Here is a 275,501-nt window from a genome sequence, read left to right as displayed (position 1 = left end):
TTACTAGGTATAAACCCAATAGAACTTTCAGTCAAATCAATTGTCTACTTTTTATAATATGAAATTTACACAATTTTTGAAGAAAAATATTGAAAGAATAATGGAATAAAATCCTCTCTCAGGATTCGATGATCAATTCCGGACACTCCATGTAAATATAATTCTGTTTTTAATCAGCTCATGTATATGTGTTCGAATGTCTCATTATACCTGTTTAATACTTATGTTAATTCTATGCATAATTTGATTATTGACATTTGTAACTGTAAATATGTTATTTTATTTGATTTATTACGTACACTACAACCCCGACCTCATTATAATTATTTTGGATTAAAGCCCGTAACCTATTCTGAATATTTTGTATTATTGCCCCTAACATGTCATATTATACCATATACTTTAGCCAGTGCCCTTACTTATATACTAATAATACTTGCAGGTGATGTAGAACCTCATCCTTTAACTGTAAATAATTCACTGTTTTTGTCTGTATGCTTTATTTGTTTACTAGTTATTTACATCATGTTCTCATGTCTCTATCTCCACCAAAACTAACCACTAAATATTTAAGATCTAACTGTTTGATGATTTCTCAGTCCCCTCGTGCAATACTGGCGGAAGTGCAACACTCATTATATTTTCATCGCTACTGTAATAGTTGACATTTACTACACAGTAAAGCATCTGAGAAATGGCAATGTCGATTAATATCTCTAATAGTTTTATGTGAACTTGATAATTTATGTCTGCTAAGTACTGTTTTAGCCTTATTAGTTCTAAGATCAGGAGACGTTCATAAAAATCCTGGACCCTCAAATCACGATTCAAATGAAAAGCTATCAGTCTATCACTTAAATGCACGTAGTATAAGACACAAACTTGAAACAATATACAACGATGTCAATGATTACCATATTTGTAGTTTCACTGAGACTCATCTGGATAACTATGTGTTAGATTCATCTTTACAATGGGACGGTTACCATTCTCCATACCGGAAGGATCGGACGTCGCATGGTGGCGGATTATTAATATATGTTAAAACCATTTATTGCAAACGGCGAGATGATCTTGAGGTTACAGGTATAGAGAGTATTTGGGTGGAATGCAAATTTCCAAACACCGTATTACTTGTTGCCTTATTTTACCGCCCGCCAAACAGCACAATTGAATTCTGGTCATTGTTCGAAAGATCCATTGAACTAGCCTATCAAACCACGCTTAAGGTTGTAATTTTAGGCGATCTAAATGATGACTTGCTAGCACCACGCTGCAAGCTACGGGATGTTTTATCTTTAAATAATCTCAGAAATGTTATTGATGAACCTACACGCGTTACTCTGACATCATCAACCTTATTAGATGTAATTTTAGTAAATGATGAAATTCAGATTAGTTCCAGTGAAACGATTAATGTCACTCCTGACATATCCGATCATAAGGGTGTTTATGCATTATTAGATTTTCCAGTTTCAAGTCCCAGGAATTTTAAACGGGAGATATTTGTATATAAGAAGGTAATTATAATAGGTTAAATACTCTTATCAAAGAACACGATTGGGAGAGTACCTTTGCAAATTCTGATATTAACTTAGTATGTTCAAAATTTTATGAAATTCTAAATAGCTATATTACATTGTGCATACCAAGGACATCAATAACTATAAGACTAACTGACAAACCGTGGTTCAATACAGAAATACGTAGAGCGATAAGAATCAGAAACAGATTACACAAAAAAGCTTTGAAAACACAACATGAAAGCGATCTAAGAAAATACAAAGTTCAAAGAAATAAAGTAAATAATTTTAAAAAAGCGCTAAAAACAAAATATAAAGAAGAAATCACAAATTTCTTGAATTCTAACGATACAAATAGCCAGAATTACTGGAATAATTTAAGGAAAGTATTAGGCCAAAATGTATCAAATGATATTCCCCCACTTTTAGACCCCAATGGAAGAATTGCTCATTCAAATTTTTATAAAGCTGAATTACTTAACAACTATTTCGGATCAATTTCAAATAACACTCAGCAAGGAGAACTACCAAAATTCAATAAGCGAACAAATTGTCTACTTGATATTCCTTTAGTCGAAGAAAAGGAAATCGCAGATCTTATAAGTACACTGAAATTGAAAAAAGCGAATGGATTTGATAATATTAGTAACAAGTTACTAAAATATACCAAAACCTCAATACGTGTACCATTAAAATATATCTTTAATAAATCACTAGAATCAGGCGTTTTTCCAACAATTAGGAAAAAAGCAAATGTCCTACCTTTCTATAAAACAGGAGACAGCTCTGCAGTTTCAAACTACCGACCTATAAGCCTATTAAGTACTTAGTAAATTATTAGAAAAGGTAGTTTTCAAACACCTGTTTAACTACTTTCATGAGAGAGAGAGAGAGAGAGAGAGAGAGAGAAGGGGTTTAACGTCCACTCGACACAAACTAGGTCATTTCGGGACTAACATATGGTTTAATTTTATTTCAATAATTCGCTTGCGCGTAGGGGTCTTTAGCAGTGGGAGGAAACCGGAGGACCCGGAGAAAACCCACGAGGTTGGACAGGCGACCCTACTCCTTGCCACGTACAACCGGGGATTCGAAACCACGCCAGTTGACTCAATGACAGACTTTATGATACAGCGCGCGCACGCTAACCATTCAGCCATCCACCCCCCCCCCCCTACTTTCATGAAAACAATCTCTTGTACAAATACCAATCAGGGTTTCGACCGAACTACTCTACTGTACATCAACTTTTAGAAGTGTATCATGATATCTCATCTGCAATAGATAAGCAACTATATTCCTGCTATGTTTTTTGCGATATATCTAAAGCGTTTGACCGCGTATATTTACCTGGTTTGATACACAAATTAAGTCAATATGGGGTTTCAGGCATGCTAATTACGTGGTTGTCTAGTTATGTCCAAGACCGGACTCAACGGGTATTCGTAAATGGCTCTGTGTCATCAGAAATTACTCTTCGATCATGAGTTCCCCAGGGATCAGTTTTGGGCCCCTTTTTGTTTTTGACGTACATCAATGATGTACAAGATGTACTCCATAATGTGGCTAGATTATTTGCAGACGACACGGCACTTGGGTGTAGCAAACAGTCAGTTTCAGAGATAGAACAGTCCCTAAACTACGATATCACAAATCTCAACATTTGGGCGAATAATTGGCTTATAAACTTTAATCCAAACAAAACAAAAGCTATTTTATTTAGCTCCAAAAAAACAGAAAATTATCCGAGTCTAATATTCGATAATCAAGCACTTGAAGTGGTTAAATGTCACAAACACTTGGGCATTACCCTTTCAAATGACGCCAAATGGACCATCCATATAGAAACTATTATCTCGTCCACCTCAAAATTATTAAATATTTTGCGTAAACTAAAATTCACCTTTAATAGACAAACTCTAAATAACGTATATTTGATATTCAAAAGGCCAAAATTGGAATACGCACGTGAAGTGTGGGACGGGTGTAACGTTTCCAATACCGAAAAACTTGATAAGGTACAGCTAGAAGCTGCCAGGATTGTCACTGGACTAACTAAAACTTGTTCTCGTGAAGCGCTTTATTTTGAAACCAGATGGAATAAATTGTCAGACAGACGTACACAAAAGCGACTAACTACATTTTTTCAAATTAAAAATCAGAGAAACCCAGCATACTTATATGACATTCTTGAATATTATCAACAAACACCACAAAAATACAATTTAAGAAACATTAGCGAATATAGATATCCTTATTGTAGAACAACATTGCACCAAACTTCGTACTTCCCCACAACAATTCGAGATTGGGAATTATTAGAGGACCCCATAAAGCAATCAACCAACATTAAATCCTTCAAATATCTATACAAACAAAAATTACGTTCCTTAATACATAAAGCGCCAATCTACTACTGTAAAGGTAATAGACATGAAAATATTATTCACACTAGAATATTTCATGGGTGTAGTTCGTTGCAAAATGATTTGTATAAAATAAACGTTGTGAATGATCCCACATGTTCTTGTGGCAAATTTATAGAAAATGCCGAACACTATTTCCTGCAATGTCACTTATATGATGTAATTCGTGCCGAACTATTAAATACATTGTCAAATTATTCTGTGATAAATATAGATATCCTATTGTGCGGCAATTCAGAATTGTCAATTGAGATGAATACAAATTTATTCCTTGAAGTTCACAAATATATCAAACTTTCAAAACGATTTAAATAAAGTTATTGTTAGTAGTTACATCTTCGAATAAATTATTAGCTATAGCTTTTTTGGTGGATAACATCAACCATCACCCCAAAGATGTGTTATGCTTCCAGGAGACGAGACTACTACCAAAGAAGAACGACATCTACCTATCCGGATACACTTGTCAGCAAAGGGACAGACCGGGCACTATAACGTCAGTGACAAAATAAATTATATTTCTGTTCCACTGAATGTAGCCAGCCCCTTGGAAACAATGGGCATAGCCATCACATTGAGCAATAATATAAAATTGACAATAGTGAATGTCTATGCAACCCCAGAGGTCACAATAGAACCAGATGACTTCCAGTTACTTCTCGATCAGCTTCCACGCGGCGAATCTGTGCTTTGCGGGGATTTTAACGCAAAGCACGCTTATTGTGGATCACCGAGGAATAACTGCAGGGGGACTGGGACCATGTTTATACGGATGGTTCATGAAACCCTAAAGGGGCACCAGCTCAATTGGAATATACCTGCCAAACGGGGAACAGGGAATAAGCAGGAAACCGCCCCAAAACTGTTCGGTGTGCACTTCAGAGATTGTGGCCATCCGTGATGCTATATCACGGATCTCCCATCAAAAGACTAGTAAGTTCGTCATTCCAAGCGACTCTCTAAGCAGTCTGATTCAATCCAAAATGACAACTCGGACTCAAGAGTGAAGAATGTACCACCAACCATGTCTTGGCAGACTGAGAAGTATACAAGGAGGAGAGAAAGGGACTAGTGGGGATGATGGAGACCAAAACATACCGCTCAACACTAAGAACCTACTCTTTCCGAGACCAGATCTGAACTAATCCACTTCGAACTAATCCACGATCTAATGACCACGGTTGGATTAAGTAGAATAGTGAAGTAAGAGTCACGGTTAGACGGGCTCGGCATCTAAACACTAAACTACATAAGGAATATATACCAAATTAGCAGGATAATGGAGTAAGGGAGGGTCACGTTCAGACGGACTCGACATCGAAACACTAATCCGCTAAAAAAAAAAAAAGACGCCAAACCTGCAGAGCAGGATAGTGGAGTAAGGTGTGTGTGTGGGGGGGGGGGGGCACGATAAGATGGACCTGGCACCTAAACACTAAACCCACAAAGATGACATCTACCAATCCAGAGAAGAGACGCATATATGTCCGCATAAATGCTGTCTCTACAGATCAACTACCAAACAACACGTTTTTTATTAAACATACATTATGCAAGAGCTAAATCTGTCTATTGCAGGTCTTTCTTTAGGCCTGAAATGTTATCTAAATTATTAATTAGACATTAATTAACCTATCCAGACCATAATCAACTCTAGCTGACATCGCTAGCCTGCGATCTTTAGTGGATTATAAGTCGATTTACTGCATAACTTTCCTCCACGATTTAACGATTAAATGGATAATCGAGACTATGCTGTTTATCGTACTGACTTTAGTAATGATGATCAAGGCTAGCCGGAAATTTCAACCGCTTAGTTCTCGTTTCATAGTGGACCAATTTGAATGAAATTTTCAGCAAATTGCCTTTACATTATCTAGTTTTTAACTATTAGTCTCCCATAATATATCTTTAATGAACTTGAAAATAAAATCTTTAACACTTTTAGGTTTTTTGTAGTAGATATTTACACAGTATATATATATGATCTATTAACAATATTTTAAATAGTGGCTTAACGTCTATAATATGCCCATCTTTTAAGTTAAAAGAAGGCTTTCATATTTCTGCTGTTCGGACCATATAACATCTTGGATTATTGTCCGGCTGATTGCACGGAAAATCACGTTTTTATCTTTTGGACGCTCTCGATGTCGTAATTCTTTTTTATTTTGAAAAACTGTTTAAATATATATTAATTGTCTAACCAGAATCGTGATAATCGGAATCAAAATGGCAGTTCCTCTTTACGAAAACGTGGCAGAGCATGTAATACATATACCAAGATTATATACCCAATCGATAATCAGATTTTCGCGACCTTTTGTGCCGAAAACTTTGTTAATGATATAGAGGTTACGGCTTTTAACAGGTCTTTTTCAAATTTGAATATTATGATTACATTTGGTACCACACTGCTACTTGTGCTATTACTACTGCTATTACTATTGCCATCAGTCATGTCTGTTCATCATCTCAAATCTTCATCTGATCTTTTCATGCGTCCACATTTGAGAGTATACTGCTGATGACGTCACCATCGCCCGTCTACAATTCTCGTAGAAAGTATATAGGTCAGAGATTTGAGTTTTAAATTTTCAAACATTGTTCAAAGCAGGAACTCGGTCCAAATTCAGAATCGTGCAGCAATTTTTCACAGTGTTACTTATACCCTGATACGGATACCTTGTAAACGCTCTACGGGTGACAGTTTTTTTAGAAAAACTAGCAATTCTTTGGCTAATCATAAGGACAAACCTATCGAAATTCAGACCCGTCCTTCAATTTCTATGCGTAGTGTTTGCACTTGAAAACTTGAAAGCAACCCCTCAAAATACTGCTGGCGGGATATCATAATTGCCTGCATTTTTAATGGATTTTATGTGGTGGGCCCAGTGCGAAAAGTAGACCCCGATGGACGATAATTTTTTTAAAAATCAATCGTGTATTGGTGCGTTCTGTAGCATCTCCTGGATCAAAAAGCCACTTTCTCGTCCTTAATAAAAGAATAGAGGACCAACGCCTTAAAAAAATAACATTTTTGACAAATTCATCCTTGATTTCGCAAAAATTGTTATAATAAACAATCAACGAACAATAGATAACTTGTTTTCTCGACTGAAATTTAATGTTCCAAGGTTTTTGTCTCGTTTTCTGGCAATATTGCCTGTCAATATATGTTTACCGAATTTCATCATCCTTGACATTTGGTTGTTATAAATATTTGTACAAGCTATCTGTCCCATTGTGATTTTTATTCAGAATCATGCTACAAAGTCAAAGGCAATAATTTTAATGGAAATTGTATTCGGATCCAACATCTTACTTATACATTCTTGAGAAACATTAGCACATTACTTGTGCTTAGTATGTACAGTTATAGGTGCTTATCCTGTTTAATCCTATCTACACAGAATGCCAGTTAATTAATTACTTCCTGAAATAGGATTATATTGGCTGTCTATAAGGTTATCGCCATGTTGGAAGTAAAACGCAATAAGAAAGTAGTTATTTTAGTTTTTAATTAAAGTGTGCAAGGATAAAGGTACTAAGTTGATTAAGATTAGTATCTTGAAATTGTATTTGAAGCATTATCATTTGATGAAAGCGCCTTATAATGTAATCCGAAATAAGTTTTGGCCTGACAGCTCAAGATAAATATGGAATGTCACTTGCGATAAGATAAATTAATTAAATTTTCGTAGAAAGGTTGTTAAATGTCACACTTAGTCAAGCAGCTAAGCCATATAATTATGAATTATGACTCATTTATTTGCAGGATAAAAATTATATCTCCTTACTCCACAAAATTACCCGGACATCCTTCCAAGTACAAGGATAAATTTAACTTCAACCAGGGCTCCAATATTAAAGGGGCCCCAAATAAATTTATGCAATCTGATTAAAATACAGATCTATATTTCGTTTCGTTTTTTCTATACTTCGATGGCCTACACTACATGAAGTTCTGACCGGTTGTATAGCGATAGGACACGTCTGAGGTCATGCGAGCGGCTTTTGACCCTATGACCGTGTCATTGGCTAATTCCTCACACCAATCAGAACACGTCAATGATAACAACTTTTCCAGATTCTAGTGTAGTAAAGACAAGTAAAATGAAATTTTGAACTATAAAAACGAAACGAAATAGGATCTGTGTTTTAATCAGATTGTAATTTATGTAATATGTTACGGCAAAGATTAGGGAACATAAAATTTTCGCATCTACCGTAAGCCAACCAGGCAGCATGTGTCGGAATATGGCCCCTTTTCACTGTTGATGTAAGGGTCCTGCTTTCATTCACATTTTTGGGGAGGTGTTGAACCATTGGTCAATAAGCACATAGGACATCCTATCCTCTGGCTCTGCTATGCCGTTTCGTCTCTCGGGGATTGGTTCAGGAAAATGGACCATCGGTCCCATCTATTTTAATGATAAGCTCTTCGGCCATTTCTAATATAAGACAACTTTGGACAGTGTCGCATTTATGGATAACCTGTGATCAATTGGGTACAAGAGTAGCTATGAAGACATTAAATATTGATTTAGAGACAGGTAACCTTCCATCCAGTATATCATGGACATAATCTTAGTCTTGGATTAAGAAATATACTAAACATACTAAACATAGACTGTCTGTCTACAGTTAGCTCCGCTTGAGAACAGATACTAAGCCAGTTGACCGACATTTTAAGTCCTAATTTGAAGATTTTAATCGAAAACACAAAGTATTCTTCGAGAATTTTGTTAAGTTTGAATTCTGCTTCCATTTAATGAAATTGAAAAAGTTTATTTAGTATTTGTGTGTATGACAGATGTGAAACGGAGTAGTACCGTATTATAAAACAGTATAATAATTTTTTGATATGGCTGCCATTTGGTGCAGAGGTCTATTCTCGAAATATTAAGTAGATGTGTGCAGAATGTATCTCCAATAATGTAGCTGACCATGATCATCGCCCACCACCAAAAAATAGTGCCATATTTTCCATTGAACCTTCCCACTACTTTGAAATGACATGAAGGTTTACAGCCTACTTTTTCTGCACCAACTGGACTAATGATCACGGATATGCGCCATGCAGGGACGATTTCGCCCATACTCTTCATCGAAATATAATTGTCCGGGGTTCTTTTGTGTACACGGGTGGATTTTTCGTCATATCCATACAAGACACATTCCTTGCCAAGCGCCATGCGTGGGAATCGGGTTTGTAAAACCCCAAGGTTCTTTTCCACACACTCTGAGATTCAACCACTGTGACTGCTCGACTACTACTGTCTCAAATCGAGTAAAATGTTCTTTAGAAATCCTGACTATGTCGGATCTTGGTGTTATCGGTCTTTGCAACAGCTTGCATAATATATTCGTCTTTGACAGCATTCCTCTTGCAAAATCCAATTTGTCTAACTTTGGTTCTAACGTTCATTGGATTCCACGAGTATCTTTCGTTGTTTTCATCATTATCAATGTTTTAATTAAGACGTGACAGGAGAATCCTCTTTCTGGTCCACTGTCTACGATTGAAGACCGACATGGATCTGCGTCGTAGATCACGTCTATATAGTATGGAGATCTTCTTCCTGACAAATGTCTAGCTACGGCAATGCCACACGCATCTATACCCGTGCCTCTGTTGCTTGCATGTACGAACTATACGTTTGCCTTTTCTAGCACTGTTTCCTATCAGCCTTGTCATTTGCTTGTATCCTGTTCAAAACTGTTACCAGGTCTTTTCCGGACCCATGTGAAACATGGCAAACCTTCTGTCTTCATTTTGGTCAATAATCGCTTGACAAGCTAACACTTTAACTTTCTTCTGCATTCCAACTTCTCCTCAAATATAGAAGTGCATATCTTACCCTGGTCTAATTCTTGTCTGCTACGGATCTGAAAGAGATTATGTTGGAGTTAGCCATACTTGACTCCTTATACTGACCAATTCTTAACTTTGTGTTAATGAATCGAAAAGATGACTGCAAACTGCAAATTTCATTCAAGCCTAGTATCTCCAATCAGGACTGTCCGAACCGGGCGTATTCTACGTGTCTATACCTACCCGTTTCTTTAGTATTGTCTAAAACAATCTCAAATTATTAAACAAATTTTGTAGAAAAAAAAAGGTTTGTTGCTGTGCACGCGACTCATAGTAAAGTTAGAGATTTTAAGAACCAGGACGAATGGCTTAAAATAACCATGACTTCTGGAAATTACGTCATAATTCCCTGCATGTACAATTAAAGATACATTATGGGAGATTCGATAACGAGTTGGCAAAACCAGATAATGTAAGGGCAATTTGCTGAAAATTTCATTCAAATTGATCCACTATGAACCCAGAACTAAGCGATTGAAATTTCTGCCTAGCCTCGATCATCATTACTGAAGTCAGTACGATAAACAGCTTAGTCTCGATTATCCATTTAATCGTTAAATCGTGAAGGAAAATTATGCAGTAAATCGGCTCATAATCCACTAACGATCACAGGCTTGCTAAAAATTTCATTCAAATTGATCCACTATGAACCGAGAACTAAGCGAATGGAATTTCTGCCTAGCCTCGGTCATCATTACTAAAGTCAGTACGATAAACAGTATAGTCTCGATTATCCATTTAATCGTTTAATCGTAAAGGAAAGTTATGCAGTAAATCGGCTCACAATCCACTTAAGATCGTGGGCTAGCGATGCCATCTAGAGTTGATTAAGGTCTGGATAGGTTAATTAATGACTAATTAATCATTTAGAAAACATTTCAGGCCTAAAGAAAGACCTGCACTAGACAGATTTAGCTCTTGCATATTATAATGTATGTTTAAATGAATTCTAATTGGCGATTATAAAATAATATGCAACCAAAAATAAACGACGAAAGACTGACATAATGATCATAAAAGACTTAATTTAATACATTTTGTAATGCAACCATGTCTTTTTATTCCCATGTCTGAAATGTAACTCTGAAAATCGATACGCAATTTGCAAGAACTCAATACCACGACATCATTATGTGTATACACACATAGCATATAGATACGTTTATATAAACTATTTATCCCAATTGTGTCTTCCATCGTTGTCTTGCGTTGTCATGGCGACATCTTTACAGTTCGTTAATGTATTGGATGGTTTACGTCACGTGATTTGGCTATTCGTGCAATGGGGAATTTATATACTGTACGTCGATACTTGGTAAGACTATATATAACATAAACACGATTTGACTGAAACTGTGGAAAACTGGAATTGAATTGAAGTGAAGAAATTCTAATAACTGATCTGCCTACATGTTTTAATTATTTAGGTGAGTTGATCATTTTATATTCTTTGATGTATAGATTACTCCACAGTATTTAGCTAGCCACTAATTGTCAACGAGTATGGCGCTGGCTCTCTAACAGAAGTTCCTGGGATTTTCCTATCTGGTTTGCCGTGGTATCACGTTAAAGACCCCCTGACATTCCCGTTTTCTTTAACCGGCACATTTCTGTTGACAGGTATCTAATCTATTGATAGCAATGATATGACACTTCCTTTGTTTTGTGAGTGGGTGTTTTTGTTTTTGTTCTCCATAAATTTCACAAGTAAACCGGAATGTATAGTTTGTATCATTTTTAATGAGACCGACATCAACATTTTTAATTAGACCGACGCTATCTACCTACAACTGTCATGTATTTGCTAGTTTATAACACCTGTAAGAAACGCCATAATTACCTTTGGGATAGAATTGATACAGCTGCGACAACATTTTCATTTCGTATAATCTGCTTTTAAAGGCATTTAGGCTACGGTGCATTGGTTTAAACAGTATTTATTTCGAGAATATTATGTAAAACGCATAAATAATAGGATACAAAAACAAGCCAAGTAGGCTTATATTAATTTGCTTCCTTCTGGTTTGGGTGTATAATTCGTCGCTTGTCTGGCGAACCGACAAATCTGAAATATTTACGTATTGAGAATTATGCGTTTGAAATTTGCGTACTGTTGTTATCTCTGTAGCCATCACATAATAACATTTATTTATGATTTAATATTTCATACATATAAATCAGGACACCGAACGCCATTTACATAAACGTTATTATTTGATGGACATAGAGATAACAACAGAGCGAAAATTTCAAACGCATAATATTTTTGTTTATTTCTAGACTAAACATGATATGTTAATTTCCATGGTTATGAGTACAATAAAAGGTATATGATTTTACCCGGGCAGTGGCATGAACTTCCAAATAGTAATGGTTCTTTTACTTGCACGCCAGTAAGGGGCACTGTACTTGACATAACTGCAAGTTCCACCATGCCTGGCTTGAAAAATCTCAGAGATTCCTCAAGGCCCAGACTGGGATTCTAGTAAAGTCCAGTCCACTGATTGCTCGACTACGGACCCACAGATATATAAGGCGTATATTGTTGTGAGTCACGTTTTTACGTTGTTGTTAACAATTAAAGGGATTGGAGGAGTGGGAACCATGAAGATAACACATTCAACATATTTTATCTAGAATCTGACAAAACAAATACAGTGTTTACAAATATCTTACTGCAGTCTGATCAGCTACTCTATCTATGGAATAAACACTTTATGTTGAAATGTTTTGAAAACACGAAACTTCTCACTTTTCCATTTACTTACATTGGATAGAATTGGGCCATTTCGTCCTTTAGTACCTATCTTCATGCACATATTTTTATGTCGTTCTCGAGATTGCGGAACACATGAAACGTTTGGATTTCGATGAGTCTGTGTCAATTATATATTTTAACATTTGAACGGATCTAGATCGAATATCTCCGTAAAAATAAACAAATATAACTAATGAAAGTAAGAGGTCAACAGTTCAGTAATTCTGTCATTTTGAGACTAACATATCGTTAAATTTACTCTCTATGGTCAAAAGGATAGGAAGAAAATGTTTGCACGTACAGCGTCGATTTCCAACTTTAGAGGTCTCATTTACGTGCGTGCCACGGATAGACCTCAATTTTTCTTCCCACCCAAACGAAATCTTAGGTAACACTAAATAGCACTGTAGGCTATGTCTGTTAGAATCGTTTGTATATTGCAACGATCTATACAACACCCCAGGACCCGATCCCCTCTCAACCCCAGCCTCCTATTAATTCTCAGATAATCAACCCATTGTCCATTGCTGTGAACTGTCTCTTCCCAGGTGCGACTAAAACCCTTCCTGTAAATGCACGCAATTCGTGTAGGAAGTAAAATGCGCCATCGTATAATTAATTAGACCGCTCGATGATGGGAAATTCTATAGAGTTGATAACGCCGAGATCCACCGGGAATATATACATAGAATAGCCTCAATTTATTAATCCATATGTTTAATACATGTTGGCAGCCATTGTTGATGGCTGTTGGACTATTCAGACAATTAACAACAATAGAAGCAATATTGCGCGAAGCCGTATTTTACATAATAACGTATTATCGGAATATTGATAAATTAATATCATTTGGTGCGTCATGAATACAATGTTTCCCTTTTCTGCTGTTGATTTAATGGACGTTTATAATTTTATAAGCTATCACTTTGATGGGCAGTAATAGGCGAGGATGTGCAATATGATTCCATAGATATGTGCCTTATTATCGATGTATATTACATCCTGTTATAGAGTTTGTTGTTTCCAACCAGAGATTTTTTCTTATACTGAAGTCTCAAGGGCGCAAGGACCGGAGTATGTAATAATTGATAGTCATATTGATTAAAAGATACGGTCGATGAAGTAGTTCATCATTTGTTGTAGTTTTATAAGTCCTGGGCTGTCATCAATCACGATAATTAACTCAACGAGGATGGCAGACTTGTCCCAACAAGAAATTAATTCTTTCTTTCTTATTTATGTTTGTTTAATTCCAGATGCGGGATTGAATAACAATTTCTTGGATTATGCGGAACCCAAACACGGATAAAGAGAACGGGATCGTCAATGAAATGGCAGTGAATGGAGCAAGTTCTCTCGATGTCAGTCATGTACAATGTAATGTACATAGCAGTGGACTCAAGGGGGAGAAAATCAAACGTCTGATGAGAGCTGATTCGGATCTTTCTGATAAAAATGTGGCTAAAGCCCTGCCACCAAGGCCTTTCCTCAAGGAGCTAAAAAGACAGAATAGTGTTGGAGACGTGTTAAGCGTGATATTGAATAAAAGCAGAGCTCAGATCAATAGTTTATTTACCAGAAAGTTAATGAGTTCAGAAAGGCGACAAAGTCAAAGCACACATTTTGACTCGCTTAATAACTTTCCTGATTTTCACGAGACCAAGATTGTCGCGGAACAGAATATGGATACCAATACGAGCGATTCACCTATAAAACACTGTCATCATTTCTCGTCGGTGTTAAGCGAAACCGGAAGTCAAGAACAGACGACGTCCCGTGCAAAAGTGCCAGTCATTAAACCGTCGCTCAGTCCAACCTTTAAAAACATTCAATCTGGGCAATTAAAACCACATATCCGAACTGGTATGGACGCGTCTCCGAATCGTGGACCGAGAAAGATACTTACTAAAAACCATAGCATTGATTTTCCGATATCTTCGAACGCTTCATCATGCTCCAATCAACACGCTATCTATCAATGCGGCCAAACGGATTCAAAAAGTCACCTGTATCGAATTTTAAGCTACCTTTATTTGGGAAGCATCGAAAGTGCCTACAATGAACCGGCCTTGTGTAAAGCCAACATAAACGCCCTTGTTGACATTGCCAATGTTCCTCCTAACTTTTCAGTGCCAGGACGCAAGTTGGAATGTCCTTGCTTCTGTATAGACAAATTACATTTCCGTTCCAAGCTCTACATTGCAGTGGATGATATTGAATGGGAGAGCATGGAACAATACTTTGAGGAAATAAACAATTTTATTGAAGGTGCAAGGAAATGTCATAAATCCGTTCTGATCTATAGTTACCATGGTAAATCTCGATCGGCGGCAGCCATTATACAATATTTAATGAGCCATTACAAAATATCTTTAGATTTAGCTTTCAAAACGGTGAAACGTAGAAAACCGGATATCGTTATCAATCAAGGCTTGTGGAAAGCTCTAGAACGGTTGGACAGGAAAATCATTGAAAATGAAAAGATGGGTCTTGAATCATTTAAATTACTTACTTCTACACCACCGTCGGTTCGGAATGCATGGTTGGACTGTTGACTTGAATTCACAATGGCAGGACTATCTTCAGTTAAGATTTCTGTGGCATTTAGGTATCCTGTCGCCATATCGTACGGCGTACATCGTGTTTTCAGTTTCTGAAGGTCGGGTGGAACTGCCTATTAATTGTTCACAATGGTCATGTAATGGGTTTATGCAACGTAAAATAAAACGTGAAAAAGTAAATGGAAAAGATGGAGTGCAATTAAAAGGAAAACAAACACCCTACGTGGAAAATATAATCTCGTGCATTTGAAAGTTTAACAAACCAATTAAATATAGTCCCGTTTTGTGTGTTTTAATTATGTGCCTTCAAATAGATTTTCGTACTATTGATATAAATAATTGCTTCAACCTATGAATATTTTGCATCGACTTGCACGCCTCAATATAGTCTATTGAACGAAACTATTATAGCAGCTTCCCCTGTGATTTATCTATATCTAGCCTATGATAATTACATGTTCGTATACCAGTGCCTACATATTATTTCGATGACGCTCGTTCAGTGAATTAAATCCAGCATGACTTCAACGTAAGCCTTTAGTACGTTATTGCCGTTCGAACTTGTAATGTATTTTAGTTCAAACAGGACATGCCATAATGTGATTTTATATAATTTAGTTCATTTCATCAATAATTTGGATGGATTAATGTATATTCGTCAATCCCAGACTTACAGTCTAGAAAATATCAATAATAAATATATCACAACGGAAAACGGGGCTAAAATTAAAATTTGTATTCGTGTGTCGAATTTTAGCTTGGAATTGTTTCATGTTCTTATTTTTACAAGTCATTTTAATACGTTGAAGGTATATTGTCGTTACTCATATCTTGTAAACTCGCCACAGGTTTGAGATTTTGACTACCCACCCTGTCATTGTCAAGTCAATTTAATACGGAGTCACTGCGCCTTTTACAGAAAGCTTATAGGCTTTGGCTTTTATTTTACATCACAGCATAATTTAGACTTTGGTACAGTGATGTAGGAATATCAAATATATGCCTGATACAAAATACGAGTCTGGATGACGGTTAATGAATCGAACTTAGAAAGCCCCACTGGAATAATCCTCGGGCTTTAAGCGACCAACTCAAAATTTATGTCGGGTTTCGACCCAAATTAATTCTTCCGATTGCACTGGATGTATGCATAATTCCGTATTGTATCATAATTTTCGTATGGTTTTCCTCAAAAGCACCCTTGGTGGATATGTAGCGCTTATTCGGTGTATGTTGAATTCACAGTCTTGTGGCATCAAGTAAAGGTTTCGTGAGAAGTGCCTCATTATTCGTCGGAAAGGGAACCCTTTAAAGAACAAATTTTCTATAACCTCAAAGATAAGAGAAAAATAGAGGTTCTTTTGTTTCCTAACTGAAATTACGTTCTAGAAGATATATTTAGTTATTTATGTTTTTCGGGAAATTCGGTGAGATGCTTTCCTTTCTGTATTTTCATAATGTCAGCATAGCTATATGTGATTTTATACGACTGATACATAAGCTGCTTTGGGCAATATCTATGGGCAAATTAAGCTTGGCACAGCATAAGAACGAATATAACTACATCGAAAGGAACCTGGCAGCAATATACAATATATCTGATTATCGTTTATGCGGCTACGTGGTCCCGTGTACACGATGGCGTGTATACACATAAAAGAACCCTCGAAAGTTGGAATTCGTTGAAGAGTGGTGGATGTTTGGTGCCTGGTTGGTGCAGAAAAGCAGGATATTAAACTACATTTCATTTCCATGCAAACTCTGGATTCAAAGGGTGCTCACACTACTGATGTTGTATGTATGTCGCCTGTATATCAAAATAAAAAAGGAGCACAGTTTTATAACAATACATATAAAATAACACGATATTTCATTATTTTAACGCCATCTTAAGCACCGGGTCGGGTTCCCCTCTTTCTGTCTTAATCCCCAATATTATACATGTAAAACCGGTGAGGACTATAGGTTTTCTTCGGTCCGTTTGTCCCTTTGTCGGTGTGTCGTTTCTGGGATTTGTTTTTAAAATTAAGCTTTGAATGACATTTGGTATATACTACTGAGTATGACAGAGCTAAAGATTAGGTTCGCGTTTCGTGGGTCTCGTTAATATTTGACTGAATTTCTTTGTTGACTCAAAATCAATGGAAATTCTGTTTTCTGGAATTTTCTTTTAGATTAAAGTCCTGTTGTGCCATTTGGATTTTTCGGAAAATATCAAATTTTCCACGGCGTAACCCATAGTAAATGTAATCAAATTGATTGTTTAACATTTAATTATTAAAACAAAAATCAACGGTAGAAAATCTCCCGACTTGGGAGACCCGTCAAGAGATTGGCCTTTGACCATATCCCATTTATATAGCTTGTAGAGGAATTGCATTTTACACATATTCAATACGTCATAACTTGGTTACTACTGAACGGGGTTGAACCATTTTCGACTGATATTCCCTTTGGGGATTCCCCAATCTCATTTTCTTTTGGTGTTTAGGAAAAATGAGACGGCAGGTACGAGTATTTCTAGGGGGGGGGGGGGGGTCCTGGACTTTGGGGGAGGATTTTGCAGAAATCTGAACCATTGATTGAACCATTTTCGACTGATATTCTTCTTGGCGGTTCCCCAATCCATCAGACGGTGGCGTTCATATCGATTTTCTTTTGGTGTTTAGGAAAAATGAAACCGACTGATGCACTGCAGGTACGAGTATTTCAACGGGGGGGGGGGGGGTCTGAGAAATATTTGAATCTACCGTCCCTAAAATGCCATTTCCTGGACTTTGGGGGAAGATTTTGCTGAATTCTGATGGTCAGCAAACACTTACAACATGAGTAAAATTGAGTACTACGCATGGGAATTTATGTTATTTATTAAGGAATTTGATAATCAATGAAAATTCTGTTTTCCGGAATTGATTTAAGTTAAACTCTGAAGTATTTGTTTGAAATTCAATACACTGTTTTACTTAATTTAGGGTTACATCCCAATTCAATGAAAATTCAGTTTTACAGAAATATTCCATATAATATACACACATGTATTAGGATTACACAGAAAGAAATGTATTTGCAGTGCCAGATGTGGACATTGGTCACTTTAGAGAACATGCATTGCTTCAGCCACACTCTCAAAATATGTGCTGTTATAGATGATGTGACACAAATGGTCCGAAAGTCTTTATTATAAGTTACAAGTAGAATAAACAAGAATGTAGACAATTGGTCAGAAATCTGCCCCTTCTTAACATGATGTTGGCGGGGATCCAACGGTGGTCTATCCAGTTCTGACATCTTTGGTATAGTACAAATTGTAGAGACTAAAGCTTTATTTTTTGTCTTGACTGAATGGACTTAAACAGATTTCATTTTTCACCGGAAAGTTCCATATTTCCACCACACCACAGACATTTCCAAGGGTGGTAGGGGACACTTGATAATTCTTATAGCCTTGTATGTTTCAACATTAATAAAATTCCCAATCGATTTCCAAGATAAAACCGGTTTGATCACTCGTATGTTCAAAGACAACTCTTACATAATACAGCCTGTCTATTGTAATGGTGAACGTTTTGGAGTATAAATATGCACATCAAAAACTGAGAGGTCGTTTACACATATAAATTCTTACATCTGAATACTCATGGTGGTAGATTTTATTTTAATTATGAGATGTCGCTTTACATGAATTTGATTGGTCAGTTGAAAAGGAGCTACTTTTTTTTTATTTTCAAAGAACAGTTCATTTTTTTTTTATTAAAGGTAACTTCTTTTTTTATTAAAAATGAACCATTTTTTTTTTATTAAAAATGAACGAACCATTTTTTTTTTATTAAAAATGAACCATTTTTTTTTATTAAAAATGAACCATTTTTTTTTTATTTAATTGACCTTTATGGAAACACTGGGTCAATATAAAGGACTTTGCGATGGTTGAATTGCTGTCAAAAAATGATGTATCACTACGCTGTAATGTAATCAGGTTCAGTAAAATTGAAATCTATAGCAAAGAATTATATTTATTTATTTGTGCATGTAAGAAAAGATTGTGTGATAAATAAAACCTCCTACTCGTCTTTTTTGATATCAAAGATTCTCATGTAAGATAACGGTGAATGTAGATAAGTTTTACAAACAATATGTAATCGGTATACGTTAAAGTCATTTATTATTCTGCATTTAGCCTGTAGACGTCAGCTAAAATGAGATACAAGAGAATAACTAATTATAGAGCTCTATATCAGGAATCAATATAATTACCGGGTATAATTATAGACAAATAACACTAATAATACCTTAAACAACCATAGAAACTCTCACTACCAGGTTATTTATATAATATTATATATGCTCGTGTTTAATAAACATTAAATCTCTGCCAACTATACCATATACTTATATAAATGAAACGTGACTGGACACGATAGTACAAGATTAGAGACTAGTGGGTGTGATTAGTTTCTTTATATTGTGGTTTAACGACTGCCATATATCCAAAGAATAATCGAACATGGATATAGATAGGTCTTTAAAAAGGTTAAGTATATCTAAATTAAATCATTAGTTGACATCTTGTAAGGGACATCCGGGTTGACCATCTACGAGTGGAATCGGTTTAAGTTAGGGTTGTATTTGTAATGGCTACTTGGATTTGAAAGTCAACTGAAATCCATTGCAACTCACTTGAAAACATCGGTGAGGTCATAAACTACATTATCGATCACATACATTATAGATTTATTTATTATTACTGCCCCTGGTACAAATCTTAGACAAAATATATAGATTGAAATAATCAGGACGGTTGTTGACCATAACACAGGCTTTTTTTTTCAAACACAATTCTCTGCATCACCTTAACCACAAGGATGATCCTAATCACACTGACCAGCAGTGAATATTCGCTAGGCCGCTAACATCACTGAGAGGGGTGACATCAGTGCGGGTTAACGAGCTCGCAGTATTAACTTTTTCCTTTTGCAAATTAAATTTAGAACATTTTTTAAGTAATAGAAAAATAAATAAAGGTGTTTGAAGTATATCTGGATAAAAAAAATTCCTATTTTGTGTAAATGAGGAGTATAAAATGAGCAAAAAGCACCATTTTGTCCGGACCGTTAACGTTATGTAAATGTTGCATGGGCTATCTAACCAAGAATCGACACCAATGTGATGTGATGTCACACGTAGAATGCATATGAACTTTATAAACAGGGTTATAAGGAGAAATCCTTCGCAATACCTCTATGAAACAGATTGGAAACTAATCAGTATAAATACTGTGAAAGAGATTGGATCCTCATCACTATAAAATTTTTTACGGATTTCCTACTTTCCCTCGGCTGAAGCGGACGTAAAATACAACCAACTAACAACATCCTACTGAAGATATCAACCCAGGCTCTATATCTACCCCTTGCTGAAAATATCTACATGTAACAATTAGATATAAATAGTTGACCGTTCTTGCTATAATAGCTCATAATAGATAAGTAAACCGACTGAAAATATCCGGTGGTACTTTTTACCGCCGACCACCGCCGACCACCGCCGACCAAATGCTTTTTACCGCCGATCGTCGTGTAATTACCGCCGACCAAATACTTTTTACCGCCGACCGCATTGTAATGACTTTCGACCGTAATATAATTACAGCCTGGGGGGGGGGGGGGTCTCCCCCCGGGAATTTTTCAGAAATTGGAGGCCGGAAACGTGATTTCCTTGCATTTCAGGCACTTGTGTAGAGCCATTTAGAAGTACCTACCCCAGAAAAAATAAAATTCTGCCACAAAATTAGCGCATTCTGGCGTTATTTCAGTGGACCAATCAATGCGAGTGCTATGAAATGATGGCATTTCTAGAGGAGGGGGCTGGACGCAACTGAGATTTTTGTGGGGGGCCCTCTGCGGTTGGTGATGCCCCATGGTTAATCCGGCGTTGGCCACAAGATCGATGGGTGGAACAAAAACTCATAAAATCTGGCCCTGCATCTGCTGGCCTATAACTAAGATCACTAGAACAAACGTCGATGTTTACTTCAACACATACAATCAAATTTTAATGTATCATGCGTCGGGGTGGCTCTAGCAAAGGGATCGATCGTGTAAAACGCTGAATAACGTTATCAGTGCGCAGCGGGGTAACACGATTCTGTTACAAGAATCGTGGACAGAACTATGCATCATACCCGATTGATCCGCGTTATTCTATTTTTCTTGTCAAAGGTTGAACTCCTCTTTCATAATCATTAATTTACTGTCCTCAATACGCAGTCGTTTTAAAAGGGTAAAAAAATATCGTCATTCTCTTCCCTATGGACTGTTGCTGAAAAGTAGTGATGGGAATTTGAAATGGGTCGCTCTCGCCATGTAGGGCATCCGGATACATTTATCATACATTGTCATCACCCCCTGTAAATATCAAAGGCTCTTTATATCTGGCCTTTCTCTTCGATCGGTCCTTAATTTTTTTGCATTCTTCATAAATCTTTCAATATTGAGTACTATTGTACATTTCCAATTTAGGAAATCATCTTCCTATTAACATGATTTTGTTTTTCGTTTTATTGACTGTTTGTCTATGAATGACTATTAAAACAAGAGCATCGGTACCACTGCAATATACGTCCACATTCCTGAGGGTTGGGGCATGCACCAAAATAAATAATTGCTGTCTTTACGGTATAAGGAATAAATAAGCAAAGTTCCAAGATGATCCATTCAGAATTGCAGTCTGTAGACGGTTAACACAAAAATTGGCCGTGGCTCAAAATCAATAGTTGCCATCCTTAGGCTATAAAGAATACATATGCCAAGTTCCAAGATGATCCATTAAGAATTATAGGCAACACACAGACACCCAAAGACAAAATGGGTGTGACTCTGCCCCTGGGGGGGGGGGGTCAGGCATTCACCAAAAACAATAGGGATTATCCTTAAATAGGGTATAAAGAATGCTTTAGTTAGTATCTGTAGGTATAGTTGTATAACTTGGCTAAATGGGATACTGGCAGTAGGGTCTCCAGTATTATTATTATTTTGAAACTAATACAAAGAAAACATTTCAAATTCAGGTTTTTATTATCTTCTAAAATTTCAAATATTTTCATTTACATATTTTCAACATGAAGAACCAAATATTGGGGTCAAAATACACAAAAAATAATATTGTATAATCTATTTTTTATTTTTTTGTGGGAATTCCTTATAAAGCTTTTGATTAAAGCTACATACATACCTGTTTCAATTATTTGACACTAAAACAATCCTTACAACATATGTATATTTTTCTCATGCTTATTTATTTCACTCAAAAAAAAACAACCTATCATTATAAAACCCTAAACATTGGTCTCTTAACAGTTTCTACCATGTTTTTTTGTTGCTATATCTAAAAGTGAATAATACAATGAGTAACAATAAATTAAAATATTTATGTACACACATCTAATAAACAAAATATAAAAAAGCAACAGAGGAATGTGACTATGAAAAATAAACAATGAATATTAATACGTAATATTATATAGTAGAATCATACGAGTATGAATATATTTTTTTTTTTATTCAAAAAAATTATAGAGGCTCAAATCACCCTGAACATAATTTCATTACATTTTCATTAGAAGATTAAATTTTGAACTGGCATAAAAATTATCAATAGTTTCTATATATTGTTGGGGGTACCAAACTGACCAATGAAATAAAATGCTGTTGAGGGTGACAAAAGGCCTGAGATACTGAGATAATGATTTTTTGTATGTATTGAAATTATTACAATATTACAATAAATCAGGTTTCATATATACCAAATTATGATAATCCTAAGGAACAAACATATCCTTTATCCTTTAAAAATATTCCTAGTTATAAACCCTGATCAGTTTTATAACAATATACCTTTGCTTCTAAGTAAAATCATTGCATTCAGTGAAATATTTCAGTTTGAAATATCTTTCTTGAAACTGGTAACAACTACTTTAATGCATAATTTACATAACCTGAGTTTATCTTTAATGCATAATATGTATGGACCAAATGGCAAGATCTTCTTTATCACTTTTAAGTAAATATATTATTGATGGTGTGCCCTATAACAGATAAAGAGATTAAGCACATTAATGATTATTAGAAAACAAACATCAATACTTTACTGTTAGGTACATGAATCTATAATTAATATATCTTGTATATCCATCATCGATCAATAAAACGATATATTAAAAACCTCTGCAGCAGGTTTCCTTCCAGTTAATCTCGTAAGTGTGATTATGAGACTAAAAGGAGTGCTGGAGAATTTGTAGTTTTAGCTGAATTTGATTTATTAAGGATTCAGACCACAAAGACAAAGCATCTTCATAAGTCATTTTTTTTTTATCGAGTCAGCAAAATCAGTATAATGCTTCCCACAAGACAGTAGTAAGCTTGATTTATTTAGTTTTGATAGTACATGTATATCAAACTACATCATGGCTGAAAATGACAAACATAACCTGAAGCAGACTTCTAGAACATGTATGCCATTTCTTAATAATTGAAAACAATGGCCTGTGAAGATGTATTGTCTTGAGATATAATTCTTCAAAAGATTACATTTAATATATATTTAGATGTATTTGAAATAATGCAACTACGAAAATTATGTACACAGATGTGCATTTTGTCTATAGTCTACTTTCTTAGATGTTTTACATTTAAATAAAACCAATAAAAAACCTTTTATAAATGTCTTTGGTATAATAAACATCTTTAAATAAATAACTCTAAAATTCAAGAGTATAATAATAATATTAAAGGTGTGCAACTTTCATTATTTCCTCCTTTCGACAGTTCCTGTAGCCATGATGACTCATTAACCAGGATGTCTCCCCGTGTTGGATGGCATATGGATGTCGTTATTAGACCAGTTGGTACAGAAAAGTAGGTTGTTAAATCCCAGTTCATTTCAAATTGATAGTTTCTTGCACTTCCGTAACTTCTGTCATAAGGACAACGTGTTATGCAACTTAACACATATTTCTACCAAATATAATATCAGGACCTTTCAGTTTGCACACCCCTGAGACAACTTACAAATATATGTTTGCCTTAAGAACAGTATTAAGTAATATCCATTATTAAAAGACTAATGATATAAAATAATAATAATGATAATAATACTAAACAAAATATAATAGTGATACATGTTATTTAGAAAATAAATAAATCATTCCAGGACACAGAAAATATGTCCAAAAAATCTGATCAATGGAAATGCTTAATATACAGACATGAACATGTATATATAATGTAATAATAATAACCAATAAACAAATAATAAAGAAAAAAAATCTAATATACAAAATAATAATTTATATGCACATAATAACCTCATATTATATAGCCATTATAAACTATATCACCTTGTCACAAGGTCATCTGTGACCAAGTCAGAAGTTACTGGAGACATTGCTGAGAAAGGATAAATTAAATTTTTTACCATCTGAGAGATATCTTGGTAAAAATGTTATTACCATCTGAGAGGTATCTTGGGAAAAATTTATTACCATGTGAGAGATATCTTTGTAAAAATGTATTACCATCTGAGAGATAACAGTACTTGGTAAAAATTTATTACCATGTGCGAGATATCTTGGTAAAAATTTATTATGAGTATATAAACATTATGTGCCAAAATATAATACTCTAATAACTTACAAACCTTATCATGGCTGCTTTGTAACCCATGAAGAAAGGGGCAAACAATATCTTGACAATTAATAAAAATAAAGAAATAGTACCAAACTGACAACAGTTCTCCAGTAACTCTTTACGAAACAATAAGACAAGATGATGTATGATGGCATATATTATTTAATTTTACATACAAGTAATGACTAGACAAGAACAACATGTCAAATGTTGACGTATGTCATATCACATTTACATAGTCCGAGATTGAACTTAATCTGGAAACTAATGAAATCCTCACAACCATTTCAAAACTTGCACAGGTGCTTTAAGGGATTGAATTAGGAAATTTTCATAATGAATTCTTGTCACAAGATTTATTTTTTGTAATGAAAGTTACTTCAAAACGTTTATGTGTTTTAAAATTTTATGCTTGTCTTCACAATACACTCCTGAATCCAACACCATAAAAATATATAGACTACAAGATGTTCTTAATTCTTGTATTTGGTTTACCTATATCTTAAATCCCCTTACAAACTTGATTCATTATGTTGAAGAATGCACAATGTATCTTAATCTATTCATAAAATACAGGTTCTTAAATTTATTTTCATCATGCCTAATACCTGTAATTATTGTAGACAATGTTTATTCCCCCCGAAAAATTTATAAATATCTGAATGAGATCATTTCAAGTATACAACAGAAACATTTTTAGATTTATGAAGACAATAGATATACATTCTAACAATACATATAACAAATTAGATTATAAAACAAATAGTTTAAACAGGAAGATATATCAATCAGTAGTCTGTCCCGGTCTTATTATAGACAAAGGAGAATAGATCAAGGATTCTTCATCCAGTGGATATTTTCTCTCTCCCAATTCACAAACATGTATATATTTATACATGTAAATAAACTTCTATATAAATATATTCTCCATTTTATTTTCTCTCTTACAATTCACAAACATGTTATATGTTTATTATGGTAGTATTTTTTTATAATTAAATTGGTAATTTTCTAAATTATCCTGTTTTGGGACATGTAAATAAACTTCTATATAAATATATTCTCCAGCTAATTTCGGTATTAGCTCTGGTATCCAATCAGAAAAGATACGATAAGAATAATAAATTCTAATAAAATAAAATCACAAAATATAAGCCAAATCTAATTCATATCAGCAAATTAACAAGTAATATTCTCTCGTTAATCATATTAATTAATTTTCATCATATTGTAGTATTTACCCACGTTAAAAAAAATAATAATTTCATGGGTACTGATTATTTTAACAACTTTTGTGCTCAATATATGATTTCCCCTAATTAATGTAAAATAAACCTGAAGTCTATTTATAAGCTTGCTGCTTTAAAGTTTGTTCAATGAAGCACAGACCACTGATTGATTTCTCTTTTATTACTTTGATAATTTATTATTTGATCACCATTCATATATTATACATATTAATAACCATATCTAGTCATAGTATTATAGGAACTAGAACCTCCATATCTAGGACTAGTACCACCATTGGTACTAGAATTAATAAAGCCCAGTCTATGGGCAGTACTGGAGGTGTCGTATCTGGGGGATACATTATTCTTTGTGACGTCATACCTAGGCGAGGTCAAACTGGTCAAAGAATTCAAAATATCGTATCTTGGAGAAGATGAGCTTCCATACGTCGAATAGTTGTGACGAGAGGTATAATCGTAGCGAGGAGATGTAGAGCTTGAATAATTACTGTACCGCGGAGAGGTTGTACTGTTAGAGTAATTTGAATATCGTGAAGAAGATGATTTATTTGTGGTTGGAAATGTAACCAAGTTACGATATTGCTCTATGTAGACATCTGGTATAAGTCCAGCATTAGACTGAACCATTTTAACCGAACTGCTACCCAAAGTGGTTCTTTCATAATCCACCATCTGCTTCCAAAATCCTAAATTAGGATGAATAACAGACCGCCGTTTCTTGACATGCAAATAGGCTTCCCGCAAGCTGACTCGGTAATATTTCATTAAATACACCATGCATATAGTAGCTGAACGACTGACTCCAGCTACACAATGTACTAATGTTTTACCTCCCGAACATGCTACCTGGTGAATTTTATCAGCACAACAATCAAAATAGACATTAAGACGAGCAGATGGTACGTCATCTATATGTATTTGATATGTTTCTATACCATGGTGATCAAGATTTGGTACATCCTGGGTACAGTTGATAATGTGGGTGATACCAAGGCTGCGGATCTTTTCTCCTCGCACCGCTGCAGCACTAGACAGGAAGAGGTGCTCGTTTATTTCAGCTATTTGGTTAAACATTGCTAATTCCATTGTTGACAAGCCTGAAAAATATAAAAATATACATAATTTTAGTTGGTTTATTAAGTGAAATGATAATAATATAGTTTGCCAGGTAACTTAAAGGAGCATTGTGGAAGATTAGATAAAGAGCTGACAGTCCTCACTATAATAGTTACAAACTAAATAATGTAAAGGGAATATGCTAAAATTTTTAGTCAAATTGCTCTACTCTGAACCGAGATATAATTGATTGAATTTTAAGCCCAGCAGGCCCAGCCTCGATCATCATCAAGTCGGTACTATAAAAAGCATAGTCTCAATTAACCATTTTTTAATTTAATCATCAATGAGCATTGATCAGCAGATCGGATTCAAATCCAGTAAAAATCTGACACATAAGATGGCACTGAGAGTTGATTAAGATCTTTTCATGTTAATAAATGTCTAATTAATAGTTTATATAACATTTCAGGACTAAAGAAAGACCTGCAATAGACAGAATTAGCTCTTGCATAATGAATGTTTAATGCCAAATTACCACTTCTTCTTCACACTTAATTAGAAACATGTAAATTCCCAATTAACATTTTGTATTATATAGAACCAAATTCTTTCCTAATCATCAAGTTTATTGACTGATGTTAAACAATCTAAAATAAATTTGTGCTCTACTAGTGCAGATGATAATGAAATAGTTGTAAAAATGTGCAGGTATGAAAATGCATTAATTTACCAGTAGATATTGTAATATTTCACCTTTCAATAAAATTTAGAATTAAACTATATAAAGTGTGATAAGTTTTCATGTACGAATATAAGTAAATTCCAGTATATGGTAATAAACCAATGGTAAGCACAACATGGCAAATAATTTTAGGGTATTTCTCTTTCCACTTAAATTTGATGTTTTTTTGTTGAAAATGTTAATGACTCATATCACAATTTTTGTATATTATTGAAATTTTGTATTGATGTACATGACCTGTAAAAGGTTGTTGTTTTTTTTTAAATACATTATTGGATCTTCATTGAGAGTTTCATTATTTCCATGCATATTAATGATCCTCCCTATCCTATAACACAAATAACATAATGTAAAAAAAAACCCATTAAAATATTCCATAAACCAGTTATTTATAATGGATTAAATAAATGATTTTTATAGAGAACAACAACTCAATAAATTTAGCAACAGACAAATGCCATTTATAAAATATCTTTGTGCTGTCTTACAGCTGACATGACATTGTAGTCTCTATCATCCAGAAAAATATTCTACGTATATTAGTCTGGATGTGTTGTCAACATTTGAGAATAATGGGTCATTGGCTAGATTATTCGGTCTTTTACATTATCATAAACAATGTCTAAGGAAGGTAACTAGTCCTAAAACAAAATGTCGGCGCCCACGAAATTAATTTAAGCATGCCATTTCAGAAAATCCATTTGATTGCATTGCCAGTTCAATATCCAACATTAATTTATTTCATACTATAGTAAAATATCTCACTTCATGGGTCATATCTATGTTTTTTTAATTAATCCTAATTCGTCGCCACTATTCACGTTTATTAATAATAATGAAAGAATTATGGGATTTATTGCGGGGAAGGGGCGCAACTTTTACTTAACTTTAGCTTCTAGAACGTCCCCAAGATATTTCAAAATGATCAAGGACCATAACTCTGAGAGTAATTATTGAAAATCATTGAAAATCAATAGGTTTCTTTATCTCAAGACCTTATAAATTTAAAGTCAATTGGTCATTAACTTTAGCCTCTAGAGTGTCCACAACCAATTGTGGACGTCAGACCAACCGACCGACGGACGGAAGTGAGCGACGACAATATGTGACCACATTTCAATGTGGGTGCACAAAAACATAGAACTCTGACCTAGTGACATGTAAAGAAATTGTGGACAGGCCGACATACATCCGCGTTAAATGTTGGTTATATAAAAAGATCAGTCACAGTACTCAGTACAGTGTATTTTACAACAAAGACATTCAATGTCTAAATGAAAACATCTGAAAATGGATTATATTGTAGAATTCCAATTAATCTAGTAAGAATTTTTCTTTGAAATGAAATGAACTAATAATATTGCAACATAGATCAAACAGAGAAGAAAATGATCAGCGGTGTATCAATAAAAAATCTAATGAAATTCACCTGAAGAATAACGATTACATGAGCATTATAATGAGTTCTGTAAAAGCCGTTGATCATGCAAAAATAATCTGTAAAATTAGGATGACAAGATGAAGACACCAGTTATAAAACACATGATCCATCCAACCAATCAAAATACGTCTTTCAGTTTCATCTTTATATACATCTGCTACCATACCAGTTATATATGGTAATAACTCAACAGACGTAGACTGGCAGACATTTTCTTCAAAGCAAATTAAACTTCTCCAAAAGGAATTGTTTGGATGAATGATGCTTCTCTGTTTTAAGACATGACGATAGGCTTCGCGTAAAGTCATATCGTGGAATTTAATCATAAAGGCTATACAAATAGTTGCAGATCTGCTCACACCTCCAACACAGTGTACCACAATATTATCTCCCTTTGAAATAATATCATGTATATAATGTATTAGTTCATTAAGATATGGAAGAATATTCTCTTGACTATTGTCTTGTAGGTGAACATATCGGACATTAACACTTCTATCCCCACACTTATATTTCAAAGACATAAGTTCCACAGCAACATTGAGGACATGGGTAATGTTCAAACTCTCCAGACTTCCTTCTCTTGTGACACCTCCCAATCCACTTAGGTACAAACCATTGGTAATATAAGACATCAAATGTGATTCCTTCTTGGAAATAAAAACACTTTTCCGTGGAAACATTTTAAGGATAGTCTGCTAGTTGTTTAGCTGTTGTGTCTTTACTACAATTAATCAACTTTACAACATTGTAATTCAGCATTCACTACCACTTCACATCTAAAGACAAATACAATTTATGAAACTAGGTCTATAAAACAGTGATATTTTAAAGAATAGTGCCACATGTTGGTTAAAATAGAATGATTTATGGTATTAATCTCAACTGTGCATTTTTCGGACAATGTTTAATAATTCACAGCTAAATCGATACTAAAATGTACTAAAACTGATTATTCAACTTTAATGTTTAATTAAGAAAAAAAAAATATCAACAGTAGATTCAATTGGATTAAAAATAGGTCAATGAAAAGATTTTACCCAACATTTTATAAAATGTCACTGAATGGTTTATACCCTCTGCACAGGATCACAAATTTTCAATCCATCATATTCCATTTAGAGATTCAACATACACAATATTATAATTTGCTAAGATATTAAAATCCCTCAAATGATGATGGAATACTGATCAGCAGCTACGTCATTATAAGCATGTTCTTTGATGTGAACACATTAAAATCATTTCAAATGATTTGATCCACGATAATTTGGGAAATTCTGATAAAATAATCATAATTACTACTTTGGATGTAATTTTTCAGTCACCATGACCTATTTGTCATTTATTTTATGGAAATAAAGATATATTTTTTTAGGGGCTGTTATCCTCAGTTCTATAAGCTTAAGTTTATTAATGTATTTTAAAAAATCAGCCATTCCTCCACTATTTTCAAACACCCTCTAGCCTTTTTTGCTATTGATGTACATTGTATATATGTGTTTTCAAATTTATGGCTAACAAATAAGAGCACGTTGTTAAGTTTTATTAATTAAGCCTATCAAACTGAAAAAAAATGTAAAAAATTCATTAACAGTTTTAATTTCTCCCATCCTTTAGAATAATTTTATTGTCTGGTAAAAACAGGTTTTAAGGGTGGTCTAATTGAAAAGGACGGAAAAAAATATAATACTGTTTAAAATAAATAAAGCTGGGGTCATTCTGATATTATATATGTGTTCCCTATAAATCAATTGTACCATACACTGGTTTCCTTTGAATTTACTTTATAGCCATGTAACTACCTTTTCACTATTTTATTATATGTACTTTACTTAATATACTTATTGACATTTATTATACATGAGATAATAACTATACGTTACTTACATAAAATATGTATTGAATAGCTTTACTGTACTTAAATAAATCAAGCAAATTGACTTAGATCCTCTCAATATCAAGGGACAAATAGATCATTGTGCTGAATAAGAAATTATTTAGCCGAATTTATGGAATACAATGAATGTTTAGGTTATTGACATTAATAAATGGACGTCACTCCTTATCACACCTGGACATTATTGCCCTCTACATTTCCATAAAATAGATTAACAAATTAAAACTTTTACAATATTAATATATGTGAACATATAGCTAGCCCTACATGTATATGGTAGACAAATATTGACACAGATGCAGCAGGCACACAATTTAAAATTACTATCGAGAAAAACATTATCATTATGAGCCCAAAAGTACCGAAAAGTTAAAAAAAATTTCCACGATATAATTTTCGTTAACGATGACCAAATCACCAAAATAGTACTAATTAATTGAAGATGGTGGAATCCATGGCATCTAATTTGAGAACTTCTGTCTCAGTAACTGATTTCCCAATGGATCTACGGTAGTAAACGTTTTTAAAGCCTAATTCAAATATTTCACCGTTGATTTGTATACTTTCTAAGTTTCTACTTGAAACAACTGTTTTCAGACAAAATACACACCATGCTTTCTCAAGACAACAGGATACTTCTCTCGAAAAAAGGCAATGCCCTGTGTTTCAAATGTTGAACGCTTAAGCAATACACGGAAAAGACAATAAAAAAAATAATTGCAGGAATCACTGATTTTCAATATGATTTTAATCCTCACGATTATACTGTGATTAAATTCATTTTAAAAATATCATGATTAACTTTCTCAGAACTTATTTACAAGAAACTGTGAATGAATCCCAGTTGACAGACATTTCAGCAATATGACCAAATTAAATGTGGATTCAGATGATAAGATTGTTTACAAGTGATTGTGATCAAATCGTGGAGTTTAAATTTTTTTTTAATGAACTTTCCTTTAAAACTAAACTTGTGTACAAATACAAACACCAGATAGCTGAAAGCAATCCAGTCACAGTACATATAGTGGATATGAAACCTGTTTAAAAAGAAAGTTACTGTTTGTCTTGGCAATCACAATATGAGTCAGAAGTGATACCATCACCTCAACATTCTTGTAAGTTTTATTACATAGAATATTACATTGTGTATGGTACATGTATAAACAGTTTCATTCTTTACATGCATGTACATAATGTACATATGTAGGACAAAAGAATATTAGAATTGGAATCCGTTTTTACAATAAAATGATATGGATTGTTTACATATATTCTTCAAAACTTTATTGGTCTTAAACATGAGTAAGGCAATGTTTAGTTTGATCACATACATCACATTATAGTATAGCCGGCCTTGAGGAGCACATATCTGGGATGTTCATAACTGGCTCTTTTTAACAAATATAAACACAATATTGCTCTAATGTGGAATAAAATTACAGACAGAAAATGACCAGTGTCTTGAAATAGAATAATTTGCATTTACTAGTGCACAAAAAATATTATAATGTTCAAATAGTTTTACAATAACTGATTTTATTGTATTCATTACCCGATTATCAATTAAAACTAGATGTAAATGTAATGAAATTTTTCAATGGTATCAACCTATATTTTTAAAACAATCACTAGATAAAGAAAACATTATTGATTGGAAAGGTTAACAATTTCTGAAATGTACCAAAAGTTATTTATATCCGAATTTGCTGTAACAGCATTCGAATAATGACTTAGAATATTCAAATAATGAAATCAGCATTTGATGTAACCTTTATAGCATTTAGTGAGACCATTTTGAGGCTAACATGTTGTGGGTATATCTTATTATACATAAGATTGAAACGGATCATCTCAACTGAATCCATAAGATAGAAATGGATCATCCCAAATGAACCTATAAGATTGAAATGGATCATCCCAATTCAACCAAGAAGATTGGAATGGATCAACTCAAATCAACCAATAAGATTGGAGTGGATCAACTCAACAACTCAACTCAGTCTATAACTTATAAGATCGTATTAGATCATCTCAACCCAACCTATAAGATTGGGTTGGATCAACTCTAACCAAAAGATTAGAATGGATAAAATCAACCCATAATAACCAACCAACATTAAACACAATCAATCTATACTACCGGTAATTGAGCAAACCAAATAACAATCGACTAATCTCAAGAGAAAATCTCAAAGGAGAAGTGGTACCAGATGTTTTTGAAAGGGTATGTAAGTATGGTAAAACTGATACATAAGGTTGGACAGAACAGATCTAGTAGACACACAAATGTTATATATATACATGTATAGAGAGAAATGGGGTTTAACATCCACTCAACACAACTAGGTCATTTCGGGACTAACACATGGTTCAATTTTATTTCAATGATTCACTTGTGCGTAGGGGCATTTAGCAGAGGGAGGAAACCAGAGGACCCGAAGAAAACCCATGAGGCTGGACAGACGACCCTACTCCTTGTCACGTACAACCAGGGAATTGAAACCACGCCAGTTGACTCAATGACAGACCTTATGATACAGCGTGCACATACTAACCATTCGGCCATCCAACCCCCTAAATGTTATATAAATCAATGATATTTTAAAATCACTACATAACTTTTAAAATGCAGATGATATATATGAAATGAAATGAAATGAAATGGGGTTTAACGTCCTACTGTTCTGCTCCTAACCTGGGCTAATGAAGACGGTGATATATATGAAGTCTAATTGTTAAATTAATCATTGTTTTAGCAAGCTGGTTAGCAAGCTGGTGATTGGGGTACTACATGTTGATGTATAAATACATGATGCTAAATATAATATAATGGATTATTATGAAAGGTTTTCTGATACTAAAACTAGTAAAAGAAAGACTAGTAATAAACTAACACTAAATATTTTTTATCCCTTTTTCCATTATTTACTAAAGAAACTTATTCAGATAATTGGAATTATTTGAAATACATTTTGGCACATTCATATCAACTGATTACTTATCTGATCAAGAAATTTACTTAAATCTAATTGATTTTGAGAAAGAGAATGTAAAAAACAAACAGCAGACAATTTTATATTAGGAAGTTAAAAGCTTACATAATTATTATTCAGTGGCTTAGCCAAATGTTTATATATAGTACAGAAAGTAAATCATATAATATTAATGATAATGTCAGGAATTTCTTTTTACATTTTTGACAAAAGGAAAGTCAAATGGAATGGGGTTTAATTTTTTTAATTTGTTTGCAGGATAGCAATCTAAGTGGGTAAGACGCTAGCTCGCTAGCCTGGAGGTCGGGTGTTCGATCCCTGCATTGGCCGAGAAAGTTCATCCAGATTTTCCGGCGTGGTTCTCCCTTGTCAGTGATGCAGGACGGAGGGGCTGACAAGGAAAGCTGTCTAGTCGTTCGGATGGGACGAAAAACCGAGGTCCCGTGTACACATTGGCGTGCACGTAAAAGATCCCTTGGCAGTTGGAATTCGATATAAGAGTAGGCCGTAGTGCCGCTGTCAGGGCAAAATTTCCCTCATAGCACACTGTATGGCGTATGCCCGTCTTCATTAGCCCAGGTTAGGAGCAGAACAGTAGGACGTTAAACTCCATTTCATTTCATTTCATTTCGCAATCTGTTGACACCTACAAATAAAGCCAGAGTTCCATAGTCGACACAGTAAAATTAGTAAAAAAGCCTATTTGGTAGTTTAATCACTCATAAAAAGGCATAGCCAACTTCCAAATATTATGATTTATGTTTATATGCCCTTAAGATCACACTAGCCCCCACCCTCCCCACTATTATGAACAAAGCTTAATAACAATAATTAATTTTTACATGTTCAAGGGTCCCTTCTCTTTGCTTGAGGTGTGGAAATTCTTCATATTAACTAAATCCTCACCACCTCTAGTAGCTGAATATGAAATTTGGTTAACTAACGTTATTGATTTTCGAGAAGTTGAAAATGTAAAGAAAATCTCTTTATTTGTTACATAAATTACCCCTGGGCAAACTCCCTTGACTAATAATTAAAAAAAAATATTGGCAATATGAACATGAATTATTTACATCAATGGCCATTATAATCTTTTAAAACTATATTATTGTAACCACTTGACACAAGCAACCATTTGTAGAAAATATATATAAATGACACACAAGTTTTAATCCTATTAGGCAAACACACTTTAATTCTACAAATAATCCAGATTATACTTATATAAGCTTATAGAGATATATATATACTTACCAAAAGACATTATATTGCAGGAGATTAGTTATTGCAACCAAATTATCTAAAAAAAGTGAGATTCTATATTAATAAAACAAGGGAGAGGTACAGTTCACTTCTTAATACCAACTTATGACATAGACCAATTCAATAAATTCGAAACCAAACAAAACACTCCAATGACAACATGTTGGCTAATGGCCAATAGAAGTTATATAGACCTATATATCTATAATGATAATAGTAGCCTAGATTATAATATCCTTGTTAGCTCTTTTATACCACAATATACATGTTGTTAACCTTATAACAGTAGTTTACAAAGCAAACTTGTCAAGTATTTATATGCATATCACCTTGCCTACATCATTAACACAGAAACAATCTCTTACAAAAACCTCACAACTATCAATGAAAACATTTTCTTAATAGTAAATTACAAACGAGTCTAAATACTCTATCATCAAAAGTTTGGCCATTATATTTATATTAATGAAATAAGAATGATTGGAAATTGTTTTATACAGAGATTTGTGACCTATTTTGATTTGACTGACAATTGTTGAACAATGTTATTAAAGGACAATATTGGTGTCAGTCATTATAAAATATGTGATAGAACTGGTTAAATACATCCCAAATATAACTTTAACACAGAGATCATTGCTACGCGAGATGTGTAACAAGCACATGAAAAAACGGGAAGTGACGACAAACATGACAAACACGAGTTATCCTTCTATGTATCTGACTGATGTAACGAGCTATAACAGACCATTGATCTAATTTCATTTCACTGATAATTCCGTTGAAGTTGAAAAGTTATTATATGGGACGGTGAGAGGATATCTGACAATTCAAAAAAAGAATTGGCTGTCATTAGATAAAAGATAACGAACAAATTAGAAAAAGTCTGTGCATTGCCATGTTTTTATTAAGAACAGAATGAATAAAGATAGGTTGCCAGGCAACGAAACATACGCCTACAGCAGCTAAATTGTCCGGGCAGTCAACAAGAGTTGTCGCATATTTTTACTTTTTTCGGTAATGAAACATTTATAATACACTAAAATCTGATTAAGAGCAACAACTCAGAAAACCATTAGAATTTGTTTGGTTTTTATAAAGTTCTGCCCCATGCTAACGTTTTGTATACAAAACTTTTAATACTGTATCATGGATTTAGCTGTTCCAAGTCATAAAAATTCATTGAAAATCAATATGCTTGTTCGTCTCAAGATCTTAAACTCTGTGTATCAATCTGAAGTCAATCGGATATTAACTTTGGCCTCTAGAGCGTCCACAAGATTTTTCAAAGTGATCAAGGGCCATAACTTTGGCAGTAATTATCAGAAATCTTTGAAAATCAATAGGATTCTTCGTCTCGTGACCTCAAACACTGTGTATAAATTTAAAGTCAATCAGATATTAACTTTAGCCTTTAGAGCATCCACAAGGTTTTTTGAAGTGATCAAGGGCCATAACTCTGGCAGTAATTATCGAAAATCACTGAAAATGAATAGACTTCTTCGTCTCATGACCTTAAACACTGTGTATAAAATTTAAAGTCAATCGGATATTAACTTTAGACTCTAGAGCGTCCACAAGATTTTTCAAAGTGATCAAGGGCCATAACTCTGGCAGTGATTATCGTAAATTGCTGAAAATCAATAGGATTCTTCGTCTCATGACCTTAAGCACTGTGTATAAATTTAAAGTCAATAGGATATAATAACTTTGGCCTCTAGAGAGTCCACAAGATTTTTTGAAGTGATCAAGAGCCATAACTCTGGCAGTAATTATCAGAAATTGCTGAAAATCAGTAGGCTTCTTCATCTCATGACCTTAAGCACTGTGTATAAATTTAAAGTCAATCGGATATTAACTTTGGCCTCTAGAGTGTCCACAAGATTTTTTGAAGTGATCAAGGGCCATAACTCTGGCAGTAATTATCGGAAATCGCTGAAAATCAATAGGCTTCTTCGTCTCATGGCCTTAAACACTGTATATAAATTTAAAGTCAATCGGATATTAACTTTAGCCTCTAGAGCGTCCACGGACGGACGGACGGACGGACGGGGGGGACAACAATATACGACCACATTTCAATGTGGGCGTATAAAAAGAGGGGAATGCACGGGATTTTTTTATTTTTCTCGTTTATCTTTATCTAATAATAATGTAATATGAATATATAAACCGATTTTCATTCAATCTTTTCTGTTTTTACTCCAATTTTAAATCAGTTATGTTCGTTGAAATACACCAGAAGTCTCAATCGAATGGTAATCTCTAGCGTCTGGTTATTCCAGTATACACTTATAGTATTTATTGTGCATGTTCTCCAGATAAGAATATGGCGTCACCGTTTGACATGGCTTATGGAATATGTCTAGCCTTGTTCTTCTAGTCCCTTGTAACAAATGGCGCTGAAATGTATTATGGTACACGAATCGTGTACCAATGGTAAAATGTTTATTTTGTCTTCAATATTGGATATCAGAAGCCCGTCTGTTCCAGGTAAGATCACAACATGAAGTTCATAATGCTTGCTGTAGACCAAACTATATTTTTGTTATATTTTTCTTTAATTAAAGTAAATGAAGTGTATTTCTACATTATCAATTTTCCACTTAACATTTATTTTCTGATGGTATTATGTGGATAAAATGAGCTAAACCCTTTTGATTTATGTTAAAAAAAAAGTGTTCAGTTTACAATCAAATTTTAGTTTCAGAATATTAAGAAGTGAAAGCCTGTTTGCTAACTACTTCTAGTTTCATTTTTGGCTGAAACTGTCAACAGCTAGGGGAAGGCAAGATCGGCTCATCTTATCCTTGATTGTTATCTGTGAAGCTACAAATACAAATCTCATAAAGAAACTCAGACTTAATTAAATTAACACTTTTATCATATTCCTTTTTTTTTTTTTTTTTTTTTACCAAACTCAAAGAATTCTAGACATTTAAATATAATATACCCTTAGCCCACTCATATTTGGAAAATGCCTACTAATAGTAGTAGTAACACAGCTAAACATTTCATAAAGTAAAGGTTATTACCAGATGAGTTTCTTACAGATGATTCATTTTATAGCTATCTAATAGAATTTATAAATACACAATGTAGATTTTAGATTTATTGAAGCGCCGCTACCCGGGCAAAATTTCCCTCATAGCACACTGTATGGCGTATGCCCGTATTCATTAGCCCAGTTTAGGAGCAGAACAGTAGGACGTTAAACCCCATTTCATTTCATTTCAGATTTATTGAAGTTAGGTACCCTAATACTGTCCATCATAATGGCAAATCTAATAGAATCAGTAAATTATATATGTAATGTTACTATCTTTTCAGATTCCAGATCATTATCTCTTTCTTTCATTAGCAAGGCTTGTAATACTTGTATAAACATACATTACATTTCAGAAATTGATTACCGAAGAAAATAAAAGTTATATTGTTAAATTCCTTTAATATTTTAATAATACATGAGAATGAAATTTCAGTCAAATTGCTCCACTCTGAACCAAGATATTAGCTTTTGAATTTTAGACTAGCCTCGATCATCATTACTAAAGTCGGTATGATAAAAAACAAAGTCTCGATTATCCATTTTTATGTTTAATTATTTTTTAAAAAATAATATATTCCAATTCGCTAAATATTACAGGCTAGCAATGGCAACGAGAGTTGAATATGGTCTGGATAAGTTAATTAATGTCTAATTAATAATTTAGATAAATGAAAGACCTGCAATAGGCAGATTTAGTTCTTGCATAAGGTATGTTTAATAATACATGTACATAAACAAAATAATAAATCGGTGAGTAATTTTCATTTAATGGAAATATTACCAGGTGCTGGCTCGCTAACCTGGAGGGACCGTGTTCGATTCTGGTGTGGACCGAGAAAGTTCAAATCTCAATTTTCTGATAAGTCTTCCCTTGTTCAGAACAGCCTGTAGTAGTTTGGATGGGATAAAAAAAAACAAGGTTCCATGTACACGTTGGCATGCACGTAAAAGAAATCTTGACAGTTGGAATATTTCCCTCATATTTTCATATCATCTTTAAGCCCAAACATGCCAGAATAAAGGTTAAATATAATGTTTAAAACATTACATAACCAAAAATAGTTTTATTCTTAAAAATAATCTGGTGGAAAAATTATTCAAATCGACCATTTTCATCTGATGTTGATTTAAATAGTTTCTATTGATTGCCATCTATTAATTGGGTCTTAAATAAATAAAGTTATAATTCTCCTATCTTTTTCGTACAATCTACATAAAGGTTTTTTTATACTCAGATGTGCTTAAAATTACACAATAACAAAAGTTATTATATTAATATAGTACACATGTTTTAACTTTTAAAATGTATGTGAACAATCTGGCTAGCTGTGTCTTTAATATTCACTTCACCTCAAAAACTAAAGAGATTTTTCACTGTTAAGTACATGTACTAGGTTAGGTACATGTATTACCTTGACCTTATGTAAGCTTGTACTAGATACATGTATTGCAATTAACATTGATTTTCTTGTACAAATAAAAACAAACCAACCCTACAACCTTCAGAACTTTTAAAACCAAAAAGTAATATAAAATCTTCAAAAAATTAATCTCCAATTTCCTTGATTCAAAAATTTCATTAGTTGCTACACCTACCTTTATGACCTAATTAAAACCCACCAGTGCTCATAACCAGCTACCTGTCTAATTTTGACACCTACATCTTGTAAAACTGTTTACATCTGAGTTTGTTTTTATCTCCAAGAACCAGTTCTATCTGGTTAACACCTACACAATTTGTTCTACAAACTGTCAGTTAACTTTAGCCCAATTCCTAAAATGTTATTCTAATTTCATATCTCCAATCTCTATATTTATTTAACATTAATCTCTTCTGACTGAAAATTGTTTTCAGAACTGAACTGCCAGTTAAATTTTGCATATGTAGAATCAAACCACAAATATATCTGGTAGAAGAAAGTGTAGTTTTTATATAAAAAAAGCCCAAGGGTTTAGCTTAAACTTTTCAGGTTAAAAAAGGCATCAGCACTTTATAGGGCTTTAAGCTTGACAAAATAATTATTCTTTGATTTATGTTGATGGACTATACATTTACATGTATATCGGGATATTGAAATCTGTCATAACTTTCTAAGCACATTTTAAAAAATTAGTCAATCTATAAGATATATACAGGATTAGAAAGAACAATATTATTAAAACGAGTATAGCTACAAACATCTAGATAGAGAACAAATTTGACATGGATTTTTAAAAATCAAGAGAAAGAGGTTAATTATGCATTGCTGCACTTCCTCCCTGTGTAACAATCAAGTTTTCAGTAGTGAAGAGTGACTGTACTTTATACTCATTGGTACAAATATTAATGACACATGTGCAAGTACCAAAAATAAATTTTCCTGAGATTGTTTATTTTGAGATTGAATAAAACAGTATGTACAATAGATACTTTCCAAAATAATGTAACAAGTTAGAATAGTATTTATTTCATCATGTTAAAAATCAATATAATCTTTATCATTATTATCTAAAATCATGTTTTATTCATGTCTTCTACATTTATTTGATTAAATATACTGGTAGGTTATCTCTTCATTCAATATATCTCTATTTTCAAATAATAAACTTATTACTATGTATTATGTATACAGCTATACTAAAATACCCTACAACTTTTGACCGACATTTTAAATGTATTCAGTATTTTGATAAATTTTATATTAATTTCTGTTCAAACATCATTTTAGGTTAACATTGTAATTACTAAAACCCTTTTCTTATTTTCATTGTAATGTTATTCTTATTTTCAATAAATGTTTAATAACTTGATAACTTACTTTTATTAAGATCTTACTAGGGAAAAAAAAATTGAATTCCTCTCACACCAATTCCTGTCTATTTCCAACCACAACAAACTTCTTATCACAATCTCACCTAGCCAATGATTCAACTAAGTTTAGCAACTTGTTGGCGATACCAAATATATATACACTTCAGGTATGTAGAAGAAATGTTCTCATTTACTGACGTCTGCTCAATCATATCGGGTAGCACTTAGTACCAAAATAGACATTACAGTGTAGAACTCTTAAACACACATCTTCCTTGTATGCGAGTAGTGCAATCAAATTACATAATCATTTGCTTCACTTTCTTGAGAAAGGAATGGGGTTTAATGTCTGCTCAACACAACTGGGTTCTTTTGGTACTAACATACATAATGAATGGTTCATGTATCTCTATATCTTGATTAAATTGTAACTGGGTCTTCAGTAATTGAACGAAACATACAGTGGTGTGAGCCATCAGCCAAGGCATAAATATATGCCCCCCACCCCTGACCCTCAACTGCATTTTGATTTGTGGTTGTTAAGTTTTCAGGTCAGGGGAAATAGCTACATGTATGTATAAAACTGACTGCCGACTGTGCCTTTTAAACAGAATCCGTTTTATGACTAACTAATGTTTTCAAAGAAATCTTTAAAAAAGTCTATCCTGTACAGTGTTTACAAGGTTTCAATGACAGGGGCAGTAACTCTTCAAACATTTTGTACCACACTGTAAATAAGGAAATATTTTAGAGTCTTAAGGTAAGAGAAAGATGAAGTAGAGTAAACAGTCAAAAAAAGGTGGAACAAAATATTGAGACTTGTGATTCATAGATAAAAATGCCTCAGACCAACCAGCCACAACTCTAACTCAGGTGAACATTCATAATATGGAATACAATGATTTACACTGAAGATGTTTAAAATAACCAGCGGTTGCCATGCAAGATACGCCCACATTTTTCAAGAGATAGACAAAGAACAAGTTCAAAGAAAGAATCAATTTTACATACAATCAGGGGTTATAATCCAGGAAGTTACATCCCAATATGCATGAATATCTATAGGAACCGAGATCTTCAGGATTATTTTAAGTTCAATCAAAATTGTGACTTCTAGAGGGTCAACAACCTTGGTATTTCATATACTTTTTCATTACATATCTTAAGTTTCATCATAATCGGATGAAAATTGTGACCTCTAGAGGGTCCATAACCTTGATATTAGTAATTACATACTTTAACACTATTTGCGTATAAGGATCGAGCCATTTTGTCTGTCATTTTCCGAATTTCACGTGATTCGAACTCCACCATGATTATGGTGTAGCAGTGATATATATGAACATTTTTTTTTAATGGGATAAAAATTGTGACCTCTAGAGGGACCACAACCTAAAAACATGATTTTTCGTAAAATCAGGGGCCATATAATCTAGGAAGATGCGGTCCGATATTAGCAAACATCGAAAGGAACCAAGATCTTTGGGTTATAAAAATACATTTCAAGTTTCATCCAAATCGGATGATACAATGTAATTGTGACCTCTAGAGTGTCCACAAGCTAAAAACACGATTTTTCGTACAATCAGGGGCCAAAATCCATGAAGTTTCAATCCGATACTGATACATGCCAATATCGAAAGGAATCAAGATCTTTTGGAGATAAACCTATATATTAATTCAAGTTTCATCAAAACAGAATAAGAATTGTGACCTGTAGAGTGTTGTGGACAGACGTCAGGATGGACAGGGGCAACCACAATATACGTCCACGTGAAAATGTGGGCAAAGAGATGTAAAATGAATACAGTGAAAATTCCATTAAATTACTGAGCAAAGTTATCACCGTTTAAAGTTTTGACAAGATGTGGCATAGAGCACAAACAATACGCACTACATAATTATACCCTTCCGTTCACTATATCGGTAGATCACAAGTACTTGTAGTAGGGCAATTCAGTGAAGATATCAACCTCTCATGTGATTTTGAAAATCTAAACCTAACTTATAAATTTGGTTTTATTGGAAAACATAAATATTGTAGATTTAAGATTATGAACAAATATATGGTTTACAAAGTATTTAACAAACCATGTTTACTAAGCATTCGATTGAATATACCAGAAATTTCAACTAATTGATTGATTATTGGTCACCAGAAACTTTTGGGACAAAATTTTTTCTGAACTACATGACTTGTTTTCATAAGATATCGATTTACTGATTTAGATCAATTCTAATATTTAAAAAATGTGCCAGTCTGTATACCTTTTTTTTCACCATTCTTTATTCTATTTCTTCATATAAGCTTAGCACTAACAGTACACTACAATGACTACATGTACATATGGCATAATCTAACTATATATACATGTAGCACCATCTCTTATCACAATAATTGATTATTGGCTCAAACACAGCGTTTTATTTTTTTAAAACCTCACTAAGAATATAAGATGGTCGACCATTTCAGGATCCAGATTTGATCTTTTGGTTGTAACTATATTTCCCATGGTGGAAAATACACGCTCCGATTGTCCCAAGGTGGCTGGAATACTAAGATAAGATTCAGCCAGTTTGGCCAGTCGTGGCTATCTAAACTTAGCAGATGAAATAAACAAAGACCATACACACATGTGTATACCATGTGACTTTGCGTGAACATGCTGAATAGCTACAGCTCTAATCATCGGCAAAGTGTGCGACTAGGTGCTCGCCATGGGTCATGGCATTCATCTAATATTTGAACTGTGCTTACGACTATATAAAAGTAATAAAACAGTTGTATGGGGTAGAAAGACTAAAATCTTCAGATCTGTTGATAAGTTTCCAGCCTTGTTTGCAGGAAATTATTGCTCATTAAATATTATGAGATAGCAGCGAGGAGAGGGGCTGTTTCAAAACAGCACAAAGCATTGGATAGCATGAATAGTTAAAGTATCTGAATATCCGTGAGATTATATCTGTGAACGAATATTCGGATACAAGTTTCAACACTGTCACTAGGCTATTCGGTTACAAATCTCTAAGGGGTATTTTTTTACTAGACCGAGGGTTATTTACCAAAGGAAAATAAAAATGAGGAAGAAAATGAATTGGAAGGTGGTACGTACATGTAGACACAATCTGTTTCACAGAGAATTAAGAGTCTAATAATATTTCTGTCAAAGATGACTGCCTGAACACGTGCCGTAACAGCACGCGGCGTCAATGACTCAATCATTGGCTAAATGGCACTTGCATTGTTTACATAAGACGTTACTGCTTCGGGTGGTGGAATGCTGCCTTTTACTGTGTGAACCATCGTAAATTTTAAACGGATTTCTTCGATTATGAACAAACTACTTAACTTTGTTTATTATAAACTTACCTGTGTGTTTGTAATGAACTCCCGTTCGATAAAATCCATTGCACAACTAATTATCACAACGATGAGAACAAGTTCTCTCTTGAAAAATTTGAAAATTTACTTGTAATTTCGACAGAGTCGATGTCAACAATGTCTTCGTGACGTATTGGTCGAATCCAATATACCTGTTGCGGGGGTTGGTTAACATTGAAAGATAGTTTGACAGCGCGATCATTTTGATCGTATATGGGTTTGGGCGACGAAAAATATCAATTGAAGGCAATTACATAGGAGATTTATATGGAAACCATTGATCGCCAGTCTATCAAATTTTCTTCACAATTAAAATATCACTGATTGCACGGATACTCGTAAAAATAAAGTCATGTATAAACTATAAATATCCTATCTTCTTTATGTTATAAATAATTTAACAAGGATCATGAAGCTTACCTCCGAATTCTCTGAGTGTATTTTTAACTTTATACGCATTCTTTCGATCGAATAATAACCGCTTCAGTAACATCTTTAAGCGTGTTGCGGCAGCCCTCAGCGTGTCTATTGGGTGCCCGGGTGGGTATATAATGCTACTAAGCCCGTATGACCCCGTAAGAAGCGGAACATTAATTCTCGATTCAACAGTTTTGACCGAAGTGTGATAAAGCCCGTAAAACGAATGTATAGTTGTGTTTGTGCGGCATGCGTGTTCAAAAGTAAATAATCCCATCCGAGTCGCTAATCAAATAATTAGAACAAAATATTTCAAAAAGTAAAGCTATAAAATTTGCAGAGATTTTACTAGAATGTAAAAGACGGTAACTAAATACAGGAATGCGGGTAGTTATGTGTGTGAACGCTCAAACTCAATGCCAATTGTCGTAGGTATCCAGACCACTCGGACCAAAGACTACTCGGACTAAGACCAGTCGGACCAAAACAAGACCAGTCGGACCAATTAAATTATATTATAAGGCTAGACAATATGCTATTTATTTATTATTAAATCACAATACAAAGAAGCAAATAATTCTTATACGGAATTATTATATTTAGAGTTGTTTGGTTCAATTTTGAGTACGGAAAAAAAATCAACGATTTGTTTTAAAATTAATTAATAATGGTGCCAAAAAAAAATATCAACCTAATTTTTCTTTACTCTTGCAATGAGACTCGGTATGTACATATACGGGTATACTGTTCCTGTCTGATAGCCTAATTTTACTTTTTCCACATTCGCGGTATCCCCAGTGGTTTCATTCCGTTCTACCCCACTAACCCCTGGGTTACTATATATGGGGGGGGGGGGGAGACACGTTTTCAAGTTATCCGCCCTTGATGCGTTAATATAAACAGCACATAATAATACGAAGACCGGACGTTTATATGCCCCTTTTTAAACGTGACTACAAGTGTGGTTCTCGATATTTTGCGATTTGGAATACAATTATCAATTTATTCAAACAACACGTTATTATTAGTTCGAGTAGTCATATTAAAACACACACAATTAGCAATTTATTCAAATAACACTTTATTATTGGTTCGAGTAGTCATATTAAAATAAACACAATTATCAATTTATTAAAATAACACTTTATTATTGGTTCGAGTAATCATATTAAAACAAACGCAATTATCAATTTATTAAAACAACACTTTATTATTGGTCTGAGTCGTCTTTCTGTTGGGTCCGAATAGTCTTTTTGTATGGTCCGAGTAGTCTATTTGTTTGGGCTTAGTGGTCTATCAGTTGGTCCGACTGGTCTTGAACCGAGTGGTCTTTGGTCCGAGTGGTCATGGATTCTTGTCGTAATTGTACTTGAATTTCTGTCACCCCTAATACGAAATGATATCTTCCGCAGAGTGACGTAACCATCTTCCATATTGGTATTTTTCTCTGGGAAAAGTTTGTGATATTTCAATTTTTCAAGAGAGAACTTGTTTTCATCGTTGTGATAATTAGTTGTGCAATGGATTTTATCGAACGGGAGTTCATTACAAACACACAGGTAAGTTTATAATAACCAAAGTTAAGTAGTTCATAATCGAAGAAATCAGTTTAAAATTTACCAAAACTCAGACAGTAGTCATTTTAATACCCATTTACACTAGGAAATAATTTTTACCTGCAAATACGTCAAACGCCTTTATTTATTTTTCCAATACATAAAAAAAATGTTTTAGAATTTAATTTGTCGCAGGAAAAAGGTTAATATTTCTGGCTCATTAAGTCGCATCGATGTCATCCTTATCAGTGATTGTAGCGGCCTAGCGAAAATTCACTGCTGATCAGTGCGACGTAGCCCTACTAGTAGTATGGCTTATTATTAGATCTGTGCCAAGAATTTAGAATTTTTATGTCATTCACATATATATATATATATTGCATTCACATTGATTGAGTTGACATTGATTATAATGATTGATACGCCAAGATCTACTATCTAGTCTAACACAATTTTCAGACGCCAGAACACTGCAAGGTCAAAAACACAGAGTTGATAATGATCACGAAAGTATATCGGTAAATTACAAATCACTCTAAAAGTACCTACCATAGTTAAAATGAAATTATTCGTTACAAACCACCCAGATCAGCTTGGGGAGAAAAATTCACAACATCCGCCACAGGTATTGATTTCTGATGCACCGGAGTTTGAATGACCCATTTTCTGAATCAAGAAAAAGTATGAATACTACGATACTACTACTGTATACTGCCACTGAAATTGAGAAAAGTAAATAGGGTCTATGAATTTTATTAGTGTCATCATTAAATATTTAAAGATCTTGGGAATGTAGTTGTGCATCAGGGCATGATTTCTAAAAATAGTAATCAAATTGATCAATGGGAAGCAACTCCAATTTAAGTATTGGGATGCAGACCACCATTAAATTCCACCACCTCGGTTCGTCTATCTTTTCTCCCCTTTTGCATGTCCATTTTTGTTGATTTTTTGGTCTAGAATGGACGAAGAGGGTTTGAATTAACATTTTCTGCCAGGTTTTGGTAAATATTTATGATTTTGAGGCGGAGGGATAACAGAGTTATCAGGTTGGTTACGGTGATAATAATGTACGGCAACTGCTTATAGTTACATGTTTTTAGTATGCTTCTTCAAGTTTGTGTGTCTCAAAATTTTGGTGGTCAACCTCATACAAATTTTAGTGCAAAGACATGACCATTTGTTCCTCGGTCTGTAGTGAAAAGCATTCATCCCAACGAAAATTTGGGGAAAAGTTGGAGATGGGCAAAGAGGCCAGAATTAACTTTGAAGTCAATGGGGAAATTAATGAATTCGGGAACTTTGCAAAGTTGGCTAAATTTATTTGTTAAGGCCAGCTCAATTTTTGTCAAGGTCAAGGAAATGTAAATAAGGTTAGGGCATGTGATTGTTGGCAAGATGAGGATAAGGGTTGGGATTAGTGCTAGCCCTGCTTACATACATCTCCTGACCTATGCCGAAAAATTGAGCTGGCCTTATTATTTAGCACTTACCTTTGCAAGTTTGTCCCAAACGACTATTCCATAATATGCAATCTAACAAATTTTATTTCTTTTAAAATACCGATACTTCCCTGACACAAATGATGCATTTGGCTACATTGTTATTAAACACTTATTTAGCAGACATTTAGGTTAGGACTATAGTGGTACATTCAAATTCCTCATTTTATCCTCTATCTTCCAGCAGTCAAGGTTTCTTTAACATGGATGCTAATGCGTATATAGCTGGCACAAGTAATTAATTTGTCCCAATCAAACACGACTAGTTACACTTAACATGTCGCTAGTAACTACGAAGATAAAATCCTTAAAGGGGTTGAAGTGGACTTTTAAAGCTATTTCATATGGCCTACACACAATTTTTTCTATGCGAGTTCAGAGGACCCTTTGATAAAAGGCCGAGTTATCTGGGCTGTATAGTCAAACCTCTCTAAACAGATAGAATACACTTTATACTAGGCCTACAATCAATAATTCTTTGCAAGGACAGGTTTTACCATATTCATGTAGCAGCCAGATTGGTAAGCAGACTTTAGATATTGCAGATATTTTGTTGGCAATGTTTTATGGGGAAAAATATTGCGATTTGGAATTATTAAAATACTAGTACATGTAGTTCGAAATTGGAACTGAAAACTAATGAACAACTGATTAAATATTTATTCAAATAAATAAATGTTCCACAGAAGGACATTTGAAGACGAGAATATAAAACAAATGGTACTGTAAGAAAATCACACTAATAGTCTTCAAGAAAAATGTATACAAAGAAAATTAAGCTATATAATAAATTCAATATATCACATGACAAATATAAAGCACATGTATTTTGATCTTAAAATGTAGTTCTGAAATACATACCATCATTGCACTAAATTATAAGTACATCAATAAAATCATAAATTTCTGATACAGAAAATATACAATATCAGAATATGCACCGAATAGTTTACAACGTAAAGGCACTACATGTATTATAGAAAATGAAATTCAATGAAAAGATGAATTTTGACTGAAAATTGGCAACTGAACTTATATGTTCCGTCTCACAGACACTTTTAACAAACTAATTAAATATATCGTAAAAACATCAAAAAGAAATCAATTGAATAACATTCAGAATTTCAACAAAATGAGACCATGTACACACTTTTTAAGTTCTTATTTCACAACCTGGGAATGATGAAATAACAAAATATGTATACCGGTAATGATATAGGTATTTATAATATAAAATAATATGGTTTATTGTTTATTTTGACACTAGCACTCTAATGATGTTATTATGATATATACATAAAGAACAATTTATAATTGTCCTAAGATCGAGCTATATAAAGATATGTTTGATATAAATTACACAATTAAGTAAACATATCAATAATAAACCATTCTAAAAACAAATATACAAAAATTAATATATATTTACTATTACAAAATACCTCAGTCAGTTCTTTCTTGAAAACAAATACTGTACATGAATAAAAAATTATCAAGTTTTTCTTAGTATAACAAATACATAAAACATGAACAATGAAAATGATGAACACAATTCTATATTATGTGGATAACTAACGACTACTAAAAGAGGTACATGCATACCTCTAAATTCGTTTTAGCGATTTTTAATTTCTCAAATTAAATGCGTAAATTTTCTTTACTTTCAAAAAAAGCGATTGGCTTTTTGATATTTAAATTTAGCTTTTAATATTTCAAATAAGTAGCACTAGGAGAAGTAAGTTTGGTTTATGGGGACCCACTTAATATCTTATGAAATTATATACTTTAATTTTAATATAACACAATAAATATCACAAAACACAGATACACATTTATTTTATCATAAAAAAAACAATAAGAAAACTAGATCAATATTTCATAACATATTATTACCTCAAAATAACTAGATTACCAATATAATATTAGATTACTTGGTATGGATATAATCATTATGTTTGAACAATCACTATGCTACCTTTGAAAAACTTTGAAAACTACTTGTAAAATCTTGTTGAACCATTGCAGTGTAATAAACATAGTGATTGTATCCATACCCAGTATTCTAGTATTATATTATATGTCAATTGCTAAATGCCTGATAAGGATTACCAATATTCTAGATCAGAATCTCCTTCATCAGGACTTTCAGAACTATCGGTATCATCTGAATGAATAGACTCGTCACTGAGATCTGATAATATACCATCGGGACGAAGGACTTTATACTTGGAGAATTTAACAGCCATCTGGTGTAGAAGTAATTCAACTTGGAAATTAATCAGTGAGTCTTGCGGTAAATGTAACATACTGATTAACGTTTTAAGAACAGTTCGATTCAAGACCATACTAACATATTCATCATATGTATCGAAATGCTTCAAGTCTTCAACAAGAAACTTTTGTTTAAAAGTTGAGACAGGTAGAATTCTTTGTAAACAAGCAGTACTCTTTATCAAACTATGCTGAAAAATGTTTCTTGTTGCTAACTGACTCAGTGTAGATGTTGTCCGTCCAAACAGTAAGTGGATTAATGCCCCTGCTATTGGTCGAAGTTCCATAAACTCAGGAAAATCTGTTTCAATATATTCCTGCAATTCTTGTGCAATTTCTTTCTTTGTGAATAAGCCTGACAACCATGAAAATAAAACATTCAGAAAAATAGAAGTAATAATGAGTTCTGTTTGTAAATTTGTGGATGTCAACGAAATCAAAATTGGTGTCAAATGTTAAGATTGATATTAAGTAGGTCGAAAAGAAATCAACAAGTTATTATTTTTAATACATAGGAGGACACCGATCAGCAGTGAATATTCACTAGGCCGCTACCATCATTGATAAGGATCACATTGATGCGACAGTTGCATCGATGTCATCCTTATCAGTAATGGTAGTGACTTTATGAGTCTTAATGAGCCATAAATATTAACTTTTTTCCTCTGACAAATTAAATTCAAAACATTTTTTTTTATGTATTAGAAAATTAAAAAAAGACCTTTGAAGTATTTGTAGGTAAAAATTATTTCCAATTTAGTGTAAATGGGTATTAAAATGAGTAAAAGGCACCATTCTGACTGAACCAGTAATGTCTTATGTAAACAATGCACGTGCCATTGAGCCAAACGTGCCATTGAGCCAATGATTGACGCCCGTGTGATGTAACGTCACGTGTTGAAGGCAGTCATCTTTTACAGAAATATAAGAAGACTTTCGTAATCCTCTGTGAAACAAAATGGCATAGAAGATCAAAGAAACTAGTTATAAAACTGATCATATAATTTTCTGCTCAATGAATAATTCAGTTGTCAGTTGCTGCTACTACAGTAAGTGCATAACCATATTATTATTTATGCCTGTTCTGATGGATAAGATGTTTTACACATGCATGTCTTAAAAATTATTAATTGAAACTATCTGAGACAGTTGACCATGACTTTTAACCAAGAATTTATACTAATTTTAATTAAAAAAAGACAATTATAATAACTCATACATTGACACAGAACAAAATATGAATAATTTTCAGTAGCAAAGTCAGAAGGAGAAGTCAGGTGATCAGATATTATTTTAATTAGGTAAATCAGTTTTAATCAATTCAGTTTCAAATATAATTTCTAATATCTCACATAATTCAATGTAAGTTAAGATGTACAATACCTGCATCTACAAGATGTGCGAATCTCTGCGGAGCAAGAATTAATTTATGGTGCATGTTCTGCCAACCTAGAGTTCGCTGGATAGGTATCGACAAAAATGAGGCAAATAAAGGAGACAGTTTCCTGAAATGAAAAATTAAGATTTAATTTTAAAATACTAGATAAAGAACTTAATAGATAATTATTAATTCTATCTTGTTGATTCATAGATCAATAATAAATGAAAGCATCAATAAATAACTTTATAATTCCAAACTTCCTGGTGAAATGAAGTAAAAAATGCAAATAATCCAGGTCACATTACAAGCTAATAAATTATTTTAATTGTCTCCTGATTTAATAACTCATGAAATAATCTACTTTGGGGTTTCTCTATAACGCTGTTGTTAGGGTCCACTGATATAACTAAGCATTGTAGGAACTCCCCCAATTTTGTTGACTGATAGGTTTCACTATTAATCTGTTGAGAACCATATTGAACCAAATATTAAAGCTAACAGCTTTAGTGAGGTGGTAAATATAGTAATCATTATTATAATACACTTATTATAGTTAAGATAAGATAACTTACTTTTTGCGTTTTCTACTTTCCCAAACAACACCCCTGAGAGATGGATCAGCACCTTGTAATAACAATTTTGAACAACTATCAACATCACCTCTTAATACACAGTGAAATAAAGCTGTCTGACCAAGATGATTCTGAACATTGATCTGCAAAAAATACAAAATATGAAGGATTACCTTATTGAATTATGCATATTAATATTAAAGATAGGTTGCCAGGCAACGAAACATACGCCCACAGCAGCTAAATCGTCCGGGCAGTCAACAAGAATTGTCACATATTTTTACTTTTTCGGTAATGAAACATTTATAATACATTAAAATCTGATTAAGAGTAACAACTCATTAAGTAATTATCAGAAAACCATTAGAATTGGTTTGGTTTTTATAAAGTTTTGCCCCATGCTAACGTTTAGTATAGGAAACTTTTAACATCATGGATTTAGCTGTTCAAGTCATAAAAATTCATTTCAAATCAATATACTTGTTTGTCTCAAGACCTTAAACTCTGTGTATGAATCTGAAGTCAATCGGATGATAACTTTAGCTTCTAGAGGGTCACAATGTTTTCAAAAGTGATCAAGGGCCATAACTTTGGCAGTAATTATCGTAAATCGTTGAAAATCAATATGATTCTTCGTCTAATGACCTCAAACACTCGGTATCAATTTAAAGATTTTTAGAAGAATTTTTGAAGTGATCAAGGGCCATAACTCTGGCAGTAATTATCGAAAATCTTCGTCTCATGACCTTTAACACTGTGTATAAATTTAAACTCAATCGGATATTAACTTTAGCCTCTAGAGCCTTTACAAGATTTTTTCAAAGTGATCAAGGGCCATAACTCTGGCAGTAATTATCGAAAATTCCTGAAAATGAATAAACTTCTTCGTCTCATGACCTTAAACACTGTGTATAAATTTAAACTCAATCAGATATTAACTTTAGCCTCTAGAGCGTCCACAAGATTTTTCAAAGTGATCAAGGGCCATAACTCTGGCAGTAATTATCGAAAATCGCTGAAAATGAATAAACTTCTTCGTCTCATGGCCTTAAACACTGTGTATAAATTTAAACTCAATCGGATATTAACTTTAGCCTCTAGAGCGTCCACAAGATTTTTCAAAGTGATCAAGGGCCATAACTCTGGCAGTAATTATCGGAAATTGCTGAAAATCAATAGGCTTCTTCGTCTCATGACCTTAAACACTGTGTATAAATTTAAAGTCAATCAGATATTAACTCTGACCTCTAGAGCGTCCACAAGATTTTTTGAAGAGATCAAGGGCCATAACTCTGGCAGTAATTATCGGAAATCGCTGAAAATCAATAGGCTTCTTCGTCTCATGACCTTAAACACTGTGTATAAATTTGAAGTCAATCGGATATTAACTTGAGCCTCTAGAGCGTCCACAAGCAATTGTGGACGCCGGACCGATGGACAGAGTGACAGACGGGGGCGACGACAATATACGACCACATTTCAATGTGGGCGTATAAAAAAAGGTATTTAATCATAGAAATATAAATCACATTTTTGTAGTAGTATGTGCATCAAAGCACACGTCATCCCAAAGTTAATGAGTTTTCTTCAATTTCATAATGGTATTGAACCATCTTAAAGGTAATATATTTACATATTCTTAAAATCTTCAGTTGAGTGTTAGTTATTGATTCTGTACATCACAACATTTTAAAGAAGTACTAAATAAATCATTATTCAAGCACTATTCAATAAACTAACATTATATCATCACAATGTTATTTCAATCTCTTTTAACATTATATCAATCTGCCTCATATCAATAGTTAATTTACGTTACACATTCAGTTAAATGTTATGCCTTACTGTTTTTCTTTATTATAGAGTTATTTTTTGCTGTTATAACAAATGTTAAATCTGCACAAATGCTGACATTTGACTGGTTTTCAAACTAGTATCAGACAAGTTTAATTGTATTTGTCAAATGAAATATCATTTTAAAATCATACAGAACACAAGCATTTTGCTTTGTTACTCTTTTTTTCCCTGGCATACCGTTTAAACTTACCTTGACATCATTTTTAGAAAGTAGAAAACTGAGCATGTCAGGTTTAACAGCTATATGATCACATGCTTCATCTATGGTACTATCACTAGTTGGTGATACATCGGTTAGATAATCAAAAACATCTGACATAGATACATCACATAATGACAACATTGGTGTGTTACCATGACAATCTAAACCATTTATATCGGCGCCATTGTCATACAATAAACTTAACAAACGTTCATTATGACTAATCATAGTCGTTCGATGTAAAGGCATCATTCGATTGTCATCTCTAACATTAGGATCAGCACCATTACCTTTATACAAAAAATAATAAAAGATGATTGAGCAATTTCAGAACAAAAAACTTAGAGATATTCTCTTGATGTGCTGATTGTGGAACAATCAAAGTTAGATTGAATATCTGTTACATTAAAAATTGTCACTCAGTAACATTCCATTCCACCAAAGTTGAGCTTTGTATCCATTTTGCAACTACACAAACTCAGCGAGGGTGGAACTTTTACTATGAACAGTGATTAAGCTCCTAAATTGAGGTAGATTTTATTCTACTGCAGTCAAGACATTATTTCTTCATTAGAGACAAGTAAAGAATTATCAATGGTGTTCCAAACACTGTTAAACCCATTTCATTTCCAAACACTGATTGGTGTGGGCAATATGGGGAAAATTTGTTTACACAAGAAAATGTTAATTACACGGATTATAACCATTGTAGCAAATCTTTTCAAAGTGCTTAAGGAATTTAAGAATAATTGTTCTGTATAATATCCAACTTACCAAGCATGATGAAGAGTAATTGTTCAATATTATCTAAAACATCTGTTAATGTGGTTAAATATTGTCTATTTAATCCTATCACACGCTCAAGAGATGGATCCCATGCACTGTTAACATTCGGCCTGCAAAATATAGATTTCAAACTCAATTTAATGAACAAAACACAGCAAATAAATGAACTGGATTGGCTGTTCATAATTATGGTGAATATTTTAAGCTATGTGTATATAAGATAAACATACATAGATAAAATCTTTAAATGACATCTAGAAGCACGGTTAACTATTCATAACAAAACACAACACAAGGTATATATGGATGTAACTACTTCTCTATTATGGCAGTTAGTTTCATTATTACTGTTTGTATTATGTATTGTTAGTTTAGGTACTGCTAATGATGTTAATGGTTTCTTTTGGTTTTTGTAATTAAGCTGGTGTAAGCTTTAATATGTATAAATAGGCTGACTAGATGGATATTTATCATTAACTTGAAAACGTGACCTGTATGTGTTACGAAACGTCGTTATTAAATAATAGAGAAGTAGTTATATCCATATATACCTTGTGTTGTGTTTTGTTATGAATACATAGACATAGGCGTAGGAGCTCAAAGTAATTCAGGGGGGCATAAGAGAAAATTGCCCCAAATCAATATAATATAATCAATAGAGTATATATATCGAAATCAATATGATAGTATATATATAGTATATTATATTGATTATATATAATCAATATAATATAATATAAATCAATATAATTCTAACACTAGGTATTAGGTTAATTAAACAATATTTTGATATTCAGAGATAATCGTCTCACCAGTACCAGATTGATTGTACAAATCAGGACTCAGGAACAAAAGTAAAACATTTTAAAAATATGAGAGGGACGTCCATACTGCTTCCAGCAGAATGTTCACAATTTCGTACAGTTTCTCAAGTAGTCCAATAGTCTTTTTAGAAAAAGTGAGAGGCACGGCCATGACGTCCAGCAAAAATGTCCACAATTTCGTCCAGTTTCCCAAGTAGTCAGGCAAGGTCACTATATCAGTTGATATAGTGTTTTGGTCACTGCCGCACCACCGAAAACGGGCGAATCCACCCTGGCAACTGGCTGTTTCCTAGCAGTTTTCCATTTGGGTCATTTCCTCTGCCGTTTTCCGGCCCGATGCCCGTTTTTCGGGCAATACCTATTTTCGGGCAATACCGTTTTGTCGGGCATACCTATCATAAGAGAGCTTCGGGCATATTTTCAGGCATGCAGTGGACAAGAAAAAGACGAGAAAATACTTTTCGGGCAGTGTGGATTTCATAGAAATAAGTTAGTTATATTTTTTCTCTAAATGTTAATAGAAAAAAAAGGTCGTCAAATTTTTCATTGCCCGAAAATTAATTTTTGGCTGCGGCTGCTACGCCTATGTACATAGATAAATCAACAAAATTCACAAAGGTGAAATCCACAAATATGGAAGGGAGATAACTCTTCTCAATACCACTATTGTCTCCCCTTAGACCACAAACTCCAATATTGCAATCTGTTCACAATAAAGAACTGGAAGTAGTTGTATATCTATGTAAATAAGTGCAATATCATTTGATTTTTACTCTATTTTAAAAATACATCCTTTGAATGAGCTATCCATAAGCACTTGTTTTTGTTTCTTAATTAAATAGAAATGTATATTTAGGCAATTTATGAAAATTATTCATTTTTTTTTTACCAAATTGGGGGGAAACAATGACATCACAAGGTATTTAACATCAAAGATTTAGTATCTTGTTCATATTTTATTACTTTAAAATGTCAACCTACCATATATCTGTTGAATCTTGCTCATCACTTCTTGTTATTTCATTGTAAAAATCAACCAACAACTCTAAACAGGTTTTACCAGGTCCTAAAAATTCACAACCATAAAAAGTCTGAAAACAAAGATAACAGTTTCATAATTACAATTAATCCTGCACTTAAAACATCCAACGATTCAAAGACAAATATGAGCTCTTTCAGAACTGTTACCAGTGGTAAACTATAGGTCAGAGGGTGAGTTGGTTGGGTGATCAGTGCACCATCGAGTATTGAAGGAGAACTTCAACTAGAGATTTTGTATTATTATTATTGTTCGATTTATATAGCGCTTCATTACACGTGAAGTGTTTCTAAGCGCATATCACAAACATATACTTCAAACACACAGAAACAATCAAAATCAGGAGAACATAATTAAACACAATTAAACACAGCTGCCTGTTAGGCGCTATTATTCAAAGGTTTATATCCAACAAATCAACCGGCTAATCTCTATATTGAACTAAGTCGAGGTATTACCTGATGAACACCTACACCAAGTAGAGTTCAAAAATAAAAAACAAAGTTTAAAAGAATCAACTTCATTAACAAAAATTAAACAATCAAAAACTAAACAGATAAATCAAATTCAAACGAAACAAATAAAACAAAGAAAATGAAAAGAGCAGTTCATTACCATTCTACATTAACAAAATAAAGGAAAACAACTTGTGAAAATTTTTTCAAAAAATAAGAGCAAAGTAACACTAATGTTAATACTTTTTTAACGAACATATCATAAATATAATTAATTTTACCTATAATATCTATTTCAGAAATCAGACTTTATTTTGCAAATAAAATAATCCAAAGAGTTGTGTACGACCATTATCAATCACTTCATCAAAAAAATGGCAAATACCTTAGAAGAAGCACCCCAAAGACATGGTCAATATCATAAAGGAAATTCTAAACTCATAGGAAAATGTGAGTATACTGTATGAAAGACTAACACAATGAATCTACAATGAATAGGCACCATGACCTTTGTGAAATTTATTGGGTCTCATATCATTTATTCACTTAAATTTATCCTACATACATTGTACACAAGTTTAACCCGTTAAGTGTGACGTTTTTAAAACGTTAACTACCCCCTATTGTGTAATTAATTTGACGAATTGACGAAGAACTATGTACTATGTTCTAAGAATAGGTTAGGGAAAATACCTTCAAGGCGTTATATTACGACCTACACACAGTGAGTGGCAGTTGTCCAGGACGTTATATAGCGACCTACGCACTGTATCCATTATCTAGTAAAAATATAGTTTAAAGAATGCAAAATTTAAGTTAAGTTTGGAAAGGGATTTTGTTTTCTGTGATAATTTATTATTAAGAAATGTGGAACGAACTCGTATAAAACTGACTTACAACAGGCACTCTATAATTGACATCAGCTCCTCTTTCTATCATTAGTTTAGCCAGGTATAAATTACGACATGTCACTCTTTCAGCATCCTCATCTACACCACATAAACAAATATAAAGAGGTGTTCTCTGATAACATCCTATAACATACAATAAAATAACATTTATAAAATATAACCAAATATAGAGAAGAGAGGTTCTCTGATAACATCCTATTATACTATTCAAAAAAAGTAGGGGATATTTGATTTTTAAGTGTTATTAAAGTCACCTAATGAAACTGACGAAGAAACAAATGACAAAATGAAATGAAGTTCACATTCATCGATTTATTCCAAATGATCGTTAGACTAAGTAAGGCACAGACTGACCATTATAAGGGTAAAATGATACCCGGGGTCAAACAGCAAAGTTACCACAGCATCACAACCAAGTCAGTAACGGGTAAATCCTCCTCTGTTTGCCAAACAAGCATTGATCCGACGTGGCATACTCCTAATGAGACGTCTAAGGTCATTTTGGTCCAGATTGTCCCATTCCTGTTGCAACGCAGCAGCAAGTTCTTGGACATTGGCAGGACGTTGTTGACGTTGACGTAACCTCTGTCCAAGCATGTCCCAGACATGCTCGATGGGGGAGAGGTCGGGACTCAGTCCTGGCCAAGGTAATGTGGTGATGTTCTGTTGTTGGAGGTAACCTGTAACGATCCTGGCCCTGTGACATCTTGCGTTGTCATCCTGGAAGATGAAACGGCGGCCATGACGTCGTGCGAACGGCACAACATGGACTGCCAAGATGTTGTCCCGGTAGTACTGGCCTGTAACACGCCCTGCAACAACATGTAAAGCCGTTCTTCCAGCAACAGTGATGCCTCCCCACACCATAACAGAACCACCCCCAAATCGATCATGTCTGATGACGTTAACGTCTTGGAAGCGCTCGTTTCGACGACGCCACACCCTCCTACGTCTGTCCAAAAAATCAACAGTGAACCTTGACTCATCTGAAAACATCACATTGCTCCAGCGTCGATTATCCCAGTGTTGACGATCCCTACACCAACGACGTCTTGCCTGAATGTGATGATCTCTCAAACAAGGGATCACGCGAGGACGTCGGGCGCGAATGTGACCCCTATGCAGTCGATTCCGAATCGTCTGGCCACTCACTCTCACACCAGTGTCTGTTTGAAGACTAGCGCTGATCTGATTTGCTGTGATGACACGATTTCTCAAGGCCAAGGTACGGATAAATCGATCCTGGGCTTGAGTTGTCGCCCTTGGTCGACCTGAGCGTGGTCTGTCCTGTACAGATTGTGTATCACGGTATCTGGACCATAGCCTGCTTATGACAGACTGAGAAACATTCATCGTCCGCGCCACAACCGCCTGTGTTGTGCCGATCTGTAGCATGCCAAGGGCACGTAACCTTTCAGTTTGGGTAAGCCGACGCATATCAAAATTTGTTTTCTGGTCACTAAAATAATTAAACTGATGTTTCCACCCTGGAATTCAATGCCACAATGACTGTAACATTCAAAGTCAGAGTCGTGCAAATCTTGGGTTGGACCCCCATGATGATCCCAAGCATCACCTGCATTCCATGCGGTAGCTATTGGTGCGTTTGGGCGTCACATGTAACTGGAAATGTTTCTTCTGTTAGGTTCTATAGTGACTTTTTTCGTAGTCATTTGCATATTTTAGTATTATGCCCCCAAAATCAAATATCCCCTACTTTTTTTGAATAGTATATATAAAATAACTATATTTAGAACAAAAACAAAGATAAAGGTGTTCTAATTTCTATAGTGTAGGGCAACAATAAAAAAAATAGATCTACATACCTTCATCAAGGTACGATGGTTGAGAATTATCTAATATAAATCTTTCAGCACTGGCATAATTGCCCTGTTCTAAAGCTCTTGTTAACTGTGTATCATTGATACCAAACTCCACATGGAATACACCCGCTGCCATAGTCACAGTTCATACTAACTCATTGTACATCTAGAAAACAGATAAAATAGAATGCATCTTTTTTTAACAAAATTAATATTTTATTTTTATCTGTATGTTCTACATTTAAAGGGACATTGTTATGTTGAAATTGGATTGAATGTCTGTCAACACAATACAAATCAATTATACCAAAAGGAAGATATAAGCTAATCAAGCTAAGTAAGCTGCTTTCATTACATTAATTTTTTACTTGCAATATAATAAAAACAAAACCACTTTGTGCGTTAATTGGTGGTAAGCCCTTACATGTAGGTCTACTCTTTACGGCACACATATCAAACGCGCCAATTGTAGTTTGGGAACTACATAAGTTTTCAGCTGTAACATATCGTTACAAGAATCAAAGTTCTCTGTCAGTTCTTGGCAAATCGATACAAATAAGCCTCATGCAGAATATTAGTCTTTTACACACTCCCATGAGACCCATTTTCTCATGAAAAGGTAACGTTTTTGACAATTTTTCTTTAATCACTGACATAATCTCATCATATGGAAATTGATTGTCTGGAATGCGTCTGATGCATTTTAGAGCATCAGGGAATGTTTGGAGCTTGGATTTCTTTTTGTCTATAGTGATCACTACTATGACTCAGGATTAGGATGTTTTGGTTGACTTTTCCAAGGATTTATGGATAAATTCATGTTTTTATTAAATGGGACTATATATATCAGCAATGAGAGCTCAATGGTCAATGGTGAGCTTTTCAGAAATGTTTATTGCTCAGTTTATATTACGATTTGCAACTCCTTTGATATGAACAGTCTAGGAGTAGGCCTATTACTTTCGTATAGCATGAGTCAGCGGGTAAGTAGGTCTATTTATATAAATTGTCATTTCTATTGTCATTTCAAATTGGAATTTCAAATCGTCTTTTCACCACAATTACCATCTAATAAAAATATAGAATAGAAAGACTGTGGGTAGACATAATAATTTCACAACAAAAATGACAAAAGAATTAAAATATGATTTAATTTAGCACGATTAATTCTGTTTGTGTGTGTGTTTACGTTTACCTTTCCATTTTAGCCCCAGGTGACGATTCCGGTAGGAGTTATATCCCTTGATATATAAAATCAGCATACTGGCCACATTCGGGCGTTTAACATTGTAATAAGAAATACAACAGTCTTATCCATATTATCGTCAAGAAAATCAATATTTTTACATTTCGATATAATATATCACGAAATAAATATTCCCATTTTCATGTTGCCTTGCCAATATAGTTTCATAATATCTAGTTGTTTGAAGACCAAATGTTTGATTAGGGGGTGGCAATAGGGAGGGAGAGCACGTGGGGATATTGGGGGGGGGGGGGCTCCCCCATAGCAAAATTGCTGGTGTCAATGGTAATTTCTGGGGGGTATTTGGAGCTGAATAGAAAAACAATGTTCCTCAGAATTAAGGCACACACCATTTTGACTAGCACTATATTCCAGAGCATACAACCTTATGCATAAAACATAGACTTTCTCAGGAGGCACACACATTTTAGGGGGCACCATATTCCACAGAGGTGCACGGGTGCCTAAGCACCATAGACACACCCTCTCCCTCATTCTGAAAATCAGAGACACACAGCCTGCGGAGAAGGAAAAAAAAGCTAGTTGCCATTTACTGATTTAGTTTTTGAACGTTAGTTACGTACGCCTCTCCCTCTCGTGTCGACAGGCCTTTCAAAATAAAATTTTTGTTTCCTAAGGGACAGGTGAATTGTCACTGCCAGAAGGCAATACACAACAACTAACAAAACAGAATTCTCGTTCCACTCTTTTCGCACAAAAAAAGCTTATAAATCAGTATCCTCGATGAGTTGAGAAAATTCATGCCAGAAAAGAATTGTCTGCGACGTTCTGTTCTTGTGTTAACTCCTTTATCGAAAACCTTGTGAACTTGAAAGAGGCTATCCTGTACAGTTTTTATACGCCCACATTTTCACGTGGATGTCTTATTGTCGTCACAATTCTTATCCGATTTTGACGAAACTTGAAATATAGGTTTATCTCCAAAATATCTCGGTTGCTTTCGATATTGGCATGTATCAGATCGAAACTTCATGGATTATGGGTTCAGATTGTACGAAAAATCACGTTTTTAGCTTGTGGACCCTATAGAGGTCACAATTTTAAACCGATTTTGATGAAACTTGAAAGGCATGTTTATAACCAAATCTTGGTTCCTTTCGATATTTGCGCATATCGGATCGTAACTTCCTGAATTATGACCCCTGATTGTACGGAAAATCGCCTTTTTTAGTCTGTGGTCCCTCTGGAGGTCACAATTATTATCCAATTTAAAAAAAAACCCGTTTGATTATATCACTGTTACACCGTAATGAAGGTTGAGTTCGAATTTCGGGAAAATAGGACCAAAATTGCCGGACAAAATGGCCACCGCTTGTACACGATTAATGTAAAAATATGGTATATCAAGGTTGTGGACCCTGTCGAGGTCACAATTTTAATCCTATTTTATGAAACTTGAAATTCATGTTTTTAACCCAAAGATCTTGAATCCTTTCGATATTTGCGCATATCGGATTATATCACTGTTACACCGTAATGAAGGTTGAGTTCGAATTTCGGGAAAATAGGACCAAAATTGCCGGACAAAATGGCCACCGCTTGTACACGATTAATGTAAAAATATGGTATATCAAGGTTGTGGACCCTGTCGAGGTCACAATTTTAATCCTATTTTGATGAAACTTGAAATTCATGTTTATAACCCAAAGATCTTGAATCCTTTCGATATTTGCGCATATCGGATTATATCACTGTTACACCGTAATGAAGGTTGAGTTCGAATTTCGGGAAAATAGAACCAAAATTGCCGGACAAAATGGCCACCGCTTGTACACGATTAATGTAAAAATATGGTATATCAAGGTTGTGGACCCTGTCGAGGTCACAATTTTAATCCTATTTTGATGAAACTTGAAATTCATGTTTATAACCCAAAGATCTTGAATCCTTTCGATATTTGCGCATATCGGATCGTAACTTCCTGAATTATGGCCCCTGATGATACGAAAAAACGCCTTTTTATACGCCCATATTTTCAGGTGGACATATATTTGTCGTCGCCCCTGTCCGTCCACAATTGTTTGTGGACACTCTACAGGTCACAATTCTTATCCGATTTCAACGAAACTTGAAATATAGGTTTATCTACCTAAGATCTCGGTTCCTTTCGATATTGGTATGTATCGGACTGTAACTTCATGGATTATGACCCCTGATTGTATGAAAAATCGCGTTTTTAGCTTGTGGGCCCTATAGAGGTCACAATTTTCTTCTGATTTTGATGAAACTTGAAATGTAAGTTTAAAACCCAAAGATCCGAGCACATCGGACCGTAACTTCCCGAATTTTGGCCCCTGATTGTACGGAAAATCGTCTTTTTAGCTTGTGGACCCCATAGATGTTATAATTTTTATCCGATTTCAAGAACCGTTTGAATATATCACCGTTACACCCTAAAGATGGTTGAATTCGAATTTCATAAAAATCGGACCGAAACTGACAGACAAAATGGCCACCCCTCGTACTCAAATAGCGTAAAAATATGGTATACGGAAGTTGTGGTCCCTCTAGAGGTCACAATTTTCTTCTGATTTTGATGAAACTTGAAATATAAGTTTATAACTTAAAGATCTTGGTCCCTTTCTATATTCGCTCATATCGGATCATAACTTCCTAAATTATGACCCCAGATTGTACGAAAAATCGCGTTTTTAGCTTGAGGTCACAATTATTGTTCGATTTAAAAAACGTTTTAATATATCACCTTTACACCCTAAGGGTGGTTGAGTTCGAATTTCGCCCCTCGTACTCAAATAGCGTAAAAATATGGTATATCAAGGTTGTGGACCCGCTATATAGAGGTGACAATTTTCTTCTGATTTTGATGAAACTTGAAGTGTAAGTTTATAACCCAAAGATCTTGGTTTCTTTCGATATTCGCGCATATCGGATCGTAACTTCCTGAATTATGTCCAATTTACAAGTGTTTAATTTCTCTTGTGTCCAGTTTAAAGCTGACTGATTAATTTTGATAATGAGTGTTCAATTTACAAGTATTTATAGGGTTATTTTAGGTCTAAGAAAAGTGTTCTGTTTAATATAGAAATCTTTACCTACATGTGTGACGAAAACTAGGGTAATGAAGTAGCTTGCATTATCCTACTACTAACTTAGTCTAGACTTAGACTAACTCACCCCCAGTTATGTCAGTATCCATTTCTGGAAAGTAGGGTACTGTAGTCCAGTCCTCTCGTGCACGGATTAGTACAATTAACTAGAATAATGTTGACGTTAAAGGTGCCTATATGAAACACTTACCCAAAAATGGTAATTGTCCCGCCCTAATAGCTGCTGCATTATACTTCTATATATTATAGAGCGGGTTTGATTTATTTCAGACAATCATTCGGAGATCAAGGGGAACATACCTATAGCCTCCTCGGCTTAGAGGCTAGGGTGAACACATCATCCTAGCACGAACGTTATGTAGAGCTATCAAGAAGTATGTAGCTCTTGCCACGTTTAAGCCGTTAGGTCTGAGTTAGAAAGGATATTAAACTCAGACCGTGGATAATTTAATAACTCAAAAAGTAACTATCATAGATATTGTAGTTTCATGTATGTAACCTTTGTAGTTTGCTGTATTCGTTAGATAAACTTAGTAACAACATAAACGGTGTTCCAGAGTCAATTAATTGATGATTGAAAAAATTGATCCAACAACGTGAAGTACAAGCAGGTCCTAGACGATCATCTCTTCCCATAGTGTCACAGCTAATTCCTTTTTGGTACAGCGACACAGGATAGTGTCACAACCACTGTTCAAAAATTAATCATTATACATCATTAATCAATTGGGTTGTTTATTTTTTTAACAGTGATTGAGAAATTAAACACTTGTAAATTGGACACTCATTATCAAAATTGAATGGTCAGCTTTAAACTGGACAAAAGTACAAATTAAACGATTTATGGTGATTTTAAACAGTTTTTACAAATTTTTAAACAAAGATTGGATATTAAACGAATGTGAAAGAAATTAGTGCTAGATACACAAGATTAAATGATACGTGGGTTACAGTGTATAGAGGCTCCAGTTTTTAATGGATTTGTTTTCCGATTTGGTCGACATCCAAGTTTTCATTTCAGATAAGCTGCTGTATATGGGTATATAGATAAAGCTGCTACGTGGCGTATTTCCATGCTTTGCATGGCTATCTTTATTTCAATAATTAGCTTGTGTGTTGGAGTCTTCAGAAGTGTGAGGAAACTAGAGAAAACACACAAGGTTAGGCATTCCTAGACATGTGCAAACCTATGATCAAATCCATGACTTGCATAGATAACAGGCCTTATAATCTACAGCACATACATTATAGAGAGAGGGAGAGAAATGGGGTTTAATGCCGACTCCACAGTGGGAGGAAACCGGAGGACCTGGAGAAAACCCAGGCGACCCTAATCCTTGTCACGTACAACCGGGAAATTGAAACCACACTAGTTGACTAAATGACAGACCTTATGATACAGCATGCAAGCGCTAACCATTCGGCCATTCCCCCCCTCCCCCACATACATTAGACAACTCTGCCCCAGCCAGCTCTACTCAGGCTACCATCTAAATTTCCATAATCAATGAGATTTCCTTTGTTAAAAAATGTAATTTTATACAACATATTAAATGTTACGTTATTTTTACAAAGTTTTGATCCACTTTCTTCAACCACGACAGCACGATATAGAAATAAACTAATTGTCGTTTTATATTATCAATTACATATGATTTATAACAAAGACCATCTGTTTAAGCATTCCTGTTTGATCACCAATCCACAAAATTTATAAGTAGTTACTATTTCTTCAGATTAAGTTGTCTTTTAAAAACCATGGTCAACTTTTATGAAAACCCTGAAATCCAATCTAAACAAATAATTCAAACATTACATATATGTGTGAATTATCTAATCCACCAGAAACACACATGAATAATAATCATGATTTTAAATTCTTCTTACTACATTATTGATAATGTTTGAAGTTACTATCCCGGGGGAACAGCACAGAAAGAAAGCGTTGATTTTGTTGAATAGATAGATGTATATAAGCTATAGATATCAAAATATGTAATATATTTTCTTATATTCTTTGAATGGCATTTAGTAATTGGAACATAATCAAAAACACACTTTTATGGATAACAATTACTATGGTTTATTTCACTGCGACATTTCAACAAGGTTTCACAAGTCGTTATCAAGCTTATACACAAATAGATAAAAAATGAGAAAGATATGAATATATATATATACAAACATCAGTGCGAACTATCCAATGGAATGCAAGGTGAGTGAGCATGATTGGCTATAACAAGCTATTGATGTAACAAAGGTGCATAATCGTATATATTAGAATTGACTTATTGTACAATTGAAAGATGAAACAGAAGATTAACCAAGATTAACAAATATTGAAACCATGCACAGTGTACCATAACGACTTGTGAAACCTTGTTGAAACGTCGCAGTGAAATAAACCATAGTAATTGTTATCCATAAAAGTGTGTTTTTGAATATATTTTCTTGTTGGTACCCTGACTATAAGGTCATAGTAAGGCCAATTCTATTGAATTCTTACATAAACAAAACCTGATTAATCACATCAGTCGCAGACCAAATTATATAGGAGTCGAAAATGATGAGATTAATTCCATATCATATTCCAATGACCCCATCTAGTACATGTATATTCAAAAGTTTAGATTCACTAACATTTGACACCAGGTTTTGTTCTGACATTGTAGACCATGATAAAGTTGACATAGGATTTATTGCTTATTTTATTGAACATTAGGTAATGGTAGGTATAAACAGTTTCACTATTAGTCCCACATAATAATGTATAGTTCTGATGTTGCAGGCCTCAGCAAAGCTGAGCTGGGCTTTTACTAATATACATGTAATGTTCATTTTATCGTAGATTAGGTAATGGTACAGTATAAATCGTTTCACTATCAGTCCCACATAATAGTGTATAGTTTTGTATGTCTAGGGAATTCACTGGGAGAGATTTATTAGGTAATAATGAGTTGATCTCTAACTTATGACGAGATGATTCTATAGAAATCCACGGACTCGATTCACTAGATATTTTATCTGTTTGATGATGAGTTGATGAAAACTGAGAACCTCCTAATCCTGAAATATAACGTATAATTAATAAATAATTGGAGAATATAATGATAGTAGATTTCAATGAGTATATCTAAAAGCCTAAATGTGTATTATGGCCAATAATCATTTTCCTAATTTTAAATGTAACAAATTAAAGAGGTGAAAAATATTCTTTAGATAATGCCTTAGATTAAAAACAAGGAAAATACCACCAAGCTTAGATACCATTAGGAGCACAATATTCACATCAGGAGTTTCATTAACAATAATGATAGTGATAGTCTTTTTGGGACTAACATGGTTCAAGCACAATATTCACATCAGGAGTTTCATTAACAATAATGATAGTGATAGTCTTTTTGGGACTAACATGGTTCAATTTTATTTCAATAATTCGCTTGCTCATAGGGGTCTTTAAGAGTGGATGGAAACCGGAGGAAACCTACAAGGTTGGACAGACGACCCTACTCCTGGTCACCTACAAGCGGTGAATCAAAACCACACCACTGGACTCAATAATAGACCTTCTGATTCAACATGCATGCATTAAACCACCCAAGCACCCTGAAAGCAATAGAAGAAAGTGGCTTGAAATGGCCATTGTTGCTTGATGTTAATACAAATTTTGGACCAGTATGATTTTTTGGGTAAGGAAAGTCAACATTTATTGAAAGTCAATATTTGCCTTTTGGTCTTGGATGTAGTTCACTTACCATGACCTGTTAATAAAGAACCTTGAGTAATACCCATAGCAGAACCATCCCAGTGCCATAATGATCCGTCTTCAGAACAGGTAAATAAATGATCCGGATTAGATGGGTGAAACTTTACCTCCCACACTGTCAGGATTAAAAAAGACCCATATAACTCAATATAATTCAGAAAAAAATAATAATATATGACCAAGTATTCATTGCTAAAACATTTCTTTATTATCTGAATTTCAAAGGGGTTCCTCCTTAGGACTAGCCAGATCATTTCAGAAAATTTGAAATTTCTTTGTCTGAAAAAACTCTGACGAGCAGAGCATTTACAAGGGATTTGTGACAAGGGCAGTATATATATATGTGGGTGCATAAAAATCACTATGGCTTCAGTGTAATGCATCATTAACTAACTGCTGCTTCAGCCAACAACATAATTTTGTCAGTTTATTAGGACTACTGACATACATGTAGAATATAGGCATATTAGATTGAAACAGTAAACTTACTGGCAGCACTATGAGCTTCTAATAAAGTCATCGGAAATCTGTCTTTACGAACATCCCATATAGTTAACATACCATCCTGTCCCCCTGTAGCTACTATATGTGGTTGACCAGGATGTTTATCAACACAGTGTAATGGTGTGTTATCTTCATTACTGTAACATAAACACAAGTTGTTGTTATTTAAATGATGAAGAATATTCTATATCTACCTACACACACTTACAATCTCTAGCTTCCATTCTTAATCTTATTAGATACCTAAAGATTCATCTATTAGTGCTGGGTATTGCCACTGCAGTCACAATATGATAAGTATTGCAATTCAGGTGCTACAATAGAATTCAGTCAATATTTACCAAGAAAACAACAGGATAAATGAATAATTAATATTTTTAGTCCTGCCGATGTCGTAGAAATAAAACTGTTCTATATCACAATATTGATGTGGATCAAAATAAGAACCAAAACAATTTAAGAGTGTTTGTCTAACTATGGATAATGTGTGACATGGATAATTAAAACATCGATTCAGTGTCTCACGATTTAATACGCGAATCGTGAGAACGTGTATCGCACTACATCGATTCAACGATATATCGTGCCATTGAAAAGAATATGGCTAAGGTAGCCATCTGAAAAGACTCTCAAATAATAATTGATTTATATAGCACTGGAATTTCAACCAAATGGCTGCTCAATGGCAAAAATTACAAATGTCTGAGTCATTAACAGAGTGATTGTCAGAATAGTTCTGTTTTTAATTTTCTTTAAAAATGATTATACATTGCCAGTTTTTCACACTTTGTGGTAAAGAGTTACAAATAATGGGAGCAACGGCGAAGGTAGGATCAGCATTATTTGATTTTGTTGAAGGTACCATTAGTAGATTCTTATCACTTAATCTTAAATTACGAGAAGGACAATAAGCCTAATTGGTTAGACGTTCTAGTAGCCTTTAGCAAAGTCACAGTAGAAATACATGTAGTTATAAGTTAAAATAATTAACACAAACCATGTACACTGCCAATATGTCTACAGGTATATGCCTTTAAGCAGGATTTAATAGTTTTCAATACAAATACACCAGAAGGAAATGTAATGGCTAAATGTATAACTTACACTGACAATATTTTGGTAGGTTCCTCTGTATCTACACGTATGTCAAATATCTTCAGTTGACCAAAAGAATTAACAGTAAGTATTTCTGACTGGGTTAGGAATGTAACACTGTTTACCGTACAACTGTCTGCTTTTTCTAGAACAAACAATACAATTTACTAGATAACCCATTTCTTATAAATTTAGTTTTCAAAGTGAGCAGAGGCCAAAAGATTTTTATTTAAAAAATCCAATATAAATTAAATGTCATCCAACAAAACACAGACTCATTGCATGGTAATATCATTACAATTGAAAATCAATAGGTTTCATGAATATAGATGATGTGTATAAATATCAAGCTAGCCTCTAGTCATGGACATTTCAATGTGAAAAGAAAATGATATGAAATGAAATGGGATTGAACGTCCTAATGTTCTGCTCCGAATTGGACTAATGAAGATGGGCGTACGCCATACAGTGTGCTATGAGGGAAACATTGTCTGGACAGCAGCACTATGGCCTACTCTTCTATCGAATTCCAACTGTCATGGGATCTTTTACATGCACACAAATGTGTACATGAGACCTTCTTTGTTTTTGTCCCATCCGAACGACTAGACAGCTGTCCTTTCAGGCTTTCCATCCTGCATCACTGACAAGGGGAAACCATGCCACCGTTACCCCCACATTTCAATGTAAGCATAAATGAATATTTTTGGATGACGACTGAACTGATATAATTTATTTAAATCTTAAAATTCCTTGGAGAGTGAGTATAATTTTTTTAGCACAATAACAAAGACATAAATACCATTTAGTATCTTACCTATTATTCTAACAGGTTTTGTTTGTGTTATGTTTAATATAGCTAATCTACCATCTTCACCACCTGTAACTATCATATCATCACCTCTACTACTAACACATGTACAAGGTGTTGACTGACCATTAAACTCATGTAATCTATCCCAACTATTAATCATATCTATACCCTAAAATACAAAACATTTAATATATCTTTATTATTACAGCAACACACATAAAGATTGGGAATAAGTTTTATACTTATAAAAAAATATCATATTTCTTTTGGCTTAATAATACACTCTAAATCTGACTCGGTTCGATTATTTAACATTTTATTAAGAAAGTAAAATACCAATGCTAGATAAGCTCCCTGCTTTGATTCAATTGGATTAAAACTAGGCAAATCAGATTATCATAGCTCTGTAAATACTGAACAGAATTGAACCATTTTTGGAGATTAAACTTTCACAATATTGTATTTTGCAATGGATTTCTATGGTGCTAGATGACGCATCAAGCATTTAATTGTTATAAATGAAAATAAACAAAGAAGGTGGTGAATGGTGACCCTTCTAGATTAAAGTCTGAAGCCATGTGGATTAAAATGCTTTCCCAGTGGCATCATTGGGAACTAGTAGCATACTGTTTTGATTTATACTGATTAAAGGGGGAGAGAGAGAAATGGGGTTCAACGTCCACTCGACACAAACTAGGTCACTTTGGGACTAACATATGGTTTACTGATTAAAGGAATTTACCTATTAAATGTTATAAATGAAGTAAGGTATAACATACTACTTTTTACGCCAACTAGGCTAATGAAAACAATGTACAGGGAACTGAACCAATTTGCGTACAGAATCAAATATATTAAAAGGTTTAAGTAACATGTTATAATATTATGCAGACTGGATGTAAAAGGCAATCTCACCTGACTATTTTGTCTATATAAATATACGGAGCCTGTTGACGATGTAGATACCAAATTTTCCATAGACACATACTAAAATATAAATATTATACATGTATGCCCATCAGCAAAATCGTCTAATCTAATTAAAATATAAAATCACTGGCACCAAATCAAAAAAGCAAATGGAATGAGTGAAGTTTTGTCCGGGCAGCAGCGCTACAGTCTACTCTTATTTCGAATTCCAACTGTCAAGGGTTCTTTTATGTGCACACCAATGTCTACATGGGACCTCGGTTTTTTGTTCAGCCAGAATGACTATATGTTTCCCTTGTAGGGCCTTCTGTCCTGCACCACTGGCAATGGGGAACAACACCGAAAACTCCTGATGAACTTTCTCAGCCAACAAGATGTTCACAAGATAAAGTGAACAGACTGACAGACAATAGACGCAAGTGACATCAATGTATATCTACATTCTACAATCAACGTAGGCGAAAAATAATTAATTACACAGTCAGCTAAACAATTAACAATTGCTAATATATAACAATATAAACATTACTGGATAGTATTCACACATTATTCGTAAATCTTTACACATTCGTTTTTTATTTCTCCTCAATGCAAATTTTTCATTTTGCGGTATGTATTGTAAGTAAAATAAACTCATACACATAAATCTGTCACGTCACCATCTTGATCTATCTCACAAACTTTCTGTGGTTCTAATTCACCATATTGATTATCTGCCAGAGCTATTTCTTCTTTTACAGGTGACTGATCTAATCTCCAAAAACAAACTTTATTTTTCTGTAAATCAAAAAATCTTTAATGAACAACAATAAACAATCATTAAAATCATCTGACAGAAAAAAAAGTTTTAAATTATTAACTTTGTCTCAACTATATTAATATAAATTTATTAAGAGATATTCATTCAGCCATGGCATAGAATTATGGTATTTTAGTGCATTATTATTCCTGAACATACATTGTACCATTCGTCTTGGATCAGTCGGTAAGCAGTGACTGACGAGAATGACCAAAGTCAAATTTCCGATTTCATGTCATTTGGGACTCGCGTCATTTGGGACTCAAAAAAATATGACCACGACATTTGGGACTCGGGTATACGACGTTTGGGACTTTGGTATACGTCGCTTGGGACTCGGGTATACGACGTTTGCAACTCGGGATAATTTATTAGAAAAAGGCCAATTCAAAACACAAAAGAAAATATTTATTAACATGAAACACGTGGTTAGTAAAAGGCTGAACCAAACGATAAAACATTAGTTGCACTTACGGTTCTTTGATAATCATCGTTTCTCATAAAAGTTATATATTTATTTAAAACGAATAATATGCTGATGAATTTATTTGAAAATGACCTACACAAAAAACAAAATAAATATTTACACGATATGCAATCTTTTTTACAAGCCCCTAGAAATTGTTAACGATAATCCGTGAGCTGCACGTTGACATGCTTGTCGTAGATGGCAATACCAATCGATAAATTAGTGCGTACACGGCAAAGTTTTTTTGTGGAAAATATAAGAAATGGAAACGATCAAAGCGCAATAATTAAAGTTGATTAAATGATAATTCCAATGTTATTGCAGTATGTTCAAAGAAACCTAACGGTTCTTTGGTGGATGAGGAAAAACGTGAGTTGTCAATCATCGAGAATGGCAGCCGTGTGTTGATTGTTGTTTATACCGTTTCACGAAAATACATTAGTAGTGGTCGGTCAATCAAGCTCGTTTACTATTTGATAAAAGAAAAACAACGAAGTATTACTAAATATACACAAATTTTCTACAATATATTATAGTCAAGTTTTATACTCGCAGATAAAACAAAACAAAGGAGAAGTTTTATACTCGCAGATAAAACAAAACAAAGGAGAACTAGCAATGTTAATCGCGGTCTCAACAATCGCCGATCAACTAAATAAAACGAAAGACAACTAAGACAGCTGTTACTGGATGTCAGCTGTTTCGTAACCTGGTTGTTTCGTACTTAGTTCATTCGTACCTCACATGAGCCGTTTCGTACTTCACTTCGTACCTCAAATTGATTCATACCTTTTCCTATGTTGTTGAAATCAGTTAAAAGAAATTGAAATAAAGGTGAAACGATTTGATCAAATCCAACGGCTACTCTAAATTTATATTACACAGCCTGCCCAATAGTAGTAATTCACACACAATTAAAGGATACATTTATACTAAAATTGCTTCAGCATTTCACTAAATTTACATCGGTTACGATCGAAAGCCATTTTCATGCAGTTGGGTTTCAATAACAGAATTACTCTGTGATATGACCGTATATACAGTCCATGATATAAAAGAATGGGTTCAATAATCAACCCCGGATTAAATACTTTTTCATTCGTTTTTTAAACTGCTTTAACAATCACCAATCAACTGTCGTCAATAATCACAACTCACTGAGCAGAATGGGTTCGATAATCAACATCAGATTTAAAGGAAGGCAGGTATAGTCGTTTATTTCAATTTTTTTCAACAACATATAGATTTATTTTAATTTCGTTCAATTCATTTCAACAACAATTTGAGGTACAAATCACGTGTTTATTCTAATTCTCGTTCGGCAGCCATTTTTATAAATTTAGCGCAGCCTTTGGATTTAGGAGAAGGAACTAATAAATTTGAGGTACAAATCTCGTGCATATTCTAATTCTGGTTCGGCATATTCAATTTCTTTCAACTGATTTCAACAACATAGGAATAGGTAAGAATCAATTTGAGGTACGAAGTGAGGTACGAATGAACTAAGTACGAAACAGCCAGGTTACGAAACAGCCTGCACCCGCTGTTACTATATATCTCATAAATAAATAGTCCCAACTGTCGTTTATATTGAGTCCCAAATGTCGTTTGTGTTGAGTCCCAATTGACGCCAATCAAGTCCCAAACGTCGTCAACTGAGTCCCAAATGTTGTTTATGTTGAGTCCCAAATGACGTGAGTCCCAAATGACGTGATACCAAATTTCCAACAACAGAATATTACATTCAGAGTTCCGAAAGGAGAAGTGCTTATTGCCTGAATAAAAAAATACTTTTAAAATGTCATTATTGATGATTTGTTATTTAGATTTTGTATTAATCTTTTATGGGTGTGTACATAATTAGGGATACCATACAGTTTGTATGAATGTATTACTTCTGTGTTTATGTAGAATTTATGTGATGTATAAGATTATGTCTATAAAGTATAATGTATTTCCAATCTATTTATTGCATATTCATAGATTGTCAGGTTAAGCCCACAATACATAACGACGATTAACGACATAAAATCCAAAATGAAGAATTTTATTTTCGACCCAACTCATACAATTTCAATCAATACTCATGAAACCATGGCACCTCTGGTGTATAATTATTGTGAACCTACATCATCATCCCAACTGCCTGTAACGAAATATTCTGCTGCCTTTAAAGATTGTTTCTGTACTGGCCTCCATCTAATTTTACTTATTTTCTGTGATACAAATTTGGGACTTAACTCTGCCATTCTTGTTTACTTTTTTCTCACATGGCGCCATTTAAGAACATCCGGTTACTTGTAATGGAGTTATTCCCCTTTACCTTGTCGTGGAACACTAATAATTTACTGAACATATTTAGGCCCTATTGGGCTTCTATAATTTCCCATTCATTTGTCTTTAAAAAAAATTAAAAAAAAATCTAAATAAAATCAAACATATTCCAGTGATCTTTAGTGATAAGCTAGACCTCAGTCTAGTCCCTACTTTAGATAAATAGCAGAATTTTCAAAAACATATTTAATAATTCAAATGTCCGTTCTATCAAAAGACCTTTATTGCATTTGATGAAATATATATTATAAAGAAAAACGTTTAATTAAAGGCCTTGATCGGGTAGGCATAATCTCTACTTCATATGGGAGCGTCGTTTAGTTTTTAATAACATTTTATCATTTTATAAATAAATCGAAAGAATTGGCTTTTATTATCCTATACTTACACGGAACCTATTAAAAACTGATATAAATACCAATCAACGGATAAATCAGATTTAAAAACTGTTTGCGTATTATACAACGTATGGTGTAATAACAGGGTAGGCACATTTGAAAATAAGAGGTATTAGATTCACAATAGTTAGAAACCAAAACTGGTCATGAAAGTTTAAAGTAACAATTTCAAGTATGATAAATATAATGTCAGTCGAAGTCCTTTACTGTATAATTACACGGAAGGTAATAAGTTTGATGTAAGCTTGGTGATGACAACTGGCGCCAGCTAATGTTTCATAAGAATGATTGCACCAAGGCATTTCAATTCGACATGTAAAACTTTTCATTTACAACTAAACAAAGCAAACTCTGATAGAAAGGATGAAAATTACTCATCAAATCGTAAAAATGGAAGTGTAGATTACATTCAGAGCGACGGCTATGTGTATATAGCAAAACATTACAAAATAAAATTCAAAATTGCCACAAAATTTGATCAGCTAGATCTTATAACCTATAGCACGGCTCTGCTACGATTTTTCTATCGTTAAATCTCACACACAATGTAATACCAGCTTCAGACATCTGTGTAGCCGTAGCTAAATCTTTTACAAATCGTATTTTTATATCTACCCTCATTAAATTTTATTATAAACTTTAAGAATGAGTTCGCGAGAGAACCATGCAAAATTTTTAAAAAAAACCGACACAAGCTGTTTTGGGCGATTTTGACCATTGGGTACCCCGTATACCCCACATGAAATATGAGGGTCATCAACCTTGTAGTTACGGAGAACCAGCTATAGCCATTTTAGAGTTAAAAAAAAACCCGTCATTTTTAAGAAAATAATGCCTAAATTCAAATATTTCCCATAAATTGCCTATTGATTATTTATTTTTTTAAATTATTTTTTATGAATGATCTGTCTACTACTTCAATATATATGACTATTAAATTTTTCGGAAACCATTTGCGGCTATGAGGAATTTATTTTGAGACGTAGTTTTTTCTATATGCTATATTTATCTCACCCACTGCGGGGCTGATGGCAATTCAATTAATAATGGAAGTTGAGGACTACTAATACTAATATTTGGTTTTGACAAAATGACTGGCACGGATTTCTTTCATATTAAATTTGATGGTCGAACTTGTAGAAAATGACTTCATTTCTGACATCATTTTTCCAATAAAATCATTCATTGCCTGGATTATTAGGCCTGATAATGCTCCATGGAACCGCCTTCCAGCAGCCCTGTGTAGGGCCGGTACAGATGATCCAAGAGTTCCACAAGGATCAGTCCTTGGACCTGTCGTTTCTGTAATGTATACTAAGAATTTAGGACGAACTAATCGATAATCATGGTTTCTAGGACGACATTCTTATACAGGTGATATACAGCTGATTGCAAATTACTCCCTTTCAAAAACTGTTCCATCCCCTAATTATTCTAACATCAAATTGTGTACACATGACATTAAAGATAGGATGACAAGAAATGTCTTGAAATTAAATGTAATTGAATTAAGTAAATCTGAATGTATTTTATTTGGTCCAAATACACATCTGAAAACTACAAGTTCAAATGATGTGGTTGTACGAGATGCAATACTTAGGTGTCCCCTTAGGGTCCAATTTAAGCATGAACAGTCACATTAGAAATTTGTCGAAAGTGTTATCTTCAGTCCAGGAACATTGGCCATACATATATAAGACACTTAATTGAACAGGAAGCAGCTGCTACACTTGTATGTTCTCTGGTATTCTCAGGGATTGACTACTGTAACAGCTTGTTAGTAGAAACATCTAGTGCCATTATTAAAAAAAATGTACAAAATACCGCAGCTCGAATTGTTACCAGATCATCAAAATTACCGCATATTACTCCTATTCTTAAAACACTCCATTGGCTGCCAATAAATGAAAGAATTATCTTCAAAAGTCTGTCTTTGACGCATCAGTGTGTGAATGGCTAACCTCAAATATACTTATGTACTCTTATGCAAGTACAAGTTCCCTAACCTCCGGCCGAACACACCTCCATCAGCTGTGTTGCTCAAGGTGGAAATTAAAATCATTTGGATACGGATCGTTCTCAGTGAATGCACTTAATCTGTGGAACCATCTTCCAGAGATCATTAAATCATCTCAAATTCTTTCTTGTTTTAAATCAAGAATTAAAACCCATCTTGTTATCAGGATTAATTAGATTAATTTAACTGTATGCGCAGCGAACATACCTCTGTGCATGGAGTACGTCCGCTATATAAATGTACATATTATTATTATTCGTCAAACCGAAGTTTGTACTCCAGCATCCAAGATGGCGGTTGAAACAAGCTGTTCATTTTCGCACAAATAAAATGCGGTTAACTAGCCAGTTTATCCGAAAGAAAACTACAATAGCATATTCCTGAAACAATGGCCCGAAAAATACCTCTGTGGCCATTGCTGGATTGACTTCTGATACTTGAGTTTTTGAGGGAGTGTGTCTATTTTTCCAGTTCAATCAAATATCTCTCCTAAGTACAGCAACTTGACAGTCCTTCGTTTAATCTGCAATCTTCCCTAAAACTTTAATCAGAGATTTAAGGTATCAAAAAAGGATGAAAGTATTGTTCGTCTCGAAACAGTATTGTTTACATTGTATCTGTGCTGATAGACGCGTTTGTCACGCAATTAGTTTTTATGAAATATTCTGCTATGCACTGGTTAATTGGGCGTAATAAATTTCGTGAATCATGACGTAACGTTATGTAAACATATTCGGAGCTCGGTTTAAACCCGAATGATATTGTTACGCAGTTAGGTATTGGTTGTTAATCGGACTATTGACCAGTCATAATTTCGAACATAAATTTGCTTTCATTACGGCAGTGTTGAGTGTGATTAGGTCTAATCAAACGAAACACTGCGAGGAGTATGCTACAATAGTGACCTTACACGCATATACTATTTGTTTTTGTCTTTTTGAAATACCACTTGATTCGTTCGTCAAGTATAGACAGGTGTATATGACTACTATAGTATAAAATACACTATTTAGTTTTTTACGATTTGCTGTTCAAAAATTCATCATCCTTCTACTAGACCATGAGATTATATTGCCGAATTAATAAAATGTTGAAAATTAGCCTAGATAGATTAATTATATTTACCAAGAACAGCTCTTTTGGCATTTACAGTACATTAAGCTTTTCAAACTTCATCGTTTAAAAATTTTAATGGTGTAATTGTGAGCACAGTATTCATGATTAGATACTTTTTTAGATAGATAGATAGTAGATAGCAAAGTAGGGCTTTATTTCTTATAATTTGAAATACTTATTGGTAATAAGCATTTGTAGTTTCGATAATGAAACATTTTTTAAAACGTGAATTATTTGATGAAAGTATATAATGCGTTTATATTTATTTGTTTATTTCTATTGTTATTATGGCTTGTTCTTAATGGAACTGGAACCCACGTTAAGTTGGTTCCCAGTGCCCTGTTACACTTTTCAGTGTGTAAATAAAGCGGGTTTTTTTCGTCATTTTTTGATGAAAATCGTTATTTTTGGACAAAAATGGAGATTATTTACTATTAAACGGGTCGAGTGCCACACATTCATTTTCTAGATCTTAATACTATAGATCATTGCCTTTTCAGTCAGCTTTTCAAAAAAATTCTTTTACCCGCAGTGGGTGAGATATTATAGATAGAATAAAATGACATACCTAAATTGAGCTATTTTGGTACCTTGCAGCACTAAGTCACTATATCAAAAACACCTCAATGAAAGTCCAATAAACTTTCGGAATGTATACTTACTAGTCATATCTCTCTGCTACCCTATATAATTTCACTAATCTACTCACCGTAGTTTAGTTGCACCCCATAATTGAAAAATGGTCTGAAAATGATAATTCTTTTGGCTTTTTTCGGTCTTAAAATTTAAATTTTTGTCTACACTCTAAAAATGGTTCGATTGATCTAGAATTGTGGCAGTGGTGTTTGGAGGGGTTACCCATCATGCATAAAAAAAATGGTGAAAATCGGTCACCCACTATGTGCCGATCCCTGCATGGTTCTCTCGCAAACGCATTCTTAACTCTTATTCAAAATAAATACTTTGTACTCTTTCTATAGGTATATTCGAATGGCATAAATGATCGTTTTATCTTTTACATTTTAAAGCTTTGTGAAATTTGACCGGGCGGCGGTATTTCCACCCACACGGTTTCCTTGTAGGTAGGTTCCTCTGTTGTTCACACTAAGCTTTTTGCTTGGCATTCAGTTTGGTTACTAATCCAAAATTTTAACATAAATTATTGGGTGGCGGACATTCCTTTTGTTTATTTTGACTAATAATCATTGAAAGATGATAGGTCAAAAATAGTTACTTGAACCAGTTTAATTCAAAATGTCCAATGTTGACAAACTGGATATAACTCTGTAGATAAAATTATTATTCTTCAGATCCACAGCAGGGCTTGTTTATTTCTCGTCCGTAATACTTACCATAAAGCTTCCCATATTTCCAACTTTAAACCACACTTTCCTTAATATTTCCGTGAATTTTTAAAATATCAAAAATTACTCCAGCAAGTCTTTAGATAAACCCACGATTTAATGTTCATTCTCAATTTCAGACAAATCTATGCTTTCAAAACCATTGTATTTTTGAAAATAGCTAAATAGCCTATAAAATAATCACATATTATTCAGACGTACGAGCAACCATCTTTAGAACGTCGGATGACTAAAACCATGGACCTTAAACCAGGTTTAGATATTGATGTAACCAAAAATGAAAAAGCGCCCACTTTGTCCATTGGGTTTCAATTTTAAGGAAATATTGTCCACCATAAAATATAGAGGAATCTTCCGTTAGAATTTATCCTTGTCATTTTAAAGATGCATTATTCAAGAGCTAAATCTGCCTATATTGCAGGTCTTACTTTAGGCCTTAAATGATATATAAATCATTAATTAGACATTTATTAACATGACCATAATCAACTTCAGTATCATCGGATGAGCTCGATTTTAAGTAGATTAGTAAATGATTTAATTTTAAAATGGAGAAGCGAGGTTAAGACTCGAATAACCAGCACCGTGATTACGCTCATAAACAACCAATGTACACATCTTGTCAAAACTATAAAAATCGATTACTTCGCTCAGAATAAAGTAATTTGAATGATATTTTCATATTCATTTTACATTATCTATTTTTGAATTATTATGACAAGAATGGCCAGTTTATAATCTTACATAATGTATTTTCAAGAGGGTTTTTTTTTGCGCTATCTATTCCTGGTTTATTGTCCAAACTTCAGTTACCCGACAGATACTGTAACAAATTTATATAAATGTATACCCTATATCATCTTGTTCAATCAGTTGTTTGTACAACAATGGGATCAGACCACTAAAATATCTGGCGAAATCCGCCATCCGGAGTATTTACCATTGACCTAAAGGTGATATTTGATATACAAGTGCACTGTCCCTAACATGTATTTCTTATTTTTATATGTTAGTCCCACCAAGCCGCAAGAACTGGCCATTCGAAACAAGTGTCACGGTTTGACTTGGAACCAGATTTGGCTCTGTTTCTTGTACATGCGATTCGAATGAAACCCCATTGGTTATGTATCTGTTTGGTCACCACTTTTCACACGAAGCCTTTTGTATATACATCCCCTTGCTTCAGCTTTTCCATTGTCTTTACGCAACTCTCTGAATGCTTTTCAACAATTCCAACTTGTTCTTATTAGTGCAAACTATTGATTTGGTGTTGTATTTATTTGATTATTGGTGTGTGTGTGTGTGTGTGTGAGTGTGTGTGTGTGGGGGGGGGTGATAATACGTATTTGCGTTGGATCAGAAATGAAAGGAATAAAATGGGGGTTTAACGTCCTACTGTTCTGCTCCGACTGGGCTAATGAAGACGAGACGTTGGATCAGAAGGTCTGTTATTAAGTCAAGTGGCATGGTTTCGATTCGACGCGTGTACGTGACAAGGAGTAGGATCGCCTGTCCAACCTCGTTGATTTTTCTCCTGATCTTCTTGTTTCCTCCCATTGCAGAGGACCCCTATGTGCAATCGAATTATTGAAATAAAATTGAACCATATGTTAGTCCCGAAATGACCTAGTTTGTGTCGAGTGGATTTAAAACCCCATTTCTCCCTCCCTCTCTCCATTTGAATACTCTATTAAATACTTTTATACTGTTTTTCTTTACTTATGATTATATGACAGGTCTAACAGGTTACTTGCAAAAATTTCAAAGTTAAAGTCGCAAAGTTTGTAACTAAACAGAAGTAAGTTAACGAGCAAAATGTGTATTGTGTCAAACCGCGACATGGGAATGCGAACCTAAACCATCGAAGTCGTGAGCCCAATTCTCAAACCACACAACTTCTACGGGACTCTTCACAATATCCAATTTTGGTCCCTATCCTGACTGATTGTCTTGAAAAGTAACAAATCTAACCAAGTCATGTAATTTATACACTCTTTAGTTTTCATTAATACATACGATGAATAAGCTTTTATCCGGATACAAATAAAAACCATCTAGTATTAACTAAAATTAATGACATCTATACGTTAAGCACATGCAATATTCATTCTAACTGACTCCCATGCTTGAATTTTCCCCGACAATAAGTTTATATAACCGTGTCCAAACCCATAACCACCTCACCACTTTATTCTTTAAATATTTTGAAAGCAGTCAAAAGTAACAGAAGATTTTCAACGGTTCGTAAAATAACAGATACTGTAGCAACATAAAGGCCGCCATGAATAAGGACGCTTTGCTGGTTAGTTTTAATGAGTTGTGAAGGAGAAAATTATCAATGTACTTTTCACTGTAGAATCTGTTCAAGATCAATGACCACTTTCGTCTGATAAGAGTTTCTTTAGAAACTACTGCTTGCCTTTAAATATATTCTACTGAAATATGGTATAATATATTGATAACAATCTTAAAAGATGAATTTTTACGATAACTTTCTTTATTTCTCTTCGGGTTCAAAGTAAAAAGAATTGGAGACAATAACTAAAAGTGACCTTTGTTTGCTATGTACAAGCATCTGTGAGTTGTTGTCTGCTCACAACAATACACCGTTTTGGACATTAATTTTAATGTCCATTAAAATTTTGACCAAGCACGCTGGGGATAAAGTAGGCAACCCTACGTCAAGAAATCACACGACACGTCTATCGTTTTTTAATGAGTAATAATATTAATATTTTTATCCACAATTTATTTCATATTTATTTAAATAATCTATGATTTTTTTTGCTTTCTCAGCGACCGTGTTTCTCTGTCCATTTTCAGAATTTAGGGTATATAATACGAATTACGAATGCCTTGAAATATACAAAAGTATAACTTTCTGCAGGACAGGGCTGTTTTATGGCTTTTTAAACTGCATCTTTAAGGTTTAAGGTAAATCTAGAATATTGACATATTGCCCGTGTCATGTTTCTAAATACAGGATCTATACCACTTGACGTAATATATATTAATACTTTGGTTTTACTTTACAAAACAATCTAAGAGATCAGTCACACATTAAGAACAGATTATAAACTACCCATAAAAATTGACTGAGAATAAATCTGACAGATTAGCTCCTTATTAGCAAGGCAAAGACAACAATATGTACTAAAATTATGGTTGTCCGGATTCATCATTGGATTTCCATATTCTGGGTGCTATCTTCTTTCTGAAAAAAAAAACACCGACAAAATGGCGATCATACAATATATAAAAAAATACGCATATGTCTTTTCATCAACAGCCATTTCGAAGTCAATTTTATTTACTGTTGAAACACAAAAGTTATTCAACGGGGAAATTTTTTTATTAGCATAAGGCACAATTATAGGTTGATGTGTGTACACAAAACCAGGACAGATACCGTGCAAGAGACACGGGCTCGTTACTTCTTTACTCTAGAACATCTGACACCACGTCTGCTTTAGTAGGTAACCTATTTAGCAACTTAAGGGGTATGAAAGGATTCCATTATTTTTACCGACAGTATAGGACAAGCGGTCCCGCCCTGTTATCTTAATATCAATTCTAGAAATAGATTAAACTGACTCAAACCATGACACTGAATCTTATGGAAAGTAATACCAATATAATACAATGCTTAAAAAAAATCATTCCGGTGAAATTAAGTTAATAAAAAAAAAGGTTACAAAAGAAAATAATTAAAATGGATACGTATATATGGTCGGCCGGATGTTTCAATTTCGATAAGATCGGAACATAGATTAAATTAGTTTCTAACTTGTCATTTTACGGTGAAAGGTACGCTTTTTTCCATAAGAACTTCCCTTGCTAGATAATAGAAGAGTAATTTCGACCAGCTTCACGAGAATCTGTTACCTCAAGAGTAGTAATTAGGGAAAGACATAGAAGATAGCGTGTTGTCTGTAGGATTATAGTGAGAAATGTAGATTTGTGACAGGAGTAAAGTTTCCACGATTTCATTGGGAATTAATCTTTAATTTCTCGGTCATTTTTGGAGGATTTGTATGAAAGGTATTCTTGGAGCTTATATGAATGAGGATAGGAAATCGTTAGGTTATGTGTCACTACCAGAGATTTCACACGAGGCTGATAATCGTAGACTATGGGCCTATAGATACAATAGCACAAATTATACTAGCATATTATTTAATATATATTACACCAACATAACCGATAATAAAGGTTTAAAATTACAAGAAGGAGAAAGGTTGTGACGAATACGACATCTTCACAGTGATACAAACACTGATATAATGTCAGACAATGATTTTATTGTGTCAACAGAGACAAGTAATTATATAATTGTAAGGAAGAAGCTCTGGAGAGAAATGTTTATGCGCGGGGTGTTAATCTACCCCCGTACAGCGAATAATCTTCCAGTTCAGTCAGTACCTTTAAAGGCTCTTAAGTACACACATATATATATATATATATATATGTACTGATTGTCTATCTCTATAACACTAATCATTGTATTTAAAGTAGCAATGTCGTTATTAATTTTAATTTTTTTCAAAAAAAACCACGACTAGTCTCTGCATGGAGTTAAAACATATATATTATGGTCATCTACAAACTTTTCGAATCTTACAAACCTCTACATTTATCAAATACAATGTTTGGAGACTCCAGTTTCTAAATTGGTTGGTTACAAAGAGAATGTTTGTTTAAATTAAGTGACGTTAGAAATGAGCAATGGAATTATTCAAGAACATGACATTAACATTACACTGTCGTTGGAATATCGATTAATATTGGAGAAATCTTCCTAATGATATAAGTAATTGTGTTAATAATAACTTGAATTAACTTATGATAAAATAATTGCCTTAATAATTATTCATTTAATTATTTAAATTCAAAGAAAAAAAATAACAATAAAAATTTACAAAGGAGATATATTAATGATCTCAATAACTATATATATAATGCCTGAATATTTTAAAGATGTTTAAGAATTTGACTAAACTGCAGTATAATCAAAATTCAGAATGTAATATAATATGACAGCGAGCATTTATCTTAAATAAACATAATATGATTTATCATAAAATGTTGAAATTTATCATAAGATGTAGGCATTTATCATAAAATGTAGGAATTTATCATAAAATGTAGAAATTTAATTTATCATAAAATGTAGGAATTTAATTTATCATAAAATGTAGGAATTTATATATATTTATATATATATTTATTATACGATTTAGAGATTTATCATAGAATTTATCTTAAAATGTAGGAATTTATCACAAAATGTAGGAATTTATCATACGATATATATATTTAGAATACGATTTAGAGATTTATCATAGAATTTATCTTAAATGTCTACAAACTAATTTGAAACTTGAGGATTTATCTTATATCATAAAACTAAAGAAGTTATCTTATATCTTAAAACTAGAGAATATATCTTAAAACTAGAGAAGATATCTTAAAACTAGAGAATTTATCTTAAAAAGAATTTATCTTACAACTAGAGAATTTATCTTAAAACTAGAGAATTTATCTTAAAACTAGAAATAAAATGAAATGAAATGAGGTTTAACATAGACTGTTCTACTCCGACTGGGCTATTGAAGACGGGCATACGCCATACAGTGTGTTATGGGGAAAACTTTGTCGGGACAGCGGCGCAATGGCCTACTCTTATATCGAGTTCCAAAAGGGATCTTTTACGTGCACGCCAATCTGGACACGAGACCTCGACTGTACGTCCCATCCGAGCGACTGTACGTTGTCCCTTGCCAAGGGACAAAGGGGAACCACGCCGAAGAATCCCGATGAACTTTTTCGGCCAACGCAGCGATAGAACACGGTGCCTCTAGGCTATTCATTTAGATTCTTTTAAAACTAGAGAATTTATCTTTAAACTAGAGAATTTATCTTTAAACTAGAGAATTTATCTTTAAACTAGAGAACTAGAATTTATCTTTAAACTAGAGAATTTATCTTTAAACTAGAGAATTTATCTTAAAACTAGAGAATTCATCTGAAAACTAGAAAAAACTAGAGAATTCATCTGTAAACAAGAGAATTTATATTGATACTTAGAAATTTATCTCAGGAATATTTATCTAGGTATTTATTTTGAAACTTAGGATTTATCTTAGTAATTTATCTTTAAACTTAAGAATTGGACTTTCGTTTGATCTCATATCATACATTTAGAAAAAATTCGACAAGAAATTGAGTGGGTTTTTTTAATGTGTGGTTTTATATTCAAATTTGAAAATCAAGAAATGATATTGGAATTCAAATATTTAAGGACTTAGACCTTAAAACTAGTGAATTTATCTTAAAACTAGTGAATTTATCTCAAAACTAGAGAATTTTTCTTAAAACTAGAGCAATTTAGCAAATTTATCTTTAAACTTAAGAATTGGGCCTATATTTGATCTCATATCTATTGATATAAAAAAATAAACAAGATCTAGGAATTATTTTACTTGTAGTTTTAGCTTAAAATTTGGATGACAGTGTAACACAAAATCAGTTATAACTCTTTGTTAGATATAAAAATTACAACAAAAACTAATTTTCAATCCACTGAACAAATCAACACATAAATTCATGTGAAGTCGGCATTTTATTTTTAACACAAATCAAAGAATAATTGACATCTAAAGAATAAACTGAAAAATTAACCTCTTTTTTTGTATTCATATTCTTTTCGGGCTGAATTCCCAAGAATTGGAGTTTCCACGTAATTTGAGATAGACAAGATCTTGATAAAGTTAACCATGGAGTTAAATTGAATTATATGATTTTACAATAGTGAGTCTATTAACTTGTATGATCATGCTGTCAAGTGATAGATATACTTTATGCTACTATAGTAGTATTAGTTAGTATATTGTTCATAAGTATGTTATCATTCAATCTACTCGGTGAGTGGTGGTTAACCGTTATACCGTTTCACCTATGACCACCTTTAATTCTGTATAATATTCTATTAACGGATTTACAAGACGTTTCATTGCTGTCGTTTAAGAGACACTATCGATAAGAGGGTGACAGCCGAATTACACTTGAAAGCCACCTGGAATTAACTATATAATTCGATAAGTTTTTTTTAATTACTTCGCTTAATCTCCCCATCCAGAAGATTCGATACTTTATCACCGGTTTTAAAAAACATTACTGAAAGATGATTCCCTACTTAAAATGTAATTGAATGTGTGGGTCAGCTCTTTGATAGTGTAGACGTGTCATAAAATAACCCTATTGAATCGATGTTAAATCTACATACAATAGAAACGATAAGTAATCTATTATCATAGTCTATACACTAGTAACAACATGATATAACTTGTAGCCACATAAGTAAAATGCGTTTGGTATACTTCAGTTCTTTATACAATATATTTATTTTACCTATATACCTGTATTCAACATTCTTTTGAGAGAAATTAAGACGATAATTTGATACATGTTTATTTCAAGATCTCCAAGCCTCTCCTCAAGATCTTTGTTAAAAAAAATTGACCCCGCTAACTTTTCGAAGGTTTATTCATCTTCATCATATGATTAATCCGTCTTTTAAAATATACAAAAAGGCGAGGAAAGGGGAACTAATATTTAGTTACAAAAAAGAGAAAAATATTCAAGCTCCACATTTTACCCCCGCAGTTTCCTCGGTGTTAACAAAAGTGACAAAAGTGCATTCAACCGTCATTAAAATCCTCTGAATTCCGTTTTAATCCTACTTAATCCCACTTTTTGTTGATTATGTTTACGTGAGAAAATGGATTTGACAGCTTGTGATGCTTCAGTGTTCTGTTAATGCACCCTAGCGCATCTAAAACATGGCCATGACCGTTTAAAAAAAGAGTTCACTTAAAAAAAAAAAGAAAAAAAAAATGTATATTCTTATATAAATTTTATATTTATCATATATATTTGGTATATTATCTTCTTCTGACAAAGCAGGATGTTTATGGTCTCTGAAAAATAACTATATTAAATATACTAAAAATGGTCTACAAAAATGCTGATTTCCGTTGGTGACCTGCAGACACTATGGCAGAGCAGCTTGCGTTCATTTGATAAACCCGATTTCACGGCTTCTCCCACTCGACTTGTCTTCTTCTCAATTCTCACATTAATTATCATCACATTTCATTATTTTGAACTGTTTTGGTGACAATTATATTTATGTCATTTTTCTTAAACATTATAGCTTTTATCAACAAGCCACCCCCCCCCCCCACACACACACACACCCCTTCAACTTTAGTGTGTTCATTACGAAAGGGGCATTGTATATAGTCTTGAATCTAGTTTTGAAACTAGTCTTATTACATGGAGTACGTTCATGTACAATTGTTGATTTTCTATATAACCAAAATCGACAGGACAAGAATATCAGTTTCAGCAGCCGAACTATTCTGATGAGAAAATAGTGGTTTAAAAACAGTTGGGCAATGTTTTGTCACTGCGTTTTCATATTAAAACAGATTAAATCAGTTCTAAATCGAAAAACAGACGATTATCCCAATTGGGAAACAGCCACCATAAAAATATATTTTTGCTGATGTTAGTGAGAGTTAAAATTGGGATGTGAACAAGAAATATAAATTCTTAATTGAAGACGCATATTATATGGATACAGTAGCTCAACTCAATCTGTTTAATTCATTTTATGTGTTGCCAGCGAAAGATAAATGTAAAATATCCACGTTTGCTGAAACGTTTTGAATGACAAACAAACGGTATCTGCGTAAACTAAAAAAACATATTTTCTACGAAAACTCATTTAAAAGTTTCAAGGTTTCGTACCGTAAAAAGTCAAACAGAGAGACAGAAAGCATAATTTAAAAAACTTTCACTTTTTGATGTTGTCTTTCATATATATCTGTTCATGCTCACAAAGCGATCAATATTATCATAGGATGTATAGATTACCATTTAAAAACAATCTCCTTCTGTCAGTGGTGCAGGACGTAATGCCTGACAGGAAACAGATGTCTAGTCGATCGGGTAGGACAGACACCGAGGTCCCGTGTGTACGTTGGCGTACGCGTACAGTTGGAATTCGAAATACAAATGCTGTCCGGACAAAGTTACCCTCGTAGCCCACTGCACCGCGTATGCCACATTTATTTATATTTATACTCCGAAAAAGTCGAAAAGTCAATACACAATGGAGCTAGGCGCCCAGCGCAAGATTTTCGACTCCTCGCCCCGATTCCTCGACTTCTCACTCATAGACCTTTCGACGTGTCGCCTTCTAACGAGATTACAAAATGGCCACACAAGGCTTCCATAAGAAACATTTGCATTTTGTTCGACGAATATAATTATGAGTGTGGATGCTCAGATAAATAATGCATGTAAGTGTTACTATCATACAAGAAAAATTAGCCAGGTTAAAAGATTGATCATGATATGCAACAAATTATATGTCACGTCAAGACTATATTACTTCAATTCTTTTCTCTTTGTTGGTCCTCGAGCATTTATTTATAAACTACAAAATCTGCGAAAATTCTGCAGCTAGGTTAATAGCCCAAACCAAACTGTCATCTCATGTTATTTCCATATTGTATAATCTACATTAGCTACCCTTTTAGGGGGGTTGGATGGCTGAATGGTTAGCACGCGTGCGCTGTATCATATGGTCTGTCATTGAGTCAACTGGCGGGGTTTCGATTCCCCGGTTGTACGTGATAAGGAGTAGGGTCGCCTGTCCAACCCCGTGGGTTTTCTCCGGGTCCTCGGGTTTCCTCCCACTGCTAAAGACCCCTACGCGCAAGCGAATTATTGAAATAAAAAATTATACCATATGTTAGTCCCGAAATGACCTAGTTTGTGTCGAGTGGACGTTAAACCCCATTTCCCTCTCTCTCTCTCGCTACCCTTTTAAAGTAGCTAAGTCTCTAATTCAATATCACCCAAAGTCATCGACATTGAAAACACGAATTATTTGTCAATGTAAATCAACATTTATGTTGTGATCTTAACGGGAAAAGATGGGCTTCTGATATCCAATATTTAAGACAAAATAAACATTATACCATTGGTACACGAATCGTGTACCATAATTCGTTTCAGCGCCATTTGTGGCAAGGGACTTGAAGAACGTGGCTAGACATATTCCGTGAGTCATGTGCAGTAAATACTATCGGTGTAGACTGGAATAACCAGACGCTAGAGATTGCCATTCGATTGAGACTTCTGGCGTGGGCACTTACTCGTGGAAATTATGTATGAAAATGTACTATCAATCACAATATTAATTCTGACGTCACTGGAGAGAGCGAATGACAAAACGCTGGAGTAGGCAGGGACGGTTCCACAAGGTAGAGGTTCATTTACGCGTATATGTCCGCACTGATGTACAGAAAATAACTACAACTATTAAACTAAAAAATTATCAATGATAGTCTCGCTAAGCTTAGTTACAAGTGGTGTGAAAGGTGGAAACTCATTCCGTCTAAAAAAAAAACTAAAAAAAATCCTGGGTTCGAGCTTGATATTGCGTGGCTCTATGGAATGGATTGTGATTTCCCTAGCTCTATTTTGGCATTCGAAATATTCGAATATAGGCCCACTTGGATATCGATCAACGGACATAGAAAATAACCACTAACAGGTTGATATACAGACATGGGACAATTGCAAAAAACGTATCCATTAAATTCATAGCATTCGAAGCAGCACTTGCACATTTAAGTATTTAGAAAATGACCTTATTTGTATAAAAATAAATTCCTTGCAATAAAATCATGGGCGTATTTTTTAAACTTCTAATCACCCTACATGTATTCATCTATCCCACATCTACTCATTCAAACAAAATAATTACACAATTAATGACCGTTTTATATAAGATTTTACGTGCCACATTCCATTAAAGACATTTCTTACGTATCCATTTCACAGTTTATAGTGTTTTTATTTGTTTTGAAATATAAATTTTTATCAGATTTACGAAAACAAAATGGTCATGTGATATTCAGCGATACGCACGTGTGCGGGGTGAAATACCATGGAATGCACCTTTTCTTTTTCATGTCAATTTGTTTTGAAAAGCTACTTCATCAACATAAAAATGTAATAACGGTGCGGCTGAATTCATTTCTAGAATTGATTACACTTTAAACCCAAGGTGATAATAGAGAGCACAACGGTAACATCCTGAAAAGATATTATATTGTTAATAAAAATCATAAAAAATATATCCTCATCGCACGTATTACCCGTTCGTTTAAATCAAAATACATTAATGTACAAAATAATCAACATTTTCGTTCAACCCGCTTTTAATTCTAAGAATTCATTTGTCAGACCACGTAAACCATATTTACAGTAAACAATGGTTTTTACAGAAAGAAAAGCTTTTGTTTAAATAACTGTTGCATAGAACCCAAATAAACATTTTCAATGCAAGACGGATTCTGTATAAGTCAAAATTTAACTAACAATGTTCTGTCACGATTCCTTATCTATTTCTCGATTGTTTAAGCTCCTGGGAAATATCCCTATACCCTTCGAGAATGATTTCTAAAGAATTAAGATGAACAGCAAATACTATTGCTGTATAGATGATTCCAGGAGTGTGGGGTACAAAATTGCAGAAAAGGATATAAAAGGGGTAGCCCTACCCAACAAAGTCAGTCACTGTGATCGAGGCGTATTTTTGCTTATATTTTTGTAAATTCATGTTATTGGTGCTATCGATGTTATCGATTACATATTGATACTTTACTATATGGTGATGGGCATGCAAAAAATAGAGAAATCAATCTGAACAACAGAACCACTTTTCCTGCAGCTGTCAAATAGTTTTCGGGCTACAGTTTCCTACAACTCTTCACATGATAAATCAATCAAATGTGAAATAAGCCTGGAAAACTGCAATCTGGTTAAAACACAGATCCTATTTCGTTTCGTTTTTATAGTTCAAAATTTCGTTTTACTTGTCTTTACTACACTTGGATCTGTTACGGCGAGCTTTAGGCGTGTTTTTTTTACGGAACTGTGGGTAATTCACTAGTAACATCAATGCTGATTAGTTAATCAAATGTCTGACGTCATAGGGTAATAAGTCGGTCTTTTGACCACTGACGTGAACTATCGCTATAACTTGTCAGATCTTCATGTAGTGTAGGCCATCTAAAGTATAAAAAAACGAAACGAAATATAGATCTGTATTTTAATCAGACTGGGAAAACTGTAATCTAAAAGAACCAGATTGAAACCATAAGATAAGCAATATGCCTATCCAGTAAGCAGTTCAATATTTATTTCACATTATTAATAAGTCTGATATGACTTATTATTAATCAGTGTTTTAGTCAGCCAGATCATCGTCCTTAACGTTCATTTCAACCCGGGGTATTTCACAGCAGGACTGTTGTTTGTGGACTGGGGTAGTTAATCTGAAGCATGTGATATATAATCTGTTAAGTAATGACGAATTAATCTGTAACACGAGTTTATCATTTCTATCACAATGTAAAACATCCAGCTAATTTAACATTTACCGTTACAGTTGAATCAATCAAATCCTGACGAGGAAAATATAAACGAGGAAAAAACAACATAGAATCTTTTTCAAAATACAATCACACTTTTCACACTCTGTCAACTGATTTCAATGGGGATATAGCTACATCATCATTGTTGGAGGCTGTTTTATAAAATGTAAGAAAATATAATACACTCAAGTCAAGGGTTACAAAAAGATTTCATATTTCATAAATTAATTGGTTTCCGTAACCTTAATACATGTATATCAAGTATCTTGAAAACAACCGTTACCCATTCACTAACAAAAGGAAAGGATTAAACATTACAGTACAACTTAATTAGCTTTTACCGGTTTTAGAACTATTTTTTTCAATAGGGAATTGTATGTTAGCCTCTTCCCGTTGGAATAATAATACTCGTTTCTTTTAATACCCCCCAACTTCCATTCTGTTGTTTATCAGTATATGGTTCTTTATAATTATGATAGGTGTCAGAATTAACAATCAACATTTCCTTATACAGTTCAATATGACAAACAATTTCTACTCTTTCTAGACATCTGATATCAATATTCATATATGTGCAACCTTCGCGCCGATAAAGCTTTTCGTTGTACATTCGTTCTTTGGGAAAAGAAGTAGGGAGCGACGGGAGATAAATGTAAATTCACAGGACACGTGTTAAATACATATACTATAACCAGATAACTGTCACATTCGACCACCGATGACATAACATAAAGACATTTACCGAGAAGAGCATACAACGTGTAACGGAGTCAGTGACCATGACTCCGTTACTGAATTTCGCTATACCTTATGGATTACAGAACAATCATAATAGACTTTTCAAAAATCTTTTAAAACGATAAACATTTGTTTTTCCTTTAAAAGCATCCATCTTCAGAAACGTGCAACATTAAAACCCATTCCAGTTCAGTTTCTTTTAAAAAAAGCCAAACAATCTTCGAACATTCTTCACAAAATCTTTAAAACCGTACAAGTATATGTGAACTGGCCGATATGGATGAGAAACTAAAATGATTTGTATCTAGCTCGCAGTTGTGAAACCAGACTGACTAAGCTAGACTGACTTGTGTCATATCATTTTAAAATTAATCACCGGATTATAAAAATGAAAAGAGAAACAAAACAAAAGCCGTTTTGCTTAGAGTAACGTAATCTGTCCCTGTATCTCTTTACAGGTTCCTTACGCATCGACATTTGAATATGAACACCACCTGTGGTTGAATATTAAAAACGTACAGCCATTACGACAAATCGAAATACAAAAGTGCAACGAAGATTTATTAATCAATTATCTGAGTAAACCAATAGGCCACACGCATTGTCACTCACTCTGTGGTTATATACAAAAGTTGAATCTGGTGTTCTAGAAAGAGTAAGCATAATAATGCACGTGTCCTGCTTTGTGAAAGACGCCAGTTACTATACTAGCAATGGTTTGGACCTGGATTTCAGAAACTCGATCTACTGGGTTTAACATATTCTCGGGTCCATAGATCACTATCAGTGCCACTATACAGTGGTTTAAATACAAAGTACAACACATTATAGTCCAGGAGGTAATGACAAAATAATATGGTCATCAGTTACAAATAGTTTGACCCCTAAATTTGTAGTGGGTGTCCATACGAGTAAAAATTAATTGGTCAGATCGGGCACTGCTGAGGCATATAGCCAAAGCAGCACTTTAAAGTAACCCTCGGGGGGGGGGGGGCAAAAATTAGGTCATAAGATACATGGCTGAAACATTCTAGAAGCGAAGGTATCCATAGCTGGAGTAAATATTTCCCAAATCTAACTAAAATTTCCAGAGCTTTCCCAAGTCAGACCACACCCAATATATCCTCGGGGGACTAATAATATGGTCATCAGTTGAAACTTAACAGAAACAAAGATCCATACTTGGAATATATAATTTTCAAAAATGCCCAAAATGCCCTTTCCGAAATTGTATAGTGCATTAAATGAATAGTTTTCCTAAATGCAATAATTCATCTGTCACTAATATTTTCTAGAATCCATTAGGAAGTTATTCAGAAAAGCAAAAACCATTCAAGCAAAGTTCCATATTACACCATTCTAATAAAAAATTATTTTGAAATATTTTTTTTTCACTATGTTGTATGATGTTGAATAACATTCTGAATGATTGTTGAAGACATAAATTTAATACTAGTCCTAACTATCTATTCGTGAATAGGGAACGGTACATGCATGCTTTCTTTTTCTTACAATACCTGATACCATGTCGCATTTGAGGATTTCACATAGCTAACAAATATTTGTTCTACTTTTGTGTTAGCATTTTGAATTCTGCTGTGGGTCAAACAGGTATCATTGATATTACATTATTATAAGCTATATATAGAGGGAATGGGGTGGGGCTAAGTTGTAAAGGTCACCTTGACTTGAGGAAAGACCCAACGTTTATGGTTAGATTTTCGAAAATGACTTTGTCCATGCACTGATCCATATTTATGTTAAGTTTTAGCCATGTAACTGATAACCTCACAAAAATCCCCATTTTTAGGGCGTGGTCAGACAGACTTTAGAACAATCTGACTTGGGGAAAGCCCCTAAAGTTTTGAAAATTATATATTCCATGTATGGATCTTTCTTTCTGTTAAGTTTCGGCCATGTAACTGATGACCATATTATTAGCCCCGCTTTGGATACCTTTGCTTCTAGAAAGTTTCAGCCATGTAGCTTATGACCTACATTTTGGCTCCATGAGAGGTATTTCAAGGTGCGGCTGTGGCTATATGCCCTAGCATTGTCCGATCTGACCAATTGATTTTTTACTCGTATGGACACCCACTACAAATGGGGGGGGGGGCGGGGTCAAGCATTTTATATCTGATGACAATATTATTTTGTCATTAGCTACTGGACTATTATAGCTGTCCAATGAGCGGCAATCGCCAAAGAGTTCCCATTAAAGACGACAGTTTCGCAATAGTAATAAGTAAAACTTGTGACTTTATAAGTAAACAGATTAAAGCGCGCCTTCCCGCCTTTCTAACTAATATAAACCGTATTTACAGTATCATTGAAGATAAAAGTGAATACAATAGGCGATAATTGATAGCCTTGTCTCACTCCACAGTTTAATACCGCATATACCATTTATCTCATCAACTCATAAACAATTTTAAACTTTGGCCCTCTACTATAGGTAAAAATACATAAGGTTCTATTTCATCTATTTATTTGAGTAAAACTTGAACCTCCTGGGAAAGTGTTTACATCGTATTTTTTAAGTGATAGTGTTATGGGTTGTTTACAATGTATGATATTAAAAGATTGGCTTACTGGGGCGACTTCCTCCGTATTTTAAGTCTGCAATTATAAGTATTTTCACGGAATTTCGAGTGGCTTAAATCCCTGGATATGGATACATTGAACAATTTGCAAACCTTTGATATCTCATACTGTGAAATGAATATTGGTAACCAAAATGTTGACTATATCTATTGTTTGTCGATTATTACTGGTTATCATATTAAGCCACACGTGTTCGGTCATTGCAAACTTTTAGTTGATTTGTCTTGATGGGCAAGGGAAATTACAGTTTTTAATTGGTTTATTTTTGTGGGTTTGTTTAGTTTTGTAATGACAACTAGACAAGCTCACAGGCTGAAATGGTTAAACGACTGCAGCTTAGATTGCCCTCTGCAAAATAACTTGGATTTTTCACGATATTCAAATTAATTTGACATATGACTTTGACCTTTAACTCGAACGTTCTTTTCGACTTGCATTTTGGCTTGTGTACCGTCTTGTCAACTTTCGACTTAGTCATATTTTTGTTTTTATTGATGTCAGTAAGAAGGCGACAACACGCATACCAAGCCATAATGCAACTCGAAAAGTAGAAATTAGGAAATAAACACAAGGCGCTATTCGCGACTTATCATTTTGGGTTGCTGTCGTACTGTCGACTTTTCGATTTTCGCGTCGGAAGTTGTTGTAGTCACAATTTACCAGGTCACATTTGAATACGTGCAATCAGGGCTCACACTGGCTTTCATTTTTTTCCGCCAAAATTGATAATAATTTTTATTTAAAAAAATTATTCATATTTTATCTTCGCCAACTGGAATATTTTATCTGTCAATGTCTGATAAAAAAATAAACTTACAACAATTTAATTTATTATGTAGGCCTATTATAAAACAATTATCCCATGTCGGTATATTTACAACTTATAAAATGCGTTTTACATGGGGGTTGGATGATCTAGTGGTTTAACGCGTGCGCGTGATATCACAAGATCTGTCATTAAATCAAATGGCGTGGTTTAGATTCCCCGCATAAACAGGGAGTAGGGTCGCCTGTCCAACCTTGTGGGTTTTCGCCTGGTACCCCAGTTTCTTCCCACTGCTAAAGCCCCCCCCCCACACACACACATGCAAGGGAATTATTAAAATAGTTATTGAATCACATGTTAGTCTCGAAATGATTTAGTGGGTGTCGAATGGACGTTTAACACACACAACACAGACACATGATATAATTTGAAATAAAATAGTAATATCCAATCGGGAAAATAAAATTCAATTATCAATGCGCGTATTCAAATGTGACCTAGAAAGTAGAGACTACATCAACTTCCGGGGCGATAAGTCGATAACACGACAGCAAGCCAAAATCATAGGTCGCTAATATCGCCATCAATACTAGACTTTATCATACAGACTATTTTGTTAACGCGTATTGCATGTATTCAAATGTGACCTGGAATTTAGAGACTACAACAACTTCTGAGGCGAAACTCGAAAAGTCGACAGTTCGACAGCAAGCCAAAATGATAGGTCGCGAATAGCGCGTTGTGTTTATTTCCTAATTTCTACTTTTCGAGTTTCATTATGGCTTGGTATGCGTGTTGAGGCTTCTTACTGACATCAATAAAAACAAAAATATGACTAAGTCGAAAGTCGACAAGACGGTACACAAGCCAAAATGCAAGTCGAAAATAAGAAATTAGAAAAAAAACGAGAGGCGCTATTTTCACAGTGTATTATTTCTTAATTTCTTATTTTCGAGTCCATTTTCAATTGTATAGCGTGCTGTCGCCTCACATTTTGTCGTAACTTCTACTTTTCGACTTTCGTGTTTTGAAGGGGCGAAAAGTAGAAATTATGAATGGTAGTTATAGGCTTCCATACATTTCAACTGCACAATGTCTCGTTAGCACTCCCATTCCATCCATATCACTGGTATCATTGCGTTTCATTGATTTATTATAGTGTCACACACAGTGCAGGGTTTAGAAGATGAACGTGTGTTTAAAACACAAATGAGCAAAACCGATAATGGTGAAGAATGTTTAAGACTACAGTGTGTGTAAGTAAGACTTATAACAGTTCTAAAAATACTATACGCCTGCAAAGCCTGGGCACACCTAGTTACAGTATCCATTTAACACAAATCAAATTATTCACATTAAAAGTATATCGATAAAGAATTACGAAACACCGTAAAATAATGCTCATCAGTAAAAAAGTAAAATCCAAGATTAACTAAATAGTAAAAGAATATAAATAAATATAAAGATTCTCAAATTCAAAGTTTGATATTATCAATTAGTTCCTAGGATCAAGGAAGTTAAGCGGTATTTTGCGCCCTTCTTAAAAACATTTTGTTGATCGTTTACATTACATAATGACGATGCACGATTACCCTCTTCAGATTCACTCATTTATTTCATTATCATGCACAAATACAACACAAATTTGTTCGCTCATTTCATTTATATGAAAAAACACGCTTATATTACCACCTAGACCGAAATGAAATTTAAGATATGAAATTCAATATGGTTTTAAAAAATGCCTAGAAAGTTTCATCCAGCGCCGCTTATGCCATAAATTAAATTTTTTTATTGAAAAATGTCAAGATTGAGACTACTGATATTCTAACATTTTTAACAAATTCAACCTTTAATAAGACCTGTGAAAGTCGCACAGATCAAATTATGATACAAAAAGTATTTTTGCAAGACCTCACAAGTTGATACTTTGAAAAATAGCAATTATCATTTGTGTAGACTGCAGTGTAGTTAATTTCAGACGCTTTTTTGATTCTATCAAACAGTGGTTTCGTGTTGCTTAATATATATGTAAAACGGACAGTTAACTCGCCAATGGACAACATCTATATGAGCCAGTTCATTGTTCAAGTAAGCCTACCCTGTCTCGTACATGACCCATGTTACTACAATATAAAAACTTCACTACAACTGTGGGCAAATCTATGCATTTATTATCAGTTGATAGTAGAAACAGAAGCTGATAATTCAAAGGGGCAGTAGGCGTCTGTAAGGAGCATCGGGCCGTTTCTCAATGTCAGACGGTAATAAAGATAGTGCGAAAAGTTTAATATGGAATAAGTCTAGCCTGTCCGTCCTAATACCTGCTCGGAAAGGCCACGTTGATGTGATAGTTGGCAACATTTTGCTCTAATCATAATTTAACGGGAGAGAAGGAAATGTCCCACAGAGTCCTGATAAACAGGTGATTAGCTGGCGATAGCCTGTAACCATAACGACAGCATGATGTCCGACCTTTCTTGATTGGTAAACCTTTTCATTTTTGATAAATCATTATTACAACATATCAATTGCTAATAATATGAATAGAGAGAAAATGGTATGTTTTTGTGTTTATTTATATGATTTTCAAAATATTAATTACACTTTCTTTTTTGCTTTAAAGATTGATATTATTTTAATCAAAATTGCCCCCCCCCCCCCCAACACAACAACGCACACCAACGTACACACACAAAAACCCTAAAACAAACAAACAAACAGCACCAACAAGAACAACGGATAAACAGACAATCTAAAGAACAATCCGGAAATGCGTGTTTTTTGCTCATTATCTGAGAACTAAACTGAAAACTGAATGAAACTGCCTCCTTCTGATTTCTCAAATCTCATTTAACATATTTTAGGTTATCTTTCACCTGATATCATAAAACATACATGTTGAAAAACACTAACTGTCTCTCGTATGATTTACATGACGTATTTAAGACATTAAGAGATTTAAATAGTCAGATGAGTTTTTGGTAGTAAAAGAACCTGGGAAGCATCCTACTGCCCGACGCCACTCTAAGAGCCACAGACTGATCCTTAGTGGACATTATTATACAGATACGAGATTAAAGAATACTGCTGATAGAAGTTCTTTTAACTTTCGGCAAACCGATACTTTCCATGAGATAGTTTTTTCTTCTAAGATTTGTAGGATGTATAAAATGTATGTTCAGATGAATCTGCTTGATAGCACTGATAGTTAGTGAACTAGTAATTAACATATTATCAGTATAACTACTTGCTTTATACACATGGTTCTATTTGATAAATGTCTTCACAAAGATTTCACATTTTACAAATTGGTGGAAGGGATTCCTTAGAAAAAGTTCATCGAGGCAAAGTACTGACACCTGCGCTTCTCCCACTTACGAAGTCAAGGATGCATATATAAAACGGCTGAATCACCATTAAAAAAAATTAAAAAGAAAATAACGGTTGTATTCATTAAACATTTTCGCCGTTTTCGTCTAATATAAAGACATACTTGCATTTTTGTATTAATAATGATGTTGTAATCGATTGCATCCCCATCTTTTCACCGTCAGTTAAAACACGTGCTAGATAGATAATTATAATATACATTTGCATCAGTAACATTACCTATACATTACACATCACGTGGTTGGGATTTAGTTTAGCTGTAAAAAATATTTGGAGCCCATGTGGGGCCTATATAAGAGAGAGCCTGGGAGAGAGCTTTTTTATTAAAAAGAGTAAATTTCCTTCCGATATGGCCTCAGATGCAAGGAAATTGACTTCAAAATTCAAACTTTCAAAATTTTCTGGGCGGAGAACCCCATACCCCCTCGAGGTTCCGCGGCATCCGTCTTTTCCTCGTTGAAAACGTTTCATATTTCTGAATGCAAAGGAATACATTGCCCAATCTGGTGGGATGCACGTAAACCAACTGTCCGGGGAAAGTTATGTATCTTGTATTGCACATGTAACCGTAACAATTTTTTGGCTCAAAATGACCGAAGACTTGTGTTGACGAACATTAAATCCTGTAACATTCTTTGCTTAGCGAGTTCACTATATTTTTAACTTTAGAGTTTGAAAGCAGAATTTTGGAACGTAGAAGAGAGATCCTGTATCTATTTGCATTAACCCCAGATATACGATTAAAATTCGGATTAGTCCTTAGTAGGTTTCTCGTCTGAAATTGGGGATTTTACACAGAGCACACAAGCAATTTCACTAAAATCGTTCATATATTTTATATAATAATTTCAATTCCAGTTGCTTGTTTGTTGAAGACATCGATATATTACATTTTGCGAAGCATTTGATAATTACGACTTAGATACTTGTCTGTACGCTTAATTAGGCGCGTAATAGCTGGTGAACAAAATATGACACCATCTACTGAATAACTGGGTTCAGTTATTGTAAAGCTTTTCTCAAAGATATACGATTCTTAATATTCTGATAATCGCAAATTTATTGTCCAACACCCCGCTGTGAAATCACTTCTTGACGACCATATGACATGCTGAAATGTAATTTGTTCATTTTTTAAAAAAGAAATTGGTTGTACAAGTGTCAAAAAATGAAATATTATCGTGTCTTTTCACTTGTATTAGAATTCTATTGACACAAAGCCATAAAAACATTTTGTAACAAAGATGGATGATGTGGCGGGAACCTGCCGCGATTTCACTTCTGGGTATTGTATAGAGGCGTGGCGGGTTATCAGGAACCCTGGGATTACCGGGATCGTTATGGATCGGGTGTAGTATTGAACAGAACCGCAGTGGTTGATGGACTGTGCTTCCACCTGTAACAGTTAATGGGGCAGGGCGGTAGGTCAGTGACGTTGATGATAGATGATCTATGGTCAGTATATTACTCAGTGATTAGATTAAAGACGTGAATTAGTTGTTATTGAGAAAGAGAGAGTAGAGATTATTATCTTGTTGACAGGATGTTTGTTAGATTAAGACGATTATTAATGTTATCTCGACATGCGGTCAACACTACGTCATCATTGCTTTGACAACTGTTAAATGTGGTGGCGCGTTAATTTTCTGCCCAGGCACACGAACCGCGAGTAATGGTCGTTCAATATTGGCCCCCAATGGAGAGATTGTCGCTCTCTATAAACTTTTATAGGTTTTTCTTGTGGCTTTCATTTGAAATAAATCATAAAAAATAGTTCGTGATATGTTATGTCAGTGGTGGACAAATTTTGGCATTCAGCTTCAAAATCAATAGAGTAGGCTACTCAGATAATTATTAGGCGAATATATACCTTTAAAAAGTTATACATTTTCTGAGGTTGAGGTACACTATAAACAAAGGAGCAAAGAAGGGTGTATTGTATAATAGCATCAAAAAATATTAAATGACCGATATATTATTTTGATGAGACATTAAAGTCACATTTCATTCTGTGTTCAGTGCCACCCCGTCCACCCACAATGGATCTGCGACATGACATTTGTCACTCATATTGAATGCCATGAACCTGTCAACCTGTCATAATAGCAGCTGAGCGTGGACAAAGGATTCAAAACTAAACAGCAAAAACCAGAAATCTTATCTAGGAATAGTGTATATGTTCCACAAAATCAGTACTTATAGTATATAATAATGCAAGTCTTTTGTCCTTTCCGATACGTGAATACATAAAGCAAATTTGAGAGATCTTCACGCATATTAATTTAGAAAGAAGAAGTTTTCCTGGATATAGCTAGGAGAAATGTATCTATATTTCAACAAAAAACATAGCTTTTCAATATGAAAGGGTATGATTTAACGCTGAACGACAAATCAGTGAGCCATAACTTCCACTTCTATTGTTAATACGATGTTATTTACAGATTTCTAAATTACCTACAAACTTTTCCACTCGAGCAATGAAATTACCATGATACAAAATGGCCAAATAATGGTAAAAAACTTTCATCTTTCTCTGAAACTAAAAACCACAAAATTATTGTATGTGTCTAATAGAATGGGTCTCGTCAAGCGAATCCAGCCCTCTAGCAAAATACTTTTACATACATGCCACATTGAAGGCAGAAAAAAGATTCCTATCTTTTTATAAGAAGGGCGGGAATCTTTGAAGTGTGTATAAATATTTATATCAAATTGTTTAATTTGATAGCCCAATTCTATACTAATCTCTCTTTGTAGAATTAAATTTGAAAATATTGACCTTGCATTTGATTTACTCCGTGGTTCATTCTCGACCGAAAATTAATTAAATTGCTTATGATATAAAATAGATTTTTAAAACTATACTGTATTTATTTAGTCCACAATTATTGGTCGTTTAGGTGCCGATATTTCCTTTGACTCGGTAATATGGTTAAATATTATACATTATAATTCAGTATCGGTCTTGAATACATCATCAGCGAATTATATTCCCTCGAATATGGAACATTAGTAATTTTAGTTTTATATGGTAACGTCTGCAGTCCAAATTTAGCCCAGACAGCTTTGGTCGTCGAAATAAAATTGGCATTTACAGACACAACGAAGTTGTGCAAGGGACCATCGTCACATCCAAATGATAAGATGCGTGTTTCTTGTCCATCCCATAATGTGGGAATCGAGCTTGAAACATTTCGCACTTGTTCTCTAGCCCGACATATCTTCTACGGCAACCCGTGAAGTACATTGCACTGGGGAACATTTTGCCTCAATCTTGGAATAGAGTTAACAAATGATCTTTTTCTAAGACTAAAAATATGCTGACGACACCAGCTTACCACCTAAAACGATTAGACGTATCCGTCTTGACCACCAGAGAGGCAGATAACTTCATCTCAGACCACGCTGACGCAGTTTGACTTTGTACCCCTCTTGGCACGGTTTCTTTTTTGTTTTAAAAGGTGATTTCTGTGCAGTTAACATTATGTAAAAGGCATAATAATATACAATGCAGTACTTAATATATTTGATAATGATTAGGTTAAAATGGATAAGTAATATTAGCTAAAATGAAAGATTTGCTAATAAATTGTTGGGTTGTAGAAAAGCTGTCAAGTGTGGTGTTTGATAAAGACAATGACAGTACAAGTGAAGCAAAAACGAGATTAATCAATTCCCGGTCGTATGAAATATGTTTTAGATGTAAGCTGAGAAGCAAATAGATACGCCACTGAAATGGTTTCCCTCGAATTCTTTGCAAACGGGACCTAGCCAAACCGGCTACTTAGTCAAACCGCAACCGGATTCGTGTCTTGTATACAGAACACGCCAACTAATTCCACGATGTCCATCCTCTACTACGAGTAAAGCAACTTATTTTGTGAAATTTTATTGTGCGTGATAATTGACGTGCACGAAAGGAGAAATGAAACAACTCTAGGGTCTATTCTCGACCAAAGGGTAAAACCCAAACGAAGAACATGTAATTTACAATTACGAAATTCGAATGCCAAACTCAGCTAAAAATATTCCCATTAAATACCTTCTACTTTTATTTGTCTATTTTTGATCCTGTAGACCCCTCAAAGTAAGCTTTGGGTTGTCTGTAGCCGAGATTGCGTGTTAAAACCAATAAAATATGACCCTTAAATTGCAGAAAGAACAGAGTCATTACTTAAATTATAGTGATCCAGTCGGACTAAGGTTCAAACCCGAGATTCTTTATTAAACCACCTTAATCCTGACAGAACAATCCTGTGTGAACAAAAGATAAGGGGACGATCCGTGTAATCTTGTTTAATTATGACATTGTTTATCTATAAATACCCCTTTTTGCTAGAGTTTCTATCACTACTTGTCATTGATGTTATTATTTATGGTAAATGTCTATATATTTTAAACAAAGGCAACACGGTACCAATGAATAGTTTCATGTTATACAGATCAAGGCGGGTGTCATTTTTGTTTAAAATTGACATTAACACACCATGACACACCTGTCCAAATCATTAATTCGTAAAAAGTAACGAAACAAAAAATAATGGAAAGACACAAACACAAGAAATCAACAACCCTCGATCCTCCTGCTGCTGAAGGTTCAGGTTTATGTGCAGCTTGGGTGCCACTCGCGGTCGTGCTTTGATTCCACAGAAATTCCAGGAACAAGTGGCGGGAAGATGTCACACATTAAAATATCAGTGCAGAATTATGTAAATTTTATTTTATATTGGTGATGATGCCTGGGCAAGGACATGATTTTATCAACTTTTTTCAGCGACTATCAGGGCGGTTAACAGTCGTGGTTTCATACTGAATTCAACCCTGTGTCGGCTTTAAAATTAAATACATCATCGGCTGTTTCAATGAAAAACGCGTGCATTAGTGGTAAAATGTACAAATGCAGTATATTCGTATCATTTTCTACAAAAAGACATACTGTTTTTCTTAAAATTTAGGTCAATAAGAATAACTGTTGTAATGTATATATGTGAAATCTTTATAAACATAATATTTATGGGAAGACTGAAAAAAGTGGGATTACACGTTTAATAAAAGGAAGGTAAAAATAGTAAGTGAAATTTGATGATGGAGCTTTCATTACATGTCATCTAAACTCCATATTAACGCCTTTTTTGACAAAGATAAATGTTTTCGGGGAGGCAAATTCTGGTGTAAAACTGCGACTTTTTGTTATCAAAAGACTGTTTACCGCGAGAAAGTTTCAGCTCAGTGAACCTTGTAAAGGGTGAAATTATGATCAGTAAATCTCCCCACAAGGGGTATGTGAATATCATGTCTTACACCCAACCTTTCTATCCTATTTAAAATACGATGTATTCGTTAACAACCTTTTTTAATGCTTTGAGTCTAAGCAGTAATACTCATATTTCCTTTGTACGGTTTAAGAGAATTTTCACTGCTTTTTGAAGCACAATAGAGACCCCGACGTTTCTTTGTTTCTGTGCGAAATTTGAGTATGTGTCCTAAAAGCAGCGGGTTTTAAAACCGGTTGTGGTGTAACCCCTGATGAAAAACAACACTCAGTATCCACACAACACTTTCTACCAATTGATAGGTGACAAAGACATTATACTATTGTGGCCCTGGTCATCTTTCTCACTCAATTTCAGACCCTTGACAGAATTTATCTCCCAAACTTGTTATAAGGCAGTGTCCAATTTCAGAATTACTAACAGGGTTGGGCTTTATCTCCAGTGAATAATAACCATTATATATCAACATTAAATAAAGGTGTGAAATCCTTCACAAAAAATGTTTTTAACCATAAGGCATCTTTTCAAAAATGAATACAAAATGTTCCCAAAACTTTCCCCTATTTTATGTAGGTTCACAAATTTTGGTGGTGGATAACATTTAAAAGAGACTTTATGAACACAGCCATAAATCACAGTTATCAGTCTTTCTCTGACCAGGATGACCGAGAATGGTGGAGGGTGTAACTTGCATTTCACACCAAGACACAATTATTCAAATAGTAATATTCCTTCAATTCATCCCAAGGGATAGTACATACTGCTATATAAAGCTCTGGTGGCTCTTGACTGCAGCTCTTGAAATCAGATTAATCTGCCCCTGTTCCATGTAACATTCTGCTAGAACTATTTCTGAAGAATACCATATTTTCAATATGTATGACATATTTTTATCCTCCAGTAATTTTCTTAAATGGCATATTAAAAATAAACAAACAAGATATATTTTCAAATTTTATAATTTCATTCAAAAACAAAACAAGTAAACAATTGGTATACACAATTATAATAATATGAGCAAACAAATTTTCTTTTTACAAGAACAACACTTTATAGTGTTCAAAAGCTATTAATTCCAAATAAATCCATTGCACACAATATTACCATTAATTTAAAACATTGAGCAAACTCATTAAATGTGGTCCCTAGTTTATATAAGTTAATGCTGAACATTATATACTGGATTACAAAATACAATACACAAATTATATTTAATAAATAAAAATAAATTGTATATTATAATATATATATATATGGGTTATTATAATATTCATGGTTACAGGTCTTTGGTTAGAGGGTTGAATCTTAAATACTATATCAGAGTATCAGACCCTTAGTCTTAACTACAATTGTATAATAAAATATGGATAATGGATTTCACAAACTGATTGAAATAATAATAATAAAAATATTGATTATGAACTGAAGGACGGAATCAAGTCACATAATACACAATGAACTTATTGCAATACTATAACAATTAACACAGACAACTTCACTATAACACAAAAATAATTAACCGTGTTAGCTAATAACAGGCACTATTATTTTCCTTTTCATTAATCATATTTAAAGTTTTCCTTTTAAAGTTTTTTAAAAATTAGTGACCCATTTAATATTTTTTCTTAAATCTCTAACAATTGAGATTGTACATTAAAAATAATCAAAAAATGAATTCTGACATGTCATGGAATAAAATAATTGTTATTTTGTAAAAAATACCAAAATATAACAAAACGAATTAGTGTAAAAAGGCACACGGCAGTCAATCTAAACATGTACTGAAAATATAATATGGCACAAAAAAGCAAAAAGTAGAATAAATGCACTAAAAAGCTATCTAAAAATTATGGCTACATCTCTAAAAGCTAAATTTCTATCAAATATATACAAAAATGTCTTAAATATATTTAACAATATACAATATTCTTTGATATACTTACAATATCAGTAAAGTATACAAGTTTCATTCTTCAATATTATGTACAGTTATTTGTTATCTCCCACGGAAATTAATAAATCATTGTGTTCAAATCATATCAGTCAATGTGATTAAGTATTTATTTGTAATATAACTGCATTAAAACAATATTTTAAAAGTATTTCAAATAAAAAATATATTATTAACTACATTGTACAGTTTTGCTGAGCTAAAATTTAAATTACAATAATTATATTGCAAGACACAAATCTCCCAGAAGGAATAAATTATTGCTAATCATATGTAAAACATTGTCTTAGTTACTATATTGTTGTGAATATCACAAATGTAAATCTATGCTATTAATGTTCCTATATTTTGAAATCCTGATGTTTGAACTTTATATTCTCTTTGGCAATTATCTTTAGTTTGAGATCTGGTATCTTGAGGATCATTTGATTCACAAACACCAGAATCTTCCTCAGAATCAGCTGGAGAAAGATGTTTTCTGCATTCAAAATTATGATCAGGACTGTATGGTGATTGAGAATTGTTATCTGGAGAATTTTGTAATCTTGATTCTAGCTGGTTTTCAGGAAACACATTCATTCTGGATTCAAGAGAGCGAGTTGGTGATTGCTGTGATCTGGATTCAAGTGTTGGTGATTGCTGTGATCTGGGTTCAGAATAATGAGTTGGTGATTGTGATCTAGAATCAAGATTTTGAGTAGGTGATCTGGATTCAAGGTGGTGATCTGGTGACTTCTGTAATCTGGATTCTGGTGAAAAATGCACTCTAGAGTTAACATCTTCTGTGATCATGGAATCTTCGTCATCATCATTATTAATGACATCAAGTGGTGAAAGGTCTTTCATGTCCTCATCCTCATCCTCGTCAACATCATCATCACTATGGTTACTGTTGGTGCCGTTGCTTGTATTAACGCTACTACCAGTACTACCATGCTTATCTGTTAAACTCTCTTCTGTGCTATTATCACCAGTCGAAGGGTTTGTCATATCAAAGTCTTTCAAGGTATTTTCCAACAACATATTGAAATCAGTTACAGAACCAGCTGGTACACAGTTACCAGTTTTCCAATGTGTTTTAAGTCCTGAAGCACTAATATATTTACGGTTACACTGTGGACACTCATAAGGTCTTTCATTTGTATGTAGGCGGCGATGAAGTTTTAGATGAACAAACTGGGTGAATTTAGCTGGACACAATTTGCAATGAAATGGTTTTTCACCACTATGAAGTCTCATATGTGTTTTAAGATTACTTGTACTACTAAAACGTTTGCCACAGACAATGCATTCATGAGGTTTTTCTCCAGTATGTACCAGGTTGTGTTTCTGTAGATGGGCTAGCTGTGTAAAACCTTTACCACATGTCTGAAAGATAAAAAGTAGTATTTCATATTAATATTATTACTCAAATGTTCAAAACTATAAAAAAAAACCTTCTGATTTCGATACTCATTTATCTACTCCCCCACCCCCTCTGTATAATTATAAAATACCTACCGGTATAGAAAATATTTAAGAATTTAAAAACAAAATTTCTAAAATGCATACAAAATTCCTAAAATGTAAACAAAATCTAAAATAAATCTAATTACCTGACATATAAATGGTCTTTCACCCGTATGAGTTCTAAGATGTACTTTCAGGTTCGACAACTGACCAAATGTCTTGTAGCATACATTACATTCATAATGCATTTTACCATCTTTTTTTCTTAAAGGGAATGGTAAAGCCCGGAATCCTCGCATGAAACTATTCTGTTCATGTTTTGATTTACTGCTGAGATTTAAAACCTGTTCTGGTTGTAGAGTATGTTTGAAATTGTTAGGCAATTGCTGACTGGTTGGTGAAGGTGGAAAAGATGGTGTTGGATACATTGGCCATGATGGTAATCCAGGTATCTGAGGAAATGGATACATTTGACCAAACGGATAAAATCCTGGTAAGGATGGTGAAGGATAAAACAAAGGATTTGATAAACTCTGGTTATTTTGGCTAGGCAGTTTCCTGGATGGATCTTCAGATTTTAAAAATGGGTTAAATAATGGTCTTTCCATCATCAAGTTATTTGGCATGAAAGGATTGTAATTAAATGGTATTGGTGGTAGCACTGGAAGTTGATCTTTCTCTAAAAGTTTTCCGTCTTGAGTTTTAAATGGGATTTCTTCATGTGGCGATGGTATTCTGGATATGGTACCTCCTTTGAGCATTTTTTCACTGATTTCTTGACCATTTTCCATCATTTTCTTCAGCAATAAGTTTTCAATGATTCCAGTATTCTTCTTAGGTGTACTATGAATAGGTTTTGAGTCAATCTGTTGATGTGCTTTGGGTGGACTTGGTATACTAACAGGACTTTGGCTTCGGTTATGTTTGGTAAGAACAGGTGAATGGTTCACAAAAGAAGCTGAGAAAGGTTTGATATCCGAAGATTTTGATTTGTCAAATTGACTTTCATCACTGGAAGGACTGGCATCTCTTCTATGTAAACTGTAATCAATAACATGGCCATCTTCTAAACGTTTCTCTTGTTTAAGTGGTAGGGAAGGTAAAGGTAGTCTAGGTAATCCTAGAGGATTTCTGTAATAGGAACTACTGTTATTCTGTAGGTTTAGAACTGAATGAGGAATTGGCCCACCAAATAACTGGCGCTCTGAAATTAGATGAAAATATAATTAGTTTAAATTGAAGTCAAAGTCATGCACACATGTCAAATTTTTATAATTTAAATATGATAAAAGTAATTGAAGAAATATAATACCTTTTAAAAACATGTTACTTAAAATTGTATGAAACATTTTAATATTGTTTGTACTATGTGTAGATATTGACAGGCTAAACACCTCTCCCTGGTGAAAGCCCTTCAACTGTAACATGAAGTGCCAGTGACTATATTCAGTCTATTTAGACAGTGTTGATAGGCAGAGAGAATATAAACAACTTTTTAATAGCACAGATACACCATCATTTGTGAACTCTGTCCTGCTGTGTGAAGCTAAAGTCTCCCTACAAAAGAGTATCATTATGGGACTTTCTGGGGCAAAAGTTTGAAAGAAAGCCCCCCAAGAGGGAGAAGTTATCATCATTATTGTTCACAAGTTTTCTACAAAAGAAATGTCATTAAGAGGTTGTAAGAACATCAAATGAAAAGCGAGAAATGTTCCGCATGGTGTGATCAAGGTAGAAACAGCCAATAACTGACCACTGCCCAACAAAGACAGCTGGCCAATCGGGTTAGATTTACACCCATATGACTGCAAGTACTTGAAGAATAGTCAAACAATATAATTGATTATAACCGGACCATTTTCCTCTTCACTTAACGATAGTCACACCGTATAAACTGTCAAATAGCCGCTTTATGTTGCCTTGATTGTTTTCCTGTATTGTTAGGGGGCAGAGTTTCAAGGGTCGTGAGCTTTAAGATGATTATTGTAGGCTTTTAGATATGTGTAAGCATGATTAGAAACAATTTCCTGCTTAAACACTTTTAATTACTCTCAACACATTACACTCTTCTTAAATCCTCATAAACATCGTCAATATGGTCGTTTAGTATTGGTCATTTTGAGTGGGGGTGAACACCTTTTTTCATTGCATGTTTCCATTTGCATTTTACAACTGTGTCAAGTCAGAGGAAAAAGTACTTTAGAATGGTAATCATGACCATAATGCTCATTACTGTCATCATAAGTTACATTAATAGAACAATTAATATTTTACTCAATACCCAGTCCCACAAAATACCACATGTTCAAAAAACATAATGGCACATTTAATTTGAAAAGCTTCAGATTTTTTCCATTTATAAATTTCTTGAATATCAATGCCAAGAAAATCTTACCTTATCACAAAAGTATGTTAAAAGTCAAAGAGAAATAGAAATATTTGGTTCTTTTTCAGGTTGATTCTAATTAACTTCTCTGATATGATAAGGGGAATTAATTTGGTTCAAACCGAAAAAAAAACTCTGGATACACCTAATCTTTGAAACACCACATGGGAGGAAACAGTTTGTCAAAAAGTGGTCCCAGGGTAGTTGTAAAATGGTAAGGGGTAGATTTCTTCAAGTTTTCATCAGAGGAAATGAATGTTTTCTATTAGATTACATTTGATAACTTTTGCTCCACATTTATCTATGATGTACAGTTATAAAGATAACAGTAACCATACCTTAAAATGATTTATACCATAGTAAGTAAATTGATGTAATGGCTGATATTTTAAGATATTATATATTAGCTAATATAAGGTGATATCACTTTCTACATCGATTAAAATCACTTCTGAGTATAAACATATGCCAAAATAATATTTTTAAAACTTTAAATAATTTGTTTAACTTCCGCAGTAGTGTGATAATAAAACATTTTATATAAACATCAGTTTTAAAGAAACTTCTTATTTCTGCACATGCTAAACTCTGTAATTAAAACTCTGTGATAATTCAGAATATAACTAAATAAAACATACTGGAAGAGTTTTAAATTTTAATAAAATTAATTTTCTGTGTATGACTATTACATACAAAAGTAGTCTTTACTTGTCAGTTTGTTTTAAAGACTATACCTTCAGAGCACAAAAATTGAGCATGTGTTGGGTGTAAAACTGAACTCGTGAAATAAATAGGACTTACTCCAACTGTTTAAAACATCATCATGTAATGGTTGACTGTTAACACGTTCAGCATACTCTTTACTGTACCATACCAGTAATTCTGTATTAGGGGATATTGGTTTATTGGTGTAAAAATAAATATTATAGTCTATTTGACAAGCTATCAAATTCTGATGTTGGTTATTGAAGGCCATGTTAACATAACTCATCCAATTACTACATGATGTGTCCATCTGATTTACATACTGGTAAATTTTGTTATTTTCAAAAACCTGAAATGAAAAGAAAATGAATTATTTAACAGAATAATTTACTATGACCTGAACAAGGATTCATATGTTTAAGAAATGAAGGTGAATGATAATCAACCTTTCTGGAAAGATTTTCAAATAAATTGAGGCAGTGGACTGTCAATCTGTCATATAGTATGTTATATGAAACTCATTTTGATTTTCAACAATATTGTGCTCAATTGAAGCGATAAAAATACAAACTAAATGCAAATATTTATGGTGACCAAATGTACAAATCTGAGATAACAGTAGGGTATGCCGTTTTCTGAACTACATGTAGGAACCGACTGCAGGAAATGATCCCAGGAATTCCTGTGTCTCCCTGAAAGAGAAACCTTACTCAGCAGATAGAAGAAACCGACATAGGGTGATAACCCTATTTTTTCTTTAAAATGCAGGGTTGGGTAAAGGTGGTAAATATACTCTTAATCAGAATGTCATCATAAAATGTAAATTTCTAGCAATTAAAATACATGACTGTGTCATTTATGGATCCTATTTTGTTATGGTCTTTTTATTAAAAAATATCAAGATTTTTATTTTATTTTTAAAACATGTATACGGCCTGGGTATAGTCTGAATATAGGTTTATTACGATTGAGATTATATTTTCTATACAAAATACCACATAAAAAGTAATAAAGCTTATTTTATGAGCCTGCTATTTCAAAAGATATAAGGCACATGAATGGAAAGTGGGAGAAAAAAAGAACAAGTCTATGTTATTAAACTCAGCTAGCTTCAGAATAAATTAATACTAATTGCTGAATAAATCCTTGGAATATGATACATGGACAATCATAAAATTTTGGGGGGATTTTAGTTAGGATTAAATTGTCATAAAAGTTTCCTTATTTCAAAGATTTCACCTGATTTGATGTTCATTGAAGAGATTAATAAGTCATAAAATAAATTCCAAGAAACTGTGAAAGAAAGAAGCAGTGCTCAGGCACAGAAAATCTTGATCAACATAGCTTACATGCATGTTTTTTTTTTAAAAAAAACATTTCATTATTAATTATTCTCTACTTGTTAGCAAAAGGTTGTGTCATTTCATGCGTGGCATTGTTAGTGATTACAGGTGAAAAGAGAAAATTGTCAGCATTGCACATTAAAACATGGAAAATAAAGCAAAAAAGAAATGCAAATGAGTCTAAATACCCCACATTAAGTGTATAAAATGATGTTAATTTTGATCAGTTAGTGTTAAATTTATGGATGTGATGGTCAAAGATCAAAGGTACAGTGATGGGGTGAGTGATTAAGGCTGTGTAAAATGGACAAGTATTATGAATGAAGTCAGATAATACTTTATATCCCCCGTTCACTTTATTATAAGTTTAACAGGTGGCGTAAGGTGGTTTAACCTTCTACTGACGATTGCTCTTTGTTTGTATTTTCAAATTTGCTGTCTGAAATAGTCTAATCTCTACTATTGAAACCTTAATCCTCTTACTTCATTTTAAAAAAAACCCACAACAACCTTGGACTATCTTCTGGTGTCAAATTAATCATCTAACTTTTTCGTGATAAAATATTTGATGATCAAGTAAGCTGGAACAATATGTTGCTGATTTGTTTTAAACATGGTCAAATTTTTTTTAAAAAGATGAATTGATTGTCTTGTTACTCTGTTTAAAATGTAATATATTAGTTCTGGTTTTATAGGATCAAAATAATCTGGCATCCTTTTTTAAGTATGTCTTTAAGATAGATTCTATTACAGTTTCACATGACTGAATTAAAATTGTTCAGAATGATGGTTGGAGTAGGTCTTTCACTTTTATCTTTCTAAAAACTTAATAAACCTGAAAACCAGACACTGTAGGCTGTATGTGACATGATATTAAGTTACTGCAATGTATTTCACCTTTTGTTCTTTCTGGTAGTGAAATTAATACAAGCTTTAGTTTTTTTTTCAATAGGATTAGATTTAATTACAAGCGATCAGTCTAAAAAGCAGATTTTGAAATAGTTTTACTTTTTATAGAGTGTTATCAGATCTGTTATCTCAAAACTCGGATAAATGTTTTCTGTCAGTAGTCTCAAGGATATTTTTCACCAGATTGAAGGCTGATATCGTCTTATATTCAGTCAAAATAAAGTCATTAAAATTTTATGGATCTTTTAACACAAAAGTTACATGTCGCGGTATCTAAAACTCAATTGTATGCCATGCAATATTAATCTTTTCGCCTGTCATTTATTTCAAAAGGCGTCACAATCTACATCACTTCCAAATAACTTTGTTTATTTAATGTTCACTTAAAGAGGAACACATCTTTCAGCAACAAATAAAATATCCATTTACAGTACTGTTATTACATACTGTACATGTATTTAATCTTCATCAACAATTTTTTATAGAATTTGGTAGAATGATCCAAATTTGATTATTTACTAAAACTTTCATACTTTTAACAGCATCATAGGATAGATATTCGGTCAGTTGCATTTTTTTTGCTTAAATACATATTCAGGTCTTTTAAGAATGTGGAGAAGATATTTTCTTTTTCTGAAAATTGGCAAAAGATATAAAAAAAACCCAATTCTTTTAATGAAGCTGACCATTTTTAAAGTAAAAACTTCTAAGAGTTATCATGTACTTTATCTATCATATCTAGTTGTTTATCACCTTCAACACTCATACTAACATCTGAAAGTGCAAATTGATTCGCTCTCTAGTAATAATTAGATATAGATGAAAAAAATATGTTAATTTGATCACATGCTGTAAAAACAGCTGTTCTCATTTTCTACTATCATAAAATCTCTAACACTTTCTCTCCTCTGGACAAAACTATCACTTCATCTTTAAATGCCTTGCCACCATTTATAGGATAACCTGCATGAAATTATCTCGCAATTTATGATACAGAAGTGTAGGTGTCTAGTTAAAAATTCATCACTGAAAGTATTGTTGTTGGTATTTCCAAATAAATTAGTCTATAAGCGTGAATAGGCCACCATCGGTAAAGATAAAAGTATTGTCCGTCTTTTGTCAGATGGAGAGCGTCCAACACACCACGTTGGTTGTAAATGACCATTTAAAATTGAAGATATTGTTTATTAATGCAAAAAGAATCCAAAATATATCATCTTTGAAAATAAAAATAGCCTTTTAAGATTTTTATCAACATTAATGAGTTGGCTTTCTTCCGTTGTAGATCAATGAATAGCGAAATTTAAAGTTTTGAATGTAGATATGAAAGTTGATATTATTTGGCTTGGACAATATGAATAAAACATGTTTTAAAACAATCAATAGCCAATAAATCACTTATGGCCATACCATATGTTAAACAGCATATTTTACCTGAATCAAATAATTAAATTAATAATGATAGAAGACATATCAAGGTAATTTTGTATCTGGCAAAGGTTTCTTTTTTCTTAAATAATAAGTCTGATGTGAGGATGTTAGGCAGTATTAATTCCTGACAACAATTACCGGTAAACAAGGGAAGCAAGGGTTGGGCTATTCAAAGAGAATTAGAAATATTTTGGATTACTGGTAACGTGGATGCCATTGAAATGTAAATTTGATATCCCTTCTAATTTCATTGGCAAGCTAATACATGTAACAATTTTTGTTGTGTACAACAATGAGCATTTTATCAATTACATATACCTGCATTTTAAAAGTTTCAACAATTCCATATACCCTAATTTCAACAATTGCATTATACCTGCATTTTAACACCAGATTCTACTTCAGAAAGGGTTTTTGTACACCTAAGGGGATGAATGTAACCTGAAAGATGTAGGTCTATCCAATTATAACAGAATTATATTTTTGATGGGTTTATTTTTCTGAAACCGGTTATAAATACACAGGAGTGTGGCATGAAAAAAACTTATTTAATTATAAAATATAACTTGGGACATTCGAGGAAGTTCAATCTGGTTAAAGTATGACTGACAATTGAAATTATTCTAGACCCTGTACAGTGTAAGTTTGTTAGTATCATATACAGACTTATATAGAAAGCATCATTTCTAATGAAACCCAACAAGAAAGAGTTAGATGAACATAAAAAATATATATCTCTATCTCCTTTAAATTTAAAAGTAAAAAATAAGTCATTTAACTACACTCTAGCTGGATCCCATAGAAATGAAAGGAAATAAAATGGTGCTTAATGTCCTATTTGTCTGCACCAGAAGGGCTAATGAAGAAAGGGGACCCTGCAGAATATAGATTCATAAATTATCTTACCTTCCATAATCGTCTATGTTGTAGTTCTTCAGTAGTTGGTTCTCTAGAAAACACTTCACCTTTTAAAGGACCAAATCTTGTACCTCGTGGTATATAATCTACACTCCATACACCCAAGACCTTCAATTATATAAATCATTTCAAATAAAAACACTTTTCAAATTAATAAAAGGAAAATAAATATAAACATTGATTTGTTTAAGGAATTATTTAATTGACTATTCATTGATTTATTTATAATTACATAAAACATTTATCAAAAGTAAAGCATCTGTTTGCTTCAGTGAAAATATGGATACATTAAATCTCTGCCTAGCAGTTTATTAAATACAATACTAGTCTGGTTAGTAATTCAATAGTATAATAACAATTGGTGATAAAAAAATCATTATTTATAAAGCCCAAAATATTAGATTTGTTGCTTGCACTGGCACTTCTATACAAGCACTTACACACAAATCTAATATTCTATTATCAATAGGGTGAGAAATGGCCAAAGGGCAGGTTCCCTTTTCTTCAGAAATAAATTGAAGATTAAATAGCCAGTCCTACCCCCATCATTTACTCTGCAGTACATATAAACATACAATCAAAATCTATTGTCTTCATTCTTTTTCACCAATCATGAAAATTCCCTACATACAAATTCCCTACCAATTATCAACTAATCTCTTCTCATAAAAAAATGCCATTTCAATTTTAAATCTCGATACTAAAGAATAAACCATTCTCAGTTTTGTTGATAGTTTTGTTAAAAGCTCAATACCCCCTATACACCACGGCCAGTAAAGTTTACTTGTTAAGGTAGACAGTCGATCACTAAGTCAATAACAATTCTTCTCGCACGAATGGAGTCACTCGAGTGTTAAAAGTGTTCAAATATTGCCGTTATCTGTTGCGAGACTTGTTCAATAACGATAAACTCACTAACCCATTATGCCTTTCACTTCTTCTCAATATGTATACACATATAGTCGTCAACTTTACAACAATCAATTGACCAAACAAAATTATCTCAATGTAGAGATTTGTATAAAGTATTTAACTAGCTTTGATAGTGTACAGATACCTTATTACAATGGAAAAAGCATATAAAAGAAAAATAAATCCTAGAGTAATTTGAAGTAATAGAAAGAAATGGATTTTTACCATTGACTATCATGTTATAAGTAAATGGAGCGGTAAATTTAGATAAAATATTTGTTTACATAAAAGATGGATTCATCATCAGTGATAAAATGAAGAAGTAGAAATTAATGTCCATCATGATAAATGTCATCATGAACACATTTCTCTTCCCATTGTAGGAGTCTTATTGCCCATATTCTCTACCCCACACCCCCTCCCTAAAACATTCTTAGTTAAAAAAAAGAGTAAAGAGTTACAGATGCAAAAGCTTCAAGATTAATGAGATGAACAGAGTGGATTAATTTTAAAAATGATCAAATTATTCTAAATGAACAACAAAAGAATTCTGAGAAATAAATATGTTCAAATACTCTTCAGAGTAATTACTATACCTTATACAACATTCCTGGCATTTAGATTCAAATTATATTAATATGAAATTGAAAGAACAAAGAAAAAATTTTGAATAAAGAGTGTTTCAAGAAACCTGGGGAGTATGATTTATGAACAAATGTAAAATTCATTAATCAATCTATCAAGATATGAAAGCATTCTCAAAACATAATGTCACACTTAACAATAAAGATTTCAGTTTGTTATAAAATTGCCACACTGAGTCATAAAACAATCAATTAGGGTTTTTAGTTAGTTTTAAATTAGTACACTTACATTTCAACATTTTCTTAACGATGTAATGTCACTTTTTTATTACCGATCAATTAGTATTAATTGTTCTTTAATTAGAATTAAGGCGTTTTATTTCTTAATAAACATTTACTTTTGTTATTTTTATATTAACAATATCTTTTATGAAAACTTTTAAGAAAATATAACTTTGGAAGAAAAGAACCATTTTTGGATGTTTACTTTAGAAGATTAATTAAAACTGGGGTTAAATGGGGGAATATGAGAATTTAATTGAAGGTGGAGTTATGTTTTGAGTGACAGGTTTGTTTGTGATGTCAAGGGATTAATCCTATGATACAAGTAAATATTATGGGTTACGGGGATGGTGTATTATACTATCTTCTGATAATACAAGAGATAAAAGTTACAAAAACAACTAGAGGACATGTACAGGTATAAAAACTCTACAAAGACTCAAATACATGTAGAAATTATTTCTTAACAGTACATCTGTGAAATATTGAATATATTTATTTGTTAGCATTTTTTTCAGGACCAAGTTTTTCTAATTTCATAGAGCAATAGATGAAAATTTCTGTTGAGGGCAAAAAAAATAATCTGTTAATTAAAGAAGCATTATGTTAGATTAAGATAAATAGTTCAAAAATAGATAATTCAAAATTAATATATTACAAATTTAATTCAAATTACTGTATTCTGAGCAAAGATATTAGCCTTTCAAGGTTTGACACGATGTGGGCAATAATTGTAACCACCATGCTGGTTGTTCGAGGATTAGACTTGCTTCACCATTTTTAAATTAAATCATTAAATGGTTGAAAAGTTCTAATCTACTTAAAATCGGACCAATCTGATGGCATCGAGAGTTGATTATGGTCTTGTCAAGTTAATAAATTCTAATTAATAGTTTATATAACATTTAAGGCCTAAAGAAAGACCTGCAATAAGCAGATTTAGCTCTTGCATAATGCCTGTTTAATCTTATCAAGTTCCACTAAATGAAAAATTCACTATGTATTCCAAGAAAGAAAACATTCAAAGGATACAGAAAAATTGTATTATTCAAACAATCAAAACCAAGTTCATTTTCAGCTCATTTAATCATATAAAACATTCACAAAACACTCATCTTATTAAGAAAATGTTGAAATAAACTTACATTAGAATTGATTTGAGATGGTTTTAAGGTGAGATTCCGTGGTAAGGAGGCTTGAGCCCTATTAGGACAAACTCTTTCACATGGCCGATCATGAACAACATACACACAAAAATCTTCTAATTCGTCTTCTTTTAAACTGTTTACTTCCCATCCCTCCTCCATCATTTCTAAAAAGAAAAAAAATCAACAAATACAAATTTAAGACAAATTGCTATTATGTAATAAAAACAATGTAAATATACAACAAATATTTGCAGAGTAAAATTATAACATTTATCAATATGAAAATAAAACTTTTTCATACAACAAGATAAATAGTTAAGAAATCTATACCAAATATCTGAAAAAGTAGATTTATTGTAGAGTAAAATTATTAATATGAAAATAAAATTAATTTATACCAGATAAATAGTTTAAGAACATTTGTTTTTCCAAAAATTCAATATTTTTACCTGAAATTTTGTACTATTAACTGAATGTCACTAATTATTATCAGACTGTTAATATAAGCTTACCATTCAGTCTTTACTAAAATTGTAATAGACAATCTACTCAAATCCCATGACTTTATGAATTAAAAAAAAAAAAAATTCTTTCACTGCTTTCATAAGAGAGAAACCAAACATCAAAGTTGGCAAAGACTTTTGAGCAAGTGAGAAGGTATCAGAGCATAGAATGGCAAGCAATATCAAAGTTTCCTGTGATTCCAGAACCTGTTAACTTCAAGTTACGATAAAGAACATAAGATCAATAAAAACAGCAAATGTTGAGATGAGAGGATAACCTTGTCAAGTTTGTAGATATTTCATATTTTATCTATCTTTTTACCTATATATTAAAGCCACACTTCAAGTCCTGTAATCACATACCGTGGCGAAGGCACCAGACCTGTGTCTTGGAGATGGCTAATTTTCTAGTTATCCCACTGGCACTGGCCACTTTATACCTTACATTTAATATATCAAGTCAAGAACTGATACATCTATCATGATAAAATCTACTTACATTACTAAAAGAGAGGTACTATCACAAAAAATACATTTAAAAGAAAAATCATGAGTGTTTTGTGGGTGCTTTTTAAATGCTTTTCATCTCACATAATCAGTTTCATTTTCAGTGAAGTAAGCTCCCTAACAGCAGGGGCTAGTCTGATCATTCATAGAGATGAAACTATTTCATTATCAAGTGTTGATGAAGCACTCTAGTAATAAGACATTTTAATAAATATTTCTGTAGGTTGTATATCATGTGATATATTACAACTATAAGGTGCTAGTTTAAGTATACACTCAGTCCCCACATCTCTAAAATGAGTTACAGAGTACTTGATTCAACTCTACCGTACCCCCCTAGAGACTTTTTTTTTGATGAAAGATAAATATATCAAGTCAGATATTTTAGTACTTTTGTTCATATTTTACTCAGATTTTTGCCCTACTACCCTGTCCATGATATACATTTTTTTTTAAAAAAAAAAGAATTTTTTTTGTATGATATATTGATTCCTGGATTTCTATTTTAACAACAATGAAAGCATTTTAGTTTTGTTATTATAAATCATCGATGTATAAACTTAAAGTAGATTACTATATTAAGTGATGAATGACCATTTAACAACAGGACAATCTTAAGTAGAAAGCACATGTTTCTCCTATTTTTTCTCTGAGAATGTGTTCCAAACACTACTCAAATAAACTTATAGTTTGTGATATGTATTATAAACAGCAAATGAACAAATCTTATCTATGGTTAAATTAAAATATCATTTATGAAATGAAAATTTAGGCATATCATCAACATAAATCCTAAATGCACATCACTTAATAATTAATCCTAGTAACTCCAATGTAATTATTCTGTTTATCAATTTTAATTTAGCATTTAGAGATTAATGAACCTGTGGGTGTATATATATCATTTCAAGGACCATAAAATATCATGAAGATGTCTGTTGGCAGAGCTAATAAGACAGCCATGATTTATATACTTCTCTAACAAACATTATGAATGAAATCTTGTCAATGGTTTATCTTTATGCTTTCTACATCCATTTTATGAGGATCCAGTCGCCCCTCTGCTATCAATATCTGATTATTTATTTAAATAGAGTGTAGAACATGATGGTTTTATGTTTACCTTTCATGTCTTACTACAAGATAACAAGCAAATCATTCATAAAACGTAGAATATAAAACAATTGAAAAACACTTTTGGTACATGATGTAGTTCTGTTTCGTAATTCCATATTTTACTATAAATAAGACAGATATTGAAGTAGGTAAATTGGAATAAAAAAGGTTATTATTAAAGCTTTCTTAAGCTGAAAACTAGTTTCTAAATTATTAATAAAGTAGAGCATAAAGAGGATTCATAATTGGAATAATCAAAATTCTAAATAAATCATTTCCTTTCCAAACCTTGTTCAAATCTTATGAAATTTCTTCAAGAGACGTTTAATTCTTTTCTGTTCTAAAATTATCGTATTTTCCCTATGTCATAAATACATTTATAAGAGCTTAAATGATAAGATTCTATTATGAATTTTTTGGAAGTGAAATTATTTTTGTAGCAATAAAGGAAGCTTTCGTCAACAATTGTAAAAACTAGCCATTAGATGAAAAAGGACAAACACTTGTCAGGATCACAAGCCGGGACAAAAATCCACTTGAATTACAGAAAGTATAAAGAAAATCTCATTTTGTAGGTTTGTTCAAATTTTCAACTATATAACCATCTTAGCACTTTTCCGATCAATATTGTAAATATTAATTAACACTGTTTAAAACTCTTCATGTTTATCGCTTTTTACTGGATTAAAAACAGATCCCATAGAAATGGTATGGAAGTTTATATCTTTTTGAATAGTGACATCTCAAAAAAGAAAACTCTCGTCCAATATTTCTTTAATCACACAATACAAGACAAGACTAATTCAACTCGCTATATAGAAGAGGGTTTGTATTTTACCACTACAGCAAACCAAACAAACTTCATACACAGCACATTTTTCAATGATATAATAAATGTAAATCGGTTTCTTTTCGTTTCTTCGATTCAAATCTTTTTTGCCCTTGGCTACAAAATGCAATTGACATTGCTTTTGCTGAAGTAGAGGGGAGTGGTCTACCTTTACAAGTCCTCAAACTGCTCTTTCTTTATGTGAAGAAAAGATGATAATTGTAAAATATGAACAAAATATGACATTTGCGAAAAGAAAAAAGTCAATTTAGAATTTAATATAAAAATTTATTTGTGTTCCTTGACACAAGTAATACGGTTTCACTTGAAGTAAGTATATGTGTATAAATAAGGTGACTGATATTGAAATAAACTTGTTCCACCTTTACCACTTGTTAAAATATTCTGTGATATTAATAACTTCAATAAAACTAATAGTCTGCGATTCGCTGATGAATACACCATTCATTTAATTGAAATTATATTATTCATTAGTCAGTGTTACCCCATCTGCCATTTATAAATTGTAATTATTGAACTTGATTGTACTTCCAGAAATTGCTAAGTATTTTTCATTAAATTACAAATAGAAACAATAATCAGGTTCAAAGAATGTATGCAGAAAATATTCCTTAGAAATTAATTGTTTATTGAAAGATTTAAAAGAAGATGAAATTTGGGAAGGAAAACAGATTGTGTTGCACTTTACCTAATTCAAAGATTAATTTCAAACTCTGGAACTAAACAATTATTTTCCTATTATAGAATTTAATGTACAATTACCCTTCCAAATTTGAGATTGCCTTATTGTTACAACCCACGCTCTTCTAATTACTAAATGACAAAGTTACAATATATGCATTAATATAGATTGTAATATCATTTTTAAAAATCATTAAAAAATTAAAATCATTACGAAAAAACACCAAATTCTACATAAATATTTTAAATAGATATAACTTAATGGTATTACCTGAATAAATAATTATCCTATGGCTGTGTACTTATGATGAACGAAATGATGTTGATGATGGTGATGTGTCATCTACTACATGTATAAGTCCTACATGCAGTTTGAACTAAGACTGATAGAAAGACCTCATCAACTCTTGAAACAATTGATAATAGCTTTATTATCAACTTCCCTTACTCCAAATCTGTATGGTTACCTCTACCTTATCATTGAATAATTGAACTTTGAAACACTTGTGCATCAACAAACTGTTAATATTCTTATTCTCTCAATTGTTTTCACTATTATCCCAGGTAAATGATAAGATGCATTATGTTCTACTATCAGATAGATAAGATGGGGGTTTATGAGTGGTCAACTGACCAGGTGGGAGGATGGACAACCCCCTACTGACATCCCCCCCATCATACTGTTGTGACAGCAGGAGATTAATTGCTGATTGTTTTATTGTCCTCGCTATTAAAGATTACTTAACACCAATAAAATTCTCCATTCTTAAAACAATAAAGATAACACCAATACCAATAGACTTTTACATACTAATTAATAAGAATTAACACTGATAAGTAGTATTTATTTATGCTTTGTTGAATTTCTTGAAATCCTTATTGCTTAATATTTTAATCGCCCAGATAATAATTAGTTTATCAGAAGAATGTTCATATTTACTTCTATAAAAAAAAATCAAAATAAAATGCAGATGAAAGATATTTTTAAAAAAAAAAGAAACAAAATTCAATTTAAAAAAAGGGTAAAGAAAAAGCAGGCAGAATAAACTATAACAAGTGAAATAACATGAATCAATTTCAAAACAAAAGAAATCTCCTATTTGATCAGAATTCTGAAGAAATGAAATCAAAGAAAATGAAGTACTAAAAAATGCCACTGTAATAATTAGAGAAAGATATATGACAGATATAGAAAACAAAGCCAGTGTTTACTTTTTATGAATTTCTTTTTCTTAAAATTACAAAAAATACTTTTGACATCTCCTGTGATCATTCTTCTGATCAATTTGTATATCAAGTGTATACATATCATGATGTTTTTTTTATTATCTATCATAAATACACATGTACAATACCTGTTTATAAACATAAATCACCAGTTATAAACCTCAATAAACATGGTCTATATACCTTTAGTAGTCAATATACACTGTGTGTAAGTAAATCAGTATATCTTCACACCTCAAGGCCTCAAGCCAATATGCACTTCATAGTAATCATTATCAATAAACCCACTTCTATTGAAAAAAGGCAATTTTTCTCTAGCTGTGTTTTATAGATTTTCAATACTAGTTTCCCACCAAACAGCATGTGAACAATGCAATGCACCAATCTTTATAATTCATCATGTTTGAAAATCTTTTAAACATAGACTACTACCATTACAGAATACAAGAATTGAGTATTAGAGAACAAAGGTTCAAAGCCAGTACAAAACATACTGAACTTGTCAAAATTCATCAAATTATGATTTATGATCAAAAATGTTATTTTTCATCATTTCATTGAGTGTATGAATAGCATTAAATCTATGTTTTGTGTGAGAAGGAGAGATTAAGGTGTTAAGGGGGGAGAAATATTCTAAATCAATTAGAGATTCTCACATCATTAGACAGTTGAAGAAATCTTATCACTCTGATTTACCGACCAAACACATAGTTCACTTTATAACAAGAATAAAAACATTAAGAACACTTCTAATGCTGTCTTAATCCCTTATTGTCCCTCTGCGCCATTTAGACTGCCCCAGGAGCGACGGTTTTCTTGTTAAATGAAAAGGCAAATCATTAAAGTAACAAGTGATTGAAGGTTTCAGGTTAAAATTTAAGCTGTCGACATACACCTAATACCCTTAAAATTACTTCTTTTAAAACCTGATTTGACTGCCATATCTTATCTTTTAGTACAGGAGTTTAAATATGGTTTCTTGTCATCTTTTAATTATTTTTTATTCATAGAATATAAACAATATTTCAAGTTAATATGATCTATTTGAGAAAATAATCATCTTGACAGTCTTTCAAATTTTGTCAAGAGAAAGATTTATTTGTATCATTTGTGGTTATATTAAAGACCTCACACATTTTAGTTATATTGTGAAGAGATGTACAAATTTCCTAGAACTGTATTCAGAGAAACAACTCCAATTATGTTAAAACTATTGGTGCAAATATATTATGTCTTTTTTCATGAATGTAAGTCTCTGCTCTTTGTACTGTATAAATTATAAGTTAATTATTTACATTACATACATTTAAATTTTGAAAAGTTAATAAATATTCAGATGTATATGGTGTAAATAATAATTATTCTTCATAGTTCCATAAACACATTGGATAATAATTTGTATGGATGTAAAAACTAAATTATGTGTTACGCTATTTGGAAATACATTTTTAGTTGAACATGCAGATTCACTTTCAAATACAATATATAAATTGATATAAAAGTAGAACGTAATTGTACGTCATAGTATATTTACTAATAAGGAGACAAATTAATATATAAACTTTGGCTTGTTTGTGGATCCTTACTTTTTGACAATGTGTATTTAACATGAATTGTATTTGAATAAATATTGTTTAAATCAAGGCAATGAATTAAGAATACACTGTGACATCCATGGGTAATGTTAAAGTCAAATTCAATTAAGAAGCGGGGGGGGGGGGGGGGGGGGGGGGGGGGACAGAGTAACATCTTAAAATACATAGATGAGAAATTAGAGTTGTAATTGGTACAAGACATGACTGGGCGTATTTCACAATGAAACTGGGAGTGGATATATTTTTCACTGGTTATCATTATTTCAAATTAATCAACAACTCGATTACATTGATTCTTTACTTTAAAATCTGAATTTCCATTACCACATCATTGATTAAATTAATGAAGAAATAACAGCCAAGCTCCCTTACTTTCCCACATTTCAAAAATTAATTAAAAATAACCCCACATCTTTTATGAACACTTTGTGTTAATATACAGGTGTGAAAATAATGGTTCATATTTCACCTACAAGTTTTAGAAAATTTATTATTTTTCCTTGCTGAAATATTCCTGATAACGATTTTGTAAATTATTGGGTTTCATTTCCCATGTCTGTTGGCTTTATCATGAAAGACAAAAGACCAGATTATAAGTTTCACCATGACATTTGTTAGTGAAGGCAACAAAGTACTTGAAATCGTTATCAGTTGATAGTACAGGCATATTCAAATAACTACCATGACAACTCACACCACGCTCAAAATTTCACATCACATGGGCTGACTGATAATTGTCCCCAACTGCTTCAGCTACTGGGCCAAGTGATAACTTTTTCCGGTGATTTCGATTAGCTACAATGGACAATAGCTAAAACGTTACTCTCTCAGTTTATTCAAGATAAGATAATAACAGAAACTAAACTTCTCCAAGCTACTTCAAGTGACATATAAAAGATAGAGAAAATTGAAATTTATTTCCTATTAATGATGGCAGACGACAGAGGGATGATAGGAAAAATAGTGAAAATAATGAAAAATGGGAAAATTTCATCAAATATATTACTTTCCGATTAATTTCTGATGTGTCCTGTGGAGATTACAATTGATTAGTCAGATACAGTCTTTATCCAACTTTCTTCCTTATTATTTGAATAATTTATTTTTCCTTACTGATAACTGCACATAATCAGGACAAAAATAATTCCTTTTCAAATTGAGGTTCAATATTTTAAATTGGAATGCATATTTTAAAAAATACATTTCATTTCATATTACCCGGTACTCACATCCTATATACATATATATATTTTATGGCTATTATAATATTGTACCATAGAGTCCAACATAGAGTACACATTTATTATCCTCCTGGTGTCAACATAATTGAAAAAAATAATTAGATAGTTTTATAATTCATTGAGGTTGAAATTAAAGTATATTTTACCTACAAATATTCACAGCACATAAAGCAGTGACTGAAAATATGTATATTTTCTTGTAATAAACCACAATCTAATAAGAGGGAGAAAAAGTAGTCAAATTTGATTATGAATTTTAAAAAAAAATAAATCTGCATGCAAACTAAAACAAGAACAAACCTATAATAAAGAATAAGGGAGAATTTAAAGAAAAATTAAAAAATTCTACTAAACTTTTTAAATGATTAGGAAATCATAAGAATCATTAATAATTCTTACCTCGACATGTCCATGTGCAACGGTAAGGCATCATGATGTTAGATATCATGCGCCGTTAGCTGATGTGAATGATTTTGGGGCAAGTGACTAGAAGCGAGTTAGATATTTACTTGGGATCTGATCAATATAAAAATAGCCATATCAATTATATATTTTGTTACTATCATTGGTAAGGTCCATATTAAGTGGCAGGGAAGATCTCATAGGATAAATAAAAGCATGATAAAACTTGTAAACCAATGATAACATATCCAATTTTCCATCCCCCTTACCGGGAGACCTATTGCTGCGGTCCTCAGATTTATTGTGACTGATATAAACAAGTATCCACAGATAGTATATACATTTATAACACTTTGATCAGCCTCACTCTTGCAAGAAATTGCTTTTATTTCTTCAATAGGTTTATGGGAGAGGGGGGGTAATTTTCTTGAAACTGTTATTAAACAATTGACTATTATATCAGAAGCTACATTTCAAAATTCATGGTGGATGAGTCCATTCATCTAGAACGAACGAGGATACTTAAAATCTAGACAATATAATTAAACACGACCATATTTCACAAACTATGCGATAAGTTTTTACTGAAACAAAAAACAAATTCAAGCTGAAACATGAACAAGATTAAAATTAATTACTTGTTTATAAATTTATTATATTTCCTAATTATGAAAAGCAATTGAATTAGACAAGAATTTGACGAGAATCCCCCCCTACTTTGTTACAATATTGACAAGCCCCTGGTGTCGGTGACAATATTAGCATATAGTGATATATTACGCTGTTAAGTGTGTATACTGTCAAATTATGACAATACCAATACTTTAATCATTTAATGTAATAAAACAGACAATATATATTATCTTTTTAAATTGTAGATCAAATTCAGATATATATTTCAATTAAATATTTATTTACTAAAAAAAAGTTATTTAAAATTACCACATTTTACGATAACAATATCTATTACAGATGATTTTTTTTCTTTTTTAAAATATGGTTGTAATTATTAATTGAAAAATAGAAATAGTTCTAAAGTTTTTATTTGAAAATGCATAATGATACGAAAGAAAAGAAATGAAATGAAATGGGGATTTTAAGGTCCTACTTTTCTATGCCAACTAGGCTAATAAAGATGAAATGAAAGATTTTGTGAAAATAATTTAATGATTGAATATTGATCTCCAAACTATAAGAATTCACAACAAAGTTTTCTGAAATCAAGGAAACTAATCTCAAGTTTCCATTAAATTTTCCTCAACCAATCCTCATAATATTGAATAAATCCTTTTATCAAATTATTCTTAAATGATCATTAAAGTAACCCAAGTCAGGCATGCCTGCATTACCCCCTTGTGTGAAATTCCCCACAATTGTCCTTTTTCCCTGTCTAGGAAGTGATGGTTCAAACTATTAAGAGCTTTAAAAACTTAATGCAATATGATCACCTTAAGACTGCTTAAAATTTGTAAATGAAACCATATCTGTAGGATTACTTGAGGCTGAATTAACTCTTTCCCATAACCTTTCTTACTTTAATCTCAGATGATATCTACTAATCTTCTCCAATATAAAAGTTGTAGCAAACATTGCTTCCAGTTTCAGATTTTATTTTACTCACCTCACTTGATCTACAATATTGTGACTAATATTTAACAAATACATGAGAGTGAATATTCAGTTATGGAAACTGATATATCCTAACCATTTTTTTTTAAAAAGCCCAGCGCTCCCAGGGTGATTATTGTCTTTGTAATACAAAAGTATGCTGCATAATAACATTTTTAAAAATCTGATTTTGGTAGACAGCTTTCATGGCACTGAAGGTTTTATAGGATAGATTATAAACAGGTGTACATGAATAAATGCAACTAGACTTACAAATAATCCATCCAAATAAAATTGTATGGAGTATTTGCTGGAACAGTTAAAAGCTACATTTTCTTGTAATTAAAAGAAATCCAGGAAAGAAAGAAGGGGAGGAATATATGAAAGAGAAATGAGGACTGTTTTATTTCCCATGCTCTTTATCTGTGGTTGATATGCGATTAACTGTATTTAATACACTAGTACTTGACCTATTGGTTTATACTGTATGTATATCTTTATAACTGTTTTTATTACACTAAATATTGTAACATTATTATCATTTTAATACAAACTCTCAATATTTCAAATAAAACTCACTCTATTGATATTTGTTCAATATACCACACACAGCATTTTGTGCCTGACATCTCCATTTTAAGATTATCATACATATTACATGTATTAATAAATACTTTGTTTCTTTATTCTAATGTTGTTGTACACTCTGCATATTGATTCGTATGAAATCAATACAAATTGAATATACAGCTCTTAATCATGTCTTTTAATAAAATGATGTATTGTTCTTGTTTGCATATTATTAAGTACTGCTAGCAAAGATTTTTTGAAGATTTGTTTTTCTTCATATGGTTAAATATTGCTGCATAAGCTTATGATTAGTTCCATAATAAAATTAATATTGTATATTGCCTTATTAGCTATGTGTATAATTATTAATCATGTATGTGTTTATCAAACTGATGATGATGTGTATATTTATATCACTGTTTATATCAATGTATAAACTATAATGAAATAATACATATTATATACAACTATGTGCATAATTATTAATGTATATTAATAAATTTATGTATTATTTTATTGTTTGTCTATCATTAATCTTTGTTAATATTATAAGCAATGTCTATAGGTAAGGATATTTGTTTTTTAAATCATTGAATATAAAAGTTTATCAAATAAAAAACTTTTAACAATAATAGTGTATACGCAATGATTAAAGAACTTACCTAGTGGTGATTCAGCTGTATTTCCTACTGGTTGTTTAGCTTTATCAAACGTAACGTGCATCCTAATGATTTGTCCACGCACAATCCACTGATCAGCTTTAGACACTGATAGCTCACTAACCCAATCTTACAATTCGTATAGAATAAAAGGGCCAGAAAATTGAGATCTGTCCCCTTAGGGGCGGTTGTCTCGCTTTATTTCACGGCCCTGCTACAAGAGGCACAATGTGAAGTGGAAAGAGAAAGTTGGTGAAGTGGAACGTAAAACTACCCCCATATACTCTCAATAGACTCCCTTAGTTTGTCTTCATCCGTGTTTTCATGGCGTTTAATGCACAAAGAATTAATCTCACTATACTTTAATACAGTAATATAATCGTAGTTGAGTTGGATTTTCCATTGGAAATGCCTGACAGCTATGAGTTCATGTTACAAGCCTGGTAAAAGACGTTTAAAAGTAGTAAAACCAATTTATATCAAATTTACATGTGAATAATTATAGATTTGAATGGGGAGCCAGTATTTCCCTACGGTGGTTCGTTGGCGCCTCATGATATTTATGTTTCATTTTCTCCTCAATGACTCCACAACATCAATATAAATTTCCTATTTAACATTACAAATTGTTTATTGAACATATGCAAGAAAACTGGAACTAAATGTTAACTGTCGCTTAAAATCACAAGACACATTGAATTTAAAAAAAATACTTGTAATTATATATTATTCATGATCGTTATTCAGTTAGAAAAAGAATTTGTGTAAAAAATATTTTAGTATGATTCAGTGATTTATTATTGAAGAAAGTTAATGTAACATGAACTCCCATTGACATTTAATGTTTGCAAAATGAAAGATGTAACAAAGAAATGTTAAATATGTTTTACATATACAGCTTTTATACCATATTGCTTATACATGCATATCACTTTTACTTTAGGATAGTGATGCAGACACTCCCATCTTGGTCTTAGTTTTAACAAAACAAAATATACAACCATTGCTTATTCATCAATCATTTGTCATATTTTTTCAAAAGAAATAATGATTTTTCAATTCTCCAGATAAACTCATAATCCATTCAAAAGTCATTTTTTGAACCATTACGGTAGTTCAGTTTTTTTCAAATAAAAGTTTTTTGAATTATAAATAAACAAAATAAAGCTAACAATATAAAAATTAAGAAAGTGTTATGAAAAAATTAAATGGAAAGCATAAAAAAGAAAAATCTTTTTCCCAAGGAGTTGGTGTGTAAAAAGAAAGAGTGTGCTAAAACTAAAATTAGAGGGAAATAACTATCACCTGCTAAGTACAATATGGGTGTATGTCAAACGGTCTTACACTCCCCCAGGGGCCAGTCATCATCCAAATGATGTGGAAATGTGATTGGAGTGATGAGAGATAATGAGATGTAAACAATGACAAACAACAAGTAGCATGATACCACCAGAGAATGTTCAATCTGCCGTCAAACAAACTACAAGGCACCTCACTTGTTTACTCAAACAACATTATTGACACCTTGCTCAAATTTAAGAGTTAAACTGGTTTTATTTGTCACAGTAAATTAAGACTGATTTGATTAAAATTTGGGACAATGGTGACCAGTGTTGGTTTCACTCATAAGATGGAGACCAAAAGAAGATCAACTCAATCTTGAAAAGAGTTGCTTCACAAATCTTGGGAATTTTTCAATTTCAGTACAAATGGCATTTGTACAATTTCTAATAATGGGTTCAGTTACAGTAATAACAAAATGAGAAGTGAAATAAATTGGTCACTTCAGCATTAAAATATTTATAAAACATAAGGGAAATACTTAAAAATGTTCATATTATTTAATAAGTTAATACCTAGAGTAAAGTAACTAATTAAATTTAAAAAATTTAAGATATTATGATTAATATTTCTTAATTAAAAAGTCTAAAAAAATGCCCAAGATCAAAACTTACTTGGACTTTCCGGATTTTCCAAACAGAGGACTTCACCTTTTCCCGGATAGCAATATATTTTCATATGTATAAACGTTTCTTATGAAGTACTGCCAATGAAAAATTATTGCTGGCGTGAAACAAGGGTTTTATATCTACATTTTTTTTGCTTGTAAAGCCAGGTAAAGCAGATGACCCTTTACAAGGTAGCCAGGCATGAAGACACATGAAAGAAGAACTTGTAACACTATATTAAATCATTGTTCTCAGTTCATGCTCTTCAATACGTTGGCTAAACTGCTTATAAATTGTAACGTTTCTAGTCAAAGGGGAAAACAACCTATGGGACATTTCTTTATACATGTTGAGACAACCCAAGGAGGAGATATCGCATGGAATGGAAACTGACACTATGAAAATTATGTATTTGTTCTCCGTGGGGGACTTCAACTTTTGAAATGTAGATCCCCACCCTCTTATTATAATCATACACAAGAAAATTAGCCGTAAATTATTAGTTTGACTCACTTCATTAATTCTTGAAAATATTGAACCTCTGGTTTCTTATCTAAAGATTAGTCAAGAGTATTAACTAGCATTTGACCACTAGGTGCAAATTTCAGCTAATCATATACTATTGAAAGCTTAAGGATGGATCTAAGAAATCTAACTGATCACAAGTTTACAATCACTAGTGTAAAGTATTCAATGTCTACAAACTAAGTCTATAATCAGTATGTTATCGGGCTGGCATCAACTAATTATATTTTACCGAACTTATTTGTTTTCTTCTTAAAACTATTTTTCACAAGAATTAAACATTAGAATTAGAAAATACCAGTTACTACAAATCACCATATCCAAATTTCTTTCAATGGGCAATATTTGTAGAAAAGGCATTATTAAACAAATGTCCTATGCAATTATTGACAGGTCGTGAAGTTCACCTATATGGAATAGCTTTTTAATATTTGAAGTGGCTTTTTTCAAACTAAGAACCATAATCTTTACTTCAACAACTATCAAGGTAAAAGATGATTATTTTAAAGATAAACGAATCCTTTAATTGGCCTACCTAAATCTATTTAATATCTATGATTTAACTTTTTGAAATCCTTGATGCTAAAGGAGATCTCATGTTTGCCAATAAATTTATTGTACAAACTAAATTGAGAAGTTCAGATTATGAATATGAAATCAAACATAAATAGCTATCATGTATGAAATATTCAAATTATTGCATGTGCATTGCATTAACATTTTCAAAAATTAAAGGAATGGCAGTTGCACCAACACGGTTTTGGAAATGGCAGCAGTTAAACCAGAACTAGTTTGTGAAAGCAAAGATTTCAATATCATGTCAGAAGAGTAAACTTGAAGATTTTGAGTTACAGTGCACTCTGTCACATCCGACATCGTACGGGATCGTTACAATATGTCGGATTAAGCAGAGTGTCGGAATACCCAGTTTTTTCAAAACTGGAAATATTGTAACTTCGAAAACCGGAAGTATTATTATAATGTAGCTCCAAACATAGAACTTCAAATCACCAGAATGTTATTCCCTTTAAAAATGATAAACCTTTCTGTACATTAAAAATTTTGTTACATTAATTTTTATTTCATTTAACATGCGTAGGCATTTTGAATAGGTCAAGTCAGTCGTTAAATTTATCTTCTTCGCCGTCTTCAGTTGATCGCACTCTTGTCTTTGCTATCACGTGTTCATTTATAATGGGTGTACTCGATTAAACGTTCCAGAATTGAATTCTCCGGGCTACAACGCAAGCGTCGACTGGATATATAAATATCTCATCCAACCATGCAGCCGAAACCTGTTCGTTGTGTTTAATTACGTCACAATTCTACTCACACCACCTCCGTCGTCGGGACTGACAGAACTGTGACAGGACTGAATTCCGCGTCACTCGATTGCAATTCTGTCAATTCGGGAAATTTCGGACTGTGACTCGAGCATCCCAGGTCTTCGTCACACGGTTCGAAGAGATCCGTAGGGTGACCAAACTTATAGGTTATTCTGGTTCAATTGGCATGCGCAACGAATGTTCCCAATAGGTCCTAGGAATATTTTTACGACTGTGAATTTGGGTGAAAATTTGTGGATATTCTTGAGTATTTGTCACAACTGTCGTACAAGAGATTAAAATTTATCGAAGTAATCAACAAAGACCCACGGTCGCAAGTTTTAATCTCACAGATAATTGATTGGTGATTGCTTGTTAATCTTTTGTGGCTTCACATTCATCCAGTTTTAATCTCACGGATAATTGATCCGTAAGTGTTTGCTTCACACCACCGATTGAAGGCCGGATTATACGGTGTTGATTCAATGGAAATCGTATGACGGGACGGCTGATTGATGTTGTAATCCGGAACGTACAGAGGTCGAATTACCCAGAGATTTTTTGGCTGAAGTAATGAGGAAATAAATCGGGACATGAAAATGGCGTCGGATGTAATAGAGTGCCGGAGTGATCAGAGGTCGGATGTGACAGAGTGCACTGTAGTAACAAAGCCAAATTTTCGTTAGTAACAAAGCCAAATTTGCATAAGAAACAAAGCCAAATTTCAAACAGAAACTCATCCGAGATTTCACCAAAATATAATGCTGCATACCAAGTTCAATTAAACCCTATTCACATTCTACATTTGACTATTTTGGCTAAAGACAACTTAGCAAAAAATTGATGACTATAATCCTAATTCAAATCATCTGATATCTTGTGTATATAAGGTCATATACCAAGTTTCATTAAATATGGACAAAAGTGTTGAATCCTTGTGGATTCAGAAGCAATATTTGACATGTTTGGGCTAAGCCAAGGGCAATAACTCATAAATTAAGTGATGAATCAAGTATGGATGGATAGACTGTGTGTGTATAAGTAATGGAATATTTTGTAATGAATGAAATTGGATTTAATCTCTTACTTTTCTGAAATGACCTGGCTAATGAAGACGGGCATACGCCACGCAATGTGGTAAGAGGGAAGTTTTGCCTGGAGAGAAACTGAATTCCTTCTGTCTTGGGTTCTTTTACAAGCAAGCCAAGGTATGCACTGGACCTTGTTTTTTCCATCCCATCCAAATGAAAAGGAGAAATGACACTGGAAAATTTCCAGGGAACTTTCTTTGCTAACACCGTCCTCCTGGTTAGTGAGCCAGAATCTTAATCAATGAGCCACTGCAGCTCCCCCTTCAAGATGGCCAACATCTTCCTTTTAGGAAACTCATTAGGACAATGAAATGAGATGGTCATATTTAAATCCAGGGTTTTCTGCTTTAGATATTTTTAGTGAGATTACTTCACTGTAACAGTTATATTTTTGCAAATATTTTGTAGGTATTCAGTTCAGTGACATATACAGCCGGACAACATGATTCTCCATGAAAACTTTGTTATTTAGTCAGTATTACTAAACTCATTAATCGTCATTTACTTTTATCAGACAATATCTTATTTTTTCCATGGCCTAATCCACACTAACATAAACGAAAATGTCAACAATGGATAATCTCCCAGCATGGATACAATCTACAGGGGTGGATCCAGGAATTAAAGCAGGAAGAGGTTTGCCAGATTCCTGTTAAGGAAATTTGACAGTTGACAATGCATGATGCCTTCATCATCTCCAAATTACGTAGGCAGACACCCCATTTGATGTCAATTTTTATTGTGAATTAATAGGATCACATTGTGATATTATCTTGCTCTTTGAATGCCCATCCCACCATCTGAAAGCACATGACTATGACACTTTTCTCATAGAAGTCTTGTTTTACAATATTTTGTATGTATCTGAGTGCAGGCTGGGGGGGGGGGGGGGGAGGGTGTATGTGTTTGACTCCCTCCATCCCCTTCTGGATTCGCCCCTGATCTAGTAAGTCTGCTTCTCCTGTATATGCCAACCATGTTCGCTTCTCCTGTATATGCTGGACATGTTCGCGATGTCAAATGTCCTTTTGCAAATATGTATGCCAAAATGGAAGTCAACTATTACTGATTTCAATTAACTTTTAATAATCACTATGATTTATAAAGCAATTTAGAGCGTGTCCGCAAGGACACCATGCAGAAGGTGCTAAGGCTTCAATCACCGATTTTGACCAAATTTGGTTTATAAGTTGAAATAGTCCCAAAACACTTAAATGTGCAATATCAGATAAATCTTTCAATTCCTGGCTGAGAAAATTGAAAAAACATTTTTCATATGGTGAAATTGCCAAAATCTGTCTTTTCTCAAATACCAACTTTGTCAAGTCCTCACACCTTTACTATACGTAGCAAAAAGACCAAACTCACACAGTTTGTAGATGACCTAGTGCTGTTACGACAAAATTAATTTCAGACGATTCTGGCGAAAGAGGTCTGTATACGGACTGGATATCAAAGCCTATCTAAATTCCCCATTTTTCGTCATCCAAAGTTTGACGCCCTATAGCTACTTCTTTCATGGGGTGGGTTTAAAAAATTTATGCTCACATGAACAAGCAACCTCCCAACATTTGATACAAAAAATAAAAATGACCGGAATCGACTTGACAAAAACTAGGTAAAGGAAACAATAACACATGAAATTAACCTGTAATTTCCCTATTTTGGAAGTAATAAACCGTAGTAGATAAATAAACACCTAACATTTTTTTTTCTTTTCATTCATATGGTGTTTACTACCAGCCCTAAAAAACATTACTATTTGTTTTATAAAAATGTCTTGAAAAAGTACTTTTAAAGGCCTGTAATCATTCATGATCCATCGGGCGCTGACAGGAATTGGCTTCCGCAGTTGTCCATGAGCTTCCATTGGAGTATCGACGTGCTCAGTAAAATGATCTTAACAAAACATATCCATTACTCTCAAATAGACATTTTTTTAAATAAAATAATCCAAACAAAAATTAAAAATTCACCTAAAAGTGAGATTCGAACCACCAACCGCATGATTGCCCCCGACCCACCCACTCACTGAGTTGCTTGTCCCAGAGTCCCAAGGTCAATGTCGCGGGCCCTGTTCAGGAGGATTGCCTAGGGCCTCTCTTATTCTAAATCTGGCCCTGAAGGTGTAGCTGCCGCCGCTCGAGAACCGTAGCTACCATGCTACACTGTTCAATGTCGCCCACTTCGACGCAGGCTGCGTTGCCGTTAAAATTTAAGCTTCCACATTTCTGTATAGTAGAAATCAGTGGATGTGTCCCAAAATGAATAATGGAAACATGCTCTGAAATTGAACATTTTGTAGCCATTTTCGGTGACCTGTTGGAAAATGAAACCTTAAAGAGACAATACAACAAATATGTTAAAGGGACAATACGACAATACAAAATATACAATAAATGCAAATATACACTTATATACAGTACCACATGGCACACATGATGGCTATGAATATGATGAAAACATATAATAGTCAAAAAATTCTATTTCTCTAATTAAATTTGCAAAAAAATATATCACAAAAGCTTATTATAGCACTTTTCAATAAGTTCTATATTTTAAGTATGTTGAATTCCGGTCATTTTTTTAACACCTATTGATACTATGTGCTTAGCACTTCAAAACCATCCGAAGAAATTCTACTTGCGACCATGAAAGAAAAAGTTACAGTGTATTTTTTTCTGTACTATAGTGACCATGTGAATATGGTACCCTAAAACAAATTCACAAAAAATTAGTATGGACTGATTTTTTTTTTTCAAATTAGTGCTGGGGTGGAAGTTGACCACCCGCTTTATCAGACAGGGTCAAAATTAGAAGGTTGCTATTGCACCATAGAATGCAATCTGTGCTTGAAAAGGGTGATAAATACACATGTGAAAACCAAAATTTTACCCATAAAATGACTATTTCCAGTACAGCCCTTTATAGAGACATCAGGTTGTAACCACTTCAGCATGTCACCTCTCCTCTTGCCCCTAGGGGGTGTCATACCATAAGTTTGATCAAAAAATTCCGCCCCCCCCCCATCTTAGCACATTTTGAGACTTTTGCCTGGTCTTCACGCGGATACACTCTTACAATGTTATACACATGCCTTGATAGACAACTTTATTGGCAAGATTTCCTTTTTATTTTAATCCTGAAAACAGTTCATGGTTTTTCCTTTGTCAGATATTCGAATTGCAATGATGTCAGCCAACAACATGTAAAAAATAGTCAGACATCCTAATAACATATAACACACCAAGTCCAGTATTAATAACTAGTGGATTAATCAGATTAAAAAGATTTTATCCAACACTCATAGGGAGAGAGAGAGAGAAATGAGGTTTAACACTCATAGGGAGAGAGAGAGAAAAATAAGGTTTAAAATCCACTCAACACAAACTAGGTCATTTCTGGACTAACATATGGTTCAATTTTATTTCAATAATTCCCTTGCGCATAGGAAGGAGTCTTTAGCAGTGGGAGGAAACAGGAGGACCCTGGAGAATAGCCACAAGGTTGGACGGGTGACCCTACTCCTTGTCACATACAACCGAAGAATCGAAACCACGCCATTTGACTCAATGACAGACCTTATGATACAATGTGCACATGCACGTGCTAACCATTCCACTATCCAACGTCCCCACACTCATAGATGGTGCTAGCTTGTTTATATCGTCTACAAAGGATGCCAAATGAAATTTATCACGTCTTTGTACATACCGAATGGAACTGAACCATTTTTGGACTGACATCCATTTTAGAGATTCAACTTTCACAATATTTTAGTTTGAAAAGGATTCAAAATCGATCAAATTAAGATCAATGACTGTAACAATCCAAAAGGTTATCATTATTAACATTTAATATAACCAAATTTTTTTTTGTAATATATGAAAATTTACTATATTATTTTACCAAAAACTAATTCCCAGAAAGATATGTTATAACTCAATTTTCTCTTATTGTACATTAAGCCTTATGCTGCTAACATAACAGTTGAGAGAATGTGGAGGTAAATTTAATGGAATGCTACATTTTTTTTTAACATAATCTTCTAATAAAGAAACAATAACTAAATCTTGAATTGGTGTGATACAATAACCAGTCTAAACAGCTATGTAATACCAGTAAATAGGTTTGGTCTCTGTCTCAACTTGAAAAATTTGCACAATATTACAAAATATATCATCCAGAACATAAAGATGTTATTCTTTGGAATTTAGGGGTTAGAGGTGATAAAACCGTTATTCGTAAACTACCGTAAGCCATTGTTCCCAAAATAAATCGCTCTCCACAAGGTCTATTTCTTCTACCGAACAAGGAGTAAAGTTGTAAAAAGGAACTATCTTGATCTATTAAGTGAAATATAATCGCTGTTTTCAGAGAGATAAGTCTTCTTTTTCATATTTATGAGATACAATTTTATTACTTATATCTATACATAATGATAGGATTACTTTTAATACCAGTTGTTTTTTTCAACGTGGATGAAAAAATGTAGGACTATATCATACATTAATAGGGAAATTTCTATTGAATGAGGAAAATATGATGTCATGGTGTGTGACCATCTTCTTCACTGACTAATGTTATGAATCTTACATATTTTATATTATATTGTAACTGCTGTAGACATTAAAAAAACAAGAAGGGCCAATGACTCCAAAAGAAAAGAACAACCTTTAGAAAAGGACCATAAACAAATAAAATTTAAAAAAGAGATTTATCATCTGATCTTTATTATAGTCCATGAAATTATGTCCTAAAAATGACAGTTTGTAATATCTATTTTACGAAAAATTTACGATAATGGTTTATTTTGTTTGTATACACTAAGAGATGTATAACAGTTAAAACATAAAGCCTAACATTAAAATAAAGATTTATAATTCTATTGTAAATCAGAAAGACCAACTCATTTATTGTCGTTTTCAAAGAAATAAGAAAACAAGTAAAAAAAAAAACCCCAGTGTACCATACTCCTGATGGAACGGATATAATCAGCAGTGATCATACCATTAATATGTAAATTTTTACACATATCTTTTATGAAATGGCTTTCTATACAATTCCTGCCATTTTTTAACCCGATACGAAAAAAATGACAACAACGAGGATATTTTTTACACCTTTTTCTTTCATTCTTGTCAGATAAAATTTAAAAGTTTAACGTATTAAATGTCACTTGTCTATCTTTTTGATCAGTGTCTTGTGTAAAATTCCACCATATTATGCTCTTGTGTCATCAACTGTTATTTTATGTCATGTATATCAGCTTGCTTCTTCTGGATGATAAGTGATATAACAATATAGATATATATATATATATACCTATTTATCTATCTATTTTACATACATGGCAGGTACTACGTGCAAATTCTTTATTTCTGTTTATTGCTGAGCAATATATTAACCTTCAAGTGTGACAATATAGAATATTTCTTCACAAACATTTATGATCATAATAATACTGTTTTGATCAAGTAATATAATTTTGTTTACAAAACTATGCAACTAGAAACTTTAAGATAAAAAACATGTGTCCGCTAAATGAACTCCTCAAATAGGAAATAGCATTGGTTAATTTTGAAAGAGTATCAACTACAATAAATCTGTTTACAAAACTATGTAACTAGAAACTTAAAGATAACAATTAAACATTATTTTTTCACTACTATAACTTTGTCTATCTATGCAACTGAAAATTTCTAGATAAAAACATTTGCCCGCTAAATGAACTCCTCAAATAGGAAGTGGTATTGGTTGATTTTTGAAAGAGTAAACATCAATTACCAAAATTCTGTTTACAAAACTATGCAACTACAAAATTTCTAGATCAAAATGTTTGTCCACTAATTATGAACTCCTCAAATAGGAAAGGGTATTGGTTGATTTGAAAGAATAGGAATCAACTACAATAATTTTGTTTATCTAACTGAAAATTTCTAGAAGTGGTATTAGTTGATAAGGATCAACTACAATAATTAGAAACATTTTGATAAAAAAATGATCATCTGCTAAATGAACTCCTCAAATAGGCAGTGGATAAAAGAGTAAGGATAAAACATCAGTTACTACTTATTGCTAAATGCAGCAATAGTTTTGACTTGGATTTCAGAACCCAATGGTTGATATCAAAAGCCACTAAATATTAATTAAAACTGTTGTTGTCATTATGTTTACACAGATTCTGAGCAAAAGGTAAATAACTCCATCAAACTAATCTAAGATAGAGAGCAAGAAATAAGATTTAAAACCAACTTAATACCGACCAATTCAGTATAGAACTAACATGGCACATTTTTCAATAATTCACTTGTGGGCTGGGGTCTTTGGAAGTGGGAAGAAACTGGAGTACCTTGAAAAAAACCAGTCAGGTATGCAAATGGCCTACTGTCTGTCAAACACAAACCTGGGATCAAAACCATGAATTGCATAGATCACAGATGTTATGATCAACAAGATCGCCAACTCCACTATGGCAATGGAAATGTTTTCTTTTTACCTATTCTAGCCTAACTGGAGATGTGATCACTTGAACCATTCTGTACACAGAGAACTGTCTACTCTACTTCGAGAAGACATCTCTGCCCTAAACGGTCCCCATATCCAGCAACTAGTATACTGTTTTGTAATGTGATGCTACTCTAGTTCACATCTGTTATACACAAAAAGATTAATTAAACCTTTTCAATTTTATTAAATGAAAGCAGAATATATACTTCTAAAAATTCTCAAAATATACTTCGTGTTTTCGACTAAAATTGTTAATTTAGGACTTAAAATGTTGGTCAACAAGCTTAGTGTCTGTTCTCAAGTAGAGCTAATTGTAGACAGACAGCGTAAGTTTAGTATGCACTTCGACAGCATATCTGCCATATGACATTTTCTGACTTCATATGGCTATTTAGAAACAGAGTAATGCATGATGGTCATCAGTCTAAGGCATTCTTGAGGTACTTTTCTTGTTTAACAGTATCAAAAAGGCTAGAACAAGTCCATTACCCTATAGTGAATTAAACCAGTTGTAGCCAGTGGTGGCCGGGAGCTAGGGGCCAAAATATAACTGAAATATCAAAACTTTCTATCATGGGGTAGGGGGAGAGCAGGAAAGTCACACAATTCACCCCATGTAGAATGCTTAATCATGGGATTTCTTTGTCTAAATGAACACACATTGGATAGAAGCCCAGCTTTGGTCATTCCAAACCTGAGCAAATTCCTTACTACTATGCTGAATCTAGCCTACACCCTGGGGAGAAAATAAATGAAATGATGTGGCGTATAACAAACTACTTTTCTGCACCAACCGTGCTAATTAAGATGTCCATACACCATACAGTGTGCAGTGATGGAAACTTTGCCCGGATAGCAACATTTTTGCTTACACTTCATCAAATTCCAACTGCCAAGGGTTCTTTTACGTGCAAACCAATGTGTTACCATCACTTTTGTTTTTTGTACCATCCAAATCACTAGACAACATTTCTTTGCATGCTCTCCATCTTGCACCACTGACAAAGGGGGAAACCAGGTTAGTAAGCTAGTGCCTTATTCAATAAACCAAACGGGAAAATTAAGCAAGGCCTATCTCAATGTCTTGTTAAGGACACTCGAATATCTGAAAGCCTATCTTTGATGCCTTCTACGCACTGAAAATCATTAAATTCATGCCAAACAAAATGTTTCTTAAATATTTTTTACATCGCTTTTAATGTTTTATTAACAAATTTCATATATACAAGTTAATTCAAAATGATGAAAAAATTACTATTAGTGAATATAATCACCACTCTATAATTCACACCTAATTATTATCATTTCTTTATTTTGTTTTTAAAAAAGAAAACAGACAAAATAATATTTCTGTTTGTATAAAATGTACCACTGATTATATCTGATTGCATTTTTGTGTTTGACTGTTAAATAAAAATACAAATAACTGTTATAAAATAACAGTGAATGAATGATATATTACACTGGATATAAGATACAGTATATGCATTAGAAAAAATATGAAATAAAATAACTTTTGCATAGATATTTATATATGCTGTCAAATTACACTAGAAGTTAAGACTTCATTTTTCAAAAAATGTGCATCTTATTTCAGTTTCTTTTTTACAAAGTAAATAATTATTGTGAAAAGTGTACAGCCTTGGATTTTAAAATAAATCTATCTTCCATTATAAAAGCTTTTACAGTAAATCAAAGCTTACAAAACAAACATGGAAAACAGGTAATCCTCTGGGATACCTAACCGTTTAAATTAAAGACAGCTAATTGTTCAGCTATCATCTAATGTATTCTGTCACTTAGCAAGACCGGTGTTAACTGTTTCTGAAGATAAATTTAAACGCTATTAAAGTCACAATATAATCAGTTATTCATAATATATGATTGAAATTTGTTGACATGAAAACTTATATTCCTGGCTCAAACGATAAAACATAATTTTCTAACACATTAATGTACATTAAAATTGTTGGACTGACAAGTCATAAAATCTTTAAAATATTTTGCTATGGGAGATAATTGATGCACATAAAGTTAAGATTAATTATATATGAGCAAGGTGTATGCTTTATATATATATCTAATTTATTTGTTACGGGTAAATTATTTTATTACTATTAAGCTCGTAGTTGAATTTCCTTTTAGTAATAAAATAATTTACTTGTTAAAAAACTAAATTTCATATTATAATTCTGGAATGAAATTTAACAAAATCCACACAAGGTAAAAGTTAAAAAAAGAAAGAAAGAAAGGAAAAAAAAAAAGAATATTTCAATAGCTTTTATGTTTCACTTTTTATATACCATTAATTTAAATCATGAATAATAATCAAACTATAATCCTTCCTGTAAATAATGGCAACAATATATGTATTGACAGTCTCACAGCTACTAAAAAATACCCATAAATAATTTCTTTGAAATTGCCATAAATCGTGCTGATTTTTAATTTGTAATTATTTCCACGAACAACTGAAGCAAAATGATAAGTTAAAAACTAACTAAATCACCATTTACTAGATCAATAATAAAAGAAAAAAAAAATCTTTTCCAAACATCAGAATCGTGCTTTCAGCCAGTGTTTTTGTCAGATATGACAATAAACGCATAAACTTGTATTGGGTGTAACCTTAATGGTCTGTGGTAATGAAAAGGGAGGTTCATACCATTCCATATTAGTGAACAGATTCATATAGAATTTGAAAAGAGGATCGAAATATCATGGGACGTTTTATTCCAATTGACAGGTGTGGCGAAGTTGAACTCTTCGATCGAGGGAGATACAAACACAAGTCTCATTTAAACTTTCATCATAGAGTAAAAGTTTGATTTGATTAGTTGAAGTGTTTTCATGACTTAGGACAAATCAGTTAGCATCATGTTTCCTCTCATTTCCTCCACGCATGCCGATTACAACAGCCGTGTGTTCAAATTTTGACACTATTCATTTATTGGCTATTGGTAAGGTGTTTGTGAATGAGACGATTCCTTTCAGCATTGCATGAACTGTCAATACAATTTGCAGATATTTACAGAAAACAACTTCTCTCCTTTCACTCGAGTTATGTTGGCTGAATAGACTGGCGTTCTAATTAGATAAAGTCATACGACAGATTTGAAAGAAGACCGCCATTTGACTTTTCTGTTACTAACTGATTGGGCGTTTACTGAATGTGTTGTGAAAGAAAGGTGTAAACTTGTGATAACCGAGTACAGCCTAATGGCACTTTCGCCTATATTCAATCCACCATGATTCTCCCCTCTATACTAACAATATAACAAATAAACTGTACTCAATGCTTGAAATATGATAGTTAATAATTAGTTTGTTGAAGAAAAAACTGAACTAAAAAGTTCGCAAGTCAACTAGTTCATTGGGGACATTGTAATTGTTAGGGAGAAATGATCTGAAATAGAGAATAAAGAGTATCTGTCTTAAGTCAACTAAAATGTTAAGTATGAAATTTGGAGGATCACTTTATGTGTTATGTAAACAGCTGAACACATTTGTGTTATCAGAAAGTAAAAACACTTTCTGATAAATTAACCCACATTATATTTTACAAAAAAATTGAAGAGCAAGAAATTAAAATAAGTTTTGGTCCTATAGCTAAATAAAAATATCTTACTTATATTATGCAAGAGCTAAAACTGCCTATATCCAGACTTTCTTTAGGCCTGAAATATTATCTACATTATTAATTAGAAATTAATTAACTTATCCAGACCATAATCAACTCCCGATGCCATTTCTAACCTGCAATATTTAGTGGATTGGAATACATTTTTTGAAAAATAATTAAAAGTAAAAATGGATAATCGAGACTTTACCGACTTTAGTAATGATGATTGAGGCTAGCCTAAAATTCAAAAGCTAATAGAGCAATACGACTAAAATTTTCAGCATATTCTATTTGCATTATCTATTTTTTTAAAACTATTATCAAATCTCCCATAATGCCCCTTCAAGTGTGAATTTAACAGACAGATTAATGTCACTATCCCTCCTCACCTTTTCTTACTTTTACTTACTCTAATGCAGAATTTTGAAAGGAAATGTAACTTTGTATAGGTCTTTTCATGAATCAATTTATGGCATCAAATGCTCAAGAATTGTATCTTTAGATTAGATTAACATAAATATCATGTCACTCTTACATTCTAACCAATGCCAAAGATTCCCCCATTCTATACACTGAGAATTAACAACTTTTTTTCTCAAAAGGAGCTGATTGTAGACTGACCGTGCAAGTGTCGTAGGAGTTGACACCCTGAAATTTGTAAAGCGGAGGATTTATAGTAAGGCTGCAACGATACAGAAAAAAAATATCATGATATCTCACGATATTGGTAAAATAAATTATCGCGATATCATGGATTATCGTCTGGAGTAAATTATCGCGATAATTAGAATTATAGTGCTTCAAAAATTCAATATTGTGATAATTACTGATATAAAATTGATATAACTTGTGGTGTATAAATGGATTAATGTATCAAGTGTATCCATTTGGTATTTAGCAATGCAGAGGCGGATTCAATGGGGGGCGTGAGGGGCGTGCGCGCCCCCTAATTATCTACAGTGCCCTTTTTTACTGCTGAAGTGCCTTTTCTCAGACTCAATATGTCCGTTCCCAACCCGTTGTAGGGATCCCAAATGACTCAAACCATTGACTCAAACACACCAGTCTGGGAAATAGCTCTTGGAATGGCTACAGATGCAACGAAATGACGGATAACTTTCTTGGGGACACTGATGAAGTGAGACGTATATACATGTATATATGCTGGGGTAAGATTATTCCTGTAGGTATCGTCACCTCAGATCATTCTATTCTGATCAGCTGGAATGCCCGGCATACTGAATAAATATTCATTAACTCAGTATCTGGTTAACAGACTTGTCGTATGTTCTTTTTAAACTAAAATATATTCCCATATGAGTGACAGAAGAAATGCTCTTTTTCGTGTCAGCAGCAATGTGTTTTCGCAGTCTGCCGAACTGTCATCAGAAATATTCCAATTGACAGATTTAAGGTCGGAAACCATTTTATTCAAAGAATAAAAGAAATATTATCCAGACCATTTTTCAATGTAATTTTCAACGGACTGGGTAATCAACGATAAACCACCTCTTCATTACTATGGCGATATATATTGTGTCGCGCGCAGTCTAACTGTATCATTCCAAGTAGGGGTATCCTTACCGTTATAATATCAATCATATTTATAAATACTGTGGATGCTTTCTTCGTGGGGGTATGGGACAAGATTATATCAAAGCGCAGCCAACACGTGTATGATTATGATTAATATTATTCAATGAAATTTACTTAATTACATGAGACTAATGTCGGTCAGTTAATCCTTTGATTTCTTCTTCATTTTTGGAAATGAAAAGAAATGGGGTTTAAAGTCCTACTGTTTTGCTCCGAACTGGGCTAATGAAGACGGGTTCTTCATTTTTGGGGTATTTTGAACAGATTTAACGTGAATTGTGATTAAAACTGAAAATATCTTGATATTTTTTAGAATTATCGCGATATATTGTGATAAAGCAATATTTGAGATTTCAGACGATAATTTTATCGCCTGACCTAATTATCGCGATAAATCGCCATCCCCGGGGTATCGCGGCAACCTTAATTCATAGCCTTTCTAACCCAATTCACCCCACTCATAACTGCTTTAAATAAGCGCTGCAAAACCTAAGTTTTGGTTATCAAGGTATTGCAACATAATAGTTCATCATCAGAGTCGTTCAAATTTATGCACCTTTTTTTTCACAGAAAGGAAAATCACAAAAATAGCACAGTGCAATAACTGAGATGAATTTTGTTGGTCTTTTATCTGTATTCGACTCAATGGATAAACCTTCAAAAAGTCTTTGTGATATCTATCTATTAATACTTGGCAGGGCATCTTTCTGTTTTTTTATATTGAGAATATAGAGCATTCAGCAAACGCATCAATGGTAACAGAACTCCAAATAATAGATGAATGCTAACAAGATCCTTTTTTTCTAACTTTTATAATTATTTTTCTTTCTTCAGATATTACGTTGTATATGTTAATATTTATTTGTATTTGTATACAAATTCAGTAAGATGTACTTCTTTTTAATACATGTCTCATGCATCTACTAGTTTCTTGAAATTTCCAAGCATGGCTTTGCTATATATTTTACTTCTCGATCAAGATAAATTACACAGTAAAACAACAAACAAAAAAAAAAAAAAAAAAAAAAAAATAGGCATTGAAAATAATATGTTTCTATTTGATACTGGCATGGACGTCTATATACAGTCCATGATACCAGTAATCATTATTTCTTGGCTGTATTTTTTTAATCACAACCATAGCAGGGTAGTCTAGTGTTTGGCAAAGTCATGTAAATTCAAGCAAACAGTGGTATATTACAAAGGAAAATTTCAAATTGCTCTCAGCCAAGCAGCCATTTTACTTTGTGCAGTATTCACATCTGACTATGCCCTTCTTGCACTAATACTGACTCTGCTATTATCCAACTTGCTATGAAATCTGTAATATTAATAATATTAATATGTCTCTGGGAATCTACAAAACAAGACTCAATCATCAACATCCTTCGCTCTTGGTCATATTTTGGAAGATACAGGCATAGCCAATCTCTGGGTTATTGGTAACCAACAACCAAATACTTATCGTGGTGTACATAGAAGTAAGTGCCAACACACAAATACCTATAAGACAAACCAGCGGACAAAAGGCACAATACAGATATTGCAAGTAATAAACCCAACTTAAAACAAAATTCCATAAAGTTTAATAAAAAATTGCTTAAATTCTATTCTCATTGACAACTCACATTTTGTGCCTATAGTGTCCTAAGAAACCAAATATTAATAAATTTATAACCCAAGAACTTTTGATGCCTTCGAGTACTTGCTAAAAAAATAAAATTTCCGGTCTCAGGCGCCGTACCTTTCTGAAACCCTTGCCAGTTTCCACTGCTAAAAACTAAGTCATATTAATCTCAATGGAAATACAAAAAATAATACATATTAATTATACTTTGTCTCCTGAATATTCAATTTTCTCTTCATTTAAATCTTAAAATTCATTTAGATTTTAAAATGCATTAAGATTTTAAAATTCATTTAAATTTTAAAATTCATTTAAATTTTAAAATTCATTTAAATTTTAAAATTCATTTAAATTTTAAAATTCATTTAAATTTTGAAATTCATTTAGATTTCAAAATCCATTTAAGTTTTAAATTTCATTAGAAATTAAGTATAACTATATTTTAAAGAACCAGTTGTCAAAATAATGAGTACCACCTGTGAACTCATCCACAAAAGGACAGTCCCATGTAACGGAAAGCATTCATGAAAGGGTAAGCAACCAACACTAATTACTGAACATGAAGAGCTTTAAACTTGTATTATAATCGCTATACAGTAAAAAATGTTTGACATTAAGGTGTAAATTTTTTCCATATTCAACAGATGGAAATTGTATCTCTTTATAATTATTGATCATGAAATCTGTAATACATGGAGCATGTACACAGATCTGAATCAAAGGGCCTGTCATTTGATTATGTATTGAATGTTTTTGTGCCTCATGTCTCAAATTTCTGTAAAACACAGTTTGATTAAGTCTGAAACCGGTTACTTCTATTTTCTCACAATTCCTTTTAGTCATGTTTTTCTCCAAATAATAATAATTGACTGACTTACTTTTTAACATAAAAACATTGACTATATCATGAATTATACTACTCAAATAAAATTATATAGTAACCACACCTATTTTGTCAAGTAATTAATGTAATTATATTAAAGTCATCTCAATAAAATATCAATTGATGTGTGGAAACTCAAAATAAGATAAAAAAAACCCCCCAAAACATCCAAGTTATTTGAGTCAATAACTAACTGACAATTACAAAATAAAATTTGACCATTCAATAACAAATTTTCTAAATCTCTTTAGAATATAACAAAAGATTCCCTTGTGGCAAAATTTTATCCTTAAGTAGATTAGGGAACAATATGAAGAGCCCCATTGAAAACATCAAGTAGCCTTTAGACGGTCAGTTAATCTTTCTTAATAAACAACACTATCATCTCTTGCTTCATTTGTTCACATTTCAAGTGGCACCAAAAGATGATCCATGTTAAAAAGTCTCCATTAAAGACATCAAAAATATTCACTACAATTCAAATCTGCTTTGAACTTTTTAACATTGAAATAAGCCATTTAATATTAGAGACAGTTGAAATGTTACAGTAACACAATGTAAAAGAAAACAAGTTTTAATATCATTCAAATGAAACATATTTGAAATTTCACCAATTTCAAGAGGAGATTAAATCAAATATCAAAGAGATAATGTTGGAAGTGTTGTGCACATCTAATCCACGTGGGTCCAAAGATGGTTTGCTGAGAAAACTAAAGGGTGTGGGGTGTTAATCTCCCAAGTGATACAATGTGACAACTTCAAAAGATACATTTTCCAGCACTCTAGATTTATAACTATTAAAATATTTCTTTCTATTTTGTCAATTGAGAATTAAGGTTGTGATTTTTTTATTCTGGTGTGGTGGTGTGTTACTTATGTGTTACTAAATGTTACATAGGTATATTGTTTTTCTGGATAACTTGATTCTTACAGTTGCATTTATCTAGGGATAGATTCAATGACCTGTAAACTTCATTCCCAGTATATTAATAACCGTATATTATTAAAAGAATCTTAGTTTAAGGTCCCGGTTACAAAAATGAAATAAAATGAAATTGGGTTTAACGTCCTACTCCGACTGGGCTAATGAAGATGGACATACATCATAAAGTGTGCTATGAGGGAAATATTGGCCGGGCAGCGGCACCATGGCCTACTCTTATATCAAATTCCAACTGCCAAGGGATCTTTAACATGCATGCCAATGTATACACGGGACCTCAGTTTTTTATCCCGTCTGAATGACTAGACAGCTTTCCTTGTCAGGCCCTCCATCCTGCACCACTGACAAGGGGAAACCATGTTGGAAAATTTCTTGGTCAAAGCAAGGATCGAACCTCCAATTAGCCACCGTGGCTCCTCACGGATACAAGTAAAAGGAATGAAAAAGAACATGTTCTACCATCTCAGACGTAGATGTGGCGATATTTTCATAAAGCTTGATTTGTATTAATCCATTTCAAACTTTAATTCTATTATAATCTAAAAGACAGATTTCTTTTCATTGAAAGGTAAGAACATATGTAAAAAATTCCCATTACCAACCAATTGATGTCATTGTTATGAAAACCTACATCTGGGTACAATTTGCAAAATTTCTCAAAAAGTGACACAGTCTAAAATGAAAACTAATGATACTGAAAACAATGATCATTTGACAAAATAATGGTGGGAAAATATCAGATTTGTAACTAAACCGTAATAACCCGTAATAAAATATTATTTCTATTATATTTTTGTGTTTGCTTTTCAGATTCTATAACTTGTGCAACAAATAATCTATATTTTCTTTCAATTTACCTACATGTATGTTGTTTTTTCATAGAATACATTTTTATACTTTCTGTGGGAATAAGCAATTTCTACAATACAATCAAACATATTTTTCATATGTGAAAGCTTTTACAGGAATAAATTTGCATATATTGATGATTTGATATGATAAAGATATAATTTAATTTAAAAAAAAATTAAGAAATCTGTTGGTAAAGAAATGGAGGGGTAAAAATGACTATATTGAAAATATCTGACATAAAAAACTAAGGCATTTCTGCCTTGCATTTTACAGGCATGGTTAAATAATATCTATAGATTCACTCTTCCATAAAAAAAAGAAATTTTGTTTAATTTAAATATCAATACTGTATCTGCTTAGGTGTATTCAGAAAAAAAATGTGTAAAACTTTTGATAAAGACTAGGTTGTTACGACTGTATATCAAAAGATTTCAAAGCAAAACATTTAAGATTTTTCTATTGGGAAGTAATGTAAGATAAAACTTTCCCTCATAATTTAAAATTGAAGATGTGGTTATGCTTCAATTAAATAATTAAATGGCTATAGAAAATAAGAATAGACAGATAATGTACATACAAAAACATGCTTTCACAGTCAATAAATAGCTGATACTCAGATGATAGCATTCATTTGTATCTCTACAGGATATTTCAATATTGGTTTTTCAAGATATAAGTTAATTTTATTGAAAATAAACTCACATTATTTTTTATCTTTTATTTTTTTAGGGAAAGCAATGAGTTTATTTATTCATATCAATTTATATTTATATATATGCAGGAAAAGAATGTTCCAAGGTAACTGATGTAAATACAATTAATGCAAACTATCTATGATGCATAAATGTATACCAAAAAAATTTAAATGCACAAAAACATTATTTGCATTTTCAACAAGCAGCATATAAAGGGTACCATTGTTTAAACTTGTCTAAATATTCAGCCAGTTTTCCTATCCTCTGACATCTACAAGTTGGCATATGGACGTACAGGATAAAGTTTTTATTTTTGATCCTGCAAAGGGGATCTAAATTACCTTTCACAACTCCAAAACTAGAAAAATTGAATGCTTGAGTAATCAAAGTAAATCATTGTTACATCCTTCCAAAACAATACCTATTTTTTTCTGAATGATGAAATAGTCAGTAGATTCAGACTTGTCATCTGTAGGTGATCCAATGAGAAAACCCATGAGGTTGGACGGGCAATCCTTCTCCTTGTCACGTAATAACTGGGGAATCAAAACAACACCAGATAACTCACCTTATGATGCAACGTGCACACACTAACCATTTGGCCATCCCCCCTCCCCCCCAAACCCTCTTCAGATACAATAAATGTGAACAGGTTTTTTAGATAAAAATTGTGATCTATTTTAGGGAACAAAAATTAGAGAGAGAGAGAAATGAAATGAAATGGGGTTTAACATCCTACTGTTCTGCTGAAGAGAGAGAGAGAGAGAGGGAGGGTTTAACGTCCACTCGACACAAACTAGGTCATTTCGGGACTAACATATGGTTTATCTTTTTTATTTCAATAATTTGCTTGCACGTAGGGGTCTTTAGCAGTGGGAGGAAACCGGAGGACCCGGAGAAAACCCACGAGTTTGGACAGGCGACCCTAATCCTTGTCACGTACAACCGGGGATTCGAAACCACACTCGTTGACTCAATGACAGGCCTTATGATACAGCGCGCACACGCTAACCATTCGGCCATCCAACCCCGCACAAAAATTGAAAGCCAGGGTGATCTTTGCATTATGGCATGCCCCTTTCAACTTTATCTTATATAAATTTAACAGCTTGTATAAGAAAATTCAGAATAACTGCATACGAATGAAGGAATCACTATTATTTGTGAACATCTGAAAGAGATAGATCTTTGGTTAAGACTTTTCCATTAATGATTTTACTCTTGGTATAGAGACTACTACAGATAACAAGATATACTTATCATATCAAGGAAAATCAGTGAACTAACAGGACACATTATAATCTTTCATTTCAGTTGGTATATGATAAGTAGTATGGATATACACAAATTATTATATAAACCTGCCTTATAAATTTGCTCTTTGTACATTTATTATGTAAATAATTATCAAAATAAGATAAAAGCCTTATTACCATTTACAGACCCATTTCAGTTATCATGTTATTATTGTATTACTTTGGTCAGTATTCTTGTCTTGTCCAATACAAACAAACCATTTAAACTTTAATAGGACTTGTGGCAACCAAAACAATTAATAACAGCAATAAAAACTTTTAAAGGAAGGTTCTGGTGAGAGCCTGCACCCACTTCATTCAAGGGAACAAATTAGATAAAAAATGTAATGCTAACTAGGTTGGCAGGCAACAAAACATCCCCTGGGGTAGCTTAGTCTTCCACGCAGTTTATAAAAGTTGTCACCATGTGAAAATGTTTTGAAGTTTTCAGAAAATTTCTCCAGCATCCAAGCAAAGTTTTAAAAAAAAAAATTCCAAAAGACCTTGATGGCAAGGGCACTACCTCCAACAGTAATCAGAATTTTGATAGGATCCACCTTCATAACTTGTCACTCTGCTCAGAAATCAATTATAATGAATAGATGGCAAGGACACCAAAACAATAATTCATGCCTTTGAATTCAAAAGTGTTTATTCATCTGAGTAAATAACAACAATCAGTATGTTTGAAATAAAAATCTTAAAACAAGCCTTTAGAGCAATTCCAAGGTTTCAATGACAAGGACAATAACTCAAGAAATGTCTGCCATAATTTAAAGGATTCATCCTATTTACCAGTCAAACGATCTTAGCATATAAAGAAAAAAAAAATCTGTTCTATATAGCTATTACACTTCTTAATTTTGATACGGTTATGTCGAATAGTTCAAGAAATCTGCCAAGTTTGAAAAAAGAAAAGTGATCATGATTACAACAAGTTGGACAAATGGAAGGACTGACAATAATATACGACCACATTAACATGATCTCATCAATTAATTTTAAATCTTCAGATATTTATCTCTTTTGCTTCTCTTAATAAAATCTCACTCTACTATATTTTTGCACAATCATTTGACCAAACAAACTATATCCAAATTGACACATACATCTCTTCCCCCGATAAAGATATCCTCATCAGCGGCATAAGCATTTATTATTGTAAACCAACAGAACTTTAAAAACATAATTACTGAAGAATAAATAAATTACATACCCAATCAAGTAGTGACTGGTCTTGATATTGATGTACTGTCTGTAATCCATTTTCTGCTTATCTTTAAATAAGATGACAACATTTTAAATATTTTAACCAAACACTTCAAAAATAGATTTTTAGAAATTTAGTCATGTTAGTCAATTGGTTGGAGGTTACAGAATTTGGGATTATGGAACTGGGTTTTTTCTATGACTCCTGAAATGCAATTCAAATCAAAATAATAATATTTTCAATTTAGGCAGTACTTTTTGTAGCAAATGAATGGATCTTCTAAACATACTACAAACTACAAAGCAAAGGAGTTAACTGTCAACATGATACTTCAGTCATTTTGAGATTAACATATTGTAAATCTAATTTATAATGGTCATGTACAATGCTAGGCAAGATACTTTTCCTAGACAGCAGTGGTTTTACATACTGCATACTGTACACCAATGATTGTGTTCATGGGTAGATCTTTGTTTTTCATTGACTGACGTTGAGGCATATTTTTTATGTGATCAAGCTGGAATTGAGCTTGAAAAATAATCCTGATGGTTAGTACAACAGTTACAGTACTGGAGCCTGTTTCACGAAATTTTAACTAAGATAAAATCCAAATTTTAGTAATTTGATTGGATAATATTAAATTGATTTTAGTGCTTAGCCAATCAAAATTGAAGTATCTGCTAAAAGTTTGATTTTATCTTTAGTTAAGATTTCATGAAACCAGGGGCGTACTGGCAGGGAATTTAGGAGGACGGTGTCCTCCCAGGCCCCCATTAAACAAGAAGTCCATCCGTATAAGCGGGCCTCCCTGAGAGCTCTAATTTTCACGCGGAATCCCCTCAAAAAATTGAGAGTGCGCAAGCGAAAAATCATACATACACAACGATTAGTAAAATATATTATGCTGACGTGCAAATGTCTGTCACCTTAAGGTGAAATGGTCTTTGATACATGTATTCATGCCTCGATATGTATAAGATGCAATTTATTATTTGGATAGAAATACATTGTAATAGCATTATATTAAGCAGACCTATCATGAGTGTCTTGTGTAGTACAGTAGTATGTCTTATAGTCAAAATAGCAGCATAAATTTGGAAAATATGATACCTAGATTTCTCCCAGAAGTGCTTGCAAAACGCGTTTCCCGTTGCCAAATTTCAACGGGCCCCATAGACCCATAGGGGCCAGTCCTCCCGGGCCCCATAGGGACCAGCATGCCCCTGCATGATACAGGCTCCAGAGCAATAGGGAACTGGTGTGAAATTCACATTTCCAAAGATTGAGGGGAATGCTTCCACATACACCAAACCACTTCTGTTTCAAAGCACTTTGTGTCACTCACCACCACCCACATTACAGAAAGAAAATGAAATGAAATTAGGTTTAACATTCTACTTTTCTGATCCATTCAGCTTAAAGAAGATGGGCATACGTGCTATGGCCTACTCTTATTTCCAAATTCAACTCCCCCCCCCCCCCCACACTACACTGATTATCATCAGTAAGGTCCCATACCAAACAACAGATTATATTTTCAAAACGTTCCCTAGCGATCTGTCACACTGTTTTATAGTTTTAAAATATTAATTGCTGAGGTATTTTTATGATTTTAAGAAAAACGGTTGTATTTCTATAATAATATTTACATTTTAGTCACAGCTTCCAAGACTGATTCAGACGTTGCAGAACTAACGTTTTCTTCAATTTCCGGGTCTTATCAGACATTATTGGAAAACACACGCACGCCTTGCTAAGAGCACCTGCAAATATGAAATAGTACAGAAACTAATATGATTATCTTGTAGTGGTTAAAAAGGAAGGAAAAACAAATGGATCAAACACGACCTTTACGTTAAAATTTGACTTTCTTTTCAATAAAGATATTATTTGATCAACAACAACGTTGATAATATTCCATAAGAAGTATGCACCATATGGTAGGGAGATTAAAGGATATGGGTATGGAAAGTGTTACCAAGCCCAGGTTCATGTTATTAAAGACCAACTGTGTGATTTGAGCCAAGAAATGATCCAATGTGTGGTAATAGCCTGACTAATCACAGTAACAGGGTCATGTTCTAAGAATGTACAATATTTTGTTTGATCAAGGTGCAAGTAAGGGGTGATAAGTAATGATTAATAGATTAGGTTCTCCTAATCCCTTTGTTTTCAGATGATATTGGAAAGTTATATACATTCATTACTGATAAGGAATAAAAAAAAGCGGTTGCCAGGCAAGATACGCACACAGTTTGCAAGGAATGGATAGAGAGAACAAGCTAAAAAAAAAGTGATTCTATGCACAATCAGGGGCCATAATCTAGGAAGTTATAGTCCGAAAGGCGCAAGTATTGAAAGCGACTGGGATCTTTGGGATATAAAGATATATTCTAAGTTTCATCAAAATCGGATAAAACTTGTGATCTCTAGAAGGTCCACTACCTTCGTATTACATACTTTTACACAATCTGCATCCATTCAAATCCATACGAATTCAACCTTCATTACGGTGGAATGGTGAAATCTCTAAATGTTTTTTAAATCAGATAAAAATTGTGACCTCTAGAGAATACACAAGCTAAAATAAACTTTTTTTCGGAAAATCAGGGGCCATAATCCAGGAAGTTACAGTCTGAGATGTGCTATATTGAAAGGAACCAAGATCTTTGAGTTATAAACATACATTTCAAGTTTCATCAAAATTGGATAAAAACGAAATTCGATCGTTTATATAATGGATTATGATCCTACTGTTGTTCAATTTAGTAAGCCCATCCAAGAGAAATGGCATCTTTTATCCTATTTAGAAATAGCCCATGCCGTGCACCCTCTAAAAAGCCAATCAAATCATTTAGAAGGCTGATATGCAAGTAGAAATGTTACGATACAAATAATTGGGCTTTCCATGACTGACTCGACTGAGACATAAATGATATGTCACGTTGGATAATATTTGAACCATTTTAAATCAAAATGGATTCACACTTAAGAACTTTTGCAGTGAACAGCTATACAATATCATAAGATTTAGTCCCAAAGGGTCCCCACATTCTTTATATTTATATCTAAACAAACAACATAAATTTAAACAAAAGTTGTTGAAATTTTATAGGATTCTTCGCTAGGACAATAACTCTGGAAGTTATTATCAGTGATGTCTGAGATTCAATTGGCTTCATCATCTTACAAATTATTGTAGACAACAAATTTCAATCTGGGCGTATTGTTCATATCCCTAAAACTATTCTAAAATTGAATTTGTTATTGAGATGATATCAGTGTACTTTACAGGTCTCATTCACCATATTTCTCCACACTGGTGAATCTTTAATGAAGTTGATAAGCGTGCAGTTGTCATGGTGGTCTTGACAGAGAAAACTTATGTACACCTCCTCTACATTCTACTAGCCAAGAACTTTCCTTCAAAAAAACATATTATCCAACTATAATATAATAATTGATAATTCTGTCAAAGTAATTTATATAATAGATTTTTACTTTTAAGTTACAAAGGGAGAAAAAATAAACTTATTTATTAATAAACAAGTTTAAATACAATATTTTTTTTATCATAAATTTACAAATAAGTTTTCAGATTGCACTAAATGACCTAATTAAAATCGTGGGGACATATCTTTAAAAGAATTCCACTCTTATTCGGATACAGAAGTTTGATATAAAGCATATGAAAATATTTATTCAAGCCATTAAATTTATCTATATTCAAATCCAACTCATTCCAATCCACAAGCAAAAAGTACTACTTCAATCAATAGTTTTGCAGTTTAGCAGATGGCTTAACAGATGCCTTAATAGTTTAATTCCTTTCTCAAAACTTCATCCGGAGATAACAATTCATTACTCATCAAACTGATAATCAGGAAAATGTGTAAAGTGTCTAGTAGTTGCACAATGATCAAACCTTTCCTTTACAAATCTCACTATAAATATCAATTTAAAAATATTAAGTATTAAAGGACATTTTGGAAAAAATTAATAATGCGCCAATATTTTCATTAAATTTTGTTATCATTATGTACTTCTGAAAATATCTATTTTGAGCAGAAAATATATCTTCTGTTAACCTAATTGGCTGTGTTAATTCATTTAAAGATATATTCCTTTTATGTTAATCAAGTTATTGGGGGCAACATTAAAACTTTAATTATTACCATTAGGGGTAAGTTACAGATTATATTTAGCAGAAAAAACTCATCGAATCTGTTTTAGGCAACATATATATAAATATTTTATTCCTGGTATTTAGGCTATGGGTAATATGACCATGGACTTCCAAGGATGTTATCTTTAAATAGATGACAGTAACACTCATTCATAGCAGGCAAATTTATCTTTTATAAAGCATCAACCAATCAAATTGGTGATTACTCCGTTTAACCTAAGCAGATAATATTCATTAATGAACTTGTTCAAGGCATTCACCTAATAAAAAACCTACACCAAGTTTGAACAGTTAAAAACTGAAATCGATAGGGTTCATGCTCTCTGGAGTCTTGACCCCAATGCTTCCCACCAAATTTGAAAAATATCCATTGAAACTCTAGTCTCTATCATGTTTTCAGAAAAAGGGGTATGTATAACTCTGGTACAAATTAAATGGTTAATCTCATGACCACAACGCTTCACACCATATTTGAACAGAATCTAAAATCACAAGACTTCGGCAAAGGAGAGATAACTCAGAAACAGAAAGTCACGGAAATCTGAAAATCAATATGGTCCGTCCTCTCATGTCCAAACTCTTAACACGTCAAAAAGGTTTTGGGAAAATGGGCGATAACTCTGAAATGGAAATGCTGAAAATGCAGCACATGAAAAAGAATACCTCAAGAACTGTAGTCTATTGCATTCACAAGCCATTAATGACTAACGGACAGACAGAAGACAGAGGGATGACATGATAAGCCCACACTGAAATCTAATATCATTGTAAATAAATTCAAGAGCATGTCTTAAAATATCTATTACAACCTCTGTAGCCTACTAAACTTTAAAAGTAAAACTATGATGAGCTTTCGAAATTTATGATCATAAAATTGTGGAATTCAATAGGGATCTTCCTTATGCTCCAATGAAGCAGTCTTACGTTCACTAGATTTAACAGTTAGAATGTGAATAGAAGAGATAACTTCGTAAAAATTTGTTTGAAATTTATGATCCAAAAATTTGGAAATTTGAAAGTGTCTTTCTTATGCCACAATGAACACTCAAACCGAGTTTAAAAAATACACAGGGTGCTGTTTTCTGTATCATGTTTACAAACTTGTCACTCAGCAAAAACGCATTTGAAATCTACAATCTTAAAATTTGGAAATTCCACAGGTTTCTTTTTATGCCACAATGAGCAATCACACAAAATTTTTAAATATACTAAACAGCAAAAAAAACAAAACGTCAGTACGATTTCAAAATTTGAGAGGCACTTTAATCAAATCATTCTAGAAAATGTCTTACTAAATGGATCAAAGCAATTTTTTGTGAACAGTATGTTGACACAAGAGTGAATAATTCATCACAATTCCAAGACATTACGAGAAGGTTTAGAGTCTGTCTGTACACAGTCTATACATCGTATCTGGTATGTCCACAGCAAGTGTCAATAACAGTAGCGCAGTGTCTGTACATTGAGTGGACCAGACCATTCATGAACGCCATTGGCACCTGGAACCACACTCTCAGAAAAGCCTGCAGCAATCCATCGGCTGTGTTTGGTCTTGGTACGACGTTATTAAGTCTCCTCTGAATTTCATCCCAAAGATGTTCAATCGGGTTTAAGTCCGGACTAAGGGCTGGCCAGTTCATAACGTTGACATTGTTCTGCTGTAGAATGGGCAACGTCATGCTCGAAAATGTTTTGATGACGTGCAAAATGTGGTAAGACGTGGCGTCTGAGAGCTTGATCAATGTAGCGCACTGCTGTGATCCTGCCTCCTCTCCCTGGACCAAGATTTTGGAACACCAATGGACCCACTCTCTGGTTCAGGACAATTCCAACCCAAACCATTATGCTTGGACCTCCCCATGAGTCTCGTTCCATGACACATTGGTCAGAATAACGCTGGCCACATGGACACCATATTCTGGTCCTGCCATCTGCAGTTTATACGCAATAGGCCTACCGACTGTCATATGTGAACAGAACAGTTCTCCATTGCCTACGTCGCCAGTTTTGGTGTTGTTGGACAAACTGTAGACGTTCACGTCGATGGCGAGGGGTGAGGATTGGTCAACCGTAAGGTCTACGGCAATGGATGTTCTCTCTGGTGAGACGTCATTGCACTGTATCAGTACTGATGGGTCTTCCGTGTGTTCCCACTGACTGATGTGCTGTCTCAGATGCCTGTGTGAAGCGATTCTGCACGTGCTGTGACACAACATGGCGGTCTTGTCCCCTTGTGGTAACCCTTGGAAGTGATTGGCAACGGCTTGGGCAGTGTGGCCAACGTTGAATTTTCCAAGCACCTGGTTCCTCGGAGCTGTCGTGAGTTGTGGCATGCTGCTGATGTTGTAGTGTGAATGATTCAACCAGGTATGGGTGTGCATTTTATAGAGCTGGTCCCGGTGAACAAGCACGTGCAGCATGAGTTACATGAAAATCATGGAGAACACATTACCATCTCAGAGGTCAGGTTGTGTTTTTGAGAACATTTCCTGGGTTCCAATTCTGTGTTTGGGAAGGAGCCTTATTGCTCAGGTAAAGTGGTCACAAATATACAATAAAAACATTTGGCAAGTTTTATGCAATGGGTCTTTTCGGAGTAACATACCAACCTGACGCTTCTTTTGCTGCTTAGTATATTAGGTTTAAAACTATGCTTTATTTTGTGTTCACAAACTTTCACAGTATTGCAAGTATATGGAGAGCCATGGTGGCTCAGTGCGAAAGATACAGACTCATTGTTTGATCCCGGTGTTGGCCGAAAAATTCACAGGGACTTTCCAGTTTAGTTTCCCCTCGTCAGAAGTGCAGGAAAGAAGACCTGGAAAGGGAAACCATCTTGTCATTCAGATGGGATTAAAAACCAATGTCTTGTGCACACATTGGCGTGCACATAAAAGAACCTTTGGCAGTGGGAATTCACTTTCTGTCAGGGCAAAATATCCCCCATAGCACACTGCATGGTGTATCTTCATTAGCCCAGTAGGTGCAGAAAAGTAGGATGTAAAACATAATTTCATTCATTCATTCATTCATTGAAAGTAAAATAATGGGGAGACAAACCTGAAATTTGCTACTGAAAACTTTTGAATTTTGATAGAGCTTTCCCTCACTCTTTTTTTTTTCGGGGGCACACTAGAATATGGTTGCAAAATAAACCGTATCCTTATAATCAAGTAATATTTTCCTTACTTTTTAGCAATTAAAATGACTTGTTGGATTAAAGGCATCATCAATACAATTAAAATCAGATGTCAATCAGGTTTTGTACAACTTAAATGCAGACCGCGTATATTGTCTGTGCACGTTTAGTTGTAAAGACATGTTGACTGCGATCGTATGTAACTGACCCATGAAATCCCACCAAACCACATGACGGCCATGTAATCAGTACAAAATGACACTGCTATCATCTAAGGAGGAAAACTACGAAACTACATTGAATGCCTAAACGTCCCTGAAAACTAGCTACATTCAGTTGCGAAACTGCTTATGCTGCTGCCACTAGTTGCAACTGATAAAAGACCACTTACATGTCGCCTTTTTAATGCAACTCTCAGTTAAATTCAGTTGATCTGATGAGTTTTAGGTTATTGTATCACTGGCTGTGTCAGTTAGGCACTGGCTCGCTAACCTGGAAATACTGGTTTTGTCAGTAATGCAGAATGAGGGCCTGGAAAGGAACATTGTCTAATTAAGGTCCTGTGTACTGTGTAGGCCTACACTCTAGCAAGCATGTAAAGAACCCCTGACAGTGGGAATCCAGGCAAGATTTCCTTCATAACACACTGCATGGCTTTTGGCGTATAACCCAATTGATGCGGAACAGTAGGACATTAAACCCCATTACCGGTACGTTTCATTTAATTTTCATCACTGGTTGATATACTTAGAACTATCACTGGAAGCAAGTCTTGTGATAGAAAATAGGTTGTATTATCAAAATCAGAAAAAATAAAACAAAATTAAATTGTATTCTATAACATTTGCACCGCTCAAAACCAGTCATAACTACTGATCCTAAGACCGCCCTAAACTGCCTGAGTCATGTGACACCCACAAGAACTAGTATGCAGTCCAACAATATGGAGAGCTACTCACATAACTCAGACAGAATGGGGCATTCTAACTAAGAATCAGTAGCTTCAGTCGGTTTCAGGTAGAAATGGTTCCACTACTGATGTCTTATGTCTTGTTCCAGCCACTGTAGTGGATCATTCTAAGGACCTCCTTTGAGCAGGTCTTGTCATGATTTGAGGACAAAAAATTTGCTGGCCTATAACTCCCAATTACACCAACCTAAAACTATATGCACATAGCTTAACATATAATAAACCAATTCCCATTGAAATAAAGATGAAACCTTATCGCATTATTATACGATTTGATAAAACCCAACTGCTACACAAAATTTCTGTCCATTTTAAAATCGTTGCCAAACCAGAATTAAAACATGATTTCACGTCACCTCGAAAATTAATTTTCAACATATATATAATTACTTATTTCCATACAAACTGTGGTGATATGTGTTGAAAATTTTGCAATTGAACATAATTTTACTTGCGAAATTGTAGCCGCGAACCAAACAGGTACAATATTTCAGCGACATTTTGGCCTTTTCAGGGATCTACTATGTAATAAATATATTAGGCCTACTTTTCTCTAATTTTCTGAAAAGAAGCGGCATATATAATAATTATGTACCAAGTGCTAAAGGCTGGTGTAAAATAAATAATAGGCCCTATTGGCTAATTTTGTCTAAAGAACTGGTATAGATAATGATATGTAGGGCCTACAAAAAGCTAAAGAAAGTAGAGCCTATTAATTTGTCTGAGCCATCTTCCCATTCTTGAATTTTAACCCTAGATTTAACTCATGTTTTCTTCCGCTCATTTTATTCCTTTCAAACTTACCAAAACTAAAAGGCTGTCATTGAAGAGTTAGTTCCCTTATAGAAACTAGTTAGACAAATGTCAACTTTCATCTCACCATTTTGCTGACTGAACTATCAACTAAGTTATACCGTACTGATATTATGTCCAGGTGAGTTTACCTTTTTCCTGATAAAAGCGACACTTTAGCATGCCAGTTCTGGAAAATAACGTATTTTCTAAATATGATTAACTGAGTATGTGTATTTAGAAATATAAAATAGGTAGAAATGAATACCTAAACTAGCCTTTCTAGTTTCTTCTTTCAATTTTGGTTGAAGACAGTTTCCCATTTTCTTAACAGTAGGCCTACGACGAACATTATCAATAAAACCAATTATTTTTCGTAAATGTAATTCTAATTCTATACAACATTTGAAAATAGACAAAGATTAGAAACAATAACGTTTTATTATAAATAAAGGAGTGTTTTGTCGTTTTTCTTGACGATTCTTATTACGTTCTTCTGACACCTGATACCAAACTACCATGTTACCTTCCAGCAGAAGTGAACAAAGTGCGAACGGCAGTGAAGGGAGACAACTCCATTTAACAAGCCCCCACAATAGGATGTAGACCACCATTTTTTCCCTCCACTGACATAAATGTTAATTGTGATCTCTTTGCCCGGCTCCAACTTTTTTCCAAATTTAAGCTGGGCTGAACGCTTTCCACCACACACGGAGCAACAACAGGCCATGCCATTGCTTCAAAGTTTGTATGGTAGTAGTAACTACATTCGTACCGATATTCTCCAAAGATATTTTGAACTAAAAACACCACACATCTTTCCAAAATTCTTAAACCTAACCCTACCAAAACCCTAGCCACGGTCTGATTTCAATTAGGATAGCCCTAAGTCTTAACTTAACCTGGGAGCCACGCTGACTCAGTAAGACGTTGGCTCGCTAACCCGGAGGTCCCATGTTCGATCCCGATGCGTGGGCCAAGAAAATTCATCGGGATTTTCCAGCGTGGTTCCACTTTGTCACTTTGGGGATCACGTGGCTAAGCGGGTAAGACGCTGGCTCGCTAGCCTGGAGGTCGGGTGTTAGATCACTGCATTGGCCGAGAAAGTTCATCCAGATTTTCCGGCGTGGTTTCCCCTTGTCAGTAATGCAGGACGGAGGGCCTGACAAGGACAGCTATCTAGTCGTTCGGATGGGACGAAAAACCGATGTCCCGTGTACACATTGCCGTGCACGTAAAAGATCCCTTGGCAGTTGGAATTCGATATAAGAGCAGGCCGTAGCGCCGCTGCCCGGACAAAATTTCCCTCATAGCACACTGTATGGTGTATGCCCGTCTTCATTAGCCCAGGTCAGGAGCAGAACAGTAGGACGTTAAACCCCATTTCAATATCTCATTTCTACTTTGTCAGTGGTGGAGGACAGAGGGCCTGACAAGGTACAACGTATAGTCGTTCGAATGTGACGAAAAGCCGAGGTCCCCTGTACACATCTGCATGCACGTACGAGCATAAAAGGTCCCTTGGCAATTGGAATTCGATATTTATTAGAGTTGGCCATAGCGCCGCTGGCCAGGCAAAATTTCTCTCATAGCACACTGTATGGCGCATATCCGTCTTCATTAGCCCAGCCGGAGCAGAACAGTAGGATGTTAAACCCCATTCCAATTCATTTTCTCTTAACTTAGCCTAACCCCTCTGTGGTATGAATAACCATTTTCAAATAAATAGGTTACGATGTACAACGACCATCTCCCTGTAACATTTAAACGGAAATAATTTTGTAATAGTATCGTTATAAAGCCTACAAAGCAAATCAATCGACAGAAGACTGAAGAAAGAGAAGTTTCAGCGCGAATTCTTAGAAATTGCTACATGACAACCGTATATACTTATGGGTATACATGTATATATATTTTTTATTTATTGCTTCCAGTCTGTAATAACTGATTTTCAATCCATAGCCCAATGCATGCTATAAAACATTTTCTTCTTGTTTTTCAGTTTGAAAGACGCGGTTATTAAAAAGAATCTCCGGGTATTAAACATCTACCTGTCAAGTCCTAGTGTATCAAATGACGAGAAAGCTGAGGCACTCCTTGTAGGTGTAAAAGAACAGGCGACGGAATGTGTGCAATGTTTACTTGATTCAGGCGCGGATATAACAGTTAGTGACCGCAGTGAAAAGACTTTGTTGATGTTAGCTGTGTCCTTAAATGATGACAAAACAACAAAAATACTCTTAGAAGCAAAATGCAGCCCTAACTTAAGGGGAAACGCAAGGTGTGCGCCGCTTCATATCGCAGCGAAAAGTAGTTATGACGACTGCGCGGAACATTTGATAACTTATGGCGCGAATTTAAATTCCAAAGATTCAGATGGCTGTACACCCCTGATATGTGCCGTGAAAAGCAAATGTTACAGAGTAATTAAAATGTTATTGGAAGCTCAGTGTGACGCAAATGCGACTGATCATGATGGGAGGTCCGCTCTTCATTACGCTAGCCAAAGAGCGATGGGCATAACGGTAGAAATGTTGCTAAATGCGGGGGCTGATCCTAATATATGCGACAAACAGAACAACACCGCGTTGATAATAGCTGCTTCAGAGGGATTTGATAAAATTGTTTCCATTCTGTCCTTAGCTAAATGCGATGTCAACATTTCCAACAATTCAGCTAGAAAAACAGCTTTACACATACTGTCCTTTAAAGGTCATTCGACTTGTATCGAAGATCTTATTCTTGCTGGAGCAGATATTAATTCGGTTGACAGCACCTGGAAGACACCATTATTTTATGCTACCGATAATAATCGATTTGAAGTAGTTAAACTTTTGCTTAAAGCTAATAGCAAAGTTGACTTGTTCCAATGTTCAAATGACAATCCTCTTGAAGCATGTCCAGTAAGAATGGCCTTTAAAAAGGGTTTTGTTAATATAATAAAGTTGTTCATTTTGACCGGTTACGACAACGCACACCTCAAAGAGTGTCTGTCTGGAGACACAGTAAGCGAAGAGTGCAGATCTGAACTTTCGCATTGGTTTCATAATGCCAGTGATGTCATGGCATTGCGTGGTATATGTCGAAAGTGGATTCGACATCATCTTGGCAACATGTTTTACCACGATTTAAAATCTCTTCCAATTCCCGATAAACTAAGGGACTTTTTATTAATGAAGGAACTGGACAGTGAGATCCTTTAATGTTAGGAAATAGTTTAGATTTACCCCAAAAGGTCTTTATATCAGGGAAAATAGGTTTGTATACCCCAAATAAAAACATCAACTCATCTACTCAATCTCCATTGTTTTGTGTCGTTACACCGATATAACCCCCCCCCCCCCCCAATCTATGGAATGTAGGATTTGTCACGACCTGCCATACCATAATTAGAATTCAGTTTGAAATTGTAGCAAAATATACCCTGACAGCACTACATAGAATTCGGACAAGCGCAACAACTGTTAGATTCTGTAACCTCCATCGTACAGATATCACAGTATTGCTTTTCGCTGTAGGTCGTTTTACATTATCAAATACAACGGAAACTACCGTAATTTATCAAGGAATACTTATTGACTCTGACGGCTGACTATGTCTTATGAAGCATGATTTTGTAGTAGATGTAATAAAGTAATTAAAAAAGATATCTAGTTTCTATTCTTTAATAGGTAAAAAGGCAAACGAAAACAAATAATACTAAAATTGCATTAAAATATTGCATTGAAAGATCAAAGCAAAGTGAATAAATAACATTGAAAAATAATCTATTATTATATACAGGTAGGTAATAGCAACTAGTCAATTATCTTTGGTTTTCACGATAGGGTTATTTGTCCACGTCAGCTCGATTTCCCATCGCCGGAAACCCGCCATATTTCATCTGCGGGTATCCGTGAGATAAACATAGAGTTTGCTCTCTCATGGTCAATCAGCAATATGGCGTCCCCAACCTGAGAAACGGGATGATTCAGTAAATGTTTAAATATATACCAAGATGCAATGGAAACGCACGACTAAAATTAATTGATGATTGTCAATCTCGTTTGAAAGGCATACTTTAATCTTGCAATTCTTAATGTAACAACATCGGATCACGACGATTGCTGTTTCACGATAGTGTAAACGCACAACCGATCGATACCGAATTCGACAAATAGCTACATGTATATTGAAAATCAGATCGGTTAAAGACGCAATGATATGCCAAGGTGACACATAAACACTGTACCGATTGGGAGGAGAATGGAGAAGGATAATCTATTCAGAGACTTAACTCTTTCACGCGACGATGTTGCATGTATGGGTTGACGTTTATTTTCATGTATCAATCCTACTATCATGCCAAAAATCACATTTCAGCTTCCCTACACCTCGACATCCCTTCAGTCAAATCAGTGATGTGTTTTCACTGGATATTAGTATATTGTCAATATACAGATAATCTCCTAAGCGTATTTTTTTGATATCAACAACGAGTGTTGATATTTTTTGGTATCAAAAAGACGAGAAGGAGATTTTATTTATCACCCAATCCTTTCTTACATGCACAAATAAATGTAGGATTTGACTTTTACTGAACCTGATTACATTACGGCGTAGTGATACATTATTATTGTTCGATTTATATAGCGCTTCATTACACGTGAAGTGTTTCTAAGCGCATATCACAAACATATACTTCAAACACACAGAAACAATCAAAATCAGGAGAACATAATTAAACACATCATTTTTTGACAGCAATTCAACCATTGCAAAGCCCTTTATATTGACCCAGTGTTTCCATCAAGGTCAATTAAATAAAAATAGTTCATTTTTAATAAAAAAAAAAGAAGTTACTTTTGATAAAAAAAATGAACTGTTCTTTGAAAATTAGAAAAAGTAGTTCTTTTTAAATGACCAATCAAATTCATTAGCATATGTACATTATTTTGAGATTTATTTTTGGATCGAATTTTCGATAAAATCACAGGTAGAAATACGTTTGATCTGAGCTGTTTATCCACAACACAACGTGTCGTGTGAATTATGGTTAATATTCAACTACCAAGTTTTTAATAGGCCTATGGCTATATCACAGATGACGTCGTTGTTTGATTATTTAATTTCATTTAAAGGGGCATTATGCAAGAGCTAAATCTGCCTAATGAAGACCCTTCTCTGGGCCTTATATGTTATATAATTATTAATCACCTCTCAATGCCATCGAATGGCTCAGATATTAATTAGATTTAAATTTGACTGAAATTTTCAACATATTCCCTTTTCATTAGAACTGTCAGGTCTTTATCTGATTTTACCTAATGCCCTTTTAATGTGTCGATAACTAGAAATCTCCACCACACCGGAATGTTTATAATATTTAAATTACTTATTTACCATGACCTCCTAACCCGATATTGGGTTAATGGGATTAATTCTCTTGTGTACCCATTTCGGCATGTGGTTAGGATTACTCCAAGCAAATTTTGAACTAAACAATAAACAGTAAGAACCACCCTGGGCTATCAATACAGCAACAATGGTCTCTGTTATTGACAAATATTGCGCCAGAATGAAAGCATTGATAGTGTGTACTGCAATGTCAAAAGCAGTTCCCAAAATAGAATCTAATTCCAAATTTCCCTTCTTATAGCTGCTAAACCAGTCTAGAGAACTCCAATCAATAATCTGAAAAGGGAGAAAGAAATAATTAAATTTTCGACTTTATCTATTACCAATATCATAAGCCGTGCCTTGGACCATTTAATCCCCTTTTAGATGTGTACGTTGCTGTAGAATTCTTTTGGGGCATAATGCATTGAAACTAAAACTGAGATTCTACTGGCAAATTGGAGGCAAGTAAAGATAGCAAGCAATTTGATGAAACAAAATTGATGGCGGCAATGGGGCAGTGGGAAGGAAAACTGATATTTAAGGGAGTTCGATGTTATTTAAACTTTAGTTTAGAAAATGAAGTGTAACTGTCGTAACCATTGCTACTGACTGCCGACAGCGTGAGGGTAATGGGATCCAAACCAGCAGCAAACATTCATAAGGCCAAATATATTTAAATTCTGATTCCCCGGTTGTACGTGACAAGGAGTAGGGTAGCCTGTCCAACCTCGTGCGTTTTCTCCGGGTCCTCCCGTTTCCTCCCACTGCTAAAGACCCCTACGCGGAACTGCGGAAGCGAATTATTGAAATAAAATTAAACCATATGTTAGTCCCGAAATGACCTAGTTTGTGTCGTGTGGACGTTAAACCCAATTTCTCTGTCTCTCTATTTAAATTCTACGTAAACTAAGCCTACCTTTTTTGCCAGAAAAGATTTATCCCAGGTAAAAAAATAATACAAGTGTTGAATTATCTGTAAGGTGGCCAACCATTTTAGTTTCCCCGTGTACAGAAAGTTTGTAACAAATACGGTCATGGCGTCTACGAGGAAATAATATCTAATTCGCACAAGATCTCGCCTTGGAAGCAGACGAATACGACACAGGACAGCTAGATGGCCAATGGTATGATAACATTCTAGTGTAAATAATGTAAAGGCAATAATATTCAGTGTTAACATTTTCAACGGTGCACTTTTGATTCACAATCTTCACTTGTTTTTTTTTTCTGAAAGATAAAACAATAAGTTTACAATGTTCGACGTATAAAATAAATATAGGTTGCCAGGCAACGAAACGTGCGTCCACGGCAGCTAAGTCGTCCATGGAGTCAACAAGGGTTGTCGCATATTTTTTTTTTCTTTTGTCAGAAATGAAAACATTTAAAACACACTACGAATTACGAATAACAACCCATTTGGCTTCTAGTTCTGCCTCATTCTAACATTTAGCACACAAAACATTCAACATTGATTGCCATAATCATTGGAAATCGTTGAAAATTGATAGGCTTCTTCGTCTCATGACCTTAAACACTGCATTAAATATAAAGTTAATTGAATATTAACTTTAGCCTCTAAAGCGCCCACAAGATTAATTAGAGTGACCAAGACCCATAATTATGGCCGTAATTATCGGAAATCGTTGAAAATCAATAGGATTCTTCGTCGTTTGATCTTAAACACCGTGTAAACCGTTGAAAATCAATAGGCTGTTATATGTGGACTATTACTGTGGGTTTTAATCGGGGGAGCCATCGGTTCTTGCAGGAAACAAGATGCGCCATTTGCATTTTCGCTAAAATATCAAATTTCTCACGGCTTAACGCACGCTAATTGGTTAATTAACAAAATCAAAATATATGTACCATCTCCCGACTTGGATTCAATATTTGGGACCCACCCATTCACACAAATGGGTCGCTACACATGTAATAATGTAATATAATTACAATCAATCATTTCCGTTTTTACTCTTATTTCAAATCAGTGAAGTTATTTTCGGCGATATACCTCTTGTGGAATATGTCTAGCCTCGTTCTTCGAGTTCCTGGTTGCAAATGGCGCTGAAACGCATTATGATACACGATTCGTGTTTATTTACAGCCCATCTTTTCTCGGTAAGATCACGACATCAATGATGATTTAAATTGACAAATAATTCGTGTTTTCAATGTCAAAGACTTTGGATGATATTGCGTTAGAGACTTAGCTACTTTAAACTATAGGCTCACCAGGTTTCTCGGCAGCCGATAAAATATCTATGTCCGAGATTAACCTTCAACTAAAAATTTATATTATTGTATGCCTGAGATTAAAGTACAGCTACAAAGTTAAATCAGTTCACGCTCAACAAGTCAAACTTCCCTTTTACTGATCTATTTCGATGTAACGGTTAGTCTATAGACAAAGCTTTTTTATTACACCCGTTCGAAGTCCAATATTACCAAAGGTTAATAAATCAGGTCATTTTATTATAGAAAAAATATATGTGATATTAGGTTATCTTATGTTTTCTATAAAATAAAGACTTATGTCCTAACTTTGTAATGAATACACTAGGATTCTTTAGCACGCCTATAATGTTTGACCCCTATTTTTTTGATTACTACATTGGTTAGGCCATTTAATTTTTTACTTGGCTTTCTACCAACTTTCACGTATGGTTACTCATAAAGGTATTTTCCTTCAAAGTGCCTATATTTATGTTTCATGACTCACTAGTATTATACGATGTTTGGGAAACATACCGTTATTGTTAATTCGTTTTTCATTTTAAGTGAAATCTGCATCACTGCAGGCCCGGGACTGTACAGCACAGTGAACGCTTACAGCTGCCCCCCCCCCCCCCCCGGGATCCATTCGTTTGATCAGATGTGTAACTTTTCTTGTTTGTGATGTCTGTATAGGCTAGTACATGTAAGTGAACCAGGACAGCCCCAGCTGATTTGTATAGATGCTATTATCTGATACCGAAGGCACATTCGTTCCTTTCACATATTTTTTTACAAAGACAAATAATGTTTTCTTTTAAACCGTGAAAATTATTAATGTATTTTCATTTACTTTTCATAATCTAAATAGTTTTTCTTAATTGTATCAGCCATATAACTACTGAACCAGTTCTTCCAATATATTGGCTATGTCCTATTAAGCTTGACCTTCATAATATATACATGTATTATCTATGGATAGGTTTAGCATTATGACATTATTAATTTGTGCGCCTCTGGCAAAACAAACTTGCTTTAATTCTCCGTTGGCAACAAACCAGGTCATCAAATTGCTTTGACACAAAGGCTACTGCCGAACTATTGGGTCATCAATCAAAAATAACCAATATCGGCTAATTACACCTATAAAAAAATAACTATACAAGTTTCTAAAAAATGTAAGTACATGTATCTTCACTGTCGAAAGAATTTGCATCGATTTTTCCCTGCAGCCCACCTTGTTATCTTATAGGAATCCGTATGCAACGTCGAAAATATCCTCGCACAGAGGATACGTCACATATTACGCGAAGAATAAAATCTGCCAAATCGCACGTACACTCGAAGTGCGGTCACTGTGAACTTACCCTTCGGGTTACCCTAATGACAAATTTTATGTGAAAAGTAGACAGGCATGTTAAAGAATCCACATACTATATCACATGCCATTGAGCAACATTTTTGTCCTATATCCACACATATGAAGTTCATAATAAAATAAGATCCTGGAAACAAAGCCCGCGGTAGAACTAAAGTACCGTACTGTCCGTAGTGTAACTGTAAATACAACCATGTGTCAATCAATATACGTCATTCCCATTCACTGGGAATAACGTAATAATTTCATAAATACTATATGGAGAAATAAGATGCATACCCACTGTTCACTATCAGAATTCTTATGCTGAATATAATAAAGATATATTTATGTTTACAATCAGTCGCTAAAACGTTCGCGATAACGTTACTGGTCCTGCTATGATCTCATCTCCACTTTTAGCATACTGCACGCAGCGATCCATCTACGTCATACTTCGAGCTAGCTTGTTTGGGATGCACTTTTAGTCCAAATTAACATTAATCTCGTTCTTCCAGACCCTTTACTAAGAAACGATGTTTCTGGTTGATCCTGACTATATAAATTTGACATGCGTGCAGGAAAATGTAGGTTAAAAAAATAAAAGTAGTCTCAGACTTCATTCATTGACGTGTACACTAAATATAGATTGGTCTATATTCAGACGCCAGTGTTAAATCAATAGAAAGTACCGTAAAGTGGAGTTCAACGGTATCTTAGATTTTTATACACGCCCACATTTTCATGTGGACATTATTGTCGTCGCCTCTGTCCGTCCGTCCACAATTGTTTGTGAACACTCTACAGCACTACTTTTTATCCGATTTCAATGAAACTTGAAATATAGGTTTGTAACCCTAAGATCTCGGTTCCTTTCGATATTGGCATGTATCGGACTGTAACTTCATGGATTATGGCCCCTGATTGTACGAAAAATCACGTTTTTAGCTTGTGAAAACTGTAGAGGTCACAATTTTTATCCGATTTGGTTTAAACTTGAAATGTATGTTTATAATCCACTGATCTCGGTTCCTTTCGATATTCGCGCATATTGGACCATAACTTCGTGAATTATGGCCCCTGATTGTATGAAAATCGCGTTTTTAGCTTGTGGACCCCATAGAGGTCACAATTTTATTTTTATCCGATTAAAAAAAACGTGTCAATATATCACAGTTACACCCAAAGAATGGTTGAGTTCGAATTTCGTAAAAATTGGACCGAAACTGAGGGACAAAATGGCCGCCCCTCGTTCGCAAATAGTGTCAAAATATTGTGTATCAAGGTTGTGGACCCTCTGGAGGTCACAATTTTCATCTGATTTTGATGAAACTTGAAATGCATGTTTATAACCCACAGATCTCAGTTCTTTTCGATATACGCGCATATCGGACAATAACTTCCTGAATTATGGCCCCTGATTGTACGAAAAATTGCGTTTTTAGCTTGTGGACCCCATAGAGGTCACAATTTTTATCCGTTTTACAAAACCGTTTGAATATATCACCGTTACACCCTAAGGCTGGTTGAGTTCGAATTTCGTAAAATTCGGACTGAAACTGATGGATAAAATTTGAAATGCATGTTTATAACCCAAATATTTTGGATCCTGTCTATATTCGTGCATATCGAATCATAACTTCCTGAATTATTTGAGATCACAATTATTATCTGATTTAAAAAAAACGTTCAAATATATCACCGTTACACCGTAATTTTGTCTGAGGTTGAGTTTCATGAAAATCGGACCAAAATTGCCAGACAAAATGGCCGCCCCTCGTACCCAAATAGTGTAAACATCTGGTATATCAAAGTTGTGAACCCTCTAGAGGCCACAATTTTGATCCGATTTTGATGAAACTTGAAATGCAAGTTTATAACCCAAAGATCTTGGTTCCTTTCAATATTCGCGCATATTGAATTGTAACTTCCTGAATTATAGCCTCTGGTTGTACGAAAAATCTCGTTTTTAGCCTGTGGTCCCTCTAGAGGTCACAATTATTATTCCAATATATCACCGTTACACCATAATGTTTGTTGACGTCGAATTTCGTGAAAATCGGGACAAAACTGCTGGACAAAATGGCCGCACCTCATAAGCAAATAGTGTAAACATCTGGTAAATTAAGGTTGTGGACCCTCTAGAGGTCACAATTGGAGGGTGTAGAGCACAAGTGATCTAACTACCAACAATTTTAGTTGGTTGGTAGATCACTTGTGCTCTACACCCTCCAATTTTGATCAGATATTGATAAAAGTTGAAATACATGTTTATAACCCAAAGATCTTGGTTCCTGTCGATATTCGCGTGTATCGCATTGTATCTTCCTGAACTATGGCTTTTGAATGTACAAAAAATCGCGTTTTTAGCTTGTGGCCCCTCTAGAGGTCACAATTATTATTCGATTTAAAAAAAACGTTTGAATACATCACCGTTACACGGTAACTTCCTCGATTATGGCTCCTGATTGTTCGAAAAATCGCATTTTTAGCATGCAGATTCTTTAGAGGTCACATTTTTTTCCGATTTTAAAAACCGTTTAAATATATCACCATTCCACCATAATGAAGGTTGAATTCGAATTTCGGGAAAATCGAAATGAAACTGCCGGACAAAATGGCCGCACTTTGTACGCAAATTGTGTAAAAGTATGCTACAAAGGTTGTGGACCCTCTAGAGGTCACAATTTTTATCCGATTTTGATGAAACTTAAAACATATCTTTACATCCCAAAGATCTCAGTCCCTTTTGATATTTGGGCATTTCAGACCATAACTTTCTGGATTATTTCCCCTGATTGTACAAAAAATCCTGTTTGTTTTTAGCTTGTTCTCTATCCATTTCTTGCAAAATGTGGGCGTATCCTGCCTGGCAGCCGCTGGTCAAATTATTCCAGTGCATGATTGAATTTGTTAGATGTACCTCAATCTGGTTAAAACACAAATCCTATTTCGTTTCGTTTTTATAGTTCAAAATTTCGTTTTACTTGGCTTTACTACACTTGGAAATGAGGGGTCAGCCAATCAAATGGTCTGTCGAATCGAGTGTTTGACCATTTTTGCCCGGAACTGTGGGTAATCCACTAGTAACATCAATGTCTGACGTCATAGGTCAAAAGTCGGTCTTTTAACCCCTGATGTGACCTATCACTATAACTTGTCAGATCTTGTATTTTAATCAGATTGGATGTACCTGTTCCTATTTTGACATATATAATTGATTTGGTTAAATTGAATTACACTATTTGTTTTTCGGGCATTATTATTGTATTTTCTGCGGTTGTAGGGGTAGCCTACATATCTTCAATCGAGAACCAATATTCAGGGGCGGATCCAGGAATTTTTGCAGGAGGGGGTTTGCCAGGTTCCTGAGAAAATGTATCCCCCCCCCCCCCCCCGACTTGAAATTTTTTGAGAAATACATGGTCTCTATCGTCATTTTGACGTATATACATACACATTTTATTATGAATTAATACGATGACATTGTGATTCAATCTAATTATTGATGCAAAGCATTAATTGTGATATCACATATGTCTATATCATTAGCTCGCGCTTTGAGTGCCCATCCTGTCGCACCATCTGACGATAAAGGAAAAAGGACAATTATGACACTTTTCTCATAAAAAAGGTTGTTTTACAAAAAATTTTATGTGGCTGAGCAGGGGGGGGGGGGGTATATTCGTCTGAGAGGCGAACATCCCACTTTTTCTTTTCAACTGACCTTGATATTTATTTGGATTCGATAGTTGGTTGTCACCTAGTTGTCACCATGACCACCACACCGAGCTTGTCTTTAGGTTATGGAATGACAACGTTGCCAATATTATTTCAATATTCACGGTGCAAAATACATATCTCAGCAGTTCAAAATACATATTTTAGTTTTACAATTTGCAATGTCCATTGCTTCACAATAGCCTACCAATGTTACAGTGTTAAAATACAGAATACACTCTTCATTAATACTAAATACAGTAAATAGTTATTTTGCACATTGCACTTCCCCATTCTGCATTTTGCATAATAGAACTTAGCGTAGGCCTATTAGAACATCCTTATATGGGATCTACATATCAGGATGGTAATTAATAAATTACGCGATCAATCTACAGGGTCCAAGTCAGTAGAAAGGGGCAGTACTCATATTTACGGACCTTCAGAAAACGATCAATGAAATGGAGTTTAACGTCCTACTTTTCTGCTCCGATTAGGCTAATGAAAACGGGCATACGCCATTCAGTGTGCTATGAGGGTAAATTTGCCCGGACTGCGGTGCTATACGGCCTACAGTATTCTTGTATCAATTTTCAACTGCCAAGGGATCTTTTATGTGCACGCTAATGTGTACACGGGACCTCGTTTTTTCGACCCATCCAAACGATTAGACAGTTGTCCTTGTCAGGCCCTACGTCCTGCATCGCTGACAAGGGTAAAGAAAAAACGATCAAAGCCGGGTTGTACGAAACTCTATTAAATGACATGGGTGGGGGTATTTAAAGTAAACATACATGTACCTGTCTTAATATGAATTCTATATCAGGTTAATTACGTATCACCAAAAAGCATGTTCATTTCTCTTTTCAAAAATTTAAATAATTTTCTGGCACATTTATATTTACATACTTTGAAAAAAATGAAATGAAATGAAATGGTGTTTAACGTTCTACTCCGACCGGGATAATGAAGACGAGCATACGCCATACAGTGTGCTATGAGGGAAATTTTGGTCAGGCAAAATTTTGGCCTTCTCTTAAATCGAATTCCAACTGCCAAGGGACCATTTATGTGCACGACAATGTATGCACGGGACCTCGGTTTTTCGTCGCAATTATTTTCCTTCATTTATACCTCAAAGATTAGGTCTACCTCATTATGAACCAAAATGAACCAATTTTCAGTTTATACTTTTTTGACTAGTCAGCTGCCCTCTTTCCTGCACCACTGACAAGGTGAAACCACATCGGAAAATCCTGATATACTTTCTCGGCCAGTGCAGGGATTGAACATGCAACCTACAACAGGCTAGCTTGCCAGCGACTTACCCACTTAGCCACCCTGGCTCTCCACTTTGAAAAAAGGATAAAAAAATTAATGTTGAAGTGAAGGGGGGGGGGGGTATGAAGTAAAAATTTGGGCTAATCGAAGTCTCAGATTAGCCATACCGACACACGATTCCTTATTGCATGCTAGCTTGATTCGCTCTTATTGCATGGTAAGCCGACTTATTGTATGGTGATTTTGATCTATGCTCATTGACCTTGTAGATTGATCGCGTAAATTATTAATTTCCATCCTATTCCAGACTGCAAATGAGCTTCGTCGTAGATCCCATAATATACTCTTCCAAAAAAAGTAGGGGATATTGAAATGCAAATACCTATGCAGGTTGTCATATGATAAATAGTCATGGACACTTGACATGCTTTGAGAGTATGTTCACAGATGAAGAACTTATCGCCCCAACAGAACCACTGAGCTGCACATGCGACACGCAATAGCGCCATACACGTGGGAGGGGTTCATTGTCAAATTTGACACTTCAAGGAAGGGTTGATGAAAACTGCCGCTTGCTGGTTTATCCTATCCATGTTTGCTTTCCTATCGGTTCTTGCATAAGATTTAGTGTATCTTTGCTTTAGTGTGTTATGTTTAATTTGATCGGGAGACTTGTTCGTCAACGGACAACACTACAAGAATTGGCTGTGACACTGCAAGAGGGGTGGGTCAGATTGCCCCAAATCGTGATTAGAACGGTTGATTAGGAGCATGCCACGACGAATTGCTGAATGTCTGAGGATTGGTGGAGCAATTACTCATTATTAAAGGACAATATTGGTGTCACATCAGTCAGTTATAGAGGTATGACTCGTGTTTTCCTTTGGCGTTCGTCACTTCCGATTCAGGAAACCTGTATTACTCAGCTATCGTAGCAATGATCTCCTGTGTTAAAATTATATTTGGAATGTGTTTAACCAGCTCTATCACATATGTGATAATGACTGGCACCAATATTGTCCTTTAAGACAAAAATCAAAAACGTCCATTTTCACTTTTGACGATGTGTCTCTTTGCGAGTGAAATGGGGCCGTCAGATAAATTAGGTATATGTTCTAATATGCTAAGTTCTATTATGCATTTGTCTATTATGCAAAATGCGGAATGGAGAAGTGTAATGTGCAAAATAACTATTATACTGTATTTGGGTTATTGAAAAGTGTATTCTGTAACATTGATGTTGTGGAGCAATGGAAATTGCAAATTGTAAAACTAAAATATGTATTTTGAACTGCTGACAGTTTGTACAGTGAACATTGAAATAATATTGGCAACGTTATCCTTCCATAGTCCTGGGACTTTCTTTCACACACGGTCCCTATGAATTGGACCGTTTTCTTACCAGGCAGTGAACTTTACAAAATTACATTCATTCATCCCAAACAATAATTAATGTAAAGGTGAGAGCTGGATTTATACACTGTGACGCAATGAAAATGCACCACTGTGGTGCATTTTCATTGCGTCACTTGACTGGAAGAGATATAATGCAGCAGAATTTGATTTTGGCATGATTGTAGGTAGTACATTTAGGACAAGAAAATGAAACAGCAACCCATGGAGGCCATAACAACTTTTGTTTATAGTGAAACCTAGCCACAAAAGGCAAAAATCAAATGTCAGTAATGAATTGATCCATTGTAAGCTGGCCAGGCAGAGTATGAATTAGTCCAAAGTAAGACATACAGGCCGATGGAGCTTAGTTTGCTGGAAATGATCTCAGAATGATTGGCGTTGGTCCCAGCTGTCTTAGGTGAATATGAGAAAATTTGACATTTGACCCCTGACATCAGACCTCAAACTAGTGCAGACAAAAGTTTAAGAGCTCATGGACCACCATATACCAACTAACTCTTAGTTCAACTAAGTGACTTAAATTTTCCAAAATATAGGCTATTCAAGTTTTAAAGGGTGTCATTTGGAAATAAATGTGAAATTCAAAGCTAGCCACGCAAAGCATGAAATCAAGCTCACACAACAGCTATAGACAGGAGCTATTCCAAAGGAAAACTTGGATGATGACCAAATGTGACAAGGATTCATTATACCCACAAAAATCTATTCTCTGTCATGTTCAAAAACTTTTCTGGACATATATATTTGGAATGATGAAAGTCCTTCACACCAAATTTGAAAATCAATAGGGTTAATGCTCTTGCTAGATACAGTACTAATGCTTTACATCTAATTTTAAATAAATCTGTTAACATAGCCTCTATAGCTTTAACAAAGTTTTTGGAAAAGGGAGATGGTAACGCCTAAGCAGGTTGGGGGGGGGGGGGCGCTGAAAATTGAAAGGGTCTGTTCACCCATTACCCCAATGCTTTACACCAATTTGAAGAAAATCTGTTAAAAACTGTAGTCTCTATCGCGTTAACCAGACAATTGTGGGCGTATAAAAATCATTTTCCTGGGAAGGCCATTGGAACAAAACTGCATGATATGGGTTGTTTTCATGACAGATTATTGTCACATTTTAATACAAATGTATAAAATTAAATTCTTGGTACAACAAGCCATCTCAATTTTGAGAGTCATAGTTCTCTGTGATAAAAATAAATAATTACAAAATAATTATATTATACATATAAACAGTCATATCATCAGCCTTTGCAATCATCATGTATCTTACATAATTTGTCAGTCCACACAATATTATCCATTCTGGTTATACATATCTGTATTTTGAAAGATGTAAACTAGTTTATTTTCACATTGTCACACTGTAAACCCAAAGTATATCTGTATAGTTCAATTCTCTGGTAGATTTGGTGTCTATCAATATTTAGGTCATTAGTACCGGTAAATATCATCTTTGTTGCACTTGAAGTAGTCCAGCATCAACTAATATTTTTATCTTCTCTTCCATATCTCCACTGGCTTCTTTTAATAACCTGTAAAAGAAACATAATATTGTCACTGGTGGTTTTACTGTTATCTCAAATAAGATAAAATAATATCATTGTGCAAATTAAAAATGTACAAATTAAAAATGTACAAATTAAAAATGTACCAATTAAAATGTATTCCCTTAACACTTACAGCAGAAGTCCCAATTATTCAACCAGCAATGGTGGTAAATCCTTCACGAAATCTCACAAATTGTAAGTCCTATTTTTTATTACATTCATTTCAAATAAGATATTGGGTGGAAGGGAGTAACCATAGTACTACAAATCAAAAAAATGTCACTTGCATACATGCATGCTGAACAAATGGGTGAATGACAGTTCAAGTTTTAATTACTACAATTATGCAGTCTCCATGAGCAGGAATTCACACATACATATGTCAAAACTCAAGTTATAAGTAGTAGGGATTACCATTGTTGCTTAATTCTTGTCTTCTTATTTTGAGTTACCCCTTTCATTAAAAATATCTTTTCCGATATATTTAAGTTTTGGAGGAGCGATATATGACTTTATTATCATAAAGAGTATTATAACTTTAAATGATCTCCTCTATTGAAATTACCTGACCTATGTAGAAAGTGCAGGAGGACAGCACTACACACAAAACAAAATCTAAAAGATAACTGTACTTTTTATAAGTTAGTGTACTGAAGTGCAAAGTCCTGCATTACACTTTCATAAAAAAATAAGCAATGTGTCTAAAATTTCCTTTCCATTTGAGTCAAACATGTGACTGTTGCCTTCACGGTTAGTGTATATCAGTTTTAAAATTTTGTATTAAATACCAACCTTTCTCCTGCTTGAGGATTTGTTTTTAGAATTTGAAATAATTTTTGAATCTGCTCATCCATTAATACTTGTCTTATATGTGGAGAGCTTAATATATCTTGTATTTTGTTTTCATCCTCATTAGAAATTTGTGGGGAAATTTGGGATAGTTGTATTTCATTTTCTGGTAATGTTTCTTTTGTTCTAATGGAAGGAATCATATTACTTCCCGAAGTTACACCATTACCCTGTTTTTCAGAAAAACTTGAAAAATGATCTCCTGCAATAAAGCATTATTTTAATCAAAATACAAATTTTCAAAGATATGATATTCCATTTACATTATTTTTTGATATACACATAGTAATCACAAAGCAACAAAGTTGATAAAATACAAAATGTAAAAATTTAATGTAGGATGTTTTTCGGGCAGTAGCTCTTTACCAACTGGTTGTATACTGTCTTTGCTGTTGTTTTTTGCTTGGGGATTACTACCTATGATAGCTATGAATTATTTCTGAGGATTGCTTCCGTCCTACCCCAACTATGCCCAACAGTATGACTGACATCCAATCTGTCAGAATCTGATTAAAACACAGATCCTATTTCGTTTTGTTTTTTATAATTAAAAATTCCGTTTTACATGTCTTTACTACACTAGGATCTGGAAGGGATGTTATATGGTTGACGTGAGGGATTAACCAATGGTGCATGGAACTGTGGGTATTCCATTAGAAATATCAACACTGATTAGTAAATCAAAAGTCTGATGTCATAGGGTCAAATGCCACTTGTATGACACCTGACATGACCTCCCACTATAACTGGTCATATCTGCATGTAGTTGAGGCTCTAGGAAGAAGTTAATCTGTCACAGCTTTGTATTTTATATGTTGTTATACATGTATCATACATAAACAACAAATACATCTTCTATTAAACATACATTATGCAAGAGCTAAATCTGTCTATTGCAGGTCTTTCTTTAGGCCTGAAATGTTATGTAAATTATTAATTGGACATTAATTAACTTATCCAGACCATAATCAACTCTAGATGGCATCACTAGCCTACGATCTTAAGTGGATTGTGATCCGATTTATTGCATAACTTTCCTTCTTGATTAAACGATTAAATGGATAATCAAGACTATGCTGTTTAAAGTACTGACTTTAGTAATGATGACCGAGGTTAGTCAGAAATTTCATTCGCTTAGTTCTCGGTTCATAGTGGATCAATTTGAATGAAATTGTCAGCAAATTGCCTTAACGTTATCTAATTTCTAATTATTATAGTGAGAACTGCCAACTTGCTATCGAATCTCCCATAATGTATCTTTAATATACATTTTTAAAATCTTACCCATTATTCCACAAAATTCTTTGAGAAAATTTTGCATTTCAGAGTTATTGGCATATTTCATCATAGCAGCCTGAGGATTGGTTTGAAATTCAGTGATTGCTTTAGCAAATTCTGGATTTGATAATTTGCTGAAAACTGTTTCATTTTTCTCCACTTTCTTCAAGAGATCGTCTGTTACCCATTCTATCGAAACATTAAAATTTAAATAAAATTTAAAATACCTTTTTATTTTGACATAACTATCAAAAAAATCCTCTATCTTGGAGCAATTATAATGCTTTCCTGTTTTCTGACCAAAATGAAATATCTAATTGAAAATCATAATAATATCTAGCAGAAATTTGGATTTGGATGTCTACAAATAATTGATATTTATAGGACGACAAAACAGACTTCCTGGCAATAACATTATTATCTATAAAAACCATCCATCCCTGTTATTGCAAACAGCAATATTCATAGCGCATGTGTAATGTACAACCAAAGGAAATAAACTGGAATACAACCTATGTCACCAACTGCAGATGACCTTAACGAAATGTACAACTTAAATCATGCAACAGTTTAGTAACAAAGAACACGTTTTGCAGAAATAAAAAGAGTTACCGTACATGATTACTTTTTGAAGCGAGAAGAAATTATGAAATATTAGCAACAGTTTATAGCTTCTTGATTCACAAGAAAGCATGTAATACATTTTCTACTAAAGTATTACCTCGGTTTTGAAATATGTTTTCACTAGCTTTCATAGCCTCTTGTACTTCGCATAGATTTAAATCAGGTTTTTCTGGTTGTTTTGACTTCACAAAGGGAATATCATCTGTGTTTGACGCTGGTTTACTATTCTTTTTCTGTGTGTTACTTGAAGAACCAAATAAAAATCCTTTCTTCATTCCACCAAATGATTGTGTTTTTTTCTCATTCTGCTTATTTACTGCAGATTTATCTGTAGCTTTACTATTTGCAACAGGTGATATAATATGTTGTGCACTTTTAGGAGTAACCTGTAAAAATTCATCTACATATACAGTCAATGTACAGCATTTGTACTTTTACAGCTTGTCTGGTAAGAAAAAAACACAGTAGTAATGAATTCAGGTATAGATGGCAGTACATTATTCCTTTATGAATCAGTTTAAATAAAATACTACATCTTTAAAAATTTGAGTTTATTTTCTACCAGAATAATTTGAGTTTATTTTTTACCTGACAAAAATCTGATTTTCTGTTAAAAAAGCGAGCCTGGTTCTGTGATTGATCAAAACAGCAAAATTCAAAGGTTTTTTTTTAAGATTTTTCACTGTACACAATTTAGATGAAACTTAGACGATTCATTCCTTGCGGTAGGCTAGCGTAATGCCAAATATTACACTTTCTCTGCATAATGTGCTTATTATCAGTGTAAGCAATCTACCCATTTACTTACACTTTCTGTTCTTTTCTCATTTGTGTTTGATGAACTTATAATATTACTGGATCGATTTTCCAATTTTAATGCTTGAACTTGCTGCAAGACAGTGGTCATATCTTCAAGAGGTGGAATATCTGTAATGAATGACATTATAATTTAATACAAATACCTAATTCATTATTGCTCTAATTAATTCAGCCACGGTGGTATCCTTTAGTTGTGTCAAAATAAATGCTGTGAAGGGATGTGTATAATATGTCAATCTAATTAAAAACTTAGATTACAATTTTGTTTCGTTTATTTTTCTGATATTCACACTATGGTAGGCCTACTTTCAATCACTGTTCAGTGATTAAAGGACAATATTGGTGCCAGTCATTATCACATATGTGATATAACTGGTTAAACACGTTCCAAATATTATATGTGATAATGACTGGCACCAATATTGTCCTTTAATCACTGAACAGTGATTGAAAGTAGGCCTACCATAGTGTGAATATCAGAAAAATAAACGAAACAAAATTGTAATCTAAGTTTTTAATTAGATTTACATATTATACCCATCCCTTCACAGCATTATTTTGACACAACTAAAGGATACCACCGTGGCTGAATTAATTAAGAGTAGTGCTGGGTATTGCCACTGCAGTAATGATACTGCGATACAAATGTATGTATCATGATTCAAATTGATATCCAGGTCAATATTTACCAAGAAAACAACAGGATAAATGAATAATTGATTTATTTAGTCCTGTTGATGTCGAAAAAATAAAACTGTTTTATATCATGATATTGATTATTGATGTGGATCAAAACAAGGACCAAAACAATTTAAGAATGTTTGTGTAGGCCCTACCTATGGATAATGTGTGACATGGATAAATAAGAGTGATAGGTTACTTATTGAAGCGACAAAAAGAATCATGATACATCGATTCAGTGTCTCGCAATTCAATACGTGAATCGTGAGGTGAATCGCAATACATTGATAATGATATATCGTGCCAGCACTAAAGTACACTTACTTATATCAGCCAATCATACGTTAAATTATCAAATCCTTTTAAAAACTGGCAAGTCACTTGTATTTGTCTTGCCATAATTCACCAGAAAATCATATCCTACAGACCTATTATAATAAGATGTCAAATTGTCAGTCCTATGTTAGAATAGATAGCAAATTGTCAATATTGCACAATCAGCAAGTGCACTCTACAAAATGAAAGAACATAATTATAAAGAAATGAAATGGGGTTTAATGTCCTACTGTTCAGCTGATAAGCTCTAACACCAAACAGTGTGCTGTGAGAGAAATTTTTCCTGGACAGTGTCACTGCAGCTCACTTTTACCTAATTTCAACTGCCAAGGGTTATTTTACGGTTTTTCATCCCATCCGCATGACTATAGTATAAAGTATAGACCTACGTTGTCCCTGCCAAATATAAGCCCTCTTTCCTGCACCACTGTCAAATCCCGATAAACAACAGGATCGAACATGGGACATCCAAGTTAGCGAGACATCTTACTCACTGAGCCACCTCAGCTCCCACCATATGGTGATATAAATTAATATAGAGCAAAGCTCTACAGCATCGTGCGAAGCGCGGTGCTTGAGCAAAGCTCTTTTCCGGTAACACAGGAGCGTAACTGAAATTGTCACCCACAGACTGTTGATTAAAAAAAAATTCAGACCGGAACCGGATACACTGGGCAAAACAGGCAATGCGCATGTCAACTTACCAAATCTCGCCCAAGCGAGATTACGCGCCTCATAGAACTATTTCTATGACGCGTCTAATCAATGACGTCACATATTTTTGACGTCAATGAAAATAATTCTCACACTTTTTTGTTCTTTTTTAAAAAACAAAATTAATGTATACAATTTAGATCTAAATGAAAATCAATTTGGAAAAACTAAATTATTTAACTTTTTTTGTATCACTTGAGAAAATTAATTATGAAGGTTTTATATTTGACAATAATCAGCTTTGCTCTACTCAGGCAATGCCTGTTACATATTATAATAATAAGATTAAGAATAATTTGGATAATATTCATTATGTTATGATATTAAAATAATCGAATGGCTAAAATAATTGGTCGATGTAACTCGGTATAGTATAAATCTATAATTTTTCGTTTTCTTAGTTGTTGGTTGCTAAAATTATATGACCCAATTTCTTGTTTGTTTTATCTCATAAACATAACCATTTTTCATAAAAAATCTGGAGAATTGGAATTTTACAAATCAAACCTTCGTCTAAGTCAGCCATTTTGACGCTGTAGTTACGGAATCCCGTCTCGATCGTCCAGCTACCTATTGCACACCGAAACGAAATAGTTAAAATTTGGAGTTTGTTTTATTGATACAGTGATTTATTATTAACCCTTTATAGTAGTTTTATTAAAAGAATATATTTAATGATGGCTTTTATTGAAAACTTCTTTTTTGTGCTTTGAAATGTATAATATTCGTTCCATAAGACTCTTCTGCGTGCTGAGTTTTTGATGACAAAAAGCGGAAGCACGTGTTATGGGAAAATAGAAAACAACATGGAACCAGACGAAATATTAGATTCTCAGAAAACAAATGAACAGAAATTAAAAGCCGTGCTTAAATTGCTGAAATCTGGCGAACTCGACAACGAAGGTAAATAAATATTTATTGGATTTATGTCTAGTTTTTCGATTATACATAGGTTGGTGAAGGTATGTCTGTGATTGTGGTGAGTAGTAATGTCATATACGAACATTCAGTACTGTTAAACTAAAGGTTAAAGGAGCTAAGTCTCTAACTCAATATCATCCAAAATCTTCAACATTTAAAACACAAATTATTTGTCAATTTAAAACAACATTGATGCTGTGATCTTACCGGTGTGGCAGTTTCAGATGGTTCCTGGTGTGTGATTACCGTTTGGCGCATGCGCAGTTGTAGGAGTCAACTCACACCGTTACAGTCGCGGTGTGCATTGACTCCTCGTGATAGGATTTCCCCAAAGATTTTCTTACGGTCAAATCAGACTATTATGTACCGATATTTTACCATAATGCGTTTCAGCCCCAGTTCTAGCAAGAGACTAGAAGAACGGTGCTAGACATATTGCACCAAACCAAACGGCTTATGTAGACTGGAATAACCAGACGCTAGGAATTTACACTCGATTGAGACTGCTGGCTTATTTCACGGAACATAACTGATTTGAAATTAGAGTAAAAACGGAAACGATTGAATGTAAATCGGTTTATATACATTCATATTACGGTATTATATGAGTTGCGACCCACTTGTGTCAATTTCTAGGTCCCAAATATTAGCGATTTAGCTCCTTTAAAGGATAATATTGGTGTCAGTCAGTATCACATATGTGATAGAATTGGTTAAACACATACCAAATATAATTTTAATACAGAGATCATTGCTACGATAGATGTGCTGTGAAGCTTTCAACAAAGGGAAGTGACAAGCGCAAAAGGAAAACACAAGTTATCCTTCTATTTCTATACTGACTGAAGTGATGAGTGATAACAGATACACGGGCGAATTTCTGCTCACTAATAATTCCTTCGAATACCCAAAACTCTCACTGCTAAAGACCCCTATGCGCAAGCGAATGATTGAAATAAAATTGCACCATATGTTAGTCCAAAAATGACCTAGTTTGTGTCAAGTAGCTGTTAAACTCTCTCTCCCACTTTCTCTCTCTCTCTTACATGGTTCAGAGCTTCGCTCTATATTACATTGAATAAAACTGAGAACTGGATAATTCTGTGTGGAAATCTCTCAAAACACTTTTTCCTATTCCGAAGCAACTCCGATCAAGTGGAGTTGAAAACTATCAATCACCTTCTGAAAATGTCCCATAGGCCTAGGACTGAGAAGGCTGCTCTCGGTGTCAATAACTCAGTTGCACATACAGTAACAATATTGCGACCCACAATAACAACTTCCGAATGTGTGGATTGTTTTTTTCTTATAATCACATCTGTCATGATGCTCAACATGACCTTTTATTGTAGTCAAACTAACCTAAATAATAATATTTAGGTGAGTCTTTCAAATTACCGTAGGTTATAAATATGATATTGTTAAAATTAGCTATAGGCCTTAGGATTTCTTTGTGAGAGTGATAATTGTATGCTTCTTTGACATGTAGTCTACACAAGACTGTTGAGTTACGTTGACAGTGGGCACCTTTTTTACTCATATGGAAAATCATTTTTCTTCAGGAAAGAAAAAATACAAGAAAATGAAGACTGAACTGAAGAAGTTGATTGAGGAAGAAGAAATAAACGGGAATGGTAAGTTGATTTAAATAAGAATTTAGTGTGTATAGTTTTTTGTTTATAATGAACAATGATACATGTTGCATGTTATTTGCCATCATTTAAAAATAATTTTTATTTCATTTTGTCTTTTCGGTTCTGATTTTCTACACTATACATATGGAACACGGGGGGGGGGGGGTTGAATGGTTAGCGTGCGCGCGCTGTATCATAAAGTCTGTCATTGAGTCGACTGGCGTGGTTTCGAATCCCCGGTTGTACGTGACAAGGAGTTTCCTCCCACTGCTAAAGACCCCTACGCACAAGCGAATTATTGAAATAAAATTAAACCATATGTTAGTCCCGAAATGATCTAGTTTGTGTCGAGTGGACGTTAAACCCCATTTCTCTCTCTCTCTCTCTCTCGTATGGAACATCTGTTGTTCTTATGGCTAATGTTAGCCTGAGAGTTTTTTTTACCAATGACTGTTTACAGTGCACAAATGGAACACTACACAATGACAAAAAAGTGTCAGATGTTAAGTAATATTGAGTGCAGTAAAACATAAAATACAGAATCAAAAATGATTTGGAAGATTTTTTTTGTTTATTTAATGAATGTGTATGCTACATGTAACTATTTCTAATTAATGTAAATTTGTAGATGAAGGGTTGGCTGTAGATGAAAATGAAGAAAAACTCAAAGGGAAAAAGAAGAGAAAATCTCTACCTGACACAGTAGACGGTAAAATTCAATTCTTTGTAAAACTTCCGGTTCCACCTTTATAGCACTGTTATTGGTGTGATTTAAGATCAGGCGAACCAAAACATCTAAATCACAAACACCATTTTCTTTTTTTGTTGCCATTTGGGTAGCTATGCTTTGCATACCAGTGGCATGAGATTATGAAGTTATCTTTTCTGTAGTTGCAATTGGCATTTGTTTGCTGCATATAGTCAACTTTAAATGACCATTAATGTTTGATTGATTGGTATATAACAAAATGTTAATACAGTGCATGATTTTATTTCAGAACCAGATCAGAAAAAAGAAAAATTAGATGCAGATAATGAAAAAATAGATGGTGTGGAAGAAAGTGAATGTAAGTAATTTAAAACAAAATTTATAAATCGAAATCATGATTTTGAATTGAAATATTTTTTTATTCCTTTGCATCAAGGTACTGCTATTGACAGTTGAATCACTATATTCTCCACATTGTTACATACCAAATCATCTGAATACAAAATATCTCTGTGCTGTAAAAGAAGAAAGGGTCGATTTAATTTCAATACCCATTTCTTTTATGTTATGTACACAAATAGAGTATGGAGCAGAGTACAGTTTATAACTCATTGATTGGTTGTGGCTATATCGTATGCTAATTTTACTATGATCATTTAGAGGCCATTACTGGTAGTGATTGGATATTGCAATAAACTGAAGCCTACACCAGGTCATTTTAGTTTCATGATGCATTTATTTCTTGTTTATTAGACTTTACTGGCCGATTTAAATTGACTGCTCTTAATCAAGTTTACAAGGGTTCAAAACACTTATGACTAGAACAGGCTTACCTCCCCTTAGCACTATCCTTGCAAGAACCAATTACAGTTGAGGTTGAATAAGAAAGTCTTCTGCCAATGGCTTGACACCCATACTCCTTGCAGTGTTTCGTTTGATTAGACCTTATCCCACTCAAGCACTGCCATACTTGCTGCAAATTCCTGTCCCAAGTTATGATTGGTTCAACAATGTAGGCAGTATAATGAAAATATTACAAAATTAAGATGTGGGTTTATTCTGTTTATATATTTACAGTACCAGGCAGTAGTGTTGGAGCTAGAATATTATCTGATCAGTCATTTAGTGCTTTAGCTGAATCAGTATCGGAGGAATCATTAAAAGGTGTAGCAGATATGGGTTTCACGCAAATGACAGATATACAAGCAAAAAGTATACCTCAGTTACTGGAAGGAAGGTAATTACTGATATATTTTTATGGTTAGGTCGATCGGGAAAATCTATAATTATATGAGCTGGTAAAAACTCAGGCATTTCAAGCGATCGACTTTTATAGTCATGATAGAAGTAGGAAGTACTCCTGTGTATAATAAGCTTGATCAGTAAAACTGCTTTTGAATATTTGTTCCTCAGTCAAGAGCAATCAATTTAAATAGGCCAGTAAAATCTAAAAATTACATTGATTTGTACATAACAACATGTAGTATTTTGTTTTACTTTTAGAGATTTAATGGGAGCCGCAAGAACTGGAAGTGGAAAAACATTAGCATTTCTTATACCTGCTGTAGAACTCTTACATAAACTTAAATTTATGCCACGTAATGGTACAGGGTGTATTATAATATCACCAACAAGAGAATTAAGTATGCAAACATTTGGTGTTTTAAAAGAACTATTAAAATATCATTATCAAACATACGGTTTAGTCATAGGTGGTGCAAATAGAAAAGAAGAAGCTAAAAAACTTGGTAAAGGAATCAACATACTTGTGGCTACACCTGGACGACTGCTTGATCACTTACAGGTACATATGATGTATATTTTAGCTTATGGAGTCATCCTAACTCAACTATTTGTGGGGTATTGATATTACGAAATTTGGTAAAAAATTTGTCTTTATATGATTTCCAGTTCATTTACTAAATTAATATAAACCTGCCATGGATGCCAAATACTGGTATTATATTTTAAGAAAGGTCATACAATCTTTCAAAAAATCTGATGTCGAAAGGAGGGTTTTGTTTTTGGTTTTTATTTTGTCGCAGGATGACCATAAACATCAAATTTAAAGTTTCCAGATGGGACTATACTATACTTTATTTTATGATCAGTAGTGGAATACCGCGTTTTATCAGTGAAATAAAAGTGTTATTAAAGTAGTCCATGTTGTTTTTACCTAAAATGATTGTAAAATCATAAAATAAATAGAACATTTGTCGTTTTGTCGTGAATAACATATTTTATTTCATCTCTAAGCAAGAAAACGTTTATATTTTCACTCATGCTACGCATTCGTGAAAATATAAGTTTTTTTGCTTCTCGATGAAATAAAATATGTTATTCACTCTAAAACGACAAATATCCTCTATATAGTCCAGTTATACGGATATTTTTCTGTAGAAATTGACAGAAAGAATGAGTATATATGCATTATATTTAATTATTTGTGGTACTTATTTATACTTTGTTATTTTTTGCAGAATACACCAGATTTTATGTATAAGAATTTACAATGTTTAATAATAGATGAAGCTGATAGAATACTTGATATGGGTTTTGAAGAAGAAATGAGATCAATTATTAAATTATTACCAAGTAAGTTGTGGCTATATTTAATTTTTGAATTCAACCAGTCTGGTTCATTTATATTATGAATATACTATTCATCAGACCAGTCATTCATATCTTGTTCATAAAGCAAGTGCATGTACAGTTTTCCAGAATAACCCATTCTGCATCTAATTGACTAGAGACATTATAGCTAGAATTACTTCAGAATTTTAGTTCATGATTATTAGAAATAATAATTCTGAATATTTCATCACTGTTGGGGAAAAATGGAAAAGTTGGTAAAACCAGCTGTGAGGGTTACCAGATTATACATAAATATCGTTCTTTGATATATTTTCAGAACGTCGTCAAACGATGTTGTTTTCTGCCACCCCAACTAGAAGAACAGAAGATTTAGCGAGAATATCATTAAAGAAAGAACCATTATATGTTGGTGTTGATGATACTAGAGAAGAGGCTACTGTAGATGGCTTACAACAGGTTTATATAATTACTTTAATATATTACAATGTAGTCTGGTGTCATGGTTCTCCATGGCTAAAAATGCCAAAACTTTGTCCTATGTACGTCCATTGAATTCAATGATGAAAGTATAGAATTGGAAAAAACAATGGAATATACTGTTGTCCCTCTTCTATAAGGTAATTCTAAAAGAATACAAAAATAAAAATGGCACATCTTGAAATAAAAATTTCTATTATTCCAGTTAACCATAGTTACAGTATTCGTTTCCCTATACTTTTCAATCAACTCATTCTATTTGATTTGACTATACATTTAGGTTTATTCATAATGTTCTAACTTGGAGTTTTGTACAATGAAAAATTGCCCAGAAATCAGATATTGGTAGGCACTGTGCATTAAAGATTTTTTTTATTACATTCCAGGGTTATGTTATTTGTCCGTCAGATAAAAGATTTCTGCTTTTGTTCACATTTTTAAAGAAGAATAGAAAGAAGAAAATTATGGTGTTTTTTAGTTCTTGTATGTCCGTTAAATTTCATTATGAACTTCTCAATTATATTGATCTACCAGTTTTAAGTATACATGTAAGTATAGTTTTAAGTAATTAATTCCGAACATGTTTATTGTTATAATTTTGATATCATTTGACCTTCTGTTGAACTCACTAAATGATACTTGTTTTACTATAAAGTCAAACTTTATATCCCTTCCATTCAAAGGGATTAGGGTTTACAACTAAAAGGTTGTAGAACTTGTAGGCCTTCAAATATATATATATATTTTTTTTCTACCTAGATTATAAGAAGAATATTGTTTAAATTTTATTTGACCTAAAATATGAGGGTTTAAGTTCGTTATTAGTTTTATTTTTCTTGTTACAGGGAAAACAAGCACAGGACAAAAGAACCAACACATTTTTCAAGTTTTGTAATACAAAAGAATGCATATTATTATGTACAGATGTAGCTGCTAGAGGTCTGGATATTCCAGAAGTAGATTGGATCATCCAGTTTGATCCACCAGATGATCCAAAGGTACATATCACAGGTATCTTCCCTTGCCACCCTGCAAACGTTTAATCTCTTGTCTAACCGTGTGGGTTTTGCTTTGCTAAAAAATGATCTACCTGTGTTTCGATGAAGTTGAGATGGTTTCTCTACTACTGCAGAATTATATTTTAATCCCTAGTTAGCACTTTGATATTTCGGTCAATACTAAAGCAATTAAAGTCGGAATATATATTTAAGACTGTATGTATTCGAATAAGCAGAGAAAAAATATGACCATGGTTTATTTATATTTGCAGGAATATATACATAGAGTAGGTAGAACAGCTCGTGGTGATGGAGGTATTGGTCATGCTTTACTTATCTTACGACCTGAAGAATTGGGTTTTCTTAGATATCTTAAACAGTCCAAAGTCCAGTTAAATGAATTTGAGTTTTCTTGGAGTAAAATTGCAAATATACAACCGCAGGTATGTATTGTTTGAAGAAGAATTCTTCTACCTGTCGTCTTAAGATGGTCTGCAATGTCTTATTTGTATTGTCCCCCACCTTCTATCAAAGAAAGCAGATGACAATAATACTGGGTTCATCTGTCTGTATGTCACACTTTTTGGGGCATATTAACTCTGCTTCTTATTGTTAAAATTTGGTGTAGATGTTCATTAGGTGAATGTCTTGACTGAATTTGATTTTAATTCAGAGGTAATTGATTTGATATGTCAATGTGTTGCAACAAAATAATTCTGATTGTATGTGTGAGTGGTGCAACTATGTTCATTTGTGAGCTTTTTTTTTACTTTGGTTAAGCAGGATCACAAGTAATTTGATTGATCGATGCTTTATAAAATGATAAATGTGCAAGTAATCTATTTGGGGTTTACAGCAGGAAACATCAGCCTCGGCATTGACTTGTTTTGTATATAATTTAAAAAGGTATTTATGATTTCAAATCTGTTCACCCTGTTTAAAATTTAGTACATAATTAATTTGTCTTAGAACTCAAAATGACATGACATATTGTAATTTGTACATTGATTTCTATTACAGCTAGAGAAATTGATCAGTCAAAATTATTTCTTAAATAAATCTGCAAAAGAAGGATATAAAGGTTTTGTTGGATCTTATGCTGCTCATGCTCATAGAGATATATTTGATGTACAGTCTTTAGATTTACAGAAGGTAGCTTTGTCATATGGATTTTCTGTTCCACCTTATGTTGAGCTCAGTATCCTTTACAATCATATGTTAATATACCATATTTGCTTTATGATGTTTATACATTTCAGTATATTTCAAAATATTAACTCCAATAGATTGTTCTAGGTTGGATTCTGGTGTTGTTCAAGATGATCTCTCAAGATTTAAATTTCAATTTATTGGAAAGAGTGTATGAGACAAAAACTTATGACCCAGGAATTCAGTTGCTAGACTGGCCAAATTTTCTCTCCTATAGCCATTTGATTTTATTTTGAAATATTCCTGAATGAAATTAAATGATTGTGGTTTAACATCCTAATTTTCTGCTCCAATGAGAATATTGAAGACGGGCATATGCCATGCAATGTGCTATGAGTACATCTTGCTCAGACAGCGGCGTTACAGTCACTCTTAGTTCGAATTCCAACTGTCAAGGGTTCTTTTACCTGTATGCCAATATATACACAGGATCTCGGTTTTGATCCCATCTGAATGATGAAACACTGCTCCTGACCAGGCCCTCCTAAAGGCCATCTTGGATCACTGATATGAGGAAACCACATGTACTTTCTGGGCTTAACCAAATTTTTTTTCGCGTTATGAAATGAAATGAAATGGGGTTTAACGTCCTACTGTTCTGCTCCTATACTGGGCTAATGAAGACCGAAATACGCCATACAGTGTGCTATGAGGGAAATTTTGCCCGGGCAGCGGCACTATCGTCTACTCTTATATCGAATTCAAACTGCCAAGGGATCTTTTACGTACATTCTAATGTATACACGGGACCTCGGTTTTTCGTCTCATCCGAAGGACTAGACAGCTGTCCTTGTCAGGCCCTCCGTTCTGCACCACTGACAAGGGGAAACCACGTCGGAAAATCCAGATGAACTTTCTCGGCCAATGCAGGGATCGAACACGCGACCTCCAGGCTAGCGAGCCAGCGTCTTAACCACCTAGCCACCGTGGCTCCCTTTTTCGCGTTATGATTAGTAACAAAATAATACTTGTGCAAAGTTGTGCATGGATATTTGATTCATTTTCCATTTACACTGTATATTAAAGACTATTTTAGTGAATATGACGGTGTCTGTCATGAAGTTTATTTTTTATATTATATGTATTATATGGATTGTTGAAATTAGGATATATTTACATGCAACATTATTTAGAAATCCTTAACTCCTTATCAGAAGTGAGCTGTAAAGGCCCAGGTATTAGGAAGAAAAAGACACATTCAACTAAACAGAAGATTGAATATAGACCAGCATCAAAGAAACATAAGTCTAAATGAAAAAATATAATAAAGATGTTACCTTAAATAAGAAGAATGACAGAATATAAATAAACACATGGTATACTCTTAATGTTATTGGAAACATACAAGGCACACAATAAAGTGTAAATTTTGTGTTATACTGAATAACAAAAGTGATCTTTAAAAAGTCATTAAATATAGCATATGAATATCATTAAATGTCAAGACATTGGTAGGTGTGTTTTCATGTATATCTTTATGACACGACTGGCATTTTATAATTGTATATAGATATACAAAATGTTTCATTGGATCCCTCAAATAAATGGTCAATATTTCAGAAATGACTTTGTGTTCGTTGTTATTTTCAAATCGACAGTCTTCTTCCTTTTACCCACAGCTTTGAAACTTATCTCCAGCTTGGCAAGGTATAATACTTCTCGCTCTTAGGAATAAAAATGCAATTTATTGTTTACAGACTCGAATGTTTTTTTCTGTGTTCTGGTTTATGGTGTGTGTGTATTGTTGGTGTGTGTGTGTGTATTATATTGTTGGTGCTATGGGTCCAAGGAGGAGGATGAAGGTTATGCATAACCAATATTTCTGCCAATCGGCCATTGTATCGAGAACAGTTTTGAGAAACCGTCCAATATTGAGCACAACATTTCATATGGGATACGAATTGGTGAATGCAACGGCAACTGTTCACATGTAGCTATGATCGGCCGGCTAAGCTTGCTGTTTGGTAAATAATATGAATTTATTCCTTAATTTTTTTCTTTTAGAAATAAATCTGTATTTCTGAACACCCAATATCACTCATTCAGTGGCCTGTCTACCATATTTATCAGATGGACATTTAACATTATAAACAATATAACATACTTCATTATATTCAGTAATGGTAAATGGTCCATTAAACTATGTTTATTACTAGCAGGATACCCGGCTTCGCTCGGGGGTCATAACTCCGAAACCGGAAGTGGTAGACTAACGCCACCTGGCCTATGTTACTCCCCGGTCCGAGCTACCCCTATACCCCCAAATTCAGACTCGGGGCAGACCTAGTGTAGCCGCCAACCCCGAACAGACCGGCTTCGCTCGGGGGTCATAACTCCGAAACCGGAAGTGGTAGACTTACGCCACCTGGCCTATGTTACTCCCCGGTCCGAGCTTCCCTATACCCCAAATTTCAGACTCGGGGCAGACCTAGTGTAGCCGCCAACCCCGAACAGACTTCGCTCGGAGGTCATAACTCCGAAACCGGAAGTGGTAGACTAACGCCACCTGGCCTACGTTACTCCCCGGTCCGAGCTACCCCTATACCCCAAATTTCAGACTCGGGGCAGACCTAGTGTAGCCGCCAACCCCGAACAGACCGGCTTCGCTCGGGGGGTCATAACCCCGATACCGGAAGTGGAAGACTAACGCCACCTGGCATATGTTACTCCTCGGTCCGAGCTACCCCTATACCCCAAATTTCAGACTCGGGGCAGATGTAGCCGCCAACCCCGAACAGACAGACTTCGCTCGAGGGTCATAACTCCGAAACCGGAAGTGGTAGACTAACGCCACCTGCCCTTTGTTACTCCCCGGTCCGAGATACCCCTATACCCCAAATTTCAGACCCGGTGCAGACCTAGTGTAGCCGCCAACCCCGAACAGACCGGCTTTGCTCGGGGGTCATAACTCCGAAACCGGAAGTGGTAGACTAACGCCACCTGGCCTATGTTACTCACCGGTCCGAGCTACCCCTACACCCCAAATTTCAGACTCGGGGCAGACCTAGTGTAGCCGCCAACCCCGAACAGACAGACAGACAAACGGCAGTCAAAAATATATATATAGATTATTTCCCAAGAAATCTGGTTTCCGTAACTCTAAAAATTCCTGACAATACATTAGAGTTCGTAGTTTTATTCTGGTTTGGTTGCTGTCCTCCCACAAATACTCCATATTGTCCTAAAATATAAACCTATATATAAATATATTTTCATGAAATGTATAACTCGATCCTTATTGTCCTGAAATAAAAACGTAAAGTTTGAAAATAAAAGTATTAGTCATATTTTCCTGAGATAAACACAAGCCTATTACATCTTTATGTACCGGTAACTTAAGAGTAATTATAAACAGTTGTATGATTGAAACTAACCTGGATAAACCATCCATCCACTGTTATCTTCCATCCATACCGCCATACTTTCACCTTTAACTCTAAATGTTACTCTTATTTTATTCTGAGCTATAATATACTGTCTCTTAAAATCCACTAATTGTAGTTTAGGTGTTGGTACTGGACTATTTTGCCAGTTGATACAAACTTGAATAACCTCATCAGCTGATATTTGACCATTATTATAAACATCTACTGATCCCTCTACATCATTGCCTGCTAATATTGACTGACTAAATTGTAGATTAGAGTAGGTAAAACTTGTATAAGATAACCATAACCATAGGGATATAGTGGATCATAGTTAATATATCGATATGTTCTACCTTCCATTGAATAGTTCGCTATTGGTGGAATCTGTAATGATGATAATAAAAAAAACTTTGCCAAATAACGAATATACGCCCTAGCAGCATTTTGAATGGCGGCTTTCGGTGTTCGTGGCGATAACTGCAATAAAATTAGCTAAAATCTGAGTTTTGATAGGATTCCTCGTTAGGAATATCCTAACGATGCCAGCATGTTTCAAAACCTGTGGCCAAAAGAGCGCCCGCAATACATTTCGACGAATGGAATGACGGACAGAAAGGCGTGTCTACGGACAATATACCCAATATAAAATGAGGGTATCTCAAGACTACGAATAATCATAAGTACGTATAAATTATTTTTAGGTTTTATATATACTGTAGTTATTACCACCCATCATTAATGGCATTCAAATCCAAAAATGCGAATCGAGAATTTCATCCTGTAAATATTCGGTTTCAAATGCTTAACTATTTTTTTTACCTGTTGGTCATTTGCTGCTGGAACAGAATCCGATCCGTTCATTGTAACAACGTTCAACAAAGCTTCTCCTGTAGCTTGAGAAGGGTAGAAAGCTTCTAAGATAGCAACAACTCTAGGATTACTATCAGCCCATGTTATATCAACCGGTCCAGCATTAAACAAGATCAGTAGAACGGGTGTATTAGCTGGACCTAGAAATATAAACAACATATCCAGCATTAAATCAACACCGAAGACACTTGTAAACTGAGAAAATACTAAAAGTAGTGAGGGTATTGGTTGAAACCTGTCGTCTTGAACTTACCCTTAATAAGGGCCAATCGAACGGCAAGAAATCTCTCAGGGTTAAAAGACACGAATTAGAGGTAGCAAGAAAAACCACAATGTCAAAGGGTAGCAGGGAGTGATCTTGATATATTTTATAATTGGAGCATATTTGTGTAATCATTTAAACAAGCAGAGTACCTACTATTATTGACAGCATCCTGTAGGATCTGTGACTGATTAACGGGAAGCTCAATTGTATGTCTATCTAAGCCCTCTCTTTCAATATCATTACCTATATAAAGTATAAAATAGATATAAATAGCATGTTTTTCTTCGTATAAATATTATGTATTTAGCATTTTCGGATTGTACAATCTATACACTATTTACATTTACCCACTCACTATAGCTATAACACCTGGTTATATTATAGTTTAGAGTTCACAGCAGATCGCAGAGTAATTTCCCATTGAGTGAATAGATTATAACATACCAAGTCCAAGACAAACAATCACAAAGTCAACACCATTCACAGCTTGTTTCAAACCCGCATGGTCATAAGTCTGGCATCTAGTGCTTCCAATGCACCCAGGATTATACTGAACAGAGTTTCCTAATCTTGATAGGTTCATCAATGGTGTAGTCGTGTAGCGTGGATCAACTGGTGGTGAGTAGTTAGCTGTCTGAACCTTTGAATTATTAGCCAAAGGACCAACAATCTATAGACAAAAATTGAAATAATGCCGAAATGAATGTAATTCAATACAGTGGTGAGTGAAATGCACCTTCTTTTATTGGAAAATATAAATAATTTGCAATGGGTGCAAAAAGGTACAGACCAATTTTGAAAGTTTTCTCCGTTGGAAAGCGCAATATTAAAAAAAACGTGAGGTAACGGGTAACGTACAAAACAACAATCCCAATTATACCAAGGACAGTATATATGACATTGCTATATTGGCAATACAAATAATAGTGTTAATGCAAATATTATCTAGTACACACCGCAATTTTCTGGAATTGTGTTCCGGATTTCAAAGGGAGAAAGTTATTTTCGTTTTTAAGAAGAACAAAGGTTTTCATAGCTGTTTGTATGGCGAGTTTTCTGTGTTCTGGACTTTGTACAACTGATAGATTTAACAGTTTATAAGAATTCATCTCTGGTGGATCAAATTCTCCCAACTTCATTCTGGTGTACCACATGGGTTTCATCATTTCTCTTACTTTAGATTCTTGAAGCTTTCCGTCTGCAATAGCCGTGCCTTAAAATAAAGAACAAACGGCATATGACAAACACTAGCTTTTCGTCTGAAAAATCTAAATATACTCTTGAAGTAGGTGATATTCAGAAACAATACAAAACTGCGGAAATGCACTGCTGTTTTTATTAGAGGTAACCAGTGTATGTTACTAACTGCCTACACATGAACATAAACAGTTCATATGGGCGGCTTATCTGACGGCCCCATTTCACTCGCAAAGAGATACACTGTCAAAAGTGAAAATGGACGTTTTTGATTTTTGTGTTAATATGAGTAATCGCTCCACCAATCCTCAGGCATTCAGCAATTCGTCGTGGCATGCTCCTAATCAACCGTCCAATCACGATTTGGGGCAATCTTGCAGTGTTGTCGGTTGACGTTGACGTCGACGAACACGTCTCCAGATGAAATTAAACGTAACACGCTAAAGCAAAGATACGCTAAACAGTAAATCTTATGCAAGAACCGATAGGAAAGCAAACATGGATAGGATAAACCAGCACGCGGCAGTTTTCGTCAACCCTTCATTGAAGTGTCAAATTTGACAATGAACCACTCCCATGTGTATGGCGCTATTGCGTGTCGCATGTGCAGCTCAGTGTTTCTATTGGGGCAATAAGTTCTTCATCTGTGAACATACTCTCAAAGCATGCCAAGTGTCCATGACTATTTATCATATCACAACCTGCATAGGTATTTGTATTTCAATATCCCCAACTTTGTTTTTTTGAAGAGTATATTATACAAGTACCACAGTTATCGACTCATACATTCTAATTAATTTTGGTATGTAAAAATAAACTAAAACCTAGAGAATGGTTCCCATCCCTAGACAACTCATATCCATGTTACCCAAACATGGCTGGCTGTAAATTACAGACAATAGAGATATTTATTTAAAAAAGTTACCAATGGAATCGTAAATATTCAATATAGTAGAAAATCCAAGTTCAATATTACATCCAGCATTTACACACGCTGCTGCAGCATCTACACTGCTGTTTCTATAGTGAAATACATTTACAACCCTATTTATAGCATCCGCATCACTTATAACATAACCTTTGAATCCCCATTCATCTCGCAGAATATCCGTTAACAATTCTTTGTTTGCACACGATGGTATACCATTTATGCTATAATCGAATACAAAAATTACATTTTATTAGAATCCTTAACTTCCACTCCAGATAACATTATAGGCTGCCAGACAATAACAGAGACCCCCACTAAGGGGACACATTGACGTTAACTGATACGCCGCCTAACAACATGGGCGTCTGACTCGTCCATAAAGAGCATTCGTCTAGCATATGGATCCATAGTCACATTGGCGTTATTGTCCTCAACACTGAATCAAATATTTGTTACGGTCTTTCTCGGGCCGGAATAACCTCTGTTTTTTAAGGAGGGTGGGTTGATGGGGGTTGCGGGGTGGGGGGGGGGAGCCAATAGGAGAATGGGGGGCGGGGGATTAAAAAACTGTATGGTCCAGATCGGCGCGAAGCCCCCAAATAGCTTAGAAAAATAGATTCGACTGCGGACCAAATGAAGGCAAAGAGAATGACCTTCATATTTCCACATCTAAATTAGAATATCTTTTGATCTTGGACTGGACCCAGCATACCCCCCACCCTCCTCCCAATGTGGAGTGTCCCATGTTTGTTCCACGTTGTCCCCGTAGCTCCGGTACTGGGTCTTTCTCATAGTTATAAGCATATATGTTGAATGCTCACAGTTGTCTAAACACTTTGTAAATAGTGATGATATACGGGGGGGCTGACTGAAAAGTTCTAAGCCCAATACAGATACATGCTGACATGGTCTCCACTTTAGGGGATGATGCCTGTTCGTTTTCCACAGTAAAGATGTGGACTACAGAATTTAAGCGTGGCAGAGAGAGGCTTGACGTGCGTCCTGCACGGCCGTCAAAATGAAACATTACCCGGGTGCATGACATGGTGATGCCTGATCGACGATTGTCCTTTCGACATATTGCCAGTGTTGTGGGCATCCCCCATTATCACATTGAGCACACTACCGCCAACGAGTTAAGAATAACAAAAATTTCTGCAAGATGGGTGCCAAATCTCATGACGGCGAATCAGAAACATGTCAGATTCCTGGCGCCCCGTAACAATCTGCGCCTTTTGAAGAAAAATCCTGATAATTTTTGGCGAGACTTGTACCCATGGATTATGCCCCTGTTTCCAGAAATGAAAATGGAACTAGCCGGTGGTCATTTTCCTAATGATGACGACATGCCAGCTGTGAACGACTTTTTTTAAGGTGGCTGCAGAAAATTTCTTCCTGACCGACATCCAAGCCTTGCAACATCGCTATCAAAAGTGTGTCCACCTCAAATCGACTACGTAGTAAAATAAATGGAAACCACTGACTTTGTACAGCTCCTTCACAAACAGGCTTAGAACTTTTCAGTCAGCGCTTGTATGTTTATCAAAACATTGATCTACACAACGAATGATCAGACCAACCAATATTTGAAGCCATATACCAACGCACTGACATGGGCATGTAAAATACCTACCTATTATAACTACACATGATATTATATGTTCCAGCTTTAACGCAAGCTCTGAATGCTGGCAGAAATGTTCTTCTCCAATCTCTCATGTTAATCTGTAAGGTAGACACAATACAAATTGTAGAATAATAGAAACATTCTTTACACGGATTGTTAAAGGAGCTAAATCACTAATGTTTGGGACCTAGAAATTGACACAAATGGGTCGCAACGCATATAATAATGTAATCTGATTGTATATAAACTGATTTGCATTCAATTGTTTCCGTTTTGACTCTAATTTCAAATCAGTTATCTCCAGCGAAATATGGCATGAGTCTCAAACGAATCGCTATTTGTAGCGTCTGGTTATTCCAGTTTATTACGTATGCTCTCATGGCGTCACCGTTTGACATGAGTTGTGGAATATGTCTAGCCTCGTTCTTTCTGGTCACTTGTTACAACTGACACTGAAACGTACCATGGTACACGATTCGTGTACCAATGGTAAATATTTATTTTGTCTTAAATATTGGATATCAGAGGCCTACATTTTCCCGTTTTTCGTGTTTTGAACAAAAGCACTGGCTAGTACACCGCTAACATAAGGGTCTTCTCCATATGTCTCCTGAAGAAGAAAAAGGTGCATTGCGAGATTAGAACAAATGCTTTGTAGATTTACAATCGGGGAAATATAATTATGATTTTACTTTTCAAATCAAATGCTGATGATCTTAACATCTTAACTCGTTGCCACCATATTTGTGTTTTTTTTCCTTTAAAAAATACAGCTATTCAAAAGAAATAATGATATATCCGATAGTTCTTACTTCGTTTCTGCCCCATCTAGGATCTCTGGCAATATTTATATTTGGACTCAGACAGCTGAGTCCCCTGCCAACGGTATATGAACCGTCTTTACTGAACACGGTGTTATGAGCTCTGACTTCTATACCAGTTGCTCTGGCTACATTAAAGATTACTTGTTCGCTGAAAAATATAGCGTTTCTAAACCATGGAAAGTATATTCAATTATGAAAATATCACCAAATTAAAAAGCCTAAAATAATGTCAAATCGAATAGCAGCGGTATATATTAAACTATACAGCCAATGATTATTATTTTTTATCATATTGACAACAAATGTTTCATCTAGAATTCTAAATGTAATGTTTTATAAACTGATGATTATTAATTTAAGCCCTTTCGTACAATAGATAAAGAAATCGAGACTTTAAATGAATAAATATTAAACCTGAAGGAAGCCGCTAATCCAATGGCTTCAGGAAAACCTGTTCCACCTCCACCAATATCTCCTCGAAGACATTCGGTCCACCATTCATACGGGTTGATTCCAAGTCTTGGAATTGGATGAGTCCCATTTGTGCCCTTTGCCATTTGGCCTACCATTTCAGGAATTGTTAATCTACGAACTAAATCATTTACTCTTTCTTCCCATGTTAAAGATACGTTATAGAAGGGGAAATCAGGAAACCCATAGCGGGGCGCTACAAAATTTAGCAGTAGTAATACAATTAATCGCGTTATCATGATGTCAATTGAGTCCAGTGGGGGGGTTTTCACGTTGAATAAAGATCAGTATATATAATATCAAGCATAAAAAATAAAGGAGTGTTCTGCATTCAATCAGATAACGCTATCAAAGTTTTACGATCAACAGAAGTTAAATCTGGGAACGAAGATATCTATAAAACTGCTATCGTCATTCATACATTTTCTGAAAAACAAATTGGTTCTAATTTCTTCTGGGAATACCCATTAGGATACTTAGAAAGAGTAGCGCCTTGGACTATTCCAATTTGTAGGTAATTTATTAAGCTCTTCGTGTAAGTTTGTGAATGAATCCATTTATTCAACACCGACCAGTAGAAGGAATTTCTTCAGGGCATACCCAGTAGGATATTTAGAAAGAGTAGCGTCTTAGACTATTCCAGTTTGTAGGTAATTTATTAAGCTCTTCGTGCAATTTTGTGAACGTGATCCATTTATTCCAAACCTAACAGTAGTCGGAATTATGGTCACTGACATTACACACCATCAAATATGCATCATGGTTGTGTTCCAACACTGAACCTTTATACAACCCATTTGGTCTACATCATATTCGAACTAATATATGTTCCATTATTTCTCTCTGTATAATAAGAAATGTCTATTATATTACCGATCATTTCATCCGGAATATAGGGTCCAAAATATCAGAAGGACAAAATTTATCAAGCTTAAGATGTATGACTTCTCCAAAACCTTTAACAACAAACGAAGATCAAAAATTTGCCATATTACTTGAAAGGCTTCATGACAAATATGTCCTCGTACGTACCAGCTGATAAGGCTGTAAAGTTTCACTTTTTATAGCTGTCATTGCTAATGCCATATTTAAACAAATCACATATCAGTCCTTACTGTTGTTTTGGAATTAATTCTGGAGATAAAGATGGCGATCTGGTGAGTCTTGATCCCAAAACTACACAAACGAGCGCTATATAGTCGGTAGGATACACTTTCCGAGGTAGGATACAAAGAAAACAAAACCATATAGTATATAGATAAATCGCAAATGGCGAAAGCTGTTTTGCGATACGAAATCTCAATGCTCAATATAGTTTTACGTGTTATATCTTCCCAGATTTCAACTCTGTTGATTGTACAGACACTCCTTAATTTTTATACTTTAAAATATATATTTATCTTTTATTCAACTTAGTAACCCGAAAGACCTCCACGGGACGTTGTTGACACCATGACAGCTCGATTAACCGTGTTGCTGTTCCTAAATTTTGTATCGCTTTGCTATGGGTTTCCCGATTTCCCCTTCTATAACTTATCTTTAACATGGGAAGAAAGAGTAGATGATTTAGTTAGTAGATTAACCATTCCTGAAATGGTTGGTCAAATGTCAAGGGGCACAAATGGGACTGATCCGATTCCAAGACTTGGAATCAACCCGTATGAATGGTGGACGGAATGTCTTCGAGGAGATATTGATGCAGGTGGAACTGGTTTTCCTGAAGCCATTGGATTAGCGGCTTCTTTTAGGTATAATATTTACTCATTTAAAGTTTCGATTATTTTTTTTATCATTAGTCGTTTTCTAAAACATTATAGTTAGAATTCTCGGTGAAGCATTTGCTGACAATATGATAATCAAAATAATTGGCTGTGTAGTTAATCTATACTGTTTCTATTCGATTTGACATTTTTTAACTTTATAATCCGGTATTAGTTCCATATATAATTTAGAAACGTTATATTTTGCAGCGAGGAAGTAATCTTTAATGTAGCTAGAGCAACTGGTACAGAAGTCAGAGCTCATAACACTGTGTTCAATAACGACGGTTCATATACCGTTGGCAGGGGTCTCAGCTGTTTGAGTCCAGTTATAAATATTGCCAGGGATCCTAGATGGGGCAGAAATGAAGTAAGAACTATGGGATATATCATTATTTCTTTTGGATAGCTGTAGTGGCACTGAATTATCATCATCAGCATTTCGTTAATTTTCCCCGACTGTAGATCTACCTATAACCTTTGTTCTAATCATGCAATGCACGCCTTTCTTCTTTAGGAGACCTATGGAGAAGATCCTTATGTTAGTGGTGTACTAGCCAGTGCTTTCGTCCAGGGTCTCCAAGGTGATCATCCACGATATCTTTTAACAAGTGCTGGATGTAAACATTTTGATGGCTGGGCTGGACCACAATACCTCGATTTTGATGCACAGGTAAACATGCATATGCGCTGTCCTTTACAATCTGTGTACAGAATGTTTCTATTATTCTACAATTTGTATTGTGTCTACCTTACAGATTAACATGAGAGATTGGAGAACAACATTTCTACCAGCGTTCAGAGCTTGTGTTAAAGCTGGAACTTACAATATCATGTGTAGTTATAATAGGTAGGTATTTTACATGTCAGTGCGTTGGTACATGACGTCAGCCATTCGTTGGTCCGTTCATTCGTTGTGTAGGTCAGTGTTTGTATTAAATATAAGTGATCAGAAAACTGTATCAGAACGTATGTGTGGATAATAGAAGAGCTACCGTAAACAAATTAAACATTGCGGATGATAACGTCAATGAGAAAGTGGACACAATCGTCAATGTTAGGTGAATGTTTTTCTTTTGAATTTTTCTTTTTTTTTTTGGTAATCCAAACGCCCACTGGTGTTCGGCTGCGTATCTTTTATTGTCTGACAATTTTAATTTAATGGTCTTGACTGGATCCAGGCGCTCCCTTTTACTAGTGGGCGTATATTTTATTGTCTGGCAACCTATATTTATATTTGTCCAATACGAATGTCGCTCGCAGGAATGTCTTTAATACAGGTGATCTCTAATAAAACGTAATTATTTTGTATTCAATTATAGCATAAATGGTATACCATCGTGTGCAAACAAAGAATTGTTAACGGATATTCTGCGAGATGAATGGGGATTCAAAGGTTATGTTATAAGCGACGCGGATGCTGTTTCTAATGTTGTAACTAAATTCAACTACAGAAACAACAGTGTAGATGCTGCAGCAGCGTGTGTAAATGCTGGATGTAATATTGAACTCGGTCTCCCTTTTTTGTTGAATGTCTACCAATCCATTGGTAACTGATTTATTTTTAAATTTTTGATAATCATCCCTCTATATTGTTTGTTATTTAAAGTTAGCCTTTTTTGGGTAACACGGCTTTAGTTTGTTTTTCCGTACGGAAATTAATTAGAATGTATAATACGTTAACACGAAGCATTTATTAAAGTTTGTTGAATATACAATATTTAGATATTACGGAGAAACTCTTGTTTGTGGAAATGCCGTTTGTGCTTTTAAAGGTCAGGCTGTCTCGGAAGGAAAGCTTCAAGAATCTAAAGTAAGAGAAATGATGAAACCCATGTGGTACACCAGAATGAAGTTAGGAGAATTTGATCCACCAGAGATGAATCCATATAAGCAGTTAAATCTATCAGTTGTACAAAGTCCAGAACACAGACAACTCGCCATACAAACAGCTATGAAAACCTTTGTTCTTCTTAAAAACGAAAATAACTTTCTCCCTTTGAAATCTGGAACACAATTCCAGAAAATTGCGGTGAGTACTAGATAATATTTGCATTAACATTATATCTGTATTGCCAATATAGAAATGCCATATATACTGTCCTTGGTATAATTAGGATTATTGTTTTGTACATTACCGCCCGTTTTTTTTAATATTGCGCTTTCCATGAAGCGAAATTAACGGAGAAAACTTTGAACTTGGCTCTGTACCTTTTTGCACCGATTGCAAATTATTTTTATATTTTCTAATAAAAAGAAGGTGCATTTCACTCACCACTGTATTGAATTACATTCATTTCGGCATTGTTATATATTTTCAATTCTTGTCTATAGATTGTTGGCCCTTTGGCTAATAATTCAAAGGTTCAGACAGCTAACTACTCACCACCAGTTGATCCACGCTACACGACTACACCATTGATGAACCTATCAAGATTAGGAAACTCTGTTCAGTATAATCCTGGGTGTATTGGAAGCACTAGATGCCAGACTTATGACCAAGCGGGTCTGAAACAAGCTGTGAACGGTGTTGACTTTGTAATTGTTTGTCTTGGGCTTGGTATGTTGAAATCTGCTTCCTCTGTTGAAAACTTCTCTTTGATCTGACGTGAACTCCAAACTAACCAGTTTTGATAGCTATAGTGTGTAAAGTTTATAGATTGTACTATCTGAAAATGCTAAATACATAATATTTATATGAAGAAAACATGCTATTTACATCTATTTTATACTTTATATAGGTAATGATATTGAAAGAGAGGGCTTAGATAGACATACAATTGAGCTTCCCGTTAATCAGTCACAGATCCTACAGGATGCTGTCAATAATAGTAGGTACTCTGCTTGTTTCAATGATTACACAAAATATGCTCCAAATATAAAAAATATAAAGATCACCCCCTGCTACCCATTGAATTTACTTGCTGCCACCAAATCGTGTCGGGGGTTGGGTTTGTGTGGAATGGACGTCAATCCCGATTTTTCTCTCCAAATCGTGTCATTTAACCTTGAGAGATTTCGATTTGTCCTTACTAAAAATAAATTAAAGACGATAGGTGTTGTTTTAATCCTGGATATGTTGTTTTTATTTCTAGGTCCAGCTAATACACCGGTTCTACTGATCTTGTTTAATGCCGGGCCGGTTAATATAACATGGGCTGATAGTTATCCTAGAGTTGTTTATATTTCTAGGTCCATCTAAAACACCCGTTCTACTTATCTTGTTTAATGCCGGACCGGTTGATATAACATGGGCTGATAGTAATCCCAGAGTTGTTGCTATCCTAGAAGCTTTCTACCCTTCTCAAGCTACAGGAGAAGCACTGTTGAACGTTGTTACAATGAACGGCCTGGATTCTGTTCCAGCAGGCAGATTACCATGTACATGGCCGGCAAGTGACAAACAGGTAAAGCAAATTATTATAATGCGTGAAATTGAACCGAACATGTGAGAAGCGGTAGCCTGAAAAAGATTACAATACTTTCAGGAATACGAAATTAAATCCTACCGCTCTTGAGTTTCATATAAGCCCTCATTTCATGTGGGGACTGGGGAATATATTCGTCACACCTTTCCACCGTCGACAGTTATTGTAAACTCTCTATTGGTGAGAGTTTTTGAAACTTGTTTGATTTGTTCGACTTCCCCTAACAAGGAACACTATCAAACGATTTTTGGCAGAGTTTTCTATCCGTGTGACTGAAATCTTGTTAGGATTGATCTGATACTCATAAAGAGGAGCGCTACAGAATCTACGATTCGCCCACATTTGACTGGAATTTATTGTCCCGGACACCGAAAGCCAGCTTTAAAAAAGTTGCTAGGGCGTATAATCGAGGCTTGACAATGCTATTTTTAAATACATCATTACAGATTCCACCAATAGCGAACTATTCTATGGAAGGTAGAACATATCGATATATCAACTATGATCCACTATATCCCTATGGTTATGGTTTATCTTATACAAGTTTTACCTACTCTAATCTACAATTTACTCAGTCAATATTAGCAGGCAATGATATAGAGGGATCGGTAGATGTTTATAATAATGGTCAAATATCAGCTGATGAGGTTATTCAAGTTTATATCAACTGGCAAAATAGTCCAGAACCAACACCTAAACTACAATTAGTGGATTTTAAGAGACAGTATGTTATAGCTCAAAATAAAATAAGAGTAACATTTAGAGTTAAAGGTGAAAGTATGGCGGTATGGATGGAAGATAACAGTGGATGGATGGTTTATCCAGGTTAGTTTCAGTCTTGTTTATATGGCACGCTTAAATTACACAAGATACTCCATGGGTCTTTCTTTACCTCAGGGCATGGCTGATTTATTGTTATTTTTAAGGTTAAGTTTTATCAATATTGATCAAGCGTTGGTGTTTATACTTCAAGATAATGCGGATTAAAGATTGTTGTTTTTGTTTCAGGACAATATGGAATATTTGTGGGAGGACAGCAACCAAACCAGAATAAAATTACGAACTCTAATGTATTGTCAGGAATGTTTAAAGTTACAGAAACCAGATTTCTTGGGAAATATTAATAAACTGAATTAGTTCAATATAACATTGATGGTTAATGAAATTACTAATAGCAATGTTAACATTGTATAATTAAATACGTTATAATGTGTTAATTGTTTTATGTTTATCTCATAAATACTGGGGTGAGATTCCTGGTAATGGTGATATCATACAGAACAACGTAGTCCTATTACAATGTACTCGATATTGATTTTAATTTGTTCTGAATTGTAAATTTGCGTAATGTCGAGCGAGAGAAAATGAATAAAATCATGTTATTAACCAAACAAGAAGCAGGGCGGGTGGATTAAACACGGGTAAAGTTGGCGTTGCATCCACCAAGTTCGTATCCAGTATTACCCGAACCATATGATAGAGACAATGCTTTCTTTACCACAAAATAAGCACAGCGAATATTATAGATAGTAGACAAATGAAAGCCACAATCGATCTTACCCATCTTAATTATTCCGATACTATTTTCTTTCAAATAGACTCATATAAACCTGTATTGTTGTGGTTTGTGCATGATCCCATAAAAATGTTTACCTCCTGAACTTGTTAAAAGGTATGCCTGATGATCACCCTGTAAACCTTGAAAGCAATCGGCTTGGTATGCCGACAAATTCAGGACAATTAAAAACGATTATTTGCCAACCACTCGAATTTTACTTCAAATGCTGATGCTCAGAAATACAGTGGCATTATAGCTGGTACAACTTTGAAAAGATTTCCACCTGAGTGAAATAATCATTTTTACGTTTGCACTGGCTTTCAGGGACCCGTTAGGATGTTTATAACTGGAGTCAATATCTTAGTCCGCTGTCAACCGTATAGGAATTTCTTTATTGAACATACCAGTTGCTCTAACTACTATAAACGTACTTCTCTTCTACAAAAATATAACGCCAACTGTACTGTACCTCTTAATACATGTTAGTCTCAACTCGGATATCAACAGTATATATTCATTTTGACACCCAACTGAGCATTATCAATGATGAAAGAAGCTAATAATCTAATTGGTTCGAGGAGACCAGTTCCATCAATACCAATATTACTTCGAACACCACCATTGCTATGGGTTGATGCCAAGCTTTGGAATTAGACCAGTCCCACCTGTGCAATGTGACACTATCGTTTCAAATAACTTAATGTTAAAGATACATTGTGCAATTGGAAATCTGAAAATCCGTAGTGAGTAGCTACTAAATTTATTAACCGCAGTATGAGTAATCTAATCATGAACTATTCCTGGTAACTCAGTAAGTTGAGGGAAAGATAAGTAGATATATGTTTAATCATAGTATAGATAAGAACGGAACTAGAGTAAATCCTGTAACATCATACATTTGAATTTGTAAATCAATTCCTATACACTATCTGTGGCGTTGTCAGCTTGAAAGAAGTAGACGGAGTCAAAAATATTCTCTCACGTATCATTATCGGATATGATAATATGACAATTGTAGATTAATCCCCTTACCTCTCCTTAACAGTTCACTTTGATTGTTGGACAAATTAAGGAACAAACTGTTGAGAAAAGTTCGTAAACTCTATGACCACGATACTTGCTGTTATGTACTAAAGTACAACAATGTATGTGAATATTGTTTCATATATGTTAATCATGGATCGTTTTGAATCCATAAAAGATAACCTTTCACTGTTAAAAATCTTCTTTTAGTTTTAGGATAATGTGTTCGTACTCATATGTTACATATACGTAGCAAATAAAGTAGGCATAAGTTATGTAACCCGGCATCAAAATATAGCTTTCGTCTACCACTAAAAAAACATTTTTATGTGCCTTCATTCCATTGTAAATGGAATATTTAAACCATACCCGCCCCTTGAGTTTAATGTATTTTGGTGCATGCTTGTTTTGGCTGGAAAAGCTGATATCCATGCCTCAGTAACCGATTGGTCATTATTGCTGAAATGGTATTGAATGGACCATATATCTGGAGATGTTACTTCTCCGATCAAGCTGAAATTTTGAGTATTAGTATTTACAGCCAACATAATCATATATACCAAATCGCGAAGGGGTGCGATTTTCCTCATTAGGTTATTTGACACGGGATGACTCAAATATGTCAGAAAATGTTTGGGGATTGTTACTGTCCATGGAGCCGAAATTTTGTTAACCACTAGTTATTAAACCGAATAACGAAAGTTTGAAAGCCGCCCCCCCCCCCCCCCTGCCCCTCTCAAAATGCGCCTTGTTCATAATGTGTTATGTTTCTAATCTCGTGACAATCACATTGTCTTGGGAATATTCAGGTTGAACTTAATATCCTAGGTATGATTTTTAATACATCTCAAAATCTTCCGTGTTTTCTGCCACTGTAATAATGCATGCCACATGACCCTTTTTGACTACAGAATTTATATACTCATAGCCATTGTAATTTGGATTACAAATTTTCAGACGTTGTCTACTGAATCTTTGGTAAAAAAAGCACTTACATCAATGCATTAACGGCCAAAAAATATAAACCCCTATATAGACATACAGGATACCTGTATTTCGATATACAGGATACCAACCGTTAGAATATTCTATTTAAGATATAAACATAACAAAATTTAATTATAAAATTTTAATATGTTATTAGAATCTTCCCAGAAACCTAGTATTGGTAACCGTAAACATTCCTGATAGTTCATTAGAGTTAGTAGTTTTAGTCTGGTTTGGTTGTTGACCACCTACAAAAAGTCCATATTGTCCTGAAATATAAACATCAACAATATAAGGTCCTGAAGTATAAGCATATATAAACATCAGCATAATGCCCCAAAAAACTTAAATTAAATAAAATTGGAGATTTAAATATTAACTTATAATTCTTATTGTCTTGAAGTTTCAGTATAAACATCGACCTATTCATTTCACTTTGTAATATTTTGTATGTTTAGAAAACTTACCTGAATAAACCATCCATCCACTGTTATCTTCCATCCATACCGCCATATTTTCACCTTTAACTCTAAATGTTACTCTTATTTTATTCTGAGCTATAATATACTGTCTCTTAAAATCCACTAATTGTAGTTTAGGTGTTGGTTCTGGACTATTTTGCCAGTTGATATAAACTTGAATAACCTCATCAGCTGATATTTGACCATTATTATAAACATCTACTGAACCCTCTACATCATTGCCTGCTAATATTGACTGACTAAATTGTAGATTAGAGTAGGTAAAACTTGTATAAGATAAACCATAACCATAGGGATATAGTGGATCATAGTTGATATATCGATATGTTCTACTTTCCATTGAATAATTGATTATGGGAGGCAGCTGAAATAAATTGTAAACATATAAATTCCAGGGGTACTCTAGAACACATAATATTTTTTCCGACATCCTACCACATCTAAAGACCCCTACCCGCAATCGATTTATTGAAATAAGACATTATATGTTTCTTCGGACGTGACATGGTTATTTCGAGTGGACATTAAACCCATTACCGTACACATGTATTAAGAACTTACTTGATCAGTTGCCATTGGCCATGTGTAAGGCAATCGGCCAGCTGGGACAGAATTTGGACCAGTCATGGTAAGAACATTAAATAAAGCTTCTCCTGTAGCTTGAGACGGATAGAAAGCCTCTAAGATAGCAACAACTCTAGGATTACCATCAGCCCATGTTATATCAACCGGTCCAGCATTAAACAAGATCAGTAGAACCGGTGTATTAGCTGGACCTAGAAATATATACAACTCTAGGATTATATCAACAGGTCCAGCATTAAACTGATGTATTAACAGGACCTAGACATATCAGTAACAGGAGTACTACCACTCAATGTTAGATCAAGAAGTACAGCATTAAACAAGATAAGTAAAACGGGCCCATTAGCCGGACCAAGGAGTGTAAGAAATAGAAGCGGATAAAATAGAAATACCTAGTAATATGAATACCTCTACGGTTACTACTAGACATATTAACAACAATGGAATTACTAGCATAATTGAATATAGAAACTTACTACTATTGACTGCATCTTGCAGAAGTTTTAATTGTTTACCAGGTAAATCTATACTTGGTCTGTCGAGGGCTTCATTTTCAATAGCAGTACCTACAAAATAATAATACTTTATATTTTTCAATGTGATCTCAAATGTACTTTAAAACCATAGCCCTATATTAAAGCTTACCTAAACCTAAACAGACGATGACCAAATCAACACCTTCACTAGAGTTTTTAATACTAGTTTGGTCGCAATCAGTACAATTTGTACTTCCAACTTCCAGATTATTTAATTTATATTTTATGCGTATAGAAATGAAAATATGAGGGGTAATATTTGTTCCATTAACGATATTTGAAGATTAATATTTTGTCATAAAAGAAATATTCTAGACCATTCACTAACACTCAGTTACGAATCTAACCTGGTGACTTAGCTAGTGATTGATATACCTAATCCTAAGCATACGATGACCAGATCAACTCCTTGAACAGCTTTTATTATACCAGCTTGGTCGTAATCTATACAAGTAGTATTTCCACTACATCCATTATTGTACTGAACAGTGTTTCCTAATCTAGAGAGGTTCATTAAAGGTGTAGTAGTATATCGTGGATCTACTGTTGGTGAATAACCACCAGTCTGAACATGTGGATCGTTTGCTGCCGGACCAACTATCTATTAAAAAGTAGAAAACAAAGAAGTAAAAGGCAAAACGTTATTGCTCTATTTAGCTATAGGTCGTGACGGGGTATGTTCACTTTTCTGGAACACCTGGTAACAATGACATCCATGTTTTGCTTTTCGTATGGGAAATGTTAGCTTATATTTGTATTAATTAGTTTTAGTATTCCAGGTCCCCAGTATCCCAATATATTTGTAATTTGGAATTTCTAGTTCACGGAACAACTGTAGACAATGCTAGGTTCCCACTATCACGATTCACGCTACGATTAAAATCGTGATCTTAATCTAATCGTGGTTTTAATCGTAGAGTAATCTTGGTGATCCTATCAAGTCTTATCATATATTTTGTGTTGATCGTATCGAAACGTATACGAACCTATCTGCACGTACCAGTTCGTGGATTCAATAGGAGTAATCCTGTCGTAACGCATCGCACGACAGTGGGTACCTAGCCTTACTGAAGCTAAAAATACATGTCACATTCAACACCATGCAGTGAAGTGTGGCGGGATCAGCGATTACAAATCTGCAGGGCAACGAAAACGATCTTCAGGAAACAAATCAGTTTTCCTTGCGGTCATTCGTCTATGTACATCGCTATAGACACAGCGTTTGATTACACCAATTTATTTAACAATACGTGAAAATAACGCTTTACACATCTACAAAATATAATACAACTTACAGCAATTTTATTGAAGATTCCAGTTTTTGTTGGAAGAAATTTATTTAAATTTTTAAGAAGAACAAAGGTTTTCATAGCTGTTTGTACGGCGAGTTGCCTGTGTTCTGGACTTTGTACAACTGATAGATTTAACAGTTTATAAGGATTCATCTCTGGTGGATCAAATTCTCCCAACTTCATTCTAGTATACCAAGTTGGTTTCATTAATTCTCTTACTCTTGTTTCTGTTATTTTACCTTCTGATATAGCTTGTCCTGAGATCAAAATGTTTCATAATTAGTTATCGGTAATTTATATGCTTTGTAACATTAATTGTTCACCCCGCTGCGGTTCGACTATACAATCGTGTCCGTATTGTAAGTCATTAATTATGTAAACTGATAGTGATCTATGATAATTACACAATTTCAATAATTGTTTCCGTGAAACTTATATCAAAGATGATTAGAATGAGGACACAGTCCTGGCGTACTCCACAGAATAAAATTCAAATTTTAAGACATCTTATTCGCATATGGTATTTGAATTGCCAAGCAAGTCTAAATAATACGCTCGAAAACAGTTTAAAATAAGTCACTACCTATTGCATCATAGATATTATTAGTGGAATGTCCAAGTTCTATATTACAACCAGCATTAATACAGGCAGCAGTTGTATCCACACTATTGTTCAGATAATGATGTCTAAAAATAATGTTCTCAATAGCACTAGCATCACTTATAACATAGCCACTAAAACCCCATTCATTTCTTAATATATCTGTTAATAGTTCTTTATTAGCACAGGATGGTATTCCATTTATGCTGTAAATATACCAAAAATATTTTAGAACAATGAAACAGTGTCTTGGTTAAAAAATTTCAGAAGATGAAAATATTTGGTGGACGTGCTAGCAGTCTAATTAATCTACAACAGAGAGAGAGAGAGAGAGAGAGAGAGAGAGAGAGAGAGAGATGGGGTTTAACGTCCACTCGACAAAAACTAGGTCATTTCGGGACTGACACATGGTTCAATTTTATTTCAATAATTCGCCTTAGCAGTGGGAGGAAACCGGAGGACCCGGAGAAAACCTACGAGGTTGGACGTATAACCGGGGATTCGAAACCACGCCAGTTGACCCAATGACAGACCTTATGATACATCGCGCACGTGCTAACCATTCGGCCATCCAACCCCCCATGTACAACAGAAGACTTACCTATAGTAACTGCACATAATATTATAGGAACCAGCTTTAATACAACTTCTGAAGGCAGGTAGGAAAGTGGTTCTCCAATCTCTCATTGATACCTACAGATGGATATAACATTTTTTTAAGATCCAGTGAAGGAAACTGGCTTGTTTAATTGGGATAGACTGCATTGAGTATTCAAGATTTTAAAACTAGGCATGCCTGTGAAAAACTTACTTGTGCGTTAAAACCCAGTCTAGAAACGGGGTCATTTTCAGGACCCGCATAGGCATCAAAATGTTTACATCCAGCACTTGTTAAAAGGTATCGTGGATGATCGCCCTGGAGACCTTGGACAAAAGCTGCTGCATATTGACCACTGAAATAGGGATCTTCACCATAAGTCTCCTGTAAAATTAAAATCGTTTATGCTAAATGGACTAAACACTTGAATAACACAAAGTCATGTCAACTTTTGTGAGAATTTAAATAAAGCTGGGGGATCTGGATAAAAATATTCGCTGACTACTTATTCTTTCTTAGTATTTTTTATTTTAACAAGTCATTCGCATAAGACCGGCAAAAGTAACCGTCACGTAAGCGATATATTGTTTAAATACATTACTACTCAACCTTAACTTACTTGATTTCTACCCCATCTTGAATCTCTCATTATATTTATTACTGGTGAAAAACAGCTGAGTCCTGTACCAAGACCATATTTCCCTTGTTGACTAAAAACTGTATTTTTAGCTCTTACTTCTATAGCAGTGGCTCTAGCTACATCATAAATCACATCTGTACTTTTATTATGAAAGAAACATTGCAGTGAATTAAAAAGTAGTAAGGCCGCCAACAATAGCAGAAAATGTCATAATTGATGTCTTCATAATTTGAATGCTTAAATATTGCTGAGCACATTTAATACCATGCATTTTAACACAAATATATTTATATGTGATGAACTACCTGAAAGCTGCTGCAAGACCTATAGATTCAGCAAAACCAGTTCCACCTTGTTGTACATCACCACGGAGACATTCTGTCCACCATTCATACGGTTTGATTTCTAATCTAGGAATTGCGTCAGTTCCACCGTTGCCTTTCGACATTTGACCTATCATTTCAGGTATGGTTAATCTGCCAACTAAATCATTTACTCTTTCTTTCCATGTTAAAGATACGTTATAGAAGGGGAAATCTGGAAATCCATAGCACGAAGCTAGAAATACTAGAAGCAAAATACAGACGGTCGACATTTCAAGCTAATACTAAAAGACGATAGGTATGATGGGTTCTATTTAAATAATGCATTTGAAACTGCACTATAATATAACTGTTAATAAATAAATGTCTAGTAAAACTAAATGTTCTTTTTATTTCTGTAGTTGAGGCCTATAACCTCAAAATCTAACTTCGTTTGGCCCTTGGAAAAGTGGAAGCAACTTTTAAATTGTACCCAACTGCAACCATGTATAAACAAATAGTTAGCTACTAAGTTACACTTCTTTTCAAATCCAACAATCGACCTAATATAACCACGCTATCTCTCCATACAACAATATTTGACGGGTTGTATTAACGTAGGCCTTAACACACATTCACATCTATAAAAAGTAAACCCGATAACATTTAATGAATCGGTCAGTCCTATATAGCGTCCTTTGCTACATTGAAATGCAATTTAAAGCCACGACATTGTAGTGCATGACTAGTGCCCACTGGCTGTAATAAAACTAACAAAATAAAATAATATGATGATATCGCTAATTCAGTATTCAATACAGGATGTACAAACATGGTTGAAATTACAGCCGAATGACATACATAAATCAAGTACGGAAAGCCAATGCAGACATAATATAAATTTATTATTATTATTCAACACAATAACCTTGTACGAATAATTTACATCTTGAAATAATGTTAGTATTGTTCGATATTAAAACCAACATTTTTTCTTAAATCATTCTTATTTTGGTTCGACTATACTCATTAATCAAAATCAAGAATATTGACTATTGATTTTAATTATTCTTTTTTTTTTGTTTGAAAAAAATGTCCTCTGTTTTGACTAACACTCAGCAAAGCTGATTAGGTACTATTTATCTAAATCGAGTATTGCGTTATCGCAATATACACAGATAATATTCAAACTTACAAGGTCAATAACACACAGAACTAGCGTAGCATTATTTACATTTAGCAGTATCACCATCATTCATTTCTTTAATTGTGTCAGTTATGACGCACATCATTGTTTTGCTTCTGGTATTCTTTGTTTCGTGCTATGGATTTCCAGATTTTCCCTTCTATAATGTGTCGTTAACATGGGAAGAAAGAGTAGATGATTTAGTTAGTAGATTAACCATTCCCGAAATGGTAGGTCAAATGGCAAAAGGCACAGGTGGAACTGACGCAATTCCTAGATTAGAAATCAAACCGTATGAATGGTGGACAGAATGTCTCCGTGGTGATGTACAACAAGGTGGAACTGGTTTTGCTGAATCTATAGGTCTTGCAGCAGCTTTCAGGTAGTTAACAACCCAACTCTTCCAGTTTTAATTGTAATGGTACTTTTATTTATCAAAATCATAATAATTTCAACAATTTCTATTTCAATATAACAAGTTCAGTTCTTTAATAGATACAATTCATGCATTTGTGGCTTTACTGCTTTATAATTCACTGCAATGTGTCTTTCATAATAAAAGTACAGATGTGATTTACGATGTAGCTAGAGCCACTGCTATAGAAGTAAGAGCTAAAAATACAGTTTTTAGTCAACAAGGGAAATATGGTCTTGGTACAGGACTCAGCTGTTTTTCACCAGTAATAAACATAATGAGAGATTCAAGATGGGGTAGAAATGAAGTATGTATAATATGTTTAATTTTTCTTTCGTGAATTATTGAAATTAGGGTTTGCACATAACATACTGACTAAAGTGTCATTCTCTTTTCACTTGATTTGATTGATTTCTGGTTCGTTCCCTTGTTGTTGAGAGACTTATTTTGGTAGCACGCCTATACCCTCCGACATTATCTTATACTATGCAAATATACAAATACTACTATTTTGCTGCGATTAGCAACTTTCTCAATGGATTTCCGTGTACTGTGGTGACTAAACTTATCGATGATTAAGCGAAAATATTTGTGCCGTTATCAACAAAATAGTGCAGTCGAGATCAATTAGTCCAAAAACGTAAATTTTTATAAGATCTATTTCATTTGACAAGAACGACGGGTTTATTCTCATTTATCCCCTGTTTTTGATTTAATTAGGAGACCTATGGTGAAGATCCCTATTTCAGTGGTCAATATGCAGCAGCTTTTGTTCAAGGTCTCCAGGGCGATCATCCACGATACCTTTTAACAAGTGCTGGATGTAAACATTTTGATGCTTATGCTGGTCCTGAGAGTGATCCCGTTTCCAGATTTGGATTTAACGCCGAAGTCAGTTACGTTTGCGTTTTTGTATTTCTTTATCAGGAATTACACTAGTAATGGTGTATTGAAGTTTCCATTTCTTCTAAATAAAAGTAATTTATCTTAATGCTTTTCATCTGAAACAATTTCAGCAAATTAATGTGGTCATTTCTTTGAAATTTTAAAAAACTGAATTGGTTTTATGGTTCATTGTTTTATCTTATGAACCCGATAACAATATTTTGATATATTTTTCTATGCATCATAACGTATTTTGCATAAGCACATTATTTATTGTGTCATCAAGGTTGCTACCATTATTCTTGTAGGTATCAATAAGAGACTGGAGAACTACCTTCCTTCCTGCCTTTAGAACTTGCGTTCAAGCTAGGTCCTATAATATTATGTGTAGTTACTATAGGTAGGTTTACTTTTACCCATGGGCTTAAAACATCGTAAATTCCACCCGTGTCTACACACACCTCGCTGACGCTTATCCGCAGTCCCCCTTCACTTAGAAGCTCTTGTGCCTAAGGAAAATTACTGAATAATAATTAAATTTACTGGGAAATATTTGATGATGATGTTATTGTTTCCTTTTTTGTTAACCATCATTATTTTTACAGAATAAATGGAATACCATCCTGTGCTAATAAAGAACTATTAACAGATATATTAAGAAATGAATGGGGTTTTAGTGGCTATGTTATAAGTGATGCTGGTGCTATTGAGAACATTATAACAGAACATCATTATCTAAATAATAGTGTAGATACAGTCGCGGCTTGTATAAATGCTGGTTGCAATATTGAACTTGGACATCAAAGGAAGGGTGAAATTGTTTACGAATCTATGGGTAGGTAAACATTTTTCATACGAGTAAAACTTTAAAATTACTAACCTATTTAGTTACTTTTTTAAGTTTCGCAAAGCAGTCGAGGCAATAGTAAAACAATCGACGTTAACTATCAAGTGGTAGACATCGTTAAATTCTAGTAAAATTATAGCAGATTAAAAAGGATATTAACACTGAATTTAAATAGCTGAACCACCTTTTCGGTTCACTCATCGTACACAAAATTTGTATTTGCATCTCAGGACAAGCTATATCAGAAGGTAAAATAACAGAAACAAGAGTAAGAGAGTTAATGAAACCAGCTTGGTATACTAGAATGAAGTTGGGAGAATTTGATCCACCAGAGATGAATCCATATAAACAGTTAAATCTATCAGTTGTACAAAGTCCAGAACACAGACAACTCGCCATACAAACAGCTATGAAAACCTTTGTTCTTCTTAAAAATTTAAATAAATTTCTTCCAACAAAAAGTGGAATCTTCAATAACATTGCTGTAGGTCCATCTGTTTATAAGATTTAAATCAGTACATTTCTTTACAATTAATAAAAGAGAGAAGCTAAGTACACAGATATAGTTACAGCTAATCAAGACTTACTTCGTAACTGTCGTGTACTTATAACTAGCATAGCCCCAATATTTCTACGTGTACCATAGCCAATTATCCCACGAGAATCTATAATAATTTAAAGTTAATGATGTTACCGCAATTACTTGCCTACATCTGAATCACTAACCGTTACAATTTCAGATAAAAGAAATTATATATCAGACTTTCCACCAGTTTGCAGCTGAGAAATAGATAAGTAACATGACCAATTCTATTACCAAGTAGCCACTACTAAGTGATATCATATTCATGATTTTTCTGCTTGTTTAAAACTAGATTGTTGGTCCTGCAGCTAATGATACATTGGTTCAAACTGGTAATTATTCGCCACACCCGGATCCATTATATACCACTACGCCCTTACAGAATCTCTCTAGATTAGGAAACACTGTTCATTATAATGCTGGATGTATTGGAAGTACAACCTGCGACAACTACAACCAGACTGGTATTATTGATGCTGTTCAAGGTGTTGATTTGGTCATCGTCTGTCTAGGGCTAGGTATGTTATAAACGCACACGGAACTTTATGTATTTTGATTAAGGTTTTTTTAATACACAAGTATAATGTTGAATGTTTTCTCTTGTTTTAAAGGTAATGATATAGAGAGAGAAGGCCGTGACAGACCAAATATAGATTTACCTGGCAAACAATTACAGCTTCTGCAAGATTCCGTCAATAATAGTAAGTTAAAGCTTTTACTTTGATAGGAATACAAAGTATCTCCAAATACTTTAGTAATTGTAGCTAGAGTTGTTTTTAAGTTTACACCCTGCTAACCTATTTTGTGTGGAACATATCTTAGTATATCATGGCTAGAGTTGTTTATATGTTTAGTTATTGCTAATTGCTAATTGTTGATATAACATGGACGGATAGTTATCCTAGAGTTGTTTATATTTCTAGGCCCCGCTAATACGCCCGTTCTACTGATCTTGTTTAATGCCGGACCGGTTGATATCACATGGGCTGATAGTAATCCTAGGGTTGGTTATATTTGTAGGTCCAGCTAATACACCGGTTCTACTGATCTTGTTTAATTCTGGGCCGGTTGATATAACATGGGCTGATAGTAATCCTAGAGTTTTTGCTATCCTTGAGGCTTTCTATCCTTCTCAAGCTACAGGAGATGCTTTGTTTAATGTTCTTACAATGAATGGTCCTAATTCTGTTCCGGCTGGTAGAATTCCTTTCACCTGGCCAATGACCACTGATCAGGTAAGGTTAGAAATAATATGTACAGCGCTTCATTTGCTGCCTCATTCTTAGATATTTATTCAGGGACTCATTTACAAAACAAAAAGATTTAAAAAAATCGTTCAGTTCTAAAATATAGTTGTTGAGTTATCAGTTGATGATTCTAAATGTAAACAAGTCGTTCCTATAATTTGAAATCTGATGTATAACAGTTGTCGCCCATACGTTAAAACATTAAATATAAACCCTAAGTTGAATTAAGCTTTATCTATGGCACTACGCATACATACTCTTCATATCATATTTATTTTTCCTCTTTCAGTTGCCGCCCATAGTTAATTATTCTATGGAAGGTAGAACATATCGATATATTAACTATGATCCATTATATCCCTATGGTTATGGTTTATCTTATACAAGTTTTACCTACTCTAATCTACAATTTAGTCAGTCAATATTAGCAGGCAATGATGTAGAGGGATCAGTAGATGTTTATAATAATGGTCAAATATCAGCTGATGAGGTTATTCAAGTTTATATCAACTGGCAAAATAGCCCAGAACCAACACCTAAACTACAATTAGTGGATTTTAAGAGACAGTATATTATAGCTCAGAATAAAATAAGAGTAACATTTAGAGTTAAAGGTGAAAATATGGCGGTATGGATGGAAAATAACAGTGGATGGATGGTTTATCCAGGTTAGTTTTCTAAGCAGACAAATATAACAAAGGGAAACGAAATTGGTTAGCGGACGATGGGATACATTGGTTGAGAAAATTGATCTGTAAAATGCGAATGATTTATTGTATATTTTATTTCCATACAAATGTCAGTGTTTAAATATTTCAAGATAACGTGGATTATATTGTGTGAAAATCATGTGATTTTTATTTTTAAACTATGTATAGGCCAATGTTTATATTTCAAGATAACATGAATTATATTGATGTGTATATTTCAGGACAATATGGATTATATGTTGGTGGGCAACAACCACAGCAGAAGAAAACTGTTGAATCAAATGTATTGTCTGGAATGTTCACAATTATCGAGACCAGATTTTTAGGAAAATATTAAATAGCAATGTTTAGGTTACATGTAATTTTGTGTTGTTTGTTTTGTATCTACAACATCTACCCATTTAGCAATATGTCTACCATTCTAGTGTAGCAACCTCCCTGGCTATTATTATGATCTATATGGGTACGACAAATCTGATTAATACTTAATACATTTCCGTTTAAATTTCTGGTAATGGAACCATCAATTAGTCGCATGTATCCATGGAATGGGTGGTTGGAAACATAAGATTTCTTTAGTAGAATCTTTTACAGATTGCTACTTTCAGTGACATCAGAAAATCTTAGGCTTGCAAGTCCTAATATCCCAAGTCTAACCATCAATAGAAGGCACACGAGCTTCTCCCGTCATTATTATGAAAGCCAGCCAGATGATATCTACAATCACATTAGTTGATCGATTTGGATTGTATATTTGAAAACCTTAATGTCAGAAACCAAATTATGTTTGAAGATTAAATTTCAACACGTTTTTCTATACGATCATAGTTCTAATCTTATATTACAGTGGTTGAAGGCCAAATATAATATAAAGTTGGCCTGTCCTTCACTATGTCGATCAAACTGATAGTATTATCACAAGGCATTATACGTCTAGTATACACAGACATTACATACATCTGATTCAATCACAAATTTAAAAAAATATCTGCCAAACTGGTTACGGGGCTAATGTTTCGGCTTTTAATACTTCCCCTTTTCCTGACGTCATGCTGCTGTGGATTTCCAGATTTCCCATTTTATAATATATCTTTAACATGGGACGAAAGAGTAGATGATTTGGTGGCTAAATTGACAATACCGGAAATGGTAGGTCAGATGTCAAAGGGTTCCGGTGGAACGGTTCCAATCCCAAGGCTTGGCATCAAACCATATGAGTTTTACTCAGAATGCCTCCGAGGAGACGTGAAACAACCATCAACGGGCTTTCCAGAGGCCCTAGGTTTAGCAGCATCATTCAGGTAAGCTGGAACAAATTTAACGAAAAAAAATGGCAAAAGATATTCCAGAAATATTTGAAACTTATGGTTTATAGATAACAGGACCAGCAGAGTTACCAGCTTAGCTATAATTTTTCCAGCTTATAAAACAAATATATCATTGGATGTTGTTATTACGAAAATCTGTTTCGTTTCTATTTCAGTACAGATGTTATATATAATGTAGCTCGTGCCACTGGTATAGAAGTAAGAGCACTAAATACGATGTTCAGTAACAATGGTTCTTACAACAATGGACAGGGCCTAAGTTGTTTCAGCCCAGTTATAAACATAATGAGAGATCCAAGATGGGGCCGAAATGATGTAAGTTTTTATAATTCATGTATAATAATAACAAAACAATCCGACGAATTTGATTTCTGTTGTATTTGAATGCATCTGTTTTTATTTGATTAAAAAACTTTCGTTATTTCACAGGAGACGTATGGAGAAGATCCATATTTTACTGGAGTTTATGCTGCAGCTTTTGTTCAGGGTCTACAAGGTAACCACCCTCGTTACTTGCTAACAAATGCTGGATGTAAACATTTTGATGCCTATGGTGGTCCAGAAACTGACCCAATGTCAAGAATGGAGTTTAATGCCGTGGTAAGTAGTTTCACCAGCCCTTGATTAAAAACATTAAAATCATGCATTATGTTTGCGCATTATTCAGCAAAATATATGTCTTTATCTTCTGGTTTTGACAGGTAAACATGAGAGATTGGAGAACAACATATTTGCCAGCATTCAGAGCATGTGTTAAAGCTGGAACTTACAATATTATGTGCAGTTATAATAGGTAATAAATATGTTCTACCATAATTTATAACTATAATAACATCCGCAATAATTTATGATATAATTCTTAGTGATAATAGGTATACAGTAACTTATTGTATCATATGAATTTGTGATAGGTAGATACCTCCATTACCGTACGCCTTTTAAAACTCAACCCAGACAATACACACTGCGCCATATTTATGGAATTAACCTCCTTTAGAATTAATAGTTGAAAATCCAAGAAAGCCTTCAGATCCCGGTTCAAACCACATCTTTCGAAATCCCCTGTGACAGAAATAACTATTGATAACTCTGGAATCAACCACGCATTGGAAACTTTAGAATTATTGTGTTTATGCGCTTTATAAAAGTTGATATATTATTATTACTTATTGGGGAGCCTGGGTGGCCCATTGAGTGAGGCACTGGCTCACTAAACGAAAGATTTAGGGTTCGATTCTTGAGCTGGTCTAGAACGTTCCCTGGGATTTCACAGCGTGGTCCCCCTTGCCAGTGGTGCAGACTTGGACCGTGTCTAGTCGTTCAGACAGAACAGGAACACGTATCAAAACTAAGTTACTAGTTTATATGAATATACTATTGTGAATGTTTCTGGTCCTTTCTCATTATTTATCCACAGTGTAAATGGTATACCTGCCTGTGCCCACAAACAGTTATTAACTGATATTTTGAGAAAAGAATGGGGGTTCAAAGGATACGTTGTCAGTGATGCTGGTGCGATTGAAAACATCATAAGTAGACATCACTATCTGAACAATACAATAGATACCATAGCGGCCTGTATTGATGCTGGGTGCAATCTGGAACTCGAGCCACGCCCACCTCAAAATGTTTACGCCTCTATTGGTAATATGATTTCGTCAAGCTATGCCGACAGAAAGATAACTCTTATTGTGGCGTCGGATATCCTTAATTGGATCAAAGCATATTTACCTAAACTATAACGGAACGAAAAAGAAATAAATCTAAACCTGTTTTAGAGTAAATAATTATGTTACTTTCACTTACCATTTTTATTTCAAAATTGTTATCTTTACTCCATTTTATACCCAAATCCAACATAATCAACATCTCATCACATAATCAACTGGTCATATTTTGTTAAGGGTGAATACAGTGTCTAAAATGCTAATAATCTACTCTTTGTGTTCCTAGGCCAGGCCATAAGTGCTGGAAGGGTTCAAGAATCAAGGATAAGGGAATTGATGAAACCCATGTGGTACACAAGGATGAGGTTGGGAGAATTTGATCCTCCAGAGATGAATCCTTATAAGGAGTACAACGTTTCGGTTGTTCAAAGTCTCGAACATCGACAGTTGGCACTTTTTTCAGCTATGAAGACTTTTGTATTACTGAAGAATCAAAACAGTTTTCTTCCTTTAAACAGGATTCATTTTTACAAAATGGCGGTAAGTATCGCTTGGATTTAAATTACAGATTTACAAACAGTATTACTAATGGGGTTCATGTACAGTTATGATTTTTGGTTTCTTAATAGTTTGCATGTGATGACAATTTCTCTTTCTTAAATTTTCCAGATAGTTGGCCCTTTAGCAAATAACGAAGATGCTCAGATCGGTGACTATTCTCCACCTATTAATCGGTTTTATACTACAACCCCTTTACAAATACTGTCGAGTCTAGCTGATATAGTAAGCTATAATAATGGCTGCATTAGTGATAACAACTGTAACCAGTATGACCAAAAAGGTTTAATACAAGCTGTTAAAGATGTTGACTTTGTCATTGTCTGTTTGGGTTTAGGTTTGTTCATTTTTTTTAAATTGTAGAATTATGCTTTTCTTACCTGACATCCCTTTATTATATTCACAGATTTAGTACTATTTTACTGACCACTTAAAAAATAATTATACGCCAATGGCTATATAAAATCCATTGCTTAGACCTAATGCACTGAATCTACTCTCTAATGTTTTATTTACGTAACAGGTGTCGCTGTTGAGAAGGAAGGTCATGATAGACATACAATGGATTTACCTGGAAAGCAACTTCAAATCCTGCAGGATGCCGTTAATAATAGTCAGTAATTAAGTTCTACATTCTGACTCTATATTAAAAGACTTGTAAGCCTTTACATGGGTATCAAAGTGTCTTCTTTATTATAGTTTATCGTCCATTTTATTTAGTTCCATTTAGTTCGTTCTATGTCTATTCAAAGTCCCTGATACGATATAATTATGATTATGAAATATTTAATTTTAGGTCCAGTTAATACACCCGTTCTACTGATCTTGTTTAATGCTGGACCGGTTGATATAACATGGGCGGATAGTAACCCTAGAGTCGTTGCTATCTTAGAAGCTTTCTATCCTGCTCAAGCTACAGGTGTAGCTTTATTTAATGTTCTTACAATGAATGGTCCCAATTCTGCTCCTGCTGGAAGACTTCCATACACATGGCCGATGCATGAAGATCAAGTTAGTATATATATATATATATATATATATATATATATATATATATATATATAAAAAACATGAACAGTTTATCATCTATATAATGAATAAAATCTTTGTATAATGTTTCATAATGATGTATTTATGTGAAGGTAGAAGATATCGTACTGGTCCCTTATGTTTGAATGTATTTCAGATACCACCAATGATGAACTATTCTATGGAGGGTAGAACATACCGATATATCAACTATGATCCACTATATCCCTATGGTTATGGTTTATCTTATACAAGTTTTACCTACTCTAATCTACAATTTAGTCAGTCAATATTAGCAGGCAATGATGTAGAGGGATCAGTAGATGTTTATAATAATGGTCAAATATCAGCTGATGAGGTTATTCAAGTTTATATCAACTGGCAAAATAGTCCAGTACCAACACCTAAACTACAATTAGTGGATTTTAAGAGACAGTATATTATAGCTCAGAATAAAATAAGAGTAACATTTAGAGTTAAAGGTGAAAGTATGGCGGTATGGATGGAAGATAACAGTGGATGGATGGTTTATCCAGGTAGGGATATGTTTATTACCATGATAAGAACTATCTGAAAATGTCGATCACACATCAGATTTATTCTGTAAGAATGTGGCGCGGTATAAAGAGGGTGGATTATCCAAGTGTCCGCACTAACAATGTTTTATTACTATAAGAAACTTACAGATAAAATTTCGATATTTTAAAACAATATATGCAAGTATTTTTATATTATATGTTTATATTTCATTTTAGATGATATCATGTTTCAGAGTGGTACGGTTTATCTGCTTATGTTTATATTTCAAGACAATATGAACTATATCGTTGATGGTTATATTTCAGGACAATATGGAGTATTTGTAGGAGGGCAGCAACCAAACCAGAATAAAACTACTAACTCTAATGTATTGTCAGGAATTTTTACGGTTACGAAAAGCACATTTCTAGGAAAATATTAATAAATTTGATTTAATGTCTTTGCTTTTGTTTTGAAAAAGAGCCCCAGCTTTCATAACGCGTTCTGTATTACAAGTGGGTGTAGACATGCATATCAAATGGTGTAGTATTATATGAATGTTTATCCAGACACAAATATGATGTACTTGTTTTATTTTATATGTAGAGTATGTTACTTATTCTCAGCCACACATGGAAACTAGCTCTTTGTATTTCATTAAAAAGGTATCACAGACAATCAAAAAGTTGGACTAGAGTGGATAGACTCCTTTACCCTACTACGAGATAACATTGTCATGTGACTGCAACAATTGTAATATATAATTTATAGGACACAAAGATCATATTTTGCCAAGGTCTTTGCGTTGATTATAATAGATAAACAAATATATTTTAAATAGATAAATAATCATAGTATCAATATCGAACATCTAGCACTATACTAGTTACAACGATCATGTTAAGAAAGCTAGTACTTTGTATAATTATAGCGTCATGCTATGGATTTCTAGACTTACCATTCTATAACGTATCTTTAACTTGGGACAAAAGAGTAGATGATTTAGTTAGTAGATTAACCATTCCTGAAATGGTAGGCCAAATGTCGAGAGGTTCAGGAGGAACCTTTCCTATTCCCAGACTTGGCATTAAACCCTATGCATTTTACTCAGAATGCCTTCGAGGTGACGTAAAACAGCCAGCAACTCCATTTCCAGAAGCGTTGGGCTTAGCGGCAGCTTTCAGGTAAGCCAAAATATGTTCAAGTTTATCAAGCTACTGCTTGTGTTGTTTATCCTTTAAATCCAGTTATTAGCATAACAAGAATACCGATTCTGAATTATGCCAGGGTAAGTAGAAATTCAACAATTTGATGAGAATCAGTCAACTCTAAAATGAATAACCCCTTCTAGGACTTAAGAAGCAGTCGTTGGACTAATTTTCAATAAAATAAACCCCACCAAAGTAAAGCGTATATTATGACCATACCGAATCTCACATTGGTGAAGCTTTTCGGAGCTATGTGAAACTTTTTAATGGTGGTCATTTTTGTACTGAAATGTCCATCGATTAAATACTGTTGTCATGAAAATGTTTCAGCCGTGTCGATTGTTTGGAGTCTTCATATGTGTTTGATATTTCGTGTAGCAAATATTCTTATTAAATTAAATCTCATTTAAATATCCATTTTAGTACAGATGTTATATATAATGTAGCTCGTGCCACTGGTATAGAATTGCGAGCATTAAATACGATGTTCAGTAACAATGGTTCTTACAACAATGGACAGGGTCTAAGTTGTTTCAGTCCAGTTATAAACATAATGAGAGATCCAAGATGGGGTCGAAATGATGTAAGTTTTTCCCAATTCAGTTCTTTACTTGTTATTTCTAGTTCCATCCTATTCGATCAAATAACAATTCCCAATGTTGCAAGTTGGTCAAATTATAACTCCGTTGATTAACGTATAAGACGAAGAATTCTTTTTATACATACAGGAGACGTATGGAGAAGATCCTTATTTTACTGGAGTTTATGCTGCAGCGTTTGTTCAGGGTCTACAAGGTAACCACCCTCGTTACTTGCTAACAAATGCTGGATGTAAACATTTTGATGCCTATGGTGGTCCAGAAACTGACCCAATGTCAAGAATGGAGTTTAATGCAGTGGTAAGTATTATCATCCAAAATGGTAAGTTTTGTGGTGTGCGGTATAAATGCAGTGATAAGTACTATCATCCCAAATCGTAATTTAGACCAAATTACGAAATGTTTTGTGGTGTGCAGTATAAATGCAATTATAAGTATTATCACCCCAAATGGTAATTAAGACGAAATTATGAAAGGTTTTGTGTTGTGGTGTGAGGTATAAATAAATAATATTTCAGAAGATTGGGCATCGGATCTTTAGTCGATTTTTTGTCTAAATCGTTCGTAAGTTGAAGATTAAATGCCATATTGCAATTAAAATTAACCTTAGGGCCAAAGACATTCATACTTCATAATGTACTTCGGTTTCTATTCGCCAGGTTACAATGAGAGATTGGAGAACTACATTTTTCCCTGCTTTTAGGGCTTGTGTTAAAGCTGGAACATACAATATCATGTGCAGTTATAATAGGTATGTACTACCGTAACTTCTGTGCAGTTCTGATAGGTACGTAATACCATAACTTACACCACGTGTAGTAATAAAAGGTATGTCCAACGTTTACCCCTGTGTAGATATAAAATTGTATGTTGTTATAATAGATAGATCCTTAGTGTATCGTGTGTAGTTATAATATACATGGACTGCACCGTCTATGAGACTTGGCGATCGTTTGATTGACAGACGATAACTCCACCCACATATTCTCGATTATCAAGAAACATGTTCAATGGCTATGATAGCCTCGCCTGGCAGGCCTTTCATCACCAGTTTCCGGTAGTAACATCAGCGACTAACGGTAAACGTTAGCTTGGTCTGCTATTTTAATTTTAAATGGACGACTGTTTAAATCAAAACTGTATCCAAGCCATCCATGAGTCTACAGTGTTGATTTTGAGCTTGTCGTGTAAATAAAGGTCTAATTAATAATTTCTATAACATCTGAAGCCTAAATAAAGACTTGCAATTGGCAGATTTAGCGCTTGCATAATATATGTTTAATCACTACCACAAATTAGTTATACCATGTGTAGTTATAATAGGTAATCACTACGATAAATTAATAGTTACATGTTTAGACATAATAGTTAATCAGTACCTTAAATTAGTAATTCCATGTGTAGGTATAAATAATAGTTAATCACTTCCATAAATTAGTAATTCAATGGTTAGCTATAATAATAAATAACTACCATAAGTAAGTAATTTCATGTGTAGTTACAATAGTTGAAAACGTTTCAAAACTTATAATTAATCCTTTATTCACAGTGTTAATGGTATACCCGCATGTGCCCATAAACAATTATTAACTGATATTCTGAGAGAGGAATGGGGGTTCAAAGGATACGTTGTCAGTGATGAAGGAGCGATTGAAAACATCATTAGTAGGCATCACTATCTGAACAATACCATAGATACCATAGCAGCTTGCATTGACGCTGGGTGCAATCTGGAACTTGAGCCTCACAGTTCATTGAATATTTACAGCTCAATTGGTTCGTATCATTTATGTGTAGAGTTTCTTTCTAAAGAGGTGTATGAGTCCAAACATGATTCGATTCCACGTCCCCTTCAGAAAATATAAGTGGGGTATGGGAAAACAAGAAATATTTTTTAAATTCGTTTTATATCCAAACCTGACAATATCGACATCTTAGGGAACATCTCTAAGATACAAATATTATGCTTTGGCTTTTCGGGGAATATAATCCGTGAAATGCTAATAATCTGTTCATTGTGTTATTAGCCCAGGCTGTAGCTGCTGGAAGGGTTGAAGAATCAAGACTAAGAGAATTGATGAAACCGATGTGGTACACTAGAATGAGGTTAGGAGAATTTGATCCACCAGAGATGAATCCTTATAAAGAATACAATGTTTCGGTTGTTCAAAGTCCAGAACATCGACAGTTGGCCCTTGATTCAGCTATGAAGACCTTTGTTTTACTGAAGAATCAAAATAGTTTTCTTCCTTTAAACGGAAGTCACTTTTCCAAAATGGCGGTAAGTCTCGCTTTGATTTACAAAGTGTGTCACTGAACATCGACAGTTGGCTCTTAATTATATGAAGATAAGATTAATATACACAATAAGATACAGGGTCACAAGGGACAACTTTATTGGTTTTATTTACCATAGAAGTCTAATTCCCATTATAAAAAGTTTATGTGCTTTTCAAATCCCAAACTTTCAAATGTGGTATTATAATTTTTATTATTATAATTCATTTTTATTAGAATTTTTTAAAATGACACCTGTTTCTTTTAGGGTAGCTTGTATTCAAGTTTGAATATTTGAACCCATTTTTCTTACAAATCGTATCAATTAATATTACGTATTATATTTTGTAGATAGTTGGACCTATGGCAGACAACCCAGATGCTCAAACTGGTGACTATTCTTCTCCTGTAAATCATTTTTATACCACCACGCCTTTACAAACACTGTCGAGTCTAGCTGATATAGTACGCTACAATAATGGTTGTATAGATACTAATAACTGTAAACAATATAACCAGAAAGGTTTAATACAAGCTGTTCAAGATGTTGATTTCGTTATTGTCTGCTTGGGATTAGGTTTGTTGGTGATTAATTTATTAGAATATATAATATTTATGAGTGTAAAATTTTTCGATGAAAACTATATTTATATATTTGTACAATCCAAGACAAAGACTAGTGTGTAAGAATTAAACCAACAAAATATCAATAACCGTCTTAAACTATGCAAAATAGAAAGAAGTGTATATATAATTATGCTGATATTTCAAATACAGTCATATATTGGCTGTAAATATAAACTTTATTTACATCAGGAACAAGACAGCCCCCACCCCACCCTCCACCTACAAAGCCACCCTGCTGCAGAATCTACTAGTCTTTTCCCCAACACCGCGTACAACTGGTCTCATAGACATATCATATTGTGATGACATGCAAACACAAAGCTAATTAAATATTATCTTTATCAGGTGTCATTAATTAACTTGTCTTCATATACGGAGATTTTATCATTGTTCTTAAAGAATGTCAACATAAGTCGCGGTACCATCTGTTGCAAGATGTAATTAACACATTATGTCAATGCACGTCTGACACCAGTCGGTTCAGTCGAGGTTACCAGATTATCTTTTAAGGTGTCGTGGGGATCACGTGGCTAAGTGGGTAAGGCGCTGGCTCGCTAGCCTGGAGGTCGGGTGTTCGATCCCTGCATTGGCCGAGAAAGTTCATCTCGATTTTCCGGCGTGGTTTCCCCTTGTCAGTGATGCAGAACGGGGGGCCTGACAAGGACAGCTGCCTAGTCGTTCGGATGGGACGAAAAACCGAGGTCCCGTGTACACATTGGCGTGCACGTAAAAGATCCCGGGCAAAATTTCCCTCATAGCACACTGTATGGCGTATGCCCGTCTTCAATTAACCCAGGTTAGGTGCAGAAGAGTAGGACGTTAAACCCCATTTCATTTCATTTCATTTCATTAAACACGTGATTAAACAGTATATCTCTATTGTGAAATATGTTTTATTTTTACAAATAGCTAGGAAGATTCATCCGTTAGCAAAATGTGAAATCATTTTTTTAAATTTATTTTTTGATTTATTAAGATTAGACAATTTCCAATAATTATCAACATGTTTATATGTTAGGTGTCGCTGTTGAGAAAGAAGGTCATGATAGACACACTATGGATCTACCTGGCAAACAACTTCAAATCCTGCAGGATGCTGTTAATAATAGTCAGTAAATACATTACTTCTTTCCATATTAATTAATTTATAGATACCACTGGCATTTATCATAAAAGTATCACTGTGTCCTTCTGCACATACCAGCTCCAAACAAAATGTTCCCATAACACGTGCATGTTAAAATGTATGTTCCTTAAATAGTTAGAACAGGAGAACTGTACCAAAGTGAACAGAAAACCAGACGACAAACCGGTGACCAAGACACAAAAGTATCGATACTTTTTTGGGGACTTGATTATATACTTCTTTTCGATATACTGAATAGTCATCGATGATTTTGAACGTTTGAAATATTCTATGCATGTATTAATTACAAAGTATGGACATAGATACTTTTTCAAAACTGGCATTAACTGGGTTTTACAAAGTTGTTATTCTATCCGGCCGACTGAGAAATTTAAACAGAAGATCCCGTAGCTCACTATATTATTTATATTTCTAATTCCAGCAAATACTCATGTTCTTCTTATATTGTTTAATGCTGGACCGGTTGATACAACATGGGCTGATAGTAATCCTAGAGTTGTTTATATTTCTAGGTCCTGCTAATACACCCGTTCTTCTTATATTGTTTAATGCTGGACCGGTTGATATAACATGGGCTGATAGTAATCCTAGAGTTGTTGCTATCTTAGAGGCTTTCTATCCCGCTCAAGCTACAGGTGTAGCTTTATTTAATGTTCTCACAATGAATGGTCCCAATTTTGTTCCTGCCGGTAGACTTCCGTACACATGGCCGATGCACGAAGATCAGGTAAATATTTTACGAACATAACATAACGTGCTGTATGTATTTTTATTTTTGCATGTTTGGCGTACTGGGGTCTTAATGTTTGAATGTTTTTCAGATACCACCAATGATGAACTATTCTATGGATGGAAGAACATATCGATATATTAACTATGATCCACTATACCCCTATGGTTATGGTTTATCTTATACAAGTTTTACCTATTCTAATCTACAATTTAGTCAGTCAATATTAGCAGGCAATGATATAGAGGGATCAGTAGATGTTTATAATAATGGTCAAATATCAGCTGATGAGGTTATTCAAGTTTATATCATCTGGCAAAATAGTCCAGTACCAACACCTAAACTACAATTAGTGGATTTTAAGAGACAGTATATTATAGCTCAGAATAAAATAAGAGTAACATTTAGAGTTAAAGGTGAAAATATGGCGGTATGGATGGAAGATAACAGTGGATGGATGGTTTATCCAGGTATATCATTGTTGGGTTTCGGGCTTGGTTATGTTTACTAAAAATCTCTCAGAGACGTTTAATTTGAAATTACTGTCGACCATAAAGGGACAGTCATATGTATATTCATTTTTCAGTAAGAACCGAGAAAGATCACATCATTGATTTAGTGAAAATTTAAAACTAACGCGATGTTGGTATTACATGTGGTTTATCCGAACCACGTCAAGATTTTCTGTAAGAACTGGAAGATTTGCCATTTTGATCTTGTGTAATTCTCAAAATATGACTGCCTTGACAATGCTTATCAAAATTAAACATGTTAGTTAATGTGCTGTATTTAATATGATGTGGCGTAATATATTCCAGGGACAATGAATTGGTGCGTGTCTGATGAAAATTGGTTATATTGATGTTTATATTTCAGGACAATATGGATTATTTGTTGGTGGTCAACAACCGAACCAGAATAAAATTGTTGATTCTAACGTTTTATCTGGAACCGTTACTGTCACTGAAACTAAGTATTTAGGAAAATATTAAAAAATATATATCAAAATAAAATATTTCCCAAGCCTGTATTGCATTTCTTTTTTCACAGCAAGATTATGCTTTTATATTGTTTTGAAACCACTTGCAGTTGGACTAAGACTAGTAATGTCGTTCCTGTATTTATAGCAATTCTCCCTTTCTCCCTTTTCCCCTCTTTTACATGACAATTTTTATTGACCGTTTGGTCTAAAATTACAAAAAGAGTGCTTGAATTTCCATTTTCTCCCAGGTTTTGGTGAATATTCATGATATTGGGGCGGAAGGATCAGTGACTTAGACGTTGACTCGCTAACCTGGAGGTCCCAGATTCGATCCCGGTGTTTGCCGAAAGAGTTCATCGTCATTCTCCGGTGTGCTTCGCCCTTATCAGTGGTGCAGGAAGGGACAACGTACAGTCGTTTGGATACAACAAAAAAACGATGTCCCTTGTACACTTTGTACATAAAATAATCTTTGCCAGTTTGAATTTGAAATAAGCGTAGACAGTAGTACCGCTGTCTGGACAAAATTTCCCTTATAACACACAGAATGGCGTATGTCCGACCTCATTAGCCAATTTGGTGCAGGGCAGTAGGACGTTAAAAACCGAAGTAGTTGTGACATGTTTGGCTCATTGTGGGTATAAAAATTAAAATCATCGGAATGTTCAAAAAAACTTTTATAGGCCAAAACAGTCAATAGGGAGATAATTGCTAGACGAAAAAATTATCTCTCATAAACTGCCAGGCTTGCCCAAGCTTGTATTTACTTACGAAAGAAAGAGCATTTGTTAAAATGTTCATTGCATTTGCAGAATCAATCCTCGCCACAGACAATATAAGAAGTGTAACAGCATGGGTTTATTAAATTACACTTGATGTTTATAATGCCTGTTCAGCCGTTTGGATATCACAATGTAAACAGTCAATCTGGAAACCCATAGCATGAAGCGTATGGTATGACTAAGAATGGGTAAACTTCCATCTTTACCCACCTAACATGATCTGATTTAAGAAATGGAAATAGTGTTTATATTAAATTGAATGATTCGTGTAATGACAAGCTGTATAAATGGTAAATTGTTGTCGAGTATAAAATTATGGAATTTGATAGACCCATAAACATACTAACAATTCTAACATGGATAATTTCTTTTTTTCGATTTCGATGTAACAATTCTAGGATGAATAATTTATGTGTTTCGATGGATGCAACAATTCTAGAATTCTAGGATGAATACTTTATGTGTTTCGATGGATGCAACAATTCTAGAAGTCTAGGATGAATACTTTATGTGTTTCGATATAACAATTCTAGGATGATTTATTGATGTTACTGTGGCAAACATCGACAGAATGACTAATGCGTTCGCATTACCGCAATATTGTTAATGTATAATAATTATTTTTGTGCCGTAATCATAATAAACTATTGATTTAACATTATAATGTCCCCTTGGATTAACTGCCATTAACTTTATTATTTGCTTAATTATTTATTGGTAAGTGGCAACATGTAATATATATAAACATTAATAAGGATGTATAATATGTTTCCGTGGCAATATCGTGATTCCTGCCCAGAGGGCCAAAATTTATCTTTTATTTACATCAAAAACAAAAAGTGATAACATTATAAATTTATAGTAATCATTTTATCGGGCACATTGCTAATCTGTATTGTCTTGCATCAGTCGATATCACGTAGAAAGATATTTAAGTTACTGACAGCATGGTGCACCGTGGTTTGACGTTTCTATTCCTCTTTTGTTGGGGCCAGACTGCTCATTCAGAGACATCAGACAATTTAAGGACTCTACAAAAGATCCTCTTCTCAAACTACAGTGCGGCCATTAGGCCACAATACAACCAAAGTGAACCTACTGTCGTTGGATTAAAGTTGTTTGTCTCTGATCTGATTGAAGTGAATGAAGTTCAACAATTTATTACCTTGTCTTGTTTCTTTAATATATCATGGACTGATGAATTCTTACAGTGGAAACCAGAACATTATGGGGGGATACAAAAGATGCAAGTCGAGTCGACTAATGTTTGGAAACCGTATTTGGATCTATATAGTTCTCTTGACGACACGGACGTGTTTGGTGACGAGCGTTATAGAATATTTGTTTTTCATGACGGCCGAGTCAGCTGGCACCCAACTAAAACATTGAGAGTAGCTTGTTTAATGAACGTTGAACGATTCCCATTTGATGTTCAGGAGTGCAATCTGACCTTTTCACCATTGCAATACACATTTGAAGAAGTTCAACTCGAAGCCCGTGATTTTTTATCAATTTTTTCTGTTTTTAAACGCCATGGTGAATGGGAGGCAGTGAACAGTTCTGTCAAGGTCTTCAGTCACACCTTTGACGGAAATAAACTATCCATTTTGAAGACAAGTTTGAGATATAAAAGACAACATATGTTTTTTGTTCTGAATTTCATGGTTCCTATAATCATGTTGTCTATACTGAATTTATTGACATTTTGGCTACCTAATGATTCTGGTGAGAAAACCTCATTCTCAATAACCGTCCTGCTGGCGCTGACAGTGTTTCTCACGACTGTCAGCAGTTACCTTCCGCGGACATCGTCTAATACGATATACATCACAACATATATCACGTGTCTATTACTTCTAAGTGGGTTGACTGTGCTCGTAACCATTATCATGCTGTACTTTCACCACAGAAATAAGGACATGTCAGAAAGGAAGAAAGATCGTGTAGTTGATCTTAATGCCAAGCGAATCACTGGATGCCAACGACCAAAAGCGGCCTGGGGGTCAAAATGTGGCAACAACGGTTTAAAAATTGATGTTTTGATGTTTCTGATATTTTTCTTGGGGTGGTGCACGACAACCTTTTGGTTTTTTGTCTATGTTCGTGTCCCTACATAACATATTTATAGGAATTAAAAGTTCGACACTTATTCATGACAATCTTTTCCCCAACACTGATTTCTTATAACTTGCAGCATTCTCTGTCAGCTGTATGTCGGGTTAATGCGTTCGTCGCGCAATATTTATATATAAACATCAATTGACCGATACACTTTCTCTGTGATTGTCATTGGCAGCCGGATTAAAGATAGTGCTCTTAAATCCATCCCTCGACTAGTGGCCATATGTATTGAAATGTAAATATTGTGGCAAGATATCAAAAACATATATCTATTATCAAACTCAAAAGCTAAAAACACAAAATGTGGAATGTATCACTGTGACGTGTCCAGTGGACGATCATTCCAAAAGCACTTCATTTCATCATTGAAAAAAAGAAGAATTAAGACTCTTTTGGAACAAAGCATTTTTTATACAATGCTTTTAATTCCTACTAATACGATTATGCTGCCGTTTTATTTGTTTATTTGTCAGGCAATTTGAACAACTTAATGATGATATTGTTGGGTATGTATAATCATGTGTTTAATACCGCTGAGTTTGATTTGAGGAATTCAAATTTTATCTGTTGTATATATTTAAAAAAGTTCCGCTATTTAATAATTATTGTGCTAATGTTTTGTATTTTCGATTTATGTTTAATATTTTGTTGAGAATATAAAATGATTAACAAACGCTAATTTACTATGAGGATAAACATTGATTCTCTTAGAAATCCGAAATTTATAATTGTTCTAAATTATTACATATTAATCTTGCATAAGTACTGCATATAAAAGGTTGTACAATTGTTTTTATAGTGTTTAAGTAGTTTAACCATACTCTAAATATGCCAGTGTTTGGAGTTTTGATATTAGAATATAAGGTTATTAAGTGTGATCTTATCCAATGTCAATTATATCTTGGTGAAAATGAAAGTGCCTTTTAATAAACTTTAGATGTTTTTGTTAATAGCCGTGTGTTTGCGCTCGAATGTTAATGTGTCTATTTGCCTGGATAACGTGCTATAATCAGTCTATACGGATCAGGTCCTATGTGCATAAAACATCTAAAGTCCCATTGAAACATTTAATTGAAGGTTGGTATACAATACTGTAGGTATACATATTATCAAGTTCGGATTCAGTTAATTATGGCCCTCTGTTGACTTAAAATCATTAAAAAAATTGTGATTATGATTTATTTTAATTTTAAATATTATGAGAGATTTGATTGGAATTATGTACATTGCTGTTGTATATAGCAGAGTTACAGATTACATTTCGTCAGATTCCGTTGCATATGACTCTTTGGTGATTTAAACGAGATAAATCGCTAATATTTGGGACCTAGAAAGTGACACAAATGGGTCGTAAAGCACACAATAATGTAATATTAATGTATTTAAACTGATTTACATTCGATCGTTTCCGTTTTTACTCTAATTTCAAATCAGTTATGTTCGGTGAAATACGCCAGAAGTCTCTATCGAATGGCAATCTCTAGCGTCTGGTTATTCCAGTCTACAGCGATAATATTTATTGCGCATACTCTCCAGATACGATTATGGCTTCACCTTTGTCATGACTTGTGGACTATGTCTAGCCTCCTCCTTGTTACAAATGGCGCTGAAACTCATTATGGTACATGATTCGTGTACCAATGGTAAAATGTTTATTTTGTCTTAAATATTGGATATCAGAAGCCCATCTTTTCAAGATACGATAACAACACAACTGTTGTAGCCTAAGGTGTGTTTTTTTATCAGACATTTTTGGCAGATAAAATATCCCAGTTGGCGGAAAAAAAATATGAACATTTTTTTATATAAAAATTATTATCCATTTTGACGGAAAAGAATGAAATACAGTGTGAGCCCCGATTGCACGTATTTAAATGCGACCGGGAAAACTGAGACTACAACAACTTCCGAGGCGAAAGTCGAGCAGTCGTTATTATCGCTGTGTGTTCTTTCTTAATTTCCTATTTTCGAGTTGCATTTTGGCTTGTATAGCGTGTTGGCGCCTTCTTACTGACATCAATAAATACAAAAATATGACTAAGTCGAAAGTCGACAAGACGGTACACAAGCCAAAATGCAAGTCGAAAATAAGAAATTAGGAAAAAACGAGGGGCGCTATTATCACTGCCCGTTATCGGCAATACTATATACCGGAAAACCAACCGGAAAACACCGGAAAACCAACCGGAAAACACCGGAAAACCAACCGGAAAACAACCGGAAAACACCATTTTATACTGAATACCGGAAAACACCCTAAATAGGTAACCCGGAGCCTGGCCCTCTGTGTGCGGTTTTGGATCAAGTGAGGTTCTCGGGGGGAAAGTAGCCTCATCGGCTAGAGTCCTCTATTTCACAAACATAAACAACAATTGCTTCCTTGAAAATTTATCGATCAACCCTTTTCACAGACGTCCAGCTTACCACTTTCCTCAATGCAGTAAGATAGAATATGTAGTTTTCTCATGGACAATTGGGCGAAAGTTGGGGTTTTCTTAAGGAAAACTGGTCAACGAGTTGGGGAAAAAAGCTCGAAAAGTAACCCAGAAGAAAATCCTGTGTGCGGCCCTCGGAATATGATGGAATATGTTGAATATTATTATGGTTCAAGTGATTATATTTGACCCTAGAATGAAAGTAAGCTCAGAAACAAGTAGATTTTTAGCCCTTCCAACGAGATGGATAGCGCTTGGAAAGGATAGACACTTTTCAGATTACAGCCTGTCCGAGAATTGCGTGGCATCCATTTCGTTTGGTGATTAGGACACATAGCGGTTAAACCTGGAACTTCAACTCGAACTATTCAGAGATTTATTAACTCGCTTTTGATGATACTTGCTGTTTTATGATGCGATTTTTTGTTACCTAGGGAGGAGTTGGCCTAATCGTGCCTTCCACTAATTCGTACAACCCCGATGCCAGCGTTACTAGTAAGAATCAGGAGACTGGCGCAACCGGCATATAACGGGGCCCTCAGAGGGCTGTGTTTAAACTACTGAAATACTGAAACACTGAAATCTACTGAAATTTACTGAAAACTAAAATTAAAATACAAAATAAAATATGGTCAATGATGGAGGTAGACTGATTGCGTCTTTTAAAACATTCAAAGCATAATAGGCATCAACAAAATTTTGGAGAAAAAAAATCGGAATTTGTGTTTTGGTTTTTTTTTAGTGGGGGGGGGGGGCTATTTGTAAAGCGAACATCGTAATGACCTTGACCTTCCTTCATCGGCGCTCACTTGGTACAAAACCGCACACAGAGGAACAGGCTCCGGGTTACCTATTTAGGGTGTTTTCCGGTATTTAGGATGTTTTCCGGTATTTAGTGTTTTTCCGGTGTTTTCCGGTATTCAGTATAAAATGGTGTTTTCCGGTGTTTTCCGGTATAAAGTATGGCCCGTGTGTTTTTTCCTAATTTCCTATTTTCGAGTTGATTTTGGATACAACAAAAAGCCGATGTCCCTTGTACACTTTATTTATAAATTAATATTTGCCCGTTTGAATTTGAAATAAGCGTAGACAGTAGTACCGCTGTCCGGACAAAATTTCCCTTATAACACACTGAATGACGTATGCCCAACTTTATTAGCCAATTTGGTGCATGAGAACCCATAGCATGAAGCGGATGGTATGGTTAAGAATGCGTAAACTTCCATCTTTACCCACCTAACATGATCTGATTTATGAAATGGAAATAGTGTTTATATTTAATTGAATGACGGGTGTAATGATAAGCTGTTTAAAATATGGTAAATTGTTGTCGAGTATAAAATTATGGAATTTGATAGACCCATAAACATATCAACAATTCTAGCACGGATAATTACTTTTTTTCGATGTAACAATTCTAGGATGAATAATTTATGTGTTTCGATGGATGCAACAATTCTAGAATTCTAGGATGAATAATTTATTAGGGGCGGTGTTAAATATATCGGGCCCCCTCCAAATGTGTAGTTACCCTACCCATGTATGAACATATTATTTTTATTTTTTTCCGACCCCCTTAACCCCGCTGTAGTGATAGTATATACTGTACGTTGCAAAATAATCAATGTTCTGAAAGTACACATATGCCAAAACGGAGCATGCGTCATTTTAATAACGTCCACTTTTACCAGCCCAGCTAGTTATGATATTTTTTTGAACGGAAAGAGTCCACTGGCAAATCCAGCTGTTTCTATATACAATATCCCCCCCCCCCCCCAACTGTTTTCGCACCAAAGAGCGAGTTGCTTTAGGTTTTGGTGAGGTCATTACGGTATTACTTTAGTCTGCAAGCACAGTGAGTGTATAGACAAATATAGGTAAGTATAGATAAAAAGTTTTATAGACAAGAAAATGTAACAGTAAAATGTTAGACAGGTCGTTTACACACTTAGAAAATATCAACACGTATGGAATTTGTGGAAATATTAATGCCATCTAGGATTTCCGCCATTTTAGATTTTCAAAACTTAAATTAACGTCTCCAATGAACTCAGCGACCCTGAAACCCCTAATATAGAGTCAAGATTAGGTTTATACAGAGAAAAATAATGAAATCTAAATTATCAACCTCAGTTTAAGCCCTAAGATCTTTAGGGGTGTGTACAGGTGGTTGGGGGGGGGGGGTCAGAAAAAAAATATGTTCATACATGGATAGGGTAACTACAACTTTTGCAGGAGGCCCCGAATTTGAACATCAACATTTGTAAAATAACACCACCCCCTATTTATATGTTTCGATATACATGTATCAATTCTAGGATGATTTATTGATGTTACTATGGCAAACATCGACAGAATGACTCGTGCTTAGGCATTACCGTACTAATGTTAATATATAATAAATATTTTCGTGCCATAATCATGACAAACTATTGATTTAACATTATGTAATGTCCCCTTGGGTTAACTAGCATTAACTTTATTATTTGCTTAATTATTTATTGGTAAGTTACAACATGTAATATAGATATTAATGATGCTTTATATGTTTCCGTGGTAATATCGTGATTCTTGCCCAGAGGGCTAAAATTTCTCTTTTATTTAAAGAAAAAAAAAATCATGATAACATTATAAATTTATAGTAATCCCTGTATAGAGTACATTGCTATTCTGTATTGTCTTGCATCAGTGGATATCACGTAGAAAGATATTTAAGATACTAACAGCATGGTGCATTGTGGTTTGACGTTTCTGCTCCTCTTTTGTTGGGGCCAGACTGCTCATTCAAAGACATCAGACAATTTAAGGACTCTACAAAAGATCCTCTTCTCAAACTACAGTGCGGCCATTAGGCCACAATACAACCAAAGTGAACCTACTATCGTTGGATTAAAGTTGTTTGTCTCTGATCTGATTGAAGTGAATGAAGTTCAACAATTTATTACCTTGTCTTGTTTCTTTAATATATCATGGACTGATGAATTCTTACAGTGGAAACCAGAACATTATGGGGGGATACAAAAGATGCAAGTCGAGTCTACTAATATTTGGAAACCGTATTTGGATCTATATAGTTCTCTTGACGACACGGACGTGTTTGGTGACGAGCGTTACAGAATATTTGTTTTTCATGACGGCCGAATCAGCTGGCACCCAACTAAAACATTGAGAGTAGCTTGTTTAATGAACGTTGAACGATTCCCATTTGATGTTCAGGAGTGCAATCTGACCTTTTCACCATTGCAATACACATTTGAAGAAGTTCAACTCGAAGCCCGTGATTTTTTATCAATTTTTTCTGTTTTTAAACGCCATGGTGAATGGGAGGCAGTGAACAGTTCTGTCAACGTCTTCAGTCACACCTTTGACGGAAATAAACTATCCATTTTGAGGACAAGTTTGAGATATAAAAGACAACATATGTTTTTTGTTCTGAATTTCATGGTTCCTATAATCATGTTGTCTATACTGAATTTATTGACATTTTGGCTACCTAATGATTCTGGTGAGAAAACCTCATTCTCAATAACCGTCCTGCTGGCGCTGACAGTGTTTCTCACGACTGTCAGCAGTAACCTTCCGCGGACATCGTCTAATACGATATACATCACAACATATATCACGTGTCTATTACTTCTTAGTGGGTTGACTGTGCTCGCAACCATTAGCATGCTGCACTTTCACCACAGAAATAAGGACATGTCAGAAAGGAATGAAGATCGTGTAGTTGATCTTAATGCCAAGCGAATCACTGGATGCCAACGACCAAAAGCGGCCTGGAGGTCAAAATGTGGAAACAACGGTTTAAAAATTGATGTTTTGATGTTTTTGATATTTTTCTTGGGGTGGTGCACGGCAACCTTTTGGTTCTTTGCCTATGTTCGTGTCCCTACATAACATATTTATAAGAATTAAAAGATAGACACTTATTTATGACAATCTTTTCCCCAACACTGATTTCTTATTTTACATAACTAAATCGTAGCATTCTCTGTCAGCTGTATGTCGAGTGTAATGCGTTCGTCGCGCAATATTTATATATAAACATCAATTGACCGATACACTTTCTCTGTGATTGTCATTGACAGCCGGATTAAGGATAGTGCTGTTAAATCCATCTCTCGACTAGTGGCCATATACATTGAATGTAAATAATGTGACAAGATATCTATTATCAAACTCAAAAGCTAAAAACACAAAATGTGGAATGTATCACTGTGACGTGTCAAGTGGACGATCATTCCAAAAGCACTTCATTTCATCATTGAAAAAAAAGAAGAATTAAGACTCTTTTGGAACAAAGCATTTTTTATACAATGCTTTTAATTCCTACTAATACGATTATGCTGCCGTTTTATTTGTTTATTTGTCAGGCAATTTGAACAACTTAATGATGATATTGTTGGGTATGTATAATCATGTGTTTAATACCGCTGAGTTTGATTTGAGGAATTCAAATTTTATCTGTTGTATATATTTCAAAAAGTTCCGCTATTTAATAATTATTGTGCTATTTGTTTTGTATTTTCGATTTATGTTTAATATTTTGTTGAGAATATAAAATGATTAACAAACGCTAATTTACTATGAGGATAAACATTGATTCTCTTAGAAATCCGAAATTTGTAATTGTTCTAAAATATTGCATAATAATCTTGCATAATTACTGCATATAAAAGGTTGTACAATTGTTTTTATAGTGTTTAAGTAGTTCAACCATACTCTAAATACGCCAGTGTTTGGAGTTTTGATATTAGAATATAGGGTTATTAAGTGTGATATTATCCAATGTCAATTATATCTTGGTGAAAATGAAAGTGCCTTTTAATAAACTTTAGATGTTTTTGTTAATAGCCGTGTGTTTTCGCTCGAATGTTAATGTGTCTATTTGCCTGGATAACGTGCTATAATCAGTCTATACGGATCAGGTCCTATGTGCATAAAACATCTAAAGTCCCATTGAAACATTTGATTGAAGGTTGGTATACAATACTGTAGGTATACATATTATCAAGTTCGAATTCAGTTAATTTTTTTTATAAAGAATTATGACCCTTTGTTGACTTAAAATCAGTAAAAAAATTGTGATCATGATTTATTTTAATTTTAAATATTATGAGAGATTTGATTGAAATTATGTACATTGTTGTATATAGCAGAGTTACAGATTACATTTCGGCAGATTCCGTTGCATATGACTCTTTGGTGATTTAAAGGAGATAAATCGCTAATATTTGGGACCTTGAAATTGACACAAATGGGTCGCAAAGCACACAATAATGTAATATTAATGTATTTAAACTGATTTAAATTCGATCGTTTCCGTTTTTACTCTAATTTCAAATCAGTTATGTTCGGCGAAATACGCCAGAAGTCTCTATCGAATGGCAATCTCTAGCGTCTGGTTATTCCAGTCTACAGCGATAATATTTATTGCGCATGCTCTACAGATACGAATATGGCATCACCTTTGTCATGACTTGTGGAATATGTTTAGCCTCTTTGTTCGAGTCCCTTGTTACAAATAGCGCTGAAACGCATTATGGTACATGATTCGTGTACCAATGGTAAAATGTTTATTTCGTCTTAAATATTGGATATCAGAATACCATCTTTTCAAGATTGGATAACAACACCAATGTTGATTTAAATTGACAAATAATTCGTGTTTTCAATGTCGAAGACTTTTAATGATATTGAGTTAGAGGTTAAACTTTAAGATTTTTCATTGAGGGTTAGTAGAGTTACAGATCAAGTTTGCCTTTAATCCTTTGCAGAAGTATGACCCTGAATCAATGACAATTCTGTTCTTTAGAAATATTTTAGTTTAAACTTTGATACACGTGGCAGATTTTATATCATCTATACGTATTTGGATTATATATTCACACAAATGCATTCGCAGTATTTGCATTACATTCATGCATGAATTGTAAAATTAGTTGGCGCCGGTAGGTACATGCAATACTCTCAGAATGCTTGTTAGACATATACATACATTCTTTCGTGTGATATGACTTCGTAGAAAACGGGATCCAAGAATTACGAACGCGTATACAGTGTATGAATCCACTACATCCACCAAAATTAATCTATTTTGTTAATTTCCCGCACCAAATTTCTTCACATCTAATGATAGTAACTAGACAATTTTTATTTTCAATAATTTGTCATTGTTTTGTTTTCAGAAAAATCTCAGCGCCATCCAGTTAAATAAATGATATAATAAAATTGCTAATATGTCTATATTTACTAGCGGTTTGTTATTACTTTTACATTATAAAAAACCTTTATTTTTGTTTTTTTAAACTTGCATTATTGTAGAAATTAAATGTAATGGCTTTACGTACTTAGGCAAAAAATCTTTAATTTTGTTTTCAAACTTGCATTATTCTAGAAATTAAATGTAATGGGTTTAACGTACTTCTGTATCGACTTGGACTGAAGAAGCCGAGTTTGTTCCACACAAAGTGATACGAGGGGAAACTCTGATTTTGAATTCTAACTATCAAGGGTTCTTTTAAGTGCACTTGCAACACTGACAAACGGAAACCAGCCCGGAAATCTCAAGAAACTTTCTCGGGCAACACCGGGAGCGAACCCAAGCCCTCCTGATTAGCGATCAAGCCCCCCCCCCTCGTGCACTTTTATAGTAAATAAACGCTGTTATGTGGCAGTTAGCTCCCCTGTTGATCACTTGGACACAGATCACTAAAGATTTCCCATTGACTCCAATGTTAATTCTCGTATCTTAGACCGGCTCTAACTTTTTCCCAAATTTTCGTTGGGTAGAATCCTTTCTACCACAGATGGAGCAACATGTGGCAACCACTTGCCCAAAAGCACGTATGAGGTTCTTCATGAAAAACTTGAGATACACAAGCTGGAAGTAGAGACAAGTTAACATGCAATTTCAGGCCCTACATTTCAACGTAACCAACCTCTCAACTCTTGTATCCTTCCGCATCAAAATTATGAATATTCACCAAAACCTGGCAGAAAATGTATTTTCAAACCCTTTTCCTCAATTCTACACCAAAAAGTCAACAAAAATCGCCATGCAAAAGGGGGAAAAAGGAAAGGGGAGAGGAAGACTAAAAATAGCTTTGGCCCTTGTTTCGTGGGTGACGGCGTAGGAATATTTGGTGATCTGTGTCCACTTGTACTGGATGAACAGATAACCCTCCATAAACTACACAACCAAACGATACGCAAATAACTGAAATGAAAAAGTAGGTTTAACATACACGGTGTTTGTACCGACCGCGCTATTAAAGACGGGAATATTCCAGAACAGTGGTGCTACGGTTTACTATTAATGCGAATTCTAACTGTAAAGGGTTCTGTTTACTGCAAGTCAATGTGTGCACATGACCTAGGTTAGTCGTCCTATCCTGCAGCGCTGACAAGGGAAATTAACGCGGGAAATTCACAGAAAATAAAATATCAATCCGAACAATATCTTTATTTTTAATTTCAAGATACATTTCTAAAGATAAAAATCTTAAGCAGACATTCTTATGCTTTTCAGTACTTATAAACTATTTAATATTTCCCGAGAAATCTGGTTTTAGTAACTGTGAATGTGCCTGATAAAACGTTAGAATCAGCGGTTTTCTTTTGGTTTGGTTGTTGACCACCAACAAATAATCCATACTGTCCTGAAATAAAAACACCAACAAATATTCAATATTGTAATGAAATATAAATATCAAATTCATCCTGTTCTGAAATATGTTATCAATTTATAATTAAATTTATCCTCAAATTCATATCCTATAGCTCTATTGCATTTAATCATCGTATTATGCAACCAATGTATTCCATCATTCGCTAACCAATTTCGCGTCCCTTTATTTGTCTGCTTAGAAAACTAACCTGGATAAACCATCCATCCACTGTTATCTTCCATCCATACCGCCATATTTTCACCTTTAACTCTAAACGTTACTCTTATTTTATTCTGGGCTATAATATACTGTCTCTTAAAATCCACTAATTGTAGTTTAGGTGTTGGTTCTGGGCTATTTTGCCAGTTGATATAAACTTGAATAACCTCATCAGCTGATATTTGACCATTATTATAAACATCTACTGATCCCTCTACATCATTGCCTGCTAATATTGACTGACTAAATTGTAGATTAGAGTAGGTAAAACTTGTATAAGATAAACCATAACCATAGGGATATAGTGGATCATAGTCAATATATCGATATGTTCTACCTTCCATAGAATAATTTACCATGGGCGGTATCTGAAAGAGGAACAAAAAGTGGTATCATGTGTGACAGGAAGAGGGGTTGTCTTGCAATCGATATTTTCAATAGCTTAAAGGGCTAATCCCGATATTTTTTGGAAAATAAAACTGTCTAATTTTGTGTTAAAATCCCTTAAAATCCTCTAGCTAAGGGCCGAGCAACTAATTCAATATTTGTGATAAGTTTTCAAACAACTTAACCCGTCAGTCTTCATCTGGAAATGGAGACCGGTGTCCCAAGCTGTATTATGCGGTGTCTGGATAAAACCAGACTTTTATTTTATAAAAATAATGTGTAGGTGAAATTTACCTTTCGTTATCAAGTAGAGCACATGGGTCATTCACTATATAGACCTCTCAAGGAACGGGAATCGATTATCAGGTGACCCAACGAAAAAAAACTGACCCGAAATCTTAAAAAGGTTACGTGTCCGGATAAGCAGTTTTGACGTTCACGTCCAAACGACTCAATATTTTGAGCTGTAATTTTGAGAGAAGGTAAATACACCATCTCTCTATATTTTGGAGCTTAAATTTCATACGTACTGCGACTTTTGTTTTTGAGACTCTCTTGAAATCGGGATATTCCCTTTAAAGTTACTTCAAAGGTAACAATCTGACCAGTGACTCTGGAATTTAATTCCCCCTTATACCGTAACCATTGATATAAGAATGACACCATGTTTGGCAATGTGTAGTTCTGTTTGTATTTTTTTTAAAAAAAGAAAAAAAGATGACAGAAAAGAGGGTATATCTTACTTGGTTTTCATTCATTGGCCATGTACACGGAAGTCTGCCAGCTGGTGCAGAATTGGGACCATTCATTGTAAGAACATTAAATAAAGCTTCTCCTGTAGCTTGAGAAGGATAGAAAGCTTCTAAGATAGCAAAAACTCTAGGATTACTATCAGCCCATGTTATATCAACCGGTCCGGCATTAAACATGATAAGTAGAACAGGTGTATTAGCTGGACCTAGAAATATAAACAACTCTAGGATTACTATCAGCCCATGTTGTATTAACATGTCTAGCATTAAACATGATAAGTAGAACGGGTGTTTTAGCAGGACCTAGAAATATAAACAAAACAATTCTCAAGTTACTGATTATCATTATATATCAACATAATACTATATCATTATAGCCAAGAAATATAAAGAACTATATCTGACAGAACTCCCTGGCATAGTATACAAACCTCAAGTTTTGTTTCGTTAACAAGTCCCTATTAGTCACATCCACGCGACTTTCAGTTTCCGCAAAAGTAGAAGGCTACTTACTATTATTAACAGCATCTTGAAGTAGTTCTAATTGTTTTCCAGGTAAAGCTATATTGGGTCGATCATAAAATTCCTTTTCTATGGCATTTCCTAAAAAATGAAAATTAAGAAGACAACTGTGAGGCTGATGTCCCCGGCCAAAATCCTAAAGTAAATAGGCGACACATATAAATTAATTGCAAATGTATGTTTTTGAAAGGTATCAAGCAATCAAACTTAAAATCTACGCTAAGTCTGGGCAGAAAATGTTGACGGTCAAACCTGTTAGAGAAACTATACACTAAGTTTCATCACTTTCCATCAGTTAGTTATCTTCTTCAAAAGCATCAACCAATGGCATTGCTTAGCTCTGCTTAGCTTTAATCGGAAATATTAATCATTAAACTCAGTCAAGACATTCACATAATGAACATCTACATCAAGTTAAAAGCAGGATGTTATGTTCCAAAGTATTAACAAATCAAATTGCTTATCTCTGCTTAGTGTTAGCGGAAATTGTGCATCACATAATAGACACCTACACCAAGTTTGAACACTCTACTTCAATTAGAAGGCGAGTTATTTGTGTTCCAAATTCTCGACCAATCAGCTTGAAGTCCTTAATTAGCCTAAGCTAAAAATGTTGGAATGAAACTATGCACGAAGTTTCACTTCTCTCACTCAATTAGAATTAAATTTATCGAGCTCTAAAGTCTCGACCAATCAAACCGCTTTGCTTAATCTGACTAGAATATGCTCATTGTCGCACTAAGTCAATGAATCTATACACCAATTAGAACCAAAGTTATCGTGTCTGCCTAAGCAGAAAATGCTCATCTTCGAATGTCATCAAGGCATTCACCTAATAAACACCTACACAAAGTTTGAATATTCTAGCTCAATTAGAAGGAGAGTTATTGTGACCCACAAAGTATGACAAACAGACGGACAGACCCATTTTAATAGTTCCCTACTTTATTTGAAAGGCGGGGGGCGGGGGCGGCCAAAAAGAGTTTACATTTGAAGTTTTAATGTTAAAATAACTTCATAATAACAATATTTTACATCCATTTTTTGTGGTTATTTGTATTGTATTTGGTGCAATATTTATACCTAATCCTAAGCATACGATGACCAGATCAACTCCTTGAACAGCTTTTATTATACCAGCTTGGTCGTAATCTATACATGTAGTATTTCCACTACATCCATTACTGTACTGAACAGTGTTTCCTAATCTAGAGAGGTTCATTAAAGGTGTAGTAGTATATCGTGGATCTACTGCTGGTGAATAACCACCAGTCTGAACATGTGGATCGTTTGCTGCGGGACCAACTATCTATTATCGTCAACAAAATATAAAATGAAAACATGGTGAATATAAAATGAAAACATGGTCTATCATCAACAAAATATGAAATGAAAACATACCTTAGATGATTTGTATCGCGATTGAATACTACTAGGAAGAAAATACACAGACTGTAAGTTTATTGGCTGGTAATTATCTCTAACAAGATTTGTTAAAATGGTTCGGAAATTATGCATCAAGATTCCTACCTAAATAACTAATTAATAGGTAACGTGGGATGTTATCTCCATCAAAATAGAACTACACTGTAGGTACAGTGTGAAGGTCTGTGGAGATTCATGGCAAATAACCAAATTTGAAAAGTCAAACTGAACTGTGCGTCGTGTCACACATATTGAGAATGGGTCTACTGGTCATACTGCTGAGACAGCAATTAACACATTGTCGGTAGAGTTTACAACCTGTCCTGTTATTTATGAACATCAACTAGGCAAATCATTTTCACTTCGTCAAGCGAGCGACAGTCAGACCCCGTATGGCGCTGGTACCAAAACGTAAAAACTTACAGCTATTTTATTGAAGATACCAACTCTTGTTGGAAGAAAATTATTTAAGTTTTTCAGAAGAACCATAGATTTCATGGCGGTTTGAAGAGCAATCTGTCTATGTTCTGGACTTTGTATAACTGACATATCTAAATTCGTGTAGGGATTCATCTCTGGTGGATCAAATTCTCCCAATCTCATTCTGTTATACATCACGGGTTTCATTAAGTCTCTTACTCTTGTTTCACTGACTCTACCACTGCTAACAGCTTCACCTAAATAATAGTCATATGTTTAAACTCCGTTATGGTATCAATATTCTACAACAGTTCCCTGCCTTGAAAAGAAGATAATAAACCTGGATTTTTTTAACTGGTTTGCACACAAAATCTAAAACCACTATTATGGGCAAAATGTGCTTATGACTAAATTCCCACATACCATTAGTTATGTTGCCTAGTGAGATGACAGAGTGCCATGAACCAATAAAGGGGGATAATAAATTGTGTTTAGCATCCACCTAACTGTCATCTACGTGATTAAAGCATAACGCAAAGGTCCCCTCAGCAATTTGAGGAGCCGTAGAAATAAGGGAAAACATTGGACCGAATCCCCGACTAGCATAAATAACAACTTTCGACAAACCAATTGATAAGCTATCTGAACGGCAAAGATTCTGTTTATGCTACTAATTGGATACCTCTAGCATCTCTTAACTCTTTAGATGTAGGGTTAAATGTAATTTTAAAGCCTAATGCACATCGAGAATTTCATACCAGTTTAGAAAAATTTAAAAATTGGAAAATGTAATTACCGTACCTATATGGTCGTAGATTTTACTTTTGGAACCTGAAATCTCTATGTTACAACCAGCTTCTAAACTTGCAACGGCCGCATCCAAAGAGTTGTTCACATAGTGATGTGCAGAGACCATATATTCTAAAGCGACATCATCACTGATAACTAGTCCTTCGTATCCCCATTCATCTCTCAGTATGTCTGTTAATAGTTCTTTACTAGCACAGGATGGTACACCATTAACGCTTTAAATATAGCAAGAATGACACCCTAGTCAGACGTGTAGCCTAGTTAACGGGAAAACGGTGATAACACAGTGCATAATTGACGCATTGATTTAAGAGAAATTAAAATAAGACTTCAGTAACAAGCAACGGAATTTCTATAGGGTTACTCCTTGTCATGGGAAAATACGCTCTGCAAGACGGCATTATAGTTTAACATAAAATTGATCTGAACAATTCCCAACGCTATGTTACGTCCTTACCTCGAAGACGTTCAAATTACAGCTTTTCAGTTAGAAATTGGCAATTTGAGATAGATTTGCTAATACATCGATTTCACAAGGCCTTATTTTATGTTAATCTATATTGCAGCCTTGTTGACAGTGAATTTTCCAATCACAATGAAGAAACGAGGCATTTTTTAACCCGGCCTCGTTATAGACAAAATACCTCGTTCGAACAACGTGGCGATGTTAAAAAAAATGACGTGGCATTGTTTTTACCATGTTACAACGTGGCAAAATTGTGGCAAAACTATTACCGCGTTTTCGGCCACGTTTGGGCAAAAATGGCAAACAAGACATTCTGAGAATTATAGTGGTTTTCTGATTTCGTATAGTACTTTTCAGATGTTCAGCGGATCAATGCTTCTATGTACGTAGGCAATGGTCTGGAGTAATTTTGAATATGACATAAATCAATTAGAAGTACTCGCAATCTATGCCTTATTTCAAATTACCTCGAATAGCTGCACATGATACTGTATGTACCCGCATTTACACACGTCCTGAAAGCTGGTAGAAAAGTTGTTCTCAGATCTCTCATAGATACCTACAAAATACGTACACTAATCATTCCATGCTATTTCGAATTTCGACATTTAAAGTTTCGTGTATAAGATAAGCTTAAAGATACCTAATATTTGTTATCAGACAATATATGTTTACACCTAAAACCACATTTCTATTTGGACCATTCTTTATGTATATCAGTTTCTGTGAAGATCTTATCCACTTTTCGTTTTAGTGCTAGTACAGTTTGTTGTATATTCCACTGTGGATTAACTAACCTTAAAGGACAATATTGGTGCCAGTCATTATCACATATGTGATAGAGCTGGTTAAACACATTCCAAATATAATTTTAACACAGAGATCATTGCTAATACAGGTTTCCTGAATCGGAAGTGACGAATTTCTGCTCACTAATAATTCCTTCGAAGACCAAAAGTTGTTGTGTGAGATTGTGAGAGGATATCTGACAATTCATAAAAAGAATTGACTGCCACTAGATAAGTGAACACGATAGAAAAACAGAAAAAGTCCGTGCATTACCATGTTTTATTAGGTATAGAATGAATATAAACAAGTGAATGTACGGACTATTTCTATTTTTCTCGTGTTCTCTTATCTAATGACATTCAATTACTTTATTGAATTGTCAGGTATCCTCTTACAGTCCCATATAACAACTTTTGGTCTTCGAAGGAATTATTAGTGAGCAGAAATTCTGCCGTGTATATGTTATCACTCGTCACATCAGTCAGTTATATAGAGAGATGACTCATGTTTTCCTTTGGCGTTTGTCACTTCCGATTCAGGAAACATGTATTACTCAGCTATCGTAGCAATGATCGTTGTGTTAAAATTATATTTGGAATGTGTTTAACCAGCTCTATCACATATGTGATAATGACTGGCAACAATATTGTCCTTTAAACCAACCCAAATCTGTCCAAGAAGATTTGGTTCGGTAATATTATGACATTACTATGTATTAAATTACTTTAAATTATAGAGGGTAAGTATACTATTGTACCTCTGCATTAAATCCAAATCTTGAAACTGGAATATCTTCTGGTCCGGTATAAGTATCAAAATGTTTACAGCCAGTACTTGCTAAAACATAACGTGGGTGTTCTCCCTGTAGACCTCGAACAAAAGCCTCAGCATAAACCCCAGTAAAAAATGGGTCTTCTCCATAGGTTTCCTGTGTATAAGAAGGTGGTGGACAGATCAGTTAGGTTTCGATACACAATTCAACTTTATTTGTCCAAATTAATATTTAGACAGAATACTACTTCACATTAATAAACATTTAATCTAAAATTAGCGAAATTATATCAGATTTTAAATACCGTTACACCATAAGGACTGTTAAGTTCGAATTTCGTGAAAATCGGACAGAGACTGTCTGACGAAATGCCCACTCCCCCTTTACGCAAATAGTATAAGCATGTATTACCAAGGTTGTTGGATCCTCTAGAGGTCACACTTTTTATCAGAATTTAATTAAACTCAAAATATGTTTATATCCCAGAGCGTTACCTCCTGGATTATGGCTCTACATTGTACGGAAAAATAGCTCGTTCTCTGTCCATCTCTTACAAAATGTGGGCGTATATTGCACCGCAACCGTTTGTTATCTATTGCTTTAAGATAATACCAGGAAAAAAACGTAAGCTCACGAAGTTACCAGAAAGACTTGGAGACAGCTGCTGTCTAATTCTTCGTGTTTTAGAAAATAAAAGTATTTGAACAGACAAATAACTAAATAGCCAATACTGAAACGTGTCCAAATTTAAACAAAGTAAGGACACGATACGGAATCTGTGTTATTATGCAAACTTATCATTTTAAGTGCATTAATATTGTACAGCAATCTGATTAAAATAGAGATCTATATTTCGTTTCGTTTTTTTTATACTTTCGATGGCCTACACTACATGAAGATCTGACTGGTTGTAGCGATAGGTCGCGTTAGATGTCATACGAGCGGCATTTGACCTATGACGTCAGACATTTGATTAACCAATCAGTATTGATGTTACTAGTGGATTACCCACAGTTCCGTGCAAAACACACCTAAAGCTCGCCGTAACAGATCGTTTCATTGGCTAATCTCTCACACCATTCAGAACAGGTCAATAATAACAACTCTTCCAGATCCTAGTGTAGTAAAGACAAGTAAAACGAAATTTTGAACTATAAAAATGAAACGAAATAGGATCTTTGTTTTAATCAGATTGTATTGTACAGTTTTAACTCTTGTAGAAAATGACACAATTTAAGAATGCTCTTTATGTAAATATTTATCTTGGACTTACTTCATTTCGACCCCATCTTGGATCTCTCATAATGTTGATAACGGGTGAGCAGCAGCTTAAACCAGTTCCAACATTGAAATTTCCTTCTTTGCTGAACATGGTATTCTTGGCTCTAATCTCTATACCTGTCGCTCGGGATACGTCATAAATCACTTCAGGACTACAGAAATATAATTTATGAAATTGTATTATTTCACTGTAATGCCACACGGCTAAAATTTGCTGCTTTGGTAGGGATAAAGATGTGGCAATTCTACATTTCGCAAAAACCCATTGCTTTCTAGCAGATGCAGGAAATCGTGGACAAGTCTGTGGGGGTAGCTAATTAGTCCTAACCCATGGGATCCATGTCGCAATTGCTTATGAGCTTGACACAAAATCCGAGAAAAGAATCGCACGGCTTTTAACCATTAGACTGATTACATTGTTCATAAAGGTGTACATCTATTTTTTCTAATTTAAGACAAAATTATACCTGAAGGCTGCTGCTAACCCAATGGCTTCTGGAAATCCAGTTCCGCCTTGCTGTACATCGCCTCGTAAACATTCTGTCCACCATTCAAATGGCTTGATATCGAGTCTTGGAATCGCATCTGTCCCGCCTTTGCCTTTTGCCATTTGACCGATCATCTCCGGTAAGGTTAATCTGCCAACTAAATCATCTACTCTTTCTTTCCATGTTAAAGATACGTTATAGAAAGGGAAATCTGGAAACCCATAGCATGAAGCTAATAATGTGAAAAGGAAAAGACAAACATTCATCTTTACCAAGTGAATGTTGACAATACTTATTAGAACTGATCCGTTTTTCATATGGTGTGATTTATAAGCAAAGATATATTTCAAGGTCAGCAATGATACATATGCACAAGTCAAGACAGGTTATCTGCGATAAGACGTATATGGTCTTTTTTATATTTTTTTCCCACAATGGTTAGTATTGTAAATAATACAGTAATGTTATTAAAATGGTACATTTTCGAAGAATCGATCCATCAGATCGCAGTACAAGATGATCCATACTGTCTTGAAATAGAGATCTATGTACCAATTATAAATGTACTAAAACCTTACTATCTAGATATTAATTTACAAAATTAGATATTAATTTACAAAATTAGATATTAATTTACAAAATTAAAAATTAATTTATAAAATCAAAAATTATTCTACAAAATTAAAAATTATTCTACAAAATTCAAAATTATTCTACAAAATTAAAAATTATTCTACAAAATCCAAAACTAGAAATTATTTTTCAAAATTAAATATACAAATAGAAAATCTAAAAAAAGAAAAAATAATAGTTTGTATTTGAGTTTTCGTAGAATAGAGTATTATTGGTAAATTGTTACACCAAGATAGCATAGTATATTAATAGACTATTAAATAAATGTGCTTCGTAGCCATATTGTCAGGTCAGCAATAATGCAGTATTCATATCTAGATGAATCCAGCTGAACAGACACAAGGTCAACCATTATTCAATCACGACTGAGAGATAAGATGCACATGTGTCCTTGCACATTATGTACTGGTGAAATGAATTCGAACCTTGAACACCAAGACCTGCTAGACTTCTATAATGTGTAGTTCATATTATCAAACTTATACAAGGCTTTTAATTTTCAATCATCAACTCAGACAGGTTGTGCACAGAGGAAATACTCGTCACATTTCTGATATTCTTTCATCTAACTAAAGTAAAGAACACAAAAGCTAAGTCGTTGTGTAAAATAGTTATGCAAATGGTTTTTAACTGTCTTTTATGTTTAATTAGTTTCAGTTATATATTTGGGAACGATTGGAAATTTGTAAATAAAATATGGCGCGTTAAGGTTTTATCACAAATTTTCGGTGTGTGTACGGGTGTGTGTGTGTGTGTGTGCCTATGATAGATAAACCGATATAGAGAATTAGAGATCTAACCAGGTAAAAGTTCTACAGCCGAGTTGCCAGCGAATTTTTTTCAAGCTTGTTTTCCTCTTGTGAACGGTGAAAGAAGGGGGCAATATGATCATGAACAACGCACAGTCGCATAGGAGGGAATTAAAACCGAGGTGAGTGGGAATTCGCTGAAGACTAGAAGGAAATTCTGTCGTCTTGGCGAAATTCCGTCGTAACACATTGCATGGTGTATTCCCGTCTTCTGTACCATATAAAAATACAACAGATACGAACGGGGGATTCCCTAAAACTAAAATATAAAAATGAAATGGGGTTTAACGTCCTACTGGGCTAATGAAGACGAGCATACGCCATACAGTGTGCTATGAGGGACATTTTGCTCGGGAAGCGGCACCATACCCTACCAGTGGCGGTACCAAGGGGGGGGGGGCATGGGGGACATTAATTTGGTCTGCCCTCTGTTTGCCCCCCAATAATTTTAGAAAATAAATAAAAGTATTTGTGATACGTTTCGGTAATCAATACCCTACGGTGATTAAATCCCACATCGCCACTCAGTCATAGACTTGCATGTTGTACAGCCTGCCGAGTGATTTCTTACAAGCCCGACCTGATGTAAACCTACTACATGTATAAACAATAACTTGTGAATCACTTGAAAAGTGTTTTTTACCCTCCTCAAAGTTTTTGGGTATAGGTTCAACGCGGCGAGAATATGCATTCACTTGAAACACTCACTCGGTTCGTTTGACACCCCCCTTTGGATAAGCTGGTGATATGGCGACGTACAGTATCTGGTCAGCTCTATTTATCTTGACGACCAGTATCTGAAATACTGCCAGACTGGATTTCAGGCAGTCTATTTCACAAAATATTGTGGCGAAAATATTCATTCACTTTCACTCACTCCGTACGTTTGTCACTTTTCTCTCTGGTCGGATAAACCATTGATTTGGCGACAGGCGGTATCTTGTAAGCTCCATTTATCTCGACGATCAGTGCCTGAAATACTGCCAGATACAGCAAAATTGTCTGGTCAGATTTATTTATCTCGACGATCGGTGACTGACTGAATACTTTCAGACAGCATTTCCGGCAGTCTATTTTTTCAAAATTTTCTGGGGGAGGTCCTCCGTAAGGACTCCCTACTTTGGCGCTCGTGAGTGGGTTTCCTCGAGGTTTGCAAGTCCGTTCGTTTGACACTTTATCTCAACGATCAGTGCCTGAAATATTGCCAGGCGGCATTTACGCCAGTCTGTTTTCAAAAACTTCTGGGGGAGGCCCCCAACCCCTAGTTGAAGCTCGTGCCTTTGCTCCCTTAACCTTGGAATTTGCCCCAGCTTTGCCCCCCCCCAACCACCGGCAGCTGGCGCCGCCACTGTGCCCTACTCTTATATCGAATTCCAACTGCCAAGGAATCGTTTACGTGCACGTCAATGCATACACGGGACCTCGATTTTTGTCCCATTCGAACGACTAGACAGCTGCCCTTGTCCGGAACTCCGTCCTGCACCACACGTCGGAAAATCCACAAGAATTGCGGAAGCGTATACAGTGTATCAATTCACTATATCTCCCAAAAGCTATTTTGTCAATTTTCAACACCAAATATTTCTTTACATCACATGATAATATACTCTTCAAAAAAGTATGGGATATTCAGTTGCAAATACCTATGCAGGTTGTGATATGATAAATAGTCATGGAGACTTGACATGCTTTGAGAGTATATTCACAGATGAAGAACTTATCGCCCCAACAGAACCACTGAGCTGCACATGCTACACGCAATAGCGCCATACACGTGTGAGGGGTTAATTGTCAAATTTGACACTTCAAGGAAGGGTTGATGAAAACTGTGTCACAGTCTGTGATCAGCAGACTGTGGAACCGGTACCAACAAACACACAATGCTGATGATAGACCTCGTTCAGGTGTCCTAGAGCCACTACACAAGCCCAGGACCGATACATTCGTACACAGGTCCTGCGAAATCGAGGACAAACGGCCAATCAGCTTTCTGTAAACTTGTACCAAGTTACAGGAATTCGAGTTACGCACGAAACGATTAGAAATCGGCTACATGCAGCCCATTTGCATGCGCGACGATCGCGTGCTGTGCCTCCATTAACTCGCCAGCCCATGGCAAACAGACGTCAATGGTGTAGGCAGCGTAGAAATTGGGATAATCGTCGATGGGCGCGCGTGTAATGTTCTCAGATGAGTCCAGATTTACTCTGGATTTCACCGATAGGCGTGCTCGCGTTTGGAGGTGTGTAAATGAGCGTCATGTTAACAAACGTCAGACAGCATGACAGCTTCGGGCGTGGGTCTGTTATGGTGTGGGGAGGAATCACCATGACTGGCAGAACGAACTTGCATATTGTTCAAGGAAGGGTCACTGGTGTGTACTACCGTGACCACATCCTGGCACCGATAGTTCTGCCCTTTGCTCAACGTGCAGGTCGACGTTTCATCTTTCAAGATGATAATGCCCGAGCCCACCGCGCTCGTGGCGTGAATAACTACCCCCAGCGTCAACATATTGTCCATATGCCTTGACCAGCAATGAGTCTTGACCTTTCCCCTATAGAGCATGTCTGGGACATGATCGGGAGACGTGTTCGTCGACGTCAACGTCAACCGACAACACTGAAAGAATTGGGGGTGGCACTGCAAGAGGAGTGGGGCTGATTGCCCCGAATAGAGATTGGACGGTTGATTAGGAGTATGCCACGACGAATTGCTAAATGTCTGAGGATTGGTGGAGCAATTACTCATTATTAAGACAAAAATCAAAAACGTCCATTTTCACTTTTGACGGTGTATCTCTTTGCGAGTGAAATGGGGCCGTCAAATAAGCCGCCCATATGAACTGTTTATGTTCATGTGTAGGCAATTGGTCTGTTTATAACATACACTGGTTACCTCTAATAAACACAGCAGTGCCTTTCCACAGTCTTGTATTGTTTCTGAATATCCCCTACTTTTTTTTTAAAAGTATATAACCAGACACTTTCTATTTTAAATAATTTGTCACTATTTTGTTTACAGAAAAATCTCAGCGCCACCCAGTTAACCAAATGACAGAATAAATTTGCTAATATGTCTATGTTTACTAGTTGTTTATTAAATTAACTTTAATTTTGTTTTCAAAACGTGCATTGTTCTAGAAAAGAAATGGAATGGGTTTAACGTCCTTCTCCGCCAACTTGGCTAAAGAAGCCGAGCTTAAGCCACACAAAGTGATACGTGGGAAAATGTGCCCGGACAGCGGAGCTACGGCTCACTCTGATCTCGAATTCCAACTGTCAAGGGTTCTTTTAAGTGCACTCCAGTGAGTAAACGGGGCCACAGTTTTGCATTCGACTTGAACGACAAGACATAGTTCCTTGCCAGGCCCTCTATCTTGCAGTACTGACAAGCGGAAACCATGCTGTAAAATCCCAAGGAACTTTCTCGGCCAACTCAACCCCCCCCCCCCCGCTTAGCGATTCAGCCACCACGACTCCTGGGTTGAAGTCACTTTTTTTAGTAAATAAACGTTGTTCTTGCTGAACAGGTAAGCCTCCATGGACTACACTACCAAATTATATAGATACCGAAATGAAAAGTAGGTTTAAAATACAACTTTTCTGAACCAACCAGGTTGGGTATATGTCTTTAATGAAAATGATTCTAGAACAGCGTGCTATGACTTATTATTATTTCGAATTCCAACCGTCAAGTCTTCTTTTACGTGCAAGTCAGTGTGTACACAGGACCCGGGTTCTTCGTCTGATCCTGCAGCACTGACAAGGGAAATTCCCGCTGGAAAATCCAAGTAACTTTCTCGGCCAACACCGGGATAAGATATGAGAATAAAATCTTTTTTATTTTTAAGATACATTTCTAACGATAAACATTAATAAACAGACATTCTTATGTTTTCCAGAACTTGTAAACTATTTAATATTTCCCGAGAAATCTGGTTTTAGTAACTGTGAATGTGCCTGATAAAACGTTAGAATCAGCAGTTTTCTTTTGGTTTGGTTGTTGACCACCAACAAATAATCCATATTGTCCTGAAATAAAAACACCAACAAATAATCAATATTGTCATGAAATGTAAATATTAAACTCACTCTGTCGTGAAATATATTATCAATTTATAATTAAGGTTATCCAGACATGCAAATATATATCCTATAGTTCTATTGTCATGGAAATTATCAATCAATATTAGTTTAAAGTAATTTAATTTAATTCTGAAACTAACCTGGATAAACCATCCATCCACTGTTATCTTCCATCCATACCGCCATATTTTCACCTTTAACTCTAAATGTTACTCTTATTTTATTCTGAGCTATAATATACTGTCTCTTAAAATCCACTAATTGTAGTTTAGGTGTTGGTACTGGACTATTTTGCCAGTTGATATAAACTTGAATAACCTCATCAGCTGATATTTGACCATTATTATAAACATCTACTGATCCCTCTACATCATTGCCTGCTAATATTGACTGACTAAATTGTAGATTAGAGTAGGTAAAACTTGTATAAGATAAACCATAACCATAAGGATATAGTGGATCATAGTTAATATATCGATATGTTCTACCTTCCATAGAATAATTTACCATGGGCGGTATCTGAAAGAGGAACAAAAAGTGGTATCATGTGTGACAGGAACAGGGGTTGTCTTGCAATCGATATTTTCAATAGTTTAAAGTTATTTCAAAAGTAACAATCTGACCAGTGACACTGGAATTTAATTCCCCCTATACCGTAATCATTGATATAAGAATGACACCATGTTTGGCAATATGTAGTTCTGTTTGTATTTTTTTAAAAACAGAAAAAAAAAGATGACAGAAAAGAGGGTATATCTTACTTGGTTTTCATTCATTGGCCATGTACACGGAAGTCTGCCAGCAGGTGCCGAATTGGGACCATTCATTGTAAGCACATTAAATAAAGCTTCTCCAGTAGCTTGAGAAGGGTAGAAAGCTTCTAAGATAGCAACAACTCTAGGATTACTATCAGCCCATGTTATATCAACCGGTCCGGCATTAAACATAATAAGTAGAACGGGGGTATTAGCTGGACCTAGAAATATAAACAACTCTAGGATTATGTCAACAGGTCCAGCAAGTTACTGATTATCATTATATATCAACATATCATGGCCAAAAAATATAAAGAACTGTAGGATTAGTTATATCAAAACTAATATTTAGTAGTCTTCGCTGTCATGGTAAACTCCAAGTTAACAAGTCTCCATTGATGAAATCACATCTACACGATGTTTAGTTTCCGCAAAATTAGAACACAACTTACTATTATTAACAGAATCTTGAAGTAGTTCTAATTGTTTTCCAGGTAAAGCTATATTGGGTCGATCATAAAATTCCTTTTCTACGGCATTTCCTAAAATGAAAATTAAGAAGCCAACAGTGGGGATTCTGTCCCCCGCCAAATATAGACGACACGTATTAATTAATTGCACATTTATCTTTTTGAAAAAGTATCAAGCAATCGAACTGATTATCTATGCTTAGTCTGAGCAGAAAATGTTGACGGTCGACCTCAGTCAAGGTATTGAAGTACCTGTTAGAGAACTATACACTAAGTTTCATCACTCACCAGTTAGAATCAAAGTTATCTTGTTCCAAAGCATCGACTAATAACATTGCTTAGCTTTAGCAGAAAATGTTAATCAATGAACTCAGTCAAGACATTCACATAAAAATGAACATCTACATCAAGTTTAACCACTCTACCTCAGTTAAAAGCGGGGTTTTTATGTTCCAAAGTATTAACAAATCAAATTGCTTAGTCTTAGCGGAAATTGTGCATCACATACACCAAGGTTGAACATTCTACCTCAATTAGAAGGGGGTTTATTGTGTTCCAAAGTCTCGACCAATCAGATTGAAGTCTTTACTTAGCCTAAGCTGAAAATGTTCATCATCGAACTTAGTCAAGGTATTGATGGAATGAAATTATGCAAAACATTTCACTTCTCTCACTCAATTAGAATCAAATGTATCGAGCTCTAAAGTATCGACCAATCAAACTGCTTATCGCTCTTATGATCGAACTTAGTCAATAGTATTGATGTAACTATACAATTAGAACCAAAGTTATCGTGTCCCAAAACATCAACCAATCAATTTGCTTATCGCTATTTAGCCTAAGCAGAAGATGCTCATCTTCGAAATATGTCAACTCATTCACCTAATAAATGAAATGACACGGGGAAACCACGCTGGAAAATCGGGATGAACTTTCTCGGCCAATGCAGGGATCGAACACCCGACCTCCAGGCTAGCGAACCAGTGTCTTACCCACTTAGCCACGTGATCCCCCATTCACCTAATAAATACCTACACCAAGTGTGAACATTCTACCTCAATAAGAAGGTGAGTTATTGTGTTCCAAAGGTTTGACCAATCAAATTGCTTATCGTCCTGCTTACCCTGAGCAGAAAATGCTCATTATCAATGTATTGGTGTAATGAACGATACCCCAAGTTTCATCACTCTCACTTAACCAATCAAATTGTTTATCTCTCCTTTGCCTAAGCAGAAAATGCTCATCTTCGAACTCCATCAAAGCATTCTCCTAATAAACACCTACAAGTTTGAATATTCTAGCTCAATTAGAAGGAGAGTAATTGTGTCCCAAAAAGTGTGACAGACTGACGGACAGAACCATTTTAATGTTCCCTGCTTTATTCCAAAGGCGGGGACAAAAATAGTTTGTATTTGAAGTTTTAATGTTGAGAAGGTAAAGGTATTTATGTAATAATTAGAATTTATAATTCAGGCTACGTAGATATTTCATCCCATTTAAATAACAGGACAATTTTTTTTATAAATCTTAAAATAACTTCATAATAACAATGTTTTACAAACATTTATATGTTGTTATTTATATTGTATTTGGTGCAATATTTAAAGATTAAATTATTTAATTTATATTTATGCGTATAGAAATGAAAATATTAAGGGTAATATTTGTTCCATTACCTATCTAACCGGGTGACTTAGCTAACTAATTTATTTACCTAATCCTAAGCATACGATGACCAGATCAACTCCTTGAACAGCTTTTATTATACCAGCTTGGTCGTAATCTATACAAGTAGTATTTCCATTACATCCATTACTGTACTGAACAGTGTTTCCTAATCTAGAGAGGTTCATTAAAGGTGTAGTAGTATATCGTGGATCTACGGCTGGTGAATAACCACCAGTCTGAACATGTGGATCGTTTGCCGCCGGACCAACAATCTAGAATCGCCAACAAAATATAAAATGAAAACATGCTCTATCGTCAACAAAATATGAAATGAGAACATGCCCTAGATGATTTATATCGCGATCGAATACTACTAGGAAGAAAATACTGTAAGTTTATTGGCTGTTAAGATGATTCGGAAACCACTCATCAAGATTCCTACCTAAATAACTAATCAGTAGATAACGTGGGATGCTATCTCCATCAAAATATAACTACACTGTAGGTAGAGTGTGAAGATCTGAATTTGAAAAGTCAAACTAAACTTTGCGACGAGTCCCAGATATTGAGAATGTGTCTACTGGCCATACTGCTGAGACAGCAATTAACACATTGTCGGTAGAGTTCACAACCTCTCCTGTTATTTATGACCATCAACTAGGCAATTCATGGTCGCTTCGTCAAGCGAGCGACAGTCAGACCCCATAAGGTGTTGGTACCAAGACGTAAAAACTTACAGCTATTTTATGGAAGATCCCAACTCTTGTTGGAAGAAAATTGTTTAAGTTTTTCAGAAGAACCATAGTTTTCATGGCTGTTTGAAGAGCAATTTGCCTATGTTCTGGACTTTGTATAACTGACATATCTAAATTCGTGTAGGGATTCATCTCTGGTGGATCAAATTCTCCCAATCTCATTCTGTTATACATCACGGGTTTCATTAATTCTCTTACTCTTGTTTCACTGACTCTACCACTACTAACAGCTTCACCTAAATAATAGCCATATGTTTAAACTCCATTATGGTATCAATATTCTACAACAGTTACCTGCCTTGAAAAGAAGATAATAAACCTGGATTTTGTAACCAGTTTGCACACAAAATCTAAAACCATTATTATGGGCAAAATGTGCTTATGACTAAATTCCCTAGTTACCATTAGTTATGTTGCCTAGTGAGATGACAGAGTGCCATGAACCAATAAAGGGGGATAATAAATTGTGTTTAGCATCCACCTAACGCAACCGCAACAGTTCGAAACTGTCATCTACGTGATTAAAGCATAAAAGCACAGGTCCCTTCAGCAATTTAAGAAGTCGTAGAATAAAGGGATAGTATTGGATCGAATCCCCGACAGGCATAAATAACAACTTTCGACAAACCAATTGATATGCTATCTGAACGGCAAAGGTTCTGTTTATGCTACTAATTGGATACCTCTAGCATCTCTTAATTTTAAGGCCTAATGCACATCGAGAATTTTCTACCAGTTTAGAAAAATTTAAAAATCGGAAAATGTAATTACCGTACCTATATGGTCGTAGACTTTACTCTTAGAGCTTGAAATCTCTATGTTACAGCCAGCTTCTAAACTTGCAACAGCAGCATCCAAAGAGTTGTTCACATAGTGATGTGCAGTGATCATATATTCTAAAGCTACATTATCACTGATAACTAGTCCTTCGTATCCCCATTCATCTCTCAGTATGTCTGTTAAAAGTTCTTTACTAGCACAGGATGGTACACCATTAACGCTTTAAATATAGCAAGAATGACACCCTAGTCAGACGTGTAGCCTAGTTAACGGGAAAATGGCGATAACACAGTGCATAATTGACGCATAGATTTAAGAGAAATTAAAATGAGACTTCACTAACAAGGAAAAGGATTTCAAGAGGGTCCCTCCTTGTGATGGGAAAATACGCCCTGCAAGGTGACAATATAGTTTAACATAAAATTGATTTGAACAATTCCCAACGCTATGTTACGTGCTTACCTGGAAGACGTTCAAATTACAGATTTTCAGTTAGAAATTGGCAATTTGAGATAGGTTTGCTAATCCGTCGATTTCAGAAGTCCTTATTTTATGTTAATCTATATTGCAGCCTTGTTGACAGTGAATGAAGAAACGAGACATTATTTAACCCGGCCAACAAAATACCTCGTTCGAACAACATGGCAAAAATGGCAAACGAGACATTTTGAGATTTATAGTGGTTTTCAGATTTCATAGAGTAGTTTTCAGATGTTCAGCGGATCAATGCTTCCATGTAAGTAGGCAATGGTCTGGAGTTATTTTGAATATGATATAAGTTAATTAGAAGGACTCGCAATCTATGCCTCATTTCAAATTACCTCGAATAGCTGCACATGATACTGTATGTACCCGCATTTACACACGTCCTGAAAGCTGGTAGAAAGGTTGTTCTCAGATCTCTCATCGATACCTACAAAATACGTACACTAATCATTCCATGCTATTTCGAATTTCGACATTTAAAGTTTCGTGTATAAGATAAGCTTATATGTGCCTAATGTTTGTTACCAGATAATATATGTTTACACCTAAAACCACATTTCATTTGGACCATTCTTTATGTGTTTCGGTTTCTGTGCACATCTTATTCACTTTTCGTTTTAGTGCTAGCACAGTTTGTAGTATATTCCACTGTTAACCATCCCCCTTAAACCAGCCCAAATCTGTTCAAGAAGACTTGGGTCGGTAATATTATGACACTACTATGTATTAAATTACTTTAAATTAGAGGATAAGTATAATGCTGTACCTCTGCATTAAATCCAAATCTTGAAACTGGAATATCTTCTGGTCCGGTATAAGTATCAAAATGTTTACAGCCAGTACTTGCTAAAACATAACGTGGGTGCTCTCCTTGTAGACCTCGAACAAAAGCCTCAGCATAAACTCCAGTAAAAAATGGGTCTTCTCCATAGGTTTCCTGTGTATAAGAAGGCGGACTGATCAGTTAGGTTTCTATACACAATTCAACTTTATTTGTCCAAATTAATATTTAGATAGAATACTATTTCATATTAAAAAACATTTTCTAAAATTAGCGAAATTATATCCGATTTTAAATACCGTTACACCATAAGGACCGTTAAGTTCGAATTTCGTGAAAATCGGACCGAGACTGTCTGATGAAATGCCCCCTCCCCCTTTACGCATATAGTATAAGCATGTATTACCAAGGTTGTTGGATCCTCTAGAGGTCACAATTTGTATCAGAATTTAATGAAAATAAAAATATGTTTATATCACAGAGCGTTACCTCCTGGATTATGGCTCTACATTGTACGAAAAAATAGCTCGTTCTCTGTCCATCTTTTGCAAATGTGGGCGTATAGTCACGGCAACCGCTTGTTATCTATTGCTTTAAGATAATACCAGAAAAAAACGTAAGCTCACGAAGTTACCAGAAAGACTTCCAGACAGCTGCTGTCTATTCCTCGTGTGTTAGAAAATAAAAGTTTTTGAACAGACAAATAACGAAATAGCCAATACTGAAACATTTCCAAATTTAAACAAAGTAAGGACACTTATTAAACGGAATCTGTGTTATTATACAAACTTATCATTTTAAGTGCATTAATTACAATGAGTACTTTTTGAAACCTCCTTATTATATAGATCCATTGCATACTATATATAGCGCTTTCCGGAGGCTAAATTATGATATTGCACAGTTTTAACTCTTGTAGAAAATGACACAATTTAAGAATGCTTTTTATGTAAATATTTATCTTGGACTTACTTCATTTCGACCCCATCTTGGATCTCTCATAATGTTGATAACGGGTGAGCAGCAGCTTAAGCCAGTTCCAACATTGAAATTTCCTGCTTTGCTGAACATGGTATTCTTGGCTCTAATCTCTATACCTGTTGCTCGGGAGACGTCATAAATCACTTCAGGACTACAGAAATATAATTTATGAAATTGCGTTATTTCACTGTAATGCCACACGGCTAAAATTGACTGTTTTGGTAGGGATAAAGATGTGGTAATTCTACATTTCGCAAAAAACCCATTGCTTTCTAGCAGATGCAGGAAATCGTGGAAAAGTCTGTGGGGGTAGCTAATTAGTCCTAACCCATGGGATCCATGTCGTAATTGCTATTGAGCTTGGTAAGAAATTCGAGGAATGCATCGCACGGCTTTTAACCATTAGTCTGATTAAATTGTTCATAAAGGTGTACATCTATTTTTTCTAATTTAAGACAAAACTATACCTGAAGGCTGCTGCTAACCCAATGGCTTCTGGAAATCCGGTTCCACCTTGCTGTACATCGCCTCGCAGACATTCTGTCCACCATTCAAATGGCTTGATATCAAGTCTTGGGATCGCATCTGTTCCGCCTTTGCCTTTTGCCATTTGACCGATCATCTCCGGTAAGGTTAATCTGCCAACTAAATCATCTACTCTTTCTTTCCATGTTAAAGATACGTTATAGAAAGGGAAATCTGGAAACCCATAGCATGAAGCTAATAATACAATTAGGAAATGATAAACTTCCATTTTTACCAAGTGAATCTTGACAATACTTATTAAAACTGATACGTTTTCCATATGGTGTGATTTATATGCAAAGATATATTTCAAGGTCAGCAATAATACATATGCGCAAGTCAAGACAGGTTATCTGCGATAAGACGTAGACGGTCTTTTTTATATTTATTTTCCCACAATGCTTAGTATTGTAAATAAAACAGTAAAGTTATTAAGATGGTACATTACAAGTTTGTTCAATTTTCAAAGAATCGATCCATCAGACCGTAGTACAAGGTGATCCATATTGTCTTGAAATAGAGATCGATATACCAATTATAAATGTACTAAAACCTTACTATCTTCAATATTTTATTAATCACGCATAAACAATAAAATTTATGCCATAATTATATTAGAAGAAACGGCATTAAATGCATGAATTTAGCGCTAGGGTCAAATTTCTTAATATTTAATATAACACTTTTCGGCCATTCAATTTTGACAATTGTCCCGCCAATGTTATGAAGCAGAAATTATAGCATAGAACAGTTTTTGTCCTAAAACATTACATTAACATCAAATATAATAACCAAGATAGGAATTATTACGTACCCTCTTTGTATATATCTATACACAATGACCAAGTCATCATCATTGTTAAACGAAAACACCACTGAATGTATACTGTCGATCATATACCTAATCCAAAACATTAACAATAAAGTAACAAAATTAAACATTAATTTACAAAATTAAACATTAATTTACAAAATTAAACATTAATTTACAAAACTAAAAATTGATTTACAAAACTAAAAAATGATTTACAAAACTAAAAAATGATTTACAAAATTAAAGATTAATTTACAAAATTAAAGATTAATTTACAAAATTAAAGATTAATTTACAAAATTAAAGATTAATTTACAAAATTAAAGATTAATTTACAAAATTAAAGATTAATTTACAAAATTAGATATTAATTTACAAAATTAAAAATTAATTTATAAAATTAAATTTTAATTTATAAAATTAAAAATTAATTTATAAAATTAAAAATTAATTTATGAAATTAAAAATTAATTTATGAAATTAAAAATTAATTTATAAAATTAAAAATTAATTTATGAAATTAAAAATTAATTTATGAAATTAAAAATTAATTTATAAAATTAAATATTAATTTATAAAATCAAAAATTATTCTACAAAATTAAAAATTATTCTACAAAATCCAAAACTAGAAATTATTTTTCAAAATTAAATATACAAATAGAAAATCTAAAAAAATAAAAAATAATAGTTTGTATTTGAGTTTTTTTATTGGTAAATTGTTACACCAAGATAGCATAGTATAGTATAGTATATTAATAGACTATTATATAAATGTGCTTCGTAGCCATATTTTCAGGTCAGCAATAATGTAGTATTCATATCTAGATGAATCCAGCTGAACAGACACAAGGTCAACCATTATTCAATCACGACTGAGAGATAAGATGCACAATGCACACGTGTCGTTGCTCATTATGTACTGGTGAAATGAATTCGAACCTTGAACACTAAGACCTGCTGGACTTCTATAGTGTGTAGTTCATATTATCAAACTTATACAAGGCTTTTAATTTTCAATCACCAATCCAAACAGGTTGTGCACAGAGGAAATACTCGTCACATTTCTGACATTCTTTCATCTAACTAAAGTAAAGAACACAAAAGCTAAGTCGTTGTGTAAAATAGTTATGCAAATGGATTTTAACTGTCTTTTCTGTTTAATTAGTTTCGGTTATATATTTGGGAACGATTGGAAATTTGTAAATAAAATATGACGTTTTAAGGTTTTATTACAAATTTTCGGTGTGTGTGTGTGTGGGTGTGTGTGTGTGTGTGTGTGTGCCCCTATGATAGATAAAACCGATATTGAGAATTAGAGATCTAACCAGCTATAAGTTCTACAGCCGAGTTGCCAGCGAAATTTTTTCAAGCTTGTTTTCCTCTTGTAAACGGTGAAAAAAGGGGGGGGGGGGCGATATGACCAAGAACAGCGCATAGTCACTCGGACGGAACTAAAACCGAGGTGAGTGGGAATTCGCTGAAGACTAGAAGGAAATTCTGTCGCCTGGGCAAAATTCTCTCGAACACATTGCATGGTGTATTTCCGGCTTCTGTACCATATAAAAGTACAACAGATACGAACGGGGGATTCCCTAAAACACCAAACTGAAATATGAAATTGAAATGGGGTTTAACGTTCTACTGTTCTATTCCGACTGGGCTAATGAAGACGAGCATGCGCCATACCGTTTGCTATGAGGGAAATTTTGTTCAGGCAGCGGCACTATGCCCTTCTCTTATATCGAATACCAACTGCCAAGGGATCGTTTACGTTCACGTCAATGCATACACGGGACCTCGGTTTTTGTACCATCCGAACGACTAGACAGCTGTCCTTGTCCGGAACTCCGTCCTGCACCACCCGTCTGAAAATCCCCAAAAATTGCGAAAGCGTATAAGTGTATCAATCCACTACGTCCCCAAAAGCTATTTTGTCAATTTTCAACACCAAATACTTCTTCACACCAAAGGATAATATAACCAGACACTTTCTATTTTAAATAATGTTTCACTGTTTTGTTTTCAGAAAAATCGCAGTGCCATCCAGTTAACCAAATGACAGAATAAAATTGCTAATACGTCTATGTTTACTAGTTGTTTAGTATTATTCCACATTCAAAATAACTTTAATTTTGTTTTCAAACTTGCATTGTTCTAGAAATGAAATGGAATGGGTTTAACGTCCGTCTCCGCCAAATGGGCTAAAGAATCCGAGCCACACACAGAGATACCTGGGAAAATTTGCCCGGACAGCGGAGCTACGGCCCACTGTTATCTCGAATTCCAGCCGTCAAGGGTTCTTTTAAGTGTACTCCAGTGAGAAACGGGACCTCCGTTTTGCATTCCACTTGAACGACAAGACATAGTTTCTTGCCAGGTCCCCTATCTTATAGCACTTATAAGCGCGGAAACCATGCATAAAATCCCAAGGCACTTTCTCGGCCAACTCAAGCCCCCCCCCCCCGGTTAGCGATTCAGCCACCACGGCTCCTCAAAAAGTGGGTTGAGGTAACTATTTTAGTAAATAAACGTTGTTCTTGCTGAACGGGTAAGCCTCCATGGACTATCCTACCAAATTATATCGATACCGAAATGAAAAGTAGGTTTAACATACAACTTTTCTGAACCAACTGGGACGGTCATATGTCTTTATTGAAAATGACTCTAGAACAGCGGTGCTATGACTTACAATTATTTTCAATTCCAACCGGCAAGTCTTCGTTTACGTGCAAGTCATTGTGTACACACGACCTGGGTTCTTCGTCTCATCCTGCAGCACTGACAAGGGAAATTCCCGCTGGAAAATCCAAGTAACTTTTTCGGCCAACACCGGGATAAAATATGAGAATAATTTTTTTTTTATTTTCAAGATACATTTCTAACGATAAACATTTTACGCAGACATTCTTATCCTTTTCAGAACTTGTAAACTATTTAATATTTCCCGAGAAACCTGGTTTTAGTAACTGTGAATGTGCCTGATAAAACGTTAGAATCAGCAGTTTTCTTTTGGTTTGGTTGTTGACCACCAACGAATAATCCATATTGTCCTGAAATAAAAACACCAACAAATAATCAACATTGTCATGAAATCTAAATATTAAACTCACTCTGTCGTGAAATATATTATCAATTTATAACTAAGGTTATCCAGACATGCAAATATATATCCTATAGTTCTATTGTCATGGAAATTATCAATCAATATTAGTTTAAAGTAATTTAATTTAATTCTGAAACTAACCTGGATAAACCATCCATCCACTGTTATCTTCCATCCATACCGCCATACTTTCACCTTTAACTCTAAATGTTACTCTTATTTTATTCTGAGCTATAATATACTGTCTCTTAAAATCCACTAATTGTAGTTTAGGTGTTGGTTCTGGACTATTTTGCCAGTTGATATAAACTTGAATAACCTCATCAGCTGATATTTGACCATTATTATAAACATCTACTGATCCCTCTACATCATTGCCTGCTAATATTGACTGACTAAATTGTAGATTAGAGTAGGTAAAACTTGTATAAGATAAACCATAACCATAGGGATATAGTGGATCATAGTTAATATATCGATATGTTCTACCTTCCATAGAATAATTTACCATGGGCGGTATCTGAAAAACATTCAAACATTAAGGTCCCAGTACGTCAAGACATGCAAAAATAAAACTAAATACAGTACGTTATGTCATGTGCCATATGTACGGAATTCTACCGACAGGAACAGAATTGGAAACATTCATTGTGAGAACAAGAAGTGTTATCATTTTTTATAAGAAATGGGGTTTGTCTTGCAATCGATATCTTCAACAATCTAAACATTGAAGCAGGAATGTAAGCTTTCCTCCAATACCGCAATCATTCATATTAGACTTAAGGTGTATTTATAGGCGTGTAATGAATTATTCTAAATTAATATACATATTATTGCTGACTGTATGCAGAACCTCAATAACTACAAAATGTTTAGCAATGTGTTGTTGTGTTTATATTTTTAAAGAAAGCAAAACAGAATAACAGAAATGAGGCCATATCTTACTTGATTTTCATTCATTGGCCATGTACACGGGAGTCTGCCAGCAGGCACAGAATTTGGACCAGTCATGGTAAGAACATTAAATAAAGCTTCTCCTGTAGCTTGAGAAGGGTAAAAAGCTTCTACGATAGCAACAACCCTAGGATTACTATCAGCCCATGTTATATCAACCGGTCCGGCATTAAACATGATAAGTAGAACA

At 34.2% G+C, this 275,501-nt stretch overlaps 16 protein-coding genes across 25 annotated transcripts; 7 read left to right on the top strand and 9 right to left on the bottom strand.

Annotated features, from left to right (window-relative positions):
• The first annotated feature begins 11,112 nt into the window (after positions 1-11,112).
• On the top strand, positions 11,113-17,082 carry LOC126811609 (uncharacterized). The gene is made up of 2 exons (XM_050537316.1): positions 11,113-11,254; positions 13,842-17,082. The coding sequence occupies exon 2, from the start codon at positions 13,872-13,874 to the stop codon at positions 15,138-15,140; it is 1,269 nt and encodes a 422-aa protein (XP_050393273.1). The 5' UTR covers positions 11,113-11,254; positions 13,842-13,871; the 3' UTR covers positions 15,141-17,082.
• Positions 17,083-22,200: 5,118 nt separating this feature from the next.
• Positions 22,201-47,330, bottom strand: LOC126809499 (dual specificity protein phosphatase 14). Of its 6 annotated transcripts, none has more exons than XM_050534114.2 (3): positions 47,225-47,287; positions 35,472-35,517; positions 22,201-27,176 (listed from the first exon to the last, which is right to left on the bottom strand). In XM_050534114.2, the coding sequence occupies exons 2-3, from the start codon at positions 35,479-35,481 to the stop codon at positions 26,287-26,289; spliced, it is 900 nt and encodes a 299-aa protein (XP_050390071.1). In that variant the 5' UTR covers positions 35,482-35,517; positions 47,225-47,287; the 3' UTR covers positions 22,201-26,286. The 6 variants fall into 6 exon arrangements, with proteins under 6 accessions (XP_050390071.1, XP_050390070.1, XP_050390072.1 ...); XM_050534113.2 differs by lacking the exon at positions 47,225-47,287 and adding an exon at positions 41,328-41,459; XM_050534115.2 differs by lacking the exon at positions 47,225-47,287 and adding an exon at positions 40,126-40,187.
• Positions 47,331-48,822: 1,492 nt separating this feature from the next.
• On the bottom strand, positions 48,823-61,535 carry LOC126809498 (uncharacterized). Its single transcript, XM_050534112.1, has 9 exons — positions 61,494-61,535; positions 60,302-60,464; positions 58,462-58,598; positions 57,052-57,161; positions 55,235-55,356; positions 54,449-54,750; positions 52,402-52,544; positions 51,832-51,953; positions 48,823-50,803 (listed from the first exon to the last, which is right to left on the bottom strand). The coding sequence occupies exons 2-9, from the start codon at positions 60,432-60,434 to the stop codon at positions 50,283-50,285; spliced, it is 1,590 nt and encodes a 529-aa protein (XP_050390069.1). The 5' UTR covers positions 60,435-60,464; positions 61,494-61,535; the 3' UTR covers positions 48,823-50,282.
• A 3,816-nt stretch (positions 61,536-65,351) lies between these two features.
• LOC126811353 (nucleoporin Nup43) lies at positions 65,352-75,296 on the bottom strand. The gene is made up of 8 exons (XM_050536900.2): positions 75,140-75,296; positions 72,382-72,519; positions 71,728-71,799; positions 70,816-70,981; positions 70,008-70,143; positions 68,889-69,040; positions 68,389-68,514; positions 65,352-67,699 (listed from the first exon to the last, which is right to left on the bottom strand). The coding sequence occupies exons 1-8, from the start codon at positions 75,257-75,259 to the stop codon at positions 67,473-67,475; spliced, it is 1,137 nt and encodes a 378-aa protein (XP_050392857.1). The 5' UTR covers positions 75,260-75,296; the 3' UTR covers positions 65,352-67,472.
• Positions 75,297-106,532: 31,236 nt separating this feature from the next.
• On the bottom strand, positions 106,533-164,046 carry LOC126810560 (B lymphocyte-induced maturation protein 1 homolog). Of its 3 annotated transcripts, XM_050535701.2 has the most exons (8): positions 163,987-164,046; positions 156,281-156,394; positions 154,638-154,698; positions 119,547-119,713; positions 116,612-116,731; positions 112,119-112,371; positions 109,078-110,135; positions 106,533-108,850 (listed from the first exon to the last, which is right to left on the bottom strand). In XM_050535701.2, exons 4-8 carry the CDS (start codon positions 119,709-119,711, stop codon positions 107,807-107,809), a joined length of 2,640 nt encoding a protein of 879 aa, XP_050391658.1. In that variant the 5' UTR covers positions 119,712-119,713; positions 154,638-154,698; positions 156,281-156,394; positions 163,987-164,046; the 3' UTR covers positions 106,533-107,806. The 3 variants fall into 3 exon arrangements, with proteins under 3 accessions (XP_050391658.1, XP_050391656.1, XP_050391657.1); XM_050535699.2 differs by lacking the exons at positions 154,638-154,698; positions 156,281-156,394; positions 163,987-164,046 and adding an exon at positions 130,512-130,728; XM_050535700.2 differs by lacking the exons at positions 154,638-154,698; positions 156,281-156,394; positions 163,987-164,046 and adding an exon at positions 127,669-127,791.
• LOC126810561 (CARD- and ANK-domain containing inflammasome adapter protein) lies at positions 163,751-167,367 on the top strand. Its single transcript, XM_050535702.1, has 2 exons — positions 163,751-163,860; positions 165,721-167,367. The coding sequence occupies exons 1-2, from the start codon at positions 163,853-163,855 to the stop codon at positions 166,919-166,921; spliced, it is 1,209 nt and encodes a 402-aa protein (XP_050391659.1). The 5' UTR covers positions 163,751-163,852; the 3' UTR covers positions 166,922-167,367.
• Positions 167,368-173,140, bottom strand: LOC126812544 (uncharacterized). The gene is made up of 3 exons (XM_056099202.1): positions 172,966-173,140; positions 170,014-170,324; positions 167,368-169,391 (listed from the first exon to the last, which is right to left on the bottom strand). Exons 2-3 carry the CDS (start codon positions 170,275-170,277, stop codon positions 169,110-169,112), a joined length of 546 nt encoding a protein of 181 aa, XP_055955177.1. The 5' UTR covers positions 170,278-170,324; positions 172,966-173,140; the 3' UTR covers positions 167,368-169,109.
• A 7,148-nt stretch (positions 173,141-180,288) lies between these two features.
• Positions 180,289-186,482, bottom strand: LOC126812543 (uncharacterized). 2 transcript variants are annotated; one of them, XM_050539000.2, is made up of 6 exons: positions 186,444-186,482; positions 184,195-184,313; positions 183,484-183,772; positions 182,769-182,951; positions 181,428-181,686; positions 180,289-180,620 (listed from the first exon to the last, which is right to left on the bottom strand). In XM_050539000.2, exons 1-6 carry the CDS (start codon positions 186,460-186,462, stop codon positions 180,536-180,538), a joined length of 954 nt encoding a protein of 317 aa, XP_050394957.1. In that variant the 5' UTR covers positions 186,463-186,482; the 3' UTR covers positions 180,289-180,535. The 2 variants fall into 2 exon arrangements, with proteins under 2 accessions (XP_050394957.1, XP_055955176.1); XM_056099201.1 differs by lacking the exon at positions 186,444-186,482 and having other exon boundaries at positions 184,195-184,329.
• A 214-nt stretch (positions 186,483-186,696) lies between these two features.
• On the top strand, positions 186,697-196,045 carry LOC126812542 (uncharacterized). Its single transcript, XM_050538998.2, has 13 exons — positions 186,697-186,839; positions 188,420-188,491; positions 189,120-189,200; positions 189,490-189,558; positions 190,278-190,437; positions 190,704-191,004; positions 191,681-191,795; positions 192,112-192,251; positions 192,659-192,820; positions 193,118-193,270; positions 193,543-193,713; positions 194,291-194,468; positions 195,634-196,045. The coding sequence occupies exons 1-13, from the start codon at positions 186,698-186,700 to the stop codon at positions 195,732-195,734; spliced, it is 1,845 nt and encodes a 614-aa protein (XP_050394955.2). The 5' UTR covers position 186,697; the 3' UTR covers positions 195,735-196,045.
• A 10,507-nt stretch (positions 196,046-206,552) lies between these two features.
• On the top strand, positions 206,553-209,244 carry LOC126809649 (uncharacterized). The gene is made up of 6 exons (XM_050534319.2): positions 206,553-206,642; positions 207,115-207,341; positions 207,568-207,824; positions 208,127-208,352; positions 208,534-208,623; positions 208,985-209,244. The coding sequence occupies exons 1-6, from the start codon at positions 206,557-206,559 to the stop codon at positions 209,242-209,244; spliced, it is 1,146 nt and encodes a 381-aa protein (XP_050390276.2). The 5' UTR covers positions 206,553-206,556.
• Positions 209,245-212,915: 3,671 nt separating this feature from the next.
• On the bottom strand, positions 212,916-218,661 carry LOC126812539 (uncharacterized). Of its 2 annotated transcripts, XM_050538994.1 has the most exons (11): positions 217,828-218,661; positions 217,502-217,661; positions 217,096-217,266; positions 216,886-216,977; positions 216,267-216,490; positions 215,687-215,940; positions 214,767-214,992; positions 214,332-214,421; positions 213,832-214,046; positions 213,256-213,634; positions 212,916-213,057 (listed from the first exon to the last, which is right to left on the bottom strand). In XM_050538994.1, the coding sequence occupies exons 1-11, from the start codon at positions 218,115-218,117 to the stop codon at positions 212,942-212,944; spliced, it is 2,217 nt and encodes a 738-aa protein (XP_050394951.1). In that variant the 5' UTR covers positions 218,118-218,661; the 3' UTR covers positions 212,916-212,941. The 2 variants fall into 2 exon arrangements, with proteins under 2 accessions (XP_050394951.1, XP_050394952.1); XM_050538995.1 differs by lacking the exons at positions 212,916-213,057; positions 213,256-213,634; positions 213,832-214,046 and having other exon boundaries at positions 214,330-214,421; positions 214,739-214,992.
• Positions 218,662-219,102: 441 nt separating this feature from the next.
• On the top strand, positions 219,103-221,668 carry LOC126809650 (uncharacterized). Its single transcript, XM_050534320.1, has 6 exons — positions 219,103-219,392; positions 219,573-219,732; positions 220,146-220,316; positions 220,619-220,710; positions 220,916-221,145; positions 221,388-221,668. The coding sequence occupies exons 1-6, from the start codon at positions 219,103-219,105 to the stop codon at positions 221,666-221,668; spliced, it is 1,224 nt and encodes a 407-aa protein (XP_050390277.1).
• Positions 221,669-229,325: 7,657 nt separating this feature from the next.
• LOC126809651 (uncharacterized) lies at positions 229,326-236,484 on the top strand. The gene is made up of 9 exons (XM_050534321.1): positions 229,326-229,344; positions 229,730-229,982; positions 230,430-230,589; positions 230,735-230,905; positions 231,265-231,356; positions 232,155-232,381; positions 232,633-232,890; positions 233,238-233,290; positions 236,476-236,484. Exons 1-9 carry the CDS (start codon positions 229,326-229,328, stop codon positions 236,482-236,484), a joined length of 1,242 nt encoding a protein of 413 aa, XP_050390278.1.
• A 7,949-nt stretch (positions 236,485-244,433) lies between these two features.
• Positions 244,434-245,890, top strand: LOC126809656 (neuronal acetylcholine receptor subunit alpha-6-like). The gene has a single exon (XM_050534325.2). It carries the CDS (start codon positions 244,434-244,436, stop codon positions 245,601-245,603), a length of 1,170 nt encoding a protein of 389 aa, XP_050390282.1. The 3' UTR covers positions 245,604-245,890.
• A 3,339-nt stretch (positions 245,891-249,229) lies between these two features.
• Positions 249,230-257,981, bottom strand: LOC126812541 (uncharacterized). The gene is made up of 11 exons (XM_050538996.2): positions 257,687-257,981; positions 257,212-257,371; positions 255,924-256,094; positions 254,845-254,936; positions 253,903-254,126; positions 253,105-253,358; positions 252,340-252,565; positions 251,248-251,337; positions 250,726-250,940; positions 249,585-249,963; positions 249,230-249,367 (listed from the first exon to the last, which is right to left on the bottom strand). Exons 1-11 carry the CDS (start codon positions 257,971-257,973, stop codon positions 249,252-249,254), a joined length of 2,214 nt encoding a protein of 737 aa, XP_050394953.1. The 5' UTR covers positions 257,974-257,981; the 3' UTR covers positions 249,230-249,251.
• Positions 257,982-263,067: 5,086 nt separating this feature from the next.
• Positions 263,068-270,667, bottom strand: LOC130010499 (uncharacterized). The gene is made up of 11 exons (XM_056099030.1): positions 270,381-270,667; positions 269,905-270,064; positions 268,918-269,088; positions 268,487-268,578; positions 267,662-267,885; positions 266,868-267,121; positions 266,177-266,402; positions 264,445-264,534; positions 263,999-264,213; positions 263,378-263,756; positions 263,068-263,183 (listed from the first exon to the last, which is right to left on the bottom strand). Exons 1-11 carry the CDS (start codon positions 270,665-270,667, stop codon positions 263,068-263,070), a joined length of 2,214 nt encoding a protein of 737 aa, XP_055955005.1.
• Between the last annotated feature and the right edge of the window lie 4,834 nt (positions 270,668-275,501).

Source organism: Patella vulgata, chromosome 2, assembly GCF_932274485.2.
Source record: "Patella vulgata chromosome 2, xgPatVulg1.2, whole genome shotgun sequence".
Classification (NCBI taxonomy): domain Eukaryota; kingdom Metazoa; phylum Mollusca; class Gastropoda; family Patellidae; genus Patella; species Patella vulgata.
Note: the sequence above shows the minus strand (reverse complement) of the source record. Positions and strands in the feature narration are given on the sequence as shown.

Excerpts from the sequence above, each read along its gene's own strand:
- LOC126811609 (XM_050537316.1), top strand. The coding sequence starts at position 13,872 with ATGCGGAACCCAAACACGGATAAAGAGAACGGGATCGTCAATGAAATG.
- LOC126809498 (XM_050534112.1), bottom strand. The coding sequence starts at position 60,434 with ATGGCAGCGGGTGTATTCCATGTGGAGTTTGGTATCAATGATACACAG. Across the intron at positions 58,599-60,301 it reads ACCATCGTACCTTGATGAAG|GATGTTATCAGAGAACACCT; the intron begins GTATGTAGATCT and ends TGTATGTTATAG. Across the intron at positions 54,751-55,234 it reads ATTACTCTTCATCATGCTTG|GTAATGGTGCTGATCCTAAT; the intron begins GTAAGTTGGATA and ends TTTTGTATAAAG.
- LOC126811353 (XM_050536900.2), bottom strand. The coding sequence starts at position 75,259 with ATGGCAGAGTTAAGTCCCAAATTTGTATCACAGAAAATAAGTAAAATT. Across the intron at positions 72,520-75,139 it reads CAGGCAGTTGGGATGATGAT|AAAAATAAAGTTTGTTTTTG; the intron begins GTAGGTTCACAA and ends TTTGATTTACAG. Across the intron at positions 68,515-68,888 it reads AGAAGCTCATAGTGCTGCCA|TGTGGGAGGTAAAGTTTCAC; the intron begins GTAAGTTTACTG and ends TAATCCTGACAG.
- LOC126810560 (XM_050535699.2), bottom strand. The coding sequence starts at position 130,572 with ATGCACGTTACGTTTGATAAAGCTAAACAACCAGTAGGAAATACAGCT. Across the intron at positions 116,732-119,546 it reads CATCTCAAATCAATTCTAAT|GTCTTGGGTGTATGGAGTGT; the intron begins GTAAGTTTATTT and ends ATATAATTGAAG. Across the intron at positions 112,372-116,611 it reads AACATAGACGATTATGGAAG|GTTTTTGAAAATAACAAAAT; the intron begins GTAAGATAATTT and ends TTTTCATTTCAG.
- LOC126812544 (XM_056099202.1), bottom strand. The coding sequence starts at position 170,277 with ATGTTAACACTGAATATTATTGCCTTTACATTATTTACACTAGAATGT. Across the intron at positions 169,392-170,013 it reads AATCTTTTCTGGCAAAAAAG|ATTATTGATTGGAGTTCTCT; the intron begins GTAGGCTTAGTT and ends CTCCCTTTTCAG.
- LOC126812543 (XM_050539000.2), bottom strand. Across the intron at positions 182,952-183,483 it reads AAACATATTTCAAAACCGAG|AATGGGTAACAGACGATCTC; the intron begins GTAATACTTTAG and ends ATGTTTCGATAG. Across the intron at positions 180,621-181,427 it reads AATCCTCAAGCAGGAGAAAG|GTTATTAAAAGAAGCCAGTG; the intron begins GTTGGTATTTAA and ends TTTCTTTTACAG.
- LOC126812542 (XM_050538998.2), top strand. The coding sequence starts at position 186,698 with ATGACAAAAAGCGGAAGCACGTGTTATGGGAAAATAGAAAACAACATG. Across the intron at positions 189,559-190,277 it reads TGGTGTGGAAGAAAGTGAAT|TACCAGGCAGTAGTGTTGGA; the intron begins GTAAGTAATTTA and ends ATATATTTACAG. Across the intron at positions 194,469-195,633 it reads TCCACCTTATGTTGAGCTCA|AAGTGAGCTGTAAAGGCCCA; the intron begins GTATCCTTTACA and ends ACTCCTTATCAG.
- LOC126809649 (XM_050534319.2), top strand. The coding sequence starts at position 206,557 with ATGAGAGATTGGAGAACAACATTTCTACCAGCGTTCAGAGCTTGTGTT. Across the intron at positions 206,643-207,114 it reads ATCATGTGTAGTTATAATAG|CATAAATGGTATACCATCGT; the intron begins GTAGGTATTTTA and ends ATTCAATTATAG. Across the intron at positions 208,353-208,533 it reads AATTGTTTGTCTTGGGCTTG|GTAATGATATTGAAAGAGAG; the intron begins GTATGTTGAAAT and ends TACTTTATATAG.
- LOC126812539 (XM_050538994.1), bottom strand. The coding sequence starts at position 218,117 with ATGTCGACCGTCTGTATTTTGCTTCTAGTATTTCTAGCTTCGTGCTAT. Across the intron at positions 217,662-217,827 it reads GGTCTTGCAGCAGCTTTCAG|TACAGATGTGATTTATGATG; the intron begins GTAGTTCATCAC and ends TCATAATAAAAG. Across the intron at positions 213,635-213,831 it reads GGCCAATGGCAACTGATCAA|CTGCCTCCCATAATCAATTA; the intron begins GTAAGTTCTTAA and ends AATTTATTTCAG.
- LOC126809650 (XM_050534320.1), top strand. The coding sequence starts at position 219,103 with ATGACGCACATCATTGTTTTGCTTCTGGTATTCTTTGTTTCGTGCTAT. Across the intron at positions 219,393-219,572 it reads GGTCTTGCAGCAGCTTTCAG|TACAGATGTGATTTACGATG; the intron begins GTAGTTAACAAC and ends TCATAATAAAAG. Across the intron at positions 220,317-220,618 it reads GATTTGGATTTAACGCCGAA|GTATCAATAAGAGACTGGAG; the intron begins GTCAGTTACGTT and ends TTATTCTTGTAG.
- LOC126809651 (XM_050534321.1), top strand. Across the intron at positions 230,906-231,264 it reads GAATGGAGTTTAATGCAGTG|GTTACAATGAGAGATTGGAG; the intron begins GTAAGTATTATC and ends TCTATTCGCCAG. Across the intron at positions 232,382-232,632 it reads GAATATTTACAGCTCAATTG|CCCAGGCTGTAGCTGCTGGA; the intron begins GTTCGTATCATT and ends TTGTGTTATTAG.
- LOC126809656 (XM_050534325.2), top strand. The coding sequence starts at position 244,434 with ATGGTGCATTGTGGTTTGACGTTTCTGCTCCTCTTTTGTTGGGGCCAG.
- LOC126812541 (XM_050538996.2), bottom strand. The coding sequence starts at position 257,973 with ATGAATGTTTGTCTTTTCCTTTTCACATTATTAGCTTCATGCTATGGG. Across the intron at positions 249,964-250,725 it reads GGCCAATGAATGAAAACCAA|ATACCGCCCATGGTAAATTA; the intron begins GTAAGATATACC and ends TTCCTCTTTCAG. Across the intron at positions 249,368-249,584 it reads TGGATGGATGGTTTATCCAG|GACAGTATGGATTATTTGTT; the intron begins GTTAGTTTTCTA and ends TTTTTATTTCAG.
- LOC130010499 (XM_056099030.1), bottom strand. The coding sequence starts at position 270,667 with ATGGAAGTTTATCATTTCCTAATTGTATTATTAGCTTCATGCTATGGG. Across the intron at positions 270,065-270,380 it reads GGGTTAGCAGCAGCCTTCAG|TCCTGAAGTGATTTATGACG; the intron begins GTATAGTTTTGT and ends ATATTTCTGTAG. Across the intron at positions 263,757-263,998 it reads GGCCAATGAATGAAAACCAA|ATACCGCCCATGGTAAATTA; the intron begins GTAAGATATACC and ends TTCCTCTTTCAG.